This window comes from Phoca vitulina, unplaced genomic scaffold (assembly GCF_004348235.1).
Source record: "Phoca vitulina isolate PV1807 unplaced genomic scaffold, GSC_HSeal_1.0 scaffold22, whole genome shotgun sequence".
NCBI classification, from domain to species: Eukaryota; Metazoa; Chordata; class Mammalia; order Carnivora; family Phocidae; genus Phoca; species Phoca vitulina.
Window position 1 is genome coordinate 38,766,030 of NW_022589725.1, and position 221,673 is coordinate 38,987,702.

The 221,673-nt window shown below is 42.4% G+C and overlaps 3 protein-coding genes and 1 long non-coding RNA gene across 4 annotated transcripts; all 4 read right to left on the reverse strand.

Moving 5' to 3' along the window:
- Window positions 1-14,523: 14,523 nt before the first annotated feature.
- LOC116641516 lies at window positions 14,524-32,596 on the reverse strand. Its single transcript, XR_004301194.1, has 3 exons — window positions 32,237-32,596; window positions 30,959-31,041; window positions 14,524-16,188 (listed from the first exon to the last, which is right to left on the reverse strand). It is a non-coding gene; the product is annotated as an uncharacterized LOC116641516 (long non-coding RNA).
- A 5,067-nt stretch (window positions 32,597-37,663) lies between these two features.
- CREG2 (cellular repressor of E1A stimulated genes 2) lies at window positions 37,664-70,668 on the reverse strand. The gene is made up of 4 exons (XM_032419747.1): window positions 70,018-70,668; window positions 67,586-67,755; window positions 42,500-42,613; window positions 37,664-39,999 (listed from the first exon to the last, which is right to left on the reverse strand). Exons 1-4 carry the CDS (start codon window positions 70,432-70,434, stop codon window positions 39,852-39,854), a joined length of 849 nt encoding a protein of 282 aa, XP_032275638.1. The 5' UTR covers window positions 70,435-70,668; the 3' UTR covers window positions 37,664-39,851.
- A 15,231-nt stretch (window positions 70,669-85,899) lies between these two features.
- RFX8 (RFX family member 8, lacking RFX DNA binding domain) lies at window positions 85,900-148,467 on the reverse strand. The gene is made up of 15 exons (XM_032420101.1): window positions 148,386-148,467; window positions 141,293-141,416; window positions 130,362-130,423; window positions 129,185-129,271; window positions 110,928-110,991; window positions 108,755-108,865; window positions 108,089-108,166; window positions 104,223-104,336; window positions 103,268-103,418; window positions 100,588-100,646; window positions 98,994-99,150; window positions 96,752-96,846; window positions 93,742-93,856; window positions 90,907-91,223; window positions 85,900-86,307 (listed from the first exon to the last, which is right to left on the reverse strand). Exons 1-15 carry the CDS (start codon window positions 148,457-148,459, stop codon window positions 86,131-86,133), a joined length of 1,785 nt encoding a protein of 594 aa, XP_032275992.1. The 5' UTR covers window positions 148,460-148,467; the 3' UTR covers window positions 85,900-86,130.
- LOC116642039 (phosphate carrier protein, mitochondrial-like) lies at window positions 106,102-107,192 on the reverse strand. The gene is given in 2 exon segments (XM_032420103.1): window positions 106,102-106,358; window positions 106,361-107,192. Coding segments are annotated over 2 exon segments (1,089 nt in total).
- Window positions 148,468-221,673: the final 73,206 nt, after the last annotated feature.

Here is a 221,673-nt window from a genome sequence, read left to right on the forward strand (position 1 = left end):
CCCCCTTCATTCTTCCCCTCCTGCTACATTCTTCTTCTTCTTTTTTTCTTTCTTAACATATATTGCATTATTTGTTTCAGAGGTACAGATCTGAGATTCAACAGTCTTGCACAATTCACAGCGCTTACCAGAACACATACCCTCCCCAGTGTCCATCACCCAGTCACCCCATCCCTCCCACCCCACCCCCCACTCCAGCAACCCTCAGTTTGTTTCCTGAGATTAAGAATTCCTCATATCAGTGAGGTCATATGATACATGTCTTTCTCTGTTTGACTTATTTCGCTCAGCATAATACCCTCCAGTTCCATCCACGTCGTTGCAAATGGCAAGATCTCATTCCTTTTGATGGCTGCATAATATTCCATTGTATATATATACCACTTCTTCTTTATCCATTCATCTGTGGATGGACATCTTGGCTCTTTCCACAGTTTGGCTATTGTGGACATTGCTGCTATAAACATCGGGGTGCACGTAGCCTTTCGGGTCCCTACTTTTGTATCTTTGGGGTAAATACCCAGTAGTGCAATTGCTGGATTGTATGGTAGCTCTATTTTCAACATTTTGAGGAACCTCCATACTGTTTTCCAGAGTGGCTGCACCAGCTTGCATTCCCACCAACAGTGTAGGAGGGTTCCCCTTTCTCCACATCCCCGCCTACATCTGTCATTTCCTGACTTGTTAATTTTAGCCATTCTGACTGGTGTGAGGTGGTATCTCATTGAGGTTTTGATTTGGATTTCCCTGATGCCGAGCGATATTGAACACTTTTTCATGTGTCTGTTGGCCATTTGGATGTCTTCTTTGGAAAAATGTCTGTTCATGTCTTCTGCCCATTTCTTGATTGGATTCTTTGTTCTTTTGGTGTTGAGTTTGATGAGTTCTTTATAGATTTTGGATACTAGCCCTTTATCTGATATGTCATTTGCAAATATCTTCTCCCATTCTGTCAGTTGTCTTTTGGTTTTGTGGACTGTTTCCTTTGCTTTGCAAAAGCTTTTTATCTTGATGAAGTCCCAATAGTTCATTTTTGCCCTTGCTTCCCTTGCCTTTGGTGATGTTTCTAGGAAGAAGTTGCTGCGGCTGAGGTCGAAGAGGTTGCTGCCTGTGTTCTCCTTTAGGATTTTGATGGACTCCTGTCTCACATTGAGGTCTTTCAACGATTTGGAGTCTATTTTTGTGTGTGGTGTAAGGAAATGGTCCAGTTTCATTCTTCTGCATGTGGCTGTCCAATTTTCCCAACACCATTTGTTGAAGAGACTGTCTTTTTTCCATTGGACATTCTTTCCTGCTTTGTCAAAGATTAGTTGACCATAGAGTTGAGGGTCCATTTCTGGGCTCTCTATTCTGTTCCATTGATCTATGTGTCTGTTTTTGTGCCAGTACCATACTGTCTTGACGATGACAGCTTTGTAGTAGAGCTGGAAGTCCGGAATTGTGATGCCGCCAGCGTTGCTTTTCTTTTTCAACATTCCTCTGGCTATGCGGGGTCTTTTCTGGTTCCATACAAATTTGAGGATTATTTGTTCCATTTCTTTGAAGAAAGTGGATGGTATTTTGATGGGGATTGCATTGAATGTGTAGATTGCTCTAGGTAGGATTGACATCTTCACAATATTTGTTCTTCCAATCCATGAGCATGGAACGTTTTTCCATTTCTTTGTGTCTTCCTCAATTTCTTTCATGAGTATTTTATAGTTTTCTGAGTACAGATCCTTTGCCTCTTTGGTTAGATTTATTCCTAGGTATCTTATGGTTTTGGGTGCAATTGTAAATGGGATCGACTCCTTAATTTCTCTTTCTTCTGACTTGTTGTTGGTGTATAGGAATGCCACTGACTTCTGTGCATTGATTTTATATCCTGCCACTTTACTGAATTCCTGTATGAGTTCTAGCAGTTTTGGGGTGGAGTCTTTGGGATTTTCCACATAAAGTATCATATCATCTGCAAAGAGTGAGAGTTTGACTTCTTCTTTGCCAATTTGGATGCCTTTGATTTCTTTTTGTTGTCTGATTGCTGTGGCTAGGACTTCCAATACTATGTTGAATAGCAGTGGCGATAGTGGACATCCCTGCCGCGTTCCTGACCTTAGGGGGAAAGCTCTCAGTTTTTCCCCATTGAGAATGATATTCGCTGTAGGTTTTTCATAGATGGCTTTTATGATACTGAGGTATGTACCCTCTATCCCTATACTCTGAAGAGTTTTGATCAAGAAAGGATGCTGTACTTTGTCAAATGCTTTTTCTGCATCTATTGAGAGGATCATATGATTCTTGTTCTTTCTTTTGTTAATGTATTGTATCACGTTGATTGATTTGCGGATGTTGAACCAACCTTGCAGCCCAGGGATAAATCCGACTTGGTCGTGGTGAATAATCCTTTTAATGTACTGTTGGATCCTATTGGCTAGTATTTTGGTGAGAATTTTTGCATCCATGTTCATCAGGGATATTGGTCTGTAATTCTCCTTTTTGATGGGGTCTTTGTCTGGTTTTGGGATCAAGGTAATGCTGGCCTCATAAAATGAGTTTGGAAGTTTTCCTTCCATTTCTATTTTTTGGAACAGTTTCAGAAGGATAGGTATTAATTCTTCTTGAAATGTTTGGTAGAATTCCCCTGGGAAGCCATCTGGCCCTGGGCTTTTGTGTTTTGGGAGATTTTTGATGACTGCTTCTATTTCCTTAGTGGTTATAGGTCTGTTCAGGTTTTCTATTTCTTCCTGGTTCAGTTTTGGTAGTTGATACATCTCTAGGAATGCATCCATTACTTCCAGGTTATCTAATTTGCTGGCATAGAGTTGCTCATAATATGTTCTTATAATTGTTTGTATTTCTTTGGTGTTGGTTGTGATTTCTCCTCTTTCATTCATGATTTTGTTGATTTGGGTCATTTCTCTTTTCTTTTTGATAAGTCTGGCCAGGGGCTTATCAATCTTGTTAATTCTTTCAAAGAACCAGCTCCTATTTTCGTTGATCTGTTCTACTGTTCTTTTAGTTTCTATTTCATTGATTTCTGCTCTGATCTTTATTATTTCTCTTCTCCTGCTGGGTTTAGGCTTTATTTGCTGTTCTTTCTCCAGCTCCTTTAGGTGTAGGGTTAGGTTGTGTACTTGAGACCTTTCTTGTTTCTTGAGAAAGGCTTGTATTGCTATATACTTTCCTCTTAGGAGCGCCTTTGCTGTATCCCAAAGATTTTGAATAGTTGTGTTTTCATTTTCATTGGTTTCCATGAATTTTTTTAATTCTTCTTTAATTTCCTGGTGACCCATTCATTCTTCAGTAGGATGCTCTTTAGCCTCCATGTATTTGAGTTCTTTCCGACTTTCCTCTTGTGATTGAGTTCTAGTTTCAAAGCATTGTGGTCTGAAAATAGGCAGGGGATGATCCCAATCTTCTGGTACCGGTTGAGACCTGATTTATGACCTAGGATGTGATCTATTCTGGAGAATGTTCCATGGGCACTAGAGAAGAATGTGTATTCCGTTGCTTTGGGATGGAATGTTCTGAATATGTCTGTGAAGTCCATTTGGTCCAGTGTGTCATTTAAAGTCTTTATTTCCTTGGTGATCTTTTGCTTAGATGATCTGTCCATTTCAGAGAAGGGGGTGTTAAAGTCCCCCACTATTATTGTATTGTTGTCAATGTGTTTCTTTGCTTTTGTTATTAATTGCCTTATATAATTGGCTGCTCCCATGTTAGGGGCATAGATATTTACAATTGTTAGATCTTCTTGTTGGATAGACCCTTTAAGTATGATATAGTGTCCTTCCTCATCTCTTATTACAGTCTTTGGTTTAAAATCTAATTTGTCTGATATAAGGATTGCCACCCCAGCTTTCTTTTGGTGTCCATTAGCATGGTAAATGGTTTTCCACCCCCTCACTTTCAATCTGGAGGTGTCTTTGGGTCTAAAATGAGTCTCTTGCAGACAGCATATCGATGGGTCTTGTTTTTTAATCCAATCTGATAGCCTGTGTCTTTTGATTGGGGCATTTAGCCCATTTACATTCAGGGTAACTATTGAAAGATAGGAATTCAGTGCCATTGTATTGCCTGTAAAGTGACTGTTACTGTATATTGTTTGTGTTCCTTTCTGGTCTATGTTGCTTTTAGGCTCTCTCTTTGCTTAAAGGACCCCTTTCAATATTTGTTGTAGGGCTGGTTTCGTGTTTGCAAATTCCTTTAGTTTTTGTTTGTCCTGGAAGCTTTTTATCTCTCCTTCAATTTTCAATGACAGCCTAGCTGGATATAGTATTCTTGGCTGCATATTTTTCTCATTTAGTGCTCTGAATATGTCCTGCCAGTCCTTTCTGGCCTCCCAGGTCTCTGTGGATAAGTCTGTTGCCAATCTAATGTTTCTACCATTGTAGGTTACATATCTCTTCTCCCGAGCTGCTTTCAGGATTTTCTCTTTGTCTCTGAGACTCGTAAGTTTTACTATTAGATGTCGGGGTGTTGACCTATTTTTATTGATTTTGAGAGGGGTTCTCTGTGCTTCCTGGATTTTGATGCCTGTTTCCTTCCCCAAATTAGGGAAGTTCTCTGCTATAATTTGCTCCATTATACCTTCTGCCCCTCTCTCTCTTTCTTCTTCTTCTGGGATCCCAATTATTCTAATGTTGTTTCGTCTTATGGTATCGTTTATCTCTCGAATTCTGCCCTCGTGATCCAGTAGTTGTTTATCTCTCTTTTTCTCAGCTTCTTTATTTTCCATCATTTGGTCTTCTATCTCACTGATTCTTTCTTCTGCCTCATTTATCCTAGCAGTTAGCGCCCCCATATTTGATTGCACCTCATTGATAGCCTTTTTGATTTCTACTTGGTTAGATTTTAGTTCTTTTACTTCTCCAGAAAGGGTTTCTCTAATAACTTCCATGTTTTTTTCAAGCCCAGCTAGTATCTTTAAAGTGATGATTCTGAACTCTAGATCTGACATCGTACTAATGTCCGTATTGAGTAGGTCCCTGGCAGTCGGTACTACCTCTTGTTCTTTTTGTTGAGGTGATTTTTTCCGTCTTGTCATTTTGTGCAGAGGAGAATAGATTAATGAGAGAACAAAATGCTAGCAGGGTAACAACGTCCCCAGAAAATATACTCTAAACAAATCAGAAAAGACCTGAAGCTGTGGGAAAAGAAAGGGAAAGAGAGAAAAAAGAAAAAGAAAGAAAAAAAGAAAAAAGAAAAAGATAAAGATAAAAACAAACAAAAGCAGGACAAAACAAAACAAAACAAAAACAGAATGTGATCAAATATGATCAGGCTGGATTATAGATTAGTGCCACACACTAGATTTTGGGTGTATTTTGGTCTGTTAAAAGAAAGTCCCTCCCAAAATTTTAAAGAAAGAAAAACTTATATATGTACAAAAATAAGGGATGATATGATGAAGGGATGGAATATGACTGTAAAGATGGAAATTATAAAAAAATTTTTAAAAAGGATTTGATAAGTTGTTTGAAAAAAGAAAGAATAGGATTAAAAAAAAAAGAAAGAAAGAAAGAAAAAAGGGAGAGAATGTGATCAGGCAGGGGAGTAGAAAAAAACCATACACTAGAGATTTAGAGTATATTTTGATCTGTTAGAAGAAACTATCTCAAGATTTTAAAGAGAGAACAACTTATATATATATGCCAAAAATACGGGTAACTACTATGAAGGGATAGAATATGACTTTAAAAATGAAAAATAAAAATGTTTTTTTTTTTAAAAAAGGGATTGATAAGATGTTGGTTGAAAAAGGGAAAAAGAAAAATTCAAAAAAAAAGAAAAAATGAAAAAAGAAAAAAAGTTAAAAAAAATAATTAACTTTGAAAGACTAAAGAATCATGGTAAAAAAGCCATGAATTCTATGTGCAGTATTCCCCTAGCGCTGGAGTTCTGCCGTTCTCATTGATCGATAAACTTGGTCTTGGCTGGCTGTTCTCGCTGATCTTCTGGGGGAGGGGCCTGTTGCCGTGGTTCCCAAATGTCTTTGCCGGAGGCAAAATTGCCCCATCCTTGCCGGTCCGGGCTAAGTAATCTGCTCAGGTTTGCTCTCCGGAGCTTTTGTTCCCTGGAAGCTTTCCGTACAGCTTTGGAGGCGGAGAGTGAAAATGGCGGCCTCCCAGTCTCCGCCCCAGCGAAGCCGAGAACTCGGGGTCCCGCTCCTCAGTGCGTCCCCAGAGAAAAGCAGTCAGTCACTCCCGTCTCCCCGGTCTCCGGCCGCACTGCGCGCTCACCCGGCCTGTGACCGCGCCTTTCTATCTGGCACCCGACCCCAGGTGGAGTCTCCAAACCCAGCAGATCCCCGCGGTGCGCTCCCGCACCTCTCCTCCCGGGGGAAGAAGGTGAGTCTCCCCGGATCTGCCGCTTGTTGGGTCCCTGCTGGAGGAGCAGTGGCCCGACTGTGCCGCGGATCACGGTTTATGGCAACCCCGAGCTGAGAGCCCGCGCCTGGGCTCCGTCTCTACAGCCGGCTTCCCTGCTCCGATACCTGGGAGCTCTGCCGCACTCAGGCACCCCCGGTCTTTCTGTGACCCCGAGGGTCCTGAGACCACACTGTCCCGCGAGGGTTCCACCCCCCACTTCGCCACCAGAGTGACGTCCCTCAGCGGAGCAGACTTCTAAAAGTTCCGATTTTGTGCTCCGCGGCTCTATCACTTGCCAGAAGCGGCCGACGGAGGCCCCTCCCCCGCCGTCTATCCTCCCGAATATCGCCTCGGATTCACTTCTCCGCACGTCCTACCTTCCAGAAAGTGGTCGCTTTTCTGTCAGAGAGTTGTTGCTATTCTTTTCTTCGATCTCCTGTTGAGTTTGTAGGTGTTCAGAATGGTTGGATCCCTATCCAGCTGAATTCCTGAGAGGAGACGAAATCCAGGTCTCCTACTCCTCCGCCATCTTGCTCCAAACTCTAATTGTTATGCCTTCTTAATGGATTGATCCTTTTGTCATTATAAAATGCCCTTTGTTTCTTGTAACAATTTTTGCCTTAAAGTCTATTATGTCTGATATTACTATAGCCACTCCAGCTTTCGTTGGTTACTGTTTGCATGGTATATGTTCTTCCATTCTTTTAATTTCAACTTATTTGTGTCTTTGGCTCAAAAGTATGTCTCTTGTAGAAGTACATAGTTAGATCATGATTGTTAGTTTAAGAAATGCCTTCTGCCATTCTCTGCCTTCTTAATGGAGTGCTAATTTTATTTATATTTAATGTAATTATTGATAAAGTAGTAACATTACTTTAAGTATTGAGTAGGATTTACATCTACTAATTTACTATTTGTTTTCTATATATCTTACATCTTTTCTCTTTTTCATTTCCTCTGTATGACCAGCTTTTGTGTTAAATAGACATTTTTCTAGTTTACCATTTTAATTCACTTGTCATTTATTTTAGAACATTTTACAAGTTATTTTCTTACTGGCTGCCCTAGGGATAACAATTAACATAACAATCTAATTGTGATTAATACCAACTAAATTTTAAAAGAATATAAAAACTTTGCTCCAATATAGCTTTGTTCTCTCTTCCTTCCTTTTTGCAGTTATTCTCATACAAATTATATCTTTATAATTATAAGCCATCAATGGAGTTTTATAATTATTGCTTTACGCACTTGTGCTTTGAATCATGAAGAAGAAAAGAGTTATAAACAAAGAGCACAATTAAACTGTCTTTTTTTTTTTTTTAGATGTAGTGTTACATGATTCATTGTTTGTGCATAACACCCAGTGCTCCATGCAGAACGTGCCCTCCTCAATACCCATCACCAGGCTAACCCATCCTCCCAACCCCCTCCCCTCTAGAACCCTCAGTTTGTTTTTCAGAGTCCATCGTCTCTCATGGTTCTTCTCCCCCTCCGATTTCTCCCCCTTCATTCTTCCCCTCCTGCTATCTTCTTTTTTTTTTTTTTAACATATATTGCATTATTTGTTTCAGAGGTACAGATCTGTGATTCAACAGTCTTGCACAATTCACAGCGCTTACCAGAGCACATACACTCCCCAGTGTCTATCACCCAGTCACCCCATTCCTCCCACCCCACCCCCCACTCCAGCAACCCTCAGTTTGTTTCCTGAGATTAAGAATTCCTCATATCAGTGAGGTCATATGATACATGTCTTTCTCTTAAACTGTCTTTTTATATTTATCTCTGTAGTTACCTTTACCAGGGTTTTTTATTTCTTTGTGTGGATTCAAGTTATTGTCTAGTGCTCTTTCATTTCAATCTGAAGAACCTCCTTTAATATTTCTTGTAGGGCAGGTTTGCTACCAGTGTGTTATCATAATTTTTTGTTTGTTTATCTGGGAATGTCTTGATTTCTTCTACGTTTTTGTGGGCATAGAATCCATGATTGACAATATTTTAATTTCAGCATTTTATTTTATTCTATTTTTTTAAGATTTTATTTATTTGACCAAGAGAGACAGCGACAGACGGAACACAAGCAGGGGGAGTGGGAGAGGGAGAAGTAGGCTTCCCGCCGAGCAGGGAGCCCGATGCGGGGCTCGATTCCAGGACCCTGGGATTCATGACCTGAGCCGAAGGCAGATGCTTTACGACTGAGCCACCGAGGTGTCCCTAATTTCAGCATTTTAAATATGTCATTACACTGTCTTCAGGCCTTCGTGGTTTCTGATTAGAAATAAGCTGTTAATCTTATTGAGGATCCCTTTGATATGATGAGTCACTTCTCTCTTGCTGCTTTTAAGATTCACTGTGTCTTTTGACAGTTTGATTATGAAATGTCTAAATGTAAATCTCTTTGAGTTACTCTTATTTGGAATTTGTTGAGCTTCTTGGACATGTAGAAAAATGTTTTCCACCCAATGTGGGTAGTTTTCAGCCATTATTATTATTATTACTATTATTATTATTATTTTAAGATTTTATTTATTTGTTTGACAGAGAGAGACAGCAAGAGAGGGAACACAAGCAGGGGGAGCTGGAGAGGGAGAAGCACACTCCCCGCTGAGCAGGGAACCCGATGTGGGGTTCAATCCCAGGACCCTGGGATCATGACCTGAGCTGAAGGCAGATGCTTAACGACTGAGCCACCCAGGCGCCCCCAGCCATTATTATTTTTTAAAATATTTTCAAGCGGGGCACCTGAGTGGCGCATTCATTACACCAACAGTGTAAGAGGATTCCCCTTTCTCTGCTTCCTTGCCAACATCTATTGTTTCCTGAGTTAATTTTAGCTGTTCTGACCAGTGTGAGGTGGTATCTCATTGTGGTTTTGATTTGTATCTCCCTGATGCCTAGTGATGTTGAGCATTTTTTCATGTGTCTGTTGGCCATCTGTAAGTCTTTGCAGAAATGTCTGTTTATGTCTTCTGCCCATTTCTTGATTAGATTATTTGTTTTTTGGGTGTTGAATTTGATAAGTTCTCTATAGATTTTGAATACCAGCCCTTTATCTGATAAGACATTTGCAAATATGTTCTCCCATTCTGTAGGTTGCCTTTTGGTTTTGTCTACTGTTTCCTTGCTGTGCAAAAGCTTTTTATTTTGATGAAGTTGCCCCACACTTTTTTGAGGCTTTTTCATTTTGCTTTATTCTTTTTGTCTTTCTGTTTTTCAGACTGGATAGTCTAAAAACAAATTATCTTCAAGTTTGCTGATGATTTTTTCAGCCAGCTCAAATCTTCTGGTGAGCCCTTCTAGTGAATTTTCTATTTCAGTGATTGTACTTTCAACACCCAAATTTCTGGGGTGCCTGGGTGGCTCAGTTGGTTAAGCATCTGACTCTTGGTTTCAGCTCAGGTCATGACCTCAGGGTCATGGGATTGAGCCCTGCGTCAGGCTCTGCGTTCAGCATAGAGTCTGCTTGGAATTCTCTCTCTCCCTCTGCCCTTCCTGCTCATGCTCCCTCTCTCTCTAAAACAAATAAATGAATCTTTAAAAATAAACACCCAATTTTCTATTTTTTTAAAATAATTTCTCTTTATTGATATTATCTATTTGGTGAGGTATTATTCTCATGCTTTCCTTTTTTTCTGAAGACATAGTTTCCTTTAGTTCTTTGAACATATCTATAATAGCTAATTTAAAGTCCTTGTCTACAAAGTCCAATGTCTGGGTTTCCTCAGGGGCAGTTTCTATTGACTGCTTTCCCCATGGCTGCATATGGGCCATACTTTCCTGTTTCTTTGCTTATCTCATATATTTTTTGTTGAAACTGGACTTAAATTAGATTCTCCCCTGCTCAGCATTTATTGTCATTTCTGTTTGTTTAGCGACTTTCCTGAACGGATTCTATAAAGTGTGTATTCTTTGCCATCTGTGGCCACTGAATACTCTGTTCAGTCAGCTTCATGGTCTGTTCATGACTGGTCTGAGATTTTCTTAAATGCCTTGAACCAGCAAGTCTCTGAGCTTTTGCTAAAGGGCTCTGTGTTTATGTGGGGGCATGTTTTCAGTGTTTTAAACAGTCTTTTTTTTTTTTTTTAAGATTTTATTTATTTATTCATGAGAGACAGAGAGAGAGAGAGAGAGAGAGAGAGGCAGGCTCCCAAGGAGCAGGGAGCCCGATGTGGGACTCGATCCCAGGACCCTGGGATCATGACCTGAGTCGAAGGCAGATGCTTAACCATCTGAGCCACCCAGGCACCCTGTTTTCAGTGTTTTAGAAGGCAATTTACAATTCTGGATTGTGCAGACCATCAACATTATCTGGAAGTGAGAGACCAGGGCCTTCTCAGTCTTTCCTGAGCATGCACACAATTCTGCACAGGCATGTGGCCTTTTAGATTCCCAAGAATATGCTGGAGGTTTTCAGAGTCCCTATGGACATTTTATTCTCCAGCTTTTCAAGGGTTTTCTCATTTGCCCCAACTGTTAATACCATTTCAGGTAACTGAGAAGTTAAAAAAATAGCTGATTATTTTTTTTCCACCTTCTTTTTTTAAATTTTATTTTACTATGTTATGTTAGTCACCATACAGTACATCATTAGTTTTTGATGTAGTGATCCATGATTCATTGTTTTCGTATAACACCCAGTGCTCCTTTCAGTACGTGCCCTCCTTAATACCCATCACCAGGCTAACCCATCCCCCCACCCCCCTCCCCTCTAGAACCCTCAGTTTGTTTCTCAGATTCCATAGTCTCTCACAGTTCATCTTCCCCTTCGATTTCCCCCCCTTCATTTTTCCCTTCCTTCTCCTAATGTCCTCCATGCTATTCCTTATGTTCCACAAATAAGTGAAATCATATAATTGACTTTCTCTGCTTGACTTATTTCACTTAGCATAATCTCCTCCAGTCCCACCCATGTTGATGTAAAAGTTGGGTATTCATCCTTTCTGATGGCTGAGTAATATTCCATTGTATGTATGGACCACATCTTCTTTATCCATTCATCTGTTGAAGGGCATCTCGGCTCTTTCCACAGTTTGCCTATTGTGGACATTGCTGCTAATTTTTAATAAAGGCCCTGGGAAAAGGCTGTTCCCACTGAACAAGCTCTGAATAAGGTAATGACTTTTAATAGAGGAGGGTAAGACTGCCCAACAGCCAATATTTTTAACTTATTCACTTAAAATATGTATTGGAAGATACTGTGTCCTAGGGCCATACTACTCAAAGTGTGGACTGTGTCTGGTGCTGGTCAGTGAATTGTTTGTTAATGGTCCGACATGAGACAAAGAGCTTGTACCAGAGTGTATGTAAATCAATGTACTGTTTCCTTTATAGTAAAAGTCTTGATACAAAAAGAAAAAATTTCAGCTGAACCGGGCAACATGCTTAACGATGTGGACCATACTTTGACACCGTGGGGCACTGGATGAGGGAATGCAAAAAGAAAGATAAGCTTCCTTACAACTGAGTAGTGGAGATAAGATGTTCCTATTTCTATGCGTTGTTACTAGGTAAATTGTAGTAGGTGCCATAAGAAGCAGCAATCAATAGTGAGAGAGCTTCCAAGGACAAAAATCTGGCGATGCTTTACTGAAGCAGGGAATTTGAACTAAACTTTAAAGGATGGCTAAGATTTTCTTAGGGATAAAAGTAATTTTTTCCAGTTTTATTGAGGTATAACTGACAAAAATTGTATATGTTTAAGGTATACAATGTGACAATTCGATTTACTCATAGATTGTGAAATGATTACACAATCAAGTTAACACACCAATCACCTCAAGTAATTTTGTGTGCGGTGAGAACTCCTCTAAGATTTACGCTCTTAGCACCATGAGAGACTATGCACTCTGAGAAACAAACTGAGGGTTCTAGAGAAAGGGGGGTGGGGGGATGGGTTAGCCCGGTGATGGGTATTGAGGAGGGCACGTACTGCATGGAGCACTGGGTGTTATGCACAAACAATGAATCATGGAACACTACATCAAAAACTAATGATGTAATATATGGTGATTAACATAACATAATAATAAAAATAAATAAATAAAGAAAAGAAAAAAAAAGATTTACGCTCTTAGCAAGTTTCAAGTATACTATACAGTATCACTGTACGTTAGCTCCCCAGAACTTGTTCCTCTTATAACTGACAGTTTGTGCTCTTTGACTAGCATATCCTCATTCCCCCCAGCCCCTAGCAACTATCACTCCACTCTGCTTGCATGAGTTCAACTGTTTTAGATTTCACATGTAAGTGATATCATACAGTATTTATCTTTTGGTGTCTGGCTTATTTCACTTAGCATAATGCCATGTTGTCCCAAATGGCGGGCTTTCCTTCTTTCTAAATGGCTGAATTTTATCTCTCTCTCTCTCCATATATATAATTCACATATATGATTGATATATATGATATATGATATTTATACATAATGTGTGTAATATTTTCTTTATCCATTCATTCATTGACACTTAGGTTGTTTCCATACCCTATATTTCCATATATAACTAGCAATGGGATTGCTGGGTGATATGGTAGTTCTAGTTTTAATTTTTTTTTTTTTTTTTTTTAGATTTTTTATTTATTTATTTGAGAGAGAGAGAATGAGAGAGAGCACATGAGAGGGGGGAGGGTCAGAGGGAGAAGCAGACTCCCTGCCGAGCAGGGAGCCCGATGCGGGACTCGATCCAGGGACTCCAGGATCATGACCTGAGCCGAAGGCAGTCGCTTAACCAACTGAGCCACCCAGGCGCCCAGTCTAGTTTTAATTTTTGAGAAACCTCCATACCATTTCCTATAGTAGCTAGTTTATACTCCCACCAACAGGGTTCCCTTTTCTCCACATCCCCACCAACACTTGTTATCTCTTGTCTTTGGGGTATTAGCTATTCTAACAGGTGTGAGGTGATATCTCATTGTGGTTTGAATGTGTGTTTCCTTGATGATTAGCAATACTGAGCATCTTTTCAAGTGCCCTCTGACCATTTATAGGTTTCCCTGGAAAAATGTCTATCAAGGTCCTCTGCCCATTGCTTTATTGGGTTATGAATGATGGTTATGAATGGGGTGGGTAGGGTGAAAAGATAAGGCATTTGAGGTAGGACACAGTAAAAGAAAAAGTTTGGAAGTGGGAAAAATGAGGGTTGTGTTTGGAGACTAGTAAGTAGTGAATTTTGAATGGAAAATAAGGTATAGAAGTTAGAGTGAGGTAAGGTCAGAAAGTATTATTTGAGGCCACGTTAGAAAGGACTTGGATTCCACACCATGGGGTTTGTCCTCTTGGTGGACAATAGGGACCCACTGACATTTTGTGAACCAGGAAATGACATGGTTCCACTTTGATTTAAAAGACTGACCTCATATCTTTGAGGAGTAAGTATCTAAAGAGTGAGAGACTAGAGTGAGGGAAAATAATTAAGATGCTATTTAAATAATAAGAGACCAATAATGAGGGACTGAAGCAGGGTGGTGGTAGTGGGATCTGCCAGGGCTATGATTGAGGCAGCATTTACAGGTCTTAAAACTGCTCAAATATGAACAGCATGGGAAAGAAAAGGTGCTTGAAAGAATGATGGTGCCAAACCAAGGCAGAGAGGCAGCAGGTAGAACTGGTTTGGTGGGAAGATAATGAATTGGCTTGGATTGAGTTTGAGGTTCCTGGCAAGCCATCCAAGTAGAAATATGCAGGGACAATGTAGGTCAGCAACTTGAGAGAAAGGAGAGGTCTAGCGATCCTAATTTGAGAGGTAACAGCACCGAGATGATTAGGGAGCTATGAGGATTGAGATGCTCACAAAGAAAACTACTTGCAGAGAGAAGGTAGAAAACTTTGGGGGTATGTTCTCTACCTTTAGCCAAGCAAGAACCTTAGGGGAAGAAGGAATGGTGGTTGGCAAGGGCAAGAGAATGAAGAAGAGACATTGAAAGTGGCAGATAAATGTTTAGATTTCTGAAGACCACCGGGAGCCTGAGTCTAAATCCAAGAATTAGCAGAAGTAGGTGGCATGATCACCCATGTGGGGTCCATGGAGGGCAAAGTGAAGAAAACAGTGGGGTCTTCCAGATATATGTTCTAATCAGTTATCTATATATTTTACATTATCACTGCAAGTGAAGAGCAGGTTCATACCTTACTTGGCATTGTAGTCCCAATACCCAGTACCATTACCATGTTCATATTTAAGAGTTTATTGAATATAAGGGTTTATTGTTCATGTTCATATAAGGGTTTACTGAATGCATAAACCGACTATGCAGCAAGATTAAAATTCTCGTTAACTGGCTACCATAGAGCAGAAGGAGAGGATGGAAAGTGATAAACAGTGTTATTACTAAGGCTGAGTCAGTGCCCCATCAGCAGCTGCCCATCTCCACATGTCAGAGAGAAGATGCCAGAACCTTGGATCCCTCTTCCATGTAGAAGCTCAGCACGCCTACCAGTGGTGCAGAAGAGATCCATAAAGCCTCCCCCACCCCCTCCTTTCCTTGGTCACCATGCTTACCTTGCAGCTTTGATCTCTAATTCTGCTGCCTCAGATCTACGAGGTCTAATATCAAAGCCACATCGTGGCTTACTACAAAGATTGTATCTTCTTTTAACATTAATAAATTAGCATGATGGCTTATAAACCAGTCTTGTGTGAATTTGATTCATGAGAGGCATATTAATTCATGGGTGAATTAATAGAACAAGTTCAAAAGTTGCAAAGCTGGGCATTAGCATCAGGATCAGAGGCAATTTTACTTTAATTATACTTTTGCATTGCTACGATTGAAGTCAAGAAATATACAATTTAGTGCTCTCTTCAATTAGGCGTATCTAATATTTTAGCCAAGGACATGGGCTTTTCTTAAAAAAAAAAAAATCAGAAACCTCACGAGGAAGGTATAAGACAAAATGAATAATCATTTAGACCTAGAGAGTCAACAGACCTAGATTCTCAGAATTTCATAGGCACAGATGACCATGAACCTGCTGTGGCCCTACAGTGAATCTCATTGACCTCAAACGGCAGGGGTGTAACTGACCGCTGCTACTGGCCTACTCCCAGCCAGTGACTGGGTGCTTCAGCCAGGGAGGTGGAGGCATCCACATTCTTGGAAGACATGGATCTCTTCTGATGGCCAACTTTGGCTGGAAGGCTCTCTCCTTTGGCAGAACCTTCCTTACATCACACAGAGGTCTAGGATACCTCCAGCCAGTCTTTCTTCCCTGTCTTCTTCACTCAGGGTCAAATTTGCATGGGTATTAATGTTGCTTCCAGACTTTCCCAGTTCCCTCCCCTTTATCTCAGGGTTGGCTTCTTGGAGGACCTGGACTGACGCAGAACCTTTGCATCAGGATCCAGAGGCCAAGAGGGACTGATGGCAGGTGAGAGTTTCCATAGCATTGCTCTAGCCACTGAAGGGGCTCATGGTATTATAAGAAATATAGATTTTGGTCTTTGTCCTTGGAAACTGATAGCCCCAATCTGAGTTCAAAAGCTTGAGGATTAGGGGGCTGACAGTATTAAGTCCTGGTCTGAGTCCAAAGGCCTGAGAAACAGGAGCACCAATGTTCAAGGACAGGAGAAGGTGGATGTCCTAGATCAAGCAAAAGAGAAAATTCACTCTTCCTCTTCTTTTGTTCTTTTCAGACCCTGAATGGATGGGGTGATGCCCAGTTGCATTGGCAAGGAATATCTTCTTTACTCAGTCTAGTGATTCAAATGTTAATCTCTTGGGAAATATTCTCACAGACGCACTCAGAAATGATGTGTAAGTAGCTATCTGGCCATCCCCTAACCCAGTCAAATCAACACATGAAATTAGCCATCACATGCAGGTTTCTTCTCCTTTTAACTGGTAAGAAGACAAAGGGACAGTGTCAGTAAATTAAGATTTGATTGGCAAACATATTTCTGTGACCAAATCACTGAGCTAAGTGTAGTGGACATCTGTTGGGTGTGCCTGCCCAGAGCCCATCTCCTGTTCTTCTGCTAGGAGCACCACTGCTTTGTTTTGTGGAAATAGGCTTCTACGTTGGATACAGTCTTGATAGGAGTGTCACTCAAGATGCTTTCCCTCCCTCACTCAAGTATTGGCAAGTAACTCAAAGAGGGGCTCTCTCCCAGAACCTGAATTAGAGCAGTACAAAACTGGAGATGGTTAGAGAAGATTCATTCAGAGGCCAGGACTCTGAAGAGCCTTCCCTGGGCTCCTGAACCAGACCTCTAGAAACCAGGAACTTTGGCTTTCTTTCAAGTCTGTGGCCATCCCCAAAGCATCCCAAGACTTTCCTTTGCTTAAATTAGGCAGAGGTGGTTCTCACAGCTTGTACTGTATTCCATCTTTCAAGAAAGTCCTTTCAAGACAAAATCAGAAAGGAATAGCAAGGAAACACTGAAGTTTCTCCCCTCACAAGTAGGATCACCTTTCTCTTTAAAGGCACCATCATATTCAGTGTCTCGGTGGAACCTCTCAAGATCCTCCTCCTTTTCCTCATGGGTTAATAGAGCCTGCCCAGAGGTATATAATTATGGAGCAATGGGGTTGGCACATATATTTAGTATCTGACTCAATGATGCTATGCTGGGATCTCTCAAGTCACACTTTGGAGTGCCCACCTTGGTCTCAGGTTGTGATGTGGGCCCCACCACTGTTACCCTGAGGGGCCTCTTCTGGGCCTCCATTTCTGTGTCTCTAATGTGAAGATTGGATTGTCTGCCCCATAAGGCTCCTTCCCCACTCTCAAATTTTCTCTCTTTCTATGTGACATTATGGGGAGAAAAAGGAATATAAGAAAAAACATTTCCGGGCGCCTGGGTGGCTCAGTTGGTTAAGCGACTGCCTTCGGCTCAGGTCATGATCCTGGAGTCCCTGGATCGAGTCCCGCATCGGGCTCCCTGCTCGGCAGGGAGTCTGCTTCTCCCTCTGACCCTCCCCCCTCTCATGTGCTCTCTCTGTCTCATTCTCTCTCTCTCAAATAAATAAATAAAATCTTTAAAAAAAAAAAAAAAAAGAAAAAACATTTCCTCTGTGCTTAACATATGTCAGGCCCTATTCTATGTACTTTGTATGGATTAACTCACCTAATTGTCACATTGCCTGCCTCTGTGACAGAGGCTCTGTGAGGGCATGGGCCATTCTGTGCTTGGCATAAAATAGACGATCAATAAATGTTACAACAGATGAATAAACAAGTTGAAAAATAAGAAAAAAATCGATGGATGAATGAGTAGAAAGGGGAAAGAGACCAGTTTTTTTCCCCCCAAATCTAGTTCTGTGGTCTTTTGGCTTTCTTGAAGCTCAGTTTGGGTTCTCATTATTTCTCCAGTAGGCTCAAGGTGTTTTGAGGAAATTCCTGAAATAGTTCTTTTTTTTTTAGCTGCTGTGAAGATAAGATTTCTGCATCTGCTTCATTTCTCTTTTTCTTCTTTCAAGTAGAACCAATAACTGAGCCCAATGGTGCAAGTACTTAGCTGAAGAATGGGTATCATTTATTTTACCAGGTTCTAGATAAGAAAGGCACTTCCGTTTCTGAGATGGCAGGTGACAGCCCACATAACCTAGTTCCAAAGGGGAGTTTTCTATGACCAGATCACTGAGAAAAAACTTAAGCTTAGTTTTTTTGTTTTGTTTTTTTTAAGAGAGAGAGCATGTGTGCTCGTGAGCAGGGTGGGGGACATGGGGGGAGGGACAGAGGATAGAGAGAGACAATCTTAAGCAGACTCCCTACTCAGATTGAGCTGGATGTGGGGCTCAACATTCACGACCCTGAGATCATGACCTGAGCCAAAATCAAGAGTCAGACGCTTAGCTGACTGAGCCACCCACACACCCCTTAAGCTCAGTTTATGATATGTGGCTGTCAGCCAGAAGTGGACAGCTGCAATGTTGTGGCTTCACCCAGGAGGGTGTCTGAAAGACAACACGGAAGACTAATCCTGGGCAGGACTGCCTGGATGGGGAGACAGCCAAAGAGATGGTCTATATTGTTAATGATTTGGCTAGATAGCCAGGGACCTGGAAAATAAAAGACTGGGGACAAGGAGGTCTGAGAAGGTGGAACATGCATTGACACCTTGGAATGGGCAAAAGTTGGGAAAATATCTAACACCCCATGTGAATGTGCACCAAAGAGCAGAGGAGGACCCTAACAATCAGAAGATCAACATGCCCTATTCTGTGGATGTCACTTAGCCTCTTTTCCCTATCACCCCTGCCCTTGCCCAGTGCAGACAAAGGGGACATGGGCAATGCTTGGACTCAACAACCTATGCTTCCTTTCACTAGAGTGGTCCCGCTACTGTGGCTACTGCATGCTGGTTCTGCCACTAACAGATATTGATGCTTGGTTCCCAGTATGGCACCATCCCCAAAGGGGTCAGCCATCCACCTGGTGGGCAGGTCCATTATGGGGACTGTCATTGACCATGAGGGCTCTTCATGCCCTTGAACCAACAGGCAGGTTGTCTGGGTGACTGATCCTGATTACCAAGGGGAAAGGGCTCCTGATACACGAAGGGAGCATGATGTGTGGAAAACCTCCTAGTAAAACATAAAGGAAGGCTACAGCAACCAATAAAGATAGGACTGCTAAAGAACCAGTCCTTTCAACAAAGAAGGTTGGGGTCACTCCTCTGGGTGAAGAAACTCACCTGAACTGCTACCAGAGATGAAAAGGAAAATGAAATGGATAGTGGAAGAAGGAAGTTAGGCTTCCTTCCTGACCAGTTATATAACAAGGACTTTAGCCATTGTTCTATTTTCTTCCTTATTTGTTGTTTTTATATTCATCTGTAAAAATTTCCCTCCTCTTTTTCTCTATCATTTTATATGAGGAGTGATGGTGATGATTAACTTTATAATTTGGGCAGGAATTAATATCACCCAGGGTGGGATACAATGACTGATGGGCCTTTAAATCTCTCCTTTTCAGGGAGAGAGAGAGATAATCTTTATTTGTATAATGTGTCCTTGCATCTTGTAAGGTGGAAGCATGAGGTTTCTTGGTGGTGGTGAATGGACATTTAAACAATAATCAAAGGGGTAGACTGTGCCAACTATTGACCAATTGTCTCTTATAACTGCAATGTCTCTTTTCTAGTTGGTTCTGTAATGTGAAAGCTAGGAGTCTGAAAACTCTCTTGGAGTGTGGGATCTTAGAGTCCCAGGCTGTCTTGTCCCCTGACTTCCTATCACCTTCTGCCAATAGGAGGTTCCAATGGCAGATCCAAAGGTGGGAGAAGGGGAGAAACTGCTCCTTCAGTAGGTGAAATCCTGTGAGAATTCAAGAGTGTCTATGTTCAAATTAACTGGAGAATAAGAAATCATTTTGTCAGCTTTTCCAAATATTTGGGTCTTATATTTGAAGTTGCTAATTGACTGAAAAAGTGTAAGACCAAATTACATTGCACTAAAAATTACAAACATCAGCATGGGATCATTATCGCTAATGTCATGAATACCTAACAAATTTACCCTGGAAATTATGACTGTTCTCTCTTGAAAAGCCTGTGAAACATTAGCCACCCAGTTGGTCATTGGGCATTACTGACTTATTAAAATGTGTAAAGACAGCATACATTTTTTTTCTCAGCGGTAACATTAGGAGCCTCTTGGATCTCTGTTGACTTTTTAGCTGAAGGGATTTGGACATCTTTGTTGGCTTCAGAAAGGACAGAGTTGTTACTGTTTGATAGCTATTTGATATTTGATCTCTTTTAGCTGAAATGATTAGAGTCTTTGTAGAAATCATGTATTAACACTTTGTGAATAATTCTGCGTCTTAAAGGTCTGTGCAAATACATAAAAAACATAATTTTTTGGTTGCACAATATTGGTGAACATACTAAGTGTCACTGAATTGTACATTTTAAAATGGCTAATTCTAGGGCACCTGGGTGGCTCAGTCAGTTAAGTGTCCTGATTTCAGCGCAGGTCATGATCTCAGGGTCGTGGGATTGAGCCCCATGTTGGGCTGGATGTGGAGCCTGCTTAAGATTTTCTCTCCCACTCTCTTTCGTGCCACAACCCCCTAAAAAAAAAAAAAGGCGAATTCTATGTTATGTGAATTTTGCTTAAATAAAAAACTTTTCTTAACGTATCTTTTTCACATTGAAAACTTATTTGCCTATAATTTCACCTAGATTCAAGGACATTTTAAAAGGTTCTCTTTGCAACAACAACAACAACAAAAAGTTTCTCATTGCCTATTTCAGCTTATCCTTAAGCTGTAGAGCCATTTCATAGGTCTCAGATCTTGGATTTTTTTGTTTTTGGTGAAACTCATGATTTTCGATCACTTAATAGGTGAAAGAGATATGGAGGACTTGTTGCACTGGTTATTTAACCCAACTATTTCAAAAGGCTCAAAATAATCAATTGTGAAAAATACACAGAAATCCCAGGATACTTCCCTATGCATGCTCAGAAAAATCACCAATTTTAAATTTGTATGAATTTGTAGGAAATCATTAAAAAGGAATTTTGGGAAAAAAAGTAAATTGTGGGAATTTAAGAGGGTTATAATGAAATATTATGACACGAATGCAAATAGTTCTGAAGCTTGCTATTTATTAATTTTATTTTTCACAGTTTCTGTCTCTATACATAGGAGATTGTTTCTTTTTCCAAAATAAAGCCATAGAGAGGGCTCTGCAGGAAAATCATGTCTAATGGAATTATCATTGCTCTGCTTTATATGTTGCTGACGATTTTTCTAATATCAAATTATGAGGACCATCATTCAAAATTTGTTTAGAAATTTTAACCTTACATGCATGGGCAGATATATCCTTTGTTTATTTTATATATATATATATATATATATATATATTTTTTTTTTTTTTTTTTTTTTTAAAGATTTTATTTATTTATTTGACAGAGAGAGACACAGCGAGAGAGGGAATACAAGCAGGGGGAGTGGGAGAGGGAGAAGCAGGCTTCCTGCCGAGCAGGGAGCCCGATGCGGGACTCGATCCCAGGATCCTGGGATTATGACCTGAGCCGAAGGCAGCCACTTAACCAACTGAGCCACCCAGGCGCCCCATGTTTATTATATTTTACCTTTATTCTAGGTTCCAAATTTCAAAATCTACCAGACTTAACACTTTTTACAAAAATCGTATTTCCTTAATAGTTATACCAATTTATATTAAGAAAACCTTTTATTGTATGTATGTAGGGGCTACATTAGACTCTCTCATTTCTCCCCATTTTTACGACTTAAGTCTCTGGCATAATGAATGAGAACCAATTAGCATTATTAGTTTTTTAAAAAGTAAAAAAAAAAACTAATTTAACCTAATTTAACAGAACAGAGCAAGATCCAATTCATTCATGTGAACTGAGTTTTGGTTTTTCTTTCAAAGATTTTATTTATTTATTTGACAGAGAGAGACACAGCAAGAGAGGGAGCACAAGCAGGGGGAGTGGGAGAGGGAGAAGCAGGCTCCCTACTGAGCAGGGAGCCCGATGCGGGGCTTGATCCCAGGACCCTGGGATCATGACCTGAGCCGAAGACAGACGCTTAACGACTGAGCCACCCAGGCGCCCCCTGAGTTTTGTTTTTAACTGGGTCTTATCCTTCACATTTTACTCCTTTTTCATAGGAGCTAATTTGTCACAAATATGTACTGCATTAGTTTCCTCTGGCTGCCGTAACAAATTATCACAAACTTAGTGGCTTAAAACAACACAAATTTATTGTCCTAAAGTTTTGGAGGTCAGAAGTCTAAAATGGGGGCACCTGGGTGGCTCAGATGGTTAAGCGTCTGCCTTCGGCTCAGGTCATGATCCCAGGGTCCTGGGATCGAGTCCCACATCGGGCTCCCTGATCCTTGGGAGCCTGCTTCTCCCTCTGCTTCTCTCTCTCTCTCTCTGTCTCTCATGAATAAATAAATAAAATCTTTAAAAAAAAAAAAGAGAAGTCTAAAATGGTTCTCAATGAACTTAAATCAAGGTGTCAGCACAGCTACATTCCTTTGAGGAGGCTCTAGGGGAGAATCCATTTTCCTTGCCTTTTCCAGCGTCTAGAAGCTGCCTGCATTCCTTGGCTCATGGCCCCTTCAGTCTCGAAAGCCAGCAGTAGCTGACTGAGTCTTTCTCACATTACATCACTCAGACTCAGACTCTCTTGCCTCCCTCTTTCACTTAGAAAGACTTGTGATGGGGCGCCTGGGTGGCTCAGTTGTTAAACGTCTGCCTTTGGCTCAGGTCATGATCCCAGGGTCCTGGGATTGAGCCCCGCATTGGGCTCCCTGCTCAATGGAAAGCCTGCTTCTCCCTCTCCCACTCCCCCTGCTTGTGTTCCCTCTCCCGCTGTGTCTCTCTCTGTCAAATAAATAAATAAAATCTTAAAAAAGAAAAAAAGAAAGACTTGTGATTACATTAGCCCCATCCAGATATTCCAGAATAATCTCCCCATCTCAAGATCTTTAACTTAATCACAAAGACAAAGTCCCTTTTGCGAACCCAGTCACAGATTCTGGGGATTAAGATCTGAAAACCAATGACAGGCCATTAGTCTGCCTACCACATGTACCATAAAATAAAGCATAAAAACATAATGTTACAGAAGGATACTGACAACAAGATTCCAATTATATTAATTTTTAAAGCACATAAAACAATACTATATACTGTGTGGGGGGAACACATGATTTGTGTAAATGATGTACTTGCCATCTGCTGGATAGCAGTGACCCTGGGGAAAGGAAGAAAAAAGGGAGAGGAAAGGATCAAGGGTATCACTTTATTTCTTTAAGAAATCTGAAGCAAAATGTTAACATCTTATAAATCTAGGTGGCTGTTACATAAATGGATGTCCGTTATATTCTCTTATGTGTTGTGTTGTATTACTTCATAATTGATAACTAAAAAATATTAAGATAGTATCCAGTAACATCTCAGTGCTGGATAACCTGAACTAACTCCAATTTGATTTTGTTGTCATAAAGAAACCAGTTTTCCATAACTTTTACAAAGCATACTGGAAAGTGAATAAAATTTTTTTTTTTTGCTTTTATGACATTTGTTATACAGTCTGCTTCTCCATACAGTATTTAGGTTGCTACTTAGAACTTATATGTTTTAGCATTTAGCATTCAAATTGATATTTCAATTCAAAGTGTTGATCTTTTCTGATTCAAGCACATGACTATCTAGTTAGTTGTAGGATTTGAGTATTGATTTGATGACTGACCAGAATGGCAGGAAGAAATGAGAAAAGACCTATCCATTGTATGGCCTCACTTGGTACTGGGGAAATGACCCCAGAGATATCAATTCTGAGACACTTCCTAATAAAACTATTAGATTTCAGAGAAAAAGATAAAATCTTTAAGGCCTGCAGGGAAAAATATCAAATAAGTTACAAAAGAAAGAAGAATTAGTCTGGCAGCAAAAGAATTAGTCTGACATCAAACTTTTTGGTCTATATACCAAGAAAGCAACAATGGACACCATTTAAAAAAACAAAACAAAACAAAACAAGAAAACCCAAGGGTTTTATACCCAATGAAGTTGCCCTTCAAATATCAAGGCTAAAGAAAAACAGTTTTAGACATAATAACATAGAGAAATCTGCACCCATCAATCCTCCTTGAGGATTTACTACAGGATGAGTATTATTTAACCAAATGATGACTGGGAAAACTTCAGAAAACATGATGGTGAGTATTTTGAAGTATATAGACATACCTCTAAGATTAAAACAAAAATGCGGACAAAGGTAGAAGACCAATGTACAGATGTTATATATTATGACAAACTTGAAATACAGAAAGGAGCAATAGGAGAAGGGAGCAAGAAAGTAGAAAGTAGAATAAGCTTATTAGTTATTGTAGACAATAGGTGGGCTTTAAAGGATACTGATTTAAAAAATGAACCAGATCATAAAAATTAAATACGAAAATAAAGGAGAGACCTAAATATGAGACTGAAACCATAAAGCTCCTAAAACAAAACATAGGCAGTAATCTCTTGGACATCAACCATAGCAACATATTTGTGGATAGGTTTCTTCAGGCAATGGTAACAAAAGCAAGAATAAACTACTGGGACTACACCAAAATAAAAAGTTTTTGCACAGCAAAGGAAACTATTGACAAAACAAAAAGACCACCCACTGGATGGGACAAAATATCTGTAAATGATGCAACCAATAAGGGTTAATATCCAAAATACATCAAGAATTTTTACAACTCACCACCAAAACCCCCAAGTTATCCAATTAAAAAATGGGCAGAGAATTTGAATTGACATTTTTCCAAAGAAGACATCCAGATGGCTAACAGACCACGAAAAGATGCTCAACATCACTCATCATCAGGCAAATGCAAATCAACACCATAATGAGATATCACCTTATACCTGTCAGAATGGCTAGTACAAAAAGACAAGAAATAGCAATTGTTGATGAGGATGTGGAGGAAAAGGAACCCTATGCACAGTTGGTGGGAATGCAAACTGGTACATTAGCCACTGTGGAAAACAGTATGGAAGTACATTAAAACATTAAAAATAGAAATACCACACAATCCAGTAATCCCACTGTTGGGTATTTACCCAAAGAAAATGAAAACACTAATTCAAAAAAGTACATGCAGGGCTACATGCATTACTTCCCATAGCCAAGATATAGAAGCAACCAAAGTGTCCATCGATAGATAAATAAATAAAAAAAGATGTAGTATGTGGTACACACACACACTGAAATATTACTCAGCCATAAAAAAAGAGTAAGATCTTTCCATTTGTAAGAACATGGATGGGCTCGGAGAGCATCATGCTAAGTGAAATAAGTCAGTCGGAGAAAGACAAATACCACGTGATTTCACTTATATGTGGAATCTAAAAAGCAAAGCAAAACAAACGAACAAACAATAAAAGACTCTTAAATACAGAGAACAAACTGGTGGTTACCAGAGAGAAGGTGGGTGGGGGAGATGGGTGAGATAGAGGAAAAGGATTGAGATATACAAACTTCCAGTTATGAAATACAGAAAAAAAAAAAGGAAAAAAGAAAAGAAAATTGCGGAGAAAGGGCATTAAAAACTTATAAAGGACTTCTGCCTCTAGCATGACAGAGTAACGGGGACTGGATTCACTTCCCCCGCCCCCTCCCGAAATGACTAAAACAAAGACAAAATACGTGACACAATGGTTTTCAGACATTGTACCTCAGATTATGAAGAACAGGGATTCCTGAGAGAGGAAACCTACAAGGAGAGAGGAGTGAGTGCTGACCTTGCAGTCTGGGGACGTCTCCAGGTTGTGGGGAATGCAGCTCGAGCCCAGGGGGTTCCCTGAGTTGAGGAAATGGGATCAGGAGTTCTGGGAGGCCAAAATGGCTAGAGTGTGCAGGGCAAGAGTCAGAGAGGAGACAGCTGCACCAGAAATCTGCAGAGGGTCTTTTTCTAGTCTCAGTGCATGTGTACAAGGAAAGTACTCAAGGCTGTGGAAAGAATCAGCCTTTCAGATTAAAGGGAACAATCCTGAGAGGTCACACAGGGCTAGGAATTGTTCTTGCGCTCATGAGCTAGAGTGGGAAGCCTCACAACTCATGGTCAGTGAGTAGAGTACTCAGAAAATTATTGCCTCAGTAACACAGTCATATTAGTCACAGACTAAACGCTGCTTTGATCCCATCTAACCAACCCAAAAAGCAAAATCAAAAGGATCAAACTGTTTCTAAATAGCTTAACTTCATCCCAGAACAAAGCTCAATGATATTGCAGGAGTACAAAAACATCTAGTACTCAAAACAAGATACAATATTCAGTAAAAAAAAAAAAAAAAAATGCTGGTGTTCTGGTATTCAATCAAAAATTTCTTTTTTTTTTCCCAAACCAAATCATTTTTTTTTAAATTATTATGTTATGTTAATCACCATACATTACATCATTAGTTTTTGATGTAGTGTTCCATGATTCATTGTTTGCGTATAACACCCAGTGCTCCATGCAGAACGTGCCCTCTTTAACACCCATCACCAGGCTAACCCATCAATCAAAAATTTCTGAGCACAGGGGTGCCTGGCTGGCTCAGGTCGGTAGAGCATGTGACTCTTGAGCTTGGGGTTGTGAGTTCGAGTCCCACACTGGATCTAGAGATTACTTAAAAATAAAATCTTAAAAAAAAATTTTCTGAGCATGCAAAGGAGCAGGAAAATATGACCCACAGCGAGGAGAAAAGCAAATGAATAGAAACAGACCCAGAAATGACAAGATGATTAAATCAGCAGACAAAGCAAACCATTAATAAAACTCTTACTATGTTCAAGAAGGAAAAGCTTGAATGTGTTAAATAGAGACAAGAAAGATATAAAAAAGACACAAATGAAAACTCTAGAGGGACACCTGGGTGGCTCAGTTGGTTGGGCATCTGCCTTCGGCTCAGGTCATCATCCCAGGGTCCTGGGATCGAGTCCCACATTGGGCTCCCCACTTGGCGGGGAGTCTGCTTCTCCCTCTCCCTCTGCTGCTCCCCCTGCTTGTGCTCTCTCTCTCTCTCTGATTAATAATAAAATATTTAAAAAAAAGAAAACTCTAGAGATGAACCATACACTAGAATTAATAGCCGATTAGACACTGCGGAAGAAACAAGGCCTAAGTACAGAGGTAACCACCAGAAGAAAACATGAACTTTCCTAAATACTAAGAATGTTTTAATAAATAAGAGTAAAAAATGCACACTTTTTTTTTTTTTGTTAGAGAAAGTGGGCATGCATGGGGGTGGGGAGAGGGAGAGGCAGGAGGAGAGAGAGAATCTTAAGCAGGTTCCGGGCTGGATCTCACAACTCTGAGATCATGACCTGAGCGAAATCAAGAGTTAGACACTTAACAGAGCCACCCAGGCGCCCCAAGAACGCACATCTTGTAGAAAAAGAAGTATAGTAAATAAAATAGACATCATTATAAAATTTGACAGACCAAACATACCAGTTGTGAACAGGCCTAACTCACCTACTACAAGAGTAAGATTTTCACTTTGAGTCACAAAACTAGACCCAACTATATGCTGCAAACAAGACACGTACCCCAAACAAAATGATTCAGAAAGACTATGCATAAAGGTATGGACGAAGCTTTATCAGACTCACAGAAAAAGAAAAGGAGACAAAATATAGAATTTATCACAATAGAGCTTTATGCTTACCTGTACACGTTCATTAGTATTGATTAACAGAATTTTTTAACTTCTCAAATCGACCAATGGACATTAAAAATGGTTCTATGTTTGTACTTGGCTTCACTGCCTTTTTTATGCGGGACCGAATATAACTACAGCTACCACTTGAAGAATGACTGACACATCAGGCACAGCACCAAGAGGCTTTACGTACACATCTCATTCCACCTTCAGAACAACTCTATGGCATTACGTATGTATTATGTATATTACTCCCAGTTTACTAGGGAGAAAATGGAAGGTCAGAGAGGTCAAGTACTTTGTCCATGGTCATACAGGAGTCAGGGGCATAGCCAGCACTCAGCCTCAGGCCTGCCTGAGTCCCTCGCTCTGGACTCATCCAGTAGTCCACACTGCCTTATCTTTCGTGAAGCCCTGATGAGTATTTAAAAAATACGGACAGGTTACCAGAATGCATGTTAAATACTAATCGAATATAAAAATATGCCACGTAGAATAAATACCATTCATTTTATTGGGTTTTGTTTTTATTTTTTATTTTTTTAAAGGTTTTATTTATTTATTTGACAGAGAGAGAGCACAAGCAGGTGGAGCAGCAGGGAGAGGGAGAAGCAGGCTCCCCACTGAAAAGAGAGCCTGATGCGGGGCTCGATCCCGGGACCCTGAGATCATGACCTGAGCCGAAGGCAGACGCTTAACCGACTGAGCCACCCAGGCGCCCTGAAATACCATTCATTTTAGAGAAGACTTTAAAATGCCCAACGTGGAGCTCCAACTCATGACCTTGAGATCAAAACTACACACTCCACCGACTGAGCCAGCCAGGCACCCCTGACTTGCTCAACTTTTGAACTGTACAATTTCCATGGGTTATGGATCCTAACACAAGCTGCATTTGTATTCCCGACCTGAGGAATGTCAATACGCTGACTGTGTATACGAAGACACACAACAATAAAGGCTTTCATAAGATTGTATTTATACTAACGTAACTTAAGTACATAGTATCTCCATTCAATTAGGAGTAGTATCAACTTTATTTTTATCTGGATTTAAATTCCCTAAGAATTCTAGCAATGTCCATAACGAGAATTCTTGGCCTCAGGAACTGTGTGACATGATAAATGTTTGTTGTGTTCAATTGCTGAGTTTGGGGGTAATTTGTTACACAGCAATAGATAACCAAAACATTGTGATACAATCTACATCAACTAAGCAGATGATATGGAAGTTATTGGTTATCATGGCAGGACATCTCAAAACTTACTGAGTGGTTCTAATTAAATCAATACTTAAATTGTTGGAGACAGAATGTCTCATGGCTCACAGAACGGTGCCTTGGAATACAGCTTTGTCAGTGATATTAAGCATTTACTCATCACCATCTTCTAGGGAGCGAGCCACTAAATCTGGATTATAAGAATAATTTGGCTGCATTCTCTGTTGGGGAATAAAGATGATCTTGTTTTCCTATCTCTGAATTTAGACGAATGACCCCTTCCAATCTATTCTACTCTTTTGATCAGTTTTATGCCCGTCAAACAACTCTGAATAATAATTCAGCTTTCCTGATGGCTGGGAAGGAGGGTGGGGTGGGGGTCTTCACTGTGAGGCAAGAACATTTGGATCTGTGGATGCTGTCCCAGCCTGCTCAGCCAAAGGCCATCTGGACAAACCCCAAGCCTGACAAAGTCAGGTTTATTGGTTCAAGGAAATAGAGCCTGCATATCAGCAGAGCCCTGGGGCATTTCACCAAAGAAAGAAAGAGATAGGTTATTATGTAATTTGGGGGAAGGGAGTTTAGGTAAAATTTAAATGAAGTAATGTTTGGATAACATCAAGCAAATAGGGCTGTGTGTAAGGGGTCAGTTTTGGGTGTAAACTGCAAATCAGACTCAGGGCTTTGCTTCTTGGAAATTAGCAAATGAAGATAGCTATATAAATTTCTTATCTAGAAAACCCTTATCTGGAGCCTGCATTTGGGTTGAAAGGCAGGCTGTTTCTCTATGTTAAAGACATAGATCTTCCTGGCAGAGGTGGGATCTTTCATTCTCGCTGATTGGATTTTAAACAGCAAAGTTTCTGACAGCTGATTTTAGGTTTCTCACCAAGAAAACAGAAGTCACTCAAAAGGGGGTTTGTTATGACATTTTACAGCTTTAGCATGACCTTGGGAGTAATACTGTTTCCAGTTAACTTTGTAGCTGGCTTTGTGTCTGTTCTGCTAGCCAGATTCAGGGTAGGGCAGTTTTTCCTTTCTCAGTAGAGTGTCCGGAGAGAGAATTGTTTGAATCTTTATTTAAAAAAAAAAAATCATCAGCTACTTTGCTGAATGTAGTACACCACAGATGAATACAATAAAAAATAATTGATATGTTTCAAAACCAACTAACCAACCCTAAACAGTCATACTGTTTCCCTGTTCCCAAATACTTTTAGGTCAACTACATCATTCTTTCACAATTACCTATAAAAAAGTAGCATTCACATCAGAGAGATCCGGAGCATGATCTTGAAAGTAACTAAAATATTGTATGACTTGGGAAATGTGAGTCAAGACAAAACAAATGTTTTTTTCTTACTCCACGAGAACCTGAGAGGTCAATGCCAAGAACATGTCTTTCTTGTTAGAAGGTGTTAATCGGTGTCCAATCAGAAAAACAAACACTCTAGATAATTCTAGTAAACAGCGATTTAATGCAAGGACTTGGCTAGAAAGATGCTGTAAGGGCTGGAAGAGCCTAAGACCCAAGAAGTGGGGATTATGGCAAAAGCCCCGACTGCCTGGCTGGGGGACGTGGGTCTGTGTTACCATTCTTATCTTTTTTTTTCTTTTTTAGATTTTATTTATTTATTTGTTAGAGAGAGAGTGTGTGGGCCAGAGAGAGTGAGCGAGAGTACAAGCAGGGGGAGCTGCAGGCAGAGGGAGAAGCAGGCTCCCTGCTGAGCAAGGAGCCAGATGCGGGACTCGATCCTAGGGCACTGGGATCATGACCTGAGCCGAAGGCAGCCGCTTCGACTGAGCCACCCAGGCGTCCCTACCATTCTTACCTTATTGAATCAAGATAAACATTTGAATCGCAATTTGATACTGAAAAATCCACAGATAAGCCTGTTGAGTGGTGGTTCAGAGCATGGACTCGAGCAATTCCTAGCTGCGTGACTCTGGGCAGGTTTTCTCACTTGGCAATTAGAGGAGGACCTACCTCCCACGGTTGCTGCAGTGGCTAAAGAGGGCACAGCTTGTGAACGGCTCATAGCAGGCCTGGACCGTAAATCAGTGGTCCTTCAATCTGGAAGCAGCACCTGCCTAAACCCGAGGCCATGCCAGGGACGGCCACCCACCCTTGTGGAGAATGGAGGGAAAACTACATGGAAATGACCTGGATCTTCCTGAAACCCCTACAGCTTTGAGAGGAGGGAGGGGCGGTTGGTGTCTGACAGTCCTGGGTTTAGTACCCGCTGGGCTGCCTACCTGGTCCTGGGCGCCGGGAGTGCAGGTCTGAAGAGCTTGCTGAGCTGCAGGTTTCCCACGTGGAAAACGGAAGCATTTTCTTCCTTACAGGGCAGATGTAAAAACTAAATGAGATTTTTTTTTTTTAACGTATGTGAAGAACCTAGCTTATAACAGTTCAACGACAGGAACTGCTGTAATTGAATAATTATATTATAAATAATTAACATGTAAATAATTAAAAATAATTGAAATAATTATTTAATTAAAATCACTATCAAAATATCATAATAAAGTATTGTGTCTGTCCTGTCATCATGTGCAGGGAAAACACTTATCTGCGCTTGTTTTCAAAGGGAGAGCGTGGTCTGCATGCCTGTCCACCACGGATACTTCATTAAAGGTGGCTGGGGGCCGCACTGTCTCTGGCCTGAATCTTGCATTCCGGATTTGGGATTCTTTGTCCCCGGATTCCAGGTTCTGGAAAAGGGGAAGTTCCCAGGTATCGCCAGCAGGTGGCGCAGCGATCCTTTCCCAGGCTATCGTGAAATATCCGCCAGGTTTGGAAGCCTGGGAAGTTTAGTCAGAAGCTCTCGTAGGGTCACCAGTTTATCTGCAAGTGGCCAGGAGGATGCACGACCTCAGTGAGGGGCAAGAAGGCTAGGGACAAGGGTCACAGCAGGAGAAGGAGTAAAGAAAATGTGTCAGTGAGAGGTACCCATGGGACTTGGGGCAGGGCTCTGGCCAAAGCCCACAGATAATTCATCCCTGCTTGCCAAAACATGTGTCGAGTGCTTACCATGAGCCATAGACAGGGCACAGTGTGAAATCAGCCCCCTCAAGCAGCTCACAGTCTTGCTGAGGAGTTTGACACCGGGACAAATGGCTAATATGTAATGTGAAAATAACAGGACATCATGCCACCATCTCTTTAACCCTTAGGACGAGCCAGGCAGTTTATGATACTCTTCCTACTTCGCTCATGAAGAAACCGCTTTTAAGGGATTCACTCATTTCCCAAATTCACAAAGCTGAGAAACAACGGATTCAAGCCATGCCACTCTATTTTAAAGGCTATGGTTAGTAGCGCTTTACAAATCACTACTCCTCCACTAAAACGAAGCAAAAGAGCCCCGCTGCGTTAAAGCTCACCCCTCGAGGTTAGTCTCGGCAAGTGTCGTCACGAACATGGCGGGCATCCCCCTCCCCCACTGGGCTCGGGTGCCCCTCTTTCCCTCCTCCCGGCTGGCACCTCCCCACCTCCTGCTCCCTGTTCACTCTCTAAGGCATCTGGCTCACCTTAACCACCATCTTCCGCTCGCTTCAGCGGCCGCTCCCACAGCCACAGCCTGGCCTTGGTGATCACTGACAGATCGGCTCCAGAGAGCACTAGTTCCCACACTTCCCTGTTTGCAGTGACTTGGCCTTCCTGCTCGTTGGCTCAAGTGCCCCCTTGCAGCTGTGAAAATTGGTAGACGCAAACCTCATTTAACACGGGGTGAGGAGGCCAGCAGGGGGAGCGCTCACGCCCTGCCACGGGTTGTCAATTGCAGACCCGAAAGGAAGACTTGCCCCGCAGACAGATAATTGAGTTCGCTACTACTTCACTCTCCAGGCAGGAGGGAGAAAGGGTTCTCCCTGCTCCCACAGCCCAGCCAATGGGAGATGTCACACTCAGCCAATGAAGAGCCACTGCACTTTGAACTCCCAGTTTACACCAATGAACATTTTGTAACAGCTCCACCAACTCCCCCCATTTCCTCCAGGAAAGACTCGTCCTCCCCTTTGTTTGGGGGGCTTGCCTAGGATTTTGCCACCGCCTGCTTCTCCCAAGTTGCCATTCTCTGCTCTTCCTGAATAAACCCATTTTTGATGGAAAGATAGCTGACGGTTTTATTTTTAAGGTTAACACAGCTATTCTTTGCTTTACTGGGTCCCCTGACAGCTGGTCTAGCTTCTCCCTGCAATCATCTCTCCTGACTTCACTTCCTTCTTTCTCCAGCTTAGTTCCCAGGATGTGGCATGTCAGCTACCCTTAAAGAGCACCCGAAGCTCCCGCTTGTCCCACCCTCCTCCGTGGTGCTGGCTTCTACCTCCAATCACCTGTCCTTGCCCATGACTGCATCCCGCAGCTGTGGTGGGAAACCTTGCAGCAGGGGAGCCTTTTGGAAGACGGGGGAAGGCAATCGGCCATTCTGAACGGAGTTGAGGGAGTGCTCATCCGCAGGCTTCCGAGTGCCCTGGGAGTGGAACGAGGGTGTGGGCTCCCAGGGCTGAAGGCTGTGGAGGGGCCCTGACAGCTGCTTGAGAGAATGGGGAGCACCCGGGAGGAGGGGAGCTTGGTGGTGTGGAGGCCCCGTGGAGGATGTGGACCCTGGATCTAAGGTGGGACCGATTCTGTGGTTGTGGCTTTCCTCTGTTACTACTTGGTTGCAGAGATGAACAACCAGTTTACCCAGGGCGGGGGTTTGCCAGGTGGTTCCAACACAAAACAGTGGGGATGTTGGGGATACTGGCCAAAGTGTTGGAGCAGAAGCTACAGAGATTACCAGATGACCTGGCTTAAAAACCTGATTGTTTACGGATTGTTTACAAAACAGAAGCTTTCTGAGGGCAGGGCCTTGTTCTGCATGGAGTCCTACCCTGTTGTGGGTCACTCCTTGAGCAGGTGACGTCAGACGATGAGAATCAAGAACCTCAGGGCTCTGGCAGCAGGACAGAAGGCTGAGGGAGAGAGGGTGCGGCTGCAGATGTCCGAAGGCACAGAGTTGGAGATGGGTCACTTCTGGAGATGACCTGCTCAGGACCCGAGGCCCTGAGGTTGAGTGCAGGTGGGTGACCAATCCATCTCTGTTTGCCCAGACCTTCCTGACTTGACCACTGAAAGCCCTGTGCCCTGGAGAACCTTCAGTCTTGGGTAAATGGGCCAAGGGGTCACTAAGTGGTAGACGGGAATATCTCTGAGAAGCCAGAATATCAGTCGGTGGTCTATGGAAGCCGCAGGATTGATCACTCTTATGGGCCTGTGTCATTTTTTTGCCACACTCAATGTGGGACTCCTTGGGCATGTTTTCTCAGCAGTGAAAGGGAGATTTTTCATAGCCCTGAGCTCTAGGAATAACAAGTATGCTAAAAATGGCAAATACTTCCAAGAGTAGGAATGCCAAAGTGTGGCTACATCAGCTTTTTCAAGTCTGCAGGTTAAGTGCTTTGTACTCAGAGCCTTAAAGAATCCTATCAACAAAGGGAAAAATGAAGGGGGGGAATCGGAGGGGGAGACGAACCATGAGACTATGGACCCTGAGAAACAAACCGAGAGTTCTAGAGGGGAGGGGGGTGGGGAAATGGGTTAGCCTGGTGATGGGTATTAAAGAGGGCACGCACTGCATGGAGCACTGGGTGTTATACGCAAACAATGAATCATGGAACACTACATCAAAAACTAATGATGTATTGTATGGTGAGTAACATAATAAAATAAAATTAAAAAAAAAAGAATCCTATCAACAAAGCTCTCCCGCTAATTCTTTTCTTTCTAGTGGAAATTTAACTGTTGATTTATTATAATAGTATCTATTTTCTTAGGAATATAATAATGTCAATTTGCAATATTATATGAAAGGACTATATATAAATAATCATAATTTTATTTAATTGAGCATGAGAATCATACCAAGAATGAAATAGTCTTTGGTTAAATAGACATGACTAGTGTTGAAAATAGATTTCACACTCCACATGCATTACATAGCATAGACAAACCATAGCTTCACTATAATTCAAATTTTCTAATAACTGACTTGCTGTTATAGCAATCAAATGTGCATCAATAAATTATTCTAGAGATGTTTTATTTTCAGAACAGCATTTGATGGTTAAATCATTAAAAGTGAAATACTGACTTTCTGGAAAAATTGCAGAAATACATCTCAACCAAAAAATAACTCTTTCATAATGCATCAATACATACAAGGTATATTGAAATAACATCAGAATTGTATTCTCTATGTCAACATCATGGACATGTACAATCACTATAAATAAAAACATGGGGGTCAGGATATAGTTATTCACAGAAACAAAAGAATTATTTCCCAGAATATTTAGGAATATTCCAGGAAGATTACCAGGAATGCAGTTCTTTGCTATAAACATCAGGGGAGAATCACTATGTACAGACTTGGATTCCTATATGTACCTATTGCTTACTCAACATGCTTATGTCAGAAACTTGAAGATAGGGCGCCTGGGTGGCTCAGTTGGTTAAGCGACTGCCTTCGGCTCAGGTCATGATCCTGGAGTCCCAGGATCGAGTCCCGCATCGGGCTCCCTGCTCAGCAGGGAGTCTGCTTCTCCCTCTGACCCTCCTCCCTCTCATGCTCTCTGTCTCTCATTCTCTCTCAAATAAATAAATAAATAATCTTTAAAAAAAAAAAAAAGAAACTTGAAGATATCCTCCCTTTCTAAGTGTCCCACATAAAATCTATATAGAGATTTGTTGAATTCTTATTAATTTGTATTCAATATTAAATTGAATACATTTAAGGAAACTTAAATCTTCTCCCTCTTTCACAAATGCATATATTAATGGTTAACCAAAGACAACTAATGTCTGTTCTGCTAGATTTTGGCATAGTTCGGTTCTTTGTTTTCATTAGGGACTAACAAGATATAGCATAAATGCCTTAGCACATAAGCTAAACCTTATATTTTGTTTGTACTAAACTTTTTACTCTAAGATAATTGTAGATTCTGAGATAATTGCAGAAATTGTCGCTTCACATGCAGTTGTAAGAAATAATACAAAGAGATCCTGTCTGCCTTTTACCCAGTTTTCCTCAAGGGTCATATCTTGTAAAACTATAGCATATCCCAACCAGGATTTTGACATTGATAGAGTCGAGACACAGAACGTTTCCATCATAAGGATCCCTCGTGTTACTCACTTCTCTCCTCCACCCTCCTCCCTAGCAACCTCTAATCTGTTCTCCATTTCTAGAATTTTGCATTTCAAAATGTTGTATAAATGGCATTGTACAGCATGTAACCCTGTGGGATTGACTTTTCACTCCGCATAAATCTCTGGAGATTCATCCAAGTTGTTGCTCATGTGAGAAATTATTTTTATTGCTGAGTAGTATTCCATGGCATGGATGTTTCACATGTTTAACCAGCCACCCATTAAAGGACATCTGGTTGTTTACAGTTCTTGAATATTATAAATAAAGCTGCTATGAACATTCATGTACAAGTTTTTGTGCGAACATAAGTTTCCATTTCTCTGGGATAAATGCCCAACAGTGCAATTGCTGAGTGGTATGGCATCTGCATGTTTAGTTTTATAGGAAACTGCCAATGGTTTTGCAGAGTGACTGTTCCATTTTACATTCCCACCAGCTCTGTTCGACTGATCCAGTTTCTTTGCATCCTTGCTAATATTTGTTGTTGTTACTTTATCTTAGCAATTTTGTTAAGTGCACAGTGGTATCTCACTGTGGTTCTAATCTGCAGTTCCCTAATGATCAATGATGTTGAGTATCTTTTCATGGACTTATGTACCATTTGTGTATCTTCTTCAGTGAAATGTTTGTATATGTCCTCCAGTTTTGAAATGGAGTTTTTAGGAAAAAAATTGTTGAGTTTTGTGAGTTCTCCATATATTCTAGATATTAGTCATTTGTCAGATATGTGCTTGCAAATATTTTCTCTCAGTCTGTAGCCTGTCTTTTCATTCTCTTAACATGGTCTTTTTCAGAGCCAAAGTTTTAAATTCTGATGAATTTATCAAGCTTTCCTTTACGGATTGTGCTTTTTGGTGTCAAAGTACTCTTGAGGCTTAGCCCTAGGTCCCTACAATTTTCTATTTTTTTAAAAAAAGTTTTATAGTTTTACATTTTATATATAGGATTATGACCCATTTTGAGTTCATTTTCATATAAGGAATGAGGTTTAGGTTGAGGTTTTTATTTGCCTGTTGATATCTCATTCTCTAACACATTTATTGAAAAGACTATCCTCCCTCCATTGAATTACTTTTGTACCTTTATATAAAACCCAATTAAGTATATTTGTGTGGTTCTATTTCTAGATTTTCTATTCTGTTCTATTGATCTCTGTGCCTTCACCAATAAAAACCATATTGTCTTGATTACTGTAGCTACATAATAAATTTTTATATTGAATAGAGTGATTTCTCCTACTGGTTTTTCTTTTACAAGACTGTTTTTAGCTATTCCAAGGCCTGTGCCTTGGAATTTTTAGAAAAACTTGAATATGTCTACAAACTTTGCTGGGATTTTGACAGAAATTGCATTAAATCTATAGATAAATCTGGGGAGAACTGACATCCTTGCTATTATGTGTCTTCCAATCCATGAACATGGTGTATCTCTTCATTTATTTAGGTCTTTGATTTCTTTCATTAGCATCTTTTGATTGTCAGCATATAGATCTCATACATGTTTTGATAAATTATACCTAAATATTTATTTTCTTTGGAGTGACTGTAAATGGTATTGTGCTTTTAATTTTGGTTTCCAGTTGGTCCGAGGGTTGTGGGTTATTGTTAAGCTGTTTAATTTTGGTTTCCACTTTGTTCATTGTTAATATTTAGAAATGTGATTACATTTTGTGTGCTGACCTTGTATCCTGAAACCTTGCTGAACCCACTAGTTCTTTGAGTTTTCTTTTTTTTTTTAAAATAGATTCTTTGGAATTTGCTATGTAGACAATCATGTCATCTGTAAACAGAGATACTTTTATTTCTTTCCAGTCATATGCATTTATTTTCTTTTCTTGTTTATTGCCATGTGCAGAATTTCCAGTACACCCTTCAACATTTTCATCAATGTAAATTTTCAGAGATTTGCTGAAACCTACTGGCTTGAATGGGGCCAGATACACTTTCAACACTCTTATCATCCAACCTGTTTAGACCTCATTTCCTATCATTTGGATAAATAATTGATAACATTCATTAGTGGTTATAAATGGCACCCACCCTGCAAAGCCCCTTGAAGCAGCAAAGAGGGCTTTAATGAGCTGAGTGGAACCTGATTATAAAAGCAAACTTAGCATACGAATATTATTCATAAGACAGAATCAAGAGGTAGTGATGCCCAAAGAATTAAGGTATGAGGTTGACTTACGGAGTATGTGGTTTATCCTTCTGGTTTTCCCCTCTTACCTCTAAACTGGGGGTAGCGATAATTTTTAACTCGGAAATACAAAATACCATCAAAGTGACCTTATTCTTATGTATTAGAAATTGTTATTGTTAGGAACTCTTTTGAGAATTGGCTTTTGACAAAAAAGAATTCTGTGCATCTTACTATGCTTTTTGTAACAGGCACTTAAAAATATTTTGACACCTCAAACTCTGTTCATGTCTTAATTTTTTAAATAAAAGTATAATCATTAATAACATTTTACTTATTTTAAAAAATGTATATTTCCTATAGTGTATTTTTATGTTATACAACATACCTAACCCACCACAGAGGGTTCATAGCCATTATAAAAAGACAGAAAACTGGGTACTACCAGATCTTTACAGACTTCAATGTCAGAGGTCTTGGATGTATACACATAGGTCCTTTGTAGGCCTTAGATGTGTACTCAGGTACAATGTCGTTTCTTGCAAAACCAGGAGCTCCTGCATATAATTTGTAGAAAATTTTAAATCTGTAGTAACAATCAAATTTCAAAGACTTTTTTTTTTTTTTTTTTTTTATAGTTAACCGTGGCAAATCAGCCTAGGCAGGTTAATCCTCACTTTACTGATTTTGCTGATTCAATGACCACCCATGCATTTCAGTGACTCTCTTGTCTTGCTCTCAAGATTGGAACTTGTCTAAGTACCACTCCATCCATTGTGTGTGGTGAGTCAGACCCTGGGACGCTGACCTAGCCTGTCTGAGCCCCAATTTTCTTGTATGTAAGTGGCAACAATGATGTGACTCTCATTGGTTGTCAGGCTGACATGAGATAATCCTGCCAAGGCCCTGGTCCAAGGCTGGGCAGGGAGTGTGCTTCCAATTACTGACTTCTTTGCTTCCTTGTACATTGTCCTTGCTTCCTTCCCTGCTCCTCTCCTCTCCCCTGTCCTCTCTACACGCCACAGAATGAGATGCTTTTTTTTTTGGATGCCACTCCTCGTGCCTAAGGGACGGGAACCCTCTGTCAGAAGCATTAGCCGTGGGGATCTGGGGAGCTTGGTGCTGAAGCTGTCCCACCCCATGAATGAGTCACCACGGCCTGCTCACACAGAATGGGGCTTCGCCCAGGACTCTGTGTTCTCAGGTGGTTTGTCAGGTTGTAGTGGGACAAAGGCTTCCTACGTGACCAGGACATTCTAGCAAATGTGACTTGATCATGCATCTGCAGTCCAGTAAGTAGCATGATGAGCACTCCACAGACAACCAGTCCTGCGTGCTCACCCCAAACACAAGACCGTGGCCACGCGATGCACGTTTAGCTCCTTTGTGCTCGCGGTGAGCTCCGAATCAAGACTGTTTTGGGCACAGCAAGCAACAAAAATACTCTCACAATACAATGCAATCACATGGCACATACTTTTTTTTTTTTTTTTTTGTTCTAAGGAATGGAACGGCAACGGTCTCAGCATGTCGCTTTGAGAACCATGAGGGTTCCCTAGTCGGCGAGACTGGGTGGAATACGATACAAACGGAGGCTATATATACGTGAGTACCTGTGTGAACTGGGGGCTTGCAAATGACCACTCTAATCTCCAGCCAGGCCCAGGGTTCCCCGGTTACCCTCTCTCGTTCTGCGGTGAGGGTGACAGGGCGGCCGTGAAGCTGGCAAGAGACAGACAGCCGCCAGGCGCCGTGTGGCAGCGTGACGGAAAGGGGTCTCGTTTCCCGCAAACCCCGAGGACTTTCTGCTGACTGCATCAGGCCTTGCGTGGGACTGCTTTGAAGTAGTCCTCCTTTTTAATGTCGGATACGCCTCCATACCATTTCTGAAGCCAGATATGTTCTATCCTCATCTTCATAAAGAACCACTCATACTGACGAGGCCACTTCCTCATCACGGGGTGTCTGCAGAAATAAAGGAGAGGTCACGAGAGAGCTGCTCCCATCAGCAGGTGGGCCCTCCCGGGGCCCCGGGCCCGCCTCCGTGGCATCGGCCAGGTCATCGGGCCTCCAGAGCCCAGGCCTCGTCTGGGCCGAGGCCAGAGGCGGAAGCCAGGGAGCCAGGGCTGGGGTCCGGGACAGCCTCGGGAAGGCAGGGAGCGGCCACCTCCACAGAGGGGCAAACCTGCCTTGTCCTAGGCGCCTTGGTTCGAGTCCCAGGTCAGCGGCGGATGAGCAAGAGGCTCCGTGGGCCATCTGCCCTCTCAAACCCTGGCCTCCTAACCCGTCATGGGGGACAACGGTGGCGGTGCTTGGATCATGGGGCTGCGTGGGGAGCAAACAACTCTGCACACAGGAAGCACGTGCACAGAGCAAGTGTTCAGTGAACGCCGGTTGCTGATGGCAGGAAACATCAAGAAAGGCTTTCTACATCTTCGGATGAAAATTCAAAAGAATTGTGAGCCCATGAAATAAATCTGCTGGTGGGAAGACTGGCACCGCTGCCGCAGGCTGAGAGATGTGGGACCACGGGGAGAGTCAGCCAGAATGCACCGGGCTCGTCACACTCCGCCTTCTACTTACCGACTTGCTTTCTCCCTCACGTGAAACCCTAGACATATGCGTCTTCTTAAGGGCAGGTGCTTGGCTCACTTCTTGTAAAGTTCAGAAACATAAAAAACTAGATTCTTACCTAAACATGTCAAAGACAAAAGTCAAAGGCCAAGTGCGGACTGGGAAGGCTATTTGCAACAATGTAGATGCAATAATAGGCCGATGACCTTTTAAAACAGACAATTTGTTTTGAAATAACTGTAAAAGCCCAGAGAAGTTGGAAGTACAGGGTTTTGTTTTGGTTTTTTTGGGGGGGGAGGGACACTATTTTTTTCCCTAAACCATTTGAAATGAAGTTGCTGATCTGATGCCCCAACACTCCACATACGCGTAAAGCCAAGATAATAAAAGGATTGTTGCTATTTTAAGCAAACACAGTTTGTACTTGGAACCGGAACACATTTTGGTACCTGCAGGTGTGGCTCAGATGTAATAAATCCTAATCCAGGGGGCACCGGCTTTGCATCCAGACAGTGAGGGGCAGGTGGAGGGAACTCGAGGAGACTCACAGTGGGGGGCTTAGAAGAAGGTAAAGATGAGGTTAGCGGAGGCGGGGGGGGGGGGCTTGTAAAGGGGCCCACGAAACATAGTGGTGAAAAATTTGGCAACACAGCACCTGCCATGTTTCCTGCAGAAAGACACAATGGTCTACCTAAGATTCTGGCCTCTTCTCACTGCCTATTATAACACGAAAGAGGAGTGTTTAGAAGTAAAGAGGACAGCGGGGTTCAAAAATATGTCATGGGCACACACACACACACACACAAAACCAATGTTCTGTTCTCAACCTATGTTCTGAAAACCCTGCATTCATGTTGATGTATCCAATTGCGATCCAATTCGAGTTCATTCCCATTTTCTCTGTGCACGTGAAACCCTTTTCCACAGCAGTGGGAAACCAGGCTTCCCCTCTCCTTTCTATGCTTACTTATTTGATGGTTCCCCTGTATGGAAAAATCGTCCCTTCTCCGAGGGGGTGTGGTGCGCTCCCAATTTACCACCTGCTGTCGTGTTAGTCTTCCACGTACTTAGACAAAGAGTTAATCTGCCTGTTTTCATCACCTGCACCCCGGGGAGGATACCTGCCGCTCCTTGGCCCAGTTCTGACCTTGCACTCCAGGCGGCCCCCTGCGTGGACGCGTCCCTCACTCCAGCCCCCCTGGGAGACCACCCCTCCCTGCACACACCCTCCTCACACCTTTCACAAGCTCTTGACCTCCCGCCGCCTCTCACAGGGCTGCCCTCTTGCTCACTTTGACAGCCGTGATTCTTAAACTTCAGCATGCATGCTCATTTCCTGGGACAGGCTTTTAACATTTCGAGTGAGTCTTCTCTCCCGAGAATCTGATTCAGTAAGCAGGCCGGGGCGGGAGGGCGGGGGCAGAAAGCCCGTGGCCGCCAGCATCCTCAGTGGGTCAGACGTAGGCAGCAGAGGACCACCCTGAGCAAGGCGCTCTTTCACTTCTGCACTGTGCTCTGCTTAGAGTGGACGTTTGAAAATGTTTGTTGTGTTGCCTTCTCTGCAAAGTCCAGTTATTTCCATTTCAAGGCAGGCTGTTGTGGATGGCGGCAAGTGCTCAGGGAAGAGTGCCTGGGATCCCTCAATGCAGGATGCTCTCCAAAGGCAGCGGGGGGTTGGGGGGGCACCGCAAGACCACCTGCAAGGCCTCTGCTGCCCCCTCCCCCGCGGAGCCACCACGACAGCCAGCGTGAGGTTGGCAGCCCTGCCCCCCACCCAGGGCAGCTCAGACCATTACTATCATTGCTTCAGGGGCATCAAAGGGCACAGTCCTCACCTCTGCTTTTTTTACGGTGTATTTCTGGGCAAACCGACTTTAAAGCATATACAAACCTTGAAAACATGGCTTGCTTGGCAAATTCTACTTCTTCTGGAGACACGGCGATCATCTGGCCGGTGAGCGTCAGGCGGGCACATCGGGGGTCTTCCGGGTCGACGATATTTTTTCTGCATACAAAGAACGTTTTTCACATGTTAAAAGGATGTTAGAACGTCGGCCTGAAACACCAAGGATTTTATTAAAAATGAAAAATAGTCACGTGGCTGGTTATATCATTCAAGTTTTTACATTGTGTGTAATTCCTTTAACACACTTTGGTGTGGGCCATGTGGGGGGTGTGCTTGGGGGAGTTACATACCGGTCTGCACCCACGGGGCAGCAAACACCCGGAGTTCCCTCGTCAACGGGGCCGGTGCTAGCCTGGCCTCTGCAGGATGGCGGCCGGGAGCCACTGTCCAGAATCATGCTGCTGCTCTGCACACCTCTAGGGGGCGCCACTCGCTTAAAGACAATATGAGCAGTGCTCCTGAGGTCATGCAGTGCATCTGCCTGGATCCAGCGGTGACCAAGGTGAAGGGTTTCAGATATGTGGAGGCTCCTCGCTCAGCATAAGGGACATTGGAAATCATGAGAATTAGTGTGACTACATGTGTGACTGCTTGCTCGAAGTGTTCCCGTGGTGGCAGAATGCTTCTAAGACTTGCTTTCATTGAAAGAGTCACCTGGCAGTGAGGGTATATTTTGTATTCTGGATATCACTCTTTCTCTGGATAAATAGAATTCCTTTTTTTTTTTTTTTGGCTGGGTACAGTATACTTTATTGATCGTACATGACAAGGTAGGGCTCCTCTGGATAAATAGAATTCTAGTAGAATATATTATGATATGGTATGACATGATCTAATATAATTCTCTTAATTAAAAATTCTCCTCATTAGGGTTGCCAGGTAAAATATTGCATGACACATAGTTATGTGGGAAAAATACTTGTTTATCTGAAATTTAATTTTTTACAGCTTTACTGATATATATTTACATATATATTTACTGTAATATATATATATTTTCATTAACTTCACCCTTTAAAGTGCACCATTGAGGGTTGTTAGGATATTCAGAGTTGTGCAACCATCACCATAATCGAATTTTATTTTATTTTATTTTTTAAATTTTTTTATTGTTATGTTAATCCCCATACATTACATCATTAGTTTTAGATGTAGTGTTCCATGAGTCATTGTTTGTGCATAACACCCAGTGCTCCATGCAGACCGTGCCCTCTTTAATACCCATCACCAGGCTAACCCATCCTCCCACCCCCCTCCCCTCTAGAACCCTCAGTTTGTTTTTCAGAGTCCATAGTCTCTCATGGTTCATCTCCCCCTGGTTTTTCCGCCCTTCATTCTTCCCCTCCTGCTATCTTCTTCTTTTTTTTTTCTTAACATATATTGCATTATTTGTTTCAGAGGTACAGATTTGAGATTCAACAGTCTTGCACAATTCACAGCGCTTACCAGAGCACATACCCTCCCCAGTGTCCATCACCCAGTCACCCCATCCCTCCCACCCCACCCCCCACTCCAGCAACCCTCAATTTGTTTCCTGAGATTAAGAATTCCTCATATCAGTGAGGTCATATGATACATGTCTTTCTCTGTTTGACTTATTTCGCTCAGCATAATACCCTCCAGTTCCATCCACGTCGTTGCAAATGGCAAGATCTCATTCCTTTTGATGGCTGCATAATATTCCATTGTATATATATACCACTTCTTCTTTATCCATTCATCTGTCGATGGACATCTTGGCTCTTTCCACAGTTTGGCTATTGTGGACGTTGCTGCTATAAACATCGGGGTGCACGTACCCTTTCTGATCCCTACTTTTCTATCTTTGGGGTAAATACCCAGAAGTGCAATTGCTGGATAGTATGGTAGCTCTATTTTCAACATTTTGAGGAACCTCCATACTGTTTTCCAGAGTGGCTGCACCAGCTTGCATTCCCACCAACAGTGTAGGAGGGTTCCCCTTTCTCCGCATCCCCGCCAACATCTGTCATTTCCCGACTTGTTAATTTTAGCCATTCTGACTGGTGTGAGGTGGTATCTCATTGAGGTTTTGATTTGGATTTCCCTGATGCCAAGCGATGTTGAGCACTTTTTCATGTGTCTGTTGGCCATTTGGATGTCTTCTTTGGGAAAATGTCTGTTCATGTCTTCTGCCCATTTCTTGATTGGATTCTTTGTTCTTTGGGTGTTGAGTTTGATAAGTTCTTTATAGATTTTGGATACTAGTCCTTTATCTGATATGTCATTTGCAAATATCTTCTCCCATTCTGTCGGTTGTCTTTTGGTTTTGTGGACTGTTTCTTTTGCTGTGCAAAAGCTTTTTATCTTGATGAAGTCCCAATAGTTCATTTTTGCCCTTGCTTCCCTTGCCTTTGGCGATGTTTCTAGGAAGAAGTTGCTGCACCTGACGTCGAAGAGGTTGCTGCCTGTGTTCTCCTCTAGGATTTTGATGGACTCCTGTCTCACATTGAGGTCTTTCAACCATTTTGAGTCTATTTTTGTGTGTGGTGTAAGGAAATGGTCCAGTTTCATTCTTCTGCATGTGGCTATCCAGTTTTCCCAACACCATTTGTTGAAGAGACTGTCTTTTTTCCATTGGACATTCTTTCCTGCTTTGTCGAAGATTAGTTGACCATAGAGTTGAGGGTCCATTCCTGGGCTCTCTATTCTGTTCCATTGATCTATGTGTCTGTTTTTGCACCAGTACCATACTGTCTTGATGACGACAGCTTTGTAATAGAGCTGGAAGTCCGGAATTGTGATGCCGCCAGCTTTGCTTTTCTTTTTCAACATTCCTCTGGCTATGCGGGGTCTTTTCTGGTTCCATACAAATTTTAGGATGATTTGTTCCATTTCTTTGAAAAAAGTGGATGGTATTTTGATGGGGATTGCATTGAATGTGTAGATTGCTCTAGGTAGCATTGACATCTTCACAATATTTGTTCTTCCAATCCATGAGCATGGAACATTTTTCCATTTCTTTGTGTCTTCCTCAATTTCTTTCATGAGTATTTTATAGTTTTCTGAGTACAGATCCTTTGCCTCTTTGGTTAGATTTATTCCTAGGTATCTTATGGTTTTGCAATTGTAAATGGGATCTACTCCTTAATTTCTCTTTCTTCTGTCTTGTTGGTGTATAGGAATGCCACTGACTTCTGTGCATTGATTTTATATCCTGCCACTTGACTGAATTCCTGTATGAGTTCTAGCAGTTTTGGGGTGGAGTCTTTGGGGTTTTCCACATAAAGTATCATATCATCTGCAAAGAGTAAGAGTTTGACTTCTTCTTTGCCGATTTGGATGCCTTTGATTTCGTTTTGATGTCTGATTGCTGTGGCTAGGACTTCTAATACTATGTTGAATAGCAATGGTGATAGTGGACCTCCCTGCCGCATTCCTGACCTTAGGAGGAAAGCTCTCAGTTTTTCCCCATTGAGAATGATATTCGCTGTAGGTTTTTCATAGATGGCTTTTATGATATTGAGGTATGTACCCTCTATGCCTATACTCTGAAGAGTTTTGATCAAGAAAGGATGCTGTACTTTGTCAAATGCTTTTTGTGCATCTATTGAGAGGATCATATGGTTCTTGTTCTTTCTTTTGTTAATGTATTGTATCACGTTGATTGATTTGCGGATGTTGAACCAACCTTGCAGCCCAGGGATAAATCCCACTTGGTCGTGGTGAATAATCCTTTTAATGTACTGTTGGATCCTATTGGCTAGTATTTTGGTGAGAATTTTTGCATCCATGTTCATCAGGGATATTGGTCTGTAATTCTCCTTTTTGATGGGGTCTTTGTCTGGTTTTGGGATCAAGGTAATGCTGGCCTCATAAAATGAGTTTGGAAGTTTTCCTTCCATTTCTATTTTTTGGAACATTTTCAGAAGAATAGGTATTAATTCTTCTTTAAATGTTTGGTAGAATTCCCCTGGGAAGCCATCTGGCCCTGGGCTTTTGTTTTTTGGGAGATTTTTGATGACTGCTTCAATTTCCTTAGTGGTTATAGGTCTGTTCAGGTTTTCTATTTCTTCCTGGTTCAGTTTTGGTAGTTGATACATCTCTAGGAATGCATCCATTTCTTCCAGGTTATCTAATTTGCTGGCATAGAGTTGCTCATAATATATTCTTATAATTGTTTGTATTTCTTTGGTGTTGGTTGTGATCTCTCCTCTTTCATTCATGATTATGTTGATTTGGGTCCTTTCTCTTTTCTTTTTGATAAGTCTGGCCAAGGGTTTATCAATCTTGTTAATTCTTTCAAAGAACCAGCTCCTAGTTTCGTTGATCTGTTCTACTGTTCTTTTAGTTTCTATTTCATTGATTTCTGCTCTGATCTTTATTATTTCTCTTCTCCTGCTGGGTTTAGGCTTTATTTGCTGTTCTTTCTCCAGCTCCTTTAGGTGTAGAGTTAGGTTGTGTATTTGAGACCTTTCTTGTTTCTTGAGAAAGGCTTTTATTGCTATATACTTTCCTCTTAGGACTGCCTTTGCTGCATCCCAAAGATTTTGAACAGTTGTGTTTTCATTTTCATTGGTTTCCATGAATTTTTTAAATTCTTCTTTAATTTCCTGGTTGACCCATTCATTCTTTAGTAGGATGCTCTTTAGCCTCCATGTATTTGAGTTCTTTCCAACTTTCTTCTTGTGATTGAGTTCTAGTTTCAAAGCATTGTGGTCTGAAAATAGGCAGGGAATGATCCCAATCTTTTGGTACCAGTTAAGACCTGATTTATGACCTAGGATGTGATCGATTGTGGAGAATGTTCCATGTGCACTAGAGAAGAATGTGTATTCCGTTGCTTTGGGATGGAATGTTCTGAATATGTCTGTGAAGTCCATTTGGTCCAGTGTGTCACTTAAAGCCTTTATTTCCTTGTTGATCTTTTGCTTAGACGATCTGTCCATTTCAGTGAGGGGGGTGTTAAAGTCCCCCACTATTATTGTATTGTTGTCGATGTGTTTCTTTGCTTTTGTTATTAATTGCCTTATATAATTGGCTGCTCCCATGTTAGGGGCATAGATATTTACAATTGTTAGATCTTCTTGTTGGATAGACCCTTTAAGTAGGATATAATGTCCTTCCTCATCTCTTATTACAGTCTTTGGTTTAAAATCTAATTTGTCTGATATAAGGATTGCCACCCCAGCTTTCTTTTGGTGTCCATTAGCATGGTAAATGGTTTTCCACCCCCTCACTTTCAATCTGGAGGTGTCTTTGGGTCTAAAATGAGTCTCTTGCAGACAGCATATCGATGGGTCTTGTTTTTTAATCCAATCTAATAGCCTGTGTCTTTTGATTGGGGCATTTAGCCCATTTACATTCAGGGTAACTACTGAAAGATATGAATTTAGTGCCATTGTATTGCCTGTAAGGTGACTGTTACTGTATATTGTCTGTGTTCCTTTCTGGTCTATGTTGCTTTTAGGCTCTCTCTTTGCTTAGAGGACCCCTTTCAAGATTTCTTGTAGGGCTGGTTTCGTGTTTGCAAATTCCTTTAGTTTTTGTTTGTCCTGGAAGTTTTTTATCTCTCTTTCTATTTTCAATGACAGCCTAGCTGGATATAGTATTCTTGGCTGCATATTTTTCTCATTTAGTGCTCTGAATATATCATGCCAGTCCTTTCTGGCCTGTCAGGTCTCTGTGGATAGGTCTGTTGCCAATCTAATGTTTCTACCATTGTAGGTTACATATCTCTTCTCCCGAGCTGCTTTCAGGATTTTCTCTTTATCTCTGAGACTCATAAGTTTTACTATTAGATGTCAGGGTGTTGACCTATTTTTATTGATTTTGAGAGGGGTTCTCTGTGCCTCCTGGATTTTGATGCCTGTTTCCTTCCCCAAATTAGGGAAGTTGTCTGCTATAATTTGCTCCATTATACCTTCTGCCCCTCTCTCTCTTTCTTCTTCTTCTGGGATCCCAATTATTCTAATGTTGTTTCGTCTTGTGGTATCACTTATCTCTTGAATTCTGCCCTCGTGATCCAGTAGTTGTTTATCTCTCTTTTTCTCAGCTTCTTTACCATAATCGAATTTTAGAACATTTTCATCACCCCCCAAAAAACCCCAGCGCCCATTAGCAATTATTCGTCATTCCTGACCCCACACCCCATCCCGAGCAACTGCTGGTCTTCTCCCGCCTCTACAGCTGTGCCTGTTTTGCCGAGACAGATGGAATTGTGCCGTTTGTGGTCTCTTGCGACTATCTTCTCTTACTTAGCATAGTGACTTCGAGGTTCATCCATGCTGGAGCCTGAATTAGTATTCATTTTTTCATGGCTGAATATTATTGCATTGTATGGGTAGACCACATTGTTTACCCATTCATCATTCGATGGACATCTGGGTTGTTCCCGCTTTAGGGCCATTACCAGTAATGCCGCCACGCACATGTGTGCATGTGTTTTTGTGTGGACATGTTCAGCGGTGGAACGGTGAGAAAGGGAATCCCCAGCTCCCATGGCAATGCGACGTATAACTTTGTGAGGAACAGCCGAACTGTCTTCCAAAGCAGTTGCACTGTTTTACCTTCCCACCAGCAGTGTGGGAGGCCAGTTCCTCAGCATCCCCACCAACACTTGTTTTAGTCTGTCCTTTTCATGCTAGCCAGCTGAGTGAATATGAAGCGGTATCTCGCTGTGGTTTTTATTTGCGTTTCCCTGATGGCTAATGATATTGGCCATCTTTTCATATGCTTGTTGGCCATGTGTATGTCTTTGGAGAAATGTCTGTTCAAATCCTATGCCTGTTTTAATTCGGACTTGATGAAAAATTTTTAAAAAAATTTTCATCAAGTCTGAATTACCTATTTTGCTTTTGTTTCCATTTGTGATTTTTTTTTAAAGCTCCCAGCAACCTAGGGCAAAGGATATTTATCAAAATCCTATACCTATGTTATATCTCATGGAACAAGATGAGCATGTCCATATTACTGGATATTGTGGTTTTTGTAGTAAGACAAGAAATAGAAATATGTATAAAGATTGGGAAATAATAAACAAAGTTATAGTTATTTGCAAATGATATGACTGTATACAAAGGAAAATGCAAGAGAATCCACACTCGGAACATTAATATTGAGGAAAAGCTCAGCAAGATTGTTGAATTCAAGAACAATGATTATAAAACAATTGCATTGCTACTTATAAGCAAAAAACTATTTTTAACTATTAGAAAATATGGAAGAAAGGGACACCTGGGTACCTCAGTCGGTTAAGCGTCTGCCCTTGGCTCAGGTCATGATCCCAGGGCCCTGGGATGGAGTCCGAGTCAGGCTCCTTGCTCAGCAGGGAGCTGCTTTTCCCTCCGCCCCTCCCCCTGCTTGTGCTCTCTCTCTCTCTCTGACAAATAAATAAATAAAATCTTTTTTAAAAAAGTATATAAGATGGTAACAAAACCTATAAAATACCTAGAGATAAATTCAACAAAAATTGTGTAATATCTTGGTGGAAAAAATTATGACTTTATTGAAATACATAAATGGCCTAAAGAGAGAGTTATCCCATATACATGAATGGGAAAACCCAATTTAATGGAGATGTCAATTCTCCCAGAATTAATCTTTATAGATGATGTAATTTCAATTCAAATTCTTTTTTTTTAAAGATTTTATTTATTTGTCAGAGAGAGAGAGAGCAGCAGGCAGAGGGAGAAGCAGGCTCCCCACTGAGCAGGGAGCCCGATGTGGGACTTGATCCCAGGACTCTGGGATCATGACCTGAGCCAAAGGCAGCCACTTAACGACTGAGCCACCCAGGCGTCCCTACTCTCATTCTTTTTTTTTTTTTAAGATTTTATTTATTTATTTCAGACAGAGAGAGAAAGAAGTGGGGGTGAGGAGGGGCAGAGAGAGAAGCAGACTCCTGGCTGAGCAGGGAGCCTGATGTGGGGCCCGATCCCAGGACCCTGGGGTCATGATGTGAGCCGAAGGCAGTCGCTCAACCGACTGAGCCACCAGGCGCCCCCTACTCTCATTCTTGATTGATAGTTTGGCTGGGTAGTAAATGCTATGTTTGCAATAATTTTCGCCAAATAATGTTGAAGGCATTGCTCCATTCCAGTGTTGCTATTAAACAGCCCAATGTGATCCCCTTTCTTGCTCTTTTGTATGTGATCTTCCCCTCGCTCTTTTGAAAGCTTTCATAAACTAACCTTTACCTATGAGTTCCTGAAATATAATGATGATGTACCTCGATACAGACTTTAAAAATAAAATCCACTGTTCTGGGTACTTGGTGGATAGTTTTAAATCTGGAGACGTAGGTCCTTTGGTTCTGTGGAATTTTTCTCCAATTATATCTGATAACTTTTTTCTTTTATTTTCTCAATTCACCTTTTCTGGAATTCTTTTATTTTGACTGTTGGACCTTTTGGATTAGTCCTTTAATTTTCTTATTGTTCAGCTCATACGTTTCATCTATTTCTTTTTATTCTACTTTTTGGGAGATTACCTCAAATCTACCTTCTAATGCTTCAGTTGAGTTTTTTATTTCTGCTATCATAGTTCATCTTTAAGAACTCTTCTTTTTGTCCTCACTGAGCGTTTTTATTTTAAAGCCCATTCTTCTGCAATATATTGTCTTCTTTCCTGAAAAATTGCTTCCTTCTCTTTGTATTAATTTTCCCTAGTTCTTTTTATCTGTTCATTTCGTGTGGTAGAGATTTTCCTCAAATGCTTTCCTTGGCTGTTTATTCATATTTAAAATGTGGTATCCCAGAGCCACTTAGAAATTCTGACTGCATAGGTATGGCTTTCTGACTAGTGGACTTTAAGGTGATCAGCTTTGATGGTTTTGTTGAGGGACCCTTAACTATTCAGTATCTGTGTTTTGTTTTCTCTTGGACTGTTCAGTATCCCTGGGGAAATCCTGAAAGGATTCTTAGACAAAGCCTTGTTAAAGATGAGCTCAGTCCATAATTCACAGGAAGAAGCAAGAGCCAGTAGAAACAGAAATATTAGAAATAGACACCCAAGATACACTTCAATGATTATAAGATAAGGATATCTAAAATGAATAAGATCTCCCAATCTTTAAGTGAAAGATTAAAATGTAGCTCTTTGGAGGTCTGATTTTATATAGGGACTTTATTTCTAACTCTTCATCTGACCTAGCCCAAGCTATTGTTTCTTCTTTCTAGTTGTATTAAAACCTAAGCCTCTGGGCGCCTGGGTGGCTCAGTCCGTTAAGTGTCCGCCTTTGGCTCAGGTCCTGCTCCCAGGGTCCTAGGATTGAGTCCCGCATCAGGCTTCCTCTCAGGGGGAGTCTGCTTCTCCCTCTCTCCCTGCTCTCTCTCTCTCAAATAAATTTTAAAAAAATCTTTTAAGAAACCCAAAAAACCTAAGCCTCTATTTTTCTCAGACTGGTAAACCCCACTAGAGAAGTTCTGGTTCTGGTTTTTTGTTTCATCTTAATTTTTGACCCCTGGGGATGTCTTTTTGTTTCTTATGAGTGTGCATTTTAAAAAAGGTTTTTCTTCCTACTATTTTTTTAGATTGATGAAGTCTGTAGTTGTATTTCTTTTTTTAAGATAAAAACACTATCAGTTTCCATATAGAAGATTTGGAGACTATAAAAATATATGTTAGAAAATAAAAATAAGTGTGTTTTAAAATAAACTTGGGATTATATCATACATAGAGCTTTTATCTTATTTTTTCCACCTAAAAATTAAATTGTGAACATTTTATTTGGAGAAGTACATGCTGTGAGGTCTATATACTCACAGAATTCTCAAACATTTTTCTACCATTTCTGTCCACTGAGCATAGAGAAGGGGCTGGAAAACTGCAGCTCTGATGTTGAGTGATGTCACGCTGTATTGTGGGGCTGTGCAGAGTAGCTGAATCACAGGAAGTGCACGGTGTCCGCTCTCAGTGCCGCCACTGACCTTGTGAGCTGCAGCCCCATGGACGGAGCCTCAGTTTCCTCTTCTGTAAAGTGAGGACATTAATTTCTTGCCCGCTTTCTTCACAGAGTTCAAAGGTGCGTAAAAGCACGAGGAGCATCATAAGGAAGTAATGAATGGTGTTCTCATATAAACGTTAATGTGGGCAGGTTAAAGATAGAGCTCTTTGAGGCAGACTGAATCATTTCCCTTCCCCATCAGTCTATAGCCTCGAAAGATTTTCTGGCACCATATTTCATTATCGAAGGCTAAATGAGAAAATGGACTGTTCTCCACCACATCAAAGGAGAGAAGGAAGCGGGAGACAGCTTGCATTTCCCTTTGGCTTAAGGCCAGGTACAGTCAGAAACAAGAGAGAGAAAGGACTCTCTCCTTGTCTGTCTTGTACCGTCTGTAGGGCTGAGCATTCTGATATGTGGTAAATGCAGGAGGACGTGAAAGGCATATAGTGAGGTGCTTAAGAGCATGGGCTCCTGGGGCACCTGGCTGGCTCAGTTGGTGGAGCGTGTGACTCTTGATCTCAGGGTTGTGGGTTCGAGCCCCACGTGAGGGATAGAGATTACTTTAAGTAAGATCTTTAAAAAACAAAAAAGCGTGGGCTCCTAATCAGCCTCCTAAACTTGAATCCTGTCTGTGACTCAACCTCTTTATGCCTCAGTTTCCTCACATGTAAGAAACAGACATGAAGAGTCCTTGCCTCATAGTGGTGTTGTGAGGTGTCGGTGTGGGCAGACAGGGAGACTTGTTGGTCCTGTGATGAGGGGGGTTCCCCAGGATAACATTCTTGACTCTCTCCACTACTCAGACTTCAATTAATTGGCGAATCTGAAAGAAGATACTGGACATCTCCCTACAGGAAGTAACCATTCTATTCTACTTATCTCTGCCGTAAACTGGAAAGACCCCCCACAGCTCAGGGAGGTCTAAAGTGAAGCGCAGCAGACTTTGTAAATCTGTCAATTCGGGAGTTTCCTTGCCCACATTCTCCACGTTGGCTTGATCAGTGTTAAAGGTGAGACTTTGCTTTACTCTTTTATTTCTCAATTGGTTTAGACCAGGCAAATGATTGTCACCTATTTCTGTTTGGCGTGACAGAGAAGAATGGATTTTACATTGTTAGAGGATTGAGAAAAATCAAAAGAGTACTATTTTAGGACACGTGAAATCTATATGAAATTTGGATTTCAGTCTACTTGAAAAAAGTTGTTTTGGAGGACAGTCACATTCATTTGCCCGTGGCTGTTTTCACACCCCAACGGCAGAGTTCAGGAGTCATGACAGAAACTGTACGGTCTACCACACCTACAAAATTTGCCATCCTCCCCCGACAGAAAACATTTTCCGACCCCTGGTTCAGATTGTGAGACTGTTCATCGGGTCCCCTGGAACGCCTCCATGAGGATTAAATGCATGAATTCACATAACGTAATGAGAACAGTGCCTGGCGTGTGCCTGCCCTCAGAGAGTGTTGCTGTTGCTTCTCAACTGTCTTGGGGGCTGAAAGGATGGAGTGGCTGGAAAGTTCTGGAATTGTACAGCCTCGATTGGTAGCGGTATTGATCATGAAATATCAAGAAGATTGCTACGGACTGAACTGTGTGCCCTTCAAATTCCAATGGTGAGGCACAAACTCCCAGTGGGACTGTATTTGAAAACAGGGTCTTAAGAGAAGTAATTAAGGTTCATTAATTACTTAAGGTTAATGAGGTCATAAGGGTGGTGTCCTCATCCGATGGGACTGCTGATCTTATAAGAAGAGAGCAGGGAGGGGCACACAGAGGGAAGCCCACGTGAGGCCCAAGCAAGAAGGAGGCCATCTTCAAACCCAGGAGAGAGGCCTCAAGAGAAACCAACCCTGCTGACACCTTAGTCTTGGACTTCCAGCCTCCCGACCTGAAAAAATAAATTTCTGTTGTTTCGGCCTCCCAGTCTCCCAGTTTGTGACGGCAGCCTGGGCTAATACAAAGATGGTAGGGACTGAACGGTGACTCTGAAATGGTGAGCACCAAAAACCTCCTCCTCTGCCTCTCGGGCCACATTTGTTGCAGAGGGAGGATATTATGGGCTGGAAGGGATTAAATTAGGACTGTAGTAAATAATATATAACGTAGATGGGAGTTAACTTATAAAATCTTAGAAGTATTTTCTTTTTTAAGCTTAAAATGGAGACCAATTATGTGTGTGGCAGATCCTCTCCCTCCATTGGGAGCCTCAGCGTCTAAAGAGCCCAGGGAGATGTGGGAAAGACACACTCTAGCTGGCTCCTAGAAGTGTATTTTTTTTTAAGATTTTATTTCTTTCAGAGGGGGAGAGAGAGAGAGAGCAAGCATGAGTGGGGGCAGAGGGAGAAGCACGCTCCCCACTGAACAGGGAGCCCAATGTGGGGCTTGATCCCTAACGCTGTGATCATGACCTGAGCTGAAGGCAGATGCTTAGCTGACTGAGCCACCCAGGCACCCCTGTTTGTGTATTTTTACCATCCTAATACTATGATATCCCCCGGCATCATGGTAAAAGCTGTCCCCACTAGAAGAACCTTGACAGTTTCTAGCCGGGCTGTGCATTTCATTTCAAATCTACCCACCTAGTTACCAATCCATTTGTTTTGTTTTATAATTGATTACTGCTTGAGAAAATGCTATCATTTCTATTTTCCTCTTTGAAATCAGGTATCATTATTTGACATTTACGTATCTTCGTTACATAACATGACCTATCTTTTTTTTTTTTTTTTTTTTTAAAGATTTTATTTATTTGAGAGCGAGAAGGAGAGAGAGAGAGAGCATGAGAGGGGGGAAGGCAGAGGAAGAAGCAGGCTCCCCACCGAACAAGGAGCCCGATGCGGGACTCGATCCCGGGACTCCAGGATCATGACCTGAGCCGAAGGCAGTCGCTTAACCAACTGAGCCACCCAGGCGCCCCATAACATGACCTATCTTTTAAGGCATCTGACTTGCTTAATCCTCACGATATCCACGTGACGTAGGTCCCCTCTCATGATGGCCTGGTACGTGCTAAAGAGCTAACTCAGTGGGCCACAGCTGCCCAAACCCTGCGCATTCCACAGAGAGGCCTGCTTCAGGAGGACTGGCCCTTGACTGGCCCCTGGAAGATCACTTCTGAGCCCCTGACACATCCTCCTCCAGGAGAGTGTTTCTGTATGTCCGAGGACCTGGGCCACACAGGGTCAATTTAACCTCGTGGGGCCCAGAGACTGAGTAGCTAAAATCAGTCCTGCGGACGCTGTAGCACCCATGTGACTGCATTACAGGAAAACCCCTGGGTCTCAAGGCTCAGGTGAGCTTCTCTGGGGTGTTGTCATGCCCCGTTGCTGGGAGAATTAAGTGCATCTCCATGTAATTCCACGGGGAGGGACTCCTGGAAGCGTGGGCCTGCCTTCTCTTGGACCTTGCCTTTGATGACCTTGATCTGTATCCTTTCACAGTCGTCCTGTGAGTCGTCTTAGCGAATCCTCGCGCCCCGGGGAGGTTTGAGGGCTCCTGACACAGCTGGCCAGGCAGACTCTCCTAGATCCTCTTCTCCCAGATGGCTTGTATCATAAAATGGAAGCCTCGAGGCACAATTCATTAAAACTCATTCTCACCCATTAAACTGCATTAAAATCTCGAGAAAGGTACATTTGTTGAGCAAAGCATATGTTTTGCTTATAGTTAAGGAACTTGTTTTCACCTGTCTGAAAGCTTTTCTCTATTACACAGCCTGTTGAGTTTTAACAAGAGGAAGAGTGGACATGCCCACATTTTCAGGTCAGTTGCTTCATGTGAGAACACTGTACCATTTGAAAGTGTTATAGTCTGCTGTGTTTAGGACACTGCAAAAATGTAGCTGCTGAATTGTGAATTTCTCTTGTGGGTTAAGATGAAAGAATTTTGGGAAGCAATCCACATAATAACTACAAAAACCGAATCTACATTGAACTTTGTAAAAATACCTGCGACAGGAGAAAATAAGCAAGAACGGTAAACAGGAACTAAATTTGCATCTACTGGACAAGACTGTCATCAGTTGTACCTAATGCTTTGTTCACTAGTAAAGCTAATTTCTTCACAGAATTGCTCTTTGATGAAAGCAACGAATTAGTATTCATAAGTAAGTCATTACCGAATTTAAATAGGGGCCATCATATTTAAATAGGGAGCGGTTTACTTCTCCACTGGTGGTGATTACACAGAATAGAAAGGAGATTATGTAACAATGTACTTCCTCTATGTTCGCTAACTGAACATAATAAAAAAAAAAAGGAGGTTATGTATTTAAATCAGTAAACAGAAAACTCTCCCTTTCCACAGTGGGCAACCCAGGCTAGACTCAGTATAAGTTCCTTTCCACCTGTGGTAGGGAGGATAATGCCACCCCCCCCAAGATGTTTGCATCCTAACATGTGACTGTGTCACCTTACATGGCAAAGGGAAATTAAGGCGGCTAATCAGCTGGTATTGGATAGAGAGATTATCCTGGATTATCCGGCTGGGCCCAATGCAGCACAGGGGTCCTTAAAGGTCATGGGGAGAGACAAAACAGAGTGTCAGAGAGAAAGACAACCAGCCATTGCTGGCTTTGAAGGTGGAAGGGGCCACAAGCCAAGGAATGCAGGCAGTTTCCAGAAGCTCGAAAAGGCAAGAAAATGGGTTATAGAGTGAAATAGTGAAAAAGACCTTGCTGGTGTGAAATCTGGAATCCACTGGTGGCCTTGTTCTTTCTGGATTAGTCAGGGCCCTGCTGGTCCATCCCCAGACTGGGGATGTGTGCAGCACTGGCAGGAAAGGAACTGCCTCTCCTACTGGACTCCCCCGCCCACGTCTGTCCGTTTACTTCTTGCTCCTGGTTATCATTTTGCACAGCGCCCCCTTCTGATACCCCATCTGCTATTTCCTGACCTCTGACTCCAGCTTCACGGCATTCCTTGGCTCCTGATGGAGCAAGAAAATAAAATCACTCCTAAAGAAACAATAGCTGACTGCAGCTAGCCAGGAATTGCTGCGTCTCTGTGTGACTGGGGGAGAGGACCCGGTTGGGTGGGGAGGTGGAGGGGAGCCAGCACAGCTCAGGAAGGGCTGTTCTTCTGTTTAGGAAAGCACATGAATGAGTCTTGATGATCAGGACAAGGCAAGGCCCCCTCCCTGCTGCACCCAGGCTGGCGTGCGGGAGGGAAGAGAAGTAAATGTGTACAATCCTGTAAATGGCAGCCTCCTTGATGTTGTTGCATTTTGGATCCTGGTACCGGCAGGAGACAGAAGAGTTTGGTTTTGTTTGCGGAGGTTGCTGAGACTCAGGGAAGAAAAGAAAAGCACAAGCAGGAGACACGGAGCTTGGAAGGGATGCCCAGCAGTGCGGTGGGAGGCTGGAGGTAAGGAGCAGAGGTGTTCTCCATGCCTGCAATGAGGGGCGGCAGTGACTGGAGCGGGACACCATGTGATCTTCTGAGATGCGGGCTGGGGGACCCTGGCAGCTCCTCAGCTGCAGGGCTGGCCTCTGATTGGATGCTGCCCTGAAACCACTTCCAAGATTCCACCCAAGCCCCCTCTGCCATTCTGCCCACACCGCCGGAAGCCCGTCCTGGGCTCGTGGGGCTGGTTGCTCAGCTCGGGCGACCTGTGCTTCTTAGATCCACCACGGCTCCTGCCTCAGAAAGAGCACAGCAACTCCCTGCAGAGGCTCCACAGACCACAGGAGCCCTCAGAGTGTGCTTTGCTTTGGCCCTTATCCTGGTGTTACAATGACCTAGTCGTTGGGGCTCTAGCCTCAGAGGTCACATCCACGCTCTCTGATGACGCTGTCCGGCACTGCACGTTCAGTTGTCCTTCCCCAAGTCCTACTGTCCATCTTGCCCAGAGATGTGCAGCGAACAGTGAGTTAAGCAAGAGAAGCTGCCTGGCACTCCGACACTTCACTCACTTGAACGGAGAGAAGCAAAGAAGGCAGCTCCCGAGGAGCCGGAACCGGAGGTTGTGTGCGCTCAGTGAGGAGTAGAGCTGTCTGTCTGCACAGACCATGCATGGTGGTGGGGGGATGACCAAACCCTGCACCCTCCACGTCTGCCCTCCAGCTCTCAGCCCTCAGCTCCTAACCTGTAGGATGGAAGGCGGCAGCCTCGGCCCAGGCCCTCACAGGCTGTAAGTACCGCTAAGCACGCCGGAGCCCCGTCCCCTCTTACAGGGAAAGCTTTGCCGCTTTGAGAAGCACAAGTGCCCGCAGCCCGGTCAACCTCAGCGCGGCCTGCTCTGCAGACACCTCAAGGGGAACGGGGCAGAACGGCAGTGGAGAGCGAACTAGGATCAGCAAGTGGGGAGCGGGCAAACACCCTGCTGTCCTGGCAGACCTGGGCGCAGGGGAGTGGGCCTCTCCGAGCAGGGGGTCCTGGGCCTGGGCAGTCTGCGGGGGCTGAGACCTGGGCTCTTCTTGAGAGGCAGGCAGAAATGAAGTGCACCCTGGGGAAAGAACTAACTGGTAATTACTGGGACTAGAAAATGTGAACACAGCTTTAACACGGGAAGGAAGAAGCAAAGAAAGGAAGCGACTTTCAAGAGGTTCGTGTCTTCGTTGTTTTTGTTTTTTAGGTTTATTTATTTACTTTAGAGAAAGAGGGGGAGAGACAGCGTGTGAGCGGGGGAGGGGCAGAGGGCGAGGGAGAATCTCAGGCAGACTCCGCCCCAAGCGCAGAGCCCAACCTGGGGCTCCATCTCAGGACCCTGAGACCATGACTTGAGCAGAAATCAAGAGTCCGATGCTTAATGGACTGAGCCACCCAGGCTCCTCAGTGTCTTAATTTTGAAGGACAGGTCAGGTTGGCTTGGATGAGATGGAAATGGTGGACAGATGCGAAGTGGAGATGCTAAGCTGGTGGAAACCACAGCTACCGTGTGGATTTCTATTCATCTCCCCTACTGTGGAGAGGGTGGCTTTAACAGTGAGGGGCCCTTTACGCACGTGGCCATTGCCTGGCACACAGGCAGTGCTCGGTAAATGTCGTTTGAAAGAAAAACTTCCTAGTTTCATCACAATATTTAGGATGTTCCTTTGTACACAGTATGCCTATTTCAATTAATGTTTAGTTGAACTTATTGTTATCTCCCCACCGCATCGCTACGTTATTAGAATAACAGCTTTCCCTCACAAATTCCTTTGTAATCCAATTAATTAAAATCTTTTTTCTTAGACATTTCTTAACATTCTACATTAGATAATTTAGGTACACTTCTGTATTATCTCAGGAAAGTTATCTCAATTATGTCCTTTTCTGATGGGGGAGACCCAGCTTATAGAAGCAAAAGGACACTACCAAGACTATATAGAATTTATTTATTTAAGATCTTATTTATTTATTTTTAAAAAGATTTTATTTATTTGACACAGAGAGAGAGAGAGAGAGATAGTGAGAGAGAGCACAAGCAGGGGGAGAGGGAGAAGCAGGTCCCCTGCTGAGCAGGGAACCCGATGTGGGGCTCAATCCCAGAACCCTGGGATCACGACCTGAGCCGAAGGCAGAAAGCCACCCAGGTGCCCTAGAATTTAAATGTCAATATTGAATCCTGAGTTTTTCTATTTCTTCCAATGACAAAAAGAAGAGAAAATTAGACAAAAATTACTTAGGAAAATATGTGCAAATTATACATCTGATGAGGATCATATCCAGAATATAGAAAGAACTCTGGCAACTGAATAATAAAAAGAGAAATGGCCCAATAAAAAGCGGGTAAAGGCATAAAATAGTTCTCCAAAGAAGATATACAGATAGCTAATAAGAACATGAGAAGACACTTAACATTAGTAGTCATTAGGGAAATGCATATCAAAACCACAATGAGATACCACTTCATAGCCACTAGGATGGCCATCATAAACAAGTCAGACAATAACAAGTGTTGGTGAGGATGTGGAGAAACTGGACACCTCAAACATTGCTGATGGGAAGATACAATGGCACAGCCGGTGAAAAAAACATTCAGTCCCTCAAAAAGTTAAACATACAGTTACCATATGACACAGCAGTTCAGTTCCACTCTTAGGTGGATACCAAAGAGAATTGAAAAAAAAAAAAAGTCCATACAAAAACTTTCAAATATTCATAGTAGCATAATTCATAATAGCCAAAACATGGAAGCAAATGTCCATCAACTGATGAATAGATCAGTAAAAACAGATAAACAGAATGTGGTATATTCATACAATAAAATGGGATTTGGCCATAAAAAGGAATGAAGTATTGATACATGCTAAAACATAATGAACCCTGAAAGCTGATGAGAGAAAAACTCTCTAAAGACCCACAAGGGAAACCATTCTAGATTTCTTTCTATGTCAGCATGACTGTACATAAACTTTGTTCAACCTAAAAGCCTGATTTATGGCCCACCATGCATGCACTGTGCATCTGCTTTGTGAAGGAGTAGTCTAAAGGAAAACCTTCTTGTCCTTGAGATATTGATCAATGTTCCTGTTCCCTGAATTCCTTGATGACAAAACTCTTGATTCCTGCCTTTATGCTAATCCATAATCTTTTGAGCTTCTACAGAATGTAAAAAGTATATAACCTTGTAAAAACGATTCATTCTCCAGAGTACTTTCTTCCTTATGAAGAGCATATTTCCCAGGCAGCTATCCTAACTTGGGCTCAAATAAAATGCTCTTTCTTCCTGTTGGAGATTCTAAAAGATTTGCTCATTTTGCACTGACAAAGTATCATGCTAAGTGAAAGAAATCAGTCATAAAAACCATATATTATATAATTCCACTTATAGGAAATGTCCAGAATAGACACATTGAATAGATACACAAAATAGATTAGCAATTTCCAGAGGCTAAGGGTCTTGTAATAAAACCCTTACATCTATCTTAACAACTCTAAAAGCTTTCTGGAGGGTGTATGTTTACGGGAGTTACATCCTTATCATGAATTCATATCATTTCAGCTCAAGGTGGAATCACATCTAACAGGTGACTGATGGGGAGAGGTAGTCAGAGATGTGGGAAAAAGGTAGTATAAAGATAGAGGAACCAGAATCATCAGTGGACCTATGAAATGAGTGCCCTGGGAACCACGGGGACAGAACTTCATGGAGCTGAAATGAAATTACGGGAAAAGAGGTGGCCACAGGTTCCTAGGAGCGCTGACCGTGGAAATGAGTGGAAGACAGGAGAGAATACCTAAACACCTGCTCAGGAAGCCTTCTCTCCACACAGCTCCCTTCACTCCCAGACAGCTCTTTTAAAAGCAACTCAGGTTAATGTTAGCTTCAGGGTTTTAGGGATGTGCAGGCAAGGGAGAAGAGGCAACATGAATCTGGACGGAGAGCCATCTATCTAGAAGATTTATATGTTGCTTCAAGGAGAATGAACAAAATTCAGTGAAGAGAAATTGAATTCAACTTCTTTATCTGATGAGGGCTGGGCCCTGCACTTTGAAACACATGTCATGTCTCAGGTAGATGGAGTGCAGACGGAGATACATCTTGGCCGTTAGCAGGCAAGCTGTTGCAAGCACATGCTTACTCTGTGTGTTCACTTGACTGAACTCTTCTAGAGAATGACAAGAAAAGAGTGCCTTCCACATACAGCTCTAGGGGCACAAATCCCAGAGCCTGCATTTGTAATTGGGCTGGGCTGAGGTTTTTAGCTACCACTCAATGTTACCTTTTCTTCCTACAAGAACAGTTAAAAAGATGCAGGCTAAGGGACATTCGTATTTCTTGCTATTTTCTGCAAAGAAAGAACGATTAAACTCAGTACACTATTTTAATTGCATGTGCCCACCAAGCATTTATCCTGTGCTCGTGGCATAAAGGCAGATCATAACCTGGGATCATGACCTGAGCCGAAAGCAGACGCTTAACCAACTGAGCCACCCAGGCGCCCCTCAGATCCTCCTTTCTTGATAATTGAGTAGAAACCTAGCCTGTGTCTCAACTATCAATCAAATTTTTTTTTCATTGCCAGGAAAAGCATCTGGTAAGCCCCTTTTGGTTCTATTTATTTCCAGATCTTCAAAATGAAAGTTCATCTAATGCCAATGAGCTTAATATCACTCAATAGAAGAGCACTCCCTGGCCCGGAGGGCCTACTTCGCCTTGGCTCTCTGAGAAGATGCAAAACCTAAACCCCACAGTGTTCAAGCCTGCATACTCTACAGAGGAAAGATGTTTCAGCAGACATGCCTCCAGTGGGCTTTCCTTGTCAATCATGATTTGCTGGATGTTCATACAACTGGGTCTCTGGTCTGAGCATAAATTCACGTAGGCATAAGAGCGTCTCTACATGTTTGAGGGGAGAGGAAAATGAGAGAGCAGGGGGTTGCTCATTGCTGGTGAATCTAGTACACTGGAATCTTATTCTCAATTTGTCATGGTAACCTGAACTGGGAAACCTGAGCTTTGTCCCTTAGAAACCACCAATCCTGTCCTTTTACGGTACTGAAAGTCGCTTTCTGCTAATTATCCAGTCAGATTCCCTTTCCAAATGATCTCCTCCAGGAAGAAGGGCAGGGTAATAGCACCCAATCCAACATGCCCTGGGGTGGGAGTCAAGACAACTGTGTGCAATTGAATCTAGTAACGTCACTGTGACATTTTAGGGTACATTCAGGGACTAGAGGATCAGGGTGGTAAAAAGTTTGGGGGCAATCCCATAACTAGATGGGATGGAGTGAGTATCCCAGGCTGAATTTTACCAATTCACTGAAAAACTCTTTAAGGTCCCCGTAAACCTGTAAAATATGGAGAAATATTTGTTCCCTTGCTTATTCTCAAGATGTTGGCCTTGCCCAGCTTCAGTTAAGGAAAGGACATCTGCTGTGTATTTTCTTCACCATTAAAATTCCTGAGAGTTTTGGATACTTGATGTCCTTCACCCATAGCAGTTTATTTATTTTTTAAATATTTATTTATTTGACAGGGAGAGAGAGAGCACAAGCAGGGGGAGCGGCAGGCAGAGGGAGAAGCAGGCTCACCGCTGAGCAGGGAGCCCAATGCGGGGCTCGATCCCAGGGCCCTGGGATCACAACCTGAGCTGAAGGCAAATGCTTAACTGACTGAGCCACCCGGGCGCCCCACACATAGCAGTTTAGATCCAACTTCATCGTTAATTTACAGGCCAGTTGATAGACCCAAGTATCATTTTTGGGAGGCATGATCTGTGTCAACATACACAGGGCATTACTGAATGAAAAACACTTCCTACATATACAGTGGAATATTCCTCAGCCAAGAGAAAAAGGAAACCCTGCCATTTGGACAACATGGATAGCCCCTGAGGACGTTATGTTGAGCGAGAAAAGTCAGACAAAGACAAATATGTATGATCTCATTTACATGTGGAATCCAAAAAAAGCCAAACTCACCAAAACAGAAAGTAGGACGGTGGTTACCAGGGCCTGAGGATTGGGGGAAATCAGGGAGATGTCGGTCAAAGGATACAGACGTGTGACTGGAAGATGGGTAAGTTTTGGACAGCGAATGCCCATCACAGTGATCACAGGCAATGATACTACATTACACACATCAAAGTTGCTAGGAGACCAGATCTTAAATGTTCTGACCACAAAAAATAAATGGTAATTATGGGACGTGATAGAGGTGAACACTGAGCGAACACTCTGGTGGTAATCACAGCGTATGTATCAAATCAGCACGTTGTACACCTTAGACTCATATAATGTTAGATGTCAATTCTATCTAATTGAAAAAGCACATTTCTTAGCTGCATGCCAAACACCTACATCAGCTTTGATGACAACAAGCTTTTAGGTTAAACCTCTCAAATTAATAAAACTGTGATATCAGTCCACTATTAAGTCAATTAGCAAAGACTCAGGCTCTCTTATCTATTTTGAGAGGGAGGCAGGCTCCCAGCTGTGCAAGGCCTCTTAGGCCGTTACTGAGGATTTTGATATTTTTTCCCAGGGAAAGTATTTCAGCAGGGGAAATCCAGGATCTGATGTGGGTTCTGAAAGATCACTTTAGCTGCTGGATTGAGGATGAATTCAAGGTGACAGAGTGGACTGGGAGGGAACCAGTGGGGGTGACTGACGTATATGCCCTCGGAACGGGTAATAGTCGGATATGCGCGTCATAGTACACACATGTGCGTGCACGCGAGCGCACGCACATGCACACACACCCAGCTAGCTGTCTGTGTGTGGAGCTCTACAAGCAGAGGGTCGATCGGCCTGCCTTCGCAGTAGAAACAGATGCACTGGGCTCACCCTCGGAAGGGAACCGTGTTCAGCCCTCATTCTGGGGCTGTGCCCTGTCCGTGAAAGCGGGCTCACCAGCCTGTCCCGGTGCAGACTCTGTGGGCACCGGGGCCAACCCTGATGCATGGAGAGGCAGGCTGTAGCTGAAATGCCCCATGGGCCATTCAGGAGAGGGCTGGGAAGGCACTTCTTTCCTTCAGCGGCCACGTTGCTTCCTTCCTGTCTGGCCTTGGTTTGTGGTTCAGTTGCTGCGGGCTCTTCACCCTTGCATGACCCTCGGGGCCTGCAGAGCCCCGGGATGCATCACACGGAAAGAACAGGTTCTGGATTTGTCTGCCCACTTGGGAGGAAATGGGGTAGCCCGGCCCCTCCCCGGGGACAGGGAGCGGCAGAAGACCACGAGCACACAGCATGCTCCAAATGTGATGGTAAAAATGCTGTCGCATGTTTTCAATTCCCAAGGACACCAGCTTTAAAGACTGAAGGCAATGCTCGTTTTTGAGGATGAGCGGCCTTCTGAACGTGAAAGGATCAGGTGGCTTTGATTTATCATCATCATGAGAAATGGGAGTTGTTTTTTTGTTTGTTTGTTTTTGTTTTTTTAATCCCGCTGCTCTGCAGGAAATGCTTTGAAGTGCTTGACAAAGAGCCCTGGTCTCACCGGCCATCCCTCTAGGCCCTGGGATCAGGTAGGGGGGCCAGCCCATTATTGTCTTGCCAGCCCGAAACCTTGAACTTCTTGCGTGTAGGAGTAGCTTTTAGCTACGGACATTTCCACCTGATGCCTTGCTATGCTCCTGTGGCCCGACAAGCTCCCGCTTGGCTTGATTATTCAGGGCTCCAGTGTTGGCCTGTCTCTCTTGTGAGGTCTCTGTGCTCGACATCCCCAAGATTCTGGAGGCAAAACCCGAAATGTAATGCTGAACTTGGACAATGAAGCTCACCCAGAGGAAACACACCTGGACGCAGGCAGTTCATATTGGGAGTAGGGGCCCTCGGGGTGACAACGAGCCCCACTGCCAGTCACCTGAGCTTCGGTGCTTCCTATGGCTAAACTTGATTTTTGTGTGTATTTCTTTAAGCTCTATTTTAATGCTTTCAGAAGCTTAAGCAGGACAGGGGGTGGGGGGGAGCAGTTCTGAGAAGTGGTTTCGCATGAGGATCTACAGGGGTACCAAGGGTGGCAGCTCATCCCTCCTCTTCCAGGCCAGACGTACAAGCGTGCTGAGACACCGTGGCCCTGGGGCCTGGGGGGGCCGCCTCGGGTCCCCAGCTGCCTCGGCCAGCTACCCTTGTGGTGCCCTGAGGTTTGCGCTTCCTGTAGGGGGTCTGCACGCCTGAAGATGGTCAGCACACATGGTTCCAGGCCGCGCACATGGGCTCGCCCAGTTCTTAGGGACCTGGATGCCCCCCAGCGAGGACCTCTTGAAGCCGGATTTCTCATGGCTGCCAGCTTTCGGCTCCGGCTGACCTCCGCCAGGGACCGTCCAGTCGACAATTCCTCCCACACCCTGAGCGCTGCCACGGCTGCGCGCTCTGCTCCGTGTCTCCAAGAGCAGGTGTGGCATCAACATGCCCCGGCCTGGCGACGACTTTTAGGATGCCTGACTTAGGAACTCCCCCGACGTTTAGAAAGGTACCCTGGGAATATACTTCTGGTGCCAGCAAGCTTGGCTGGCCAAGAACAGAGAGAATATTCCATGAAAGAGGAAACACCCCTTTTCCTGGCTTTTTGCCAGACCCTATAGGGAAGTGGGTCAGCTGAACTGTCTCCAGCCGGATGCAGTCCCTCCTTGTCAGTGTCCCAAGGGTAAGCGACGGGGTCTTTTATCTGGGTGGCATTTTACAGCATGTTGTTGCTTTGATTATTAACACCCCCCAACCCTTAAGGAACTAATCAGTTTGTTTGCTTACTATGTTTTTTATGCTTTGCATAAAGAATAATAGAATTTTGGGGCACTGGGTGGCTCAGTAGTTAAGCGTCTGCCTTCGGCTCGGATCCCAGCGTCCTGGGATCGAGCCCCGCATCAGGCTCCCTGCTCCGCAGGAAGCCTGCTTCTCCCTGTCCCACTCCCCCTGCTTGTGTTCCCTCTCTTGCTGTGTCTCTCTCTGTCAAATAAATAAAATCTTAAAAAAAAAATGATAATAGAATTTTGGAATTGGGATGAATCCCATCCTAGTTCCTAAAGCGTCACTACCTTTTACAGTGAGGCGACGGAGTCCTGGGGGTTAAGGGACTGCTGAGGCCCCCTGCTGCATTCGCTGCCCCTCAGGGGGCTCCTGCCATGCGGCCCCCACACAAGCCTGGTGCAGACATCTCCCTGGCAGGATGCGATTTCAAGCTCTACACAGTGGTGCTGGGTTAATGTTCCATCTGCACTTAAGTGTCTTTTCTTTTAGAGTTTTTGAAAAAGTGTATTAAAGAATTCGGGGTCTTTGTGCATACACATCTTGGGTGGGGGATGGAGGGTTTGAAATTAATCTGAAAAACGATAAACAGAGAGTGAACTAGGGAGCCCGCTGGGGGGCGGTAAATGGATTCCATGCTATGTGGGCCTCACAGACCAACTACTGGATCCTTCCTTCCCCAACCTCCCCTCCCTACCCCTTTTCCATCATAACAAGAGCTGCCATTTGCCCACCGGGTATTGTACAAGACCCTCAACCCTCCCAGTCACCCTATGATGTAGGAATTATTATTCCCATTTCACAGAGGAGGAAGCCGAGGCTCCCAAAGTTGAAGCCACTTGCCCCCAACCACACAGCTTAGTGAGTGGCAGAATTGTATTTATCTGATTCCAAGGAGTAGAAAGCCACTCTTTCCACTTCAGATTGGTGAACACATCACTTTGCATCTCAGGGCCTTGCTAAAGTCCTGCGATGCAGAGAGGTCCCACCCCATAGTCTCCCTGCTTTATGCAGAGGACCTGTGCTGGCAAGACCGACCCCTTTGTCTACCTGCAGAACTCTCCTTCCGATTCCGGCAGCAGGAGGGAGGCCATGGGGTTTTTCATCAGGTCGGCCACTGCAGGGTCCCTGGGTGTCACATAGAAGAAAGGAACCCCAGTGCTGTTGTTCAAGGGGCCATCGCTGATGGGCAGGCAGTTCCCAAACGGCAGTCCTGGGATCTAACAAACAGCGAAAAAGGCTTTTTCAATGCAGGGTTTTGGATTGATCTGAGGCAGGAGCTTCCCTTGCGTCTCTGGCCAGGAAATATAGCCACGAGGATGGCATGGCATCACCATGGTTTCGACAGGTAGTAAATGAAGGCACAGTGGTTCCCAACTGACCCAGTTCACCCAGGGATGGCTCCAGAATTTCTACAGAGGAGCTGAGCAGGGGCATTCTGTTTGGAAGAACAGCTAGGGGGTTATTTTTGAAGCTCCTGCATATACATAGAAAAATGCTCCCTTTACGAAATTTAAAGTTATTTGTGGGAGGGGCGATGAAATTTATGGAGGGGTTCTAGAACCTTTCCTACAAGCTGCCCGTGGAGGCCCCACTCTCGCAAGGTTTTGAAAACTTCAGGGATAGAACTTAGGTCTTAACTTTAAAATCTTATGTGATTTTTGGACTCCGGGAACTTTCTATTACTGTTTCTTTTAGAGCCACACCATTTTCTTTTTTTTTATTGTAATCAATATTTCATTATATAATTCAGCAACTCACCCTGAAGTCACAGAAACATGCTACACTCATTTTTGTTCATGGTCATCCTGTGGAGGAGGTGAAGTTCTCAGACATATGTGCAAATATTTCTTAGGTTTTCCCAAGCCCTGCTGCGTCCTGCATCCCAATCTTCATGAGCTTTATTTACCCTTCACAGAGTGCTCTTTATTGTCACTGAGCTCAGAACTCAGGGGCTGTCTTTGCATAAAGCGTTATATGGTAGCGGTGTGTGTAGACTTGGAATAAGGGATCGCTTTCATCTTTGAAGAAGACACAATGTTCAGGAGTCTTCCAAAATGGTAATATAAGTTCAATTCACAGATTCTGTTTTTCAGCTTGTCATAACTGCCTAGAGTCATGCTTTGCACACGTGATGTGTACATGGGAAATGTTCCCTGAATGTATTGAATTTGGATTAAATGTCAATACTGGAAAGGGGAATTCCTAACAAAGCTAAGAAAAGAGATGTTGAAAGTCAAAGTATCTTCAGTACATTGGCACTAGACTTTTAATTGCTTGTAACAATCTGTGTATTTTTTTAAACATTCACTCTATCTTTTTTTTTAAGTTTATTTCTTTAAGTGATCTCTACATCCAACGTGGGGCTCAAACTCACAACCCCCAGATCGAGAGTCGCATGCTCTTCTGACTGAGCCAGGCACGCGCCCTGAAATAATTTGTGTTTTAAACCAAGATCAGCTTCATATTTAAGCTTCATATCTGTGTAAGGTGTGTCTTAGGAGCATAATACATAACTGTGAGAAACCATTTGGATGCTAGTGGTTAAGACTTAAGACCACTGCCATCATCAGAATAAACTTACTTATTTTTTAAGAGTAAAACAAGAACTTCAAAACTACATAGTCAACCACTAAGTTTCATATAGGAGGAAAGCAAAGTGGACAACCCAGTGACTTGGCCAGTTTCCAGATGGGTGAGACCCCCCAGTGACCTACACATTCCAAAAAAATTGGTTTTGCATAAATTCAATAGGATTTCAAACTACCTCCCTGTAATAAAACCCTTATATGGATCTTACCAGACCTGAAAGCTTTCTGGAGGGTGTGTAATTATGGATGGCACATCCTCATATTTATCCATGTCATTTTGGCTCAAGGTGGAAACCTGGCTAACAGGTGAGTAAAACATTTGCGAACTGAATGATAAAACTGCAGCTGAAAACAGCTCATTCCAGCATGTATACACTTTGCACCCTAAGCCTCCTTTCCAGAAAAATTCTTGAGTTCCATATTTCAAAATGTCAATTTCCACCACAGACCCCATGGTGTCTTTCTCCCAGTCCCCAGTGTCAGTAGGTGACGGCGAAGTTCGGGTCTGTTGGGTGCCGCGGGCTGGGAGGCTGCCCGCACCAGTCTGATGCCGAAGGCGGGTCTGGCTTCTTCTGTGCAGGTGTCGGGTCAGGCGCTGCTTACGTGTACGCCTCTTTGACCACCTCCAGACTGCACTTCAGGGGCCATCCACCTGGCAGGATGCCTGGCTGTCAGCACCCTCCTCCCCCTTTCCCGGGTTAAGCAAAGCACAGTCTGGTTCCGTTATTTATGCGCTGTCCACCGTGCAACCCAGCCCGCCGGGCACGTCTGTGAGACCCGGGGCGGAGCACGGGTGTGGGTGGGTGGGTGGGGGGCGGTCGCCAGCGTTTCCCCGTCCCCAGGCCACCGCGAGGCACGCACCTGCAGCCGGCTCCCGGCGGGGCGGCTTACCTTCTCGTGGGCGGACACGGTGGCCAGACAGCCCCAGGCGCTGGCGTGGGCCAGGAAGCGGGCGGTGCCGGGGCGCAGCCTGGGGCCGCTCTCGCGCCGGTAGGAGAACATCCCGGGCGGCGCGGGGGGCGGCCTGGCGCGGGCGGCGCCGGGCGGGGGCGGCAGGTGCGCGTCCTCCTTGTGCGCCGAGGCCGGGAAGCTGCGCTGCCAGATGCTGCCCGAGTCCTCCAGCAGCGCGGGCAGCGCCTCCTCGGTGGAGGCGCTGTCCAGCTCCTCGTCCACCTCGTTGGTGACGGCCCAGGACACCGAGCTCACGATCACGTAGCCCGCGGCCGGCGACAGCAGGGCGCTGCAGCACAGCAGCCAGGAGAGGCGGGTGACGGGCCGCGCGGGCCGCTGGCCGCGGCGCACGGACATCTTGCAGCGGCGCGCCCTGCCGCGGGGACCGCCTGGAGCGCGCGGGCGGCCGGCGAGAGCGGCAGCGCCCCCCTGCGGCGGACGTGCGGAACTCCGGACTCGGCTTCCGACCGCCTCAGGATTCCCGGGCGGGGTCCTCACCCCGGGAAGCCCTCGCCGCCTCACGCCCGCCGTGAGAAGTCCAGGCTCCCGGGAAAGCAGATTCCACTCGCACGCTGCACGTCCTGCAGCCGCCGTGCGCAGAGCCCTCACCGCGTGCCAGGTCCGGGGATGGGCTCGTTTCCTGTTGGATGGCACGGGTTCTGCAGCCAGACGGTGGTGGGCGTTCAAATCCCGAATCAACACACTCCCCTAGTCACCAGCTTTGTGACCCTGCCAAGTCACTTAACCTGTCTGTGCCTCAATTTCTTTATTAGAAAAACAAGCAAACCACAGTATCTAGCTCAGAGAGGTGATGGATGGGACAATTAAATAAGTTCACCTCTGCAGAGGCTTAGAACAGTGCGTGGCATGGAGCAGGCGTTATATTTTGGTAATAGACAAAGGTAGAGATTGTTACCATTTTATAGAGGAGTAAACAGTGAAGGTAAGATTAGCACCGAGTCAATCTGATGCCAAAGCCGATTCCCTTGCTCTGTAAGGACAATGACCGTCTTAACGCTTTGCTCGGACAGGAATGCATTGCTGCCAGTTCATCTGAAAGCAAAATCAAATGTTTACATTATCAACCAAAGTAAAAGGGCGCAGACACCCAGAGACAAAGTAGCTGGGATGGACGAGGCAGAGAACTGTATGAATGTACCACAGTTAAGCATTCTCTTATTGGTGGAAATTTGGGCTGTTTCCAATAGTACAGTTTTATAGATAACAACATAATTCTATATCATTTACACTTTTGAACCTCTGCTTATGGTATTCCCTTATCTGCCCATAAGGAGACATATTCTGCTCTAGATTTCCTATCTAAAATCTAATAGTCCTACTTCCAATTTGTTATGGATCAAAGTTACAAGAATTAGCACCAGACTTTTTGTAGACATTTTGGCAAATGTTCCATTGTGCAATAACCAGACGAGCCATTGTCTACCCTGCCCTCCATCTACCTCCTCCTTTTTCCTTCTCTTCAAAGCCATTTTTCTTTAAAAATGTGCACATCAAGCTGGCCTCCTCCCATCCCACCCCAAACACCCTTTCCAGGATGCCCTCTTTCTATTGATAGTCTCAGGGGCAGTTCTGGTATTCTTCTCCCCGCGATCTCGTCTCCTCCCGTGGCTCTGCCGTCCCTATATACCGCTGACTTGCCATCTCTCTCCCTCGCCCCCAGAATGATGTGTGCCATAGTCTTGCAGAGGCGGTATAAGCAAGTCGTTAAAAACATGGGCTATCTCAAATGACTTCAAATGAATTCACATCCTGTTCTATCACCTACTGGCCGTGTATGCAAAATAAGGACAGTCGCATCTATCCCAGTGGCCTAGGAGAAGCACAGAGCAGACCCGCCAGAGATGCACAGCGGTTTGCTCTTCACATGCTCCGCAGGGAGCTGGGCAAGTCTGGCGGCTGACTCCGTCCACCAAGGCTCTTGCTCTTGACGGTGAGGGGTTATGTCTTCCTTTGAGGCTCTGGTGAAGGTGGACGTTTTCCTCCGCCAGCCCCAGCACATGATGTGAAGAAGAAATGCCGGATTCTTACTGTTCATTGCCAGCAGGAAAAAGTCTAAGCTCCTTAATCCAGTGTATAGGTCCCCTGTAGCCTGGTCCCTGCCTGTGTGTTTGTCCCTGTCTGTCCCCACTGCATCTCCCTCCCAGACTCTGCTGCAGCCATGCCAGCCTCTTTGTGGTGCTATAGTCAGCGAGCACCCGCACTTGCACCGGGTAGATAATACAATTAACATTTTGATCCATTTGTATCCTCACTCTTTATCCCTCTGTTCATTCATCAAGCTACATGATAACAATTCAAAAATATTTTAAGAGATAGGACATATGCAGCAAATACATAAAATACATATGTATAATTTAAAAAATCACTAAAAAGAAAATCTGTTAAAATCACTCAGTGAGGAAATATTACCATGACCATTATCAGTTCCCCAGAAGCTCTCCATCTGCCCCTCTCCCCAAATCACAATCCCCTGCCTCCTCTCCTGGAGGTAATTACTATCTTGACATTTGTGATACACATTTCTTTGCTTCTCTTTACAGTTTGACTTCCTATGTATGCATCCCTCCATGCTATAGATTCATCTTACCTATTTTGAACTTTATATAAATGAAATCATACTTGATGTATTTTTTTGTGTCTTTGTATATTCAGTCAAAATTCTGTTTGTGGGAATCATACTTGTTTTGTTGTTTTTGGCTATATATGGCTGTATAGTATTGCATTGTGTAGCTATATGACCATTTATTCAAGTATTCTCAGTAGATGTTTTAATAGGTTTTCTTATTCAGATAGGGTGAGGCCAGCAGATCAAGAGATGACAGCCATGGCGAAGGTCATTTATTCTACTCATAGATCCCAAGAAAAGGGATCTTTGACCAATGAGGACAGGAGCCAAAGGATAAATAGTCCCCATTTCCAGGTCACAGGTGGACAATTCACTTCACACAGCTTCTCAGAGGGTGTCCAGCAGGATTGAGCCCCAGTTGCTCACAGTGCTAACAACTCAATGACACCCCCTTCGAATGGCTTTCCTTTCTAATCATTCTAGTGCGCCACTCCTGTTCTTTAGGACTACATCCCAAGAGAAACTACCCGAGTGCCAAGTCCTTGTCTAGACCCAAGCTAAGGCGCTGGTACACACATTCAGGAGTTTCTCTAGAGTGTATACCTTGTTGTAGGATTGCGGCTTGTGCGGTATAAGTATGCTTAATTTTATTATGTAATGTCAAACTTATTTCTAAAGTGATCGTACCAGTTTACATTGCTGCTATCACTGTATGAGGGTTTCTACTGCTCCACAGTCTCACCAACACAGATTATTGTTAGATTTTCTGGGTTTTGTCTCCTCCCCCCCCCAGGCTGGTGGATAAGTAATGAGTAATTTTTATTTTATTTTATTTTTATTTTTATTTTTTTAAGATTTTATTTATTCATTTGACACAGAGAGACACAGCGAGAGAGGGAACACAAGCAGGGGGAGTGGGAGAGAGAGAAGCAGGCTTCCCGCCGAGCAGGGAGCCCGATGCGGGGCTCGATCCCAGGACCCTGAGATCATGACCTGAGCTGAAGGCAGACGCTTAATGACTGAGCCACCCAGGCTCCCCGAGTAATTTTTATTTTAATGACTAATGTGGTTGGTTGATCACCTTTTCATCCTTTTTTGGCCAATTGGATATCCTCCTTTGTGAAATGCCTGTTAATGTCTTTTGTCCATTTTTATTGGGTGGCCTGTGGGTTTTTTTTTTTTTATTTGTAAGACTTAATTTTATTTTCTGTATTCCAGTCTTTTGGTGTTGAAAAGTGCCAGAGCTTGTCTTTGGGTAGTTGTTAATGCTAATATTTTTACCTATCAACTTCACGGGGCTAAGGGAGGCACAGACAGCTATGAAACATCATTTTTGGGTGTGCCTGTGAGGGTGTTTCCGGGAAGACATTAGCATTTGAGTTAGTAGATGAGGAAAGAAGATGGGTCTCACCAACAGGGGTGGCATCACTCAGTCCTTGAGGGTCTGAATAGAGCTGAGACACCCATCTTCTCCTGCCCTTGGACATCAGCACTTCTGGTTCCCAAGTTTTCAGTTTCAGGCTGGGATTGACTCCATTGACACCCCTGGTTCTCAGAGCTTTGGGTTTGGACCCGGACTACACCGCTGGTTTTCCTGGGCCTACAGCTTGCAAATGGCAGATCTTGGACTTCTCAGGCTCCATAATCACATGAGCTAATCCATGTTGTTCTATGTATCAGTAGTGTTTTCCTTTTTATTGGTGACTAATATTCCCTTGTGTGGACATAGCACATTTGTTTATTCATTCAAGAGTTGATGGATGCTTGTGCTGTTTCCTTTTTTTTTTTTTTTTTTTGCCATTATGCATAAAGCTGCTAATAACATTCACATCCAAGTCTATGTGGGGACACATGTTTTCATTTCTCTTGAGTAAATACTTAAGAACAGGATTGCTGGGTTGTATGGTAATTATAGGTTTACCTTTATAATAAATTGTCAAGCTTTTTTCCCCAAAGTGTCTATACCAGTTTGCATTCCCACTGACAACACATGGCAGTTCCTGTTGCTCTACAGCCTGGGCAACACTTGGTATTGCGTGGCTTTTAATTTTAACCATTCTACTGCATATGTAGGGATGTTTCACTGCAGTTTTAATTTACATTTCTCCAATGATTATTAACATTGGGCAGCTTTAAAAAAATAAAAAATAAATAAAACTGAGCAAATCTCATGCATAAGTTAAGCCTTATGCCCAACTGCTCAATAAAAATATGTATTCTCACCAAAAATAAATATATTGGACAGATTTTTATGTGCTTACTTACTTTTTGTCTATCTTTTTAGGTGAAGTATCTGTTTAACTCTTTATTCATTTAAAAATCTGGTTGTGTCTTCCTATTGTTGAGTTGTGAGAGTTATTTTATATATTTTCCATACCAGTCCTTTGCCAGGTATGTGTTTTGCCAATATTTTCTCCCAGTTCATGGCCTGCATTTCCATTTTCTTACCAGTGTCTTTTGAAAAACAAATATTTATAATTTTGATGACATCTAATTTATCAATTTTTTTCTTTCAGGGTTTGTGCTTTCTGTATCATTTCTAAGAAATCTTTGCCTGACCTAAGCCCATGAAAAATATCTTTGATGTTTTATTCTAGAAGCTTAATAGTTTTATCTCTTACATTTAAGTCTATAATCCATTTAAAGACATTTTCTGTATATGGGTGAGGTTCATTTTGTCCCTGCACAGATCAAGTTGACCTACCACTCTTTGTTAAAAAGACTATCCCTTCTCCTGACTTTCATGTAATTATTGTTTTAATGCTGTATTTCTCTTAATTCAATGAGACATTGTTATTATTCTTTTATTCAGTCCATACTTATTTATTTTTAAATATTTTATTTATTTGAGAGAGAGAGCTTGAACAGGGGAGAGGGGCAGAGGGAGAGAATCTCAAACAGACTCCCCACTCAGCATGGAGCCAGATTTGGGGCTTAATCTCAAGAGCCTGAGATCATGACCTGAGCTGAAATGAAGAGTTGGACACTTAACTGACTGAACCACCCAGGCACCCCTAGCCCATATTTATTTGGATTTAGCTACATATTCTCCAATTTCCTCACTCTTCATCTTTTCTTGTATCTCAGATCTTCTGTGATCATTTTCTTTCTTACTGAAGTATACCCTTTAGAATTCCCTTTAATGAGGGTCTATTAGTGGCAAACTCTCTTTTGTTTGAAGTTTACTTCTCTTTCACTCACAGAAAATATTTCCCCCGAGTATAGAATTCTAGCAATAGCAATGTCTTCAACACATGGAAGTTATCATTCCACTTTTGGTTTCCATGTTGCTACTGAGAAGTCAGATTTCAGCCTCAAGGCCACTCCTTTGAAGATGGTGGCTCTTTATTCCTCTTGTGGCTTTAAAATTCTTCTCTATGTCTTTGGAATGCATCTAGGTGTGGGTTTCTTCCTTCCTCCTTTCTTTCCTTCCTTCTTTCATTAGCAACATTTTACACCTCTCTGGTCTCTAACCTGTCTTTCATGTCTGTGTCTATCTTTGTGTTACACTTTCGATAATTTATTGTTGTGGACAGAAGCTTTGTGTCCACCCCCCACCCACAATTCATAGGTTTGGGGGTTGCCAGATTTGGGGATAAGGCCTCTAAGGAAATAATTAAAGTTAAGTGAAGTTGTAAAGGTGGGCTCTGATCTGATAGAATTAATGCCCTAATAAGGACACCAAAGAACTCTCTTTTTTCCCGTGTATGCGCACCAAGGAAAAGCCATGTGATGGCATAATGAGAAGGTGGCCATATACAAGCCAGGAAGAGAGCTCTTACCAGAAACTGAATCAGCTGGAGCCTTGATCTTGGATTTCCCAGTCTCCAGAACTGCAAGAGTAGAAATTTCTGTTCTTTAAGCCACCCAGCCTGTGGTGCTTTCTTATGGCAGCCCAAGCACATGAATACAATGAATATACTGAAATGGGTTTGTCCCTTATCCTACTGATGGATATTAGTCTTGTTACCAGCTATTGTCTACTATAAATAAAGCTTCTATAAGTACCCTTGTACAAGTCTTTCTGTGAATATAGGTTTTCTTTCTCTTGGGTAAATACCTAGGAATAAAATCGCTGGCTGATAGAGTAGGTATATGTTTATACAAAACTGTGTTATGGGCTGAATGTTTGTGGGTCCCCCGCCTTCATATGTTGAAGCTCTACCCCTCATTATGATGGTATTTAGAGATGGGGTCTTTGGGTGGTAATTAGGGTTAGATTAGGTCATAAGGATGAGGCCCTGTGATGGGATAATGGCCTTACAAGAAGAGGAAGAGAGAGAGTTCTTCCACCCACCTTCCTGCCCCACTGTGTCTATGCACCAAGGAAAGCTGTGTAAGGACACAGCAAGAAGATAGATAGTTGAAACCAGGGAGAGAGCTCTCACCACAAATCAAGTCACCTGGCATCTTGATCTTGCACTTCTAGCCTCCAGAACTGTGAGAAAATAAATGTTTGTGGTTTAAGCCACCCACTTTATGGTATTTTGTTATGATAGCCCAAGCGGATGGAAACACTGTCAAACTGTTTTCCAATATGATTTTTACCATCTTATAGTCCCACAAGCAGTGTGTGACTACCACATGAGGTCTCTAAATGATGCATGTGGTCATAGCACTTAGCCAGAAGGAGCTATTTTGAATTGGAACTCAGTTACTTGGCTTACTAACATTTTCCAGAGATTTTAGTTTGTTTACTGTAAGCAATCCAGAACCATCTGGTATTTGCTGCTATCGCAAAGGACTCTCCCACTAGCAAATACTCTCAGGTTTGGTTGCAGGAGACTGGCCATCGGTATCTTTACAAGAAGATATGACTAGTAATGGGAGAGAATGGGTTGCAGATCTACTGCTCACCTTTACTTTCCACTCACAAATACTTTGTCAAGAACAATGAGAGGCATGTGGTCAGAGGTAACAAAGCAAGGTTTAAAGTTTGGGGCTGGGAATGTACAAGACGCGCCTGGGATGCCTTCTCGAGTTAGAAAAGAAACAGAGCTAGAAAAGATTAATGGGTCATGTCAGAAAAACACAGGGAGCAACTCAAAAGGTCTTCCACTGGGAAAAGATGGAATAATTTAAGCATCAAAAAGAATAATGGTGGAAGGAAGTTATTTTAAAAACTAAACATACATTTATTTACCGTACTCCCTGGCAATTGCTCTCCTGGGCATTTCTCCCAGAGAACTAAAACCATATGTCTCCCACAAAAACCTATATACATCAGTGTTCATCGCAACTTTATTTGTAACAGCCCCAAAATGGCAGCAACCCAAATGTTCCTCAATATGTGAATGGCTAAACAAATGGGTATACCCATACCATGGAATACTACTCAGCAATAAAAACTGATATATGCAACAACTTGGGTGGATCTTATAAACATTATGTTGAGTGAAGAAAAAGTCCCAGACTCAAAAGGTCACACATTGTATGATTTCATTTATATAACAGTCTCAAAATGACAAAGTTATAGGGATGGGAAACAGACTAGTGGTTGCTAAGGGTTAGTGATGGTACATGGGGGGTGGTGTGTAACTATAAGGGGGTAGCATGAGGGAGCTCTTTGTGATGGTGGAAGAGTTCTGCATCTTGGTTGTGGTGGTGGTTACACAAATCCACATGTGATAAAGTGTCTTAGAACTGTACACACACAGCACCAATGTTCAATTCCTGCTTTTGATGTTGTACAATAATCCTGTAAGACGTAAGTACAGGTAATGGGTACACTGGTCTTTTGAGTTACTAATGATTAAAAACAAAAACAAAAGACAAATCCTCAATAGTCATCACTGGGCATCTGATTTATTCTATTTTTTTCTAAAGCAAAAATAATCTAAGCATTTATCCTGCCTTTCCTCTTATATTTCAATTATATTTCAAGGTAACCAAACCGTTGATGAGGGAAAGATTTTCTTTCTAGAAAAATTCTAGCTAATACAGCTAGAAGGAATTAGAAAATTAGGGAAAAAAATCATTTTGCAACCCCTAATGGAGCAATCAATATAGGCAACAATAATCAATATATAAAATACTAAGTGAAATTTTGAGTGGAATCTTATAGTGGATACATCTGCCTGGCAACACTTGAGCCCTGTGATCAATCTTAATTCTTAATTTCATCAAATGTGGGACAAAGGACAGTCTTAGTCTGTTTGGGCTGCTATAACAAAATAACATAGACTAGGTGGTTCAAACAACAGACATTTTTTTCTCACGGTTCTGGAGGCTGAGAAGTCCAAGATCAAGGTGCTAGCAGGTTTGATGTCTGGTGAGGGCTCTCTTCCTGGCTTGTAGACGGCTATCTCCCTGTGTTCTCACATGGCCTTTCCTCTTGTTCTCTTTTTATAAAGGCACGAATCCCATCATGAGGGCCCCACCCTCATGACCTCATCTAATCCTAGTTGCCTCCCAAAGTCCCCACCTTTAAACACTGGGGTCTAGGGCTTCAACCTATGAATTTTGGAGGAACACAAACATTCAGCCCATTACAGTGACATCAAGTATTTCCTGATGTGATGTAGTAGTGTGTACACAAGTAGGAATTGCAAAGGGTTATCTATGAAGTGTTTTAAAAAAATTTGGCCTGACCTATGAAATGGGAGAAGATATGTGCAAATGACATGTCGGATCAATGGTTAGCATCCAAAATCTATAAAGAACGTATCAAATTCAACACCCCAAAAACAAATAATCCAGTTCAAAATGGGCAGAAGACACAAACAGACATTTTTCCAAAGAAGGCATCCAGATGGCTAACAGATACATGAAAAGGTGCTCAGCAGGGAAATACAAATCAAAACTACGATGAGATGCCACCTCACACCTGTCAGAATGGCTAAAATTAACAACTCAGGAAAGAACAGACGCTAGTGAGGATGTGGAGAAAGGAAAACCCTCCTACACTGTTGGTGGGAATGCAAACTGGTGCAGCCACTCTGGAAAATAGTATGGAGGTTCCTCAAAAAGTTAAAAATAGAGCTACCCTATGACTCCACAACTGCACTACTAGGTATTTACCCAAAGGATACAAAAATACAGATTTGAAGGGGTACATGCACCCTGATGTTTATAGCAGTATTATCAACGATAGCCAAATTATGGAAAGAGCCCAAACGTCCATTGACTGATGAATGGATAGAGAAGATGTGGTGTATACAAACAATGGAAAATTACTTAGCCATCAAAAAGCATGAAATCTCTTGTCATTTGCAATGATGTGGATGGAGCTCGAGTGTATTATGTTAAGTGAAATAAGCCAACCAGAGAAAGACAAATATCATATGACTTCACTCATATGTGGAATTTCAGAAACAAAGCAGATGAACATAGGGGAAGAAAAAAAAGAGAGGGAAGCAAACCATAAGAGAGTCTTAACTATAGAGAACAAACTGACGGTTGTTGCAGGGGAGGTAGGTGGGAGGATGGGCTAAGTGGGTGATGGGGATTAAGGAGGGCACTTGGGATGAGCACTGGGTGTTGTATGTAAATGATGAATCACTAAATTCTACTCCTGAAACCAATATTACACTATATGTTAACTAACTAGAATTTATTATTTTTTTGTTATTTTCCATAGAACTTTTATTTTTTATTTCTTAATTTAATTTTATTTAAATTCAATTAATTAACATATAGTGTATTATTAATTTCAGGGGTAGAGGTCAGTGATTCATCAGTTGCATATAACATCCAGTGCTCATTAATCATGTGCCCTCCTCAATGCCCATCACTCAGTTACCCCATCCTCCCCACCTACCTCTCCTACCCTCCAGCAACCCTCAGTTTGTTTCCTATTAACTAACTAGAATTTAAATAAAAACTTGAAACAAACAAACACATAAAAATTTTGGCTTGAATCCACCCAAGCATCTACTTTAACTTCTAGATAACAGAAAAACAGAATGCAATGGAACAAGTTACATAATTCAGAATGTGGAACACTCCATGGTAGGTATGAATAACCCAGTTTCTTCAACAAATAAATGGCATGAAAAATTATGGGTGTATGGTTATAGATATGAAAAGATTTAGGAGACATAAGATGAGGTACAATGTAGGGACCAACTGTTAAAATCTATTATTGAGGTAAGTAGAGAAATCTGGATATGGGCTAAGTATTAGATGATATGAAAGAATGTTGTTATATTTATTAGATGTGATAAAGACTTTTTTGCTAGGTAAAACATTCTGTTACAGAGACATCCTGCAGTATTTACTGTTACAATATGTGCAAATCATGTATCTGACAAGGGACTTGTATCCAGAATATCCAAAGAACATCTACAACTCAATAACAAGAAAACAAATAAGCCTCTCTAAAAATATGCAAATGGGGTGCCTGAAGTCCTTGGCTTCCCCTCATGCTGTCTTGCAGGGTAGAGTTGGTGGTGTGCCAGCGGCTCAGTGTGTTAAGTGTCCAACTCTTGATCTCAGCTCAGGTGATGATCTCAGGATGAGATCCACTCGGCACAGAGTCTGCTTGAGATTCTCTCTCTCCCTCTCCCTCTGCCCCTTCCACTGCTCACATGCTCTCTCTCTAAAATAAATAAATACAGGGACGCCTGGGTGGCTCAGTTGGTTAAGCGTCTGCCTTTGGCTCAGGTCATGATCCCAGGGTCTGGGAATCGAGCCCCGCATCGGGCTCCCTGCTCAGCTGGGAGCCTGCTTCTCCCTCTCCCTATACCTGCTGCTCCCCCCTGCTTGTGCTCTCTCCCTCTCTCTCTCTGTCAAATGAGTAAATAAAATCTTAAAAAAAATACATAAAATCTTTAAAAATAAATAAATAAGAAAAAATGTGCAAAGATTTGTTTTTTTTTTTTTTTTAAAGGTATGGACATTTTTTTTTTTTTTTAAGATTTATTTATTTATTTATTTGAGAGAGTATGAGAGACAGAGAGCATGAGAGGGAGGAGGGTCAGAGGGAGAAGCAGACTCCCCGCTGAGCAGGGAGCCCGATGCGGGACTCGATCCCGGGACTCCAGGATCATGACCTGAGCCGAAGGCAGTCGCTTAACCAACTGAGCCACCCAGGCGCCCTGTGCAAAAGATTTGAATAGACATTTCTCCAAAGAAGATATGCAAATGGCCAATAAGCACATGAGAAAATGCTCAACATCATTAGTCATTAGGGAAATGCAAATCAAAACCACAATGAGATACCACCTCACACCCACTTGGATGCCTATGATCAAAAAGGCAAGTGATAGATATTGGTGAAAATGTGGAACCGTTACCCATTTCTGATGGGAATATAAAATGGTGCAGTCACTTTGGAAAATAGTTTGGGTGTTCTTGAAAATGTTAAACATAGAGTTAGCATATGAACCAGCAATTTCATTCGTAGGTATATATACCCAAGATAAATGAAAACATATGTCCACACAAAAACTTGTACACCAATGTTTGTAGAGGCCTTATTCAAATGGAAATGACATTATTTATGTTTCCATTCAGGGAAAACAACCTAAATATCTATCAAATGATGAATGGATAAATGAAATGTGGTTTATCCATACAATAGAATACCATTTGTCAATAAAAGGAGTGGTTGCTAGGGGCTGGGAGAAAGGGAGAAGAGTGAGTGACAGCTTTCTCCCTGAGCTGATACACACAGCAACCTTCTTTGAAACCTCCTGGATGTGGAGCGGGGGTGGGGTGGAGAGGGCAGAGGCGCATTTACTTCTGACTCACCCTTACCTGGAGTGTATAACCCTTCGGATGTTCCAATTTGTGAGGTCTGCTATTTGACTCCCTACCCTGGGTGGGTTCTGGTATTCGGCTACTGCTCTCTTCACCCTAAGAGGTCATCAGACCTGAAGTTCAAAGTTATGTAGATTGGAAAAAGTAGACTTGGTGCTTGGCTTATCCCACTAAAGTCCACTTTCTCTTAGATTTTGATCTGGAGATTTTTTTTTTTTTTTCCTATCTAGTCAGCTTTTTGATGCTTTTAAGAAGACGTTTTCTATTTTTCCCAATACAGATAGTAGTTTTCACCTGATAAATTCATTCAAATAAACAAGCTTGCTATATTTCTGAAACCGATAATTGATTTTAAATCCCTTAATAATTTTAAATTCATGGCCATTAACTTCAAGAAGCCACTGGGGCTGCCTGGTAGTGCTACTCAACAACTCTGATTCATTGTCCCACCCTTCTAGAAGATTCTCACAATTTCTTTTTTCCTACTTTCTTCAGCTCTCTTTTTCAAATTACACCTTCTGAAGGAGACCTTGCTGGCGAACCCTATAAGTAACACCTGCCTCCCCATCACTATCTCCCTTATTGCATGTTATTTTTAGTATTATACTTAGTAATAGCAATCACTACCTAAGATATCAGACTTCTGTTGATTAGTTAAGTGTTATTCTTCTACCAGGAATATAAACTCCAGAGGAGCAGGAATTTGCCTGTTTAGTTCCATGATGATCCCTGATGCTTAAAGAGTACTTGATAAAAGAATATACATGACAAATATTTAATTTCGGAACACATCGCCATACATTTTAGATCAAATATCTGTGTTTGCAAGATCTGTCTGCTGCCAGAATGTTAGTGGGCTTCCAGTTTAACATCATCGTGGGTGCAATTTTATGTTCCAAGATCTATGTGCTATTTGATGTGCTTCTCTTTTTGCAAGCACCATATTGACACTAGTGATGGGCCCTGGGAAGATTTCTGTTTGTACACGGTCTCATTAGTATTTCTATTTCAGATGACTGTTCCAGAAAATACTATTGCCTCCATGGCAGATGGCTGAGTGAGCCCAGCTGAGGTTCACGAGGTCCAGCCCAGATCAGCATAACCGTCCAAGCAACCTGAGGACCGGTGAGGAAAAATACACATAGTGTGGCTGTTTTAAGCCATTAAGGATTAGTTTGTCATGCCCAAATTGTGAAGTGATAGATGGTGCAAGCAGAAAACAATCTTTGCCATTCGCTCTGTGAATTATTTCTGGCTCTTGGATAAAAACCCAAGTTTGGGGAAGGGGCCAGAGGGAGCTCCTATTTATGCTCATGTTCTTGTTCACATCATAGACCACCAGGTCACTTTCGATCATAAGACCTGTTACGACTTCAAATCCACTTCTTTATGGCATAAGTGAAGCTGTCTTGATCTAAGGGTGACTTGGTTTACATTTGGGTGGCCATATCAAAAGGATGCCCCAAAGCTGCTGCGCTCAGTGCTTATAGATAGGAAACCCTTAATACTAAACACTTGCAAAGACTTACCAAGAGTGTTCCGTCTGGACAAGGCTACTCTTTGGTGATCTAAAGAGCTCTTTGAAGACCTTGGACATTAGCTCCTGCTGTGGCAAGGCTACTCATTGCTGGGGAGCCTCTTCCCCGCCAACACCAGCACCTCGGCTCTGCTAGCATGGTGCTCTAGCAACAAGACACTTTCAATCTGGGCTGGCCGCTGGACGTCGGCTCTTGGGTGGCTCAGCCGACTCTTCTGAGAACCAACTGGTGGAAACGTACCCCTCAATTAAATTTGGACTTTCTTTCTTTCATCTCCCTTTTGCCTGGGACAGTAATGTAATTAATCTATCGCTGGTTTGGAGTATGTTCTTTCTTTATTGGCTCATGAAGAGACATTATCCTGGATGCGACTGGCTTGTGACATATCATTATTATAAATTATAATTCCCACAGTGAAATTTCGTTAAATAAATTATTGGCAAAGACAATCTCAGTCTCTGAGCATAATTTGCCGTGAATGAAACAGGAACCATCTCTATTGAGTAATTAGAATGTCCGATCCAATGTAATAATCCAAATGTCAAACTTTATTAAGGATAAAAGCGGTCTTCTCTCTCCTGGCTGAGAACTGTGTTGGGTCTTGAGGCCTGAGGTGAGGGAGGAGGATGTGGTTAGATTCTTGGTCTCCTTGCTCGGCCTCCTGCCTCAGCTCATCAGGGAGGTGGATTGAGTGGGAAAAACAAAGATGTATATGGCAGGCGCAGTCCCATTTCCACATCGGTGCTCGTTGGCCTCGGAGGCTTTCTAGCCTGGCTCACTGTCTCTTGAAATCTTGAAATCTTCTTAGCCATTCTCCCACCAGGAACCTCCAACACAATCCCCATTACGTGTGCAATGCCTTCTATTTTCATAAAGCAGAAAAGTAAATCAAATCATAAGCTTTATGACACATTTTCACAAGGTGAATGCACTTGTATGGCCACCCCCCCAGCCAAGAACTGGAAACACTATGAGGGCCCCAATAGCCCCTTCTGCTCCTCTTTCTTACTACCCACCCTCATCCCCTACCCTAACTTCTAACCCCAGAGACAAACAATTCAGACTGTTGCCTTTGATAAACCTGGTTGGCTTTTTCAAGGACGTTATGTCCTCTGCTACTCAGCTAATCAGTTTACCCCCAAATATGCAAACAAAATTCACTGTTCCCAGACTGATACATCTTGGTACTACCTTTGTTCCTTGACGCAGTCTCCCAACCCTCTACTTATGTGCGAGCAAACAAAGGATATGCAAGGTCACTGAACAGTGAGCAAAGGAATATCTCTGAGTTAGTCTTTGACAAACAACTCCTCCCAGAGAGCTTAAGTAATGACGTAATATATTAAGTGTAGGGGGAGAGGGCCTTGAAAAATGATTACTTCTTTAACTATAAAGATGAATAATTCTTAATGAATCTAGAGACAGAGTTCTTAATGTTTCTTTAAAATTTCCAAGCGTTTAGGGAAATTTAATTCATTTCTTAAATAACATGAGATCAATAAAATATTCTCTATTATCTCCACTTATGCCAGAAATCATGTTAAGCATGAATTGTTAAATTTCTTTTAAATATTATAATCAGTTACATAAAAATTGATCTGGTTTAATGAGGCTCTATTCTTAGTTTCAACATTTCTTAGGATTTTGCAACAAAGAGAGGAATAAAAAGTGATTCAAAGCAGGATATCATCATTTGTTGCAGACACTGTTGGGTTCAAAATTCGACCTCACTTTGGAATGTTCTTAATGGACCAATGTGTAAGCTAAACAGGTGGTATCAAATTGCATTTTGTCTGTTCCTCACTGTCTGAGGGGATCTTTCTGCAAATTCTCTTTCAATCAAGGCACTACCAAGGGGAAGAAAAATGTTACCATTGGCCTTCTACTCCTGGTATCAGTTTGTATTCTTCAAACTTTATCTTTCTCTAGAGATCTATCTATTTCTCTACTCCCAACAAGATTTCTCAAATTTCTCTTCTGTTAAGTTCCCAATAAACACACCTGAAAAGCCCCGAAGAAAAGCAACAGAGGCAAAAATTATTCTCCAAATCAGTTTATATGATTCATCAAAACTAACTCCTTGAAATACATATAAACACAATACATACAATGCTACCTCTATTATGTACATAAAATCTTCTTTCCTACCAATACAAAAGCTTTAGCATTTAATATATTTTTAAGAGTGAAAATCTGTGTTTTCTTATGTCCTATTCAAATAAATAATCATATATTGCATTGCTTTCCCTGAAAAAAAATATTTTCAGAGCTTTGGGGTATATCTGATACGTGAATTACAAATTTTTGTCCATCTTTTAGGGTTACAAGGGCTTCTTGTCCCACAGGAAGGCTGAGTTTGACCGTGCTTTCCGTGGCCTTGTCCTCCAATAATACCTGGATGAGCTGCAAGGGGGAAATGTTTAAAAGACAAAGATAGAAAAAAAAGTTATTCCCTGTTGCGGGACCCACCATTTATATTCTACCATGACCTCGCCCCACCCTTGGACCTCAACTGGAAGCTTCTGCATTTGTTCCTACTACGGGATATCCTAATTTCTTTGAGGAATGCTCGGGGCCTGATGAGGACTTCAGGGAAGGAATCTCAACCCTGGGATGGTGCAAGAGAGAGGGGCCATGGGGGGTGAGGCGGGTGGGCTCTCTTTAGGAAAAGGAATGGGCCTGCGGTTGTTTGTGAGGAGCTGAGATCAAACCAACACTCTTCCATTAAAGACACGGGAGAGTGTGGATCCGTTGTGAAAATCAAGAAGGAACCTGTGAAATGTTTAAGGGGCTCCTATGTGGCTGCAATGCTCATCGCTTTGGCTGACTTCCAGATGGATACCAGTCCCTGCATTCTTAGCTCAAATTCCCACATAGACCCTCCCTCCACCATCCATCAAATATACCAATAGATAAGGGGCGGGGGGGGGGGGCATGAAAACAGTCATTGGTTAAATTAACACTCAGTTGGGTAGTAATAGATTTGAGAGATTCACAGATTCTAGTGTTAACTTAGTGCCCACTCTTGGATAAGCCATCTAACTTGCCTGAGCAAGGCTTCCTATCAGAGAAACCAGGATACTAGGCCTTCCTTCCCTTAGCTCTGATGGTACTGGGAAGATTAGCAATTCCTCGGACATGAATACTTTCAAACTGATAGAGACGTATTTTCTTGGGTCTGGTTTCATTGATAACCCCCTCCACCCCCATAAGGAATATATTTTACAAAGATGTACACAAAACAACTTCAAACGCAAGGTTAGTGAAAGTATTTCTCACGCTTTCTCCCTAAATTTGACAATAACCATCACCACCCAATGAGAGGATGTTTTTCTTCTCTCTCAAAAAAATCGTCTTTACCTTTGTCCTATAGCTAAAGAGTCCCTTGTTTTTAAATATTTTTGCCATGCTTTAATCCTTGAGTACATGCCCTAAAGTGAAAAATGTGTGGTATGCTTTTATTTATTTATTTATTTATTTTTTATTTCTAAATATTTTTTTAAGTGATCTCTACACCCAATGTGGGGCTCAGACTCACAAGCCCAAGATCAAGAGTCACGTGCTCTACCAACTCAGCCAGCCAGGCGCCCCCATGTGGTATGTTTTTAAAAAGAATATTCCTTATTTAATATCTGTGATTTTTTACTTTATTCTTAAACACTCCTGGGCACCTTCCTATCGTGAATGTTGCTGGAGTGTAGAAGAGTGACAGATGGATACGGCAGTCCAGAATACTGACTCTGGATGTTATCATAGGTGCAGGGTAACACTAAATTGTTCAAAGAACGAGGAAGCCACAGATGTGCCGCTGAATGGGGTGGTTAACTCGTGGCAGATGAATGCAGATGGGACACCGAGGGTGTGCTTTTTTGTTGATGAGGAGTGCAAATGCTGAATAATGAATGCAATAAAAATTAGATGAGCATAACTTTTTGGTGTTAGAGCGTTTAAGTCATTATAGCTAATTCAGCAGGCATGCACAGACAGAAGCAGGTTTAATTAATCTCTAATGCATATTACCTTGGGTTATCTGACATTCATCTGCCTGTATTGCTTTATTATGTAGTTCAATTAAGTATTTAATGTCTTTCTCCATTGTTTCCACCAATTAAATATAAGTCAAACCCCACTGCAATAAACTTTGGAGTTGCTAGGGGATTGGGTGGAGTGTCGTGGAAAGGCGCTCAGATTAAGTTTTTTGGAGAAATAATAATGATGACTAATGATTATGGGTTCTTACTCTGTTCCAAGAATTTTGCAATGATTGACTTATTTAAACTTTATAACAGCCCTATGGAATTAGATATTATTATTCCCATTTTGTAGATAAGGAAGCTGAGGAACAGATAAATTAAGCAACCTGCCCAATGTTCTCAGCTAAGAAGTGGAAGATGGGGCATTTGAACCCAGAAAGTTATGTACTACAATTGCCCACTTACATTCCCAAGTCATCAGACTTGAAGGTATTTTTAATTTATTCCCAAGTCACTGCTTTTGGAATTAGAGTACATGGTAGCATCTTCTGGGGAGAGAGAGGGTGCTAGGAAGGGACAGTTTTGCAAGGAGAGCTACAGAGGTTTGAATCCCTGCTCTGTCAATTACTAGTGAGGTGACCTTGGGAACATTACTCCACCCCTCATGAGCCTCAGTTATGCTATCTGTGAAATGGGGGCAATGATGGTACATCTCATTGGGTTGCTGAAACGATGCATTTAAATGCCCAGCACAAGGAGCTGACAGTGTCTGCTCTCCACCAGCTTCTAACTGTGGCCAAAGAAGTAAAAGTTTACTCCCGGTTACCTTGGTGACTAAGGGGCATGTCAAATTGTCTACAGTCCTAGCTCTCTCCCCAGCCAGTGAGTGGAGAGATGTACACACTTGGAGCTGAGCATCCAGCACAATTGCTTGTCCTGTTAGGGTTCCATAGAATGCTCCAGAGTGTACTCAGGGGGGCTTCCTACTGGCCAGCCCTTTCTGGACCCTGTTGCCAGGACAGGGTACATCGTCCAGAGGGTCAGGGTGCAGGGAGAGACATTCCACTGGGCACAGCCTGGCCAGCTGGGTCTAACTGGGCCTTCTCTCTACCCAAAGCCCTGAAATACCAACTCGTGAGTGATGCCCTAATTGTCCCCAGCTGTTGTTTTCCTAAGGCGGCCCAGCTCTCCTGCCCCTGCCATGGGGTCCCTGATTTGAGGCCAGTATGTCACTATATCCCTATTTCATGCCTATTTGTCATGTCTGCTTCACAGATACACTCTCAGAGGAGGTGAGTTTCTTATTTATAGACACACGTCTGAATCTACTCTACCAACCATATCAAAGGCAGCTAGATATATGAACTTACTATTGCAAGGTAAGAAAACAAAAACCAAAGACAGAGAATTTGTAAACCTGAGAGGCATCTCTTTTGCTCCTGCTCATATTATTTTTGTCTAGTAGGTTGTTCCATCCAAGTAGTGTTCAATAACAGGGTTCTCTGGGGGGTGCCTGGGTGGCTCAGTTGGTTAAGCATCAGACTCTGGGTTTCAGCTCAGGTCATGATCTTAGGGTCCTGGGACTGAGCCCCGTGTCGAGCTCCCCGCTCAGCAGGGAGTCTACTTGTGGATTCTCTCCTTCTCCCTCTGCCCCTCCCCCTAATCACACTCTCTCCCTAAAAATAGATAAATAAATCTTTATATAAAAAAAATTAACAGGGTTCTCTGAACTCTGGAGTACTTGGAATGACGGTTTGTTCAGCAAGGAAAGGTCCCTTGGAGGTTGTGGTTATTGTGAGGACAGTAGGGTATGGACAGTTTCAAGCTGTGACTCATTTCCATGATCAAGACCACTGTTAACTCAGGTGAAGGGCAAGGCCTCTGCCTGGGTCTCCTACTCAACTCAACTCCTCATCTCAAAAGAGGAAGGAACTTGAGAGTGCGAAAGAAATACTATGCAAAGTGGCTAAACTTCCAAACATGTATAGAAATTTTAGAAATTAATACTAAGGCAATTTTTTTTTTTTTTTTTACACCAGGTACCCCCGCTTCCTCGGTCAACAGAGGAGTTGCAGTTGCTTGTTTCATCAGTTTGGCTCCACTTTCTGGCACTCAGAGAGGGCCCCCTCTCTGACCTCTGCAACCTGTGTCCTATTCTCCTTGGGGCATGGATCACCCTCCTCTGATCTCGTGTTGTGGGAGAAGAATGGACTGGAGATCAGGCAGGCCAGGACTCTAATCTCTGTTCCACTGTTTACTTGCTGTGTGACTTTGTGCAAGTCACTTAGCTTCTCTGAGCCTTAGTTACTTCAGCCATGGCATGAAAATGGTAAGAGCAGATACTCTGCAGGATTGTATGGCTTTGAGATAATGCATATAAACGGTGTATAGTAGGTGTTAGATAAATAGCAATTCTTTTTTTTTTTTTTTTTTTTGAGGTGGGGGAAAGAGGCAGAGAGAATCTTTTTTTTTAAAGGAGGGAAGGGCAGAGAGAGAGACAGAGAGAGAGAATCTTAAGCAGGCTCCATGCCCGGTGTGGAACCGGACATGGGGCTCGATCTCACAACCCTGAGATCAGGGCCTGAGCTGAAATCAAGAGTTGGCCACTTAACCAACTGAGCCACCCAGGCGCCCCAGCAGTTCTCAATTTTATATCTTTCAGGATGCACCCCAATTCCATCTTTTCAAAATCCAAAATACCAGAGGTGCTGTCAGTGCTTCTCTCTTAGTCTAGTTAGCTCAGTCAGTCTAACCACCTGGTAAGCTGTGGGAAGGCAAGACCCAGGCCATCCAAATATTCCACACCTCTGAGTGTGCCAGGTACCTATCTATGCACCACGAACCTGAGCCAACCAGTGATCAACAGATAAGCTACTATAACCACCTCTGGCAAAATCTCCCAAAGCAAAGACGGATCTAGAACCGTGTATCGTCATTTGGACAAAGTGATCTTTATGGGTTTCCTAACCATGTGATAGTTCTCAGTCCTTTGCAAAGACTACAGAAGCTGGGGCCCCTGTGTCTGTACCTTATTGCCCGTGTCACTGTCCACCAGGAAGCCCAGGACCCTGAGAACCACACTGCTCACACCCATGGGACATCGGCTCTGGCCCATGTGTTTCAGGGTCACCCAGTGTGGATCCACACTTGGGCTTTCATACTCCTGAGATGGTGAAGAATCTGGAGGGTGGAAATATGCCTGGTCTGGCTGGACAAGAGACTGATCATCTGGTAGCATTTCCTTGAGATGTCCCCCGTCGTCGTCCTCCTCTTCCTCTTCTATGCATGACTGAAGTAGATGAGTCACAAATTCCAAAAGCAGCAAATGGAACAGATGCCAAGAGCCTACATTGAAATAACAACCCCAAATGAATAATTAGATAGACAGATGGACAGATAAACCGATCACTATGGAATTACCAACTTTTCTGGGGCTTTTAACTTCTGTGTACTGGGGCCTTCTCACTCCTATAGCAGATCCTGGGGGGTCCTGGGCAGGCATTCCGTACCCGTGAACCCCAGCAAGGTGGCTTTTGGGACAGAAAGCACAGACAGCTAAATAGCCTGAGCCATGAGAGGGAACTTAAAGCCCATCTAGTGTGAGGTGGGAGAAAAGCAAATCCTACAGAGAAAGAGGTGCCGTTCCCAGAGCTGGAGAATGTGCCCCTCAGCCCCCTATGGTTGGCACATGGGGCAGTTAAGGGATAGGCTGGGAGGAGACGTGGAGGCAGAGTATGGATGGGAGCCAGCTGCCAATCAGAGGCTGGAAATGTAGCACCTGCAGGCCAGGCATCAGGGAGATCATGAAGGGGAGACAGGAGGGCATGTGACTCAGCTGAACGCTCCAAATCCCAAGGTCTTTGGTGTTCCAGGAAAGAAGGATAATTAATGTTCAGCTGAAAAGCAGGGCAGTGTTGAGGGGAGGGGGATCTGGCTTATTGCTATCGTTAAAAGATACTTTTTTTTTCTAAAAATTTTATTTATTTATTTGACAGAGAGAGACACAGTGAGAGAGGGAACACAAGCAGGTGGAGCGGGAGAGGGAGAAGCAGGCTTCCCACTGAGCAGGGAGCCCGATGTGGGGCTCGATCCCAGGACCCCGGGATCATGACCTGAGCCGAAGGCAGACACCCAATAACTGAGCTGCCCAGGTGCCCCAAAAGATACTTTTTTAATGAAGGTAAAACCACGGCTCTCTACAGATATAAAATGAACATGTGTCAAAGATCTCATGTAAGTCATTTATTAAAGAGGAAGTTCGTAAAATGTTGCCAACTTGTTCAAAGGAGAATTCCAAGCACTGAGCGTGTATAGACAGTAAAGATGCCCCACAGATCTGTCCTCAGGGCAGTAATCAATAGCATCCACCTGACACAATTAGTTTGCATTTCCCCGGGGGAGAATCATTTGCATTATTATTGATACAATTTAGAGAGTTGTAAAATAACTCAAATACATGAAAGCTGAAGATAACTCAGAAGGGTGTGCTGAACCTTCTGCCTATTTCAAAGCCTTTTGTCCATTTCCAGCAAACTTTTGTCCATTTCAAAGCCTTACGCAATGTTTGTTTTTCCGTGATGGATCCCAGTGAGACAGGATGGCCTGACCTGGTCTGGAATAAGCTTGACCAGCAACCCCTGGCCCATTTAACCACGTGAAGAGGAAAAACCAGTGTAAATACTTTTTGGGACATCATACGGAGGTCCAAAGAGGGTGTGTGGGTAGGGGGCAATAGCTTCAGGGCTGGGTTTCTTATCAGGAGCTCAGCACATGAGCTCCGCTCCCTCACTTTGCTCTGGGAGAGCATTAGCATAAAGCAGAGTCATTTTGGACTTCACTAAAGGGGAGAGTCTCATTACCAGTGGGTGTCACCTCCATGGATGACAGGTGACAGCAGCCACCCTCGAAAGAGTTCCAGAGTGTTGGTAAAACTGGTCTACGATAAAGCTTGTCTTCTCTTCCTCGTTTCACCTGCCCACCGTGAGGGCATCTGGCAGCTCTCTGGAGCAGGGATTCTTCACCCAGATTGGTGTGCAAGCTCACAGGGGAGGAGACTGTCTTTTCACTGCTGTTACGCCCAGTGCCCGGGAAGGTGCCTGGGACTTTGTAGGGACACAATAACTATCCACTGGAATGAATGATCCTCTCCATGGGGCTCAGTGGTGAACTTCCCTTCCTACAGTTCCCCTATGCTGCATCTTTGCCACAGATGGGACAGACGTGACCCTTCCTGACAGAGAAAGACCACCTATTTGAGCAGATAGTTTGCAATGGATGCTACTTCACTCTTTCCACTATCTGCATACAATGGTGACTGGATCAATCATTAGTCCTGAAATTTAAACTTGGGTGCCCCAAAGAACCCATTTGTTCTCCATCTCAGTTGGCTCCCTGGGTGCTTTTCTAAAAACACCCAAGTACACAATTCAAAAACAAGGGGAGGCCTCTTATGCATCCAACCATGATGGAATGGGAAAGGGAAGCTTGGTTTGACTGTTTGATGGACTATCATGGTTGCCATTAAAACACAATTATTATGGCTTTCTAGGTCTGTGTTGTATTTTACAAAAAAGGTGAAAAGAGGGGCGCCTGAGTGGCTCAGTTGGTTGAACATCTGCCTTTGGCTCAGGTCATGATCCTGGGGTCCTGGGATAGAGTCCCTCGTCGGGCTCCCTGCTCAGCGGGCAGCCTGCTTCTCCCTCTGCCTCTGCCTCTGCCTCTCCCCCTGCTCGTGTTCCTGCTGTCTCTCTCCCTCTCACAAAAATAAATAAATATTTTTTAAAAAAGGTGAAAAGAAGGTGACTGGATTCTATGCTGTAATAACATTTTAAAACACCAAAATGTTTTGTGTTCTCTGACTTACCGAAACTATCTCTGTGGCAGAGAGTCATGGCTTTGCTCACGGCGGTGAGAAGGAAATTCCATCTTAGCTGGAAGCTGGCGGCCAATCTGATAAACTCTTCTTTGCTTCTGCTGGACTATTACATTTTTGTGAGGAAAAAAAAATGCTGGGGTTTGTGACAAAGTCCGGAAGATCACAAGCGCATGGCTGCCACGCACAGACGCCAAGTGGCCGGGCGAGAACAGGAAGAAGAAACGACGAGGCAGAGGCACACTGGCCTATTTGTGGTCCCCTGGCATCTCCTGTGGAGATGAGTCTAGGGCAGAACCTTTTGAGGTTGGTGGAGAGAAGGAAAGAGCTGGGAAACTGGCCTACGTTTTTTGTTTTGATCCCACACAGTTTTTCGAAAGCGGTCATTTGTGAAGCACCACAGGGGACTGGCGTGGGCAGCCTCGCTGGGCCCACCTGGCTGTCGCCCCTGAGAGAGCTGCTGGCCGCTCTATGCCTGCCCAGTCCAAGCACGTGCAAAAGCAGCTAATGAAGGTAACCGCGCTGATTCTGGAAAGCACAAAGCTGGCCACTGCGCCATGTGCATGACCTGAGGCCTGGAAGGTTCCACCTGGGCAGCCAGCGGACAGCCTGAGTAGCATTAAACTGGGTACCGGTGAGATGCCTCCACGTGCAGGCTGCGAAACTCCATCTAGACCGAGAGTCGCCTTGGGGATCCTATGAATCTCATGGGCATGTGTTGGAATGAACACCCCTGAAGCCCTCCTAAGCCTCATCGTGTATGTGGGCCACACATGGGGTGCGACCGCAAGTCTCTGAGGAGGAGATGTTGAGCCTGGCTAGAAATGAGGGAATAATACCCTTTTTCATCTCTGCTGCTCCTTCCTCTGCACACTGTGAGTGCCCTGGGCTCTGGGAGGTGGTGAACCCCATCCAGGAGCGGCATCCTCCCCCCGTGGGCTCCTGGCCCCTGGCCTGGTACTTCTGACCACCTAACACAGGGCTCCCAGGAGGAGCCCCGCTCAACAGACACCAGGATACTTCTGAAAAGCATGGAGAGAAGTAGCCCTGGGTGACCAGCACTCTGCACAAACGTTGAAACGTAAACCCTGAGCGCTGTGGCCACCCATGTGGCACTTTAGGCCCCTGTGTCCAGAAGCTGCTGCTGGGCCCGAACCGCTGAGAACTGGGAGAGCGAGCATGTGACCCAGCGGATCGGTTTCTTCTGCGAGCGCGCTGCCAGACGCCAGCCACTGAAGCCGTTAGTCACCTCCCACATGCCTCAGGGCTTACATTTCCACAGTCTGAGTATTTTATTGACAATAGTCTGGTTTTTTTATCAGCCAAGCTGTTGTACAAAAACAAGCCCTTCAAAGGCATGGTTACAAAAATACCATTTTTCTAACATGCCTCATTTGTGAAGGCTGAAGATATGGGGGTGGGAGTCTTGGGAAATACAGAGTGTTACATGGTCTAAAACACGGTGAGCCTCTTGGGCTGCTTCGAGGCAGGATTGGTATTACTGGTCTCAGGGGACTCATCTTGGTTCAAGTCAGGGGTGGAGTGAAAACCCAAAACAAGGAACAGAAGCTTGAAAGCTTCTACGGGTGAAGCTATCAAACGAATACATGTCTCCACAGCAACGCAACCCTAGACACGCTTACCACTGTTACAAACAGGCTTTGCCAAAGCCCAACGAGGAGAAAGAAAAGCCATACGGAATCTGGAACGATTATCACCCAGAGGCAAAGAATGGAAACAGACCCCTGCCAAGCGTTGGAACTGACTTTCAAGCTCCTTCCTGAAAAGTTTCCTGGTTCATCTCTGAGGTGTGTCACCCTACTGCAGCCTGCAGTCTTAGGTATTACCTGTGCCCTTTTCTCTTTGATGGGGCGGACAGGCATACAGACAAGAACACGTGGGGCAAGAAGGGGGAGAGAAAGAAATGTGACTGGAGGCTTAACAGAAAGCCCAAAGTCAAGTTTCTGGCCCAGGCCCTCCAAGTCTTTGCTCTCTGCTCCAGAGACATCTACTTCTTCCGTAAATGGCCCTCCATTTTTCCATATGCTCATTCTGCTCTTGCTAGTTTCGTGTGGACATTGTTCCTTTTCTTAGTTTGCTTTAATCCTATTCACCTTCTACATCTTGTTTAAATCCCACCTCCCTCATCAAGGCCCTTCCTAACTGCCTCAACCTTCAGAGGACAATGTCTCAAGTCAGCGCAGCCCTGGGCTGCCTCGTTTGGGTCTAGGTTTTAATGCATAGCCCCCAGCTCCTCGCCCACCACCCTCGATGGGCCACTGGGCAGGCTTTCTCTGACAGTACTCTTAGCTCTTACGGTGATGCTGCCAAGGCAGAGGATGAGGACAACAAAGCCAAAGTAACGCCCTAGTCAAGTAACACCCAAGTTTCAAGTCGATCAGAAGGACCAAACCCATCTGTATCTAAAACAATGCATCTTTGATTTTGTGAAATCAAGCTTAACACTTGGATGGTTCTGCAAAATACCTAGACCAGCACTATTCTCCCTAAATAGACTGTTCTCCCTCTTCCTCCTAGACATTCTTGCTTGGTGCACACATACACTCATCCATGCTCATGGGCTTGCACATGCTCACCCACCCTCACCCACATTCACCTACATACCCATGTTCACTCCACACTCATGCTCACTTGCACACACACTCACCCACGCTCACCCACACATATGCTCATCCACCATCACCCCCACTCACCTGCACATACATGCTCACTTGCACACACACCTGAGACCACACATGCTCACCCAACCACACATGCTCACCCACAAACACACACCTGTACGTGCCAGCCTCTGATTCCTGCCTTGTTACAGGAGGGAGTGAGACACCACTTCCCTATCTTTAACACCCACACCAGCCTTGACACATTTCTGGCCAGAGAAAACTCTTTCATTGCACCAGGTCATGGGCACTGGTGCTAAAATGTAGCTAGAATGATCGACAACCCCTTCTTCCCTTTAAAAAAAATAATTGTTTTCTACCTGGAAGACAAATGTTTGGAGATTTGAAGACAGACAATTCAGGAATATGCTGAGATCTGTGGATGTCCCCAGCAAAGAAATCAAACTGCTTAAACCTGTAAACAAAAGAAGCAAAACGATTGTGAGCAAAGTAGCAGGATTTTACTGTAGGTATTTGTATACTAGGTGACCTAGGGGACAACACTGGACCCGGAGTTCAAAGGCATTTCCTGGGGCCTCACACTCCTTTTGAACACAAAGGATGAATTCTAAAGCTGGATTTGTCACCTCTGCGGTCAACTAGTTCAGAGTTACATGGTCTTGCCTCTTAGGAACCACGTCTGTCACTTGTTGAAATGGAAAAAAAATATTTTGAAATAATAACTACACCTTGTAATTATACAGAACCCAGCTACAGATGAGCTCATTGCATGATACAGACATGAGCTCACCTACCCTTGCCGTTTTCACAAAAGGGGTAGTTTATTAATGTCCTTTAAACCCATGGTGGACATCAAAGCCGATGAGGGATGTGGCTTGCCTGGGGCTATAAACTCAGTTAGTACAGACCTGAAGGGTGGGGCCCAAGCATGTGTGACATCAGGACTGGGTCCTCACCTGCACAGGCAGCACTGAGCAAAGAACAGCCTTGGGCTCGCCCACCTTTTGGAATGTGGCTATGTACCAAGCAGAGTTTAGAAACCCGAGTATGTTGCCATGGCCCTGACTGAGGCTTGGCCAAGTCTCATCTGGAGGATCCTCCAGGGACACCTCAAGCATTTATCTGCTAGGCGTCAGCAGTGGTGACCAGAACTGCCTCCCTGCTGGCTCTGTGCCCTCCTGGAAGTCCTATTCACAAGAATGCCAGTAGGAGCACACAGGACTACTGGGCAGGCTTCTGGGGGAGAGGCCTCATGCCCTCCTAGGGCTCCCTGGGCTCTGGCTGGGGGCAAGAGCAGGCTTTGGGCAATTACCTGGAGTTTGGGGGAGAGCCAGTAGCCTGGGAAGGGGACCTTTTGGGCTCCTACAAATGAGCACTGCTTGTCCATATCTCTGAAGTTTCCTAGGTTAAGGGTTTACCTTCTCATTACTGGTTTGGGACGGGAGGAGCTGGGATTTGGAACAGCCAGACAATAGGGGCAGGCGCGACCCGCCGACAAGTATGGACCTATTCATATATTTTAATAACTGGTACAATCCTACCAAAGTCGGCCCTACTTCCAGGTTAAAGAAAGAGGCCAGGATAATTTGTGGTGCATTTATGCACTACTGAATCCATGTATTCATCTAGTTATGAAGTATGCGGGTGCTACCATGTGCCAGCACCGTGTTGGGTGGACCAAGATGAATAAGCCACAGCTGACACTGGAAGAAGCCCACACGTTCTGGGGAGGCAGCCCTCAGCACAGCTAAGTGTATCAGGACAGGGCCAGGCTCATGGAGGATGAGGCTACTGGACCTTCCCGGGCCATCCTGGGGGAGTGTCTGGAACATGCATGAATGGAGCGTGGCTCCCATGGCCCCTCCTGGCAACTCTCCTACGAAGGCCTAGAGATTCGCCCGTAGTCTGGGAGAGGAGGTCATACACCTTCTGCAGCTCTCCTCCTGAAACAGCACCCAGGTTCTCCCTGCTGAGTGAGGACAGCTTCTTCTCTCACTACTCTCGCTTCCCGGAGATGGAACAATGCTGTCAGCCTGCTTGCCAAGCTCTTTGTGCAAGGGAGATTTTTCCCTTGAAAAATAGTTACAACTCTCAGATAGCAAAGGGCAGGAATATCCACATACTTACTATCACTTGTTTGGAAAGTAGTTTGGAAAGTTTGGTAAGAGCACATGGCTAAGCTTCACCTTATGAAAAATAACACTGGTGATGCTAACAATAGTGACACAGCGGAATCTGGCAAGGCAGGGAGCTAACTTAATGTGATTCGGACCGAGTTAGAAGAGACACTGTTGAATCCACATGTACAAGATCGATGTTTTTTTTCCAAAGGAGATACCCCGGGTTGATTTCCAGGAAGAAATACTGGGAAGCAACAACCACCCTCCTCTGTTCATTCATTCAACGAAAGTGTATTAGCACTGGTGACCTGGTGGACCCTTCCTCACCCCTGCAGGAAGAGATGTGCGAGCAGATAAATGATAGTATCAAAGAGTAAAGTAGGTTCTACCTCTACTAAGAATTCAGAAACTAGTGATGGCCGCGCCAGCCCCAAATATATCCCAAATGCCCCAATAATGCAAGGTGCAGAAGGAAGATTACATTTCATCTCCGCGTGTGTCTCCAGGTCAGTGGCACTACTTGGGTTACTTGGCAGGGCTTTCTTAGACATGTCCAAAGCGCCTCGACTGATGATGGCCTGTAGATCTGACTTCAAAACGCTGACTCTCCTGTTATTTTTCAACACCATTCTCATAGTCTAAAGATAATGGAGAAGCATAATAACTTCATTAAATCTTGTCCTTTTACTTTTGCCTAATTCCCCTCTCCAAATGACTAAGATTTTTTTTTTTTTTGAGGAGAAAGAGAGGTGGATGTGGGTATTACCCACTAAAACCGAATCCTACATGACAATTGAAATGTTCAAATTGCATGCATTCTAGGACGGCCTTTCTGAAAATCACCATTCGGAGTGCTTCTGCTCAGAGGCAGATATGGTCAGGGCTCCCGGGGCTCTGTGGCTCTTCCTGTCCCTGATTCTTATTCTCTGCACCCCACTCCATGAGCCTGAACTACTCAGAGAGGAGCATGGTGGTTGTGCGAGAACATTGCTCCACAGACGCCAGGTCCAGAGGGGTGCTGCAGGCACCAGATGCTGTCTCTGTCCTTCCCCTGGGCCATGAATTCAGCCGCCGGGAGCTGACTTCCAATCCAATCCCCTCCATTTCTGGAGCCCCGGGGCTGAGCAGGGGGTCATCCTCAACACCAGCCTCAGGAGCAGGCCCTGCAGCCACCTCCTCCACCTGACGGGGGAAGAGCCTGAGGGCACCTGGGATGTTGAGTAAACTTTCCCCCAGCCATCGTGTTCAGAAAGAGAAGATTCAGAGCAGGGTGGCTCTAGAACCCGAGCTTGCCGCTTGGGCTGGCCATCATCAGTTGACCCGATCAGGAATGAGAAAGTGCTGGAGAACTGGATGGGCTGTGAGCACATAGGCAGGAAACAACCCCAGGAAACGTGAAGTCGAGAGAGAGTTTTGTGCTGGAAGGACAGAGATGGCGAAGCGGAGGGGCCCAGCCATGCTCCTCCCGAGCTGGGACTGATTTGGAACAGAGCCGCAGTCCCAATCTGGTGTCCACAGGATTCCAGAACAGATTCCTGAGGGGCCCACACACTGGCATTATAGAATCTTTCTTTCAGCCCTTCTCTGCCTTCCTCTAACACTGAAGCTACATAAACAACCCAGGAGGGAGAAGGTCAGAGCTGAGAAACCTGGCAGACTGGACACACAGAGTCCATGGGGCCATGCACCGGGTGATGGGCTCCGTCTATCTGTTCTAGACTCTGCCATGATGCCCTTTCACCTCTGACACTGGCTGGCCCTGGTCAGCACTTATGTGGGTTCTTCCTCTCGAACTTTAGAACACTGACCTGCTTGTTCTGCTTTTTCTCCTGCAGGGAGAACCTTTCTGAGCAGGGAAGAAGTGGGGTGGGCTTCTAGCTGAGAGTTTTGGGCACACTACACCTTCCCAGTTAGTGGCCAACAAGGTCCTCCTGTCTGCCCTCTGCCCTCTAAGGGGATGGACATGGCCTCCCTACAAAGGGAGCTACCGCCTGCTCTTAGGACATACTTGCAGCTTTCACTTTTTGCTTCAGGAGACTACTTTGTTCCCTACCGTCCTGTTGGCTGAAACCTACCTTTGCCATGTTGGAAAGGTATGTCTTCCTTCTTAGTCTTTTGACAAACACAGTAACTTCTGTTAAGAACAAAACATATGGCCATTATTAACACTGTAGCTTCAAGTTTTTTTAAAATAAATATTTCTATTTATTTATTTGACAGAGAGAGAGAGAGAGAGAACGCACAAGCAGGGGGAGGGGCAGAGAGAGAGGGAGAAGCAGACTCCCCACTGAGCAGGGAGCCCGATGCGGGCCTTGATCCCAGGACCCTGGGATCATGACCTGAGCCAAAGGCAGATGCTTAACTGACTGAGCCACCCAGGTGTCCCTGTAGCTTCAAGTTCTTCTGTACGCAGTGGGGAAGAGGACGCACAGCATGGACATGAGGCCCACGCATTTGCCTAGGAAGGTACAGCTGCCTAAACTGCCCTCCACACAGGGAGGCCTCCACGCATCCTGGTCTTCCCACCGCCCACTGGCCCTTTCCCAAATGGCTAGGAGATACTGGCAGGGACCACTTGACTAAAACCATCCCCCCCGCCCCCGTGCCAGAATGTGATATACTCCCAGCATCTGACGTGCCTGCTCAAAGGAGTTTAGGACTTCCCCCAACTTTGTCATCTCTACAGTGCTCTCCTCAACAACTGACCCAAGGAGGGGCATCTGGGTGGCTCAGTCAGTTGAGCGTCCGACTCTTGATTTCAGCCCAGGTCAGGATCTCAGGGTCCTGGGATCGAGCCCCGCACTGGACTCCGTGCTCAATGGGGAGATGGCTTCAGGATTTTCTCTCTCCTTCTGTTCCTCCCCCCATGCTCACTTGCTCTCTCTCAAATAAATAAATAAATCTTTAAAAAAGAAAAGTGACCCAAGAAAAGGAAAGGGTAAAAAGAGGAAACATAAAAGGAGGGCGTGCATGTATTCATCTGACAAATATTTATGAGGGACACTAGTGCAGTGTTTGCTCCATAATGTGTGCTGGGTGTTCACCGGATTGTTGGACAAAGGAGGGCAGCCTCCACCTGCTAGGGGCTCACCGGCTGAGCATGGGTCACCAGACAGATGTGCAGACGCCTTCCCCACAGCAGGGTAAGTGCCCCGGGCAGTGTGAGAGCCACCTGGGGAAGAATGAAGGAAGGGGTGTGGGGGGGTGCAGAGGGGAGGGAGGGGCCTGCTTGGAAGAAGGTGTCAGGTGTGGCTTCATTTAGAATGTGCAAGTTAGGAGTTAGGGAGGGGTGAGGGCTTGGCGGGGGAGGGAGGTGGGGGGTGGGGACGGGGCTGGCAGTCTAGGCAGAGACAGGAGCAGGAATAAGGACCTTTCTGGAGACAACCTGTCTTGTGTTGCTGGGGAGCACCAGTGGGGGGATTCCCCCAGGGGTTGGGGACAAGGATGAGGCCAGAGGCCAAGCTGTAAATGACTCTGCATAGTGAGTGAAGGCCTGTGGACCGTCCAGGCAGCAGGGACCGTGGAAGGTTTTAATGGGTCAGATCACTGTGTAGAACCATCACTAGGGGCAGAGGGACATGTGACCGAGGGGGTGAGGCTGGAGGCAGGATAACCAACTAGAAAGCTCTGAAGTAGCCTCAGGGAGGGACGGAGGGAGACTGGGCTTAAGTGGCAAAGTCTCCTCACTTCATGGACCCTCTGCCACAGCAAGTTCCAGACCTCACATTCCCTGCAGCACCCTCTTTCTGCTGATTCTTGGCTGGCAGTCTCTGGCCCATGGTCCCTGCCCAGCCATGGGAACATGTCCATGTGGGTCACACGGGATCAAGATTCCCAGTGTGAGTACTGAACACAGCAAGGGGTGCAGGGCTGGTGGGTTAAAATTAGAGCTGGTCCTGTTCTGGGGCCAGTCTGAGAAGACAGCAAACAGTGTGCAAAGAAAGCATGACTCAGCCCTGAGCAAGCTGGCCCAGGAAGAGGAGGGCCCGGGTGGGGAGGGCGCTGGAGGCAGCTATAGGCAGTGGTGGAAAACCTCACAGAGGCAGGAGGGGGAAAAGAGGTATTTCCAGGACCATAAAGCATGTCCCGCACACGCGGGTGAGTGTTGGCATTTTAAGCCACTGTAGGCCTTGAGCAGACAAGCAGCCTGGGGGAAGTAGTCTTCAGAGACTACCACCTGGCAGCAGAATGGAAGGGAACATGTTCTAGAAAGTCAATGGGGAGACCAAGACCACAAAAGTGTGAATGCCCCAGTGGCCCAAGAGGTGTGAAAGTTAAGGACATGGGAGGAATTTCTAAGGAGGGAGCGATATCCTTGGAAGCCTTGCTGGGAGGCCACACAGAGCACGAAGAGGCAGAAGAATATTGGGCCACCTAGCCCAAGGACTGTAGGCTGCCCTCAGAGGGCTGGTTTGAGAAGGCACACATTAGCCACCAGCTGGATGCACTGTGGCTTCTCCCCTGCCTGGACCATAGTCAGCGGCACCTTTTCTGCACCTCTAACCCCGTGGGCCTGTCAGAAGTCCATGTTAGGATTTATAAGGGGCAATCGATGAAAGGGTGTGGATGGATCAGCACAAGGACCCAACATTGCACTAAAGAAAATGCCAGCAGATCCAAACTGGTCAGGCCTTGCGGGCTGCAGTTTAGTGCAGGAGAAGAGTTACCCACCAGCTGAGATGTCCTGCCTCAGTGTGAAAGTTAGATCCTTCATCTACTCTCACAGAATTCATTTTTTTTTCCATTGAAACCTACCTTTGAGTTTAGAGATCTGTACAAGGGCTGGAAAACCTTCCAATGCATTAAGTAGCCACAGCTTAAACTTCTTGCTGAATAACCGGACAGACTTCAGGTACTGGATAGAAACATCTTCCAAAAAGTCATGAAGGAGAACATCCTCAATTCCCTACAACGGAATTGTCGAGAGGTGATGACTGCAGGCCAGGGTAGGCGTCCTCTAGTTCTAAGTGGCCATGTTCAGCCGTGCCACAAACTCAGACAGAAAGCTACCACGCAGCCCTCGCCACTGCTCAATGTGTGGGGTGTGTGGCCAGAATGGGATTTTTTTCAAAGATCTTAAAATACTGATAATTGTTCCAAAAATTTTGAGAAACACTATTTCAGCCAATAGTAGATGTGATCAAACCCAACTACATAAGGGCTGAACCCAGCCTCCAGTTTTCAACCTTTGTGTTAAACATTTCGAGGTACTAGATTGTTTCCTAAAAAATAATAAAGTAAGAGGTAAAGGTTCATGACCAGCTTCAGGAGAAGCACAGAAATTATATATAACTGATCCCCAAATAACAATAATCACTCTGGAGATCGAACATTTAAAAAAAGCAATGAGAAAACCCAGCATTTCTGTATATTCCAAAGCAATTATTCCAATTACTCATTTTAAAGACTTCTTTGTTGAAGTTACCAAAGAAAGAACTTTGACTCAGTGCAGGGCTCACTAATCACTGGAACCATACTTCACCAGGTGTACTGGCTTTTTCTTTCCATGAGGTAACTCTCACTGAATTTAAAAAAAGAAGCTGAGTTTTAGGGAAAGATTAAAAGGCTCCATCAACACCACGATTTACTCCTTAGAGGGCCTGAAGTCCATGGAGTCTGCAGAACAGGAGGGCTGCAGTCCTAACCCCAGCATCTGGTATTAGTTTCTGGAAAGGACACAACCCAGCAAGGCAAGCAAATGTCTTCCTACCTTGTACAGCTGCACATCGTAGCATTTAAAGAGCTGGCACACATCGGGCAATGTCATAAGCAGGGCTGTGTCTTGCTGCAGAGATTTCCAGAAGGAAGTGAGCAAGTCCTCCACCTGATGAGGGAACAGAACATACCTCCCAAAATTCATTTTGTGCCTGGTGAGACTGATCCCCCATTATATACTTAATCAGCCCCAAATGATAATGGGATGAATTTTAGTCCAGTTAATGTATAGCTCAGCCTATCAGCTTTTCCAAGCTGTGTTTTAGAAGTGTTCTTTCCAGCAACCCATCAGTGAGCCACTAGCCAGTTGGATGGGATGATGTAGAATGGCATTTTCATGAAGTTTTCTGGAATGAAGGCTGTTTCTGACCACAAGGGGGCTCCTGTTGATTTGTAATAGGATGAGGATCTGGCCACAGGGCACAGACCACAGTTCAGAACAAATGTTCATTGACTGACTGACTCCCTCAATTATTTGTCAGCTCAGAAGGACGTGTAACAGTATGTAATCAAAGAGACCTCCTTGATAAGTTAGAATTCACCCAAGGACTATGTGAGCCAAAGGGCACCGGTATCATTCTCCATGGAGCCTTCTTTAAAGACTTCTGTAGATACCTTTTGTTGTGGAACAAAATGGCAGCTTCCTTACTTTTCTTTATGTTTGCCCATGTTGACTCTTCAGACTCTATTACTGAACCAGGTGGCCAATCTGAGATGTCAACTAATAAAGACCCTTGCCTTTTTAGGATTTTTGCAGGCTCAAATATTTTGCAGCGTTGAAATCCTGACACAAGGACCTGCCGATGACTCTAGGCAAAGAGCTATTCCTGTATACAGGCTGTCAAGGAAGTTACAGCCAACTCTCAAAGTACCTGATGATGAGCCTGTGATTTGAAATCCAGTTATCAGGGCATTAATTCTAGAGAAGACATCTCCAAAGAGACTCATAGATATTGAACAAAAAATGCAATAGTGGGATGAATAGGATTATTTAATCTTTTTACTGTCAGATTGGTAACTTTGGAGCATGGCTTTTGGGGTTGGTGGGTCTGAATGAGGTAGCAACCATGGGCTCATCTCTGCTAACTCCCTCACCACCCTTGTCCAAAGTCATCCAATCCTGTTGCATCTGCTTCAGAAATATTTCTCCAATTTGCCCATCTTTCTCTCTGATGTCATTGTCACTGTTCTAGACTTGACCCCTCCCCTCACTTCTCACCTTGACTATGACAAAACCTCCTCATTGCCATCTGCTCCAATAATCTTGCATCACTGCTCCCCCACCACCTTCTCAATCAATCAGAATTCTTCACAGGACATGAGGCCCTTTCTAGGACCAGACTACTTTCCCACATCCCCTCTGGTTCTCTCCTTCAGAGATATTTATATCTAGTCATAGTGACTCTTCCGTCATGTCATGCTTGAGAACATCTTGCTGCTCTTACCTACACCATTAGTTCTACCTGGAACTCCTTTCCTACTGCACTTTTGAGTGTATCTGAACCTCTGCTTTTCCACTGCAATCAATAGCATCATGGCTTCCCCTTGGGAGACTATCCAGCCATCTTTTTTACTCTTTCTCCCGGCACCCAGAACAATCTAATCAAGCTGCCATTCTAGAACTTGCCATATTGTATCGTATTTATTGGCTTATATTGCTCCTTTTAGTACCAGATTGTAAGCTTCTTTTTTTTTTCGTGAGTAGTTGGGTTTATTTCAACAGTGGATTTGAAACCCTTGCCTTAGGCAAGAGACTACAGTAATTATACCAGGAATAGACAATTTCCTACACTGTCAAATATATAAAAATTCCTCTTGCACTTTCCTCAACACTGATCAACAAGTAGATTCAGTCCACATTTGCTTTGATCATTCTACTGAGTTAACCCAAGCTGCTTCTTCAGAGACTCTGGCATTTCAGGTGGAGGAGGGCGAGGGAGCCTGAAGTAGATCTTCACAGAGTCATAGATGAACCACTGTAGTGCAGTCAGGGTGCCAATCATGATGATACGGGCAAAGAGTCCCTTCCACACACCTTTAAATCCAAGTCTCTGAAGAACTTGAGAAGCACTGCTACCTTTCTCCTTATTCAACACAGATAGCACGGAATCAGCAGGGTGAGAAACAATTGACAGAAGACTCCAGCTATGTGACCTGCCACAAATGTTACAACCAGTTGCTCTGCCTTTGAACATTCACTTTGGGGCTTAGGAGCCACAAACTTGTAAAATGCTTCAATGATATGTTCAAAGCAGGCAAATTTCATCATGGTGTATGGTATCTGTCTCATCCAGAGAGGGGCAACTCCCTTGTAGAATGCTTTTAAGCCTTCTTCCTTATACATTTTGGGAGCTGCATCCCTCAAAGTGTTGGCATAACCTGGCTGGGTTTGAATTTGAACCTTAGCAGCTTCCATAGGAGCCAGGGCAATGTCAGCAAAGAATTCAGCACTGGCAGAAGCAGCCAAATATAGTGATGTGTGCCAGAGATAGGCATTCTCCTCCTCAAGCATGTTGCTATACAAGACTTTGAAAACTTCATAAAAGCCAAACTTGCAGAGCCCCTGCATAGAGTAGCCAATGAAAGTCGGAGCCCATCCTTTAGCCAAACCACGAACACCACCCTCTTTAAGTGTAACTGAGAATCCATTAAATATGCCCTTGTACTTCTGGGGGTCCACCCGCATAGGGCATTTCCCTAAATCCAGAGGAAGGACAGCAGTGTGTGTCAGACCACAACTTAAGACTCCACCAAAGCCACACAGTGCATAAAACTTCATGGAGCCATATTCGCAGCTGTATTCTTCCACAGCAGCTGCTGCCAGATTGCAGGAGCGGGAACGGTGGGGCGGGCCCGGGGGACCTGCGGGGCTGCTGCGGGGGCCCGTGAGGCCATCGTGTACCAGCTGTAGGTGCGGCGGGTTGAAGGGGTTCGCCTGCACCAGATGCGCCACGGACGAGAACATCTTCTTCCTAAGATGGCGAACACACAACCGCTCCCTCGAAAAGGCTGCGGCTCACAGAGGCCGAACATCCTCCCAAACCCTTAGATCTGTGCCCTTCAGGCAGATTATAAGCTTCGTAAGCCTTATGGAGAATACCTTCCTAGTTCCAGAAATGGTACTAGTCACAGGGTAAAAATTAAGTTAATGTTTGATGAGCAAACGAAGGAAAGGAGTGTATTAGATATTCAAGGTGGATGGATATTGAGAAAATTGCATCAGTAGGACAGGGGTCATCCTGAAGACATTTTGGTCTCTCCTTCACTATAATGCTTTACACTGAATAAGTACTAAATGAACTCATGCTAAATGAATATTATCACCCAAAGCTGAAGTACTTAGAACCCTAAGCATCAGAAAAGCTTTCATTTAAATGTGTGCTTGTTTCCCTGGATTTTCTACTGCAAAAGATAAAATTCAGAATGGTTAAAAGATGTGTTTGTGTTTTCCACAGCCAATTCTAGAATAAAACCCAATCATTACAACACAGATGACCCTGCTTCAAAGTCTTGCTTCTTTTTCAGTTAGCATTTATCAATAAAATGGCTCTTCAGCATGACTGAAAATTCTAAGGTGAATAATATTACCAATACTTTATTCAAAATCAGCATGAATTAGATCTTTAAGAAATAGCTGAATTATACTTAAAGCATAAGGTTATATTAGCACCTTGGAAAATTTCCAAATGATTAAACTGAATAAAAATATCACCTCAGATATCACCTCAATATCTATAAAAAGCTGACTTCTAAGCACTACAGTGCAATGAATTACCACTCGACATCCCTTGAGGGGGTCTTTTCAAGTAAAATGATTAATAGTGAGTCATAAATACTTGTATTTTATAGATAAAACCCTACCCTCTCAAGTTCTTGGTTCCTCACGTTTTGTAAAATATCTTGGCAATAGTTGTAGTATTCATCAGCAAGAAAGACCATCTAGGAAGGATATGGAAAATTATTTCAGTTTTAAAGTCACTTCAAGAATGAACTGATCCTCAAAGACCTCTCTAAGCCCTTAGAGGCTGCTGCTTATGTTGCAGTTCTGCTATGAGAGTAGCTGAGCTCTAACGGTGTTATTTATTTATGTGGAGCAATGGATACACATTATTGGCCTAACATGGACATAGCTTCAATTTTGAAGTCATAACTCCAGGGTCTGTACCACCCACTAAAGAGGCCACCAATCTCTGACATCTTTCTCCCTAAACCCCAATTTCCCCCTTCATATTCCCCCGTCCCAGTTTCTAGAAAATCTGCCTATCTGTTCTCTGCTCTGTCATAGGGAAGCCCTCATTCTAGATGACAAAGTGGTCCCAGGTAGAGCCTTTCTATAGGATGTGAGGGGAAGATCTGAATTTCCTGACTGCCACCAAGCCCAGGAGGGTATGTTGGTGCTCACAGGTCTGGGAGAAGGCAAATACTACTCCATTGGGTTCAAATGATCACAGGCAAACTAAGAAGACACTTACTCCTCTGGGCATCAAAGGCATGAAAAGTTAGTTTCTCCCATGCATGCAAGCCTACCATTTTGTAGGAATACTTCTTTGCCAGTTCTTGCTCCCAGAATGGACATCTCCTGAATTCAGACAAAGGGGATCCAACTGGATCTGTCCTTATCGCTGAATGATTTTCACACTAGAAACCATTTACACATGGATTATCTCTTGAAAATAAAATGCATTTTCTTGCATATAAACCATGTAATAATCACATTGCTACTACAGGTTAATGTTCTATGTAACCTTTTATCCACACCTCTGGACATATTGATCCTAGTAACTTTTCCCCCTTATTTCATTCCAAATGATATTAACCTTCCCTTATATTCTATAAACTCTGGTCATCAGGAAGCAGTTAGGACTGAATATATTACTCAAATGTGTCACTCTTGTGGTCGTGTATTACAAGTGCTGTATAGTAACGTGATAAAAATATTATCTATGAATAATTTAATACCACAAATATATTTATACAATCCTTGTCTACATAACTGTCTCTCCGAAATAAAACCATATCCTGTCTAGGTCATGATGCCTGTATTATAAAAATGGTTAGTTATATCAGAAGTCTCAGGGCCTAACTACCAAGGAAAATGAAGAGCACAGACTTCAGAAGGACACATTACAGAATGGTAAAACTTTTCCATCAAGGAGGAAAGAGGTAACATGGCAGAAAGTGAATTCAACATTCCTTCCTGCTGTCCCTTTTGAACAAGGGAAGGCAGGATCACTCCTGATTGATTGCAGGACCTTGATTTTATTTTAAATGATTTCTTCAAGATTTTCCAGAACGACTTTTGAATAATTTCCATTTCAATGGAGTAGGTTGAAATCATTCCTAGGAGTTGGAAATTGAACTTGTGAAGCCTGCCACATTGGATTGCAACACACATGAGGGTTTTCCTCTTCATTCTCTCTCCACCCCAATGGTTTGCTGTGTGACAGTACAGTTCCAAGATTAGTATTTCATCCTTAGATCTTAACAGTAGGGAGCCCTTCCCTGCTGCAAAGAACCAGAGGGATGGCAGTGTGAGAAAGACTCAGCCTGTCTTTGCTGGCTTTGAAGACTGAGGAAGGGGCCATGAGCCAAGGAACATGGGCAGCCTCAAAAGCTGGAAAAGACAAGAAATGGATTCTCCCCTATATCCCCCAGAAAGACTGTAGCCAGCACTTTGATCTTTGCCTGGTGAGAACCATGTCAGAATGACTTCCAGAACTGTAAGAAAATAAGTTTGTGTTTTAAGCCACTAAATTTGTGCTAATTCATTATAGTAGCAATAGGAAATGAACACAGGCCACCTCTTCCATGAAGCCTTCCCTAATCACTCTGGCCCACTACAATTTTTCTCCTCCAATCCCACTTTGGACTTCTCAATCCACCTACAGCCTACACAGCCCATTCCACAGCACACCAGTTATTTCATGTCTATCTTAGATTCCCAACCCTGAAACTGTATTCTATTCAAGTACAGAGAGTATGTTTTTGTTTGTTTTTACTTTTCTTTCACACCTCATTCAGTCCCCAAGAGTGCTGGTCACAAAAAAAGGTTTTCAAAAAGTTGTTCATTCAATGACACCATGTACTACCATGTCATCTTGGCCAACTTAAGTAAAATTCAATGCGTGATGTCATAGATAAGCTATTAATAGTTCTGGTGTCCTAATTCAAAGAACTATAACTGTAACATGGAGACACTTTCACACAAATTTATTGCTAACAACCTATGTCCTTCTTAATTATAGCAAAAGAAACACAAACAGCTGATGTACAGCAAACAGTATGCTCCTTGAGGACATCTGTCCCAGTGTGGCACACTGTGGATAATCAACAACCTTGGTCAAATGGGTGAGTGGTTAAGGACCACACATAATAAGAACATTAAACACAGGAAAACAGTTGCATCTGATCAAGCAATTACTGAATATTGCAGGGTCTATTTTTTTTTTTATTTTTTTTTATTTTTTTTTAAAGATTTTATTTATTTATTTGAGAGAGAGAATGAGAGACAGAGAGCATGAGAGGGAAGAGGGCACAGGGAGAAGCAGACCCCCTGCTGAGCAGGGAGCCCGATGTGGGACTCGATCCCGGGACTCCAGGATCATGACCTGAGCCGAAGGCAGTTGCTTAACCAACTGAGCCACCCAGGCGCCCATATTGCAGGGTCTATTATAGTAAATCTATTATATTCCATACTCACTGTTCCTTCTTGTTGGATAATGCTGTTATAATTAGTAGATTTTTCAAAGCCAATGATGTCTCCACTGTGATAGAACAGATAACAGAGAAATAATTTTAGTAAGCCAGCTGTTTCTGAGCACAAGTATGAAGTGGTGTTCTTCTTCCTCTTCTTTTTTTTTGCAGCAAGTTTACTTATATGGGGTATAACTTTTTTTTCAAAACTCTCCTCCAAGTTCTTATACATGACAGGTGATTAGAACCTGCTTGGAGTTAAAAAAATTGATTTCTGTAACTGGGACAACCATGTATTTCTTTTGAAGGGTTTATTCCCCTTAGAAGTAAGGTTATGATGTTATCATGGGTAGAACTTGCTCCTGAGAGAAAAGAAAAATCTTCATGGAAATGAGGTCTTATACTTTCTGATTTGGGGCTTTTAAAATGATGAATTCAGAAATGATAATATCCTCTGATGTATGTAAATGTAACAGAGCACCTTCACGGAACAAGGAAATGGAGAATAATGAGATGTACATTGCATTTCACCATGCCTCGGATTCATACCTTATAATGAAGATATTTGTACATCATGGAGAACAGATTCAGTCCTCCCCATGTGGTGTGGGACATTTTCCCTTTAATTCTGGGTATTTGAGAAACTGGGAGCCCAGAGACGACCCCCTTTGCACAGGAAATGTTTATTCTCTGGATGCCAGAGGAGGAGGCATCTCCTTCCCAGTTCCCCCACCATCCTCAGAGCTGTAGCTGCTCTGTCCACTCCAAGTCAATACATATCCTTACACCTGATTGTTTCAACTTTACGTAAACATACAAAGAGAAGAGGAAAGCAGTAGACCAGTGCTCTGCTTCTGGAAACAAGGCAATGTTCTTCAAGGTAGGATGGCCTGGGAGGAGGTCAGAGTCCAGGGGCTCAGGGGAGATGGAGATCAATGGCTTTCATCTCACACAGGGAGAGACTACAGCCCCTCCCATTCTCTCCAAATCCCCAGAAGCTCTCTGCTAAAGGTTTGTGTCTGTCCAGTTTCCAATCCAAGTTGTGGGAAACTGGGCAGAATACTTGATACCCATCTGATCAATATTTCCACATAATATTCTACTTCAAAACAGGGCAAATAGATTCAGGGTCTGAAACAAAACCACTAGAAAACCACCCTCTTCATCTTCCATTAAGAGTTGTTATCACAATGGGAATTGTACTTTGGAGTGTTCAATCGCAAGAGGGTTTCAGAATGTGGGATCTGTTCAACCTGGAGGGGAGATAACCCTCCACATAGCATGATGGATTGATGCATGATGCAAAGAGAGCCACAGGTGAAGAATTTGAGATGTCTTGGAATTCCACTTGTCGTATCTCAATGATCTCTTGGGTAGGTATGGACAAAGATGGAGTTTCTCCAGGTAAAATCTGTAAGCAGCCCATTGCCACACAGGTTCTGGGACATTACCTCAAGACCAACAAACAATAAATAAAACACTGGATAAAACCTAGAATGAAAGAAGACAGAAGAGGGGTGCCTGGGTGGCTCAGTTAAGCATCTGCCTTCAGCTCAGGTCATGATCCCAGGGTCCTGGGATTGAACCCTGCATCAGGCTCCCTGCTCAGTGGGGAGTCTGCTTCTCCCTCTCCTTCTGCCCCTTCCCCCTGCTTGTGCTCTCTGTCTCGCTCTCTCAAATAAAAAAAGAAAATCTTAAAAAAAAGAAAAAAGACAGAAGAAAATGTCAGAAATGAAAGTTCACTGAGTAAAGGGCTAATAGAAGAGGAATTTAAATAAAAATATATAGTCATCAGCTTTTAAGAGATGTCCTAAAAATCACTTGTGAGGCCTTTCCTCAACTAAATTGGAGGGAGAGCAATTTCTCTACAATTCCATATTGGGTTAATATGCTACCCTAATATATTTTCTTCGGAAAATGAATCCAAGACCATGGTATGAATATATTTGGCCCCATCCATCCATCCATCCCCCATTGCCTCATGAAATATTTACTGCATGCCTACTATGTCAGGCATTGCACTAGGCCTTGGGGGATATAACTGCGATTGTGGTGGACAGTCTGTTCTCATAGAGGTGACAGCCTATAGAGGAAAAAAGATGTTACATAAATAACTGCAAAGACATGGCATGGGAGTTAAGACAGTTGAAGTATAGGGTGTTAGGGGAATATATGTTGGGGGGCATGCTATTTCCTTGTTAGTTTGACAGTTTACATGCAGCTTAATAAACTCAGGAGGGTGTCACTTGTGATTAGCTAGTCCCTTTGGTTAGTACATATCACAACACTGTACTTGGACAGCACTTACTAAACTCTTTTGACGATGACAGCAATCTTCATGGGACACTCCTTTGGCTACTTAGAAACAGGAGTCTGGAAGCTAGAAGGTTTGGTTTCTGACTTAAAGGAACGACAAGGGAAACCCTCCGCCTTATTGCTCAGTCCCTCTGCTCCAACCCTGATTCCAGTAGCTTTGGAAGCCAATCAGTTGAGAGTGATACTCTCAATTATTTAGGATTTATAAATGCAACTCCCAAGTTCCTGCCATGTGTTCAATGTGTACTATATGAGTTTAATTCAACAGCCATTGAAAGGAGGGTGGTGTTACCCTCCTCACTGTTAAAAGGAGGCTGAAAGCGAACTCCCTGCCACATAGAGGCCTTTGTGTGTCAGACTAGGGGACACAATCCCACTATTCTCACTGGGGCATTATTTTATTTTTATAGCATTTAAATTGGGGGATTTTGTTCTTTGAAACAACAGTGACAGGAAACATAAAATCTCCTCTTCAAAGAGAGATGTTAAAAAAAGTGTCCATCTCCTGCTGGCCAGACGGTGACAGCTCGCTTGTTCAAAAGAATTGCAAGGCTGCCTCTTCTAACCTTTGGGATCCCTTAATACAGGTCAATGGCTCATAACATGGGTCTGGGCTTAGTGCAATCCTATCCATTTATTTAAAAAATTACCTAGTCCCCAAGGCCCCCTTCAAGCAAAGATGTATGAAAGTATGCACCGGTTGGTGAGAGAGAAGGAGGCAGTATCAGAGCCAGGCTACAAAGGAGGTGAGCAGAGGATCACTGTTGGAGACCAGCCTGGTGGCAAAGCGGGGGATCTGTGGGGGGCCAGGTCAAGGACTTTGGCACCCAGAGGATCTGGCCAACTAGGCCAAATGGACACAGCAGGCATTGGCCCCATGCTTTAATCTTAAGACAAGGCTGGGCTGAGTTAGAAAGGGAGACTGTGGTAGACCACTGAGGTCTATCACTCAAGAGGAGGGGCAATGAGGGTAGGGAGGCCAAAGCAGCATGAGAGGTGACAGTTTCAGCTCTTGGGGTGCCAGTCAGGATGGCCTCATGTTCTAGGGGTCACTGCCACTGCATCACTTCCCGTGAGCGGTTCTGACTCAGTCCTTTGGGACATTTATTAGGTTGTGGTCAAATGCATAGTCATTGCTGAAATATGGCTCTAATAAAACCACATTAACATCCAGAGCCAGCCTTGCCATGAATGAAGGGCTTCCAGTCCAAGAGGTCTTCTTCCACCATTTCCTGAGGCCTCAGATGCTTTAATGGTACCAAATCATGGTGAAGCCCATGGTTCAGGAAGGACCCCGAGTCACGTCTGCCCAGTAAAGTCACTTGTGTTCCTGGTGAACTGTCTCCTCAGCTCCTGCTCCACTGGGTAAAAGCCAGCCCAGGCCCAGGATGTCAGGATTTAACCACTAGGGATAGGGAGAGGTCAGGAGGTGCTGCAAAGAGTCCCCTGGAAATGGAGGGAGAGAGACCTGGGAAGAAGGAAGGCTCAGAATTCACACAGTACAATAGAGAATCTCGAGCAGACTCCCTGTTGAGCCTGGAGCTCAATGTGGGGCTTGATCTCACAACCCTGAGATCATGACCTGAGCCAAAATCAAGAGTCAGGTGCTTAACTGACTGAGCCACCAAGGCATCCCATTACTTTAGTTAGATTTTATGATCAATTTGGCTAAAGAAGGATCCAGCGTGAAGAGGACTGCGATACGATTATATGGCACACAACTCATCTTTTTTTTTTCTTCCATAAAATCTTTCAAATGCAGTGTTAGCTTAATATGCTTTTTGGCATTTGACTTTCTTTTAGTCTAACTACAATTTGCATTCACATTCTCAGGTTTTGACATCATTTGTCATTAATCCAGACTTTCATTTACATCATTTTGGCCTCGTAATTTGTCCTCTCAAATCACTCCAACAGCAGTGAAACAACTTGAAGCAATTACAAAGGTAAGAGGATAAAAATGTAATAAAACCTAATTCGTGGACCATACTTGTTTAGTGTCAGATTGCAGAGCAAAGGTGCTTCATCTTCCAATCATTAAAGGATCTAATTTCAATTTTTACTCAAAGCACATGAATAATTATATTTCAGTTTGATTAGGAGAAGATGAACTTGATGAATATTTGTATAGCTGAAATTAAAATAGTAAATATATGTAGTCATAGAAGGACGTGTATCATTAGGATTGCAATATAAGCTTTCTTTGATATAATTTTGCTTCTACTAATGATACTAATCACTACAATCCACTGAGTATTTATTTATTGCTGAGTGCTTTACTTTGTACTACCTAAATTCTTCCAACAATCCACGAGGTAGATAGATAATAATTCATTATTATCCCCATCTTATATATTGGAAAAGAGAAACAATTCAAAGAGCTAGAGACCCAGCTCTGACTCAGAGCCTCATCTCTATTGCCCATTCTACTATTCTGTGTTGTGAGATGTATATGTAGGATAAAAAATAACATACATGAGCAGGACAAAGTAAGACATCAGGTATTTGAAACTTAAAGTAGAAAAGAACTACCTTATTTTTAAAACTGGTTTGCTGAGTGTTGTTTGTGGATTAGTCATATTCTGCACTGGGGGCTGCTGCTTTTTATACTGCTTAACTGTACCCTGACCCATTAGATTTTATGAACAACTTAATTGCAAAATGATGACCGCAGGGAACACCCTGGGAAATGTTGAAAGTCTAATTCATTCACGTTCACCCTCCTGAAGTAAAACTCAGCAACCAGAAGTTAAGCTTCACCGGCAGACAGCAAATAGCACGTTGCATTGTAGGAGCCGGCTCTGGCTGGAGCTGGGTGAGTGAGGGAGGCTCTGAGCAAATTGGATGGTCCAGTGTTCGCGAGCTTGGGAGTTTTACCTGCTTTTAAAATCTTTTCCAAGCAAGGGTGCAGTCTAGGGTATAATTCTCCACACGTATGTTTCTTGAGCTGCTAGACAGCAACCAGGTAATGCATATTTTTTTTAACCTTAACGAGTTCTAACCAGCCTTGAAAACCATAGGGTGGACAGGGCCAAAAAGCGGGTTGCGACTTGGACACCTTATTAGTGCCTGAGAGTTAGGCCCTCTGGGGCTCCTCAGAGCCAGGTGGGCTCACACCCCGCCAGGTGCCATGGCTGCACAAACAGAAGGAAACGGCGCCTTTCCTGGGTCTGGAGAAAGACTCTGAAGGAACTGCTGGTGTTCTCTCTGACATCATTAGGTCTGTGGTGCCCACAGTTGCCAGGCTGACAGCTCCCTGTGAACTCACTCTCCTCAAGGGGGGTGTGGTCTGAAAGATGAGTCCTTTGCCTTTCTGCTTTGTCGGCACAACTAGCCAGCTTTGGGCCCACAGCCCCGGAATCCGCAGGCTCAGGCCCCACCGAGGCAGCCCCCTGAGCTCATGAGCTGGCAGAAGAACAAAGGACCGAAGAACAAAGGCATGGAATGTTGAAGGCATGATTTTAGAAGCTTTTTAAAGGCTTTTAATATCCTAAGTTGGAAAAGCTGGGAGGGAGGGAGAGAGAAAGAGAGAGGGAGGGAGGGAGGGCGAAGGAGAGGTGGCGAGAAGGAGATTGTTGTTGGGGGAGGAATGAGGGCAAGGGTTAGTTTCCATATTTCCTGAGAGAAACATGAGACTGTACAATTGATTTCAGAATTTACATTAGGTAGAATGGGGATTCATCTATTTGCAAAATGACAAAAAGGTTTTCCTTGGAACATACTAATGGGGATTTTTGCCTCAGAGGTAGAGCATAACAGTGAATTAGGCAGGGTTGTTTCTCTAGATGTGACAATAATACACACATACTCCCTCCATTCCCCCCTTCTCCCCAGACAATAATAAAGCATTTTATACTCTGGCCTCAATTCTTCAGTGAGTTTCTAGGTCAGCAATTATACCCAGGTCCAAGTCTCAATCTGGTTGCCAGCTAAACAGGATTGGAATCTGGGGAGGCCTATTCCCTGTAAAATTATGTTACCCCGGAGAGGGGAGCAGGAGGGAAAACGTTCTGGATTTTGTGAAGGGGTCCTTTTCATATGGTGCACACTGCATATTTATAGTTATTTTTCTTTTTCCGGAAAAAAAAAAAAAAAAGAAAAGAAAAGCCTCAAACTTTTCATTTGCTTTGAAAATCAAACCTCGGTCTCTCCTTGGTTCAGGGCAGATGCTGCCTCAGCAGTTTTGAGTGAAATTCAGCACCAGCCCCGCTCTACCCCAGTGCAAGCGAATGCTGTTGACACACTGGACTCCCCATCCGCTCCCATTCAGGTGTCCAGTGAAGGGGATCATCAGTGACGTCGTCCCTGACTCTGGATCATGCCCTTCTGCTGCTTCTGCTTGAGTGGAGGGAGGGGTGGGATGGATGGTGTCAGAGACCTGGGCATCAGAAATTCTATACTGATGAGCCTAATTGGAGCCATATTGGAGGAACAATATGGAGGAAAGAGGGAGGAGACAGAGGCTTATTTTGAGACTAAATTTATTTTAATTAGATATATGCTTCTTTGCAGTGCTTGGCAGTGGTGGTGAAGAGGAAGCAAAGTTCCCCAAAGCCACCCCTTTGCTACCAACCCTAGTTCCTTGCCAAATCTCTCTTATGCTGATGCTCTTATTGGTGTTTCCATTTCTTTCCTTAACATAAGGTCAAGGGGGACAAAAGACAAATAGAATGCCCTTGAACAGCACCACTTAATAACTCAGAGTGTTGTTGCTGGGAATGGAATATATTCCACTCTAAGACACGCCTAACAAGACATGCTCTTAAAAAACAAAACAAAACGAAACAACCCAACAACAACAACAAAACCTAAAAATTCAGATTCCTATTCTCTTAAGAAAGTTTTTGTAAATTAGGCCTCACATAGAGAAGTGCCTGTTTCACCAGGGCATTCAACTTTTAGGAACTACAAATATACTCATCTGTGGTTTGCTGGGGGTTCCCCTCTGTGTTTTAAACACTAGAGAGATCATGCTCTTTAAGGTGAATGTAAGAACATGCTTGAGCCGATGTAGATGCTCACTGGGGTTGAAGACTTCCAAGCGTGCAGGGCCCGGGGGTCCCTCTCATTGTGCGCCTCTTGACTCTAAGGAGTCCTGCCTGTTTAGGTAATGAGACCGCTTAAGGTCTCCAGAGGAAGAACAACTGGGCTGCCATTGCAACTTGCACACAGAGGAATGTGCAGGAGAGTGTTCTGAAATAAAGGAAAGACCTGAACTCTGTGAGAAGAGAGAATGGGTGTGAGCAGAAGAAACAATAAGACCTCTGCAGATATGGCATTGAGAAATGGGCAGGGGAACACTGTGGGATACTTCATGGGACCTGTCCTCATGTAGGATTAGGCCTCATTTATTATTTGAAATTGAATTTTTTAATTGAGGTAACTGTAGATTGACATATAGTAAGAGATGATTTGAAGAGCTTCCTTTTACACTCTGCCCAATTTCCCCCAATGGTAACACTTTGCAAAACTATAGTACAATATCACAACCTGGATATTGACATTGATACAATTCACTGATCTTACTCGAATTTCCCAAGTTTTACTTAAACTCACTTTTGTGTGTATTTAATGCTATACAATTTTATCACCTGTGGAGATTTGTGTACCCATCCCACCACAGACAACATAGAGAACACTCTCATGATCACAAGGATCCTTGTGTTGCCCCTCCATAACCATACCCATCTCTTGCTTCTCCACCCCCAGGTCCCTGGCAACCACTAATTTGTCCTCTATTTAAAAAATTGTGTCATTTCAAAATGTTTTATAAATGGAATCAAAAGATATGGAACCTTTTGAGAAAGGAGTTTTTTCACTCAGCATTTAGAGATTTATCCAAGCTGTTATATCAATAGTTTATTCCTCTTTGTTGCTGAGTAATATTCCATGGTATGGATGTACCAGAGTTTGTTCAACCATTCAGCCAATGAAGGAAATCAGGGCTGGTTCTAATTTTTGGCTGTTGTAAAGAAAGCTGTTATGAACATCTACGTATGGGTTTTAATTTTTTTTATTATTTTTTTAAAGATTTATTTATTTATTTTAGAGAGAGAGAGAGAGAGCACAAGCAGGAGGAGCAGGGAGAAGGAGAGAGAATCTCAAGCAGACTCTGCCCTGAGCGTGGAGTCTGACGAGGGGCTCTATCTCACAACTGTGAGATCACGACCTGAGCCGAAACCTACTGTGCCACGTAGGCACCCCTGTACGGGTTTTTATGTGGACATAATTTTTCATTTGTGTGGGATAAATGTCCAAGAGTACAATTGATGGTTTGGATGTTAATTGTATGTTTAATTTTATCAAAAGTGCCAAACTGGGGTGCCCGGGTGGCTCAGTGGTTAAGCGTCTGCCTTCGGCTCAGGTCATGATCCCGGGGTCCTGGGATTGAGCCCTGTGTTGGGCTCACTGCTCAGTGGGGAGTCTGCTTCTCCCTCTCCCTCTACTGTTCCCCCTGCTTGTGCTTTCTCTCTGTTGAATAAATAAAATCTTAAAAAAAATAAAAAAATATGGTAAGCGCTGTGAATTGTGCAAGACTGTTGAATCTCAGATCTGTACCTCTGAAACAAATAATGCAATATATGTTAAGAAAGAAAAAAAGAAGAAGAAGAATGTAGCAGGAGGGGAAGAATGAAGGGGGGGAAATCGGAGGGGGAGAAGAACCATGAGAGACAATGGACTCTGAAAAACAAACTGAGGGTTCTAGAGGGGAGGGGGTTGGGAGGATGGGTTAGCCTGGTGATGGGTATTGAGGAGGGCACGTTCTGCATGGAGCACTGGGTGTTATGCACAAACAATGAATCATGGAACACTATATCTAAAACTAATGATGTAATGTATGGGGATTAACATAACAATAAAAAAATTAAAAAAAAATAAAAATAAATAAAAAAATAAAAAATAAAACCTGCCAAACTATTTTGCATTCCTACCATCAATGTATGAGTGATGCAGCTTCTCTAACTCCTCATCGGCATTTGGTGGTTGTTGCTGTTTTTTTTATTTTAGTCAGTCTGATAGGTGTGCAGTTATATTCCATTGTGGTGTTAATTTGCATTTCCATAATGATTAATGATGCTGATCATTTTTTCATGTGCTTATGTGCCACCTGTATATATCCTCTTCAGTGAGATGTATATTTGTGTCTTTTGCCCATTTTCTAACTGCATTATTTTTTTACTGTTGAGTTTTGAGAATTCTTTATATATACTAGGTACTAGTCCTTTGAAGGATATGTAGCTTCAAATACTTTCTCCTAATTTGTAGATTGTCTTTTCATCCCCTTCATAGTCTTTCACAGAACAAAATTTTTAATTTTGATAAGGTCCAACTTATTAGCTTTTCCTTTTATGGACTGTGGTTTTGGTGTCAAGTCTTAGAACTTCTTGCCTAACCCTAGGTCCCAAAGATTTTCTCCTATTTTTTTAAGTTTATTATTTTTATGGTTTAAAAGTAAGACTATGATCCATTTTGAGTTAATTTTTTTATAAGTTGTGAAGTTTAGTTGTGAGGGTCTCCCCCCCCCCCACACACATGTGGGTATCTAGTTGTCCCAGCACCATTTGTTGAAAATCTACTCTCCCTCCATTGAATTACTTTTGCATCTTTGTGAAAAGCCAGTTGAGCATATTTGAGTGTGTCTATTTCTGGCTTCTCTACTCTGTTCCATTGATCTGTGTGTGTGTCTCCACCAAAACCATGCTGCTGTCTTGATTACTGTAGCTACATTACAGTAGTGTTTCCTCCCACTTGATTCTTCTTTGTCAAGATTGTTTGAACTATTTTAGGGCCTTGCCTTTCCACATAACTTTTAGAACAAACTTGTCTATGTCTACAAAAAAACTTTGCTGGGATTTTTTTTTAAACAACTTCACTGAGAGATAATTCACATACCACACAATTCACCATTTAAAGAGTGCAATTCAATGTTTTCTTCACATATTCACAGGGTCATACAATTGCGCAGAAAAGAGATAACATAGTGGTATTGAGACTGTTCTCCTTAGAAAGGCCTGCTTGCAAGACTGGCCCTTGGCTGGAGTCTGGGAACTTGGTTCCCAGAGTGTTCCCAGTCAACAGTTAACTGATAAGAGTGGTTCCCTGTGCCTAGACTGTTTGTGCAAACAATATAGTTTATGTTGAATAACATACTTTCTTTTTGGGAATCTGTCATTTTGGCGCATGCTAGGAAGAATGTGCTTATGACCAGCCCCCACTAAAAACTTTGAGTGTGGAGTCTCCTAATGGGCCTACCTGAGCAGAACCATCACATATGTGTTGCTGTAATTTTGTTGCACAGAGAAGTGTGCTCTGTGTGACCCTTCATGGGAGAGCAAGAGCATATAGAGGCCTGCACATGGATTCCTTCAGAACTCTGCCTCTTTTCCCCTTATGCTCCAACTGTATATCCTTACTATGTCTCTGTAGTATATTTTAGCCATGGGTACGAATATATTATTTTGGTTTGCCTGGTTTACCTTGTGCCATTGGGGCTCCCTACTGGTGCAGCCTGAGGGAGCTGGAGGGCTTTTTCAAGACTGGGTGGGGGATTTCTCTCTGTGGGGTGGGGGTTCCCTCCATTGGTGCTCCCCAGCTGCCTCTGGGTGGAATGCGGACAGGGGCTTCCTGGACTAGGCCACTTGCTATAGCTGGGTCTCCCTTGACAGATTAGCTCACACCCTTTAGTGTATCTCTTGGTGGAAAAGGGGTGTCTCAGACCCAGTGAGTAATGAAGAGTGCCTTCTCTGGCTGTTTATTTTTGGTCAGACTCCCTCTTGCTGCCCCTTGCCTGATACTATTAGAGGAACTAGGGGAGGAATGAGTCTACCCAGATGCCTTGTCTTGCAAGGTAGGGGGTTGGGGGTTGGGAAACAGTAGGTCTGGATGAGTGGGGGGAAGATACAGGGTGCCCTATCACTGTGCTGGCTGTGCAGTCTTGGGGTCCCCAACCAGCTTACTTTCTTCTTAACACCTTTCAGAGTTTTCCTTTGTTTGCTTCTTGCATTATTTCCAGTGTTTACAGTTGTGTTTAGCAGGGAGGAACAGAAAGAAATGGATCTATGCCATCTTGTTCCAACCTACCATCATATTTTAACTCACCATATTTTAATTTGTTAGGCACAATCATATAATCAAGCATTCCAATTACTGGTAACATTAATTTAAAATATATACATGGTCTACTTTCAGAAGGTTTCTGAGGCAGCTTGGATGATGTACATGGAACAAGATAGTGTAGATTCATTTTTCCTTGCTGCCTCCCTCTAATACAAATAATTATCCCGGAACTTTTTCAGTGGGTCATGATAAAAGGGCTCTGAATCCTGGAAAGAAGAAGGTGGACTGACTAGAGAAGAGACAGTGTGGTGAATGCCCTGGGTTTTCTTTTCATGTCCCATACACAGCTGGGTTGGATACTGGAGAGACCTGTAGCCCAGAACTGTCAGTAGGCATAGACCTAAATCCCAAGAAAAACCTGCACTCTCTGAACAAAGGACCAGGAGAGGGAAACTTAACAGAGACCTAGAGCGCGCGGCAACTTGCTTCTAGAGCGTGGGCTGGCAACCCAATCTGACCACAGTGGCAGCCTCAACATCCTGGTTAAAAGTTATGTGGAAAGGCAAGGCCCAGGGGGGCTGATCCACCCCCCACCCCCAACTCCACACCCAGGGTACTGACAGGTGGGCTGATCCACCCGCATAGACAGTACCGAATCCTTTGGCCAATTCAATGGAGCACAGAAGGGCAGGGATGCTACCCACAGGAACAATGCCAGCAGAACCTGGTATTGCCCTGCCCGACACCACCTAGCACAAAAGGACCCAGGCCCAGCCACTCTGGCTCTCTGCATTCCCCACAGAAGGTGGCCCAGGGAAGCAGCTTCAGCCCCTGTAGGTAACACCAGTAAGGAAACGATCAGAAGTCCCTGCAGTGCCAGAAGAATGAAGCAGACCAGAACAGTACACAAGGGCTCTGAAAACTAAAATGTCTTTGGGACAACAGCACACAAAAATAGGCCAGAACCTATATGCTCCACCTAAACAGGGTGACTGCCTGCTAAAGTAGAAGATTTAAATAGGATTGAAAATCTAACATCATAACCCAAATGCTCAGGATACAATAGAAAATCAATAGAAAATGCCCAGGATACAATAGAAAAATATAGAGACCAATGGAACAGAATAGAAGGGCCAGTAATGAACCCACACATATATGATCAATTAATTACAACAAAGCAGCCAAGAATATACAATAGTCTTTTCAATAAATGATGTTAGGGAAACTGGACAGCCACATGCAAAAAAAGAAAACTTCCAGGGCGCCTGGGTGGCTCAGTCAGTTGAGCATCTGCCTTCGGCTCAGATCATGATCCCAGGGTCCTGGGATCGAGTCCCGCATCAGGCTCCTTGCTCAGCGGGGAGCCTGCTTCTCCCTCCCTCTCTGCGTGCCACTCCCCCCTGCTTGTGCTCTCTCACTCTCTCTCTCTGTCAAATAAATTAAAAAAAAAAAAAGAAAGAAAACTTCCATATGCTACAAAAATTAAATCGAAATGGGTTAAAGACTTGAGTGGAAGACCTGAAACCATAAAACTCCTAGAAGAAAACATAGGTAGTAAGCTCCTTGACATCAGTCTTGGCAATGATTTTTTTGGATTTGACACCAAAAGCAAAGACAACAAAAGCAAAAATAAACAAGTGGGACTACATTGACCTAAAAACCTTCTACACAACAAAGAAAACCATCAACAAAATAAAAAGCAACCTACTTAATGGGAGAAAATATTTGCAAATCATATATCTGATAAAAGGGTTAATATCCAAAATATATAAACATACAACTCACTAGCAAAAAAAAAAAAAATCTGATTTACAAATGGGCAGAAGATCTGAATAGTCATTTTCCAAAGAAGACATAAAGATGGCCAACACGTTCATGAAAACATACTCAACATCAGCAGTGATCAGGGAAATGCAATCAAACCACAATCAGATATCACTACACACCCGTCAGAATGACTAATACCAAAAAGACAAGGAATAATAAGTGTTGGTGAGGATGCAGGGAAAGTGAACTTGTGCACTGTTGGTAGGAACATAAATTGGTGCAACCACTGTGGAAAACAGTATGGAGGTTCCTCAAAAAATTAAATATAGAATTACCATATGATCCAGCAATCTCACTTCTGGGTATTTATCCAAAGAAAATGAAAACACTACGCGAAAAGATATCTGCACCCCTATGTTCATCACAATGTTATTTATAACAGACAAGATATGGAGACAACCTAAATGTACATTGACATTTCAATGGATAAAGAAAATGTGGTGCATGTATTCCACATGATGGAATACTATTCAGCCATAAAAGAGAATGACATCTTGCCATTTGCGACAATAGGAATGTACCTTGAGGATGCTATGCTAAGTGAGGTAAGTCAGACAGAGAAAGACAAGTACTGCATGGTCTCACCTATAGGTGGAATCTAAAAAACAACCCCCCCCCAAAAAAAGCAAAAAACCAGGCTCATAGATACAGAGAACAGATTGGTGGTTGCCAGAGGGGGTGGGGGGATGGATAATTGGAAATTTGTATCTTTTGACTCCAGTTATAAAATAAGTAAGTCCTGGGGGAGTAATATACAGTTTGGTGACTATATTAATAACACTATATTGCATATTTGAAGGTTGCTAAGAGAGTAGATCTTAAGGGTCCTCATCACAAGAAAAAAATTTTGTAACTACATATGGATATTAACTAGATTTTACTGTGGTGATCATTTTGCAACATATGCGAACATCAAATCATTATGTTGTATACCTCAAACTAATGTGATGTTGTATGTCAATTATACGGAAGGAAGGAAGGAAGGAAGGAAGGAAGGAAGGAAGGAAGGAAGGAAGGAAAGAGGGAAAAGAAAAGCACCCATAATACCAAGAATTAGGTAAGTCACAATTTGAATGAGAAAAGATAACAACTGACACCAGTATTAAGATGATTTAGATATTGGAATTATTTGACAAAAATTTTCAAGTGGTCATTATAAAAATACTCTAACAAGTAGTTATAAATTCTCTTAAAACAAATGAGAAAACAGAAAACCTCCATAAAAAAATAGAAGTTATACAAAAGAAACAAATGGGAATGATAGAACTGAAAAATACAATGACCAAAATAATAACCATATACATAATACCATGAAAAAAATCATAGATATGATAAAATGAATACATCAAGGTCAAGAGCAATATGCATAGAGTCATATTAAATGTTTACTGTGTGCCAGGTGCTGTTTCAAACATTTTCCTTGTATTAATTCATTTATTCTTCACAACAGTCCTATGAAGCAGATATTATTATCCTTATTAAAAAAATTTTTTTTTTTTAGAGAGAGTGCACATGGGGGTTGGCGTGGGGCAGGGGGAGAGGGAGAGACAGAATTGGAGCTCAGTCTCACAACCCTGAGATCATGACCTGAGCCGAAATCAAGAGTTGGGTGCTTAACCGACTGAGCCATTCAGGTGCCCCAATATTACTATCCTTATTAATAGATGAGGAAATGGAGACACAGAGAGGTTGAATGACCTGCCTAAGATCACACAGCTTACTAGTGGCAGAGCCAGGCAGGCTGTTCCAGAGTCTCTGCCCTTATCCACATATAATATTGCATAGTATTATGCTGCCTCTTTGAGAGAATTAAATTTATTTCAGTGAGAAATCTCAATGCACCAGCTCTGCCAGGGCTGCTAAAAAAGTCTTTTTTTTTTTTTTTTAATTTTTTTTTTTAAAAGTCTTCTAACTGGTCACTCTGTCTCCTTTCCCATCTCCTTGTACAATCCAGTCTTAGCAGGGTTGCCAGGAGGATCTTTATTTATTTATTTATTTATTTATTTATTTATTTATTTATTTATTTTAAAGATTTTATTTATTTATTTGACAGTGAGAAACACAGCGAGAGAAGGAACACAAGCAGGGGGAGTGGGAGAGGGAGAAGCAGGCTTCCTGCAGAGCAAGGAGCCCGATGCGGGGCTTGATCCCAGGACCCTGGGATCATGACCTGAGCCGAAGGCAGATGCTTAACAACTGAGCCACCCAGGCACCCCAGGATCTCCATTTAAAATACAAATCAGAAATACTATATGATCCAGTAATTCCACTGCTGGGTATTTACCCAAAGAAAAGGAAAACACTAATTTGAGAAGATACATGCACTCTTATGTTTATTGCAGCATTACTTACAATAGCCAAGATACGGAAGGGAGCCAAGTGTCCACTGATAGATGAATAGATAAAGAAGATGTGGTATACATACACAATGGATAATATTACTCAGCTATACAGAAGGATGAGATCATGTCATTTGTGACAACATGGATGGACCTAGAGGGTTATTATGCTAAGTGAAATAAGTCAGAGAAAGAAATATCATATGATTTCACTTATATGTGGAATCTAAAAAACAAAACAAATGAATAAACAAACAGAAGGCAGAATCAGACCTACAAATACAGAGAACAAACTGGTGGTTGCTAAAGAAAAGGGGGGGGAGGGATGGGCACAATGGGTGAAGGAGAGTGGGAGGTACAGGCTTCCAGTTATGGAATGAATGAGTCACATGGATAAAAGGTACAGCAATAGGAAATATAGTTGATGTATTGTAATAACATTGGATGGTGACAGATGGGAGCTACACTTGTGGTGAGCATAGCAGGATGTATAGAGTTGTTGAAATCACTGTGTTGTACAACTGAAACGAATGTAATAGGCCATGTCAACTATACTCAAATTTTAAAAAATTAGAATAAAAATAATCAGATTGCTTCACTCCGCAGCTTGAGACTCTCCAGTGGCTCCCTGTCACACTCGGAATAACATCTCACCTCCTTGCCAAGACTTAGAGGTCCCACTTGTATGTTCAGATTCCACTCCTCCCACTCTTCTCATTCACCAACCTCCACCTTCAGACTTTCTTGCTGTTCTTTGAACTCATCCCTGCCTCGGGCCCTTTGCACTTGCTTTTTCCTCTGCCTGGAATACTTGTTCCCCCAGATTTTCATTTGGCTGGCTCTATTTCTCACCTTTCTGCTCAAAAGGCATCTTCTCAAAGAGGCCTTCCCATGACTCCATTTTATCATCTTCAGATTAATCTTGCTATTGTTCCGTTTTTATTGTCTTACATCTTCCCCACTAAAACTGACAAGAGGGGAGGCCTTGTTTGTCTTGTTTACTGCTTCATCACCAGTAACTAGAACAGGGCCTGACTTATTGTAGGAACTCAAATATTTGTTGAATGAACAAATAAATGAATGGATGAGTTATACAGTTTTCATTACCTGAAAACTAAAGAAATGAAGTTTTTGTTTTGAGATCTAACTTAAAAACAATTTTTTAAAGATTGTATTTATTTATTTGACAGAGAGAGAGAGAGAGAGAGAGAGAGTGAGCACACACACAGCAGGGGGAGGGGCAGAGGGAGAAGCAGACTCCCCACTGAGCAGGGAGCCTGATACGGGGCTTGATCCCAGGACCCTGGGATCATGACCTGAGCTGAAGGCAGACGCTTAACGACTGAGCCACCCAGGTGCCCCTGTCACCCTAGTTCTTATCTGTGTCCCCCTGAAGCCCTCCTCTTCCTTGCTGAGGATAAAACCTACTTTTTTTCCCCACAAAGACCACTTCCAGACCCTCTCTCTGTGACATCGACCCAGAGACCTCAGGACATTCACAGCCTCTTACAGCTGCTGAGTACCAGCCTTGTCATGCTGCGGGGCTCTCCAAACTGCCTGCTGGGTGCTCTGGGGCAAAGAGATGCTGGCTCTAGCCTTTCAGGGGTGTACGGGTCAGCAAGTGAGAGGATACATTTGCACAAGGAGAGTTCTAACCCCAACTGAAATAAGTCTCCTATCTGTTTGTTCCCTTCCTTAACTTCTCTGTTTTTGTTGATGTAATTTTTCCCTCTTTGTGACTGATCGATGAATAAGACATTTAAGAGGAAGAGCTGGTTGGAAGAAGAACATAATGACTTTACTTGAGGTTAAGTTTGAGGTTTCAGTGGGACAGGCTGGGCTGAGTCAACGAAGCCCTGCCTTGGAGAGGGCTTTCTGATCTGCCTCCTTTTTGATTCAGGCGCTCATCAGAATGACCACGGCAGCTTTGGAACCATCTCTGGGCTGAATCTCTCCTTCCCAATCTAGTCGGGGGTGGCTTTGGAGTGACATTTTGTATAGATTCTATCTATTGGTAGCATAAATTGAAATAAGGAAGTCAAGAGGCAGAGATGATTTGGAGGAAGATTAAAAATTTAGATTTCTACATACTAAGTAAGAAGCACCAATGGGTCATGTAAATGAAAATATCCAGTAGACAGCCTGAGAAGAATGGCTGGGAGGTGGGATAGAAAGGGCCATTGGAAAATGCCTTAGGAGGAGTCGCCGTCCATGGGGGTGTGGTGATAGGTGAAAGATAAAGAAGGATGAGATATCCTGGGACCAAAGGATAGGAAGAGAGCCATTGTTTGAGTCTCAGGAAAATGCCTACACTTAAGGGGAGGGAAGCAATAAGGAGACCAAGAAGGTGTCACTCTGGGGAAGAAATTGGATGAAGCAGTCTTAAGAGCTAAAGGAAGTTTCAAGAAAGAAGTGGCCAATTCTGTCATATTTTATAGAGAAGTTGAGAAGAACGAATGAAAAATGGCTTTGGCAATTGAGATGATAATTATAATGAAAAGTATCCAAGAAAATGAGCTGGAAATGCCCTTCTCTGGCCTATGATGGTGACAGAGACTGATTTACTGCCCACATCATCTTGACATGATGTGTGTGTTTCCATCCTTAAGAAGGATTAATAGCAGAATAGCCAAAAAAGCCAGTTAGATTCAACTAAAATATGAATGCTTCTCATATTAATCAGACTGTGACTTATGACCAAAATACCTAAATGACAGATACTAACCTGTGATACCTTTTTTCACCCAAAAGGTAACAATACTGGGCATAGAAGAAAGAACTTTTCTTGATACAGATTCCATCATAATGATATCTGAAAAATAAAGGTTTTCTTAAAGATTATGTCAAACCACCAACATGCTTTACAGAAGCCACAGAATAGACTAGCTAATGAAGATCTGATTTTTTATCTGAGTTTTATCTATGACGCCATTTATTAGCTCCGTTGGGTAGATAGTTTCATACTATTTCATACACATTAGCTTTGAAACGGGCTCGCAAATGTTCTACTCTGCTTTCCCAACTAAGGACACTCCAGTCTTAGAGAGATGTGACAGGGAAAGCCTCCTGCTGCCACCGCTGTAAACCTTTTTAAGGTGAAGGGGAGCGACACCCATGTTCCCTCTACAGAGAACCAGACTCGGGTTCTCACAAACCCAAGAAGGAAGTTGGTTCCCGCTCTGCAGCCCAGGCACTTTGCTGAGCTGGGAAAATGCAGCTGCTTGTCTAGGCTCACAGCAGCAGGGCAAAATTTTTTCAAATGAACTATTACCCAATGTTTAGTTTGGCAAACGCTTCAGCTGTCTTCATTCCCTTGTGGGTAGCAGGCCCCTTTCCTAATTTGGCTTCCATCCCTTCTCACTGATTTTCTGATTTCATGGATTTCTCCTGATTTTTCTTTATTTAAAAGAAATAACAAGTAACAATAGTAATTGAATGACAATTATAGCACGATGCACCTGATAACATTGGAATTTCCTTTTGCTTTAAAAATACATAGAGCCTGGGTACCTGGTCTCTGGAAAATAATTCAAATATGCTAATTAGGTGAATACTTAGAAATTTTAGTTCAAAGAATAATTAAAACAGTTCTATAACTCTGTGTGTGTAATTATTTAAGTATTTCAACGGACATCTACATGTCTAAACATTTAAAGTGTTGAAACAAGAAAACATTGTGACTTTCATATTTTAACAAAATCACTAAGTAGAAACTAATATTTGGTTCTAGTATCACCCAAACTATTCCAGGCACTAGGATTTCATTTGAATTATGGGAACTCTTTGGTAGCACTGATATTTCTAGTTTGTTTAGTTTTGCATTTTTGTGTCACCCATTTTGTGATTTTTCAAAATGTTTGTTTATTCTAACATTTCAAATAGAACAAAAATGATAAACCTACCTGGCACTTCCTCTCGTGCCTAGCCTCCGGGTGCCAAGATCAGGAAAAACCAAATGTACAAGCTAAAAGAATAAACCAGATTTAAAGCTGCAATTGGAAAATTTAGAAATGAAACTTATAGTTTCACCTCTTATAATGTTTCAATTGTATTTCCCCTTTTTTTATTATAAAGAAAATACGCGTAAATGAAATTTGGAAAAAATCAAGACAAGTATAGGGACAAAAATATACTATTCAGAGGAAACCACCATTTAAACCTCAGTGTAGTTCCTTCCAGCCTTTTTTTTTTTAAAGATTTATTTTAGAGAGAGAACACATGCGTGGGGAGGGGAGGGGCAGAGGGAGAGGGAAAAGGAGCAAAGCAGACTCCCCACTGAGTGTGGAGCCCATCACAGGGCTAGATCTCAGGATCCTGAGATAAGGGCCTGAGCTGAAACCAAGAGTCGGTCTCTCTTAACTGACTGGGCCACCCAGGCGTCCCTCCCAGCGTTTTTTTCAAGCCTCAATATGTATATGGATTCTGTGGGTATACAGAGGAAACCACTGGTGTCACACAATTAGTACGTGTGCAGCTTTGCTGTCGACTTTCTCCCCTCCACAGTGTACCATAAACATTTCCCCTTGTCATTAAGAATTCTCTAAAAACAAGGGATTAATAGCTGCAAAAGAGTCCATCATGTGAGCTGCCATAATTTTACTATTTTCCTCTTTTTCCAATGTGATAGTCGTTTTCACTTTTTATTATTCATTTGTTTACCTAATTTTTTCATTTTAAAGGTTTTGGTAGCAAGTGCTATTAAAATATCGAACAACATAACTACTTCTGACTCAACTTCTCATCTCCCAGATATGTTTTTCATGTGTTTTGTTAACGCTAACATTATATTCACGACTAATTACATTAAAAAAAAATAGAAGCCTGTTCCAGCTTCCTAATTAGAAGAGGTTCGTGACATGCATGGTATCCCAGTACATGTCTACGGAAAGTGGAAATCCTGGAGCCTGGTGGAATTAGAAAAATACAGAGCATGGAAGGCATGGTGTTTTAAGCAGTCAAGTAACGATTTCCACTATTTTTCTCTAGTCCCCTCCATAATCATTCAGCTTCTGCTTTTGCTTGGTTTCTTGTTACATCCCTCTTTCTTTTTTCCTTTTTTTTTTAAAAAAAGATTTTATTTATTTATTTGAGAGAGCGTGAGAGATAGCAGGAGTGGGGGGAGGAGCAGAGAGAGAGGGAGAAGCAGACTCACTTCTGAGCAGGGAGCCTGATCAGGGCTCCATCCCAGGACTCTGAAATCATGACCTCAGGCATTTAGCTAAAATTGGGTTTTTTAAAACTCTACTAAGTCCTCAACTCAAATCACTCATGATTTGAGATGAAGGTAGACAGTTAACCTAGGCATTACCCCCATCCTTCTTTTTTTCTTAACTTCTAAGCAGCAGGATTTGACAGTGTCGTGTAATGTTTCTCTCGTCTGGTTCCAGGCCCTACCTCTTCCTACGGGAAGCCACCCAAGCCCGGGTGTAGAGGAAGAAAAATGAAGGAACAGGAAAGGAAGGCTTGCACAATTAAACATCAAGGTTATGAGGCTAAATTGAGAGGTTCCTTCAGGGAAGGGGTCCAAAATGTACAGATGAAGAATAAATGATAAAAGAAAAAGTCAGCAAGTCTAAAAAGGCAGAATCAGAAGCCAGAAATTCCTACTTTCAACCACAGATTCTGAAAATTCCATCACCTCTAAAGAAAATCACTTAAAACCTTCCCTTTATATCTAGTTGTAAAATAGTAGGTACCTAAAAGAATTATTATAAACTATGAAGCAGGCTCAGATTCAAGGCCCTGGGAAATAATCTGGTGTTTTGGAGGGAGAAGCAGAAACAAATTGCACAGTTGTCTGGCAGCATAATAATCTGCACATTTTATTTTATTGAGTAATTCTAACCCCAGACTATCCTGTGATTTCATTTTATGATCAGGTACACCACAGTTAAATTTAAAAACCAACTGAGATGATTATTTCCAAAAAATGTAATAAGTAAGAAATGTATATATTTAATATATGGACAGCTCACATAAATTAATGGGAAAACAACAATACCCCAATAGAAAGTGGTCTGGTGATAATATGTATACACACAAGATACATATGACCAAAACACATGCAAAAGTGCTTACCTGCCCTAATCATCCAATAAGTACAAGTTGAAACAGCTAAATATAGTTCTTAACCAACAAATTTTCTAGGTTAAAAATATTAGGGATTTGATTAAGAATATCAGGAACTACCATGAGCTGTGTATTGGTTACAATGGTCTAGAATCCCTCCTGGGGAAGTTATCACGTACAGATGGAGACTTATGGTAGAATAGAGAAACATTATAAACAACCGAAATTTCCAACAAGGGAAATGGTTAAATGAATTCTGGAACACCCAAAAAGTGTTTGGCACCATTTTACAACATTTATTTTAAAATATTTTAGTGTGAAAATGTTTATGATATTCTAAGTTTAGATAAATCGGCATGTGATTATAAAAGTTAATTATTTCTTGAGTGTTCCTATGTGCCAGGACCACTCAATTTTTTTATATGCATTCTCTCATTAATTTCTTAAAAGCATCTCATAAGGTAGGTACTGTTATTAACGTTATGAATCGTTTCATTTTACAGTTGATGATGTCGAGGCACAAAAAGATGAAATAACTTGCCCAGGGTTACAACCTAATTAGTTGGATTCCAGGCTTAGTGTTGTTAAAAAGTATACCATATTGCAAAATCAACAACACAAGAAACAACAAGTATTGGTGAGGACGTGGAGAAAAAGGAACCCTCGTGCACTCTGGGTAGGAATGCAAACTGGTACAGCCACTGTGGAAAACAGTATGGAGGTTCCTCAGAAAGTTAAAAATAGAACTACCCTATGATCCAGTAATCACACTACCGGGTATTTACCAAAAAAATTAAAAAAAAAAAACCACGAATTTAAAGGGATATATGCACCCCTATGTTTATTGCAGCATTATTTACAATAGCCAAACTATGGGAGTAACCCAATAATGGAATATTATTCAGCGACAGAAAAAGAATGAAATCTTGCCAATTGCAATGACTTGGATGGAGTTAGAGAGTATAATGCTAAGCAAAATAAGTCAGAGAAAGACAAATACCATATGTGGAATTTAAGAAACAAAACAAACAAGCACAGGAAAAAGAGAGGCAGACAGACAGACAATACAAGAAACAGACTCTTAACTGTAGAGAACAAACTGATGGTTACCAGAGGGGAGGTGGGTAGGGGAATGGGGAAAATAGGGAATGGGAATTAAAGAGTATACTTATTATGATGAAAAAAATGATAAAAAAAATACCATATTGCATGCTGTCTGCCTATCCACCTGTCCATTCACCTCTCGGTCCACCTATCCATACATCAATCTTTCAATCCATTCATCCACATAATATCTATCCAACAGGATGAGACATGAACACAACAGACAACAGATAGCAAAGTGAATCGTGAGACACACATCTTAGGGGACTTGTACCCTCAGGCATTTAGCTAAAATTGGGTTTTTTTAAAACTCTAATAAGTCCTCAACTCAAATCACTCATGATGGAATAGAGAGAGGAGGAGGTCTAAGGGGATTTCTTGTGGCAAGATGACCTTTTACCTGTGAAGGGTGTGTGGGACAGAGTGTGGCTCAATCAGCTCAGGCCCAGCAGAGGAGGATTCACAGATTCACTTGAATTCTTTGTGAGGCCCCTGGAGTTAGTGTCTGGCTATGGCATAGGACTCCTGATAGATTATAGACAGGCTGGCCAGTGCACTTGGTGGCAGAGGAGAGTGGTTACCACCCTGGTTTCAGCCAGCACACCCACACTCTGTTTAGGCCAAGAATGGCTGAGTAGTTCCTATGGCCAGAAGCTGTCTACATGTGAGAAAGAGTTGACATGTGGGAGAGCCTGGACTCTGCCCAGCAAAAGGCCCCCAGAATGGACAGTGAGGCTGCACAAAGAGTCATTCACCAACACAAGGAATGCATACTAGAACATTCCAAAGGGCTGCTCTGAAGAAGCCACCAAAGGGACCAGGAAACAAGAGTCTGCCTGGCTCCCAAAGTGTAAAGCTGAGCAGTAGGAGCTTTCCAGCCATTTTTACTTCCCCTGCTTCCAGAGGGGTCAAACTAACCCCCAGCAAGTTTTGGGGAGGAGGGATAGAGAGGGAAGAAGAAGCCTCCATGCCTAGTTTTTTGTAGGCAAGAAGCCATCCTGGAGGAGATAAGAAAACGATTTTAAACCCAATTCAGTTTTGATGTTATATGGAACTGGACATTCTAAGCATCAGACTGATACCATGTGGTAAATTAAGAGTGACAACAGGGCTTTGTATCACCCGAAGACTAGAGGGGTCACACTTCATGCTCACGTGCTCATTCAGGAGTGGAGGAATAACCACCCAATGAGCAGATTCAAAGCACCATGGGAAACGAAGACGAAGTCACTGTGTGATTAGTCCCTTAGCTCCTGCTGGTCATGTGTGTGTGCATGTGTGTGCAAACGTGCAAATAAACTATATGCGTGTGGCTATAGCTCTGGACAGTGAGGCTATAGCCAGTATTTATCCTCCTCTTTTTATAGTTTTCTCTAATTTTTACACTTTCTATAAAGGGATTGTAATACTTTTATAATCAGAAAAACATCAGTAAATGTTATTTTTAAAAAGGAAGTCAGTGTTATGGAAATTCCCTAATCCATGTGAGATATTACTTGCACCAAGAATGAGCACTACCCATCATATGCCCAGAGCTGCCAAAAAGAGCAAGAAACATTCCGACATCTGCACAGGAACTTGATGTGGAATCTGGAATCAACTCCATTCCCAGGGGAAGAGGGAGGAAATGAGAATTAGGTATTTTGTTGTTTCTCTTGTAAACATGCTTTGGGATCATATCCTTTTCCCCTTCCTCTCCCTAGTCCATTAGTCACAAATTCGGCAGTAAGGGTCCCTTCCCAACACGGCCTCCACTGAATGGCCTGTTCTTCAGGCAAACCCCCAACGAGAGCTGAAAGTTAGTGGTCTTGAAGAATGGATTCTAAGGCAAGTATTAAGATGAAAAATGCTAAATAAATGCCCATTGCCGCACACTGGAGTCTCTTTTTTTAACTTTTCCTTTGGAATGCTCTGCAATGAGACTACCCTAGAGGGGACACAACTTACAAGGAACTCTGAAAAAGATTTTGAAAAATAGGCTTTAATTTCTTAGAAAAAGAAGTGGAGATCTTACAGACTAAATATGTCACGCTCAAGTCACACCGCTTCCATCTGATCAAGTTTCTGGGCAGGTAGATAAAGAAAATGCTGTAGAGCCAGGGTACCCAGGACTGGGTCCCCCTGAGGAAGTGTCCCAGGCTGCCAAGTGATGAAATGGCTAAAGATGTGGGCTAAATGATAAGCTACTCGAGGGAATTCCTAGCTGGCTGGAAAACCTTACTCAGGGAAACCTTGCGAGCACAGAGTGTACTCAACGTCTTGTATGCACTCATATTGCTTTCATTTATTGAATGAGGGATAAGAGATATGCATTTCAAATATGGGAGCTTCAGCAGGTTGAGAAGACTGGATGACCTACAAGATTCAAGAAGATACTGGTAAACAGAACTGCAGATTGAAACTAAGAAGCTAAAATATAGGAATAAGGGAGTGGCTGCTCCTGGGTTCAAATAGTCACCTGCATAACGACAATAATCTGAGAATAATATTTTGTATTTATATAGAGTATTTCACAGTTTCCAAAGCAGTTTTGGGGGGTAGCTTAATTTTAATTCATGTGAAAAAATACTTAAGGGTTATTTTTGTTGACCACAAGCTTAAAATGAAACCAACAGAGTAACATGGAAGGATAAAAGCCAGTAGTAGCCCTCCCCCTCCCAATAAAAGTAAGAGTCCCTATCATCTGAGCGCTCCTAAGGCACTGGGTTGTACCCTTGGGGCTACCTACCTTTTAAGAAGACATCAGTAAATTGAAGTCATAATGAAACAAGTGGGCAGAAAGGTAAAAATTTGGGAGCTGAGGAATATTCAGTGTGGAGAAGGGAAGATAAGGAGATGTAAAAAATTGGTTCAAATATTTGAGCAGCTGCTATATTAGAAGATTCTCCTACGTATTTTAGTATTATCAAAAGTGCAGGATTTCCACCAATGACTTTGTTTCAGGGATGAAGATTTTGGCTAGAAGAGTGGATCTTAAAATGTCAATGTTTTGGAAACAACATTGGAATCCACAGAATTGCTTGTAGGAGGGTAACCTGGAGCAACCACTTTGGAAAATAGTTTGGCCCCATCCCCAGATATCATAGTTGCACACCCCCTTAGCCTGCAAGGTTCATCCCTGGACATACATGCCTAAAAAAGCATCTTCACGTGCACAGCAGGAAATGTGCACGTGAATATTCACAACAGCAAAATCTGGAAACAAATGCCCAGCAGTAGGACAGCAGATGAGTAAATTGTGAAATATTACACAATGGTCAAATGAATCTAGATGAATCTTAGTACAATATTAAGTGGACAAAGACCCAAAGATGGCAAATAACATGATACCCCTTTTTAAAAAGTTAGGCCACAGGGACGCCTGGGTGGCTCAGTTGGTTAAGCCACTGCCTTCAGCTCAGGTCATGATCCCAGGGTCCTGGGATTGAGTCCCACATTGGGCTCCTTGCTCAGCAGGGAGCCTGCTTCTCCCTCTCCCTGTCACTCCCGTTTGTGCTCACTCTCTGACAAATAAATAAAATCTTAAAAAGTTAAGCCACAAAAATTAAAAATATGCTTTTTAGAAATACATATATGAAATAGGTTAGACAAAGAAAGCCAAATACCATATGATCTCACTTACATGTGAACCTAAAAAACAAAAACAAAACAACAACAAAACAAACTCACAGATACAGAAAACAGGTTGGTGGTTGACAGAGGCAAGGGGCAGGGGAGTGGGCAAAAGGGGTAAAGGTGGTCAAAAGGTTAAAAAATACACAGAAATGCACTTAAACTCTTTTCTAAAAAGCAAGGTAATGATGAACAGGTTGATGGTTCCCACCAGTGGGGCAGGGCAGGGAGATGCGATATGGGGCATCTGGTGCGATGGTTCATTTGGGGTGGTGGGTTCACAGATGTTTACCACATTGTTAAAAAGAACTAAATACCCAGATGGAATTAGGCTATGCATAGACCCATGGTGACAGTGTGTCATGAACCAATTCAGTTCTGTCCATCTGAGGGCCACTGAAAAGAGGGAGAAGGCACAAAAAAAGGAAAGACAGGAGGGAGGGATGGAAAATACTGAATTGGCATCATTGTGGCCTGGTCAGCAAGCTCCTTGTCACCCATATCATTTCAGCCTAAGCCAGGTGGCTACCCAAAGTGGTATCGTTGTGCAGGTTGTGAGCTGCACCAAGGTCCCTGATGAGGAGTCAAGCAGGTTTTCATCAGCCTGTGCTCTACATGCCATGCAAGATCCTGGGGCAGAACTAGGTTTGCCCAGAGGAAGAGCACAGAAGTGTGCTGCCCCATTACCCAGCTCTAAGGCTTGTGACCGTCTTTGTCCAGAGAGGGAAATTTGTTCTCATAAAAGCCCTAGCCAGAGATGTTTTCAGAGGAATCTTGCACTGGGTATTGAATTGGACTAGGTGACCTCCAAGGTCTCTTGGAACTCAAGGATATTTTTGAGGGAATAACAAGTAGAAAGAGGTCTGATTCACAATTCAGGAGACTGGATTGGACACTGTAGGGAAGGAAATTCTACCACCGGAAAATGTATCTCTTTGGTAAGTGGATTATTTTAGGCTGATTATTTTTAAGAAAGAGAAGGCTCACAAAGAGCCTTTGACCTTTCCCCTAATTGCCTAAAAGAATTTAGAGGACTTGCCATCCTCTAATGGAGGTATCACTGTAGATAACTACAGTATAATATGAAAGAGATGTGGAAGACAGGGAGGAATTTAGCAAAATCTGTTTGTTAAAATTCTTTTTATTGTTTCTGTACAGCCCATCTAACATTTGTTTACCAAACATTTACTCTTTTTCATCATCCTATGAATTTCATTCCTTCCCTTTTGAAGTCCCACTTTCCTACACTCTTCTTGGGTCTGGATGGCATATAAGTCTCAATTGCCTGACTGCCAGGCGGGCCATAGTGAGCCCCCACACATACATAATTAAATTTGTTAATTTGTCTCTTGTCAATTTAAATCTTAGACCAATCAAAAGAACCTGAAATAGTAGAGGAAAATGTTTTTCCCCCAAAACACCACCCATACATTGCAAATAGCTGTGTGATCCTCAGCCTTAATCACTGCTGGTTTGTTTTCTTGACTTCAAATGCTACCTGCTTCAGCCAATGGCTGTGACACAAGACAAAGCATTAAAGATGCCAACTGTTTCCTCCTCACCCCCATGTCTTTCCTGCAGGCGGCCCTTGCCCACAGACTGCTACAGTATTGGGCACTGGGGCAGAACGTCAGGTATAGCATCATGGGAAACACCATCCAAGCAGCCATAATGGGAAATCAGGAAGCCAGTGAAGGCAGTTGGCTTCTGGGAAGGGGCAAGGAGCAGGCCAGTGGAGAGAAGCAGAGTCCCAGTGGTTTAGGGATATACCAGAGAGAAAGAAAAGTGATGCCTGGTGACTTAGAATCTAGTTGTGGCCTGTCTGAGATGGGAACCACCAGCCACATGTGGCTACTGCACACTTGAATTGTGGCTAGTCCAAGCTGAGATGGACTCTACATGTAAAGTACACACCAGATTTTTGAGATTTGGCATGAAGAAAAGAATGAAAAAGTAACTCAATGATTTTATAATATTGATTCCATGTTGAAATAATATTTTGAATATTTTGGATTAAATTTCAAAATAATAAAAATTTTCATCTTTTAAAATACTTCAAAAATGAGGATACTAGGATATTTTAAATTATATCTGTGGCTCCCATTGCATTTCTATTAGGCAGCAATGGACTAGACTCTATGAAGCCCAAACTTTTTATAATAGGATTTAATGAGATATCCCTTTCCCTTTAAAAAATTCTCCTTTTAACTTGTTTTGAGTTGGTGTCTATCTATTCCTAAAAACCAGATGGAGGGCACCTGGGTGGCTCAGTTGGTTAAGTGACTGCCTTCAGCTCAGGTCATGATCCTGGAGTCCCGGGATCGAGTTCCGTATTGGGCTCCCTGCTCAGCGGGGAGTCTGCTTCTCCCTCTGACCCTCCCCGCTCTAATGCTCTCTCTCTCCCTCTCTCATTCTGTCTCTCAAATAAATAAAATCTTAAAAAAAAAGAACAGATGGAAAAGTGCCTTGAAAATAAATACAACTCTATGATTGGAAGTTATTATTATTAATTTAATAATGATTAAGTCCTATGATTCTATTAATTATTTCCATCAACAAATCCTACTGGCTCGGTTTCCCAAATATACCCAGAATTTGACCTCTTCTCACTGCTGAATCCCTGCCCACTCTTTGCACACCTGGCTCCTCTCGTCTCCCTGATTTGACCTCAAGGTCCTGAGGATCATCCTGGTCCTCTTTCCCTGTTCTCCTCCCTCCAGCTGTTGCAGCCTCTTTGCTGCTTGTGCTCCTTCTTCCCTCAGGGCCTTTGCACTGGCACTGTTCTTTGTTCATATCCACATACTCACTGCCTATCTCTTCAAAGTCTGGACTCAAATGTTACTTCTGAGGGAGGCCTTCCCTGTTTGCCTTCCCTAAAATGACAACTCTTACACACACACACACACCTCTTATCTCCTGCTCTATTATTCTCCTTAGCATTTATACTATCTCATATACTATGTATTTTATCTTACGTATCAGTCTCCTTCAACTATAATAAATTTAGTAAGGGCAGGAATTTTTCTCTGTCTTGCTCATTATTGTATTTCCAGCTTCTAAAACAGTGCCTGGCACAGAGCAGCTGCTCAATAAATATTTGTTGTATGTGGAGGATCTCAGCAGACTATTCTTGTGCTAATAAGTGTTTGCTGGGGGCGCCTGGGTTGCTCAGTCGTTAAGCATCTGCCTTCAGCTCAGGTCGTGGTCCCAGGGCCCTGGGATCTAGCCCCACATCGGGCTCCCTGCTCTGCGGGGGGCCTGCTTCTCCCTCTCCCACTCCCCCTGCTTGTGTTTCCTCTCTCGCTGTGTCTCTCTCTGTCAAATAAATAAATAAAATCTTAAAAAAAAAGTGTTTGCTGTATCTTATATGGTCTACACAAAGTTCCTGACAGAGCTCTTAACCTCCAGAGGAGATATTTAAGAGCCAGTGAATTCTCTAAGTACAACCAAATTGTAGGAAGCACCAGCTCTCTGACGCCACAAGTGGCTCTTGAAGTTCGTGTGGTGCTACGTGTTGGCATTTCTGTTTGAAGACTTATTTATTTGAAAGAGAGAGCATGCTTGAGCAGGAGGGGCAGAGGGATAGGGAGAGAGAATCTGGAACAGACTCCCCACTGAGCATGGAGCCCAACATGGCGCTTGATCTCACGACCCTGAGACCACGACCTGAGCCAAGATCAAGAGTCAGACTTAATCGACTGCACCACCCATGCACCCCAAGTGTTGGCATTTCTATGCAGGGAATAATGGTCCAGAAAACCTGGCTGAGTTTTTGGAATATTTGGAGCTGCCACAGTTGTACTTTCTTAGACACCACCCATTCCTTACCTTTCCTGGCCCCTCACTATGAAGTGTGGACAAAGGACAGAACGGATTTTCAAGGAAGATGAAGGAGTATATTAGCCATCTGGTTGGCTTCCCAGAGTGAAGCCAATTATTCCCACTGAGAACTCATTAGACCCAAATAAATTTTAATATTTCCTCATCAATTCACTTGCATTTTTTTTTTTCCCTCAATGAGCACTGTATTTTTATCTTCACAACCTACCTTCCCAAATGTGGCTGGGTTGACTTGGTCCTGAGCATTTTGACCACAGGTCTCCACATAAATCTCATACATCAGGCAGCGAGGCACACTGTACCCTTCACAGATACAGAAATTGTCAACCAACCTGGGGGGAGAGGAAGACAAGGCAGAGGAAATTGGCATCAGTTTCTCTAGAGCAGAACATTTTGATCCAAGGAAATGAAACCCGTTTAAGTTATTGAATGCAAAGGCTCACCAATCATCATCAATAATGTACCTTTTTGTTCTTAGCCCAGAGTTAAGTATTTTGATTGTGGGTCTTTATTTTTTATTAAATCTTTAATTTTCATTCCAGTATCATTAACAGTGTTATAATTTTCAGATGTACCAGATAGTGATTCAACAATTCTATACATGACTCAGCATTCATCATGATAAGTGTACTCTTAATTCCCATCACCTAATTCATCAATCCCCCTACCCACTCCCCTCTGGGAAACATCAGTTTGTTTCTTGGTTTGTCCTTCTTTATTTTTCCTTTGCTCATTTGTTTTGTTTCTTAAATTCCACATATGAATAAAATCATATGGAATTTGTCTTTCTCTGACTTATTTTGCTCAGCATTATACTCTCTAACTCCATCCATGTTGTTGTAAATGGCAAGATTTCATTCTTTTTTATGGCTGAATAATATTTCATTTGTATATATACCACATCTTCTTTATCCATTCATCTATGATGAATACTTGGGCTGCTTCCATAGTTTGGCTATTGTAAATAATGCTGCAATAAACAGGAGTGTATGTATCCTTTTGAATTAGTGTTTTTGTATTTTTGGGGTAAATACCCAGTAGTGTGCTTACTGGATCATAGGGGAGCTCTATTTTTAACTTTTTGAGGAACCTCCATACTGTTTTCCACAGTGGCTATACCAGTTTGCATTCTGATTATGGGTCTTTAGATAATCAACATGGTGGGTTTTTATTGTTGTTTTGTTTTGTTTGTTTTTTGGTCTGTTTTTGTTTTTGGCATGTAGGCATATTAAAAAGAAGCCCAAATTATTGGCTCAGCAGACACTGTTTTATGTCCTATTGTAAAGGTTGTAGCCAAGAGCTCTTTAGCTATAAAGTGAGGATTATTTACTTGATATATCACCCCTGCAGGCTTGCCAGTCCCTGTGTGCTTGTGACCCAGCGCATGTGTGCAATGCTTTGCCTCCCTCCCCCAGTTGTTTGCACAATTTTTAAATCTGAGTCATTTAGGGCAGGCCACAATATTTTGATTAGTTAAATTGAGATGAGATGTAAAATGCAAGACACCAAGAGACAGGCAGTACGCTTTCACTCTCCAGCTGAGTGGCATTTATATGTGATCTGCAGCATTTCAGGCCTCTGCTCGAGGTGGGTTCTTCAACTGCTCAAGTGCTCCCACGCTTGGGGGGAGGTAGCAGTCCCTTGGCAATGAGGGGCTCTGCCTGTGGCTCACAGCCCACAGTCAGCCCTGTGGGGATAGCTGTGTCCCTGTTCCAGCAACTGGTATGTGTGTGGGGTAAGAAGTGGGGGAGACTGAGGTCAGAAAGTGTGGTCCACAGTGACATCTGATCACAACCCTCCCTTCACTGGTTGAGGAGAGACTCTCAGGGTTCTCCTCATTCTTTTAGAGAAATATGCAAAGGAAGCCAATATAATTTTTAAACACAGAAGAATTTTTTAGCAGGGAATTTACCAATACATCGTCTCCTTTCTCATTGATGATATACAGCTTATTTTCTGGGATGAGGCCCGCTGAGGCCCACATTTACTTTCCCTGAGAGCTAAAGACACAATTGTCAACCCCATCGGCTTCCTCATAAAAGGAAAAACTAACATATGGGAGGTGGGGGAAATCTTTGGCCCTGTATACTGAGGTATACAAATTATTGCAGGCCAGGCAGCTTAAAACAAGAGAAATTGGTTCTCTCACAGTTCTGGAGGCTGAGAGTCCAAAATCAAGGTGTCAGTACGGCTGGTTCCTTCCAGAGGCTCTGAGAGAGAATGTGTTGTATGCTCTTCTCCTAGCTTCTGGTGCTCGCTGGACATCCTTGGCTTGTAGATGCATCACACTCATGTCTGCCTCTGTCTTCACCTGGGCTTCTCTTCTCTGAGCGTCCTCTCTCCTCTTATGAGGACACCAGTGATTGGATTTAGGGCCCAGCTGAATCCAGTATGATCTCTTCTTAATTAATTACAACTGCAAAGACCCTATTTCCAAATAAGGTCACATTCTGAGCTTCCAGATAGATATGTATTTTGGGGAGACACTATCCAACCCAGTACCTGCCCAAGGAGGGGATTTTCCAAGGGTCTCCTTAACATCGTTGTGAGAACATGCCACTTGACATACTTGACCATGGTTTAAATATAGCTGTTATAGTACCAATTATTTGGCTCAATGTTGAATACAGGATGATGGCTCTCGGTGGGGAGGGGAGTGGCAAATTCCTACAACTAGGTGATTTTTATATTTCTTTTGTTAAGAAACCACTCATTGATAGATGAAAAGCCTGTATTTGAAGTATCACAAAAGACAGCTATGCTTGGGGAGCTGCCACAAAATAGGGATAGATGTCAGGTTCAAACTCACTGTTGTTTATCTACAGCTACTACTGATTTAGTCATGGAATGGTCTCCTCAAAAAAGAAACATGCGAAATACTCCTTAAAATGAACTCTAGTTTAAATGTTTGCAAACCCTTCTTCCTCGTCACAGAAATTTATTTGTTCTAGGCCTCTATGAACTGTGTCTTTCTCTTTCAAAATGACATTACTGAGTCTGCCTGTTATCTGGGTGCACAAGTAAGGCCAAATAATACTATCAGGGAGAATAACAGTAAAGGTCTTTGATGAGAGTCTTTTCTCTGTCACACACCTAAACACAGGGCTGCCTTCTGGCCTGAAGCCTTGCACTGTCAGTTGGTGACTTTGCTGCTTTGATCCTGGCTGCACCCCATTTCTGGCCACATGCCTTTGGTGGTTTCCCCGAAGTCTCCAGCCAGATCGCAGACACTGGCCTGTGGTGGGCAGCCAGCATACATTAACTAGGAAAAATGGAAGGTTTGAAAGAAGGTTTTAATTTGTCCGGTAAGAGCATCTGTTCGGGGTCATGCCTTTACTTCAGCTCAAATAGTAGGTGCTTCAGCATTTAGTCTCCAGACGCATAGGAAATTATGATTTTTAAACAGATTTATTTACTTATTTTAGAGAGAGAGCGCATGAACGTACAGGAGGCGGAGGGGCAGAGGGAGAGGGAGAGAATCTTAAGCTGACTCCCTGCTGAGTACTGAGCCTGACTCGGGGCTAGATCTCATGACCCTGAGATCATGACCTGAGCCAAAATCAAGAGTCAGATGCTTAAACGACTGAGCCACTCAGGCACCCCTATGAATTTTTATTTTAAGTAAATGATTTCTTTTTAAGTAATCCCTATACTCAAACTCACAACCCTAAGATCAAGAGTCACATGCTCTACTGACGGAGCCACCCAGGTGCCCCTTGAAATTATGATCATGAGTATTATCCAGGGCTTTGCACCTCACAGACGGACTTGTGTTCTGACTCTGAGATACCTCCTAGAGCTTTTGTGACTAGAAAACAAGCACATGATATGCCTAGTACACTTCTTGGCACATGGAAGCTCTTATTGGTGTTGTTTTAGTGTCTACCTCCAAAATATTCAGAGGACGCAAGAAAGATGGCCCTGTTGGCACACTGGCAGCCCAGAAACACCTGCAGTAAATGAGACTGACTTTCAACTACATGTGGGTCCAAGGAGAGGCTGATGGGGGTGGGGGAATGTGTAGGCAGTAGGGTTGGGCTGAACTACTGGCAGGTGGAATTGGTTAAGGATTTTACACTGTGCCACCAAAATGTGTTTTGGTGATCCATGATTATGAAGGTGTGGGATGAATCAGATCACTGAATTCCTTGCTTAGCTGCCTAAGAACAGTATTTACCAGGTGTCACCATCAGATGAAGTTGATTGCTAAGATCATAAAAACATTCATGATGTTCTCCTTGTTTTGAGTGATGGACAATCTGATAGTAGCCAACATCAGAGTGCACATATCTAGCCCTGCGATTCTCACATTTTCTGAGTGCTCCTTTCCATGGTAAAGAAAAATGTAATGCTGGGAGTTACACATGCTGGGAATTATAGTACCCTGATTCAGCCTGATCAAAAGCTCCTATGAATTCTGTATTTTTCAAAATAAATTTGCATGTCATTAATTTCAACAGTCTGCAGAAATTTTAAAAAGCCATACATGTGAGAGACAGTTATTTTAGGCTATGGCCAGGCTCAGCATACCTAGGGATTAGAGGATGCGTAGTAGTTTCATCTGCGGTCTGAAACCAGGGGTCCCACCCAGTTGACTTGTTCGGTCTGCACTCCCCAGCAGGGGAAGTCAAGTCACTGCTCTTCATCCCTTTGTGCTCCCCTGAGGTCTGACCACTTCTCTCTCAATTCCTACAACCCTTCCTGTCTGTGAAACAGAAAATGTCTATTACTTCTGTTTCTGGAGACTGTCCTGCTCCTTGCAGGACCTTCCTCCTTGGAGAATTTATCATGTTTACGACAGTAGCACTGAAGTCTCTAAGGAATGCTGAGGACCTAACTAGTGACTGGAAAATGAAGCTATGAAGCAATGCTGAAAGTGGAATGTTTCTGCCATGTGACAATAATCAGCCCCCTCTCTGGTCTGTCATTCAGAGTGTCTGGACAGCTCGCCCACCAGTACCCACTGCCACTGTTCTAGGAAACTGGTCTCCTTGGGCATCTTCTAACACCCTCCAGGATGCTAAGGCTCTGGATTACAAATTGAGTGGCTCTACTTATGTGTGTAGCTTTTAAAATATATATTTATTTTTTAATTGTGATAAAATATATATAACAAAATTTACCATTTTAAAATGTACAGTTCCGTGGCATTAAACACCTTCACATTGTTGTGCAACCATCATCACCATCCATTCAAAGAACTCTTTTCATTTTGCAAAACTGAAATCCTGTACCCATTAAACACTAACTCCTCCTTCTCTCTCCCCAAGTACCTGGCACCTACCATTCTATTTTCGGCCTCTAAGAATGGGACTATTTTAGGTACTTCATACAAGTGGAATCATACAGTATTTGTCCTTTTGTGACTGGCTTATTTCATTTAGCGTAATATCTTCAAGTTTCCTCCATATTGTAGTATGTATCAGAATTTCCTTCTTTTTTTAAGCCTGAGTAATAGTCCACTGTGTGTACGTATTGCATTTTGTTTATCCATTCACCTGTTGATGGACACTTGGATTGTTTCCACCTTGGGGTATTGTGTATAATGCTGCTACACACATGGGTGTGCAAAAATCCGCTTGAGTCCCTGCTTTCAATTCTTTGGGAGTACACACCTTGAAGTGGAATTGCTGGATCATATGGTAGTTCTACTTCAATTTTTTGAGGTGTTGCCATATTGTTTTCCATAATGGCTGTACCATTTTACATTTCCACCAACAGTGCACAAGGGCTCCAATTTCTCCACATTTTTGACAACACTTGTTATTTTCTATTTTTGTTTGTTTGATAACGGCCATCCTAATGGGTGCGAAGTGGTTGGGGCTGTATTTGTAATGCCAGTGTTAAGACTACCAGTACCAATGATCTTTTAAACATTCCACCTCATAGACTGAATGCCTAAAGAGCAGTCCTCCACAGGAAGTTATGCCCTCCTAACCTCCATTGCTCCACCTCCTCCCCAAACTTGAAGAGCATGACCTCCGTGTTTGAGAGGCCTGTAGGGGTGAGTAGGAATTCATGGCATAGGACTTGAATTAGTTCGGCTCACTGCTAAAATGGTCCACACCATCCTAAGTGATTTAGGGCACCTGCACTGTGGGCAGTCTGCATTGTGTCATTTCACAGATAACCTTAGGAGGCTGTCCAGGTATGTTTGAATCTCTAATCATTCTTTCAAGTCTCTAGAATATAATGCAAACCCCAGAAACTCTAATTTACTAAATGGTGACCTGGAATGGTTGACAAAGGCATCCTCATAGTTCTTTCTTCTAAGAAGGAGCCACTCTGCTGAGGGGTTGGAGTCAGTGAGTGTAAAAGAAAGAGAGCACTGTTGTGTAGTATTCTGAAAACTTGGTGTGTGCTCTAATATGTATTCTTTTGATTTTTTTTCTCTTATGCAAGATAAAATATATCAAAAATTTTCTCTTGGAAGAAAAGGGTAAAATTTTAGGCCTTTTCATGTTATAATCACAAACACACCCTTCATTTTTCTATTTTGCTCACATAACTTTTCCAGAAAGTCTTTCCTGAGAAGTATTCCTTAAAACCTTTTTAAAAAGTAATCAGATATCTGCTATTTATTCACCTTGTAAAACTTAGGTTTTAGATTTTAGGACTGGTTTCAATTATTTTCCTATTTATCAAAAGCTACAAACCCATGAGTTCATCAGTCCCAGGGGCTAATGATATTTTTCTTTCCAGTTTTTCTGCCCCTATTTAAATAGCCAGAAGTGAATTTCACAAACAATGTGGAATGCATTGTTAAAGCTAAAAATTGCTTTGCTTTAAGTTAGAAAACATCCCATTCTGGATCTCATACAGAGGGGAAACATTTCCTCTCCTGGCCAACGCCCACGTGCCTTCAGATGTATATGTAAGGGCAGGTCCAACCAACAGGCCCCCCGGTGTGGGGCAATCTGGATTGCTTCCCGCGGTCAGTGTGACCAACAGGGAAGCCCCCACATGGAAAACCCACATCAGGAGGCCTTTAGTGTGTGTGTGTCTCTCTCTCTCTCTCTCGCTCTCTCTCTCCAGTCCCATCCACTGCTCCGACGAGCCAGCATCAAAAGGCACTGGTTCTGGGTGTGAACGGCTGTCCTTCTAGGCCTATTTATCAGGGCTCCCGGAGCACGGCGGTCACTCCTCGCACTGGGCACTGGCCCGAGGTCCTGGGGACAGCAGCAGAGGGAGTGACGTTTTCCCTCTTCCCTGCCCCACCTCTTCCATTCTATCGGCGCAGAGCGCCTCCCAGCCCAGACCGCGAAACCCGGCCCGATGGGAAGGCGCCCGGGGCCGCTCACCACTGGATGATGCCGCTGTGCAGACCCCGGGTGCCCGCGCCGCCCGATGGGGAGGCCGGCACATCCTCAGCCATGGCTCCGACCAGGGCCCGCCGCACCGAGACAGGGAGCCGGCGGCTGCGCTGCACCCGTCGGGCCGCCGCCGCTGCTGGGTGTTTACTTTAGAGCTGGGCGCGCGGGGCACGCGGGGGGCGCGGAGGGGCGCGGAGGGGCGCGGGGTCCGGAGCTGAGTCAGCCCGGCCGGAGCCCCGCGCGCGCGGCGGAGGCTGCTGGGTCGCTCCTGAGCCCAGCTGTGAAGGTTGTTGGGGGCGGGGGTGGGGGGGACGGGGTCGCCGGCCCCTAGATCAAAAGATGGAAAGACAGAAGTACAGAAGGCGCGCTTCCCACCTTGCTACCAATCCATCAAACAAACGAGGAAGCAACAAACAAAAAACCAATGTATAAGTTTCAAATCAGGTCACAGCAGTGGTGACTATCAGCGGTCTTCAACCCTGCTTGCGCTTTGGAATTACGCGCGCAGTTTTCAAAAATACGGACGCCCAAGCGCCAATCCCAGAGGTTCTGATGTAATTGGTCTGAGGGTGGGAGCGGTCCAGGCAAACCGGCTTTTACAAGCTCCCCAGGAGTTTAGTGATGCTGGTGTGCACTCGGGACTGAGAACCACTGGTCCTGGGAGTTTTGAGGAGAGCCGGCATCAGGACTTTTGAGAGGCCGACCCCAGATTACTCCAGTTGAGAACATCTGCCCTGGAGTGATCCCCCCCAACCTGCAGCCAGGACCAGGTAGTCCTTGCCCTCAGGAGCTATATGTTCACATCGCTGATCCGTGATGTCTGCTTACTCTCTCCCAACCTTACTTCGCTTACTAGGACTTGTGTGGTTGGTGTACGTATTAAGTGAGCTAATAAATGCAGGGTGTGTGGCATGAAGAGGAGCTCAGTCAGGCAACTGCTATTTTGGCTTCTGACTGCTTCAAAGTCCTCTCAGAAAGATTTCTTCATCTAGGTTAAAAAGATACTTGACAACTCAACAACAGCAACAACAAAACATTCCAATTAGAAAATGGGCCTAGGACTTGAATATCTTCTCCAAAGGAGGATATACAAATGGCTAATAAGCACATGGAAAGATGCTAAACATCATTGGCCATTAGTGAAATGTAAATCAAAATCACAATGAAATACCACTCCACACTCTTTGGGATTGCTATTTTTAAAAATAAGAAATAAAAACAAGAAAATAACAACTGTTGGTGAAGATGTGAAGAAACTAGAACCTTGTTCATGGCTGGTGGGAATGTAAAATGGTGCAGCTGCTATAAATACAGGAAGTTTCTCAAAAAATTAAAAATAGAATTAACATATGATCCATCAGTTCTACTTCTTGGGTATATACTGTTGGGGAGGAAAAATTTTCCTTTACCCTTCAAAGATTCTTATGGCTGGCCTAAGAATTAAATTTACATCAGACAGTAGGAGAAAAACAGATTTAATTTTGTATGTATGGGAACCCCACATACATGAGAGGGGTAAAGACAGAAAGGTAAAATGAGGTATATATGCCATCCTGAGCTGAAGAATGGGACAGGAGCCTGGGGCTTCTGGGAGGCACTCTGGGGCTTCAAAGGGGAATAGGGCAATTCACAGGACAATAAGAAAATGGCAAATGTTTGGTAATTAGATGTTTGCCCTGCCATCCAGATGGGTCACTCAGACAAAATTTATCTCTGGTAGAATTTCATTCTGGGAAAGATCCCCAGTTTAGATTCTTTTAGGTAATTAAGGGAGGAGCAAAGTTTCTCTTGAGCCCACAGGGCCTCAATTGCCTGCAGCTTAAAATAGTCCACATGCCAAAGTGGCACATTTTGGGGAGACTTGTTCTGAATCCCTTCAGTACCCAAAAGAACTGAAAGCAGAGACTCAAACAGATATTTGTAATTTGTACCCCCCATTCATAGCAGTATTATTCACAATAGCCAAAAGATAGAAGCAACCCAAATGTCCATCAATGGATGAATGGACAAACAAAATGTAATATTTGTATTTACATACTTTGGAATGTTATTCAGCCTTAAAAAGAAATGAAATTCTATTACATGCTACAACATGGATGAACCTTGAAGACATTATGCTAAATGAAATAAGCCAGTCACAAAAAGATGATTCCACTTATATTAGATACCTCGTATAGTCAAACTCAGAGAGACAGAAAGAATGGTAATTACCAGAGGCTGGGAGAGGAGAAATGGGGAGATATTGTTTAATGATTACAGAGTTTCAGTTTGGGATGAGGGAAAATTTCTGAAGATTAATAGTGGCAATAGTTGCACAATGTAAATGTACTTACTGCCACTGAATTATACACTTAAAACTGGTTAAAATGGTAAATTTTATGTTATGCATATTTGACCACAATTAAAAAAAAACCTGCCTCAAAAAAAGATACCCCAGGGTGCCGGGTTGGCTCAGTCAGTTAAGCGTCTGACTCTTGATCTCAGCTCAGGTCTTGATCTTGGGGTCGTGATTTTGAGCCCCATGTTGGGTTCCACACTGGGCATGGAGCCTACTTAAAAGAAAAAAAAAAAGAAAAGAAAGGTAAAAAAAAAAAAAGATGTCCCACCCCTGCCGCTAACACCATATGAACACATTTGGAGAACCACTTTTGGAAGCAGGGCAGAGATTCATTCAACAAACAGCAATGACTGCCTTCCATGTGACAGCACTAGAAAGTAGTTGTTTGGGGGGGGGGTTGCCTGGGTGGCTCAGCTGGTTGGGTGTCTGACTCTTGGTCTCAGCTCGGGTCTTGATCTCAGGGTCATGAGTTCAAACCCCACATTGGGCTCCATGCTGGGCATGGAGCCTACTTAAAAAATAAAATAAAAAAAAATAAGAAAGTAGTTGTTGGGGCAAAACACAGGTCTCCAGGGCCAGCACTCTCCCTCCAGTGGGGACACAATACTCAGGGTATCAGGAACAGTGTTCCTAAAGCAGTTCCAGAGGAGAGATAGCAGGACAGTCATTAAAGAGCCTGAGCCTTGAAGTTTGGCCAGGTCACTGGAGCCAACCCCAGATGGCATCTGGCTCCCCTTTGGGGAGTTGCACCAGGAATCAGCCTGGTTCTAAGAACTTCGGGAGGGTTTTTTTCCGGTGGGGGGGTGGGCAGTAAAGTGGAAAGGACTTATAAATAAGTGATGGAGGCCGATATTTGCCCTTTTCATCTTTTCAGCTGAATGTTCTTGTTCAGGGCTGGCGGCTTTAAAAAGCCATCCAGTAGGGGACATTTGACACCACATCAGCCCCTCTCAGGGCAGGAGCCAAGGGGAAGACCATGTGGAGAGACCCCTTCATGACCTGGCAATGAAAGGAGGCCAACTGTGTGGGTAAGAAGCAGATTGGCAGCAGCTAGTTTCACGTAGTGCTGGGAGACTCTGCTGAACAGGGAAAGCTGAATGGTAACTGTGATGAAGAACCAGCAGGAGGAGAGAGGAAACAACCAGGTGACATGATATGGAAGGTTCTCCAAGGAAGCTTTCTTGAGTTCAGCCCTTCTTCTCTGTTTTTTTTCTAGAGAGGTGGTAGGTATCTTGGGACCTTGGGAGGGAGCCCTGCCAGGCTGCTTCACTGGCTTTGCTTTGCCCTGAGTGCTCCCAGGGAGGTCCTTCTCAGTGGCCTGTGGAAGCTGAGAGCCTGGCTTCTGCCATTCTTCATGCAGGTCCTGCAGGAGCTCCCTGCCACCCAAGAAACTTCCCACGAGGCCCACTCATTTCCACAGAGACTAGAAATAACCAAGAGAAGAGCCTACTGTTATTAGGCTCAACTTGTTAGGGCCAACTTGAGGTCTTACTATGTCTCTGATGATTATGTGATATTTGCATATTTACTTTGCTCCAGTCAGTACCAGGCACTGGAACAGATCTTGGAAATACAATGGAACACTATGACCCTCTGGTTGACCAGTAGTCTCTGCTGTTTACTACATCAAATATTAGATGCAATGAAATGCAAACATTACTTTGCCTTGCTCCAGAGCTGTTGAGGCCAGTTGGTTAGAGGACTATAGACATGAGGCCATGGGGTCAATTTCACACCCTCCACCCAAAGGACCAGTTAATTTCTTCTATGACAGGTGACAGCTGGTGTACCTTGTTTGACCAGCCCTCTTATAGATGCAGACTCTAAGTAGGTACATGCTAATACAATAACACTCTTAGATTTATTCACAGTGTATGCCTTCCTAATGCGCTAAATGTGCAAAAGACATTTACCTCTGCAAGTGACTCTTACTAGCAGCATATTAAGGCTTTCATTTGGGTTGCATATAGCCACATAGACTGCGGAGTAGAATTAGGTCTAAAATTCATTTTATTTTCAAAGAATGTTTAATTGCAACTGACATAACAAAAAGACTTCCTTTTGTAGCTTTCACTGATGAGACAGCCAGACCCATGTATATGCTCTCTTGTACCTGAAAAGTCCAGTCTCCCTCTAACTCATGTTCAGCATCTGACCACTAATGTCCTATACCATTACAAGGAAAAGAAATCTTTAAGTTCATATCAAACAGAATTCCAATTCCTCATGTCACATTTTATGCACAACAAGCTTTCTCTCCCTCTGCCATAGAACATATCTCTTTCAGCTAAACAGTGGCTACTTTTGCCTACTTCTGTCTAATTGGTTTCTAGATTATCCAATTAGTCTTATTTCACCTTCTAAAAGGGCACCAGCTGTGCCTTATCCTTGCACAAAACCATCTCTGATTTGGGGTGCTTAATTTCATTCAGTCCTTACAATTATTCACTTTCTGTGGATGTACCAGGTGTCTTCAGGCAATAGATGTATTTTTAAATAAACCTAAAGAGTATAATGCATTTGGTCAAGAATGTACAATGTAGTTAGTATCTGCACGGACAGAGCATTACAGAGAACAGACAACTGCATGTTTCATTTTCACCTGGAAGAGACTTTCCAAGATCATTGGGCTCTAAACCAATAAGCCATGGAGACTTTCAAACTATACTGGAGCAAAACAGTTTCATTGGAGACAGTCCAAATTGCTATCACATGTTAAAATTTTCATTGATCTAGATTCACCTATGGAGTGTCTGGTTCATGTTCTAGTTGAAATTGATTGGGTACACCACATTCACAGGCATGAATGTGTTGGGAAAGAAACTCCACACAAAGCATATCTCTGCTATTTCTTGATCTGAAATCCATGATTTGGAGCACCTTGGAGACATACCATTTTTGTAGAGGTTAATTTCTACCAATCCACAGCCTCCCCCCTCCCCAACTTTTACACAGGTCACGTCAAAGGCTGGCCACACGTGGTATAACAAACAGTATTATCTGCAGAGGAACTCTGAGAATGTATGGAATGAAAGGGAACAGCCTTCATTCATCACAGAATGCTCGTAAATAATAATTTGTAGAGGAATACATTTGAACTCTTGATAAATTAAAAGTGGGATTTTTCTGAAGTCTGATAGAAAACCAAGCAAACACAAAGTGAAAAATGGTTTCCTTTTTTGCAAAGGAACAGTAGTAATTAAATAAGTCATCCTATTTGAGCTGTCCCGTAACCTCAAAAGGCACCTGTTCAAATCATAATCGTTTGCAAAATTGTAAATCACACCCTAATTCGTTTAATAATTTTCTAAGAGAATGAGCAAAGGCACACTAATGCAATTGGTTTTGGGTTTGTGTAAACACTATTTTAAAGGTTTTTATGAGCACAGAGGAATTATTTTGTAAAGCAGTTTTAAAATGGTAGCATTAGCTGACATTCTGGTGTGACAGACCTTTGTCTTTCCTCATAGTTCATATTATTCTTTGGTAAAAACATACTCCAATAGCTGTTTGCTCCCAGCTATTCTGCATGGAATTATCTTATGATATCCCCACCATGAAATGAATTTCACTAAAGCATCCCCAAACAAAACACATGTCTGACACATCTTTCTGAAAGCAGCTAAAGGATAGCAGACTGCCTTTCAACTAGTTGTGTGACCCCCTTCTCCTAAGTAGGAATTGAATCCCCCAGCAGAGACAGTCAAGGAGAGTGTTTTATAAAGGGCATATGCCTATATGCTTTGTTGCAGGACAAAAGTAAACACATCCCGATAGGTGCCTAAAGATTGTTAAAGAATGTCTTATGAATAGAAGCCTGTTTTCACCGGGGTTAAAACCCAATAAAATGAAGACCCCAAAGAGCTAGTTCATAGTGCAAACAGTTGTCGAGATCCTCTTTCTCAAATACAATCTTCACATGCCATCACTGGGCCAGTGCCTCTCATCCATACCTGCCTGCAGTGGAGTGGCCCAGGTCATACATCTGATCATTCCCCAGCCAGACCCCTCAGTTTGTAACCCTTCTTAGAAGCTTGCAGATGAAGCAGATGAGTGAGGAGCAGCTGAGGTGAGAGGCCAGGGAGAGCTGGAGAGGGCAGATGCCTGATCACCTTCTAGTTCCCAAGTGGCTCTGCTGTCCATCCTGAAACTGAGTTCTGCAAGATTCCTCTGTGTTCTCTGACGGACTGCTTTTTTGCACGAGTTAGTGTCAGCAGATTTCCTTTTCTCTTAAGGAATTGATGTGTTTCTAATACTTGTTATTTATTTTTTCAGTGAGGATTCTGGGAGAAGCAGGGTGCTCCCACACCAACCTCGAGGTGATCATTTCAAAGCATACTTGGTATATCATGGCTAAGCAGAGGGAGGGCTAGATTTGAGCCTTTCACTCAATATATATTTATGAAGCACCTCTATGAGCCATATGCATGCCAGGGCCTAGGGGAGTAAGGACATGTTGCAAAGGTACCTGCCCTCATAGTCCCCCACAACAATCAATATTCCTGACAGAGACATAGAAATGAAAATAGGGCTACCCCAAAAGATTCCATAGAATTGAACACATTAGATAGTGGTTGGTCCCAGTCTAGCTAGGGACCTTGTTAGAGTGGACATATAACTCAGGGCCACAGGGTGGACTTCATGGCAGGGAACATAGTGAAGACAGAGCAAGATCTCAGGGGCCCACAGAGCCGTCAGTAGTAAGGGGGCACAAGTCCTCCCTGGAGGGATGGTGCCTGAGGTCTAACCATGGCCAGCTACAGACAATGGCCATGCCGCCACCAGAGTGGGCAGCACCCATGAAGACAAGGGCATTGACTTTGCATGCTGGGGGCCAGGGAAGAGGACGTGGCCTGAGAAGGGACCCATGTTGGGTGGGGTTTGCCTGGAGCAGTGCGGGTTTGTGCCTCCTGCCCTTGTGCAACTCTTTCTTGCTCCCTTCTCCATTTTGAAGAGTGCCCTGCCTTAAACCATGAGTTATGTGGTTCTCCCACACAGTAAGCCACCTCTCTCCCCACTGTGGCCTCTGGCCATCTTGGGGAAAAACAGGGGAGGGAAATGAAACAGAGATAAATCATGTTTCCCTAAAGAGACTGGGCATGATCTCAGAGGACGGACTGAATCGTTACATTGGACTCACTTTAGCTGTTTGGACTAAAATATAGATGCCCCCCCCGCCCTTGTGCCCAACACATGCAGAAGAGAGCAGTCCTCCCTAGGGTCTTCTACATGATTGTAAGTATAGAGGAGCACTAGAGGAGCATAGTATTTGCCTCATTTCACAGGGAGGAAAAGGAGACTAGCAAAGACGTGACTTTGTCCCCAAATCATCCAGCCACTAAGCGGCAGAGCACCTGGGGCACAGGCTTAGCCACTACGCTGGGGGAAGTCTAAGTGGCAGTTTCCTTGGTTACAAAATGGGCAGTACAGTAGCTACCACCCAGTGTAGCTGTGAGGCAAAAGATAGTCGATAAAGCCTTTAGCGCAGTGCCTGGCATAGTAAGTGCTCAGTAAACTTTTGACTGTTGCCTATCTTACAACTTTCCTTGGAAAGAAGTAGTTACAATGATGTAGGTTATTTTGAAATTTTTGGTGCAGTGATATTATTATGGTCATGTTTGTAAAGAGAATCCTTATCTGTTTTAGAGATACACATTCAAATATTTACAGATGAAATGAGAGGATGTCTGAGATTTTCTTCAAAATAACCCAGTTGGCAGGGGTGGGGAGGAAGAGAGGGGAGGATAGAAGACATGAGATTGGCAGGTACTGATGACAGTGGAAGCCAAGCCATGGGGTTAAGGGAGCTCATTATACTCTCTCTCCACTTTAACGTGTTTGAAATTGTTCTAATAGGGGCGCCTGGGTGGCTCAGTTGGTTAAGCGTCTGCCTTCAGCTCAGGCTGTGATCCCAGGGTCCTGGGATCGAGCCCTGCGTTGGGATCCTTGCTCTGTGGGGAGTCTGCTCATCCCTCCCCCTCGGCCCCTGCCCCCCTCCCCCCATTCATGCTCTCTCCTGTATGCTCTCTCAAATAAATAATAAAATCTTAAAAAAATGTTCATAATAAAAATCATATATATATATATATACACAAATATACATATATGTATATATATTTGAAGCTGTATTCTGGGAGGATGATGCATAAAAGACATTTATACACGTATAGACACACACACACACACACACACACACACTAGTTTCAGATCTACCTAGAATCCTCTTCAGCATGAGGAATATACAAACATAGTATGTTATTAACAGTATAATTAACACTAGTATTTTACCAATATGCAATTAGTAGGACGTTGGTTTGGTGTTCTGTAGAACACTCTTACAACTAAGTGTTCTGTACATGCATACAAAAAATTCCTCTTTGGAACCTCCCAAATACTATATTTCTGTCTTGGTGATTCACAGATGTATTATATTAAAGGAGCTGAGCAGTCCTGCAGTAGATAAGCCTGTTTAACTTCATTTAACTTAGTGTTTCCAAGTTTAATTATCTACAGATTCCCACTCCCTCCCCATTTATTTGTCTGTTTTTACATAACACTGTTTACCACTGATAAACATCCTGAAGGATACTGGGGTTCCATGGAACCCAGTTTGGGAAACATCGGTATGAGCTATATCACAGAGTAAGTCAGATCTTGTGGGCTGTCCAGGAAGTGTAGGCTGCTGTTAAACAAATGGTTTCTAGAGGTTTAGCAAAAAAGGAAGTTTAGTGTCCTTGTCCACTTTTCTTCTCCCTTCTCTCCTTCCCCATGGCCCCAACCGCCAACAGCCACATACCCAGAGAAGAGAAAGGGGTGGCCTCGTGAGCACATCTCACGCATCTCCCAGGGGAGCAGCGTCTCTGACTGGGGTGTGAGGGGGGCAGGAGAAACAGTTCTGGTTCCTTGGCGCTCTGGATGAAGGCTCAGCTCCCACTCTTCCCTCCCACAATTGCACACAGCTCAGGCCTTCTGAGGGCAATCAGGATCTAAGTCAGAGTTTGGTGGTTCTATCCAAGGAGAGATAACATAGGAAATTAAAAATACATATGCAGTCATGTTTTATACATTCAACATTCTGATACGATGCATATGAATTTTCTTTGCTTTTCCTCTTCGCTAGCACTCGAACTCATGTTTTAGCTGTGCACGGAAAAGCACTATGAGAACTGAATACACTGATCAGTTTGGCATTTCCTTGCTCTGGAAGTTTTATCAAAAAAAATAATAATAAAAATAAAAAGAGTGTGATCACAACTGCTCAAGAAATATGCTGAGAGTCACAGAATGTTGATTCACAGACTCACTTTTTATTTGTCCACCCACCACACAATTAGCCACTTCCCCTTCCTGACCCTCGTGCAGCCCAGCCAAACACCCTTCCTCCTCATTCTTTACTCTGTCAGTGGCCGCCAGCGCCTCTGAGATCCTGGAGTCGGCCCTTCCCCTCCGGTCCCCTCAATTGTATCTTCTCTAGCCTTCTTTCCTTTCTGTCTCTGGTCATGTGGGGGGCTGGGAAGACTAAGGAAATCTTGTGCCTAAAAATGCTAATCCCTAACACAATTGTTGTTACCATTACATCACATTTGCTCATAAAGCTCATAAAACACTGTCACGTCCATCCATTTACGGAATATTTTTGTTTTGTAGGTAAAAACAAAACAAAACCCATTCCCTAGAGAGAAGCAGTTTGCTCAAGATCATACAGTTGCAATTTGTATTGCAGCTAAGTTTGTGACCTAAATTTTTGCTAACATCCACATTTCTGTCATACTGTAGATCCTGTTTGCCAAAAATGATTGTAGTGATGTAACCACACACCTGAGGATTTTTCTTCTCTATAGGTATGAGCCTATAGTTTCAAATATTCACACAGAAATTATGTAGATTTGAATATCTGATTCTCTAGCCTCATCTCACCTCCCCAAAGCACAGAATGTGCAGTTCCTTGAGGAGCTGCCCATTTGCATATCCCAGTGCCTTTGCACAACCCACTCTTTCTGCCTGGAATCTCTAGGCTTCTGTTCATCTTCTCCTGGCTAACTTCTGTCCAGCCTATTTCAGCTTAATCTCTCCTTGTCCTGGAAGCCTTTCCAGACCCCCTCTTCTTCAACCAATTTAAGTGGGGGGGTTCCCCAGTGCCCTCCTCTACCCCCTGGGCTCTATTCCATCATAGTATTGTTTATACTGGGCTCTAACACTCTGTGTGTTCGGCTGTCCTTCCTCTATATAGTGAGCTCCTTAAGGCAGGGACTGACTAGCACAGTGCTGGACAGATACTGGTAGGTGCTGAATAAATGTTTGTTGAATGACTAAAATAATGAGAAATGTCCTCTAGAAAGAGATGATAAGGAACTTGAGTTTTCTGTTTCTTAAAAAAAAAGACCATTTCGGGTGCCTGGGTGGCTCAGATGGTTAGGCGTCTGCTTTCGGCTCAGGTCATGATCCCAGGGTCCTGGGATCGAGTCCCGCATCGGGCTCCCTGCTCAGCGGGGAGCCTGTTTCTCCCTCTGCCTCTGCCTCTCTCTCCTTCTCTCTCCCTGTCTCTCATGAATAAATAAATAAAATCTTTAAAAAAAAAAAAAGACCATTTCTTGCATTGTTTGCTTACAGCATAACATTTTCTATTTCATAAGGTGGGGGTGGTGTTTTTGCTTGGACCCATCCTAGAAGCCATCACTTGAACTTCCTGACTTTGTTGCCTTTGCCACATCAGATACAGCCCACCATAAAGAGGCCTGCTGCATTTGATTTCCTCTGCAAGGAAGAAAAACAAAACAAAACAAAAGTCTCAATTTATCACAAAACCCAGCACAGGAAAGCTTAAACAATGGCTCCCAAACTCAGCTCTCACATTGCTGAAAAAACTATTTGTCTTATCCGAGGAAGAGAGTTCCTCAAATCCAACAAAGGCATCTCTTCTTCCTGGATAAAGCAGCTTTGCCAGGAATGAGAGGAACATTCACAATACAGGTTGATGGTCAAGTGACTTTTGTGAACCCAAAAGACTAGTCGAGGGAGGAGGGGCTGACAGGATCCCACTGAGGAATGGATCCATTCAGTTTTGAGGATGAGATGGACAACAGCTATGACTTACAGCATCTTTGGACAATACACAAGTTTAAAAAATACACCATGAAATCAGCTGTTTTGGAGGAAGCTGGGGGCCCATTGAGTCTCACATGGTTGTACAGATGGTGAAATAGAGATTCTGCCCCTGTTTTCATCTTGTACCTTCCTCTGCTAACTGCTGAGAGTACCTGCTTTCACTTCATTTAATAGTGACCCCCTACTGTGTGATGTCTGTGTTATTAGTTTCATTATTTGTTGAGCATCCTCTGATCTCATGACAAAATTAAAAATCCTTTTTCTCTCCTTTTTTGTTTTCTTTTGGATTAATTTAGTATTTTTAGTATTCCATTTCTTAGCATCTAGTAATTTGGAAGTAACATCCTGTGTCTACTTTTTGTTTTTAAAGATTTTATTTATTTATTTGACAGAGAGAGAGACAGCAAGAGAGGGAACACAAGCAGGGGGAGTGGGAGAGGGAGAAGCAGGCTCCCTGTGGAGCAGGGAGCCCAACGCAGGGCTCGATCCCAGGACCCCGGGATCATGACCTGAGCCGAAGGCAGATGTCCAATGACTGAGCTACCCAGGTGCCCCCTGTGTCTACTTTTTTGAAGATTACTCTAGAAATTACAACACATTTAACCTCTCAAAGTCTACATTAATCAATACATTTAGCCTACTCTTCGACAATAGAAGCTTAAAAACATTTAACTTCATTTACCTTTCTATCTCCTTCTAAATAAATGCTGTGATTTATTTTAATTCTATCTTTTTGCCACTCCTCAGCATTAAGATTTTGTTTTATACAAGCAGGGTTTGGTTGGCTTACCTACATATCCTCCATTTTCCTTTGCTTTGTGTTTTGTTCCTTCTTTTGTCATAGTATTTCCATCTGACTTCACTTTTCTTTTACTTAAAGATTATCTTTCAGAATTCTCTTTATTGAAGATCTACTTTTGGAAACCTCTCTCAGGCTTTATTTCTAAAAATATCTGTATTTTGCTCACTTTCTTGAAAGATGTGTACACCAGTTTTAGAAGTCTTGACTGATATTTATTGCCTTCAGTGTGTTGAAGGTATTATTCCACTGTCCTCTGTCTTCTATAGCTGATGCTGAGTTATCAGTCATACGTTTGTTTTTTCTTTGAAGACTCTGTGTCTTTTTTTTCTTTTCTGTCTTCTTTTAAGTTCTCATTGATTTTAGTGTTCTTCAGGTTTGTTATGGTGGATTTATGTGTGAGTTTCTCATATTTTATCCTGATTGGGATTTCTCTGATTTCTTGAATCTATGGATTAGTGTCTTCCATCAGTTGAGGAAAAGTTTCAGCCCTTATCTCTTCAAATGTTTCTTTTATCCCATTCTTTCTCTTTCTCTTTTGGAACTCTGATTAAATTGATGTTAGACACTCTCACTCTATTTTCCAAGTTTTTAAATCTCCCTCAAGTATTTTTTCTTTTTCTGTTTAATTCATTCGTTGAGTTTTTAATTTCAACTATCAATTATTTTTTTCTAGAAGTTTGGTTTGGTTACTATTAAAATATGCTGTATCACATTTTATAGTTTCTTATTTCTTGCAGACACAAGTTTTGTAGCTTCTTATGAGCATTTCTTTTTAAAAATACACTAAGTAGGGGTGCCTGACTGGCTTAGTCACTGAAGTGTGCAACTCTGGATCTCAGGGTTGTGAGTTTGAAACCCCACGTTGGGTGTAGAGATTACTTGAAAATAAAAAAATCTTAAAAAATACACTATTTATTTTATATTTTGTCTGATAACTAATTATCTGAAGTTCAAAGTTCAGTTTCTCCAATCTACTATTTTACTTGTTCTTGCTCAAGATGTCTGGTTACTTTTCATGCTTGTTTGTTTTGGCTATCTATTGGCCACTGTTCTTGAAAAACTATCTTCAGAGTTTTATCTGCTTGAGGCTGAAGATGCTTTCCTCTAAAAGAGAATCTGTGCTTATTTTGCCAGTAGTCTTGGGACACTCACTACTAGTCCTGGAGTTGTATTAGGCCATCAGGTGATATGATTATGGACTGCAAATCCACATAAGGGCTAACTTGTGGTTATGACTCTAGGGAAATTTTTATTTCCCATACTCTGCTCAGTATTGATTCAATTTTCTTCAAGTCTTCTTGTGGATGTTTGCTTAAGGAATAGACTTTTTGGATCCCAGCTTAATGGAGGGAGGGTCTCTCCTAAGACCAACTCCACCCTGGGCATGCCCTAGGTACTGACTTTTCTCCCATTGTCCCATGAGACCAAAAAAACCCAAGCTCAATTTTGACCAGTTGACAGATGCTCCAGAAGGAACATCAGAGCTCTACTTAATTATATAGGTCTCCACTTCAATGTTTGGTTTGGTAATTCCTTATTATCTTGTCAGCTCTTTGATGTTTTTAATATACAGTAAAAGTGAACTTAAAATTATTAGAAGTCTTGGGGCTGAAACAATCTGAACATATTCTCAAACTTTAAATGGGTAAGAAGCCTGACACACTGGCATGGAGCCTGGTGTGGCATCTGAGTGCCTAGTTGGCCACTTTTGCAAAACTAAACTGGCACTGTGGGATGACTCAAACACTGCGTTAAGGTGCCTGATGCTGATGCTCATCAGACTCTAGAAAGGATCTGGGTAAAATGAATGGGTAAAAAAAGATGTTAAAATATTTCCTATATTAATTTTCATTAATTTTTAGCAACAGTATTATTCTTTTTTTTTTTTTTTTTTTTTTTAAGATTTTATTTATTTATTTGACAGAGAGAGAGATAGCGAGAGCAGGAACACAAGCAGGGGGAGTGGGAGAGGGAGAAGCAGGCTTCCCGCCGAGCAGGGAGCCCGATGTGGGACTCGATCCCAGGACCCTGGGATCATGACCTGAGCCGAAGGCAGACGCTTAACGACTGAGCCACCCAGGCACCCAGCAACAGTATTATTCTGAGTAACCTAGCCCATTGAATTTCCAGAAGTAGAAGTCTACCATTTTCATCTGACCAGTTCTTAGTCATCCATTAAGACACATTCAGGCATCAACTCCCCAGAGTATTTCCTTATCCTCCTAGTCCTACCCATGTGACCCCAAAGCCTATCCACATGATGGTGCCATCACTGTACTTATCACACCACATTCTTTTTTAATCTTGTCTTTAATTGTGAAATATAAGGCACTACAAAAAGCACATTAAATATAAAATATAGCTTAACAAATTAGTATAAAATAGGGGTTGGCAAATATTTTCTGTAAGGGGCAAGTTAGTAAATATTTTAGGCTTTGTGGTCCTATGGTCTCTTTCTCAACAGTCAACTCTGCCATTGCAGTGAAAAGCAGCCACAGACAATATATAAACAAATGAGTGTGGCTGTGTTCCAATAAAACTTTATTTACAAAAACAAGTGGTAGGCAGGATTTAGCCCACAGGTTATAGTTTGCTAACTCTTTAGTAGTTTATACTAATAAGTAAATATTCTTGTAACCATCAACTGAGTTAAGAAATGGCATATTGCCTTTCTTGGACCTTCTCAATCATAATTCCTCCTCACAAATACAATTAGTATACTGACCTTGATGATAATTCCATCTTTGCTTTTCTTTATAGCCTTACCACCTAACTATGCATCCTTAAACAATATAGTTAGTTTTACTGATTTTAATTATTATATATGAAAACATTTAATTTTTTGCATCAGAACTCTTTTTACTTATGTTTTTAAGATTCATCCATGTTGCTTCATCTAGCTATAGTTAATTCATTTTCTTTGCCGTATAGTATTCCATAGGATTGTATTGCCATACACATTGTATGACCACACTTTATTTATCCATTCTATTATTCATGGATATTTAGCTTGTTTCCAATAGTTTGGGACTATTTTGAATGTTTCTATGAAATGTCTTTTCGTACACATATGCAAGCATTCTGGTTGCCCCCCAAAATTCCCAGCAGTGGAACTGCTAGGTCATAACGTATGTAATTCTTCAATTTTATTCAACATGAGAAACTGTTTTCAAAGGGGTTATAGTAATGTACACTACCATCAGCAGTGCGGAGAGTTCCTGCTGCTCCATGTTGTTAAAGATAAAAGATTGCTGGCTGAATGATCACTCCCTCCCATCCCCTACCTTAGGCAGAAAACTCAATCCAGCAGAAACTTTAAAGTGTAAAATTCACTGGCTTTTAGTATATTCATGGAGTTGTGCACCCATCACAACAATCAACTTTAGAACATTTTTATTACTCCTAAAGAAAACCTGCACACCTTAGTGGTCACTCCCTACCTCCTCCATCCTCCCATCCCTAGGCAACTGCTAATCTACTGTCTGTCTCTGTATTTGCCCAGTTTGGACATTCCATATATCAGTGGAATCATATAATACATGGTCTTTAGTGTTTGACTTCTTTCAGTTGGTACAATCTTTTTAAGGATCATCCATATTGTAGCATGTATCAGTACCAATTACTTACTAATTTTAAATTAATTACTAAATTAAATAATTATTTAATAATAATTCCAAATGCTATGATACCATTCTCCACACTGGGCTAAGGGCTTCCTTCTTGGCTCCTAGTGCTTTGAATAAGCTAATACATGTTTCTCTAACTGAAAATTACTTAACATTTTTCTAAATAAAAAGGACTATCTCCCATCTCCTTGTAAAGAGCAGGCCTATTCTCTGTCTTTGGTAAATGGAAGCAATTTAATCCACCCTGGGGATGTGGAATAGCTGTTTTAGTAATATAAATAAGGGATGCCTTGCTGTGAATAAAGTGTCAGATTCTGATGGGTGAGATTAAAGATAAAGTCCCAGATGAATTGGGCAAGGGTTCTATTAGATTTTATGTCTGCTAACATCACTGAATAATGTGATACAAAATATCCAATGTCACCCTCCCTGCAGAGCAGCATCAGTGATGGGCCAGACTGACCTCTCCTCAATAGCTTTCTTAAGCCAGGAAAAGCCTCAGTTTCCCTTGTCTGCATGCTCTTTTTAATCTAAAAATACTTTCAGGGCGTGGGCCCTTCAGAGGCAATCTCTCAGCTCCCTCTGACCTAAGGTAATACAAAGACGGAAGTAGAATTATCTGAATGAACTGGAAGAAGGCTGGCCATAGGGCACTTCAACTGAAGCCCCTCTGGGACACTAGAAACAAAACAAAACAAGGACTAAAGGCTGATGAGAATATTGGCTCATACCAGTTGATGATATGACCATACCAATTGATCAATATGTTATCAGATATCAAAAGATTTAACAATAGAACATTTGGAAATGAGTACTCAGATGGAATAAATGTCAAATAGGAAAACAGGGAGATATTGTTACGGGCTTCTTACAAAACTTATGTCAAAGTATAATGTTCAAAATGTTAAAAACATGACTTTCATACAAATATAGAAGGTTTACTTAACACATTAGTGAGAGATTCAGTACAACATTAAAGCTGTTTCAAAGTGGAATTTAAGAATTCATTTTATCAGGAAAGGCCTACTGAAATGGCTTTGCTAAGTGTATTTGTTTACCGAGGCTAACATTGCAAAATACTGCAGACTGGGGGCTTAAACAGCAGAAATTTATTTTCTCATGATTCTGGGGGCCAAAAGTCAGAGATCAAGATGTTGGCAAGGGTTGATTTTTCCCAAGGCCCCTCTTGTTGGCTTGTAGCTGGCCATCTCCCTCTGTCTTCACAGGACCATCCTTCTGTGTGTGTCTGTGTCCTGATCTCTTGTTATAAGGACACCAGTCAGATTGGATTAGGACCCATCCTCATGACTTCATTTTAGCTTAATTACCTCTTCAAAAGTCTTGTCTTCAAATACACCATAAGGTACTGGGGGTTAGGATGTTAACATATGAATTTGGGGGTGGGGGGACACAATTCAGCCTATAACACTTTGTATTAGAGACAAAACTAGTTATGTCCTAACAGGGCAAGAAAACTGTAACTTTGAGTGTAACTTTCTTTACCAGACAGAAATATTTACAAATCTAACTAGACAAAAATCTACAATTAAGAATCCAGGCCAAATCAGTAGTAATTAGTAACTCAAGCAAAGGTACATTCTCTAAATAATCCTTGAGTTGGCCTGTTCAACAATGTCCCTAAATGACATTGAAAGGAAATGCAGTCACCCTTGTATTGTAATCCCAACTTTGCATAGTTTGTTTTTTTTAACACGTGTAACAAATACAACAAAACATAAAAATAGATAAGCGAAAATACAAGAGGTTAGGGAATTAAATGCTGAACAGTGTATACTGGAGAAACTGTGAGTCTTGAAATACACTCAAATAGAATTTCTTCAGGATTAGGTTATTTGTAAAAATCCATTTAGTAACATTGAAACTATTTTATTGCCTCTTCCAATTTATATATAAAATTAAAAGTCACGATAAAACAACGCATTAAGTATTCATTCATTATTTTGTTCACAGGTTTAAATTAAACACTGTACTGTGGGAAAAAATGGATTTGAGCAACTAACATTACTTTTTTCCATATCTGCTTAAATTTATAAGAGTTATTTTCACATGAGCAATTAATGTGTCTACTTAGAAATGATTCTGGCATAAATGACAATAGAGTCAACTGAACCTTGACTCCATAATACTTTCTTAGCTATCAACACTATGCTGGTTTAAATGGACCCTTGTGTTACCTTAATGTTTGATAGACACTCCCAGCACCCAGTTATGTCCAGGCTCCCCAACCTATGTCAAATGAATGAGGCATTACTGCTTCTCTTTATGGTACATAAATGCTTCTCTCTATGATATATATAAATGGTATATGGTATATAAATGAATAATATTCTTTTTTAAGATTTTTTATTTATTTGAGATAGAGAGTGAGAGAGAGAGAGAGCATGAGTAGGGGGCAGGGGCAGAGGGAGAGGGAGAAGTGGGCTCTCCACTGAGCAGGGAGCCCAACGTGGGGCTCAATCCCAGGACCCTGGGATGATAACCTGAGCTGAAGGCAGACGCCTAATTGACTGAGCCACCCAGGTGTCCCTAAATGAATAATATTCTATTTATTTTTGGAAAACCTCACTCACATACTCCATTTTTCTTCTCAATAGTAATAGCTTTCTTATTGTTATGAGAAGCGATTTCTTTTATTATTATTATAAAGGCAATATGTTATTGTTACTGTTATTAAGGCAATATATTTTTGTTATCAAACAGGAAATTTTATCCAGCCCCCTCATTTTATTTTATTTTTTAATTTTTAAAAAAGATTTATCTGTTTATTTGAGAGAGAGAGCGAGAGAGCAGGAAAAGGGGCAGAGGGAGAAGGAGATAGAGAATCTCAAGCAGACTCCCTGCTGAGTGCAGAGACCATCGTGGGGCTCGATCTCATGACCCATGAGATCATGACCTAAGCCAAAACCAAGAGCCAGATGCTTAACTGACTGAGCCACCCAGGTGCCCCCAGCCCCCTCATTTTAAACAACAGAGAAATGAAAAAAATTCTAGAGTTCTCTATACAAGTGGATGGTTCTTAGTATATTTTCCTAGACATGGAATTGTTGAGGTAAGGAGCAAGCATGTTTAAATTTTGAATAGATACTGTCAAATTACTCTGTAGAAAAGTTGCTTCTATTTTTCCTGCCACATGCAGTGACTGAGAAAGCCTGCCCCTTTCTTCATATGCTGGTCAACATTAGATGTTTGTGGTTTGTTTTTTAAGCCAATTAAAAAAAAATGTTGCTAATCTAATTCATGTTTTTTTTTCTCATTTCTATTTTAAATTTTATTTCTTTAATTATTTGGAGAGTTGTTTTTCATGTTTCATGGCTTTTGAATTTCTCTTGTGAATTCATTAATCATATTCTTTACCTGATTTTCTATTAAGGTGCTTGGCTTTTTCTTATTGATTCATAAGAGCCCTTCCTCTGGTAAAGGTTTGTGATTTGGATGTTAACCATTTCAGTTGGATATCTGGCAAATATTTCCCTCTCCTTTTCTTTGTTTTATTAATTAGCTAATTAATTTATTTATTGTTTGGGTGAATTTTTGCCATGTGCAAGTCCTGTGTTTTTTGTAGTCGATCTTTTTTTTTTGTAGTCCATCTTTTAAAATATAATTTCTGAAAAAAAATATAATTTCTGATTCAAGTATCAAGATAAAGTAAAAATGTACCTTTGCAGCTGATATTTAAAAGAATAACTTCTTAGAAGGTAGGGACTGATGTTACATATTCTGTATGTTGTGGAGGTTGGGTAATTATTAAGCAGCAACAAATTTAGGTATGTAAGGAAAAATCAATACATAATAATAACATGCTGAGAAAAAAATGATCTTAGCAGAAAAACAAAAGAGTGAATACAATTTCTACCAATGTATTTAAAGGGGAAGTAAAAAGTCCACATGCAATGCAGTAGCTAATGGGAGCAACAGTTAGCTACATTCTGGATTTTTTAAAAAAGTTAAAGTCCCTGGAAAAGGAAATGAAAGGCTCTGAAAAGTAGGATAATTTTGTTTAAAAATGCATGAAACTCTTAGAAAATACAGCGTGGTTGGGAAAATTCGAGAAATGGAGATCTACCCACAAGAACAAAGCTAAAGTATTTTATGTCATAAAATGAAGTAAAAATTTTAAAAGGATAATTTCAGCAACTTTACGGCTATTTTCCAGGAGATCAGTTACAACCACAGATCTGCAGCTGTGACCAGAAATTATCTGGGTTCCCCCAGCATGGGATGAGAAAACAAAGGAGAGCTCTAAGTTCATACAAATCCAAGTCTATAGCCAAGAATAATTTAAGAACTCCGGTGATAAAAAATTAGCAATTGGCCTTTAAAAGAGTGTGAATAGAATGTGTTTGTAGTTTTAAAAAAAAAAAGGAAATAAACAGAACTGAAAAGATAAACTGTATTGTCACTGTTGTTGCCATATTCCCCAAAAGCCATATGAAAATTCTTCAGGCACCTCCAACCCTCAGGTTCAAACTCAGGCCCCAAACCTTCTAAGCCTACCCCTGAGGTCTTCGTTAGTCTACTCTCACCTGTCCTGATAGCCAAGCTAGGAAGCCTGAGTTATCTGGGCTTCCTCCCTTCTCCTTTCCCTGCCTTATACCCAAATGATGGACAGGTGACAGTTGTTCTGAGGAACTTTCCCGGCCCCCGGTGAAGATTACATTCTTCTACTGTGCTTCTAAAAGGAAGGTGCTTTTTCAAGATTGAGTTTATTACAGCTGTTTTGTATTTATGGTCCATGTACATCCCTGGCACATAATAGATGCTCACATGGTTTCCTGAGTCGAAATTAAAACCAGGAAGCCTAGTCACCTACGTGATGTATTTTCTATGGCGGAATCAGTCTGGCTACTGTTGCAGCATTGCTGCTCCATAATCCTTGCAGATTTCATTGCTATCATTTTTATGATGATTCTCCTCTGGCCTAGGATGCACGGGTTTGGTTTTTTTTTTTTTTTTTTGCAGCTGTTAGTAACTGCCTACAAAATTCTAGACTGTATCCCGAGGCTTGAATTAGTCTCTGTAAATTAATAGGCTACTGCGATCACTTTTTATTACCAAATCAAAGAGCCACCTATGATGCAAGGCGTTTTGTAACCTTTGGGGAAAATATTTCTGAAAGCCAGTCTCATGCGTCATGGGAGTGGCAATATGAGGATGTCTATTGCTTTTTAAAAAAGAGAATTCTTCTTTCTAGTCTATTTATAGAAGAAGCTTTCACATTATTTTACAAAGTGCACTTTAAGCACTTCTGTGCTACATATATCGAAATGATGTTACTGGAGAGAAGTTTGAAAATGAGCTGCTGGAGCTGGGAGGCTAAGCTGTCTGCTACCTCTGAAGAAAACATGTCTAATTCAATTATCAGAACCAAACAGTCAGTTCCTGGTCAGGTGGACGGTAAACTGACCTTGCCATAAGCCGGCTCTACCCTAAGCTGGATAGATGGGTAGTCATGAGAGATACATAGCCCAGCTCAAGTAGTTCCTGACGGCAGGGACTTGATCCCAGTCACCATTTTATTCCGGAATATTACCAATAAAAGGCCCCTGAAGCAGTTTACTGTTTTTGAGATATGCACAAACTTCCCTTCAAACACAGGCTGTTCTGATGGACATGATGGGTTAGCAGGTGGCAAAGGGGTTTCCTGGTTTTGGGCACAGACAAAATTTGGGGGGAAAGTAGCAAGAACAAGAATAGGTTTTCACTGCCCCATAAAAGAAAAGATGTTCCAGATCTGAGAGGCATTAAGAGGCACAGAGCCTGGCACACAAAGGGAGAATGTAAGGGAGCTCCAAAGAAGTATGGCCCAAGGGTAATCAGGGAGGTCCGCTCACAACAGCCAATGTTCCCCATGGCCTCCCACCCCATCCTGCTGACGACATGGCAGGAGTCTGCTCAGTGCCCATGAGGCTTAGCTGGCTGCAGTGCAGTGTTCCCCATGTGGACAGCTGTCCTATTTTTAGCCCTTCAGATGGGCCTCCAAATACCTGTAAGCCCAAGGGATGGAAGCTGGGGCTTTGCAAACGAAGATGACCCCATCCTGCACTGTTAGCTCATTTAGACGAGAGCCTGGAAGGAGCCAGCCCAAGCCTGCCCCTGAGGTTGGGTGGTGGTCATTACTTTCTGCTGAACAAATGCTGGAAGGAAGCAGAACAGCAAAGGTGTGAAGGTATGGAAAAGAAGGTCGGCTGGCCAGTCAGGCTACACATATTTAAGAGTACCCACTATCTCCTTGGTATTCTTTTAGGTGCTGGGAAAAGGGCAGTGAAGTTCCTGCCCTTGAGGAGAATAAAGACAGGAAACAGGAAGGTGGGCAGGTGGGCAGTCAGGGCCAAGGATGGGTTTATAAAGAATGAGCAACGTGGTCTATCCTTACAATGGAATAATATTCAGCCCTGAAGAGGAACAAAGTTCTGACACGTGCTACAGTGCAAATGATCCTCAAAAACATCATGCTAAGTGAAAGAGGCCAGACACAAAAAGCCACATATTGTATGATTCCTTTTATATGATATATCTAGATGAGATTGATCGCCAGAGAGCAGAATGTAGATTAGGGGTTGTAGGGACTGGGGGGAGGGTGAATGGGGAGTGACTGCTAAATGCATAAGAAGTTTTACTTTGGAGTGTTGAAAGAACTGCTTTTTTGGTCACAGTTTCTATACTGTGTGATGCAGAATGGGAGGAAAGGCATGGATGGTAGGACTGCAGAGGTGGATGGAAATGGAGGTGGACTCTGAGAGGTGCTCCTGGCTCCCCTTTGTTGGGGACAATCTGAGAGATGGCAGAGGCACCACATGCCCCAGACAAAAGCTAAGTACCTCTAAATCAACACAGTCCTGGTGCTGTGGAGGGCAGAGAAGCCCAGGAATAAATCACAGAGCTGGCTGTTGAGGATACTGGACAGTCCTATGGTGAGAACCCCTGAGCAGTTTCAGCAGGCAAGAGGAGAGGAGAGGGTGTTTTAGGAGGTGTCACGCAGGCCAGTGGTCCTCAAATCGTGCTCTGGGGATTGCTGAGTGATCTGTAGACATGTTCAGGGCCAGTTTAAAAGTATTTTCACAAGAATATTAAGCTATAATTGGCCTTTTCACTCTCATTCCCTCACAAGTGTACACTGAAGTTTTACTAGAAGCTACCAGGCATGTGGTATCGTGATTAGCTGAATAAAGAAGCAGTGATGAGAGGGGCCCCTGGGTGGCTCAGTTGGTGGTGACCAACTCTTGGTTTTGGCTCAGGTCATGATCTCAGAATCAGCTATGGGAATCTAGTTGTTTTCTATTAAGCCAGACACTAAATAGATTTGGGAAAATATAAAACAATTCCACTCTTCCCATTAAAGTTTTTTTTCCCCATTAAAGTTTTTAAAATTATTGCCTTCTTTTTCATAAAACTCTGTTATTTATCTTACTGGATTTATTATTGTCATTAAAGTGAATGAATAAATATATCTTTTTAAGTTCTCAGTTTTAATTTCTAACAGGGTAACTATCAATAGATAGAATTCAAATGTACAAAAGCTCTTTGGGTTCCTCAAATTTTGAAGAGTAAGACCAAAAAGTTTGAGAACTGCTGGTATAGGTTATAAAATGGATCTCCTTTCATGATTTTGGTGGGACCCATGTAAAACCTGGACCATGTGGGCTTTTAATTCTTTGGGGGCTCCATCATAGGAACTTTAAAAAAAAGACTGAAATTGCTGGTCAGCTAAGCTAAAAAAACACTCTACTAAAGGCTTAAGTATTTTTGAATTTTGTTTTCTAAATTGAGTATAACATCATTTCCTCACCTGAACATTTTATCATCCTGTTTCCTCCTTGATATTACATACTGTCTATTCTCTAAAATCTGGGACCTAATCCCTGTTCCAACTTTCTTCACATAGAAATATCCAAACAACATAAATTCCAGCTGGGAACCAGGCAGCTCTAAGTTGTTGTGGCTCTCTGGTCTTGAATGCAACACAGGCAGTGAAATCATTCATCCTTTCTAATGACCCAGGGTAAATATTTGTTTCATGGGAAGAAAGTCAAATTTCATGACTAGTAACACTATCAAAATTAAAATCACTCTTATCAAAAGCCCAAGAGATCTTCTGTAGAGGTCTTCTATTCAATAAAGCAAAATTCTCTTGATCCAATGAATTTACAAATCCATCAGAATTTATTGTAATAGTCTTTTTTTTTTTTAAAGATTTTATTTATTTATTTGACAGAGAGAGACACAGAAAGAGCAGGAACACAAGCAGGGGAATGAGAGAGGGAGAAGCAGGCTTCCCGCGGAGCAGGGAGCCCGATGTGGGACTCGATCCCAGGACCCTGGGATCATGACCTGAGCCGAAGGCAGACGCTTAACGACTGAGCCACCCAGGCGCCCTATTGTAATAGTCTTTAACTCATTGATCCATGATCATTATAATCTCAATAAAGACTGAAAATTGATATAATATCCTCCCAAACAATTTGTAAGCTGGAAATATTAATGGATGTCATCTGGTTAATTATATTAGTATAGGTTTTCTAGAGAAACAGAACCAATAAGATAATAGATAGACAGATAGATAGAATGATAGATATAGATACATACACTATAAAATATTATAGTCCTATAAATAATAGGACTGTACATATATCCTATAATACATATACACATATCATATCTATCATTAGCACACTGGAGATTCAGGAGAGCTGATGGTATATTTCCATTCTGAGTCTGAAGGCCTGAGAACCAGGAGAGCTGATGGTATAAGCTCCAGCCTGATTTTGAGTCTAAAGGCAGGAAAAGATGGATGTCTCAGCTCAAAAGACAATTAGGCAGAGAGGGTGAATCTCTCCTACCCAGATTCTTCTGTTTTATTCAGGCCTCCAATGGATTAGATGAGGCCCACCCACCTTGGGAGGGGCAATTGACTACACTCAGTCTACACAAGCACATGTTAATCTCACCCAGAAACATCCTCACAGACACATCTGGAATAATGTTTTACCAAATATCTGGGCACCCCATGGCACAGTCAAGTTGACACAAAAAAATTAACCATCACAGTAATTTTCTAAATTCTCCTTTTTAAAACCATGGGGGCCATATGTCATTGGGGTGGAGGTATTGAATCCTCTATCCCTGTGGGTATTCTGAAGATCCACAAGCCCAGTGTGGAATCCCTGTTTATGAAGATCATGCCGAATGCCTACCTGGCATATCCAACTTGGAAACCCTAGAATATTAAAGCAGCTACCGGAGTTCCCTTTGCACCAGGGCCCATAGTCATAATGAAGTGACAAAAAGGACATTCAAGGACTGATTCATTTCAGACTAAGACTCAAAGCAGAGAAAGTTACCTGAAGCTGCCTTAGTCATTTCAAGGTTTGTGAGGAGATGTGGCCTGAATATGCAGGGGACTCAACCCAAATTAGAAGAAAGTTGATATACAAGAGGAGAGCCTATTATTTAATAGGGGCTGTGAATTTATGTATATTTCCTAAGGTTGTTCTTGTCACAGCCCATCTGAGGGACCCATTTGAAGGTTCCTAATGGCCAGAGTGACTTCACCATGTGGATCAGCTGTGAAAGTATCCTTCCCAGGTGTCCTCAGATGCAGAGCTACAGTAAGTATCTCCTCCATAAATATCTGTCACTGAGTTTTCACCAAAGCCTCAGAGGGAATGAAGTAATAATGCTTTTCTGCTAAAGTGGAGATATGGGCATTTCTACACATGCCTGTGTGCCAGAAACAATCTTATACACGAGCACCCTGCTGGTAGAGGGTTGTTAACTAGAGGGAGAAGTCAATAGCAAGGGAGGGCAGCCTAGCATCATGTCAAAAGCAGGCATGTGGGGGTGTGGGGGTTGGGCAACAGAGAGGACAGCCAATCAAGGTATTAGTATGCTTACACAGGCAAGGGCTAGGGCAGGAAATTCAAGAGGAGAAGGCTGAGAAAAGAGGGACACTGAGTGGGGAAGGAGGCTAGGGTACAAATTAACCCAAGGCATCCTCAACAAGCTAATTGGAAAATCTGGGGAAGGTGCCACATCAGTGGGGATCTCAAGGGGCAGCCAAAGCAATATACAGTTAAATGTTCAGGAAGCTGGGAAAGCAAAGGGATAGAGAGGCTTCAGGGAGATGACTGTGCGTCCAGGGTTTGAGGAACATAGGGTACTGATATCTGACTCCCACATGACAAGAGGCTAGGGGTGAGACTGCCCAGGTGTGGGCTGGATCTGGACCCACTGGGTCACCTCAAAATGGATCCCACACAAGAGGACTGTCTGGAGGATATATGAGCCTCAGATGTCTAGGGCAACAGGGTTGGAAGAAGGAGGTAGAAGAGAGGTTGGTGTTATGCAGCTTACAAGCTTCCTCTGTTCACTTAACTTATCTTGGGGTCAGTCAGCACCCAGTAGAGCAGTTCACATAGATCATCTACACAGTGCCCCTGATTTATAGCCAACGCACTGGTATTAGATGGTTTTCTACGGTGAAGGAGTCAAGATTGGAAAGAACATTGGAAATCTGGAGTACTTGTGCAGTTTATTTAGCCCAATCCCCACCCTGCCTAGACTGCCCATCATACTTCCTCTGGGGCATAGTGTCCTTGACTTGTTCATTTAGTCTTAAACAATTAGGGAGTGCTCTTGGTAAACTTGTGAGGTTGCTGAGGTGGAACGCTGGTATTCATTTTCTTCATCTGCCTCTTACCTTTTGGTGTCCTTTCCCCATTCCCCATTCCTCCTCCCACAAGTATCATCTTGGGACTTACTGGGTGATAAGTAATCCCCTCCCCACTTGCACCCATGGAGACTTGCCTCCTATGACGGTGCTCTCCCCTTGGGTTCAAATTGTGCCCCTTCCATTTACTAGCTGTGTGGTCATTTTGGGATCTAGGTCTTTCATATGGAAAACACTGATAGAAAAGTACCAAACCAGAGAGTCACTGTGAGGATTAAATTAGACAATCAACGACACATAGTGAGCACACCATGAGTGTTATCTATTATCATTTGAACACGTGATCCAAAAAGGACTTAATATGCATATTTAGGATTATCTGAAAACCAAGTATTATACAAAGATTTCAGTGACTGTCTGTGTCTTTATATGTTACTGGGACATACTGGTACAGTGGTCACTGGAAGATACAGCACTTAACTCGTACTACAAGGTTTCTCTAATTAAGAGCCAGGGATATATCGTTAGGTGTCACCAGGTTCACAGATTTGAGAAATGTTCCTATGTACTAAATGGATAATGCCTTCAAAGTACATACAACTGACAAACCACAAATGTCCTTTGAGTAAGAATTGTGACATAAATACCAATAAATGTGGCCATGGTATCTCTAAATACAAACGTGTTACAGCCATGTGCTATGTGAGGGGTGGCTAACCTGCCCTGGGTCCCCTGGTACTCTGGAGCTTGCTCTGTGCTCAGACCTGGAAACCTAGAGTGTAAGATCTCTAAGATCTTTCCAGCTGTACAATTCTAAAATAGTATGTCCTTCAAAATGTAGGAAATCGTATCACCGCACAGAGGCATACGATATTGTTATGGACTGAAAGTTTGTGTCCCTTCAAAATTCATATGTTGAAGTCCCAAGGTCATGAGGGTGGGGCCCCATGATGGGATTAGTGTCCTTATAAGAAGAGGAAGAGAGACCGGAGTTCTCTGTCATATGAGGACACAGCAAGAAGATGGATGTCTGCAAGGCAGGAAGAGAGCTCTCACGAGGAACAGATCCACTGGCACCTTGATCTTGGACTTCCCAGCCTCCAGAACTGTGGGAAATAAATGTCGGTTGTTTAAGCCACCTAACCTGTGGTATTTGTGATAGCAGCCCGAGCAGACTTAGACAGATGGCAACCTAAGCAGCCCTATTTGGTATAAGTAGCATTAAATCAATTAGGGGTTCATTTGGGACAAGAATTTGCATTCCTTAGCTCATGATTACTGATGGATCCTAGCTAGCTACCTTACTAAGAATTTTACCAGAAAACTTACAGAAGACTTGGCACAATTCTTCCCAGAACACCTGCAGCCTTAATTTAATAAGGGGCAGGATGGAGTCATGAGGCCTGAGGTTGGATTTCTCCTCTACTGCTAGGTAGCTGCTTGATCTAGAAGGTTCTTTCTCTTTTTGGGTTCCAAGTACTCAGTGGCTTACCAAGAACAGAGCAAAGGGATCAGCCACCTCAGTTGCAGGCAGAAAGGGGAAGCACCATTGGTAAAGAATTTTAAAATAATAATAAAACCAACTAAAAGTCAGCCAGCTTTTTATTATCACTGTGCTCTAGCAACTCTAAACAAAGTCAGTGATAAAGAAGTCCTCACTTGAGAGTCTTTTTTGGTTTAAGTTCTAAACAATTGGTGCAATTACTATAGATTTTTAATAATATTTATGTCAACTTTAGCATATTTGTATTACTTATTCATTATATTAGTTTTTCTATTGCTGCATAACAAGCTGCCACAAACTTAGTGGCTCAAAACAATATTCCCTTCTCGGTATATATCCAAAGGAAATGAAATCAGTATCTGGAAGACATATCTGCACCCTGTGTTCACTGAAGCACTATTCACAATAGCCAAGACACGGAACAACCTAAGGTTCTTTGATGGATGAATGGATAGAGAAAATGTGAGACAGACAGACAGACACACACACACACCCTGGAATATTGTTCAACCATGAAAAAGAAGGAAATCCTTCATCCGTGAACCATGGGCATTATCAATAGCATGGACATTATGCTAAGTGAAAGCAGCCAGACACAAAAAAGGCAATTGAGTTCACTGCATGAACTCAATTATACATAGAATCTAAACTAGCCAAACTCAGAAGCACAGAGTAGAGAGGTTGTTGTCAGGGGTTGGGGGATAGAGGAATTGGGGAGATGTTGGTCAAAGGGTACAAAGTTTCAGTTATGCAGAATGAGTAAGTTCTGGAGATCTAATGTCACAGCACTGTGACTATAGTGAAAAATACTGCATTGTATACTTGAAATTTGCTAAGAGGGTAAATCCTAAGTGTTCTTGCCACACACAAAAAAGTATGTGAGGGGGCGCCTGGGTGGCTCAGTCATTAAGCGTCTGCTTTTAGCTCAGGTCATGGTCCCAGGTCCTGGGATTGAGCCCCGCATCGGGCTCCCTGCTCAGCGGGAAGCCTGCTTCTCCCTCTCCCACTCCCCCCTGCTTGTGTTCCCTCTGTCGCTGTGTCTCTTTGTCAAATAAATAAATAAAATCTTAAAAAAAAAAAAGTATGTGAGATGGGATGGATATGTTAATTAGCTTGTGGTGATCATATCCCAGTATATACATATATCAAAACATCAAGCTGTCTCAACATCTTAAGTATATACAATTTTACTTGTCAGTTATGCCTCAATAAAGCTAAAAAACAAACAAAAAACCCAGCACCCATTTATTAGCTCCCAGCTATGTAGATCCAGCACAGTGTGGCTCAGCTGCTTTTCTGCTCCAGGTCCCAAGACAGAAGTCAAACTGTCAGCCAGCCTGAGTCTTTGGCTCCTAAGGCCACTCACGTTCTTTGGCCTGTGGCCCCCTCCATCCTCAAGCCAGCAACAAAGCATCAGAAATTTCTCCTGCTTCACATCTCGGATTTCTTATGTCTCTGACCTCCACAGCCAGATTTAAAGGGCTCATGTGATTAGGCCAAGCCACCTGGATAATCTCCCTACAAGATCAACTGATTTGAGACCTTAACTACATTCACAAAGTCCCTCCCAACAGTGCCTAGATGAGTGTTTCACTGAATAACAGGAGAAGATGCCTCTGCACCAGGGGCTGGAACGTGGGGGTCATCTTAGAGTTCTGCCCACCATAGTCCTTAATAAACTTTCTGTACCAGGGAACATTAATTCAGAGAACTTCCAACTATACAGTTGGCCCTGGGTTAGCCTGGACTCAGCTATGCCCATTCCTTTTGAGAGTAAACTTGTGTTCTTTTGAGTGAGTTCACTTCAAGTTCGTGTCTAATCTCTGTCAAACTACATATTCCTGCATTTAAACAGATTTAATAAATCTATAATAACAATAAGAAATAAATAAGAAATAAACAATGGTAGCAGAATGATTGCAAAGATGAAGAAACAAAATACGAGTTGCTTCTATTCTGACTTTCTATATAACCACTTGGAGTTTTCACTTCTGAAATTTAAAACTGTGAAACCATGCAAAGTGCAAGGTATGATATTTCTATTACGTACAAATTTTCCATACACAAAATGCATGATTAAATTTGAGTGATTTTTGAAAATGTATTTAAAATTCAATTTTTTTTTTTACCTTACTGTTATTCAGTGGCTATTAAATTGCACTCTTGTCCATTACCATGATGGACCAATTTTTAAGTATACATCTTTCTCCTTGATATTAAAAAAATTATTGTAATTAAAAAACAGTAATCCACTGTTTCTTTCCTTTCTTGTACTGAAAATGTGCTTCCTTTTTTGTATTGGGTATTTATTTTGTTTTACTGTCATGACTATATATAGAAAGCTCAAGAAAAAGAAAATTTTACTGCATTTTTTTCTGGCCATTAACATCACTTATTCCATCTCATGATTATTGCTGAAACACAGTTTGTTGCAAAAGAGGGAGAGGGATAAAAACTGATCACATAAACTGGGTAGCCACTGCAGGTGCTTGGAGCAGCTTCAGATAACATTAGCAGAGGCTGACATTTCCTGGCTGTCTCCCACATTCGGGAGACTGTGGTAAGTGCTTTGTAGGCATTATCTCATTTAAGCCGCACAAAATCTTCATTTTCCAGATAGGAAGCAGCCCAGAGCGTTGGCACACTTGTGAGTATAGAAGCTGAAACTCGAACCCAGGCCAAGTCCACTCACCATGTCACTAACTGGCAATGTGTAGAAAAGCCTTAATTTGTTGAAAGCAACATGTTCGTGTTTGTTTTTTCCTGTTAGTCCCGCCTCAGGGTGGGCAGCCCCATGATTTCCTGACCCAACTTCTCTGCTGAAGCAAACAGAACAGGCCAACCCCTTTCCACCCTCCACAGTTTTGTGCCTGAGCAAGGCTGACCTGCCTGATGCTGAGTTTCCCATCAGCTCCCCTTCTTTTGGCTCCATCACTAGCTTGGGGACAGTAAAGAAAGCAAGGCTTGCTCTGATATTTTTTAATCTGCTTGCCTGCGTCTTAGTTCTTTTATAGCAAGTGTGTGTGGTTGATAGGTGTAACCCCAGCACCTCCCAGGGTCCTTGGTACATCCTATGGGTTTAAGAAATGTTTGTGGAGCTTACTTGGCTGGCTGAATGCAAGCTACTGGTTAAGAAGGTGTTTGGAAACTCTCTGGGAATTCTGTTTAATACTGCAACTCTGATCTTACATGAATGATGATCAATTCCTTCCTCTGGCAGGAAGTAGTGGTCTGGTTTCCTCAGCCAGAAATTTTCCCCTGCAACTGTGGTAGATTAAAACGGAAGGAGCAAGCAAAGCTGTGGATCAGGCAGGACGGCCAAGGTCAGCATGGCTGTCCAATGTGTCCAATCACACTGTCAATGGAAGGAGAGTCTGGTTGTCACTAAAGCCAGGTACAAATATTCCAGTTCTCTCCTGCTGGTGCACGTCAGGACTGTACTTCTCTGAACCCACTGCAATGAGGCATGGCCATGTGACTTGGTTTGGCCAATGAAATATGAGCAGAAGCTTTGGGAGCTTGTAATTCACCATGTTGCCTTCTTCCGCCGTAGTGATCATGAAATTGTGTGTGGAGCAGGAACGTCCATCAGCCTGGGTCCCTAAACGATTGTAGTGAGCAGAAGTCCTCCACCAGGGGCACCTGGGTGGCTCAGTCGTTGAGCATCTGCCTTCGGCTCAGGTCATGATCCCAGGGTCCTGGGATTGAGCCCCGCATCAGGCTTCCTGCTCCGTGGGAAGCCTGCTTCTCCCTCTCCCACTCCCCCTGTCTGTGTTCCCTCTCTCGCTGTGTCTCTCCCTATCAAATAAATAAATTAAAAAAAAAAAAAAAAAAAGAAGTCCTCCACCAACCCACAGTGGACAAGTAGTGTGAGCAGGAAATAAACTCTTGTCATTATTAAGTCACTAAGATTTTTAGATAGATACTGTAACGGCACCTCACCTCTCCTGACTAACATGGAAGACCTCAGGCAGGTATGTGGAGGCTGAAGAGGACATCAAGGAACTGAAGAGTTCTGGAAAAGAGAAACAGGAGATGTGGATCAAGAGGTCAAGTGGGCAGGGGGTCTGGGTAGACCCTTGTCTATGGCTGGGCTTTACACAGTCTGTGCTGCAGGCTGGCTCCTTCTGAAGGTCCCGAGTGGGAAAGGTAAGCACAGGCAGGGCAGTGACACCATCTAGGAGATATGGCAATGATGATTTTTTTTAATAAAGATTTTATTTATTTGACACAGAGAGAGACAGCGAGAGCAGGAACACAAGCACGGGGAGTGGGAGAGGGAGAAGAAGGCTTCCCGCGGAGCAGGGAGCCTGATGTGGGGCTCGATCCCAGGACCCTGGGATCATGATCGGAGCCGAAGGCAGACGCCTAATGACTGAGCCACCCAGGCGCCCCGCTAATGATGATTTTGTGGCAAATGCTGACTGTCAGACTCTTCTGATGGGGGAAGTGGTGGCGGGAAAAGGGTCCGGAAGAATGTGTGTCATGCACTGAGCACTTTGATCCCGGAAAGTTCTAACTCTCTTTAAAAATGAGTGAGTTGGGATATCCACAAAGGAGGAATAACTCAGACTTCCTGTGTGGGGAACAGTGCTTAGCTGTCAGTGAGTTATCATTTTATCACACATGTCTAGCGGCTAATGCACTTACTCTGGGGCCATGCCTAGAACAGAGAATTTCTTGTGGAACATTGGTCATTATTCATACATTCATTCTGCAAATATTTGAGATCCTAGGCACTGAGCCTACCACAGTGAGTAGACAGGCTTCATGGATATTATGGTCTGCATAGAGCTGAATAATTAATAGCAATTTACAATATGGATTGTTAAGTACTCTGACAGACCTAAGTCCAGGTTATCCAGAAGAAAGCCACATGAACTAGTCTGGGAGGTTCACAAAGAACAAGGTTGCTAGTTACTGCATTGGGAGTTAAGTACCTGTTGCTGTGAAGCAAATGTCCCCCACTCTTAGAGATCAATGCAAGCTTTCCTTTCAAGGACCAAAAAGAGCAGGGAAATATTAAGTTGCCTGAGGATCTGAATGCAATATAAAAAGTTCTGAAAGTCAAAGGTCTTGGAATAGAACACTCACGAGGTGAAGGCTTATGATTCATACTCTCGGGTTCACTTCGTGGTCAAACCAAAAAAGAAAAAAAAATCTGGGGAGTTTGAAGGAAGCCAGGTATCTGGAATGAATTAACTAGTTCTTTTTTCCTCTCTCTCTCTCTTTTTTTTTTTTTAAATTATGAGTACTACCAGAAACTCAAGAGACCCGAGACTATCAGAAAATTAAAATATCACAATGATAACAGGGCTAGGTGCCCATCTAGAGTTAACCCTTCCCATTCCAGAGAGTCCTACCATATCATCCCTATCCCACTTCCTTCCACTGACCAGACCTTTTCATCCCTCAAAATCTACCTCCCAGAATTACACAAAACAAACTCTAAGCAGTGGTTCCCTGTCAAGAATAGAAGCACATGGGGAGTGAGAAGTTAGTCCACTTTTTGCCTTTTTTTTTTCAATTTTTTAATTTTTTTCAATAATACAAGCATGTATTATTTTGTTTAAACGAAACCAAAAATAAACCACCAAAAATGCACCTCCTCCATGGAAGGTTCTCTGATTCTCTAGAGTGGAGTGACCTCTTGCTCTTCAAGTCTCATTGCCTTCTACCTTAACTAACTTTCACAGCTAAGTCTTTTCCCTTTCTCTAGACTATCAGTCCCAGCTAGAGTCATCTGTAGCATGAGCATGGTTGTGCTCATATACTGGGAACTCATCTAATGTTTGGTGGATGAATAGATACCTGTAATGTTGGCACCTTACTTCATGGGAATCGTGGTTTGCTTGTGTGTGTGTGTGTGTGTGTGTGTGTGTGTGTGTGCGTGTGTGCGCGTGCGCACACGCGCGCACACACATGCATGCGAGCATGTACATATGCACTAGAAATTCATTTCTTTAACTGAGTCCCCAACTTTGCACAGTTTAGTAGATGTAACAACTGTTTTTCATTCCCTTCTGGTTTCTACACAGCTCCATCAGGAAGAAGCTGGCCTATCATTTCCTCAAGAAATGTGAAATAATAGTACATAGGAGCTGACAGGAGTTGGGGAAATCTACAGCTCTTCCTCTGGTGAGGAAACAGGACTCTGAGCCAGCGTTAGTCCTGAAAGGCCTGCATCCCTCAGCCCCGCATCTGTGTGTGCCTGGGAAGCTGGCCTCCCTCCCCCACCACTGTGCATTTTTCCCTTGTGGGTCCACTAGATGGCCTTCAATGAACACAGTGACTTTGAGGAGGCCCAGATTGAAAGAGGAAATACTTCTCTGCTTATTTGTTCATTTGTTTGCTTTCTCTTCCACCATTTGTCCCCATAAATCCCTTGAAGTATCACTCATATTAACAATACCTTGTGGATTTGAGAATGGGGAAAGTGCCATGGCAGAGTTGAAACTATGGACCTTCAAGCAGAGATTTCTGATTATTGGCAGAATGATAACTGATTTTCTGAGTGTTAGCATTTTGTTAATTACACATATACAACTCTCACTGAAAGAAATGAACAGTAAAATAAATCTAGAGGCTCATTATGTATCTATTAAACTAGTTAAGATAAGGAGTAATGGCAAGACCTAGTATGGCAGGCCTGTGAGGGAGGAGGCTCATTTGCACATTGCTGGTACCTCGTATATAGTGTGGCTTTTATGAAGCAATAAAGCTTTATGTAAGAGCTATAAAATAACTCATACATTTTAACCAGAAACTTTACTCTGAGGAAAAATCTAAAAGTTAGAAAAAAAGCAAGCAGCATAAAAATGGTTTGATCACTGCTATTTGTAGCAGTGAAAAACTTGGAAACAACTTGAGGGCTCAACAATGGGGAATGACTCAGGGTATCAGTATAATAGCTGGGCATTACAAATGGTGGAAAGTGTGACCTCTGCCTGTATCTGTGCATGTGAAGTCACGTTAATGACGTTTTCTCTTGTTAAAGACTAATTTCCTGGTTTAGAGAGTGACATTAGGAGCAGGTTATTTTCCTCTGAGTGAGCTCTGCTACAGACATTAGTGTGTCACCAGATAGGGGCTGAACAAAAGTAAATTCAAAAGCTACCTTCCCTGAGAGGAAGTGGACAGTCCCTCTGTCAGGGAGAATACAGCGCAGCCTTCTGGGGAGAGGGAACTGGGGGAGGTCTTAGTCACCTTGGGCTGCTAGAACGAACTACCACAGACTGGGTAGTTTAAACAACAGACTTTTATTTCTCACAGTTGCGGAGACTAGGAAGTCCAAAAAAGGTGCTGGCAGATTCAGTTCCTGGTCAGGTTTCTCTTCCTGGCTTACAGACAGCCATTTGCCTGCTGTGTCCTCACAGGGCAGGGAGGAGGGGGTTCTGGTCTCTTCTTCTAATCCCATTATCTTCATGACCTCATAAACCTAATTACCTTCCAAATACCCTACCTCCAAATACTATTGTGTTGGGGATTTGGCTTCAACATAGGAGTTTTGAGGGGACACACATATTTAGTCCGTGGCAGGGAACAATTCACCAGCAGATGTTAAGCATTGTATAGAAATAGCCCAGGCCAGGGGAATGCTTGAGAGCTGCTTCCTTTGTGGGACTCACTGGGTGTAGTTGTGGTTCTAATGGAGACAGGCTGGGCTCTCAGGGGCTAGCCCACACATGTATAGATGAACTACTGTCTGCTCAGATTGCATCACTTAACAATCATAGACTTTTCATTCTGATCTAGCATTTGAACCTACATTCAAACTACCACACAATTACATGTTACACTATTTTGTGTATAACTTAGGGCCTACAGGCTTGAACTACTTTAGGGGATAGTCTGGTGATCAAAGGGAAGAAGCCATGTGATAAGGCAGCATTTGACTGAATGCCCAAGTCCCAAAAGGGAGATCTTCTGGGCATCCTTTCCACTGCAGTAAAAACAGGTAGGATATAAGGCAACATTGATTGCTGCAACACAAAAATGTATATTTGAGCTCTGACAAGTTAAGCATTGCAAATTAAAAAGGGTCATATAGAATATAAGGTTTGGTTCCTTTCTCCTATAAGATTGTAGAGTTAAAAATAAAATTTTTAAAAATTGTTCAAGATTTCCTTAAAATCAGAGATAGCTTTCATGATCACACATTAAAATTTTTGCTAAGCACTTACTGTGTTCTGGACCCTGTGCTAGATACCAAGGTTACATCATTGAATAACCTAGACCACTGTCTTGACCTTTATCAAGCACAGTCTAGTGTAGAAGGCAACACTTACAGAATTAATTAATGCTGTAGTGACAGGTGCTACAAAGGAGAACCCCAACTGCTATGAGATTGAGTATCAAAGGTCCTATTTAAATGGGAATGTGGTGTGGGAATGGGGACTCAAAGATTGTTTTTTTAAAAATGTGGTTTAGACAGAGACTTGAAGGGTAGAGGTTAGTTGAGTGTGATCAGCCAGGTAGAGCTGCCATAACAAAATACTTTTGGACTGGGCAGCTTAAACACCAGAAATCTATTTCTCACAGTTTCGGAGGCTGGGAAGTCAAGATCAAAGTGTCAGCTGAGTCGTTTCTGGTGAGGATTCTTCCTGGCTTATAGCTGGCTATGTCCTTGCTATGTCACATGGTGGGGAGGGGCAGGGAGAGCTCTCTTGTGTTTCTTTTTATAAACAGATACGAATACTACCGGATTAGGGCCCCACTCTTATTACTTCATTTAACCTTATTTACCTCCATAAAGTCCTTGTCTCCAAATTTAGTCACACTGGAGGGCTGGGGCTTTAACAAATGAATTTTGGGAGGATACAAACATTCAGTCCATACCACTGAGAATGGGGGGAAAGAAGGAAGAGTATTGTAAGTAGAGGGAGCAACAGGTGCAAAGGTCCAGGGCAGGAAGTGAAGGAATGACCCTGTGGCTAGAAAGGCAAAAGTGGAAGCAGGAGGAGAGGCTGGATTAGCCTGAGCCCTGGAGGCCAAGTGAAGGATTTTGTTCTAATCTAGAAGTAATGGAAAACCACTGGAAGGTCTGAAGCAGGGGAGTGATACTGGAGGGCAAGAATGAATGTGGGGCAAGTAGTCTGGAAGCAAGAGATGATGGAAGCCTGGACTCTGGTAGTGGTTTCAGAGATGGAGAGAAGGAGATGGATTTGTAATTTGTAATATGCTTTGGAGGTAGAATCAACAGGACTTAGTAAAAGTTAGAACAGGAGAAGAGGATGTCAAACATGATTCTTGGTGTTCAGCATGAACAACTCTACAGATGTTGGCCATTAATGGGGAGGATTTTGGAGGAGGAGCAAGTTTGAGGCGGGGGAAGGGCAGGCTGGCTAGTTTAGTGTGGACAGTTAATTCGGAGATACCTACAAAGCTTTCAAAGATGAAATTGGATATACAGGAGAGGTCTGAGCTGGAGATACACATTTGGGGACAAGTGAATGGTATCAGCTAAGGAGAGAGTAGAGAGTGAGAAAAATAGAAAGCCTAGGACTGAACCCTGAAGAACACCATTTATAGGTTGAGTAAGGGAGGGCAAGGCAGTGAAGGAGGCTGAGAAGTGGTCAGTGAAGTAGGAGAGAAACCAGGAGAACAGGATGCCATAGAAATCAGTGGGAGAGAGTATTTCAAGAAGGTGGTGGTCAACACTGGTGAATGCTGCTATCAAGTCAAGAAGAGGACTGAGATGTCTCTATTGTTTTTAGCAACTTCCATGGCCTTCCTTGGAAAGGCAGATTTTGTGGAGTTGTGAGGCTAAGACAATCTTGAGTGGGTTGGGAAGTCAGTGGAAGGTGAGGAAGTTTGGCTGTGAGGGGCAGAAGAGGTGGTGTGGGAGACTGGAGACAATGTGGGACTGAAGGAGGGGTTCTGCAAGATGGAGGAGACCAATTGGGTTTTATTGCTGATTAGAAGGATCTATTATCTGACCGGAGGGGGTCCAAGATATCCTTACTGGGAAGGCCAAAGAGGATGGGTCTAGAGCCCAGGAGGAGCACCAGCCTGAGGAGGAAAGACACAAAGGTCCCAGCTTATCTGAGGAGGAAAGGGAGAAAGGGAGATGATTGACTAAGGAAATAAAAAGCTGACTGGATGTCTTGCGCTGGGGTTGGGGGCTGTTGTTCACTGTTAGCTTCTCAGTGGGGTGACCAGCCTGGGCCACGAGTTGGGGAATCCCTAATATCAGTACTTTCAAGTCTCTCCTCTTGGGCCATCTGATGCCCCTGAGGAGAAGCTTCCAGCATTCTCTGCAGAGGGTGAAGACCTGCTTGCCTGTGCTCTGGGAGCCATGTGAGAGAAGAGGGCTGCCCACCACAGCTTTGAGTAGGCACAACATGTCATTTTCCCATCCTTTTAGTACAGGGTCCCGTCCTCAGTTGTGCCTGATAGTCCCAGTTCTGAGCGCTCTCACCATAGACCAAATCTCCAGTCTCCTCTGACAGGGTTGGGGAGAGGCAATTATGGTGTGGAGCGGAGGGGGCACCTGCAGACCTCCTCTACCCCCAATTTCAGAAGCACTTGCTGCCATCCTGTAAACTGTGTAGATCTCAGCTTTCTGCACTGCTGGATTTGGCTTTCATCTGCTTTCCAGCTTCTAAAACCTCATTGCCTCCTCTCCTGCTCATTTTATCGTAGTTTGGGTTTCAGGAGAGATCAAAGTCAGAGGCAGGTGTTTAGCTCACCATCTTTATCTAGAAATCAGAACCAGAGCCTGTGGATTGTGAAAGAATACTTTTGCTTGTATAGGAAAGGAAGAGGACCCAGAGTCTTTTGTCCCCTCTGCCTCTATATGGATACCAACACCTCAAACCAGCCTGCTCGCCGAGGCACATCAAACCAAACCAAGCAAAACGGAGACCACACACCGATGGTAAAAACTACAGAGTCTGAGGCTCTGTCAACTTGGATTTGGAATTACATAGGCCCAGAGCCTTCAGTCTCACTGGTGGCCTTTAGCAGCCAAAGACAAAATGAGACAAATTTAGAAACACTTCTGCATCTTCCTAATATAATGATTCATGAAATTTCCTTTAAGTCCAGAGAAATGATTTCTTTTTCTGAAGTTTTAAAAAAGGACTTTTAAAAAATTTTTATGCAGAAATCAAAAAAAAAAAAAAAAAAAAAAAAAAGGAAGAAGACGAAGAAGGCAAACTTAACCATAATCCTATCTGCTGCACATACACATGATTTTGTTGTTTTGTTTTTTCAGATTTTCAAACATTTCTGGTCCACAGATATTCACAATACTACAGAAAAAATCTATTTATAGGTCACCTCTTATTGGTTTGTAAAAGTAGTCATTCCTCTAATCCTTTCAGGGCCCAAGCCAGGCCCCTTTCTGAAGGAAGAGCATGACCTGTTTCAGGTAAATAACATACAGAACAATGCATTAATTGTCTAATAGGGATGGGGCACTGTCCCCTCCTTCTAAGAAGCCCCTTGCTCAGGTGCTTAAGTAAACTAGGGAGACAGACACTGCTCTGACAGTGATTTGCACATTGTAGAGAGCCCTGACTCCAAATCTTCCCTATTGGTCTGCCATGCTTCTTCCCTATTACAGCTCCTTCTGGGGAAGTAAGTGCCTCAAGGGAGCCCTGAATTTCAGAGTACGTAAGGGCCTTTCAGGACATTTGGCCCAGCACTTGCACAGTGCCTGAATCTCTCTTGCAGCACCCCTGACTAGTAGGTGTCTACCCTTGCTTGCAAGCTCCCATGGCCTGGAACTAGTAGGTGTCCACCCTTGCTTGTAAGCTCCCATGGCCTGGAACTAGTAGGTGTCCACCCTTGCTTGTAAGCTCCCATGGCCTGGAAACTCAGTACTGGAAAGCTCCAGTGTTCAGACACATACTTGAGACTACATAATTCATCAATCCCTTAGCCCCCTAATTTACTTATTCTTATGAATTAACTCTGATCAGGTAATACAGCCTAGTGAGGCCAGGCCAGGTTGGGCACTACATTGGGGGTTTGGGGCACCCAGGTGGAATGTGTGTTCCAGGCTGGGTGCCAGAGAGTGAGTAAGCAGGCATGAGCACAAAAAGAAAGCCTTGCCTGTTGTTGTCACCCCAGAAGGTCCTGCTAACAGCCATTCCTGAACTCTCCCTGCATGTGCAAGTCCAATACAGTGCCTGAATCAGCTGCTCTGTAGCTCCTTCTGACATCCTGCTTTCTAGTTATTCACACCTGCTGATCTATCCTTACCCCTATCCCCACATAGCCCCGAGATAAGGCCCTGACCCCTAGATCAGATCATCCTATTTAGGGCATAGTAAAGACTTGCAACCCCCTGTGGTGGACACTAAGGGCTGTCCCCTCTCATCCATTCTAAGCCCCTTCTGAAGTGCCTCCTTGTTCTGTAGCCACTGGAAAGCTAGCAACTACATTTCCCAGGTTTCCTTGCAACCAGGGTTTTGGTTGAGATCTAGGCTTCTCCAGTGAGATACACCAAAGTGTGAGACTCAATTTGGACCTGAACCAAGACGAAGAGGGCAGAGGGTAAGGCAGTCATTTTGCCAGCTTTGGACTGCTGAGGAGGCTGTGAGTTACATGGGAAGGCTTTCTGCAATGCGGCGCAAGTGTGCTTCTGAGCCTGGGAATTGTTCCTGGAAGTTCCCACTTGAATTGGCTTCTTACAATGATTTTTTCTAAACCACGTAATATTCAGTAATGAATCCCTTGAACTGGCCAGAGTGGTTTCTGTTGCTTGCAAGAAAACTCTTTTTAAAGTCCCCTCAGACTCTGGATGACATAATATTTAATGTGGATATTAATATTTAATATATACCCATATTAATGACCTGTGATATTCCCGTCACTTTATACACACACACACACACGTGCACACACACACACACACACACACACACACACACACGAGTCTCACTGAATATCAGAATAACCTAATATGTAGCATTATCCTTATTTGGGAGATGAATTGAGACTCAGGGAATTTAACAACTTTCCCAAGGTTTTATAGCTAGTAAATGGCAGACCCAGGATGTGAAGGTACCGAAATCCAGAGACTATCTTATTCTTCTCTGCACTGCATCCAAGGCAGTCCTCTGAGACATAACGTAACTGCTATCCTAAATTCTTCACTTCCTTCCACCTGGCACTCCACTCTCCTTAGGACCTTATGTCACACCCTGTTTTATCTTCCAAAATCCTCACGGATCCATGCTCATTTCTTTCTGTTGTGGAGCAGGGTCATTTGAGAAGGGCTGGGGTGTGAGTCAACACTTCTCAAACTTTCATGTGCATGTGAAGCCTGGGAGCTCTTGTTAAAAGGCGAGTTATCAGACTCTGTATTTCTAACAATTTCCCAGGTGATACCAGATGCTGCTGGTCCATGGACCACTCTTTGAGTAGCAAGGGTGGGGCAGCGTGGCATCTGTAGGGGAGGAAAAATTTTCCTCAACCCTCCTAGGGTCTCTGGCTGGGTCTGAAAATCAAATGACAAATTAACAGGAGAAAAACATACACCTTTATTTAACATAAATTTGACATGACATGGGGGCCTTCATAAAGATATGAAGCCATTAAGAAACAGTTAGGCCTGAGTATTTTTATGCTAGGCATGATGAATAGTGGGCATTCATGTAGAAATATGATAGGTCAAAGAGTATGAGGTAAGTGTTGTAAATGGGGAATTTAGCAAGGCCTGCTTCCTAGGATTCTTCTTGTGTCCCTTTGTCTTTGGATATAAAGATGTTCCTTTCTTCTGGGTATAGAGAGGACACCTCTCACACAAGGGTTTATGGACTGTTTCAGGGGACAAGGACCAGGGGAAAGTGAGCATGACTTTGCATCTGCCATTTCCTCAAATTCCTTTAGCTTAAGTATCCAATAGGCCAAGGTGCAATGTTTTGGGGTAGCATGTCCTGAACTTCATCATATCTCACACTCTTGGTTTTAAATTTCAGTTCTATCACCTATTAACAATGGGGTCTTATTTAATGATTTATCCTTTCTGAGGCTCAGGATCCTCATCTGTAAAATGGTGACAATACTATTGACCTCACTGGTAAATGTAAATTAAAGGAGATGATACCATAGAATAGTTTTTCATTCATTTTGGTTAGAATTGGAGGTGCATCCTCCACTGACATAGAACGTTAAGGCTGCTATCCAGACAGAGCTGTTAAAATGCGGACTAGAGGGGGCACCTGAGCGGCACAGTCAGGTAAGCGTTTGCCTTTGGCTCAGGTCATGATCCCAGAGTCCCAAAATGGAGCCACATATCAGGCTCCCTGCTCAGCGGGGAGTCTGCTTCTCCCTCTGACCCTCCCCCATCTCGTACTCTCTCTCTTAAATAAATAAATAAATAAATAAATAAATAATCTTTAAAATGCAGACTGGGACACAGATCACTGCCACCCAGGAAAAGCATCTTTGTGAAGTCCATTCGGTCATCCAGGCCTATTTATTTGTGACACTTGTTTTAAATGTTGCATAGACCTCTTTCAAACAGAGGGAGCCACTGGGAACAGAGAAACTGCACACAGGTGCACAGGGGCCTCTACCCCACGTGCACGCTGCTTGTCCCGAGTTTCAGAATCAGTCCCCCAAAAGTGCAGGGGTCAAAACTCTCCCTCCAACGTAACTGACAAAGGCAAAGCTAGTTCCACTTTTAAACTCCGAGAACAAAGAGATAGGATCACATTTCCTCAAGCCCCCAGTGAAGAAATCAGGCTTGTTCCGGGGGCTGTGCAGCCTGGAGTTTTAAGGCCGGCTGGAACTTAGAATGGGTGCTCACTGCGTCCCTGCATTGTTTCCCTTCCTGGAATAGCTGTTTGTTCTCACCAGTTAGTGCTGTCAGCATTTCCATTCAAGACCTTATTGTCAGGACTTTATTTTTAAGTCAGGCATAAAAATGGGCCTTGAGCTGAAACTTGGAAGCTGGGCAATTAGCATATTTGAGAGGAAGCCAACTGGTCTTTTGTTATTCTGTGGGGCAGAAGGGACTCTTCCCTGCTCTTCTAAACAACAAAAAGGGGTTGTGTTGGGGCATTTTAAAAATTAGTAGTAGGCATGGACTTGGGCTGTTTATGTGGAAGTTCCCAAGAAAACTGTCTCTGGGCTTCCCCGTGTGGTGTCTATCTAGAGGGCTTCAAGACTCTGTCATGAATAGGTGCATTAATGTGAAAACTGAAAGCCAAGGAACTCTGTGTTTAAAGTAGGACTGGTGGGGGCACCTGCCTGGCTCAGTAAGTAGAGCACGCGACCCTTGATCTCGAGGCTGTGAGTTCAAGCCCCACATTGGGTATAGAGCTTACTTTAAATAAATAAATATCTATTAAAAAAGTAGGACTGGTGGAAGTGACCAAGTCCACTGCTGCCTTCCAGAATGCCCTTAGGAAAAATGCTGACCAGTCAACTGACAAATATGTACTGTGCGCCTTCTTCCCACAAGACACTGGTTAGTCAGAGATTTGGAGCTGGGGCTGGGTAGTGATCAGCAAAGAAGTATGCAACCTAAGTAGGTGGGTGGTCTGTTTCTAGAAAGATAACAAACACAAGGCTAATAAGTGCTCCTTGCCAAAGGAGGAACCAGACACAAAATGATATAGAAGTCCAGGTGGGGAGAAACCATGAAGGACTGAGAAAAGATTGCTCTGTGTGTGTGTGTCTGTGTGTGTGTCCATCGGGTGGAAGGCACAATGGCTTTGGAAAAACACAGTAGCTCTGTGAACGTGGCCAATTTCTGAGCCTTGGGGAAGTACCAGAAACTATAAGAAAACTAAGAAAAGTAGTACCAGGACTGGGTTGTTATGGAGATCCAATGAGATAATGCACGTTAAGATCTTAGCATATGGTAATTATGATTTTTAAATAAGTACATCAATTTTTAGAGTTAAATAATCAGAGAAAATGCCTTGAAAATACAAGCTGTAGGTATTCTATAATCTCCTCTCCTCATTTTGTGCCTACTAAATACGTGATGCTGATTAATTTTTCATAATATACATGAACAGGACAAATGTATTTTTCCTATAAGATATTTCAGATACAGAGATTAATATAACTAACTAGGGTTGCCAGACAAAACACAGACAGTCCCTATGTGACATGTTTATATTAAAAATTATTTATACTAAAAATTGTTGTTTATTTGAAATTCAATTTAACTGGGCATCTTTTTTTCTTTGTGCCAGGTCTGGCAACCCTATACCTAACACCTAAGTACTCAACTCAGACTTAAAAATGTTAATATTTTGCTGTCTTATATCTTAGCTTGAATTATCTTTATGTTTTATTTTATTTTTTTTAAGATTTTATTTATTTATTTGAGAGAGAGAGTGAGCAAGAGAGAGAGAGCACGAGCAGGAGCGGGGGAGGCGCAGAGGCAGAGGGAGAAGTAGACTCCCTGCTGAGCAGGCTCCCTTCCAGGACTCTGGGATCATGACCTGAGCCAAAGGCAGACGCTGAACCAACTGAGCCACCCAGGCGCCCCTATTTTTATGTTCTAAATAAAAAGTTGCAGATCACAGTTGAAATCTCTTTGTAACTTTCCCCAAGTTCCCTCTACTTTGCTATTCTCCTCCAATGAAACTCCCTATTTATTATATTCGTGGTTATCCTTATGGGGGGTGTTTTTCTGCTTTTACCATGTGTGTGTATCTAGAAACAAAATATACTTACTTTGCTTTTCGTGCTTTACAAATTTACATAAATGGTACCTTACTGTACTTTTCTTTCTGCCACATAATTTGTTCATTTTAAACTTATAAAATATATGATACAAATATTTTATATGTTGCATGTAAGAAATACATAATAATAACAAAACCAAAACCTGTACGCCCACCACCCACAAGTGAGCTCTGGCTGGTCCTGCTGAAGGACCCTGTGTGTCCCTCCCAAATTTCCTCCTCCTCTCTCCCACGAGAGGCCACTGCTTCCTTGAACTGAGTGCTTATTGTTTCTTTACACTTCTTTACAATTTGCTATAATATACATAATCCTGAAAAACATATTTATGTTTGAATGTGTTTAAGCTTTGTACAGAATATATGTTGTATGTATTCTTCCAAAACTGTTTTCTTTCACTCTCATGTATTTGCACAGTTCATCCATGTTGATGAGCAGAGTTATGGTTCATTGATTTCCTTTCCACTGCTGCCTAGTATTCCATTGGATAAACATACTATATACCATGTACTGCCACTGGATATTTAGGTTGTTTCAAGTCTTTGCTACCTACAAACATTGCTATTATAAATAGTATTGTATTTTTTCCTGGTATACATATGTAAGAATTTCTCTATGGTAATACCTAAGAGTTGGATTTCTGGTTCCTTTTATTATTATATTGATTATTATTGTTTTTCAAAGTGGTTCTACCAGTTTATGCCCCACACCAAAGTTTTGGCCAGTTTATTCCTTTACCAACGGTGTGTAAGTGTTCTGGATGTTTCATGGTCTTTTCAACATCTATCCATCAACTGGGGACAAAATGACATCTTGCTAGGGCTTACATTTCCATTTTATCATCTTTTCATACAATTATTGGTTATTTGGAGTTGTTTTCTGTGAAGCGACTGTTGCATCCATTGTCCATTTTTCTATTGGGTTTGTCTTTTTTCTTATTGATTTCTAAGAACTTCTAATATACTCTGCATATTAAGCTTTTATTGGTTATATATGCTGCAAATATTTACTTCTGGTTTGTGGCTTGCCTTTTCATTTTTTAAATGCTGTTTTATGATGAAGAAGCATTCTCAATTTTAATGTAGTCAAATCTATCAATCTTTTCCTTTTATGGTTAACACTCTGGGGTTTTATTTAAGAAAACCTGTATTCTGACATCATAAAGATGTTCTCTTACATTTTCCTCTTAGGCTTTAAAGTTTTGCCTTTCATATTTAAATGTCTAATCTACCTGAAATGGAGGTTTGTAATATGGTGTAAGGCCAGGATCCAATTCCAATTTTTTCTTTATAGATAACCAGTTGTTCCAGTTCCATGTGTTGGGAAGCCTATCCTTTTCCCACTGATTGGCAGTGCTATTCTTTTCCAGATGTGCATGGGTCTGTTTCTAGGTTTCTTTTATTCCATGAGTTTGTCTATCCTTGCACTAATTCCATACTGTCCTAACCATCATAGCTTTATTGTAAATTTTGATGTCTGGGGAGACAAGTATCCCTAGCTTCTTCTTCACAGTTATCTTGACTATTGTCAGTTCTTAACTTGCAATATAATTTTTGATACAACAAATTTTATAGGGTTTGTCCATGCAAATATATATATAATTCTTTTAAATTGCCATTTTTTATGTTTAAATTATATGCATTTTATATTTATGTATCCCATTTATAAATTTGCCATAATTGGTTATCCATTACCCCAATAATGCACATTAAGTGGTTTCCCACCTTTTTCCTTAGCACTATTAGTGGAGTTGTTGTGTTACAGGGTATGCACATCTTCAAATTTACTACATAGTGCAAAATTGCTCTCCAAAGTGGTTGAACTAAGTTACACTCCCACCAGAAGTAAAAGAATTTCAGTTTGAGCTGCACCCTTTGAAATACTTAGACTAACCTTTTTTTGCAAACTGAAGGGTGTGCAATATTATCTCATAATATTATGCTTTAATTTGTATTTCCCTCTTTCCATCCAAGAGCTTGTTTTTGTATGTTTATTACCTATTCAATTTCCTGTTCATATCATTTGCTCATCTTCTTGTTGGGCTACCTATATTCTTATGGATTTGTAAACAGGCCATTTTATATTTTAATTACTAATCCTTTGTTGTTTATACTGACTGAAATGATCTTCTCCAATACTATGCCCCTTTAATACAAGCTGGTGCAGCCACTCTGGAAAACAGTATGGAGGTTCCTCAAAAAGTTGAAAATAGAGCTACCATACGAACCAGCAATTGCACTACTGGGTATTTACCCCAAAGATACAAATGCAGGGATCCGAAGGGGTATGTGCACCCCGATGTTTATAGCAGCAATGTCCACAATAGCCAAACTGTGGAAAGAGCCAAGATGTCCATCGACAGATGAATGGATAAAGAAGATGTGGTATATATATACAATGGAATATTATGCAGCCATCAAAAGGAATGAGATCTTGCCATTTACAACGACATGGATGGAATTGGACGGTATTATGCTGAGCGAAATAAGTCAAACAGAGAAAGACATGTATCATATGACCTCACTGATATGAGGAATTCTTAATCTCAGGAAACAAACTGAGGGTTGCTGGAGTGGGGGGTGGGGTGGGAGGGATGGGGTGACTGGGTGAGAGACACTGGGGAGGATATGTGCTCTGGTAACCGCTGTGAATTGTGCAAGACTGTTGAATCTCAGATCTGTACCTCTGAAACAAATAATGCAATACATGTTAAGAAAAAAAGAAGAAGATAGCAGGAGGGGAAGAATGAAGGGGGGGAAATTGGAGGGGTAGATGAACCATGAGAGACGATGGACTCTGAAAAACAAACTGAGGGTTCTAGAGGGGAGGGGGGTGGGAGGATGGGTTAGCTTGGTGATGGGTATTAAAGAGGGCATGTTCTGCATGGAGCACTGGGTGTTATGCACAAACAATGAATCATGGAACACTACATCTATAACTAATGATGTAATGTATGGTGATTAACATAACAATTAAAAAATTTTTAAAAAAAAGAAAAAAATACTATGCCCCTTTTCCATGGCCTGTTTTGCTTTCAATTGTTTTCTTAGCTTTTGGTATTTTAAAATTCAATGTAGTATAATGTTTTGGTTTTTTCATTATATTATAGAATATTATCTAGCTCTGTTTCTGGCTCTCTGGTTTCATTGGTCTATTCATCTATCACAGTGTTAATTTATTAGTGTTCCAAAATAAGTTGATGTCTGATAGGGCAAATCTGTCCCCCTTCCCCACATGCCAACCTATATTCTTCTTTAAATATCAACCAAACCACCTTCCCACTTGGTCATAATGATCAAAGTTGATTCAGTGACTGAGCTGATTTTTATGTTTACACGTTTCAACTGCCAATAAATAAGAATTAAAGAGTTTTCTTTTTCTGGCTGATTATTTTACTGCTATTCTTGACAGGAAGTGGGTATTTTCCAATCCATGGCACATGTGTGTATTAGTGGTAATTAGGAAACTAGCTAGAAGAACCGAACTCATTCTGGGGACATCTGTTTGGCTCTCTTTGCCCTTCTGCTTGCTTCTAGTGTAGGAGCTGAGTTCTTAATTAATTACTACTTATATTGAGTAGCAGTGCCCCCCGCCCACCCCGAGAAGGGCAGCAGCTTGCACTAAAGAGAGCATAACAAATAGTAGATGGCTATAAATAGACAACAAAATTACTGAACGTTTGTGTCTTTAAATATCATTAGGTACATAAAATCAATCTTCTTGGAGAGCTATCAATTAAATTCCCAGAACCATTCCAAATTCTAATTTACATCAGCAGCCGAGATGATTCACAGCAAAGGAGTGTCAACTGGACTGTAGTTGAATTTTAGGTGTCTATATTTCATATTTTCAAGATTTTAAACAGATTTATTGAGGCATAATCTATATGTCTTTAAATTCACTCATTCTAAGGGTTCATTTCAATAATTTTTAACAAATTTATGGAGTTGAGTGACTGTAACCACAATCCAGTTTTAGAATATTTCCATTAGCCCAAAAAGTTCCCTCATACCTGTTTGTAATTAATTAGGTTAACTAGGCAACCACTAATTTGCTTTTTGTCTCTATAAATTTGCCTTTTCTGGACATTTAATACAAATGGAATCATACAATAATTAGCTTTTTGTGTCTGACTTCTTTCACTCTATTTTAGCCTCGTGTTTTGAGGTTCATCTATGTCACAGGATGTATAAGTAGTTTTTTTCCTTTTTATTGCTGAATACTATTCTGTTGTGTGCATATGAAACATTTTGTTTATCCATTCACTAGTTAAGATATTTGGATTGTTTCTAGTTTTGGCTGTTAGGAGTGATACTGTTCTGAACATCTGCCTACACATCTTTGTGTGGACATGTGTTTTCATTTCTCTTGGGTAAATTCCTAGGAGTGGAATTGCTGGGTTAAGTGGAAAGTTTAACTTTCTAAGAAAATGCCAGGCTGTTTTCCAAAGTGGCTGCACCATATTAAATTCCCACTGGCAACATATGAGGGCTATGTTTCTCTCTGTCCATGTTATACTTGCTATTGCCTTTTTGATTATAGCTATTCTTGTAAGTATATAGTGATATCTCACTGTGGTTTTAATTTGCATTTCCCTAATAACTAATGATGTTGAACATCTTTCATGAGCTTATTAGCCACTTGTGTAATTTCTTTGGTGAAATGCTTATTCAGATCTTTTGGCCATTTTTATATTGGATTATTTGCTTTTTTACCAACATGTTTGGAAAGTTCTTTGTATCAGTTGGGTAGAAGTTCTTTATCAAATATATAATTTGCAAATATTTTCTCCCAGTCTATGACTTGTCTTTTCATTTTCTTAATGGTATTTTCTGAAGTACAAATGTTTTAAATTTTGAAGTCCAATTTATCAATTTTTTTCTTCTATAGATCTTGCATTTGGTGTCATTTATAAAAATGTGTAGCACAAACTAAGTTTACAAAGATTTTCTCCCAAAAGTTCAGTAATTTTAGCTTTTATATATATCTTGATCCATTGTGGGCCGATTTTTTTGTTTATGCTATGAGATGAAAGTCTAAGTTCTTCCTTTTTTTGGCATATGGATATCCAATTGGACCAGAAACATTTGTTGAAAGTATTACCCTTTTATTATTGAATTGAATAGTCTAGAACCTTCATAGAAAATCAGTTCATGGTAAATATGAGGGTTTATTTCTGGATACTTAATCAGTGCCATTGATCTATATGCCTTTCCTTGTGCTAATACCACACTCTCTTGAATAGTATGGTTTTATAGTAAGTTTTAATTTAATTTAATTTTATTTAAGAGAGAGAGAGAGAGAATCTTAAGCAGGTTCCATGCCCAGTGTGGAGCCCAATATGGGGCTCGATCCCATGACCCTGAGATCATGACCTGAGCTGAAAACAAGAGTCATACGCTTAACTGACTGAGCCACCCAGGAGCCCCAACAGTAAGTTTTAAATCAAGAAATGTAAATTCTTAATTTTTTCTTCTTTTATTTATTTATTTATTTTTAAAAAGATTTTATTTATTTATTTATTTGAGAGAAAGAGAGAGAGAGAAACAGCATGAGAGGGGAGAGGGTCAGAGGGAGAAGCAGGCTCCCCGCTGAGCTGGGAGCCCGATGTGGGACTTGATCCCAGGACTCCGGGATCATGACCTGAGCCGAAGGCAGTTGCTTAACCAACTGAGCCACCCAGGCGCCCAATTTTTTCTTCTTTTAAAAACATTGTTGGGGGTGCAGACGCTTAACTGGAGGTGCAGACACTTAACTGACTGAGCCATCCAGGTATCCTGGTCCTTTGCATTTTCATATAGATTTAAAAAAAAAAAATCAATTTGTGAATTGTTACAAAAAAGGTTACTGGGAATTTGATAGGAATTATGTTAGATTTATAGATCAACTTAAGGAGAATTTCCATCTTGACAATATTGAAACTTGAAATCCATGAGCATGGGGTATCTCTCCATTTGTTTAGATCTTTAATTTTTCTCAACAATGTTTTGTAGTTTCCTTCTAATCTCTGTAGGATCAGTAATGATGTCCTCTCTTTCATTCCTGATTTTGGAAATTTGTGTCTTCTCTGAGCTTTTTCTTCATAGGTCTAGGTAAATACTTCTCAACTTTATTGATCTTTTTTGAAGAACCGATCTGGATTTCATTGATTTTTCTTTAAAGTTTTTCCGTTTTCTGTTTCATTGATTTCTCTTCTAATCTTTATAACTTTCTTTCTTCTACTTGCTTTGTATTTAGATTGTTTTTTTTCCCCCTATTTTCTTAATGTGGAACCTTAGGTTATTGACCTGAGGACTTTCTTCTCTTCTATTACAGGCATTTAATGCTATAAATATCCATTTAAGCTCTGCTTTTTCTGTATCCCACACATTTTGATATGTTGTGTTTTCAATTACACCCAGTTCAATATATTTTCTAATTGCCCTTGTGATTTCTTCTTTAATCAATGGGTTATTTGGAAGTGTGTTGTTTAATTTCCAAATATTATGGGATTCCCAGATTTCTTTTTGTTGTTGATTTCTAATTTAATTCCATTGTAGTCAGTAAACATACTTTATATAATTAAACTGTTTAAATACATTGGGACTTGTTTTATGGCCTATCATATGGTCTTTCCTAGGTCATGCTCCATATGCACTTGAAAAGAATGTGTGTCTGCAGTCAGAGTGTTCTGTATGTGCCAAAGTGAATTGGTTGATAGTGTTGTTCAACCCATCTATAACCTTGTTGATTTCATATCTAGTTTTTCTATCAGTTATTGAGGGGATATTGAAATATCCAACCATTACTGTGGAATTATTTATTTCAACTTCAATTCTGTTAGTTTTTGCTTCATATATTTGCTCTTTTTTTGGTATGTATACATTTGTAATTGTTTTAATTCCTCATGTATTGATCCTCTTCTCATTATGAAATACTCCTTTATTGTATAATACTTTTTGTATTCCAGTGTATTTTGTTTAATATTAATATAGGCACTTGAGCTCTCTTATGGATACTGTTTTGCATACCTTTTTCCATTATTTTACTTTCAATCTCTTTGTGTCTTGGAATCTTTGTGTAGTTTACCTCTTATAGACAGCATATAGGTGGATCTTGGTTTTTTAATCCAATATGACTATCTTTGCCTTTTGTTCGGAGTGTTAGACTTGACTGGGGTTTTGCTCAGGCCCCTGCTGCCAAAAAGGCTTCTGTCCTCTGCTTATGGATCTGTGAGTAGATAGGGGCCACTTTCAAAGTTCAGGCCATTTTTCTGTCTTCTCCAAGCTTTTCCTTTCCACCTGGCCTTTTTGCATTTCCCATGTGTCTTCCGTATAACCCTATGGTTGGCCAGGACTATGTGCCTAGCTTGGGCTGTCTCCAGTCTCTGCTGTGCATGCACATCAACTCAGCCAGATATAGGCTTGCCCCAGTCATAAATATAACCTGGGGCTAATAGAGCTACCTTCACCCACTGCCAAGATTGTCACTTCCAGACTATGCGGATGGATGTAGGTATCATCCACTGCTCCAAATCAAGCAAGGTCTTTGATTATGGCTGCAAATCTCCTGATCCTCACGGTCTGTCCTGCCCTGGCAAAACATTCTCCACTGACCTGGGGAGGGAAATGGAAGCAGCCCCAGGCAAGAATGCCAGACTCCCACTGCTCTTAGTAGTTTTATGTGCAAATGTTTCTTGTATTTTTGTATGCCTTTGGTCAACTTCCAAGGCAATGAAATAGTTGTTTTTGTCAAATTTGCTCAGCTTTATAGTTGCTTTTTGAGGATGGGATTTGTTGACCTCCTCACTTGGCCATAGCCAGAAATCCCACTAACAAAGCCAGGGGCACTGAAACCTATTTCCTTCAGGGCAACAGGAAGTTTCAGTATTGAACATTGCCTGTTAGATCCTGAAGCCTGCTCTTAACCTCACTTATTACAGAGCAGAGTTGCACAATACTGGTTTATCTGCCATCCTAATCTAAGGGAGTTTAGTTAATGAAATGGTAAAAATCCTTCGCCAGAGGCATTTTTCCCAATACAGCAATTCTTAGCAGAGACTTGTAAATGGAATTTCAATGTACTAGTAGATAGATTTTTATGTATTTTAACGCTCATGACTTCAAGTTTTACAGCATCCCTAGTAGGAGATGGAAGGTAAGATTTTTCATGACCACTTTACAACTGGCATAACTGTGTCTTTAAAAGATGACTAATAATGACACTTGTTGAATGCTTAGGTACCTGGCATTGTACTAACTGTTTCACCTACATTAACTATAAGTTAGGTATGATTACAAGCCACATTTTATAGTTGGGAAAGTAATCTACCAGGAGTTACTAGCTAATAACTGGGCTCTGAAGCCAAGTGGTCGAGAACCAGAGCCTGATAAGGATATTACCTATACTCTGTGGCTTTTGTGACAAAAGTTATAGGCCTGGACATGACCAATCAATAGAAAGATGGTGAGTTGTAACCTATTTGAACATTTAAGACAGGAACAAGGAGACAGTGTTTATGCCCAGATCAGACATGGAAAGTGTAACTATCTTGGTATAACTAATATTTACTTCCCTAGTTTCACATGATCGGAGTCACTCATGACAAACTTTAAGCACATCCAGCCCTCTAAGTGACTCACACTGAATGTGATGGCAGGGCTTAGGGAGGGCAACCTCTCCTAAGGACAGCACCTCCCACCTGTGGGTGGGCTAGGCATCCCTTACTGGGAAAGCCCTTCTTTCTCAATGAGTTTCCTCATTTTAAGAATGAGGAAATTGAAGTTTAAAGAACCGACTGGCCCTTGAAGCCCCTAAAAACCAGTTCAAGCATTACCTCTTCCTTGAAGTTTTCCTTGTAAGGACACTAATCCTTACTGCTCTCCTGTCTCTGAGTTCCTTCAATGTGATCCGTATGCTTCATTCAGGGAACCCTATTCTGGATGGCTGAGTGGTTTTATTCTTATAGGGTAGATTAGAGCCAAGGCACAGGTTGGAGCCCAAATGAGGCAGTTACCTTTTCCCAAAGAACAACTGCTCTACCACCCTGTGCACTGGAGTGAAAGGCAGTGTGGCCACTTGTCCTATTTCTGGGGAAACATCTCAAACACAGGGCCTTCTAATAGCGGGCATCATCTTCCACTTATACATATAATTATTACTTGCTCCCTTCTCTCATTTTCCATGTCTTGGAAATATAGAAACAAACAGGATTATGGGATAAAATGAAATCTTCCCCAAACTGAGCTTCATCTCCCTACGGTATTGGAAGGAGAGAATTTTTCCCTTCCTGGTCCTTCTCCTCCTCACTCTCTAGCCCTGTGAGAATGGGCAGATAAATTTTTAATGGGTATCCCTATTGGAATGTCAGGGATCCTAGGAAGTAGAGACCATGGGACTCTGTTAGGTAAAATTCACTAAAGTACAGGGATTTGAAACAAGTCCTCCCCGTCATTTATGATTAGTTCCCTCCTATTTCTTTCCTTGTATATTTTTTAACCTAATGTGATGATGAATGGCACTGGAGAAAACCCTTTAAAAAATAAAATAAAATAAAATAAAAATAAAATAAAACAAAACAAAATAACCTTGTTTTGTATGCTCTATTCCCCTTTCCAGACTAGAAATAGTTCTGCAGTGGTTATGCATAATACTATAGACTTGGTAATGATGAGTCTATGCATATGTATGGCTGAAAAGGGCTCATTCACAATTTGTACCATTTTTTTTTTGTACCAAGGGGACAGTGAGGTTGATTCCACTATTGTGGACTGTAGCTGTAATTTGCAGCTGACTTTTTGCATCATCATGCACTGTCTGACACATGGATTAAAAACAAACTCTACCTTGAATGGCCAAAATAAAAATATAAGAAACAACAAATGTTGGCAAAGATGTGGAGAAAAAGGAACCCTCATGCACTGTTAGTGGGAATACAAATTGGTGCGGCCACTGTGGAGAACAGTATGGAGGTTCCTCAAAAAATTAAAAATAGAATTACCCCATGATCCAGTAATTCCACCGCTGGGTAGTTACCCAAAGAATACAAAAACACTAATTTGAAAGATACATGCACCCTTATGTTTATTGCAGCATTATTTACAATAGTCAGATTATGGAAGCAACCCAAGTGTCTATCAATAGATGAATGGATAAAGATGTGGTATATACAATATATACCGTGGAATATTACTCAACCATAAAAAGGAATGAGATCTTGCCATCTGCAACAATACCAGTGGATCTAGAGGGCATAATGCTAAGTGAAATAAATCAGAGAAAGATAAATACCATATGATTTCACTCACATGTGGAATTTAAGAAACAAAACAAATGAAAAGAAAAAAAGAGACAAAATAAAAAACAGACTTGGGTGTGGAACCCAACATGGGGCTTGAACTCACAACCCTGAGATCAAGACCTGAGCTGAGTTCAAGAATCTTAAGCCACCCAGGTGCCCCCTAAAAAACAGACTCTTAAGGATAGAGAACAAACTAATGGTTAATTCCATATTATGTATTTTAGGAAGGCATCAAAAGTTCATGGATAAAAGCATTGCTCATTATTTTTTGCCTTTGGTCTCTCTCATTCCCTCGCTGGTATGGTAACTCTAAGTCCAAAGGTTACTTTGTCATGGCCAGGACTGTGCCCAGAGGCTCCAAGTATTTCCTAATGCTCCAAATCTTCTCTTGCCATCTTGTCCCATCCTTGTTTCTACCTCTCCAACCCTAGAAATACCATGAAAAATAAATAATCTAGCCATGGGAGAAGTTCTAGCCCAAACTCAATTATTTTCTTCTAAGATTTCTAAAAGTTAACACTACTTGTTGAACTTCTAGAGTTTAATCAGACCACTGCCTGGATTCTTTTGGGACCATAAGTTCTCTGTCTTGAACAACTTAAGGATGAATGGTAACCACAGCCTGGACTGAGGCTAAAGGAAGAATGGGCATGGCCCTGCCTTTTACATGTGTCTAGTAATGGCTTTAGCTTGACATTAAGGCAGATGGTTGTTTATTATTTAATGAGTTATATAGGCAGATATTAAGAGCCACATGTGACCCAGCCCTGACCATTATCCAAGAGCACCTATAGGTGTTGGTAATATGGCTTCTGATGCTCTTAGGAGAAAAAAACACTGATGTGACTGTATAAAAGACAAAGTGATGGCCCTTCCGAGTTTTCTCTGAGGTAGTTATTCTCAGAAGACATGACCAAACAGTTGAAGTGCTTTGGTCACCTCAGCCTAGGCACCCACCCATTTGAGATGGTTCATTGCCACAGTATGAGAAAGAATGGCTGGAATTAGACCCACGCGATTAAAGAGGGATAAGTGCTGGAAAGAGGTCTAGGGCCACAGGCAGGACAGGACATTCAAAGGGTAGAGCAACAGATGACAGATGGTGTGGTGGCCCAGGCAGAGGTGGTAGTGGTGGTGAGGCTGTTGTCTATGGCACAGTTGTCTAACACAAACAATTGGATATTATTTGACAGCTGTCATAGAGAAACCAACATTGGGAGATTCTTAAAAGTCTGGGCAGGGGCGCCTGGGTGGCTCAGTCGTTAAGCATATGCCTTCAGCTCAGGTCATGATCCCAGGGTCCTGGGCTCGAGCCCCACATCGGGCTCCCCACTCCGCGGGAAGCCTGCTTCTCCCTCTCCCACTCCCCCTGCTTGTGTTCCCTCTCTCGCTGTGTCTCTCTCTGTCAAATAAATAAATAAAATCTTAAAAAAAAAAAAAAAAGTCTGGGCAGTATCAGGAAAGCCAGTGGGCAAGAGTGTATGGTTGATCAGGGGCATCTGTTAGACCTGGGACACAAGTTGAGGAATGCATTTCAGGAAGTTATGAGAAGTGGGGCACAAAGTCACAGAGAGGTGAGCAACAAGAGAGACTTAAGGCTGGATATGTGGTAATCTTCCTTAGCTGTTGCTAAAACAGTATCCATCTGATGTGGCCTTAGCTCTGAGGAGTAGAGGAAACTGGAGCTGAGGAAGATTGATGGACAGACCCAAAGAAGTCTCAGTCCCACATCACAGAGCTCTGATTTCTTGTATCTTGATAGAAGTGTCATGATTTATATGGCTGAGAGCTGGCAGAGAAGGAAGGTGGGCTGGTCATAGGGGTCAAAGGTCAATGGAAAGAAACAGGTTGGGCAAAAGCACAGTTATCTAAAATGAAGTCTGAGTTGAGTGGGTCAGTACTGAGGAGACATTGCAGAAGTAATGACTTGAAATCAAATGTTGTAGCATAAAAGGTTTCATGACTAGTGGCTCATTGGATGGAGAAGGAACTGTTACAGATAGAATAGCAGGGAAGGATGCACTTTTTCAGGTACCATTAGGACATTGTAGGTTAAGGGGTTATAGAACATCTGTCTTCTTTGGGATGCAGAATATAGTTGAGTCTTGTTTTTTAATTTCATTTTTATTTTTTCATCCAATCAGAAAATCTCTGCCTTTAAATTAAACTAGTTAGACAATGCATATGAAATGTGATTATTGATATGCTTTTATTTAAATCTAGTGTCTTGGGGTGCCTGGGTGGCTCAGTTCGTTAAGCATTTAAGTGTCTGCCTTCAGCTCAGGTCATGATCGGCCCCCAGTTCAGGCTCCCTGCTCAGCGGGGAGCCTGTTTCTCCCCCTCAGTCTGCTATTCCTTGTTTGTGTGTGCCCTCTCTCTCTCTCACTCTCTCTGTCATATGAATAAATAAAAAATCTTTAAAAAAAAGATCTAGTGTTTTGTTACATATCTTATATTTATCCCATCTGTTCTTTGTTCTCTTCTCTCTCATTTTCTGCCTTCTGTTGGATTACTTGAATATTTAAAAAAATAATTTCATTTTAGCTCTTATGTTGGTTTAACTTTAACTCTTTATTATGTTTTTATGGTGGCTGATTTATGATTTAGCCTATCACAGTCTACCTTCAAATGATATGATACCACTTCATGTATAACACAAGAAACTTACAACAGTGTACTTCTATTTTTCCCCTTACAGCCTTTGTGATATCAGTATCCTACATTTATTTATTTTTTATTTTTTAAAAGATTTATTTATTTATTTGAGACAGAGAGAGAGTGAGAGGGAAGGGGCTGAGGGGGAGGGAGAGGGAGAGAATCCCAAGCAGTCTCCCCACTGAGTGGGGAGCCTGACGTGGGGCTCAATCTCATGACCCTGAGATCATGACCTGAGCTGAAATAAGAGTCAGACACTCAATCAACTGAGCCACCCAGGCACCCCTATTTAAACATGTTTTAAAGCAATTTTATCATATGCCTTGATGTAGTTTTCTTCATGTTTCTTTTCTTGGGGTTCAGAGGCCATCTTGGATTTGTGTGTTTATAGTTTTTATCAAATTTGGAAATTTCTTGGCCTTTATTTCTTCAATATTTTTTTTTTTTTCTGTTCCCTGCTCTTTGTGACTCTCATTACATGTATATTAGGTTGTTTTAAGTTGTTCTAGGGTTCACTGATGTTCTGTTTATTTTTTCCCAGTATTCTCTCTGGGTTTCATGTTGGATAATTTCTATTGTTAGGTCCTCAAGTGCACTAATCTTTTCTTCTGTCATGTCTAATCTTCTGTTAACACCATCCAGTGTACTTTTTATCTCAGACATTGATGTTTTCATTTCTGTAAGTTTGATTTAGGTCTTTTTTCTGTATTCCATGTCTCTACTTATCATGTTCAATCTTTCCTCTAGGCTCTCAAGCATATGGGATATAGTTGAAATAATTGTCTTAATGTCCTTAACTATTAATTCTATTATTTGTGCTATTTCTGGGTAGGTTTCTATTAATTGCTTTTCTCTCCCTTCATTGTGGATCATATTTTGCTGCTTCTTTATATGTCTGGTAATTTGGATGCCAGGCTGAATTTTCAGGACCGGATATTTTCATATTCCTATAAATATATTTGAATTTTGTTTTGGGATGCAGTTAAGTTACTTGGAAAGAGTTTGATACTTTGAGATCTTGCTCTTAAGTTTTGCAAGGTGAGACTAGTGGTGTTTTAGTCTAGGGATAATTTTGTCTCACTACTGAGGCAAAACTCTTCTGAGTTCTCTAATTGATATTCTATGAATTGTGAGGTTTTTCACTTTGGCTATTGGGAAGAACTTTCCTAGTCCTGTTAGGGGATTATTCCCTCTTATCCTTTTGTGTGACCTTTTCCCTGGCTCTAGGTAATTTCCTCACATGCATGTGAAGAAAGACTTGAGGGAGACCTCCTGCCTCTTCAAAGGCTGTCATTGTGTGTAGCTCCTAGGTCTACAGTACTCTGTCCTGAGAACTCACTCAGTCACCTTGGCTTCCCTGGACCACCTGTCTTATCTATTGGATGATTGTGGGGTTCTCTGTGGGCTCTCCTCCCTGTGCTACATCTTAGACACTCTCTGTAGGCAGTACTGGGGCAAATTTTATTTTCCCCTGTCAGGATCACTCTCCTTCATTGCTTGAGGTCCATGTCTTGAAACCACATTTTCTTCGGTGCTTTAGTTGTTTCAAGTAGGAGGTAAATCCAATCCTTGTTACTCATCTTGGCCAAAAGCAGAAGTTCATTTGTGTTTCCAAATGTTTTACATCCATAAGGCTTGGTTTTTTAGGTGAGAAACAGAAGTCTTCCAAAACCTCGGTGCTCACTGGTGAACAGGGTTAGGGCACACATTACCTTATATTACCAGGCTTGGAAACATGTTCTCTGATCTACCTCTAACCTCATAATATGCCTTGACTAACTTGTTTGGTTCTTGTTCTATATCTTGCCTTAACCTCTGGTAACCAAAGTTCTTTAGCTTCTTCCTTGTCCTCCTAGAGAGCAGAAAATCTCTTGATAAACCCAATTCCCAAATCCCTACCCAAAAACATATATTCTACCCACACCTACTAACTTGACTTTCTTTCTTCTTTTTCTTTCTTTCTTTTCTTTCTTTCTTTCTTTCTTTTCTTTCTTTCTTTCTTTCTTTCTTTTTCTCTTTCATCAAGTATTTACAGAGTGCCTATTGGCACTCTGCTAAGTATCAGGAATATAATTGTAAGCAAAATTAGACACTATTCCCACTTGCATGGTTATTCCAGATATTTTCTGACCACATAATCAATAAACATTGAAATTTACACATTTGGCCTTATCTGACTCTAGATTTAACCACATGATTATGGTACAAAAGCACTTCACTTCCTTTTTCAATTATGTAGTACCCTCAGTTGGAGCAAGACCATGAACATTTAGATTAACTTTAAAGGCTGCTCAAAGCCATGTCATTTCCTGTGGTATCAACTTACTGCAAAGGCCATCACAGGGTTAGTTATCCAGTTTTGCTTATAGGTCCTGAACTAGAAACTGAGTTTCCTTTTTCTCATCTGGCTCCACGTTTTAAAAAAATTCCCACATAGCTTAAATTTCACCACTTGGAATCTGTTTAGGCATATACTCAGCAAAGTTACAATATGAAAGGCCATCACTTAGTCATTTACTTGAACTGATAAATAACTCAGCTGATACCGGCCATTTCCTGGTTTTGTCCCTTCCTTAGGCCTCTGATCCCTAGGACAGCGAGTTTGTCTCCTAATTTTTGTTTTTTATTTTCTTCATTTCTTTACCCTGAACCCTCACTGCCACCTTGCACCTATCCCACTTCCAACACACATCTGCTTATTAGAAAGGAACACTCATATGCACTCCTCCCATTACCAATGAGGTGACATTCTCTTGAGTATCACTCCTGGCCTATTGCCCTATCCCTTATTCATTCCTCCACAGGTTCCTCGATTTATGGGTGACAGCTATTGGTCTATGTTCTCCACTAAAAGGATCTAATATAAAAGGCTCTAGCAATGAGGTAACAATCTCTCTTCTCCTTCCCTGCCCAGACCAGTATGAGGCACAATCTTGGATAAGAGGGTATGCTTGCAAACATGTTTTCCCTCATGTGGGCTTTCCATGATCAGGATGTGGGGGTAGGAGGACATGTGTGAGAGAAGGATGGAGAGTATGTTAGTAAGCCAATGGCCAGTGTGAGTTGCTCACCTACACCACATCCTCCAATACAGGTTTTATTGGTAACAAAGTGATATTTTGATCACCATCTGCCTTACTCTTGCATTTACCATTCAATTGGATCTACACACAAGGGAAGAAGAAAGCATTTCATCTGGAGCATTGCCTACAGTGAATAGGTGATAAGTGGAAATAACTCACTTAGGAGCTGGAGAGTGAAAGATTTGTTTATAGGTGACATGTCACCTAGATTCACAGTCTACAAGGATATGAATGACAAGATCCAGTTCCCCTGCCACTGGGCGGCAAAAACTCCCCCATGAAATTAGCCCTTCATGTGCTATTGGTTGCTTATCATCCCATGTGCTCGGATAGTGAGGAGGGCACAGTGGATGGTGGGGATGTTGGAAGTTTGGACCCAACACTGATGGAGTTCTTATCCAGGAAACACCTTGACCCTGTGATCCCACCCTCCAGTTACAGGGCTCTGTTTCCTGGATGCAGCATGAGGAATTCTATGTGAAAAGCTAAAATATAACCTTGAAACAGTGTTTCTGGACAGGAAATGCAGTTTGAAAGTGAGGAAGATGATAAACATATTGACAAAACATACACAAACATAAAAATCTAGCCAAAGGAAAAGATGATACCCTTCATTATGAAGACCTAGAAGAGCCTATTGAAGTTAAGGTATTTTCTTTTTTTTAAAGCTTTTTTTTTTTTTTTTTAGATTTTATTTATTTATTTGACAGAGAGAGAGACAGCGAGACAGGGAACACAAGCAGGGAAAGTAGGAGAGGGAGAAGCAGGCTACCCGCTGAGCAGGGAGCCCGATGTGGGGCTCGATCCCAGGACCCTGGGATCATGACCTGAGCCGAAGGCAGACGCTTAACGACTGAGCCACCCAGGCATTTGGGTTAAGGTATTTTCTGTTTCTGTTTTTGTTTTAGGGCAGCTTAAAGCAGGATGCGATGCAAAACTAGAACAATCCAAACTTCAGTTTTCTTTGAGAAAAAGAAATCATCACCCTTAATTTAGATAGAAAATACAGAAACAGAGTATTTAAGGGTTTCTTATAACTTTGACTTCATATTTTGGTGGTGTCTTTTTTAGTTTTAAATACCAGCATGTGAAGGCTTCAGATGATAACGGAAGTTAATATGGCTTTAGTCTGTCTTTGGAGAGATTGGGTTTCTTCTTAACTGCCCTCTGAACAGCTCACTTTCCTGAGCTTCACATGGACCTAAAAACAGGTGTGGTTCTCCCCTTTCAACTAGTAATCTGCGTGCTGTTCCTCAAGCTCTGTGGGTATGCCCAGTTCCCCACTAGCCATTCAAATGATCGGTTAACACCAATTCATAATCTAGACTTAACTCAATAATTTCATAATGTTGGTTTTTAAGCCTATATTTTGGAAAATGTCAAATATATACCAGAGTAGAAAGGAACTTCTGATTGAATCTCCACATGTCCATCACTGGCCTCAGTAGTGATCATCATCCAGACCCCCACTAACTGCCCACTGCCAGGTTTACCTTGAAGCACATCCCAAAAACTGTATCATTTCCTCTGTAAATATTTCATTATGCATTTCAAAAATACAACCTCTTTAAAAATTACCCAGAATACCATTTCACCCCCAAAATCTTAATAATTCCTTAACATTTCAAATATCTAGACTAGATTATTTTGAAGCAAATATCAGGCATCCTAATATTTCATTTGTAAATAGTTTTATCTATACAACTAAAAAAAAACCCCACCTTTTATTTTTTCTGAGCAAAATCACAATGCCATTATCACACTTAAAAAAATTAATTCTGGGGCACCTGGGTGGCTCAGTCGGTTAAGTGGCTGCCTTTGGCTCGGGTCATGATCCAGGGTCCTGGGATCAAGCCCCACGTCGGGCTCCTTGCTCAGCAGGGAGCCCGCTTCTCCCCTGCCTGCTGTTCCCCCTGCTTGTGCTTGCTCTCTGTCTCTCTCTCTCTCTGTGTCAAATAAATAAATAAAATCTTTAAAAAAAAAAAATTAATCCCTCGGGTGGCTCAGTCGGTTAAGCGCCTGTCTTCGGCTCAGGTCATGATCTCAGGGTCCTGGGACTGAGCCCCACATCGGGCTCAGCAGGGAGTCAGCTTCTCCCTCTCCCTCTGCCCGCCACTCCTCCCCTGCTTGTGCTCTCTCTCTATCAAATAAATAAAATCTTTAAAAAAAGAGAGAAAAAATTAATCCCTCAATATCATCAGATATCCAGTGTATAAAATTTCTTGATGTTCTCCTAAATGTTATTTTATAGTTGATTTATTTGAATTTGGACCCAAACAAATCAACACATTGTATTTGATAGATAGGTCTCTTACATCTCTTTTCATTATGTGTTCTCCTCCCCTCTTTGTTTTTTTCAATAATTCATTCATTGAAGAATGTCTCACATTCTAGATTGTTCAAGGTTACAGTCCAGTAGTGGTTCTGTCCCCCCGAAAACATTATTTTGCCTTCATTCTTCTTAATTCTCATTCTTCTTAATGTCTCTTTATTGAGACATCCTTGACATACAATAAACTGCACACAGTTAGTGTATAATTTGATTAGTTTTGACACACGGTGTGCACTTTGAAGCCATCACCACAATAAACATCCTGTTACCCCCAGATACATTTTGCTCTCTGAATCTGGGCACAGACTTAACTTCTCCAGTCTCAGTTTTCTTCCTGTAAAATGAGGGCAAGTATAGGGTACATGTACAGAATTAGATTATCATTAAGGTCCCATACATGTCTAAATTTCTATTATTCTTTCTTGGCTTGTTGCTCTATAGGTGCTAGGGAAGATATACGTGAGCTTCGTCTCTATATAAAATCCACAGATGGAACCTGTAGGTTAAATTAGTTTTTCATATTTCATAGGGTTTTTTTCTCTAATGAAAATAAGAGCCCCTTTAGCTGCTTTCTCTCTCACATATCAGAAAGATTCATAAATTGGTTGCTCAGTGCTGAAAACTGGCACATTTCTATTTAAGTTTCTGCCTCAGAGATCTCCCATTTTGAACCTCTGTGAAGCACTGCCCTCCTTCAAACCAGACTGAATGTGATGTAGGTCCAGGGCCCTGCAGGCTCTAATCATTCTCTAAGACAGGAAAGCACACCAGGATGAAGGATCAAACACCTGCCAGGGAGGAGTTGGAGAGATGCTGATTTTAAAATGTTCAAGGGATGATCAAAATGAACATAGCGGGCAAGTTTTTAAAGCTGAGAAGACCACAGCAAAGGTAATTTGAATAAAGCTGGATCTATAGACACCGGTCTAGGCAGAAACTGTTGGCAGGGCATGAGCAAATTTGGGCCTATAGTATTAATAAAAAGTACGATGAATTTTTCCCAGAGATTTGAAAATTTCAAAGACTGAGTAATACATCGGTCTGTTCATTTACTCACCCACTTGGTGTTAGGTAGCTGGTAGGTCTGGGAATGCTAAAATAAATAATCCCTCACCACTTAAGGAGCTTATTCACTTCTAGTAGATAGAATATGTGTGCTTGAATATCTATAATACTAAGCAGCCCATTATTAGGGCCTCAGTTTCCCCTCCTGAGAGGGTTAGACTTTAGGATCGCAAAGACAAAATACCCGAAGACAATTCAGATGGAAACTAAAAGGTTCATCTCATTGCATCCTTTAGTGTAAAAGTCTTTAATTCAAAGATGTCACATAATAATTCAACATACATTCATTTTGGATGCTGCTAGCATTGTGGGTGCAGTCTCTTCTCCCTAGAAATCTTTTCCCATCTTTATCCCTAGCTAATTCATATTTACTTCCCTGTCTCAGTTTAGGTGTCTTTTGTTCTGGAAAGTCTGCTCCGACCTCTAATTTACCTATTTTGGTAAATACTCCATGCCACCCATCACTCTACTTATCAAGTGTCTGTTATTCACTGGAGCCACCCAGCACCCTCCATGCAGTAGGAAAGAGTAATTGGCTCTATCTGTTAACTGTTCCTGCATTAAAAAAAAAAAAAAATCCCTGAAGTGAATGCCTTAAAATAGCAACCATCTATCTAGCTCATCATTTTGTGGGTTGGTTGGCTGGTTCTGTTGTACGCTAGCCTGACCAGTCCAGCCTGGGATCACACATGCATCTGTGGTCAGCAGGAAGCTGGACGATCTAGGCACCTCATCGGGTGGCTCGTCCCTGCTCCCTGTGGGCTTCCATTCAGCAGTGGAGCTCAGCGCCTCTTCACAGTGCCATGCCACTCAGGCTACTGCTTACAAGTCACAAGGCCGGCCCAGACTCAAAGGGTCAGGTAATAGACTTCGCCATTTGATGGAAGGAGCAGCAAAAAATTGTAGCCATTTCTGCAATCCACTGCCCTGATTTTTAAGCTGCGACAGTTTTCCTCAAGGAAAGAGCTGTGCTGTATGTACAATAAGGAAAGGAGTCCTCATGGAGTTGTCAGGATAGACTTGGAATGAGCAAAATAAACTGCTTTTTGAATAAAAAGGTCCAACAATGAATCATGGAACACTACATCAAAAACTAATGATGTCAGTACATCATGGTGTACTAACATAACATAATAAAAAAAAATTTTTTTTAAATTTCTGTGGGCACCCTGGAAGTGAGAGGGCTGTGGGGACCAAGAAGGGAGCTGAGAACAATGGAAATAGCCAGTCCTCTGAAGGCTAATGCAGTGCTACACATTACTCAGACTTTCACCTAAGTTCTCCATGAGCAACCAGACCTACAGTACTCTGGAGAGCGAGGTGGGATGGGAGGTGTCCAGGGAGGTGACATGGACTGGCAAGGAGGAGTTGCAGATGTCTAGAAACTTATACCCATGTCACTTCTGATTTTTCCTTTAATGTGGGCAATTTTAAGGACATCAGTGGATTCTACATTTTTACATTAAGGAATGCTTTTTATTTTACATTTTTTGGTGGAAAATTTCAAACATTGTGTAAGTAGAATAGTTTAATGAATATCTATGTACCCAAATCCCTGCTCCCACTATGATTAATTCGTGTCAACCTTGGTTCACCTTCTGCCTACTACATGGTTTGAAGCAAACCCAGGATCTTTCCTTTGTAAGTATTTCCATTGGTATTTCTAAAAGATAAGGAATCGTTTTAAAAGTGTATATTCACACTACTATTATAACAACTTTAAAAATTAACAATAATTCCTTAAAATTATCAAATATGAAGTCAATGTTCGAATTTCCAATTGTCTCCATACTAAGGTCTACACATTGCACATGACTGATACATTTTAAATCAATTAACCTGTAAGATGCCCCTCTGATATTCTCTCTCTTTCTATTCCTTCTAATATACTTATTGAGGAAATCGGGTCATTCGTCCTATAGTTTCCCCTGGTATGGATTTTATGGATGGCAACTCCATGCTGCCATTTAACATGTTCATTTATCTGTCTTCTATTTTTTGTGTAAATGGGTAATTGGATCTAGAGGTTTCATTAGTTTCCAGTTCATTTATTTTGGAAAGACTACTTCATAAGTGATAAGGGCCACCCCTTTTATTTTGGAAGACATTTTCCAGACTCCTGGCTTTAAAATTCTGTGCCTCACATTATATTAGTTTGCATTTTGAATAAATAAAATATTCACAATCTTTTCCTTCCAACTAATGAATAAATTTTGGTTTTTCCATGTTTACTACTCTGGCAAAAAAAACAAAAAACAAAAAACAAAACAGGAAGTGAGAAATGCCAAAGCAATAAATTTTCAAATCAGTTTGGAAGTGCCTTTGATGTATGTGTGATCTAATTTCCAGCACTCAGCAATAAAACACTGTGGGAAGACGCAGGGAAATGTCCAACACACTGGTGTGAGCAGTAAAATGGAAGCAATCGGTTATAGAAAAGGAAAACTGCAGCCACAGGGAGGTTTGGCTATTCAGAGGAAAGAATGAGAGAAGCAGGGGTTGCCAGTAACTTCTGGCACCCAGTGGCAGCATCAGCCATCTAAAGAAGACGTTTCTGTCTCTGCTGGCCGTTAGTAAATATCCGGATTAGCTAGCAACTATTCATGATCTTATTGTCAATTAAGAGTTGGCAACTGGGCTGTAATGTGTTGGTAAATACACACAGAGCCATAGCCTGCATCATTTCTTTTAAAAGGAATTGCCTTCTCTATTGGAACAATGCAGGCTGTGAAAGCAATACTTTTTCTTATTACCTACCTCATCTAACCATCTCTTTAGAAAGAACAATGACTTCAGAGCTATAGCACTGAAGCACCAAATATGAAGAAGGAAAGTGCAAATAGCACCAAATATGAAGAAGGAAAGTGCAAACCAAAGCAGCTCCCCCTCTTCCCAAAATTCCTGCAGGTGGAAATCTACTGTGGAGTGGAGCTGGCCTCTGGAGAAAAGGCTGGTCTAACTGACATGCTATATATAGAATCCAGGAAAAGAAAGTGACCCATGTGCCCTGCATCTAAAGGCTATCAGGCAGCAGGCCTGAAGTTCAATATGTCCTTGGCTTCCCCATCCTCGTCCCTTTGTTTAATTTTTATGAGAATCTGTATGGGGGCTCTCTCTCTCTCTTTTCTTTATTCTTCTTTTTGTTTTGTAAAACTATTTTATTCTCTTATTTTTAGGATATAGGAAGCAATGCACAGAGGTGGCTTCCATAGAGAAGCTATAAATGGCTACATTTTAACTTGATACCATGGAAGTTGGGAAACTGATGCATTGTTGTATGGCTGTTGATTCCTGCCTGAAACAGTCCCAGATTAGGTCTGGTGCCAGTGAAAATGCCCTTCTGTCCCACCACTACCACCAGCTATCAGAGGAGGGTAGAGGGTTGAGGAAGGAATTGTCGAGGAATGGAACAAGCACTGGGCTAGCTGAGCTGCACTTGAGTTTCCTAGGTCAGAAAGTAACCTCATGGAATAGAACCAGGTGCCCTATAAGGCCCAAGCAGCCCAGTAACAAGTTAACACAAATGTACTGGCTTAAAACAACATAAATTTATTGTCCTACAGTTCTGAATGTCAGATGTCCCACATGGGTCTCACTGGGCCAAAATGAAGGCATCAATAGGGCTGTGTTCCTTTCTGTAGGTTCCAGGGAAAAATCCATTTCCTTGCCTTTTCCAGTACCCAGTGGCCCTTCTTCCATCTTCAAAGCCAAGTCCTCCCCATGCTGGCATTTCCTTAGTTCTCTGTACCAGAAGTGTTCTCTGACTTTATGGATTCATATGATTAAATTGCGCCCATCCCATTAATCCAGGAAAGTCTTCCCATCTTAAGGCCCTTAACCCTCATTACAGCTGCAAAATCCCCTTTATCGCATCAGGTAACATATTCACAGGTACTGGGGATGAGGGTGTGGACATATTTTTGGAACCCATTATTCTGCCTACCACAAAGATCGTGTTTTCATTAGGAAGGGGAAAAGAAAAAAAACTGAGGAAGGAAACATTCTCAAAGAGACTCTTTCTTTCCTTTAAAAAAAAAAAAGATTTATTTATTTATTTTAGAGAGAGAGAGCAAGAGAGCACATGCAAGTGGGGGGAGGGGCAGAGGGAGAGAACCTTCAAGCAGACTCCCCGCTGAGCATGGAGCCCGACACAGGCCCATCCCATAACCCATAAGATCATGACCCATGAGATCATGACCCAAGCCAAAACCAAAAGTTGGATGTGCAACCAACGGAGTCACCCAGGCATCCCTCAAAGAGTCTCTAAGTCCACATTCTTTACCCTGTCATTTAAGACCCTTTAATCAATCCACCTGTCCAAAATTATTGCCCCATTTTTCCACTTGAAATAGCTCACAGTTCTTTATCTAAACCAAACAATGCATGCTCTGGGCTTTGCCTCTCTTCCCACACTGTTCCTGCTTCCTGAGAGCCTGTGCCATCCCACCCCTTCTCAGCATCACCACCTTTCCCCAGTGTCAGGCTATTGCACATCTCTTAAAAGCCTTCCCCAAGTCCTCCAAGAGAGAAGCAAAACATCAGTATTTTGTCTGTTCTCTTTTGTTAACAAACCTCCTGCCTGGTATTCTGGCTCCTGTCCCATAAGACTGCATGTTCTCTGAGACCCTGATGCATGGGCTCCCTGTGCCCTGCATACAGCAGGAACTGCATCTATGTGTGTTGACTAAAGGCCTGAATGACCATCAGTGGACTCCTAGTGTGGGAAGAAAGAGACCACAGAAGGAACACCGTAGGTGGCAATCTGTACCATTAGATCCTTGAACTGGGAAAGAAGTACCTCAATGGGTGTTTGCCCCTAGTGAAGGAGAAGTTACCTGTGTACACAGAGGAGATGTGCATCCTAAAACGAGGGAGTCCCCATATCCCCTTTAGGAAAAATGGACACAGTCTGATGATGTGCAAGTCCTAGAAGTAGGAGAGAGAGCTCATCCATGCCGCCCCCCTCCCCGGTCCCCTCTTCATTCCCCACTGGTCCCACTCCCCTCCACACGGGGAGGAGGAAATTGTGTGTGGTCCTGTTAGAACAGTAGAGAAATAGGTCACAAAACAATTGTTAAAGGTTGAATTATATCCCCCTCCCCCAAATTCATATGTTGAAGTACCCCCAGTGCCTCAGAATGTGACCTTATTTGGAAGCAGGGTCTGCAGATGTAATTAGCTAAGATGAGGTCATAGTGGAATATGCTATCCCCTAATCCAACATGAGTGGTGTCCTCATAGAAAGGGGAAATTTGGACACAGACACACACAGGGAGAAGGCCATGTGAAGACTGGAGTTAGGCTGCCACAAGCCAAGGAACTAGCAGAAGCCCGGGAAAAGGCCAGGAACAGAACCTTCACTAACTTCTTTAGAGGGAGTATCACCCTGCCCACACCTTGGCCTCAGACTTCTGGCTCCAGAATTGTGAAACAATAAATTTGTTGTTCTAAGCCATCTGGTTTGTACCTTTTTGTTATGGCAGCCCTAGGAAACTAATACAAACTCATACTCATTTTGATTGACTTCCTGTGAAAGCACATTTTCTTCTGCAGGCAGAAGAAACTTCCAGTGCTGCAGGAAATAGCATTACTGAGTAACTTTGGGCTTGTTACTTCTCTAAACCCCAACTTCCTCATCTGTATGGGGTGCATGTGAGGATCAATGTGATCTTGAACATACAACAACTAGCTTAGCCCTCGGCACATTAAAAGCTCTTGGTAACTGCGGTGATATTATTCCCAGTTCACATAGAGATGTGGAGATGTTCGGTTAGTGGTTAGAGCTGGCTAGACATGGGGCATCAGGGAAGTGTCTGGGCATGGGGGCTGGAAATGGGGGCAAGGGGGGAGCCAGATTATAAAGCCGAGGAAGGTGTCAGCGAAACCTCCTAACTGGTACCCCTTCAGTTTTACCTGGCTCATCTCCTTCCTTGCCTGCCTCTACCCCATCTGCATCTACTCCTTCCTGCTGGCTGCTGTGCTGAAGAGGAAAGGAAATGTAAATAAGTTTATAGTTCATGGCAATTCCATCAATCACAAAGTGGGAAAAACACCCAACTGGTGGAATTTAGTTTATAATAATGATTGTGGAATAAGTGAATAAATAAATGGATGAATGAATGTATCTCGTGGCTCCACAGACTCCAAGTCTTTGCACCCCACAACCCCACTAAAAAGTAGGGTTTGCTTTGGCTCCCACTGTCATCATTCAAATGGTAGCAATTTGATCTTCTGTCTCAGATCCAAGAGATTTTAGCAGTTAGATGAGAAGAAATTATGGGGCCTTCAACACTAGCCTTCCCTCGCCCTGCCATGGTCTCGCTCACACAGCCCAAGTCCAGCTCACCTGGTAACTAACCTCACTGTCTATCCACCCTCCCCCCAAACATACATACACATTTGCTCAAAGATGCTCACAATCAGCATAAATCTTGGGCTTCTGCTCCGTTCAACATCACCTCCAGGCTATCAAATCAGCCATAAGCATAAATATAACAGAAGAGAACGCACCCCTCTTAGATCAGATTCACTTCCATATTTTTTCCTTCTTGATAATGTCTTAAATAATATAAACCTGCTAACTCCATATCCCCATATGGTTGGACTGCTAGGGCATATCTGCTCCATCCTCACTCAATCTGTAGCTCATACCTGTCCACGAGACCTGCATATTCCCTGCCTGTGCCCTGATCCTGTAGGTCCAGAGCTCTGCTTTGTTCTCCCACAGTTGCGCTATCTCAAACTTGCTGCCCATGATTCCCTGGGGAACTCATTCCCATGGCTGTTCTAGTTGGCGTATTTCTTCCTTTCCCCTGGTTCTATTCATCACTTCTCTCAAACACCTGAAAAATTTACCAACAGTCTGTCAATGCCTCTCAGGCACTTGGCTCTTAACCTCAAGTTCCCCTAGTGACTGAGAGACTAATTCTGGTTCAGCTCAGACCCTCTTCAGGCTGTGCATCTGCCAGCCTCCTACTCTTGTCTCCTGCTGTCTAATGGACTCCAGGCTGTCTGATCCTGGCTTCAAGACCTCATTATCACCTTTGACACTTGGCTTGTGCATAACCAGTGTCATCCATAAGAAGTAAATCCCTATTGGTTTATTTCTACAAAATTTTGCTTCTTTCCAAAGTCCTCTGCCAGCTCCTGGCTATGGCTGTGGAGGGCTGGAGTTCTGTCTTTTGAAATGTTCCACATTTTTACTTGAAGTGTTACTCTGGGAGGGGGTGGCAGGGTGGGTCATTTCCTCTTTGGAAGGGAAGGTGAAATGAATTTCCCCATTTGCATAACACCCTGGCACTTCCAGTCCTGTTACTAATGTCCTCTCACCCCAAACCACCACTCTCTTGTTAGACAGTCTTATGCAATCATGTTGTGCCTGATAGCAAGTACCTTACACGTGCATAAATCATTTCCACTTCCTCTCTTGCCACACAACTAGGAAATTGGTCTGGGGCTGGCTTGTGTGAAAAATCCTAGAAAGAAGGTGGGTGAGTTAACAAAGGGATGCTAAAGAGTAGGAAAACATAAAAAGAAGAGCCCTCTCTACCAGCCTTTTAAACTCTTAAACAGCAAACAAAAATAAAGAGAACTCCCTCTCATGATGTATTTCTCCTTAAAGGTGAGCATTTCTTTTTTCATTCTAGAGTTTTCAATTAAACATTTAAAATAAAGGGCTCTCCCTCTCAATAGATGCAGAAAAAGCATTAGACAAAGTACAACATCGTTTCTTGATCAAAACTCTTCAGAGTATAGGGATAGAGAGTACATACCTCAATATCATAAAAGCCATCTATGAAAAACCCACAGCGAATATCATTCTCAATGGGGAAAAACTGAGAGCTTCCCCCTAAGGTCAGGAACACGGCAGGGATGTCCACTATCACCACTGCTATTCAACATAGTACTAGAAGTTCTAGCCACAGCAATCAGACAACAAAAAGAAATAAAAAGCATCCGAATCGGCAAAGAAGAAGTCAAACTCTCACTCTTTGCAGATGATATGGTACTTTATGTGGAAAACCCAAAAGACTCCACCCCAAAACTGCTAGAACTCATAGAGAAATTCAGTAAAGTGGCAGGATATAAAATCAATGCACAGAAATCAGTGGCATTTCTATACACCAACAACAAGACCGAAGAAAGAGAAATTAAGGAGTCGATCCCATTTACAATTGCACCCAAAACCATAAGATACCTAGGAATAAATCTAACCAAAGAGGCAAAGAGGATCTGTACTCAGAAAACTATAAAATACTCATGAAAGAAATTGAGGAAGACACAAAGAAATGGAAAAACGTTCCATGCTCATGGACTGGAAGAACAAATATTGTGACGATGTCAATGCTACCTAGAGCAATCTACACATTTAATGCAATCCCTATCAAAATACCATCCACTTTTTTCAAAGAAATGGGACAAATCATCCTAAAATTTGTATGGAACTAGAAAAGACCCTGAATAGCCAGAAGAGTGTTGAAAAAGAAAAGCAAAGCTGGTGGCATCACAATTCCGGACTTCCAGCTCTATTACAAAGCTGTCATCATCAAGACAGTATGGTACTGGCACAAAAACAGACACATAGATCAATGGAACAGAACAGAGAGCCCAGAAATGGACCCTCAACTCTATGGTCAACTAATCTTCGACAAAGCAGGAAAGAATGTCCAATGGAAACAAGACAGTCTCTTCAACAAATGGTGCTGGGAAAATTGGACAGCCACACGCAGAAGAATGAAACTGGACCATTTCCTTACACCACACACAAAAATAGACTCAAAATGGTTGAAAGACCGCAGTGTGAGACAGGAGTCCATCAAAATCCTAGAGGAGAACACAGGCAGCAACCTCTTTGACGTCAGGTGCAGCAACTTCTTCCTAGAAACATCGCCAAAGGCAAGGGAAGCAAGGGCAAAAATGAACTCTTGGGACTTCATCAAGATAAAAAGCTTTTGCACAGCAAAGGAAACAGTCAACAAAACCAAAAGACAATCGACAGAATGGGAGAAGATATTTGCAAATGACATATCAGATAAAGGGCTTGTATCCAAAATCTATAAAGAATTTCTCAAACGCAACACCCAAAGAACAAAGAATCCAATCAAGAAATGGGCAGAAGACATGAACAGACATTTTTCCAAA

Bases quoted from the DNA above. Each gene is read 5' to 3' on its own strand.
- CREG2 (XM_032419747.1), bottom strand. From the start codon at position 70,434: ATGTCCGTGCGCCGCGGCCAGCGGCCCGCGCGGCCCGTCACCCGCCTC. The intron at 67,756-70,017 runs GTAAGCCGCCCC...GCTGTTTGTTAG, and splicing joins CCGTGTCCGCCCACGAGAAG to ATCCCAGGACTGCCGTTTGG. The intron at 40,000-42,499 runs GTTTGTATATGC...TTATTTCTGCAG, and splicing joins AAGCAAGCCATGTTTTCAAG to ACACCCCGTGATGAGGAAGT.
- RFX8 (XM_032420101.1), bottom strand. From the start codon at position 148,459: ATGGCTGAGGATGTGCCGGCCTCCCCATCGGGCGGCGCGGGCACCCGG. The intron at 93,857-96,751 runs GTAGAAAACAAT...AAAATGTAATAG, and splicing joins TCCAAACATTTGTCTTCCAG to TCCAGCAGAAGCAAAGAAGA. The intron at 91,224-93,741 runs GTAAGTCAGAGA...ATTTCAATGTAG, and splicing joins CTGCCACAGAGATAGTTTCG to GCTCTTGGCATCTGTTCCAT.